This window comes from Balaenoptera borealis (genome assembly GCF_965194805.1).
Source record: "Balaenoptera borealis genome assembly, chromosome: 20".
NCBI lineage: Eukaryota > Metazoa > Chordata > Mammalia > Artiodactyla > Balaenopteridae > Balaenoptera > Balaenoptera borealis.
The window spans coordinates 50,286,124-50,572,118 of record NC_138879.1 but is presented as its reverse complement, the minus strand read 5'-3'; the positions used below and the strand labels follow the sequence as shown (position 1 = coordinate 50,572,118).

The following is a 285,995-nucleotide window of genomic DNA, read 5'->3' as shown; positions in this document are numbered from 1 at the left end:
TTTTAATAAATTTATTTATTTATTTGTCTATTTATTTATGGCTGTGTTGGGTCTTCGTTGCTGCGCGCGGGCTTTCATTTTAGTTGCAGTGAGGGGGGGCTACTCTTCATTGCGGTGCGTGGGCTTCTCATTGAGGTGGCTTCTCTTGTTGTGGAGCACGGGCTCCAGGCGCGTGGGCTTCAGTAGTTGTGGCACGCGGGGTCAGCACTTGTGGCTCGCGGGCTCTAGAGCGCAGGCTCAGTAGTTGTGGCGCACGGGCTTAGTTGCTCTGTGGCATGTGGGATCTTCCCGGACCAGGGCTCGAACCCTGCATTGTGTCCCCTGCATTGGCAGGTGGATTCTTAACCACTGCGCCACCAGGGAAGCCCATGAGTAAATTTTATTAGGCAGAATTGGTTGCCTTCCTATCTCTGTGTACACTAACATCTATAGCCATACAGAATTGTCATCATTTTTCACCAAATGCACTCTGCTCCCCCACCCTGAACAAGCTCCTCTGGCTCAAGAGCAGAAAATAGAAATGCATTTCCTCTTTCTCTGGGCTCCGGCATGGGGTGATTACTTGGCAAATAGCCCCGTCACTTTTGGTCATCTGGTACATTTTTTCTACCCAGCAGCTCCTCTTCCCAAACAGACCCAGAGACATTTCTCAAAATGTTCTGCTCAAACAAGCATGTGACAAAACACCTTGTCAGTTTGTCTCTTTCTTGCCGAAATGAGACCATGATGTCAAAACCCAGTCCTTTATTCATTTAGAAACGATCAGATAATGGAGCACTGGTTTAATTTTCCAGGGAAAATAAGATGCTTCTTGACTAGCGAAGCTCCCTATAACCCTGGGAAGAGGCGTAATTATCTTCTTCAGAGTCAATCCCTTGTGGATCTCCTAATTAATTGTAAAATATAGACGAGGGCTGTTCAAAAAGTAAGTTTACAGGGTTAATTACTGGTGTATTATGCATGATATGATCATTGTGTTGGTTGGACAATTTTGTTGGGCACATCTAATAGAATAACTGATGACAGTTTCCAAGTCCCTCCTCTGTCAAGTGCACGAGTTGAGAGGAGAGACTGGAAATTCCTTCCACCTTTGACAGACTAGTTTTCGAGGTGCACCAGTGTTATCAAGGGAAATCAGCCCTGTCTGTGGCAGGCCCTTGGCTGAAAATGACTAACTATGCACTCCTATACCTACAAGGCCATGCACACACACACAATCACGCTTGCATGTATGCACACATACAAGTGTCTGTATACACATGCATGTGCACACACACACGTGCATACATGCACTCCGGCATGTGTGCACACACGTGCATGCATATGCATCACACACACACACACACACACACACACACGCAGATGTTACACAAAGAACATCAGCACCAAAGTCCAGAAAACTGGTTTTGAATCTCAGACCTCATACCTTGGGCATTTTCTTACTTGAAGACAGAGCCACCTGAGGACATTCTACATATTTACAGCCTCCTATTGGGGTCAGGAACATTAATGTGGGTAGATCCTTCAATGTTCATCTTTGTGGCAAAGACAGACGTACTTACTTGGAGGTTGTCTTGTCCTCGCGTCGGGGTGAATGCACGTGGGAAGACATAAGGACTGGTTTGCTGTTAACAGTCAGATGTTTTATCACAAATTTGCCAGGAGCCTATCAGAACACAAGGGCACCAGATAGGATTCCAAAAGAAAACCTTACTTTTCCTTCCTTTCCTGATAAAGACCCTAATGGCTTGGTGAGGAATGAGGGTTGCTATGAGAACGAGCTGTAACCAAATCAGGCAGATAAAGGCAAGGGTATTGCAACTCGAGAGAAAAGGGAAAAGTTTGCTTCTTGGCTTGGGCTTGAACTATTAGGCTACTGCTAAAGAGGAGGGACATTTTCTCCTCCTTTTCCCAAATTCCTGCCTCTGCATGCCCACTTCCTAGACCTCTCCAAGCACGGAGATGCTGGCCTGGCTGATCAGAGCCCACGTTTCACTAGCGGGCAGGGCTGCTGCACCTGAAGAGTAAAACAGCAGCCCCTCTGCTCCCTCTTCCCCTTCCTGCCTCACACTGCGGGAAACACAGCTGGATAACTACACCCCCGAGGGCGTGTCTGAACCACTAGGTATGGACGGAGTCCATGTGAAGAACACAGGAGAAAAAGTCTGTGCCTCTGTCCATGGTGGTCCAGAAGGGCTTACACAGAGCTGCCCCTGAGAGTAAGAGTTGCTGCCCCGGAAGAAGAACAGAAAGTTGCAGACAGGTCAGAGCGTGAGCAGATGTGGAAGCATTAAAGACGGCATGTCGGGGACTGCTGAGTCGTTTGACAGGGCTGGGCAGCACTGGGGCTGGACAGTTAAGAAGGACTGCAAGTGTCAAGGTGAAGAATTTGGACTTTACCCTGTAGGCAATGGAAGGTTTTCAAGCATAGGAGTGATGTAATTTGTGCTTTGGGGATTTCAGACCGGTAACAAGTGTGGGAAAAGACTGGGGCAGGGAGTTCTACGTGGAGACTGAGGCAGCGATCGGCAACGGTGGTGTCCTGTCTAAGGCAATGACAGCGAGGGTGGAGAACAGGAGATGACTCAGGGAAAAGGAATGAGGAACAGAGATGTTCCAGGGCTCGGCGGGAACTGACTGTTCATGAAGAGGGATGGAGAGCAAGAGGTTGAGATGGCTCTGGGTGCGACTAGTGAGGCCTGGGTGGATGGTGATGCATCTACAGGAGGGGACACAGATAGGGGTGTGCAAGGGCACACACGCACTCCTCAACCAATGGTTATCAGACCCCCATTCTCTGGAGTTCTCTCCCTTTACACCTCCCATCTATGACAACTAACAAAGTAATGAAAATATTAAATAGGGGCGCACACTATTTATAAACATTTAATAAGAAATTTCCATACCTAAACAGCTCCATGAGGTAGGCCAACGGAGGCTCAGAGAGGGCAAGCCACTAGCCTAATGTCACACAGCCAAAAAGTGAGAAAGTGCAGTCTTGACCTCTGACTCACAGTCTCGCGCTCCTGCTATGCCCCAGTCAGGCTAGAAAGAAACTTGGAGATCAGTTTGTCCAGCCCTCTCATTACCGTTCTTTATGACACTTTGTGCTGTAGTAAGGAAACTCCTTTTAGTCTTTCTTTTTGCCACCACTGTCCTATTTCCTCCAGAAAGGAGCGCAGCCAGAGAGGTTATTTTGACACATTTCCTGAAGATGCTGTTTCTAGAGCGCTTGCCTGATAAAAATGATATATTTATTTGGGACGGCCAAGAGCTTGCTGAAATGAGGAATTTATCTGCATAGCTTTTGTTATTAAAGTGATTCTTCTTGTTTATTTCCTTCTAAGCTACTGATTCCATCTATAATACATGAATTTCAGGTAATAGAAATTTTTCATGCAAGTAAATATTTTAATAACAACATTATGGTCTTGATTTGGAGTGTTCCAGGCAATAGCTTGGAGTATTGAACAGGCGCTGCACTGGTGCCCAGGGACCTGGGTTCTTGTCCCTGCTCAGCATCTCTGACCTTGGACAAAATCCAGCCCTCTCTGGGCCTCAGTTTCCCTATCTGCAAAGTGTGGTGCTGCCACGTGCCCTCCCTGACTCACAGGGCCACTGTTAAGATCAGATGAGAGGACAGCTCCGAAGGTTCTTGTGGGGAGGCTGCAGGCTTCACCGTGTACCGGCAGCGGGAGCATGGGGTACTCACTAGGGTACAGACTTGCCACGATAACAAAGACACTCGGCGATGCGGTAGCTTAAATAAAGTACTTTATTTCTCTCACAAAGGCAGGTGGGAGTCCAGAAAGGATAAATGGCTCCACCCTCCAGGGTCATTCAGGCACTCAGGTAGGGTGTTCAGTGCCACCATTCTCAACATGGAGCTTCCATCTCTGCATCCAAGGTGTCTGCTCCCACCGCTGTCATCTTCTAACAAGCAAAATGTGGCAAAAGGGAAGCCAGGTCAGGTGGCTCTGCCTTTAAGGCAATGACCTAGACACCTAGACGGTACACCCAGCACTTCCACTCACATCCTATTGGCCCAAAGTTAGTCACATAGGTCACTTGGCTTCCCCAGCCGCAAGGAAGGCTGAGAAATGTAGTTTCTAGCTTGGTGGCTGTGTTCCCAGCTACTACTTGGAAGGAGAGAATGGATACAAGGGGACACTCAGCATTATGGAGCATGTGACCACGCAGGAAAATGGTCACAGGTATGAAACAGCCCACGGGATCTTCAGGAAAAGCAAACAAATGAACAGGTGCACGATGGGCCTGCCTTGTATACTCATTTATGCGTGTACTCATACATGCACACCTGCAAACAGAGACTGGCTCAGCTGAGCAAAAGAATGAGTGAAAAGCAGCATATCTCCTGGTTTTCAAGATATGCAGTGATCCAAGAGAGAGGTGATGGTGATGTGGTTGAAGGTGGGGTAATCAAGTTGGAGAGAGGTGATGAGTTCAACATCAGTTTTGCCTTCCCTACCCTGGAAGAGGAAGGCCATGCTGAGGACAGTCTGAGGCTCACAGAGCAGGAGAACTCTAGCAGGCTGGACCTGGGAGGGTCACAGACTTGAGGACAGACCTCACATCAGACACAGTGCAAATCTTCCCTGCTCCATCAAGCTGGCAGTCATTCACTGGTCTTTCCCCAAACAGGGCTGTCTTCCCTTCCTTGACCCCCACCAAAGTATGCTAACACATTCTTTGGCTGAAGGCTGTACCCTCCAGCCACATGCATGTCTGGGCTATGACTTATGTCCCAAACAAGCTGACCTTTGGTCCAGACTAAGTTCCAAGCTCTGACACACCCAGGAGTCTCCCAAATATTCTCCAGGATCTCTGCTAGGAACCCAGAAGAGAGCGTGGCTTGTTGGTGCAGCACACATCACACTCCTGCCCTAACCCCAGCCCCAGCCCCCAGCCCATGGCAGGGGTCAGAAGACCCCCCAGGGTAGCAAGAAATGTCTAGTCTGAAGCGATCACATGGGGGAGAGTTCACTAATGTGAGTGTCACAGTAGACAAGACAGGCTGTGCCTTCAACAGACAGGAGACCATCAGAAGAGCCTCACTATTTACCCTTCACATACTCCTCAACTTACAGTAACAGTTCCTGTGTATTCATATCAGTTCATCCATAATTGTTTGTCAAAACCACTTTTCCCCTCATTATTTCCTGCTGAGGGTGTGAGATTATACAAATGTCTGTTGTAGCTGTCACAGAACCCAACACCATCACAAAGGAAGAGAAATTAACCCCCTACTTATTAGGAAATTTTTAGTTTGACTCTCTAGGAGGAAGTAAGTTATTAGATTATTTTTTTGAAATTGCATGAAGACATTGGTCTTGTGACATGCCATACCAGAGTGGCATTATCTGCTGTTTTACTACAGGGGACCTGGTACCAACAGCCAGATTAACTTCTAGTTAAAATATATTTGCTGATTAACTTCTAGTTAAAATTCAGGTGTCAAGCTGACTGATTCTGGCCAGAGCCAGAGCCTGGGACCCACATTTCTGTTGCCTGGGAGACTTGGGTTCTTGGTAAATAATAACATTTATTGAGCACTTTCAGTTCCAGGTGACAGGTGCTGTGCTCAGAAACTTACGTACAAGCAAGCATCATTCCTCACCTGGATTGTGGTCATTCTTTCCTTCATCTCTACCAGTCCCATCCCACCCCACCTGTCTTTCATGGTACACCCAGAATGATCCTTCAAAACCCAGATCTGATCTTGCCCTTCTCTCCCACCACAGGGCCTTTGCACAAGCTCTTCACTCTGCCTGGAATTCTCTTTCTACCCCTCTTCACCTTCCTACTAATCCTTTAGCTCAAGCCCTATTTCACTCTGAGCAAAAACCAAAGTCCTACAATGGTCCAAGTGTAGAGTGACCATATAATATGTATCGTCCAAACAGGTACACTCTTGAGAGTGAGATGGGGTGCTATTAATAATTACGGCAGACCAACAGGTATGGATACCACTAACCTGGGAGACCAGGACATGGTCACCCTCTCTATAAGGCCATCATGACTTGGCCCTTTCCTACCTCTCTGACTCTCTTGCCTACCACCTGCTCCCTTAGTTGCTCAGCTCAAGTCCTCTGGCCTCCTTGCTGTTCGTCAACCATGCCAGGTCCATGGCCACCTTAAGGCTTTGTGCTGGCTCTTCCCATTGTCTTCTCCCAGGAGTGAGCTGAACAAACTCCTTCACCTCTTTCAAGCCACTGCTCAAAAGGCACCTGTTCAAAGAGGTTCACCCTGACTGTCCTGATGATGACCTCCATCATCATCTTCCCCAGAGCCATGGAGAACAGAGTTGGGTCATAGTGACATTATAAGTATCATCAAACTCATTTCCCAGACATCTGAAATACTTGCATGGTCATCAATTTGACACACTGATTCATTAATATAACTTTTGTGCCAGACATGTAACATGTAGGGCAGCTCTGTAGACCCCAAAGTAGACCCGAGACCAAGTGGCTTAGTACAGAATTCCTGATCTGTCCTTGTCGGTCCCCACCATGCTGGGAAAGTAATGCCCCAAGTCACAGAGATGCCACTTCAAGTATCTGCCTCCACAGGTGACAACCTGAGCAACTCAGCCAGGTAGTAAGAGGAGCCAGGTGGCCCCATGGGGACGGAGAGTCCTCCAGCTTGGGAGAAGCCCTGGAGTCCTCCATGCCCAAATGAACTGACCCCTTTGTAGTAATCAGAATTATTTCCATTAGAAGCATCAGAAACCCAACTCAAACAAGTATAAATCAAAAAAGCAAGGCTGGGGTAGGAATCTATGACGCATGTATCTGGAAGTTCCAGGATTTTCACCTGGTTGCAGGCATGGCTGAGCCCAAGGCATCCAACATTCTCATGGGATATTTTCACCCTGTGTTCACTGTGCTCCCAGTGCCAGCACTAGACTTATGTCGTCCTCAGTGGTAGACATACTAGGGAGAGGAGAGAATCTCTTTTTCAAGAGCTTCAGCAAAAATCCCAGAGAAGGACCTCATTCACCCAGCTTAGGTCACATGTCCATATCTGAACCAATCACTGAGGTGCAGGACATGAAATACTCTGATTGGTCAGCTTGGGTCACATGCTCAGTCTTGGATCTCAGGTGATGGAATCACCCAAATCATAAGGTCATCCAAAGCAATGTTGAGTAGTCAAAAAATTATACATGTGTTTGGGACATTAATCCAATAGGAGGACTCTGTGTTGCACTACCCGACATCAGCTCTACAGAGCTCTGAAGTAGGTATCTAGGACTTGATGTTGTCACTGTTTCTATGTGACCATGAACAAGACATTTTCCTTCACAGAGGCTTAGACTTCTCAAATGTGATAGGAGGATAAAGAGCCCTGCCAGACCCCAGAGAGTACTGTGGGGATGAAATGAGATCGTGGAGGGACTGTTCTCTGCCAGAGAGGGTCAAGGTGTCCATCACTGGGAGAAGAAGGGGGCAGGGCTTTCCATCTTTCTGAACCACATCTCCAAGCTCCAGCTGGATCTGTGCTGGAGTATGGGTTTCTTTTCCACTTATCACTCAATGAAAAACAACTTCACTTCCCATTTATTTGGCCTTTGGATGCTGCCTCTCTCCCTCCCACTACCTCCACCCCACAGCCGAGAGGCACCTTCTCTGAGCCCAGAGGAGGGGAGATTCATCACTCCCATACAGAGTTCACACCATGCAGCCATGACCTGAACACCACAACCACAATTAGCTAATGTGGATCATCTTCAGCAGAAAATGAAGCATGAAATATGCAAAAATAATGAGCCCTTCACTGAAATTCCAGTAGCTGCTACAGGGTAACCAATTTGAAAAGCTGTTGCAATTCCTAGGGAGAAAAGCCATTAATAAGGACAGTGTTGAAATCATTATGGATGGACGCCGGAACTCACTCGATAATTAATTCGGTCGATAAATACGGTATTAATCCTCCCACAGTGTGTAACTTAAATGAGGCTTTTTTGAAATATTGGGTCCAGTTTTAGACTTTGAAGCTAAAGCAAATGGGGACATTGGCAATGGCAGGGAGGCCAACACAAGAGCCAAGCTGAATGGCAAGACATAGCAGAAAGAGCCTGCCTCATGGCCCAGAGAAGATGCCATATCACCAGGGATCTCAATGTGAGTCCCAGTATCGGACACTGGCTCAGATGGCCTGTGCCAAGCATGTGCCAAGCTTCCAAATGGTTCTCCTTACAGGTCATGCGCTAGTTCTTGACCTTCCCAAACTTACCTGTGGGCAAGCAGTGGCAATGCCACATGTGCTTTCAGAGCCTATTCTGCATTTTCCTCCCAGCTTGCCTGAGACCTCCTTTAGATGGAAGAAGGAAGAGATGGAAAGCATCAATCTTTGGGGTCAGACCCAGGTCCAAATCTAGGCTCAGCCACTTACCAGCTCTTTGACCTTCAATTTCCCTTTCCTAGCCTGTAAATAATAAAAGTGCCTACCTTTTAGGGTTTTCGTGAAGAATAACACATAATGGGTTGTAGACATAAGAATTTATAAGAACAAATAACATAGTGTGTCAGGGTGTTAAGTACTCTACCATGTGTCTAGTTCAGAATGAGAGCTCACTAAATGGGACCTCTTGTTATTCATTTCTTTCATCAAGGCTGGATCCCCTGGCTCTCAGAGACATGCCTCCCATGCAGGTAATCAGTTGCTCTGCACACAAGTCAGTTTCTCATGCACTCTTCAACATCAAGGCTGGGGTTTACTCCTCGGGGATACCAGGGGGACCCTGGATCCCAGGAATTATTAAGCCTCCTGAGATCCCATGCCCATTGCATTCAGGTTGTACTAAAAGATCCATCTTATGAGATACTGCCCATGCGTTTACTACTGTTGAAGATGAGTGATGGGTACACAGGGGTTCGTTCTACCGTCCTCTCTAGTTTTGTATATGATTTCATTGGTTTGGTTTTTTTTAAAAGACCTATGTAAAATGGGCTGAATCGGGTTTCTAAATTCCATAGCTAGGAGCAAAACTGTCAGGCTCACAAACTGGCATTCCTCTCGCCCTCCTGCGGGGAGGCTACTCATCTTCTGGTTTAAGGCACCAACACTCTTGGTGTCTTGGTGCCTTAATCAACTTGTATTGATTAATGCCCAGGGGAAGCATAGGTCCCTATTGTGACTGGTAATAAGATAAAGGAGACCCAAACACCCTTATTTTTTAAGAGCACTGAGGATCATAAGTAATCCAAGCAGAACTTCTTAAATCAAAGAAACAAATTATTAACTGTGACAGCTGAAATGTAATCAGATTCTAACTGACACATTTCCTAATTGTTCATAGGCAGAGTAAGTGATATAATTAGGAATAAAACTCAAGTTTTCTTCTTCTAAACCTGGTACTTTTTCTACTAAAACCATGCATGACAACAATAATAACAATTACTGCAGCAAAAAGAATAGTAGCTAACACTTATTAGGGTTCCCTCTCTGCCATGACCTCCACTAAGCCCTCTCATTTAATTCTATCAATCAACCAGACTTTTGAGGAAGGTAATATTATTATCCCCATTTTACAGATGAGGGAAGTTAGGCTTAGAGTCATTATGTAACTTGCCTAAGGACATCTAGCCTGGGAATGGCAGGGCTTGGATTCAACCTGGATTTATCTCATATACATCTACAGGTGCCTGCTTGCTACCACGATTCCGTAGTTTAGTAATCTCTATTGTCAGGCATTTGGGTTCTTTTCCAATTTTTTCATTCTCACAAATGATGCTGCATTGGACATCTTTGTACCGGGCTTTGCTCTTACACCTGTCTTACTCTGTTCAAATAAAACAGCTGCCCAAGGGAGTTTTGCCCATTTTGTTTACTTCTGTATCTCCAGTGCCTCGAACAGAGATTGGCACAATGTAGGCTCAATAAATATTTATTGAGTGAATGATGGATGGAAGGAGGAATGGATGGATGGATGGATGGATGGATGGATGGACAGGCAGGTGGACAGATGGCTGGATGGGTGTGGGAATACTTCTCTAGCATAGAGGAACACTGAAATATCCAGAAGTCTCCAGTTGTCTCCCCCCAAAACCATACAGTTTAAGACTGTGGTTCTCAACTGTGGCTACATATTAGAATCTCCTGGAGAACCTTTTTAAAATACTGATGCCTGAATCCCACCTGTAGACATTCAGATGTGAATGGGATGTGGCCTGGGCATTGAAACATTTAAAATCTCCCCAAATAATTCGAATGAGCAGCACACTAGTTTAGGCAAAGTCTGAGGACCACCCTCATCAGAATTGCAGGGAGCACTTGTTAAAAATGCCAACTATTGTGCCCCACCCCCCAGACCTAAGGAATCCGAATCTCTGGGGACAGAACCCAGAAATCTGCATCTTTAGTAAGCATTCCCAGGGATTCTGATGCACAGTAAAGTTAGGAGAACACTAATCTGTGTAAATAAGGGAAGAGAGATTAATTCTGACACAGTGAGTCAATCTGAACTTTCATTCATAACTCAAGTGTCCAAGAAATATCACATTTCTTTATTTTCTTTAAATCTAATTAAATCCCACTTCATGACCCCACCCCACCACTGTAGCAGAAATGCCATAGGTCATTATTGGGGCTATCCTCCCAGGGCCTAAAGGTCCCTCTGCCAACCTCCGCCCCCTTCCAGGTTGGGGCACTCACTCCCCCCTCCCCTCAGGGACACCACCCAGACACCACAAATGACAGAGAGAAGAGTGGTCTCCAGGCAGCTTCTGCTTTCAGTACTACAGAAGCTCTAAATCCAAGAAATCAAATGGCCTGGTGGCCTTCTTGGAATGAGAAGAGGGGAAATCTTAGTTATCTTGCCTACGTAACTTGCCATTTTTCAGACCAGTCACGTAGTGTGAATTCAGGCTTCCCAAGAAGAGTCAACTTGTATTGATTAATGCCCAGGGGAAAGTTTTTTTCCTCCTCCACTTAGTGCCAGATTTAAAGATAGGTGAGTTTCCTTACAGTAAGGATCCCTTACGACGAGAATGAGGGTTTCCTAGCAGACCCCACCTGGCCCCGGTCTTTGCCTCCTATTCTAAATCCAAGGCCAGGTTTATTCAGATCAGCAAGTGCCCTCAGGGAAAAAGTCCAAAGAATTGGAGGGGCACCTGCCTTCACTAAGCTTTTGACCTCATTGTTTCTTTCTTCCCAGTTTATTAATGCATTTAGGAGAAAAAAATTGTATTTTCTCTAGCACTGTTTTCAGAGGGAGGAGAGGTCACAGTATTTAGTGTGCCAGACTGGAGAAGCAGAAATCTGGGTTGTATAATTTCTATCTTTTGGAATTTGTTGAGATTTCCACTGTAGCTCATACATGTCAGTTTTTGTGAATATTTAATGTTTCATGGGTGCTTGAAAATAGTATCTATTCATTGACTAAAACTTTATATATATGCACAAATATATATGATCAGCTAATAACTTTGTTATTAAAATTTTCTATATGCTTATTTTTATCTCCTTGTTCTGTTGATTTCAGAGATAAGGAGCTCCATGCTGATTATAGATGTATCAACTTTGTCCTGTATTTTCACCCATCAGTTTTGTTTACTGTATTTTGAAGCCATGGTATTAGGTAACTGAAGGTTCATGATTGCTATATCTTCTTCAGTTGATTGTACCTCCTATCAATACCACCCTTCTTTATCCCTTTAGTACTTTTTATCTTGAATTATATGTTATCTAATGGCAACATAGAAACATCTGCTTTTTGTCATTGTTAGTATTTTCCCAGCATATCTACTCATATCTTTTTATTTTCCACATCCCCCTGTCATTTTTGTTCTATATGTGCATCTTGGAAATAGCACAGAGCTAAATTTTGAGACCTAACCTGATGTTTCTCTTGGTAGGTATATCTGGGTCACTCACAGTGACTTTGGACTGATGCTTGCCATTTTATTTTGTGTTTTCTATTTACTCTGCTTTTTCCTTCCTTCACCCACACCCCACTTCCTACCTGTTATCGAATGAACCAAGTATCTTTATCACATTGTCCCTGCCTAATGTATAATATTTCCCTTTCTAACATTGTTTTTCTATTCTTCCACAGAATACCCTTAAATACTGTGTCCGTATTTAAACTTATATTAACTATCAACGTCTAGAAGGAATGTCTGTACACCTTCCCCTTGAACAGAAAAAAAAAATTGAGTACTCTTTGCTCCCTTCTACCCCCTCCCTACCCCTTTCCTACCCCTTCCCTGTCTCTTCCCACATTTATACACTCTGGGATTTCAATTCTAGATTGCCATTATTTTTTAACAATCAAAGATTTTTTATCTTTCACTCTAAGTCTTACTAGCTTTCCACCTACCATTACATCTTTCATCCCAACATTGCCTTCAACTCACCTTTCATTTCTCTATTAACTTTTTCAGATGGATTATGAAAGGCAATCTTTCTAGATCCTTGCCTAACTGAAAATATCTTTACCTACTAGGGCATTTTAGGCAAGGTATGTAATTCTGCCTTTAAATTATTTTCCCTTGGAGCTTGGCATACATGGCTCCGTGTAGGCTTGTATCCACGTGACCCATCCTTGTTATTTTACAGAGACTCGGTTTCTCTTTTGATCTTTTGCTCTTTCTGAAAGGTTTTATGATATTTCTCTTTATCCCTGGTGTTAGGAAATTTTTCTATGACTATCTAGAGTTTCAAGCATTTTTTTTTTTTTTTGGTTGCACCGGGTCTTAGTTGCAATAGGTGGGCTCCTTAGTTGTGGCATGCGAACTCTTAGTTGCGACATGCATGTGGGATCCAGTTTCCCGACCAGGGATCGAACCCAGGCCCCCTGCACTGGGAGCGTGTAGTCTTATCCACTTCGCCACCAGGAAAGTCCCTCAAACATTTTTTATTCAACATGCTTGGCCCTTTGGCATCTTTCAGCAATGATAATAACAATTACAGTGTTAATAGCTGGCATGGAGTTTTACCACATGGTCGGCCTGGTAATACTTTCCACAACCCCATGCTAGATAGTATCATTATACCCATTTTACAGAAGAGGAAATTGAGCCACACACACACACACAAACTCTTTCTCCAGCCCTGGAAATTATTTTACTGTTACTTCTTTTAGAAGTTCCTCCATTTTTTTCTGCCAACTCCTGTTTGTCAGGTATTGGGATCTAGAGTCAATCTCAATGTCTGATTCTTTGTCCTGGGCACCATGTTTTGGGAGATTTCCTCAGTTTGATTGCTGGCCTCACTGAACCCCACTTCAGCTGTGCCCCTTCCGAGACTGAGCCCATCTATTGAGGTCCTGCCTCTTAAGTCCAAACAACCTCACCACCACTCCCCACCTGGAGACGGGTGATCAAGGGAGGGCCAAACCACCTATCCACTCTGCACCCAATATTCATGCTGATGGTTGCCCCGCCCCATCAGGGGTGGTCTCCTGACCCAAGCTGAGCTAATCAAATTCACTCTCCTCTCCTGGGAATTTGAAACTTAGAAGAAAATCCTTAACTAATACAGACTTGGTCACAGGACTAAGCCCCGACCTGGTCAGAGATTGCTCTATGCCCAGATCGAAGCTGAACTCTGACCCCAGCAGCATACCTGACCCCCCCTCTGGTCATCTCAGGAACACATGCTATTGTCACAGTGGTCCTGGCATGAGAGCAGATGGTCTCCCTCCACACGACGGGGGGACACGTCTTGTTTCCCATCACAGCAGCCAGCTCAGGCCTCCTCCCCATGCACTGAGCGGGGCTAATCCCTGGCACTGTTGGTTTCACCAACACCTGGGCCCAAAGCCTACCCGTGGAGTGCCATCCTGGGCACATTCTCTCACCGTGGGACCCAATGCCCAGAACAACTGCCACAATCTGTTCTTTGACCTGAAGGAATCAGGCACTGCTCCAACTCACACAGTCTCTCTGCACGAAAATCTAAGCAGATGCCACTGGTCAGAATCTCCTAAAAAAGACCTGATGGTTATTTGGTCAGCTGGAAGCCCCTCAGGGTCATCCTCTCTTCCGAATACCAACATGCTGTCAAGATCTGTTGACTCAGGCCCCCAAGTGTGTCTGCTGTGAATTCCTTCTCTCCATCCTCCCTTCACGCAAGCCCGTACCCACAGCCTCCTTCCTGCCTGGGATTCCCACCCCCAGGCTCATCGTCTCCCACCCCACCCCCAATCCATCACTCTCTGACAACCAGAGCGAACTTTCAAAAGATCAAATACGACCACATCCCTTCCTGCTTACAACTCAGCCATGGCTTCCCATAGCCCCCCAGATAAAGCCCAACCTCCTGACATGGCATTCCAGGCCCTACGTGATCTGGCCTGACCAGGCTTCACCGATGGAGGAAGAGAATTTATTTCTCATGTAGACGATTTCCCCCAACTTCTCATGGGCCTCCATTCAAACCCTTCTGTGGGGGAAACGATGGCTTTATTTCTTTAGAGATTGTCATTTCATACAGTGGAGAGTTGGGGGGGGGGTTATAATTATATATTGCAAATTGAAGCTGTTATTAATCAAAGCATCCCTGAAAATATCCAAAAACTTAATGTGACATCTTAGAGCTCCTCTCCCGCTGCCTCCAATGCACATCCAAAAGGAAGCTGACCTTTTCCACAGCCAAATTATAAATGTCAGAATTGCATGGCGTCATCCTTCAATTACTGTCCCCTTGAAAGGGAAGAATGCTGGAGGCCTCACACTTAAGTATTTTCAATCACAGATATATTTCAAACACTCTGTCTCCTCGAGAGAGGAGTGCTGGGTTCTGAAAAGCTGGTGTAGCCCTCACTGTGGTTTCTGCGCCATGTGTAGTGACCCAGAAAGTCAGCAACTTAAAAGATGATTTGGGGGTTGATCAGAACTACACATCTGATCTCCTCCTGTTCCAACAAACTAAAGATTTAATTTTTCTTCAATTGCTATTTCCAGAAGCACCATAGTACAAAGATGCTTCCATTGCCTATCTCCTAAATACAGGTAATTGTAGTTTGATTTTCCTTTTACTAAATCATGTTTTTATTCTGCAGCTTTAAATGAGAAATTGAAAAAAAAAAAACTTTCCTTCTGGTCATATATCTATTCTTCATTCAAAGTCTCCATTCAATAAGAAGACAGAAAGGGTTGAGTCCAAAAAGTAGAGAAAAGCTATTCCACATTCTAGGCTGATGGGATGCTATGGTATTTATAGTACAAACACGTTGAATTAGTATCTTTACATGTTACAATATAATTTCTTCCTCTGTCTCCTGTAACCATATTTACAGTGGGGATTTTTTTTCCTTCTGCACTAAATTAACAAGGTATATTATTGGATTTTAGTTATTATAAAACATGGGCAATCGATATCATTCTCTCTCTTTTTCACAGAACATCCTGGGTCTGATTTGAGCTGGGAAGTCTGGGCCCATCACAAAGAGGAGAGTTATGAATTCAGTGGGCTTTGCCAGGGAGCTTTGCTTCACTGTGTCTGTTCTCTGCAGACATCCCGTCTGCTTCCAGGTTCAGTGGCGCCAGAACCTTGTGGTCAACAGGGTGGTCAGAGCCAAGGGCAGCTGACCCCTGAGCCTCACCAGCTGGTGGCTGGCCTATACACTGGCCCATTACACGTGGACACGTGGCAGAACTTGTCCCCTCCTTGGGATCCCAGTGTCTCTGATTCTCCACCTCCACCCCAGAAAGTGGGGCACAAGTGTAGCTGGATAAGAGGACGGTTTTTAGGTGAAGCAGTCACTGATCCTAAACCAACATTTCAAAAGTAATACGTTGATGTAGCAATTGCCCAGAGTGCAATGAAAAAACTTTATAGGAAACAAGACCATGAACCACAGAGGTGGGCAGAAGGCAGGGTGACCCAACTGTCCCACTTTACCTAAGAAGGAGGAATTTCTCAGGACGTGAGGCTCTCAGGTTTAAAACCAGGACAATCCCAGGTGAACCAGGGTGGCTGGTCACTCCAGAAGATGGTAAAGTCTTTCTTATGTGCCCCTCCCTAGTCCCACTCGCCCAGATGTTAGAACCAGGCCAAGCCTTTGAGTGGGGGGCCAGAAGAATGCCCAGGGCCTATCGATGGAACACCAGCAACACCCCTGGGAAGATAAGCTTTGGTGGGACACCCACACTGCCCCAAGAGCGGGTACAGGGTGGAATCACTAGACACACTATGCCAGTAGAGGTTTCACCATAGCCCGCTCCAAAACTCAGCTCGGGAGCCAAACCAGGGTCAGTCTCAGAGACCAGCAAAACAAGGATTTGGAAGACCGGGCTGGACCTTGTGTCTCTTCTGGGGCTTGGCCCCAACTGGTGGCCCAGGCTGTAACTGGAGGCCACTTTCTTCCCCCCCCAACTCTGTGTAGCTCTGGATCCCCCCCACTCTCTGTCTCCCCTGGCCCCACCCTGCCCCCCATTACCAATGAACTACAGCAACGTTCCTCCCCCGTCCCCATCTCCTTCACTCTTCCTCCTCCATCTCCCCATCCCAAGGAACAGCAACGCTACCAGTTACTCAACCCAAAACCTCGGAGTCACCTTGACTCTTCTTCTCTCCCACCTCACGTCCATGCTACAAGCAAATTCTGTTGGTCCTACCTTGGTAATGTACCAAGAATCCAACCACATCTAAACACCTTCCTGAGAGACTACCCAGCTCTGAGTACAGAAACCACATGAGACTGCATCTCCGGATGGCACTGCTGCCCCAAGGCCCCTGTGTGCCCGGGCAGCATTTCAGCTTCCTAACCAGCCCATTTCAGGGAACCCACAAGTGTTGGGGTGCATGTGACCCACCCAACACAGTGGCAAAGCCAAGAAGGCATGTTGGAAGGGGGTTTACCACCCCCTCTAATGACCATCAGCCCTCCCACCCTCCCCAAATATAAACCATAATCATTTTTGTCTTTTTTTGAGATAGACGGCTGATATTTTCTCAATCTTATGCAAAGCATGAATGAAAACATTTGAAAAATTATTCTTATTTATCTCAATTATATACTATCTTTTTTTAAGTGTGTCTGTTTTGCAAAGAAATCCATACGATGAGTCCCAGCACTACCTTCCCACCAGAAGGGCGGGAGGCACCACACACAGCAGCGGACAGGACGCGGTTAAAGAGCAAACGTTTCCCTACACGCGCACACGCGCGCACGCGCACACACATGCATGCTGCTGCCCTAGGAGAGCATGTTCACTGTGATAAACGGGAGGGGACCGCATCATATGTCTGTGGATTCAATGAGAAACTGGAGCAGCACAAAGCCCCTTCAATCACAGCTAAAATCCAGGTCAGGGAAATGCAGACCCAGAACAGAACAGAGAAATGTGTGGCCAAAGCAGCGCAGACCACTAAGGTCCAGGAAAGTGAGGAGAGCTCGTCCAGGGGTAAAATGGGTGGCAGGGGCTTTGCAGAGGGGAGGGTGTGAGAGGCAGAGGGATGCGCCTGGGGGCTGCCCTGATGAGAGCAGAGATGCTGAACCACGGAAACACAACCGATGCAAGCTGTGCCTGGAGCCCGGACTTGAAACCATCGCCGACACACTAAGAATTTCAGTTCAGTTCAGTTCAACGAATATTTATTGGGCATCTACTCCGTGCCAGGCGCTAGGGGCAGCCCACCAACATACCTGTGAATGTCTCCAATCTCCAATAGCTCCTGGTGGAGAACACAAGGCAACAGTGCAGTGGGGCTGGGCTCTGATGGACCCGGTACACAGGGGTGCTTACTGCCTCTCCAGGGCAGTCTGGAGTAGGGCATGGGAAGAGGATTAGCAAACACAGTGGCAGCTGGGTGCCTGAGATGGCCCCGAGGAGCCCCCTTTCTCAGGAAGGGGTTCTTCTAACTTCTTATCGACAATGGCAGACCTCGGGGTCTATGACTTGTAGCTGAATCTGTGGACGAGTACGCTAGCTGTCGAGTAAACTGTTTCCTGGCATGGATTCAGGGCTTCAGTCAATCTCTGGTAATCCTTTTGTCTACCAAGCCAGTGTTGGGCAGGGTAGGCCCATCAGACAGCAGCCAACCAGGCTGGGACTGGGAGCTGGCAGAATGCATCAGAATTTCTAGGAGGGAGGAGATGGGGTTAGAGGTGGCAAATGGTGATGATAACGAGCGTCCTCCAAGACCCCTCTCTTTGAAACCCCTGCCCAGGGGCAGGGAGGTCACATCTCCAGCACCCAAGGCCAGCGGAGGAAGTTCTTCTGAGTGCGTTCCTCGGTGGACCAGGAACTAGCGGGGATGGGGAAGCCCGTCCCTTCTGCCCCTTCCGTCCATCCCCGCTGCCGCCCCCTTGGTCCACGGCCTTGACCCCTCTATTAGACAGCTGCCTTCGCCTCCTGCCTCTTATCCTGCAGTCCTCTCCCCATACTCCCAGAGAGATGGAACTGGCCCACTGATCAGATGGGGTCAGTCCTGGCTTAGAAAACTGAGGGGCTCTGCCTTGACTGTCAGAGACACCCCTAGTCCCTCGGCCTGGCCGTCGCCGTCCTCCATGGCTCAGCTCTATTACCAGTTCTATTGCCCCTGTGCCCTTCCACGCCTGACCTCTCCCTCCTAAGCCAGACTCCAGCCCCTACCTTCTCAGGATTTCTTGCGGCCACCTCATCTAGGCTCTCCTCTACCATCTCCACCCAACCCCCCAGATCCTACCCACCCCTCAGAGGCCACCTCCTCTTAGAAGTCTGCCTAGATTCTGTCCCTAGTTGAGCTGGAGTAACCCCCTCCCTCTTGTAGAGGACCTGTCACATTTTCCTCTTGTACTGCAGTGGTCTGTACACAGGATTTCTCTTTCTCCTTGGATTCCTTGATATTGTTTACACTCCACACCTCATACAGGGACATGGTATATAAATTCTTGTTAATTAAATAAACCTTTTGTTGTAGTTGTTGCTTTGGCTGTGATGCTACTGGTGCAGGCTGAACTCTCTGGGCTTCACCTTCCCTGAGAAGCGACCTGGTCTGAAAGCCACCCCACTGCATTCTGGGGAAAGGACCCAGGAGTGCGTGAGCGCAGCAGGCCGGAGTCCCGCAGGGCAGGCCGCCCCTCCGCCTCCGGGCAGCATCCTCTTCCCGTCTCTCCTCCAGCGCCAGAGCCCCGGAGGGAGGTGCATCGTCTTGGATGCAGCCAGAGTTCCCAACCCCAGTGCCACACAGTCTACACCCCACGAGTCCTCCATGGCCAGCTCTGTCCTCAAAGACCTCCTGTTGGCTCCTTGATCGTCCGTGTCTCTCTGACCTCTCCTTCTCAGGCCAGGGGTCAGCACTCCTGTGCTGCAGCCCAGATCACATCACGTGGTTTGCCGTTCTGTTGGCAGATGGTTCCATGAGTGAGTCTGGTTTTCTCCATTAGCTCCGTAAGGCCAGGATCGGCCTGTTTCTGGTGTTCGTTACTTCCTCCTGAGTACTTGGGGCTGGGGGGTGTGTGGCTTAAAAATAGCTTTCCAGCTTTCAGGGACCACATTAGATTTTATTTTTGTTAATTATGACCGGCTAAGAAGAAAATGACGGAAGTGTGCGTGCTCTTTAGATGATGCATTTGGGACAAGGCCAAAGATGTCCTTTCCATGGAGCTGTAACAGAGGAGAGTGGAGAACATCTCCCGCAAGCCTGTCAGGCTCCCAAGAGCTGCACCACCCACTCACCCCCTGCTCACAGGGAGCGTGGTGATTTAGGTTTGATGAAACTACATCCCATTAAATTAACGTTGTTAATTTGAATTTTATTGATTTCGTAGTTTGCTGTTCTATAATTTGCCCATTTGTTTTGTTTTTATAGTCATATGAGAGCCATAAGCAGGAGGCTTTTACTCCTGCCTTCATGTTGGTACATATTTAAGTAACATTATGATAGAAACTGCTTGAGTCAACCAAAGTGGGGGAGAGTTCTTTTGAAAATATTTTTATTTTAAAAGGGGATCCAGGGGCTTCCCTGGTGGCACAGTGGTTAAGAATCCACCTGCCAATGCAGGGGACACGGGTTCGAGCCCTGGCCCGGGAGGATCCCACATGCCGCGGAGCAACTAAGCCCGCGAGCCGCAACTACTAGAGCCCGCGGGCCTACAGCCAGTGCTCCGCAGCAAAGACAAGCAAGCCACCGCAATGGGAAGCCCGCGCACCACAACGAGGAGCGGCTCCTATTCGCCGCAACTAGAGAGAGACCGTGGGCAGCAACAAAGACCCAACGCAACCAAAAATAAATAAATAAATAAATAAATAAATAAATAAATAAATAAATTTATTTAAAAAAAATAGTGGGATCCAAGCATTGCTTGGGTGTGACAAATATTTTATTTGACGTCTCTAAATCCCTCCCAAGCCCAGGTGATTTCTTCGTGTGAAATCTGGGGCGGGGGCGGATTTTCTCAGGAGGCATCTCTGCCTCCATGTACAATTCAGAGATTACAAAGGAGCACGTAGTGGGTTCCAGGGGGCAGAGAATGTTGCTCTCTGAATTGTCCAACCAGAAATATCTGGGCCCCAGTTACAAATCTGAGAGAGAGACACACTTTGAGGCCATCTTTATGTTCATCACTCTGGGAAAAGATGAGATGTGAAATATCACAGGACAGACCCCTTCATGCAGAGAAGCCGCCCCTAACTGACTGATCCTGAAGGGTACCTGATGGTAAAAAATGCAACCATGACAAGAGATGGTTTTTTCTTTCTTTTCCCCCCAGAAGATATTGAGACACTGTGAATTTATTAAATCTCTAAGCAAAGCAGCCAGTTCATAAGCAAATACCCCACATCGCATTTATTTTGCACTTTGGTAGATTTTTTTATATTCTAATTGGCATACAGGGCAGAGTGTAAAGCCGACAGGAAAATCACAGCAAATTATATACACTACTGCAAGCTGCGAGCCTAGAAAGTCAGGTAACCTTGAGCCACAATGCATACCCGAGAATCTGTTTCCCACACCTCCCTCTGCAGCCTCATCTCTGGCTTCTCCCAGCTCACATCCTACATCCCAGGTCCAATCCCGAGCTCGCTGAGAGGCTTCTGTGCTGCTGCCCTTTCTGCTCAAAACTTTAGCCACCTGCTGTGGACTGGGTGAATTAAGCTTGTCCTCTCACGCCCAGCTGAGAAGTTGCTTCCTCCAGGAAGCCTTCCCTGACCCACGCCAAGACAGGAGTTAATTAACACCCCTCCTCCATGCCCCACTGCACCCTGCATGTGCCCCTACTCAGCAGTCACCACACGACAGTGCCCTGTGGCCTGAATGTCTGTCTCCCCACTAGACTGTGGGCTCCTGGGGGCAGGGCCTCAGGCCCTTCATATCCCCAGGGCCTGGAAAAATGGCAGTACATGGAGGTACTCCATTTGGGATTTTGAATGAGTGGATGGATGAGGTTTCAGAGGAAACCCACTATCACTAGAGAAAGAAAACAACAGTGACCCTGTGGTGGCAGCTGTCCCCTTCCTTCCCCACCTCTTCTCCCCGATTCCCAACTGCTGGGTACTCTCAGCTTCCTGCTGTGGGTTTTGGCTCCTCATTCCCCGAGCAAGTGGGACCTTCAGGCAACAGGCACTAAAGCAGGTTCCCTCTCCCGACCTGTCAGACCCCCTATCACAGACCCCAGACCCTCCCCATTGACCTAACGCAAGATCCAGAGCAAACCGCTGAGCCTCTACCTCTACCCACGGGCTCTCGATCGATCTGGATGGTGGGGGGTTGTGGGGTGCTCGGGAGGAGGGCCTGGGGCCCAGGTCCACTGCCAAGTGCCACCAAGTCTGCAGAGGTGGCCTTCTTGGCTCCTTCTCTGATCACTAGCCATTTACACCCCAGTGTCTCAGGAATGGGGCCTAAACATGGTTTTGTCTGCCCCAGTTCTGCCAAGACCCACCTGGAGAACCTGGCAGACTCATAGACAGCTACCAGGAAGGCCGGACCTTGCTGTCCCCAGATTCCATACCACCCTCCCCACTCCAGCTGCCCCCTCCTACATCTTGGAATCTTATCTGGTGAAATAAGAAATTCTCCCATCCTTCCGCTACCAAGCCCTCTGAGGCTAGCTGAACTCCAAAGATAAATCCTTAAGGCTATCAGTCAGCAAAACCCACACTGCCCAAGGGGCAGGTGGAGGCCAGGTCAGGGCCTCACTGACTAGCCTTTTCCTCCCCATTGTTTTTCCGTGTATGCCCAGCCCTGCCTCCCAGGTCCCAATCTATGATAGTGTAGATAACCATCAATTCAAACTATGAAAGTTGGTTTTTCTCTGCCTCTAACATTCTGCTAGAAAATGAACCATAATTTGAAACACACAGTAAAATGTAATCTTTCCTTTTTAGCACTCAAGCTCCTTCATTTTCAAAGAAAGCCAACGGCTGGCGGTGGATTGGATTTTGTTTTTTGCCAATTATACATTTTGCCCCAAAAGCTGCCTAAAGTACAAAAAAGAAGTGAGGGCGTTCACACTCTGAAGATGAATCATCTTCAAAGCTGGCATCAGAACCCCCCATGTTCATAACCCCAGTCTTGAGACAAAGGCTCTAGTCATTAACAAGAGTGTATACGAGAGGCTAAAGTTATGACCAGCATTTGCAAATTCACTGCAGTAAAGAATGTCTTCTATTAATGACAACAGCTGTCGGTTTAATAACCCCAGAAAAGATCACTAAATTCCTTCACATTTCGCAGAAACAGATGGAAGAATTGCAGAAAGGTTCAAACATATGGGAAAACATATTGGATTGCAGGAGCTCCACAGAGCGGCCAGAAATCCGATACTCTGATGGACTGTTCTGCACGTTATTGCCTGCAGGTACCCATTGGGAGCAGGTGTGCTCCAGGCCTTGTGGGGGGCATGGAAACATGGTGAGGAGTGGTGTTGAAACAGGCAAGCCCTTGGTGTGCTAGGCTGGACTGGAAAGATGGCTGCCTGAGTTGGCAGGTTCTTGTGAAGGCTGAGAGGGTAGCTAGTGTCAGCGGCCCTCATCCCCACTTTGCTGCCTCAGTGATTGCTGGAAGTACCATCCATTCGTCGAGTATGACACACTCAGTTTCCCATGCATGCTCCCTCTGATCACTGCACACTTACTCCAACATACATAGCTGTATCTGGGTCAGCAACAGCCAGGCCAGTGCCTTTGCAGGTGAACTCCTGATACCTTGCATCAACAAACTTATTCTGCTGAGGGAACTGCCCACATCAGGGCCCATCAGCTTGATCTCAAGTCCGTTCTCTGAGTTCAGGGTCAGAGGTACCTGTGCACCTCTTGTGTGTCCAGGTGCAGGAGGGCATTTTAAGAGTTCTGAGTCTGGTGTTCTAATGACTCAGATCTGAATCTGTCTACTTTGAGAGAAGGAGAAGTAGCCATGTAGGAATTGTAGAGTTGCCAAAAAATTATCTACCAAAAAAAAGGCCACAGGACCTGGTGGTTTTATTGGTGAATTCTTTCAGACTTTCCAGGAAGCATTAATTCCCATGCTATATAAACTGCTCTCACCATGTAGACAAATATGGAAAAAAAAGTTATTCATTCTATGGAGGAAGCACAGTCTTGATAACACTTAACATAGCATAAAAAGAAAGAAAACTAAAGACTGAGCTTGCTTAGGAAAGTAGATATAAATTCCTATGGAAATAGTGGCAAGACAAATTTAAAATTATATTGGTGGGCACAGCAAAGGAAACCATAAACAAGACGAAAAGACAACCTTCAGAATGGGAGAAAATATTTGCAAATGAAGCAACTGACAAAGGATTAATCTCCAAAATATACAAACAGCTCATGCAGCTCAGTATCAAAAAAACAAACAACCCAATCAGAAAATGGGCGGAAGACCTGAATAGACATTTCTCCAAAGAAGACATACAGATGGCCAACAAACACATGAAAAGATGCTCAACATCACTAATTATTAGAGAAATGCAAATCAAAACTACAATGAGGGCTTCCCTGGTGGCGCAGTGGTTAAGAATCCACCTGACAATGCAGGGGACACGGGTTCGAGCCCTGTTCCGGGAAGATCCCACATGCCGCGTTGCAACTAAGCCCGTGTGCCACAACTACTGAGCCTGCGCTCTAGAGCCTGCATGCTACAACTACTGAAGCCCACGCACCTAGAGCCCATGCTCTGCCACAAGAGAAGGCATCTCAATGAGAAGCTCGCGCACTGCAACGAAGAGTAGCCCCTGCTCGCCACAACTAGAGAAAGCCCGCATGCAGCAACGAAGACCCAATGCAGCCAAAAATAAATAAATAAAAATAAATAAATAAATTTATTTAAAAAAATAACTACAATAAGATATCAACTCACACCCGTCAGAATGGCCATCATTAAAAAATCTACAAACAATAAATGCTGGAGAGGGTGTGGAGAAAAGGGAACCCTCTTGCACTGTTGGTGGGAATGTAAATTGATACAGCCACTATGGAGAACAGTATGGAGGTTCCTTAAAAAACCAAAAATAGAGCTATCATATGACCCAGCAATCTCACTACTGGGCATATACCCAGAGAAAACCATAATTCGAAAAGACACATGCACCCCCCAATGTTCACTGCAGCACTATTTACAATAGGCAGAACATGGAAGCAACCTAAATGTCCATCAACAGAGGAATGGATAAAGAAGATGTGGTGTATATATATACAATGGAATATTACTCAGCCATTAAAAGGAACGAAATTGGGTCATTTATAGAGACATGGATGGACCTAGAGACTGTCATACAGAGTGAAGTTAAGTCAGAAAGGGAAAAACAAATATTGTATATAAACACATATATGTGGACTCTAGAAAAATGGTATAGATGATCTTATTTGCAAAACAGAAATAGGGACACAGACATAGAGAACAAACGTATGGACACCAAGGGGGGAAGAGGGGGTGGGATGAATTGGGAGATTGGGATTGATATATATACACTACTGACACTGTGTATAAAATAGATAACTAATGAGAACCCACTGTATAGCTCAGGGAACTCTACTCGGTGCTCTGGGGTGACCTAAATGGGAAGGAAATCTAAAAAAGGAGGGGATATATGTATATGAATAGCTGATTCACTTTGCTGTACAGTAGAAACTAACACAACATTGTAAAGCAACTATATTCCAATAAAAGTTAAGTATAAAAAATTATATTGATGGATATAGAGGGATTAACCAGGTTTACAAGGATAATTTGATGTTACAAAATTAATTAATATAGAACACATATATAATATTGTTGGATGGAAATATCCAATATTGAAAAGATTTCTATTTCTCATCTATTCAGTGCTCCCAGGTGGTCTAGCAGTTAGGATTTGGCGCTCTCTATTTCTAGTCTATTTAATTTGTACTCGTCTCAAATTTATTTACTTGTGTTATGGGTTGAATTGTGTCCTGCCTAAAAAGACATGATGAAGTCCTAACCTCAGAACCTCAGAATGGGACCTTATTTGGAAGAAGGGATGTTGAAGATATAATTAGTTAAGATGAGGTCATATTGGTCACTAATCCAATCAGACTAGGGTCCTTATAAGAAGACAGCCGTGTGAAGACAGAGACACACAGGAAAGATGCCACGTGACAACAGAAGCAGAGATCGGAGTCATGCAGCTACAAGCTAAGGAACACCAAAGATTGCCTGCAAAACACCAGAAGCCAGGAAGAGGCAAAGAAGGACTGACTTACAAGTTTTGGAGGGAGCACAGGCCTGCCGACACACTAATTTCAGACTTCTATCATCTAAACTGTAGGACAATAAATTCCTGTTGTTTTAAGCCACCCAATTCATGGTACTTTGTTACAGCAGCCGTAGCAAACTCATCCAATTGGTTTAAATCAGGAGTCAGCAAACTATATAGCGTGCAGGCCAAATCCGGCCCACAGCCTGTTTTTCTACAGCCCTTGAATTGTTGTTTTTGTATTTCACATTTGTAAAAAAAAATTAATTTAAAAAAAAATAAAGAGGAAGAAGAGGAACTATAGATTATATGTGGCCCACAAAGCCTAAAATATTTAGTATTTGGTCCATTACAAACAAACAAAAAAAAAAGTGTGCTAACTCCTGGTTTAATGCAACCCTAATAAAAAAAATTCCCAGTGGATAAACAAGCTTATCTGAAAGAAGAAACCAGTGAAATTTTTAGCTAAGAAAACTTTGGTTGAGAAAGAGTACGGAGAGATTGCACTCTGAGATATTTAAGTATCTAAAGTATATAAATCTACAATAACTGAAATAGGGAAAATACTGGCATAGAGATCAATGAAATAGTATATGTCAACCTTAAATGGGCCTAGCTGATAATAAGAAGAGATTAATACATGCTATGGGAAATATCAGAAGCTTATTTATAGGCATACATATAATTTTTAAATATTGGGGATAACTGAGACATGGGGGAAATTAATTATTAGATCATCACATCACACTGTTCATCAAAATACATTCAAGACTAATTTTTAAGTTAAATATAAAAAAGGAAACTAGAAGAGAATAAAGATCTGGAAGGTAATATTCATAAATATTTAAATGATTGTGGAACAGGGAAGAATTTCCCAAGCATAAAGCAATGGAAGAAACAGTAAAAGAAGAGAGCTACAGATTTCACGACAACATTTGCAAACTTTTGTACCTCAAAAGAATCATAAACAAAACTGAAAAGCAAATGATAAGCTGAGAAAAATATTTGACATAATTATGACAGAAAAAGGATTAAAAATCTTCATATATATAGAAAGATCAATACGAAAAATACGAACACCCTGATAGAAAAATGGGAATCAGGTCCTCACAATTCACAGAGGACATACAATTGGCTAAGGAACACATGAAAATAGTCCATTTTTCTGGTAATTAAAAAATGCACATTTTAAAATGAGATCCCACGTTTAATCTATCAAATTGGCAAAATTTAAAAGGGCCCAAATACTCAGTGTTGGGTAGACTCCAATTAAGGACTTTTACACACTAACAGTGGATGTATATTGTACAACCTTTCTGGGCTGCAATTTTGCAGTCCAGCCTGTTTGCTGCAGCATATGCTTCTGTAATGAGAATAAGGTCAGATGCAATTGGCAGAAAAAGTAAGGGTGTGAAAAGAAGTCAGAGGTTGCATTGGTTCATATGCAATTCTTCCCAGAAGGTTATGTCTTAAGCCACCAAGAACCAGCAGCTGAACCCAAAGGACGTTATCACAGCTGAGCTCAGGAAGCCTTAGTGGGGTGTAGTTCATGCCCACTCACCCGTGCTCTTCCTCGTAGCTGGGTCTGGCTTCTTGTTCTGCCTTGAAAGTGCTTATTATGTGGTGATGCTGCGTCTTTATGCATTTTGTCCTTGTCCCCTTAATTTATCATCTCATCTCCCATCCATCCTTACACCCCTTTCCAGCCAGCAACTTTTCAAGGTAACACCATTGTTGCTCTATTTATTGGAAACTTAATTAATTTTTAAAGAACATTTTTATTAAGACTGTTATTTTTTGTTAGTGTTGCAGTTACAATGTAACATAAATTTTGAGTGATCTGCCTTAGCCATGGTTTTCCCAGAAGTCATGTCATTTTTAGGGCACGATTTTGCAGAACACAATATTTTCTGGCATTTGATGTCACATATGTACAAATAAATATCACGTTATTGTACAACAGCCTGCATGATTATCAAAAGCCTCAAAAAAATTAACTGGCAACTCCATTTACAGCAATATATGCATAGGAAAAAAATCAGAGATACACATAAAAATTTATGCACAAGGGGGTCCCTCAAGGAATTATTTACAAAACTGAAAAATTAGAAAACATTCAAATGCAGAATACTTGATTAATGGGTCATTCAAAATAATCTTGTCAAAGAATGCTTGGAGTGATACAATTTTTCATAATAGAGCATGTGGGGAAAAAAGCAGTCTATAAAATAATGCTGCAGAGTATCATCTAATTTTATAACATAAATTTAAATTTTATAATATAAATTTTTAAATTATGTATTTATTATTTATATGTGGTAAATATATACAGCAAAGTATAAATAACAGTTGGGGGTAAACATTAATTACCTCCTTGTACTTTTCTACATTTTCCAAGTTTTCTATAATGAACATATATTACTTTTTTTTTTTTTTTTTGGCTATGCCGTGTGGCATGCAGGACCATAGTTCACCGACCAGAGATCGAACCAGTGGAAGCATGGAGTACCAACCACTGGACCACCAGGGAATTCCCCATATATTACTTTTATAAAAAAAAAAAAAAAAAAAAAAGAACATGATTTTTAAGTAAATAAAACTTCAATGGATGTTTTAAGATAAAGGAAGGTAGCAAGGAAAGGACAGAGAGAAGGGGAGAGAAGGGGAAAGCGGAACGAGGGTGAGGAGAATGAGGCCACCCAAAATTTGAATCCTGGGTCCATCTTTGAAGAGACCCAGAGAATGATAGAAGGAGCCTCCTCCCCAAGCCTGCAAACATCCCCAGTTACTGCAGGCTCCGTGCTCACTTTCCTGAGCCAGCAACACCTGATTCTTCGGAACAGCCCCCCTCCGTTGCCCCAGGCCACAGGTTGGACTCTCTGATCCCCAGACTTGCCCTCTCACCAGGTTCCTGGACCTTCACGTCAAGCCCTAAACCCTTCAAAACCTGTCTCAGCTCAGCTGCAGGCCCACAGCCAAGACTGTCCCCATCCACGTCATGCCCTAGAATCCAGGTGATCAGGGCCGGGCCCTGTATCAGTCACTAGACGAGCAACCCCAAACTGCACTCCTGCCGCCCACCCTGCCGCACCGGAATGAGTGCTTTTCTGTGACTCCGGGCCCTGGCGGGGTGCTGGTACAGACCCCTAGAGAGACACAAAACTACCGGCAAGGGTCACCAGACCTGAAATTGCCCTGTGGCCTGAGGGATCGCTCAGTGGTCATTCAGGCGGACCGTGTTCCCCTGTGTCTATCTGGGGAAAGGAGATTGGGATCAGGTACACCCTGCCCCACACCCACACGCTGGTGCCACCGAGCCCTTCCCTCCCACCCAAGGGGGAAAAGAAAAAGGGAAACCTGAAGTGACAAAGTCGATGGTGGTTTTAATCAGAAATTAACTTGAGTTGACAATGAATAACCTGGTGGCTTGTTTCCAACAGCAGTACAGATCTGATTCCCCTGAAGCACCCTCCCAAGTGAAACTACTAAATGGGTGGGAAAAAAAATTTAATCCATTTAAATGCATTACTGAGCTGGCACAAAAGTAAGTAATCTGCAAAGCCCTAAAACAAAGGGAAATAAGAAGTCCGGAAAGAAAATGAGTGTTAAAATCAGCTTTCTCCCTGAGGGTTTCTGCTAAACCCAGGAGACTTTGAAGTTTTTCACTGAAGACCACAGGAGGTTGGAGGGGAGAGGAGATAAAACCCAACCACAGGCCAAGGCAGGAGTTCTGATTTGAAAGCCCTACTTAAAGCTGAGATCCCAAAGGGCTACACACTCAGAAAGTGAGTAAGAAATACAGCAGGATCTCCACAAAGAGACAGCAAGGAAACTCATCTATCTTGACCCTGGCACTGGTTGAAGAGGAAAAACTTCTTATTAACACAAGCTACCTCTTCCACAACTTTGAGATCCAAAATTACTACCTGTGAGGTCCCAGAAACCTCAAGAAGTGCTCCCAGGTACTGTAAAAGCAAACACAAATCCTCTCCAGAGAAACTTAACCTCAAACGAGGACTCAAGAATCCTCACAAATAAATGTTGATGGACAGTGGAGGTCCCTTGCCTGGTGGAGCTCATGTTGTATCAGGGACCCCTGATATAGCTATTAAACCTACATACAAAAAGCTACGTAAAAAGAACTGTAGGGTGTAGTAAGTGCCAAGAAGGAACTAAACATCAGAGAGAAAAATGTGGAGATCCAATTAGAGAAGGTGGTCTGGAAAGTCACATATAAACTCAAACTCTAAGAGAGAGACCCCACTGCCACCAGCACCCATAGAGCAAATTCATGGGAGTAAGCTTGCCAGACTTTTTTTTAATTACAGAATGCCCAACGAACTGAATTTCAGATAAACAATAAGCTGTTTTCTAGTATAAATATGCCCCATGCACTATTTGTGACATACTTATTTTAAAAGAATTATTTGTTTCTCGTGTGAAATTCAAAGTTCATTGGGCATATTGTATTTTATCTGGCAATCCCATATAGGAGATATCTGATTGGTCCTGCTTCAGTCACATGCCCTCCCTTTGGACCAATTCCTATGGGCAGAGTTGTACAGGAAGCACTGGCATTGACAGTCCCACCAGAACTGCATGGGACACAGGTAGAGCAGTTCCCCAGTGAAGATGAAAGTCTTTGGCAGATTAAAAACAAGAGACTCCTACTCCAGTAAAGGATGGTGGTAGCAGTGGTGGTGGCGTCATATATTTATCATGATTTTACTTGCTTCCCTCTTTTGCTGCCACTAGATTCCCCCCAGGTACCTGGTGGGCCTGGTCATGCTAAGTCCATCCAGTACAATGAGTCTGAGAACAACACAACAGGTGAGGAACTTCACTGGCCAACAGGGCCAGCGTGGCAAGGAGTGTTTCAGTCTAACTTAGGGGGTCCCATCCTTGGCCGCACATTAGGCTCACCTGGGGAACATCACTGATGCCTGGGTACCACCCAGAATTTCTGATTTAATCGGTATGAGTGGGTCCTGGACTTTTTAAAGCCTCCCAGGGGAGTGTACTCTGCAGCCTAGGATGAAACTTCCTGGTCTAAGGGAATGAATCATAAATAGAGGCATACCAGGCATTGAGGGCATCTCCTGAGGGCACATAATTGGAGACAAAGTAGTTTAAATGATCAATAACATGGAAGAGGGTATGGGACATTTGGGTAGAATAAAAAAAAGGATATAAAATTGTATATGTAATACGAATTCAAGAATGTGAAAACTCTACAGAAAAAAAGACAAAGGAAACAAAAGGCTAACAAAGTGGCTTCTGGATGGCAAAATAATGGGTTACTTATTTCTACTTTGTTTCTGAAGTTTCAAAATTTTCTATGATAGACATGTATTATTTTCATAATTCAAAAAATTAAAGTTAAAAAAACGGGGGGAAAGTTACAAATCCCTTAGATTACATCCAAGGCTTCTATGATGGGGCCCCTACCCGTACCCCGACTATTCCTTTGCCCCCTGCACCCAACGATCCTGCCCTTGACATTTCCAAACTTCACATTGGCTGATCCCGGTGCCACCAGATAGAATCTCCCCGTAGCTGCGGAAATGGTTTCTGATCTTCACACTAGGTCATGCCTCCTCTCCGATGAAGCCTTCCCGTAAGCCCAGACAGAAGTCTCCTTATTATACCCTCTATCAGCTTACAGGCTGCTAAAAGTGATCCCCACAGAGAAACGACACGCCCCCATCCCAGAGGCAAAGGTCTTGTCAAGGGCCCTGAGTGAAAAGCCATTGTCCATCCCCCACGCGGGGCATCATCCCCTCTGAGCAGAGCACATGGGCACCTTCCTTACCTGCTGGACCTCACCCTGCCAGAGGCAGCAGGAAGTCTGAGCGTTTGCACCAGTCCATTTAGATCTTAGCAGAGCATAAAATGAACTCTCTGGGAAATTATAAAAACATGCAATCTGCAGATCTATCCATAATAAACAGTGTCTGCCTCTCAACGCAGAAGCCCCTGAGTATCAATGTGCAGGCAGTGGCTCCCAGACCTCTTCTCCCTGGTTTGTATAAGGGTCTCTGGAGCGACTCACAACCAGGGGAGCCTTTGAGACCAGCAGAAGTGAGGGGCACACCAGATTCGGGCAGGAACGACTCTTCCTCCAGAAATAATGCACCTTAATTAAAACAGGGAAAACAAGGAATGGCATCTCCAGACCCCGGCTAAGATGGGACCAGCTGCAGCTTTCCAGGGCCATCTTCAACCAGGTAACAGGAGCCTGTGTCTCCTTTCCACCTGGACACTCGCCTACAGGTGCCCACCTCACGCTGGCATCTTGGGGGCGCAGAGGCAGATCCTGGGCTCTTCTGCTCAGCTCAGACACAGCTCAGTTTCCTGAGCAAAGCAGCCATTATTTGCTTAAGGTTTGTTCCTCTGCTGGACTGTCAGCTCCATGAAGGCAGGGCCCATAACCGTCTCACTCATCTCAGTGTCTTAAATACCTAGCCTGGAGTCTTAACACCAAGTGGACACTCTAAATACTTGTTGGGTGGTTGGATAAAATGCTGCCAGCAGGACTGGCCGAAGCTCCCAGTCTAACTTCACCACTGTGTCCTGCTGCCACGCACGTGAATCGTACCTACTCCTGCCTCACTCCACTTCCTCCAAGACTGGGAGAGATGAAGACAAACAACAAGCTCAGAAGAACTGACTAGGTGCCGGGGCAGCTGGAAAGGATGGAGGCCTTCAAGATCTCGGAGACTGATTCCTTCTACCCACAGGGAGGACTTCCTCAAGAAGGCACATTTGGGGTGAGCCTCAAGGGATGAATAGAGGTTCTCCAATCGCAAAGGGGGGGAGGGGAGCACCTTGCAGACAGAGGAAGCGGAAGTAGGAGAAAGTGCTGAAGGGCGAGAAAGAGGGAGGACCAGGTATCCCGGCTGAGGAGCTCGGACTTCTTGCTGTGGAAAAGGGGGGCTGCTGGCACACTGGGAACAGGGGAGTGCCCCAGCCAGCTCTGTGCTTTACAAAGACATTGCTGGTGGCCACTGTGGACAGATGTCACCAGAGGCAGTGAGCCTGGGGGCTGCGGCAGTTTCCAGCTGTGAGATGATGAGGCCGAGTTGAGCAGAGAAACAGGAGAAAGGGGCCCATGGGACCTTGCTTCCCAGAATGGAAGGAGGAAGCCACAACACCCGGGGGACACAGCAGTGCCTGGTAATGCAAGGTCCAGGGTGGGAGACAAGCTGCTGTTTCATGGCTCCGGGCAACGTCCCTTCTCCTGGGCGTCCAGGCTGTCCCGTGACCTGGCCCCCTTGACAGGGGTCTTACTGCCAGCTACCTCCACGTGGGACCTCCCCTCCCTCACCCCCACATACCCACGTGCCACACTCCATCCGGGTTCTCTGCTCCTCGGGGCTTCCTCCTGCTAAGAATGGTGAGAGAAGCACTGGATTCAGACTCGCGGCCTTTGGAGTCTCCCAGTATTGCGTGCGCATCCTGGCTCTGCCCCTCACTCACTGTGCAATGCCAGGGAGGTGCCTTCGCCTCTCTGAGCCTCAGTTTTCTTATCCACAAAGAGGGGATAACAACACCCACCTTACGGGGCTGTGAGATGGAGTAGCAAGAACATATAAAAAGCTCCTAGCGTGATGCCTGGTGTTCAATAAGCAGTATCCTTGCTTGGGATTATCCACAAGCTTCTCATTTCCCAAGGCCCAGCTGTAGCCCCCTCCTCCAGGAAGCATCCCCTGACCACCCAGCCCAGCACATCAATTCTCCCTCTCCTGGTTCTGACAGTCCTTTGCCGTTTGCTCCCACCAATCTAACGCCAGACTCCTTGCTCTCTTGTGAGGGCACTGATTCCGCTCCGTAAGCTGCTCTTGTCTCCCTTAATGCCCAGAAAATTCTCTGAGAGCAGAGATACCTCCCCTCCCTCTCCTGCCTCCCCCACAGCGCAGGGCTAGGCACACAGTAGGTGCTCCAGGTAGGCCGGTAGGATGGAGCCAGTTCACTGAGAGGTGGAAGTTCGGCTTTCACGACAAAGGCAATAGGGAGCTAGTGAAGGCTCTGGAGGAAGGGAGATGACGGAAGGGGTCACTTGGGTGAGGCGCTGAGCAGCAGATCCACAGTATTCCCAATCTGTTGCCTTCCTTCCTTCCCGGCAGAGGCCACCGGCAGAGTGATGAATATGCCAGGGGCTGCGCATTATTAATCACCTTAAAAGCAAACATTCATCTTGGTGCAGGATTTTTACTTTTCTCCTCTAATAACGGATTAAAGCACCCGAATGTTAATGGGCCCGATAATTTACGTTTTGCTTAAGCAGAAAAAACAAACCGTCAGGCCCTCACGGCAACACCGCTTTCCGACAGATTGAGAGACAGGCTGAATAAACTGCTGGGACTAAAACATGCACGTACACACGCTCTCCGCCAATACGTGACAGTTTGTAAATATTTTGCAACAAGAACAATATGATTTCTGTACACAGACAACTACCCGTTCCCCCTAAAGGATTTTCCTCTCCTCCTTGCCTTCTCAATCACTTGAGGCAATTAAGCCAAAAATCTCTGGGTAGCATTCCCCTCTGCTCCTGTTCCCAAACTGTGACCTCAGCCCTCAATAAATCAGTCCTGAGAGGAAACAGTTCATGGGGGTTCTAGCACCACCAAGAGACAGCAAGATGATCATGGCCATTCCCCTCTCTTCCCACCTGCTCTCCTAATGGGGATCTTGGGAAAAAAGAGAGAAGGTTTCCTGAAAAGAGAAACCAGAGGAAAACTGCATCTTGATCCTCTTTGTTCAAACACACACAGAAAATCAGCCATGGTGGATTGTCTCAGGTTCCAGCCCATGGCCGAAATATTGCAGTAGACCATGCCCTGGAGAGGAGACAAGAAATCTGAATACTTATTCCTGCACTGGCACCAACTTACAGTGTGACCTTCACCAATTCCCCGTCATTCTTTGGTCTTCAGGTTCCCCATCTGAACAATGAATGCTTGGTGTTGATAAATCTAAACTCTGCCATTTTGTGGCAACAAAATTTTAACAACTCCTAGACTCCAACAATCACACAGGACAAGAACATCAAGTATTAGAGCCTAACAGTTTTTTAAAAAGCAGGCACGCTCACTGCCCACTGAGCATGCTCAGTCCCCAGGTGAACTGCCCACTGAGCATGCTCAGTGCCAAGGCAATCAAGTCCCTCATCTAAGAGCAGATCCCGCCCCACTGAGCATGCTCAGTTCTAAAACAAGGGGACACTGGGTTGCTTAATCAAAGGGCAGTCTTGACTCTTGATGAAAGCTTACCCTGTCTCCCTGAGCTCCCCAAAGATAGGATAGACGTACAACGTAGCAAGTAGTTGAATTAAACAAATCAAGCCCTCTCAGCCAAGGCTCACTCTGTTCATCTGCTGGTTTAGATTAACTCTGATTGTGACATATATGAGTTTTGAGTAAGAGTGTTACACCAAAACTCAATTCCTTGCAGATAAATCCTTATCAGCTAATCCCCCCAAAACAGAGCATGTCCTCCTCATCCATCCTCACACTCATCATACCTGTAAGAATACAGATTTGAACAATAACCAACTCGACCTCATTGACATTTAGAGATCACTCCATCTAACAACACAATTCACGTGCTTTTCAAGTATACAAGAAATATCCGGAGATGGGCCACATACTTGGCCATAAAGCATGGCTCAAAATTTTTTTAAAGATTGAAAGCCTGAAAGTTTATTCTCTGATGTGATGAAATTGAATTTAAAAGTAGTAACAGTAAGCCATCTAGAAAACCACCAAATATTGGTAAATTAAACAAAACACTTTTAAATAACCATAGGTCAATGAAGAAATAACAATTTCAAACTGAATGATAATGAAAGCAAACTCTTCAAAATTTGGGGGATACAGCTAAGGCAGAGGTTAAGCAGAGCAGAAGAAAAGTTAGACCTTTAAATGCCTATATTAATAAAGAAAAAAGGCACAAAATCAGTGATCTAAGCTTCTATAGATGCAAAAAAAGAAGAGCAAATGAAACCCAACGTAAGCAGAAAACAGGAAACCACAAGAAGACAGAAAATCAATGATACAAAAATTGGACAATAGTGAAAATAAGCAGAGCCAAACCTCCCAGAGAAGACTAATAAAAAAAAAAAGAGAAGAGAAAACACATATTATCAATATCAGGAATTAAAGAGGGGATATCACCACAGATTCTCTTGAATCTGTGATCTGTAAAAGAACCATAGGGAATATTATGAACAACTTTATGACAATAAATTTACAGGTGAAATAGACAAACTTCTTGAAAAAGATACTCACCAAAACTAACATAACATGAAAGCATAAATCTAAAAAACCCTATATATACTAAGTAAGTTTAACTTATATCAAAAACTTTCCCACAAAGAAACTCCAAGTCCAAATACATTTACCAGTGAACTTTATCAAACAATTAAGGAAGGAATAATAACAATATTAAGCAAACTCCTTCAGAAAATCAAGGAGAAGAGAATATTTTCAACTCATTTAAGGAAGCCAGAATAGTCCTAGCACCAGAAATTGGCAAAGATATTATTTTAAAAAAGAATTGCTATAGATGACCAATATTTCTCATGCTTAGGGAGAATAAAACCCTTATAAAACTATTAAATATATACATAAACTATATATATATAAATATACATCAAACTATTAAAGGGACTTCCCTGGTGGCACAGTGGTTAACAATCCGCTGCTGATGCAGGGGACACAGGTTCGATCCCTGGTCTGGGAAGATCCCACATGCCTCAGAGCAACTAAGCCCGTGCGCCACAACTACTGAGCCTGTGCTCTAGAGCCAGCAAGCCACAACTACTGAGCCCACGTGCCACAACCACTGAAGCCCACATGCCTAGAGCCTGTGATCTGCAACAAGAGAAGCAACCACAGTGAGAAGCCTGCACACCACAGGGAGAAGTAGCCCCCGCTCACTGCAACTAGAGAAAGCCTACGCGCAGCAAGGAAGACCCAACGCAGCCAAAAAAAAGAAAGTAAGAAAAAAGAAGTAATCTTTAAGAAAAAACTATTAAAAAAAAAAAAATATATATATATGTAGTGTGTGTGTGTAACACATCACAACCAAGTAGTGTTTATCACAGGAATGCAAGGTTAATTTAACATTTGAAAAACGTCTGAAAAAAATCAAGTTGAAAAAAAGTCAATGAAATTCACAAAATTAACAGAATAAAGGAGAAAAATATAATTCACAGCATTGATCATACAAAGGGGAAAAATCATATGCTATATGGTTCACATAAAGTATTAGACAAAATTCAACACCCATTATGTTATTTTTTTAAAGGAAACAATGAAAGAATTTCCTTAATCTGAGAAAGGCATTTTTTAAATTATAGCTAACTACATTCTACCTAATAGCGAAACACTGAATGTTTTTCCTGTAAGATCAATAGCAAAGTTATTAGATAATTATCTTCAACATTGTACTGGAAACTTTAGATAGTGTAATAGGAAAGGAAAATAAACAAAAACCATAAACCATAAATATTGGAAATTAAGAAGTAAAATTAGCATTATTCAGAAAGGCTGTGTGTATACATAGAATATACTACAGAATCTACCAAAAAATACTAGAATAATTGAGTTTCTTGACATTGCAGCATATAATGTCACTATATAAAAAGTCAATTATTGTTCTATGTACTAGCAACAAAAAATGGAAAATGAGAACGTTTTAAAATACCATTTGCAATAGAATGAATAAAAGCAAATACCTAGGAATGAATCTAATGATCAAGGTGCAACCACTATACTGAAAACCACAAAACACTGCTGAGAGAAATTAAAGATCTAAATAAATGTAAAGATATGCCATGTTCATGGACTGGACAATTTGATGTTATTAAGATGTCAGCTCTCCCCAAACTGATCTATAGATCCCAATCCTAAATTCCAAGAGGAGTTTTTGAAGAAACTGACAGGTTGATTCTAAAATTTATATGACAATTCAAGGTACCTAGAATAACCAAAATAGTACTGAAAAAGAACAAAGTTGGAGGATATAAACTAATTTCAAGACATTCTATTAAGCAACAGTGATCAATTCAGTATGGTTTTGGTTTAAGGACAAACGAATAGGTGAATAGAACAGGATAGGAAGCCCAAAAAAACAGACCCACATTTATGGTCAGTTAACTTTTGATCAAGTCAATTCAATAAGGGAAAGGAAACTCTTTTTTTAATGGTGTGAGAATAACTGACTATCCATATTAAAAAAAAAAAAAGAATCTCAACTCCTACCTCACTCCATATGCAAAACTGAGTTAACAATAGATCAGAGACTTAAATATAGTGCTAGAACCATGAAGCTTCCAGAGAAAACATAAGACGATATCTTTGAGACTTGGGTAGACAAAGTGTGAGATAATAGAAAAAATATATTTATTGGTGTCTGCCTCCTGGCTCAGAGTTCCTAAATTCCTTGGAATTTCCTGGGCCATAGGAATATCTTTTGTTCTAATGAGGTGACTCTTGGTGGACTCCTAGATGGGGGCTGGTCACCAGAAAGACCAAGCCATGATTAGAAGCTTAGAACTTTCAGCCCTAACCCCTATTCTCTGGAAGGGGTCTGGAAATTGAGTTAATTATCAATCATGCTTACTTGATGAAGCCTTTATAAGAATCCCCAAAGTACAGGATCCTGGGAGCTTTGTGGGTTGATGAACACGTGGAGGTGATGGGAGAGTCATGCCCGAAGGGAGTATGGAAGCTGTGCACCCCTTTCCCACATGCCTTGCCCTATGCATCTCTTCCCTCTGGCTATCCCTGAGTTGTATCTTTTTATAATAAACCAGTAATCTAGTAAGTAAACTGTTTTCCTGGTTCTGTGAGCTGCTCTAGCAAATTAAAACCAAGGAGAAGGTCATGGAAGCCTCCAGTTGATAGCAGTCATCAGAAGCACAGGTGACAACCTGGACTTTCAATTGGCATCTGAAGTGGGGGAGGGAAGCCTTGGAGGACTAAACCCTTAACCTGCAGGACCTGACAGTATCTCCAGGTAGACAGTGTCAGAAATGAGTTAAATTACAGGACACCCAGCTGATGTCACAGAGAATTGCTTGGTGGGGGGAAAACCCCACACATTTGTTAACCAGGAGTGTCAGAAGTGCAGTCTTCTGTGTGAGGAGTAAAGGAGAGGCACCCAGGAAGAGTGACTTTTTCCTACTCACAAAGATTTCTTAGGACACAAAAAATAATAATCATAAGAGAAAAAATTAACAAATCAAATTAATCAAAAGTTAAATGTCTGCTTATCAAAATACACTATTAACCAAATGAATAAATAGGCTACAAACTGAGAAAAATATTCATGGTACATAACTCCAACAAGGGACTCATATACAGAATATACATGGAATCCTACTAATCAGTAACAAAAAGACAAGTAACACAACTTTATAAATGGGCAAAAGACTTGAAAAGACATTGCACAGAAGAAGACAGATGAATAGTCACTGACATGAAACATGCTCAATACTCATCAGGAAATGCAAATTAAAACCACAATGAGATACATTTCATACCCACTGGAGTGTAGTTTTTTGAATGATAGCAAATGGGCATTAGGAATCTTTTTGGAGAGGTGGAAATATTCCAAAACTGGATGTGGGGATGGTTGCACAACTTTATAAATTTACCCCAAAAAATCAATGGATTATACCATCACAATAGGTGGATTTTATGATATGTAAATTAGTCCTCATTAAGCTCATACATTGCTGATGAAAGTGTCAGCCATATATTACAATTTAAAGACACAAGCATGTGGTGAAATTATAAAGAAAAGCTGGAGAATGATAAACATAAAATTCTGGAGAGTGATTACTGGGAAGGGAGGGAGGGGAATGGGAAGCAATAAGCACAAAGAGGGAACTTCAAAGGTATTTGTAATTTTTTTCCCGATATTGGGTGGTGGTACACAGGTGTTCATTGTATCAATGGTTTTTATAGCTTACATGTAGCTTATAGATGTTATTTTGTTTCTATCCTATAGTTAATAAGAACTACTTCAAATAAATAAAATAAGGCATAAAAGAGATTGCGGGCAGACCTGATAAGAACACATGATACAATAACACACTGTCCAGTGGGCAGTAAGATGCAACCCCACCTAAGAAACTTGATAATAGCACAGAAGGCAGAGTTGGAAGACAGTCCCCAGAGATGAGAGCCAATGGGCATCCACACGGACTCCAGGGAGAACAGCTGGGAATGGGGGACCAGACGGTGAGGAAGAGGATGACGGGTTGGGTGAAGGCCACGGCGTCTCCACTTTGGGTGCACAAGACAGTGAAGGAACACAACACCCGATCTGTCCCCACCCCTCTCAGCTCAATACCATTTAGGTACCACACCCTAACGCTTCAGTGAAGATGTGTGCAAATCTTCCTTTGAGTTCATCATCTGGCCTGTCTGGAGAGGTAAATGAGGACATTTAGGAACAGAGAGGAGTGTTGAGTGCTGGTGGCCCTTTCATCATTGGCAGTACCTTCACTGGGGATTGCTTGGCTAAGCACCATATCTGCACAGCTGGAGAAATATAAGTTCCTGGCAGGCAGACCTACCATAACAAATAGATTCACAATGTTAACGGTGCAAACACAACAGGCATTCCCTTCTGCCTTCTGTGCCCAGTCCGAGGAAGGTGGTCCCGCTGGGGACTCTCCTTCATGCAGTGATTAGATCCCAAACTCTTTTCATCTCACGGCTTCTCCATCTTCCTAGGTCCTTGTTGTCATCTGCTTCCAGGAAAGGGAAGAGGAGGAAGGAGGCAGGAAAGACACATCTATTTTTTTTAAGTTCTTGGTCCAGCGACCTTGGGACAAAGATTTCTTAGATAGGATACGTAAAGAACAAACCATCAAAGAAAAAAACTGACAAACCAATTAATTGGTCTGCATTAAAATGAAAATTTTCTCCTTTTCAAACGACGCTATTAACAAAATGAAAAGACAAGCCACAAAGAGATCATTTTTGTAACCCACATATCTGACAGAGGGTTTGCATCCAGACTATACAAAGGACACTCAGAATTCAATAAGAAGAAGACATTTGTAAATGGGGAAAAGTTTTTAAAACATTCACAAAAGGAGATATACAAGTGACCAAGAAGTACATCAAAAGGATGCTTGATAGCTTTAGTCAAGGAAATGCAAATTAAAACTACAGTGAGATACCATGACACACCCACCAGAATGTTTAAAATTAACGGGACTGGGCTTCCCTGGTGGCGCAGTGGTTAAGAATCCGCCTGCCAACGCAGGGGACACGGGTTTGAGCCCTGGTCCGGGAAGATCCCACATGCCACGGAGCAACTAAGCCCGTGCGCCACAACTACCGAGCCTGTGCTCTAGAGCCTGCGAGCCACAACTACTGAGCCCACGTGCCACAACTACTGAAGCCCGCGCACCTAGAGCCCGTGCTCTGCAACAAGAGAAGCCACTGCAATAAGAAGCCCGCGCACCGCAACGAGAGAGAAAGCCCGTGCACAGCAACGAAAATGCAGCTAAAAATAAATAAATAAATGTTTTAAATAAAATTAACGGGACTGACAGTATCAAGTGTTGGTGAAGGTGTGGAATAGCAGGAGCTCTCATATACAGTATTGCCGAATGTGGAATGGTACAACCACAGCGGAAAACAGTTTGGCGGTTTCTGGTAGTTAAACAAGTAGTCATATGACTCAGCAATTCCACTACTAGTCATGTAGCCAAGAGAACAGAAAACATGTTTACCTGGAGACTGATACAAACGTGCATAGCAGCCAGATTCACAATAGCCCTAAACTACAAACAACCCAAATGCCCACAAGCAGGTGAATGGGTAAACAAATTGTGGCAGATTCATACAATGGAAACCTACTCAGCATAAAAACAAAAAACAAACAAACAAAAACACCACACACACACACACTATTGCTACACGCAACATGGATGGATTTCAGAACATTACGTTAAGCAAAAGTAGCCAGCCCAGACGATTTCATGTTGTGTGATTCCATTTATATGAAATCTTAGACTATGCGACCAATCGAGGGTAATGTAAAGCAGATCTGTGGTTGGGCGGGGGCGGGGGGGGTGGGTAGCGAGGGGCATCCTACCACAAAGGCGCACGAAAAAACCTCTGGGATGATGGAAATGTTCTATAACTTGATGGTGGTGATGGTGGTCTACATCAATCTGGGAGTGGGGGCATCCATAAAATGGCATACTTTTAAAGGGTGCATTTCCTTGTATGTAAACTATGCCTTCATAACACTGATTAAAAAAAGAAAGTCTTAGTCCAGAAAATGCACACATATCTCCTGTCACATTCAGTGGTCAGAACAATCGATCGTCAGGGCAATGCAGCCTCAAGGGAAGCGGGGAACTGTAGTCCAGCTGTGCGGCCAGGAGAAAGAGGAAAATTAGTCTGGGTGAACGGCAACACAACGCACAGTCTGTGGCCCAGAAGGTTCCTAGAGACCTCTTCCAAGGCAGATAAGGCGGGGCTGGCCGAAGTTCACCACAAGACAGTAGATGAAGCCTGGGACAGAGACCTGAGCATGGACCTACCGGGGCAAAGAGGAAAAGGATGTCTTCCCAGAGAAGAGGGGATGGTCAACAGCCTGACCCCAGAAGAACAAAGCAAGAGGAAAAGGAATAAACAACAGCATGGGAACAGGAAAGCAGATGCTGGAGAACTGGTGAGAAGTTCTACGCAGCTGGGCAGCGTGTCTGGGGAAGAGGAGTGGGTGGTGGGGCTTCCTGGGTCTATGGTGAGGGGCTAAGCAGTGCGGGTTCCATCGTGCACACCGTGAAAAGCCTGGAAGGGTCTGAGGGAAGCTGTGGCTCTGACAGCCCCCAGGCTGTTCCCATCCTTCACCCCGGAGCTGCTGCGCTCAGAGCACAGGGCAGCTGCACAGCCCTCTCCCACGCAGTCCCAGCACCTAGCAGTGGGGGCAGGTCCCCGCGTGGGACACAGGCCCCAAGCAAGACGGGCTGCAGGCGGCCCCCTCCGCTGGAGGAGAAGTTCCGGCTGTGACTCAGGCTGCTCGCCTCGAATCCGGAGTCAGCGTCACAGGCAGGAAGTCCTGTGTGGCCGGAGCCCACTCGCAAAGCCCACACCCATCTGAGTCACCGCACAGAGAAGGCACCCGTTGCTCAGGCAACCGAGGCCCCAGCTCTGGGCATGGATTCCGGCCTGGTTAACCCCTCACCTGCCAAGTAGGGGGTATCTGGCCCCCAGCTGCTTTAAGTCAAAACTCTAGACTCACCTGGATTGGCTCTACCTGCCATCCAGCCTGTCCCCCAAAAGGCAGCTCAGGATGGAGGCTGCAGAGTCTGCCACACCCTGCTCCTCGCTGTCCCACTGGGGAAAGGAAGGCTCAGAGGGGCCAGGCCCTCGCCCACGGTGACCGGCTAACCAGCGGCAGAACTGAGATGGGAACCCCAGGTGTCCTGGCTTCTGCCTACGAGGTCATCTTATCCACTAGGTGTGATGGGGGAGAGCCTAGGAGCCTATGAAAATACTTAAGGCCAAGAAAAGAATTACTGGTTCCAAAATACAAAAAGAAAACCGCGGAATCAAATTTAATAAAATGTTTAAAGTTTATAGAATAGAACTTGGAGGTCAGCTTCATTAATGGCTACATTTAGAATGTGTAAAATGTTTCCTTACATTTGAAAACAATGTCTAGATTAGCTTCCGTCACCTTGCAAGAATTCCCAAGTATTCAAGAGGATGTCTGAAAAAGCTTGACCAACACTGAATTAGTCACCTGTGACCCGATAATTTCAAAAGCAAAATTGTAAATGTCTTTTCAATTTATTTACAGTAAGAAAAAAAATCTGTATTTCATATGTGATCTGTGTTATTTATGAGGAGAGAAGCTTCCAGAAAGAAGGAGGCAAAAGCCCAATGGAACCTCTATGTGCCTCTGACTGTACCACCTTCCCTACCTAAGGATAAAAGTGGGGAAGAAAGAGGGCCCAGCCTGGGGATGCAGCTCCCGCCCTCACCTCCAGGCACAGTGGAGCAGGATGGGAAGGTGCCCTGCCTCAGAGTGAAATGGACCTGGAGGATTTTCCCTTCCTGAACAGCAAAGCTTCTCCTCTTCCAGTGGGGCTGGCAGCTGGCTGAGCTGCCAGCCACAGTGACAACATCCTCCCAGCCACGCTGGGTGTGCACACCGCGGCTCCCCACACCCACTGAAAGGACCGATCCTATGAGACAAGGTGCCGGGGAGAAGTCTGATTTCATGTTCCAAGTAAGTTATGCTGATGGAAACAAGATAAAGGCTTCGTGCCTGGTTCTTAGTTGTATCAGGAGTGCTGGGAAATGCTTTCCTCCAGTAAATGGTACAATATTTGCTCTCTGGGGTAATTAGAGATTCACAGACCTGCCGTCTCTCCTGTGAGGATCCACAGATGATTCTGAAGTGGCTGGCCAGGGAGTCAGCCCTCCCAGGGCATGGGAGGTAGGCACGGGGAAGAGAGCAGAGCTCAGGACCTGAAGACATGGGCTCAAATCGTGACTACAGTTACTAACTAGCCAATCCTTCGCCATTCCTGGTGGTTCACCATTGCTGGCCTCAGTTTCTTCATCTGTAGGATGTAAGGAGGGGACGAGACTTTCATCTCAAAGTTTCCCTTCAGCTCCAAAAGTTCAAGAGCTTTAGCTTTTCTCTGTGGCCATGTGGCTCCTGCCCTGAGTCTTTCAGTCCTAGTGACTCCAAAGGTCTACCCTAAGCCCAAGGACCACCTCGGTCCCAAGCAGAACATCTGCTATAGGGGCCTCCTGGACCCCTGCCCTCTCTTCCCTCTCCCTCCACAGATGGGGCTGCCTGCCCTGTGCTGGTCCCCATCACTCAGACTGGGACACCAGCAAACCTGGGGTACCCAAAGTATTTTTTTAATGTAAGCACCTTACAACAATAAAATTACATCTGCCCACCCCATCTTTTGTGCTGTTGTCATTTTTTTCCATTTTCATACATTACAAACCCTATGATACAATGCTATACTTTTTCCTTGAAGCAGTCATTTGTCTTTTAAAAACAACAAAAGAAGGAAAAATATTGTTTTTTTATATTTACTGACATTTCGCCATTATCAGTGCTTTTCATCCTTTCTTTTATATCTGAGTTTCCATCTGGTGCCATTTCCCTTCATTTGAAAAACTTCCTCTAGCATTTTGTGAAATGCAGGTCTGCTCATCTTTGGTTTAGCTGAAAATGACTTTCTATTGCCTTCATTTTTTGAAAAGGATATTTTTCACTGGATATAGAATTTTCAGTTGACTTTAAAGATGCATTCCATCATAATATGATCCCCATTGTTTTTGATGAGAAGTTTGTTCTCATTTGTATCATTGTTTCCCAGGATGTAAAGTAGTTTTTGTCTCTGATTTCAAGTTTTTTCCCTTTCTTTGGTTCTCAGTAGTTTGATAACATGCCTAGGTAGCAGTTTTCTTTGTATTTATCCAGCTGTGGGGTTAGCTGAGTTTCCTCGATCTGTAAGTTTATGTTTTCACAAAATTTGTGGAAATCTACAACATTGTTTTTTCCATATGTTATTTTCTGCCCAAGCTTCTCTTTCTCCTCCTTCTAGGACTCCAATCACACATAAAATAGGCCACTCAATATTGTCTCACAGGCCAAGGAGACCATGTTCAATTTTACTTCAGTTAATTTTTTTTCTCTATTCTTCAGATTGGGTAATTTCTTTTGATCTATCTTCAGTTTCACTCACCCTTTCTTCTGGCATCTCCAATTTGCTATTAAGTCCATTAATAAATTTTTCGTTTCAGATATTTTAGTTCTCAATTCTGGAATTTCCATTTGGTTCTTATTTTTATTTTCTTTCTCCCATCTGCTCATCATTATGATCGAGTCTTTGTATATTTTAATAGCTTCTTTTTTAAAGACCTGTCAGCTACTTGCAACATCTGGGTCATTCTGAAGTCTGTTTCTATTGACTGTTTTTCTTTTGACTATTGATCACGTTTTATGATTCTCTGTGTCTAGCAAATTTTAAGTGTCTACTGGTCATTGCATACAATATGTTGTAGAGACTCTGGATTCTGAATTTTTTTTCCATGATGGCTTTACTCACATGTCTGGCAATTGGACTGGCTGTCAGCTAGGACACCTCAGTTCACCTCCATCCTCTTGTAGGCTACACCAGCTTCCTGGCCTAGTGGTCTCAGGATGGTATTCCAAGAGGCTGACACCAGAAACTGCAAAGCAACTTAAGGTCTAGCCTTGAAAGTCATATAATATCCCTTCTACATAGTCTGTTGATCAAAGCAAGTCTCAAGGCCAGCCCCGATTCCAGGAAATGGGGAAATAGACTTCTTCTGTGAAGAGTGGCAGAGTCTCATTGCAAGGGGACATACATACTTGGATGCAGGAGTTTTGTGGCCATAAACAGTCTACCATAGCACCCTTTACTATCCTTAGAATGAAAGCACAGAAAATAGAACCAACCTCAAATTTTTTAAAACTCAAAATAATTCAGTAACCATAGTATAAGGGAGGTATGAGAGGAAATGAAATTATAATAAAACAATATATATTTCAATATGTAAATGTTGGGCATAATTGCCCTAGAAGACATAATGAAGTAATCAGCATCTTATATTTGTATGCAGATCTACACATGCAGAGGCACACAGGAGTATTATATTGGTGACTCAGATATTATGAGCATCATTACCAACACTAATGATTTCCAAAATGGTGAACAATTGTTGGTAATGTTCAGAACAAAACAAAAGACAAAATTCCCTTGATTTACACCACAGTTGCATTCCTGGACTATTCGGCGTCGATTGAAAGCCACGCGAAGAAGTACTTATGTTCTAGGTTCAGATACATGTGAACAAGTTTGGCCCCTACAGGAATGTCTACAGAACATTCAAAGTCCAACAGGACAAGAGACAATTTGTTGAGATCATTACAGGATAACTAGGTACCTCCTTTATCTTTGGTCCAACCAAAACCGCACTCTAGAGTTTGAGGTGTCCCCTGGGGAGTGGTACTGCTGGTTGAAAACCATCAGATTGGGGGCTATTATAACAGGGCTATGGACCAGAAATGCACACTATGGAAAGTCTCCTGGTGCACTATCAGAGGCAAAGCAATGCCCAAGAGGACTACCAGTGAGGTTCTGGAGAGAAAAGGAAGAAAAACAGAAGAGGTGCCCAGGAGGGTGTGATCAAAGCAGCTACAGCTCCCACCAGATCATGAAGTAAGTAGCTCTGTGTTTCCCACCCACATCAGAATCAGGAAAGACCCAGTGATGCAGCCCCTCTGGGGGAGGGCAGGCCGAGCAGCCCACCATTCCCGTCTGGCTCGTAGCCTCCATCCTGAGCGCAGGAAGGTGGTGGACCGGCAGTCATCTGCCCTGCTCCAACATCTGAAGCTGACCCTACGGACTTACTTCTGTTGAACTTTAGAGAGGAACAGGGACTTCCCTGGTGGTCCAGTGGTTAAGACTCCATGCTCCCAATGCAGGGGGCCCGGGTTCGATCCCTGGTCTGAGAACTAGATCCTGCACGTCGCAAGTAAGCGTTCGCATGCTGCAACAAAGATGCCGCGTGCTGCAACTAAGACCCAGCACAGCCAAATAAATAAATAAATATTTTTTAAAAATAAAGAGGAACAAATTCAGTGCCTCTGGGCAGGGATTCTGGCGGAGGGGGATACCTCAAGATTTTGTGTTTAAGGCTGTGCCTCCACCCTGCCAAAGTTTTTCTTGAGGAATGAGGGAAGATCACAGCTTGATTTGAGAGCAGTGGGTGAGTCCCCAGAGGCAGAGGGAGCAAGCCAAGAGCTTCCGTGTGTCTGCATGTGGCACACGCTGAGAGTGTGATCTATGGGTTATGGAGTCATTTCTGTTAATTAAACTCCCTAATGTAATTTTGAGGTAAGAGTGCTTGGCCTGTATTTCCGACAGTCTCTGGAGGACCAGGAAAGTGGGAGAATATGCCATCTGGCAGAGCACCATGAAACTTAATCACCGGGGTGGTGGGGGGGGGAATTCGTGGAAAACTGTACTGATGGGGGAGAGATACATAGATGGACAAATTGACACACAGAATCTGTACTCCTTTACCAATGATCAAGGTTGACAGCAGGGTTTTGTTTCCCCTCCATGGCCAACCCACCCACCCACCCAGCCTCCAGTAGCATCTGCATCCCCCCCAGAGGCCAGCCCACTCCCTCCTCCAAAGTCCTGTGGTGGCTGTTCTCACTCCTGTGTCGTGACAGGCCCTCCCCTCCCCACCCCAGAATCAGGATCCTCTGATTTCCCCTCAAAATCAAACCCTCCTGCTCCTCAGATTGTGTTTACGTAGGGCCACAAAAGTGCCGTGTTAACTCAAGGCCGTGCATCTTTGGAAGGAAATCAATACATAATTATGTGTTCTGTCTGGGCAGCAATGGCCCAGAACCAGGCTGACTGGGAATTAGATAAAGTAGAAAACAGAATGGTCAAGGCTGGCCAAGCTGACCGGGGATGCACGTTGGCTGGGAAGGGTGTGGAGGCTCTGGCCACCTCTTGGGTCTCAGAGCCTTTCCTCATGAAGCTGCCGTGTCCTGGGATGAGTTCAGACCAGCAGGTGGTGGTCTGCGGCGGGGGTGGGGGGGGGGCTGGCTCCTTGGCTTCTCCCTGTGGAGGATTCACTGCTGCGTCTACGGAGGGCAGGACTCTGGGGCAGCCTCCAGGCCTCCACGCTCTCCCTCTCAAATCCACCCCACATGGGTGCCCGCAGCCCAGATGATCTTCCTAAAGTGTAGATATGACCACTTCATTTCTCTGCTTAAAGCCGTTCTTGGGAAGCAGCATGGGGGTTAAATCATCCTCCATGAAATCAGAAAGGCCTAAGTTTGCATCTTTCCTGGGCCCCCATAAGTCACAGAACCCCTCTGTCAAACAGACAAGGATATGGAGCCTACAGAGTTGTTTGCAAGGGTTCTATGAAGTCACACGGGCAAAACATGTAACCCAGTGCCCAGCACATAGTAATTACTGGCCTTCATCATCATCATCATCGTTGTCATCACTTTTTTATGGCTTCCCAGAGGCAGTGCCTGATGATCTAAGCCAAATGAAGAGCCTGTAGCCAAGAAGGGGTGGGTGAGGGGTCTTAGTCCGTTAGGGCTGCTGCAATAAGGTGCCATAGAGACCAGTGGCTGAAACAACAAACATTGATTTCTCCCAGTTCTGGAGGCTGGGTAGTCCCAGATCCAGGTCCCTGCGGATTAAGTGCCTGGTGAGAGCCCTCTTCCTGGTTTGCAGATGGCTGCCTGCTTGCTGTGTCCTCATGTGGTGAAGAGAGAGAGAGCTCTGTGTCTTGTCCTCTTTTTAGAAGGGCACTAATCCCATCCTGAGGGCCCCACCCTCATGACCTCATCTAACTCTAATCACCTCCCAAAGGTCCCACCTCCAAATACCATCACACTGAGAATGAGAATTTCAACATATGAATTTGGGGTGGGGGGACACACATTAGGTCCACAGTGGGGGGGAGGTGAGAGGAAGCTGTGGCATCTTCAAAGGGACAGTTGCTGAGCAGATGGTGGGTCCAGCTGGTGTTTGGGTAAAATGCTCACTTTCTTCATCTTCCCCAGGCCTCCTTCCACGTGTTTGGGCAACAGCACTTATGATTTGGAAGAGCTTCAGTCATCTTTCCTCCACTTGTGGGAGGTTCCGAGCCTTGTGGGTGCAGGATCTGGATGAAAGTCACGTCCCAACGGGCTTCCCTGTGATGTCGGCATGTGCTTGTGACAATGGAGGGGCTGCGCTTGGCTATGGCTGGCTCACAGCACTGACCACGCAAAGATCCAAGCTCATTCTGGGACTAGTGTTCAGACCTCAGTCTTGGGCTGGGGCCAGAGCTCAGTCTGGAATTGGGGTCAGAACTCAGCCCAGGGCTGGGATCAGTCCTCAGCCTGTAGCCAGAATCAGGGCTCACATGAGCTACAGGTGAGACTCAGCCTGAGGACAAGGAACAGAATTTCTTGCCGTGAAGCTTAAAGATTTCTATGAACATAACCCACGGCCAAAGCTTTGTGGGCGTCAGGCTCTAACCACACCATTGATGTTCCAGGGGCTGAAATGCATCATTTCCCTCCATGGCTTTAATGCATCTTCCAGCCCACATGCAACATTAATGCAGACATTTTTAAAAACAAAAATATCAACATTGGTGATTTATCTTCTGCAGCCAACACGCCTGCCATAACCATTCTGCCTCTTGATACCAAAAAGGACCCTCAACAGGCAGAAGAAAAGCAAAAGTAAACCTCCCTTGAATATTTCCAAAGACCCAGGTGTTCGGGCCCTCTGTAGTCAATACCCCTCCCATGGCAAGAAGGGAGCCCACCGGGCCAGAAGGACAGAGTGTATGGTGCTAGTGGCCGCGGCGCATGGGCTGGAGAGCGTCCACCAGGAGAAGAGGGGAGTTGGACATAGACCAGAGAGCAGAGAAGAGGAGCCGGGGATCCCTGAGTGAGAAGAGGCCTGAGGACAAGGTGATGGGAAGGGACTTAGCAGGGGGGCCAGCGTCTGTGCCTTGGATTCCATACTGCCCTTCACCAGCAACAGAAGCCCCTGAGGGGAGCCCGTCCTCTCTCCCTCAGGATAAGGAGCACGTGGGTACAGCACCCATGGTCCCCACTCCATGTGGCCCAGATGCCACGTCCTCCCTCCAAGCTCTTTCCCTATGGGGACAGCAGACCTGCCCACGTCCAGCCTTCTCTGTATCTCCCTCCCCAGCCTTGATGTCCCCCAGCCCTCTATAGACTCAAATCTCTATTTCATCCCAATTCCTCAACTGAGATGGTTCCAGAAGGCAAACTCTTCCACAGCATTAAAAAATAATTTACAGAAATAATGTTCCTTTAATAAAAGCCACCTAGAATGATACAATTTTTATAGTGCATGCCAGAATAAGAAAGGTCCGAGCTCTCGGAGAAAAATGAATCTCTCCCACTCCAGTATACTCCAAACGATACAACCTCCTCGGGTGAACATAATATATTGACTTGGAAAGTTTAACTTGTAAGGTAATTGGGCCAAGACGGCCACTTATTCTACTCCAGAGCCCTCCAAAGACAAGCTCTTTCAGCCCAGCTCATAAATATGAGGACAGGAAGAACAAACTCGCTACTGCTGCTTCTTTGTCTTTTTTTTTTTTTAATATAATTAAACAGTTAGTGGCTAAATTGCATTGTAATTGATCACAAAATTGCTTTTTTAATGAGATTTAGACACTAGGAAATAGCTTTTTTTTTCTTCAATACACCCAAAGTGAACTTGGTCATTTTGACAACAACTTGTCTCCCTGGTTGTCTCCTCGGCTGGTGAGACCCTGAGATTTAGCGGAGAGGAAGGTACGGAGCGAAGCCAGCAGACCCTCCTGCCTCCAGCAAGGATGGTACTTTTATAATACCCTCCTCCCAGGACCCTCAGAGCAACTTCAGGCCCTTCCCCGCTCCACCCAATATTCCTGGAGTGTCAGAGCTGGGGTCCCGAGATTATCCTGTCTGCCCTCCTCATTTTCCAGTGCCCTTTTTTTTTTTTTTTTTTTTGCATGCTGCCAGTGGAAGGAGCAGGATGTGCAAGGGCCCTGGAGGAAGGCGGGGGAGGGGGGTCACGGCACTCCCACAGAACTGAGGGAATTCAGGGATCAGAAGGATGGAGACAGAGGAAGGCAGAGCCGGTGGCCATCGGGAAGCAGCTTTGTCTGCATCGGGAAGGGCCTTAAGATGGTAATAACATGAACAGGTCTGCACCTAGAAGAGACCTCACTCTGGCTTTTGTCAAGAGAAGAGATCTGAGGGAGGCCATGGGATGTCGTGAAGACAGGCAGGAGAGTTTACCAAGCGTCCAGACAGGAAGTGATAGCAGCTGCGACCAGGTGGAGGTGATGGAGGCGGCAGAGAGAAATGGACAGATCTGAGAGATATTTTGGAGGTAAAATGGACAGGACACAACATGATTAGATAAGGGCGGGTGACGAACAGGAGGGAGTGAAGCATGGATCTGCCTTGGGCCATTGGAGGCACCACCGGCTGGGCAGTGGTCCCCCCTCCTCCAGACTCCGTGTCCCACACCTAGGGCCCACCCCCAGCACTAGCACCCTAACCATGCCAAGCTCCTTAGCAGCAGAAGTCATTTATTCCTCATAACAACTCCAGGAGTTAGGTCTGTTATTACTCCCATTTAAGAGACGGGGATACAGGCTCAGAGAGATGAAGGAACTTGCCAAGGTCACCCAGCCAGTAAGTGGCAGGCGCAGGGTTCAAACCCGGGCCGTCTCAATCTGCAGCCCACGTTGTCACCCACCTCACACACTGTCCTGGGTTCAGTTCCAGGTCCCAGGAGGCCTCCCCCTTCTGCCCGTCTTGTCCCTGGGTTGCTGTATGACGCCTGTCTCTCCTGTGCACGTGGGCATCCTTTCAATGACCCTCCCCACAACAGTTGAGGCAAGTTAGTTTTGTCTCTGTCCCTTGCCACTCTGTGGCTGCGTCAGTGACCTTGGGAAATCAATTCTGCACAGATTCAAATACAAATTCATCAAGAAGTCTGGAAGCAGTCGCCCACCCAGCACACTTCTGATATGGCCTGGGGATCAATTAGAATAATGCTAGTTCCTGCTGGATAAACATCAGAAATTTAAGACCTTGACACAATGAAAGATCACCTCTCACTTACCTAAGAGTCCAGGGTGAGTGGGTGTTCCTGGCTGGCAAACAAATTTCCTCCACTTAAGGATTCAGAGACACTGGTTCTCTCCATCTTGTGTCCACACCATCCTCCAGGGCAAGGCTCTGCAAACTTTTTCTGTAAAGGGCCAGACGGTAAACATTTTAGGCTTTGTGGGCCAGACCACATCTGTCACAACTACTGAACTCTGCCATTGTAGAGAGAAAGTGGGCATTGATGACATTAAACGAATGGGCATGGCTGTGTTCTAATAAAACTTTATTTACAAAAACAAGTAGCAAATTTCAATAAAACTTTATTTACAAGAACACGCAGCAGGCCAGATTTGGCCCATGGGCTATAGCTTGACTCCTACTTCCAACTGGCAAAGGGGATAAGGGGCTGATAAAGGAATACCTACTTCCTAAGCTCCTTCAGCCAGAAGTGTCACCCATCACTTTCAGGTACATTCATGTGTCCCTACCTAGATGGAAATGTAGTCCCTGGCTGGGCAATCACTTCCCAGCAACAATGCTACACTGCGGGAGGGAAAGCGTGCATGGGTCTTCGGCAACTGGCTAGGCAGCCATCTCTGGGAATTTAGTTACATTCAACTAATACCGAGCCTCTACTACGTGGCAGGCTCTGTGCTCCATGTGGGGACACAGGGGGGTCCACAAGACATGGCTCCAGTCCTAGAAGGATCAGAGTCTAGTTTAAACTGAAAATGCAGCTGTTTTTAAGATAAGACTTCACATCTCTTTCTGAGGCTTTCTAAAAGGCACCCCAGGGCTTCCCTGGTGGCGCAGTGGTTAAGAATCCACCTGGCAATGCAGGGGACACGGGTTCGAGCCCTGATCCGGGAAGATCCCACATGCTGCGGAGCAACTAAGCCCGTGCACCACAACTACTGAGCCTGCGCTCTAGAGCCTGCGAGCCACAACTACTGAGCCCATGTGCCACAACTACTGAAGCCCGCTCACCTAGAGCCCGTGCTCCACAACAGGAGAAGCCACCGCAATGAGAAGCCCACACACCGCAACAAAGAGTAGCCCCCGCTCGCTGCAACTAGAGAAAGCCCAGGCACAGCAATGAAGGCTCTACACAGCCAAAAACAAATATAAATAAAATAAATAAATTAAAAAAAAAAAAAAGCCGGAAGAAATGCCAGGTCATTAAAAAAAAAAAAGGTACCCCAAATACCAGGCTGAAAACCGTGGTCCTACCAGGGAGCTGATGGGAAAGGCAGAGAATTGATGGAAGCTTCACAAAGCAGGGACCATTGTATGTATTTACCATTGACTCCTGGAGCTCAGCACAGGGCCTGGCACATAGTACTTGTTGAATGAATGAATGAATGAACACCTAGATCATCTGTAGAGTTAGACCCTGGAGGTTTGGAGGTGGGTGGGCAACTTGAACATGCTTGATTGGTTTATCATCTACACCATAGAATCTTAGATTAATGCAATGTCAAAATATCAAAGGGGAATAATTTTCATCCAAACAAAAAGAGTAACAACTTAGATTCACCACGTAGACATTTGGCCTAGAAAAGAAATTCTAGTCCTAGTGAAACCAGGAGACCTAACTCTAAGAATCTGTAACAATAACAGCCATAGGGGATGTATGTATATGTATAGCTGATTCACTTTGTTATAAAGCAGAAACTAACACACCATTGTAAAGCAATTATACTCCAATAAAGATGTTTAAAAAAAAGAAAATTAATTGTAGAAAAATAAAAAATAAAAAAAATAACAGCCACAATTCAATACAATTCTTTACACCTGATAAAATGCATCCATATCCATGAACTCATGGGAAGCCTCATAAATAACGTGAGGTCAACAAGGCAAGCTCCATTCTCCCCATTTTACAGAAAAGGATACAGAGGGCCCAAGAGGTGAAGTGGATCCCCCAAGGTCACACAGCTAGGAGATTCCCAGAACCAGGCCTGGAGGTCAAGGCTGATTTTGAAATCAGTGAGGATCTATCCCTTCCCCTAGCCTGTGGCTCTGGGTTGAGAACATAATATCAACAAAGTACCAATTTCTAGAATTAAACTCATTTTTTAAAAAATGTTATTCCAACTTGCATCTTACCTAAGAAAAGTGATCTAAAGTATGTATGTATTTCAAATACAAAGTAGTTTTAATTTTGTAAAGTTTATGAAATAAGAGTACCCTGGGGGCATGCCTCCCAAATGAGATTGGATTTACACAGAACCAAGAGACAGGAGCTGGGAGACCCTCTCTTATTACGTGACCTCTGGCAAGTCACTTCCTCACTCGGAGTTTATTCTCAGTTGTCACCACGGGGTGGGATCAGACATTCTCCGGAGTCTTTCCCTACTCAAAGAAAAATGCTATAATCAATTATCTCCAGGCATTAGGCCAACATTTTCACAATCTCCCCATAACCCATTCTGTAAGCATAAGGGGGAGACAAAGGCATTGGGGGTTCACTTGAAGGAGGCTGGGGTGATGTCCCTCCAGGCAGCCTCTGGATTTGAGCATCCAGACAAAGAGATTTGGGGGACTGGGGAAGGCGGGTTGGGTGCAGCTGAGTCCCCGCAGGCACCCATGAGCCGGGACATGTCATAAACCTCTCAGATGCAGATGCAAGCAACCTGCTCTTCCCCACCCATCACTCTGCAAGGACTCTGACCTTGGACAACATCTCTCTCTTCATCTTCAGAAAGTGGTAAGTAAGGTGATTATGAGCCATTGACATAACAATAATGAGTTTGGAATGGAGTGCCACAGGCAGCGGTGAGGGAAGCCAGGTGGCAAATCTTCACCCAGACTCCTCTGGGCGGCGGGTGACGGTCCTCTGCACACATCCTCTGCAGATCCACCTGGCTGAGAGGGGCAGAAAGGAAGCAGGCCGGGAGCTGGGCTGCTGGGAATTTCCAAACCAGAGCCTGTGCACCGGGAAGGAAGCGTTTGACAGAACTTCTCAGGGGTTTGTTCTGAATAGTAATGAGTGGCATGCCGAAGTCAGGATTTGTATTTCTTATTTTTCAAAAGCCATATTGATGGGAGCGAGCTCACAATACAAACAGCGGTGATTGCAATCACTTGCCGTTCCCATGGCAACAGACCAGATTAAAAGGGCAAACAACGGAGCTGGAACTCTTCAGATTACTCTTCCGATTTTAACTGCCAGGCAGCACGCTAACACATGGAGTCCCCGGCTCACTGTTTAACAGAATGAAAACCTCTCCTCAGTAACTGACTGGGGACCCTCCAGACCAACCACCCTGGCCCTCACTACTCCCATCCAGGGCATAAAGCCCAACGAAAGTCATCTGGTAGCTTCTTGATTACCTCCAGTGATGGGGAGCTCATTCCACCACTGGCTGGATATGGTGCCCTTTATTGGGCACCCTCTTAGCAGCCAAAGGCCTGGGCTCAGGCCATTGAAACAAGTATGAAAACAACAGTCGACAATAGCATCAATTTTAATCAAAGCCAACATTACACACTGTGCTCATCACTCCTTATTTGTGACCCCCTCTAATCCTCACAACGGTCTGCAACGAGCATTATTATCATTCCTACTTTGCGGATAAGGAGACTATGGCTTGGGGAGATGAAGGCCAAGGTCACACAACTAGAAGGAGCAAAGCCAAGACTGAAGCTCAGACCCATCTGACCCCAGAGACCATGCCTTTTCCCCCACTGTGCCCTGGAAGGAAGGAATCAGCTGGATGTGGAGACAGTTGCCTGGCAGGGGTAGGCAGGGCTGAGAAAGTGAGGACTCAGGGACAGCTGGGGTAGAAGGCACCAGCCCCACTTGCACTGCCAAGCGGCTGTCTCTGAGCCCCAGGCGCCTCCTGAGAGAGGAACGCGGTCCTGGGGCTGCGGGCTCAGCCGTCTCTCTGGCTGTGGTGTCATGACTGTTGCATTCTTTGGGGTTTGGTCTGTGGTTTCCAGGGCTCCAGCTTTGCCTATCTCCAGCTTCCTTCTCCCCCGGCCCTGTGTTCCCTCCTCACACAGCTGCCCAGCATTTGATCGGCCTGGTTCAAAGCAATCTCTGCAGGCCCAGGGAGAAGCAGATTTTTGGAAAAACAAAAACAACACTGAAATAAAAACAATAATGAATTCACAAAGAAAATGACAATTAAATAAGCCACCCCAGGGCATCTGGTGTTGAGTCACAGATAAACAAGGTCTGTTCCCAAACTCAGGCATTCCATCATTGATTTACCTCTCAACTGTTTATTGTGTACCTACTATGTGCCGGGCACTGCTCGAGGTGCTGGAGATTCAAAAGGGTCGAGACCTGGGTCATCCAGAGAGAGATCAGGGTGGGGAGAGCTGGCAGGCATGGCCACAAACCACAGAGAGCAAGGTAAAAAGAGACAAATGCGGGCTTCCCTGGTGGCGCAGTGGTTAAGAATCCGCCTGCCAATGCAGGGGACACGGGTTCGAGCCCTGGTCCGGGAAGATCCCACATGCCGCGGAGCAGCTAAGCCCATGCGCCACAACTACTGAGCCTGCGCGCTAGGGCCCACGAGCCACAACTACTGAAGCCTGCACGCCTAGAGCCCGTGCTCCACAATAAGAGAAGCCGTCACAATGAGAAGCCCGCGCACCGCAACAAAGAGTAGCCCCCACTCGCCACAACTAGAGAAAGCCAGTGCGCGGCAACAAAGACCCAACACAGCCAAAAATAAATTAAATAAATAAATAAAAAGAGACAAATGCTACAAGAGTGGCATGGGCCATTGCCACTGATGCTGAGACAGAAGAGAGGCTGCTCTCCTGGAAGACCCTGGAAGGCCTCTTGGAGGAGAGGGTCTTTTCAGTCATTCATTCACTCCATCATTGAAGCAATGTTTCCAGGGTCCCCACAGACCCTCTGCTAGGGTCTGGGGATAAGAGGATGGGCACTAGACCCATCCCTGAAGATGGAACCAGAGTCTAGCAAAAAAGAAGACAGCAAATGATTAAACTCATCAAAAAGTGCCCCGGGGCTTCCCTGGTGGCGCAGTGGTTAAGAATCCGCCTGCCAATGCAGGGGACATGGGTTCGAGCCCTGGTTCGGGAAGATCCCACATGTCACGGAGCAACTAAGCCCGTGCGCCACAACTACTGATCCTCCGCTCTAGAGCCCGCGAGCCACAACTACTGAAGCCCGTGTGCCACAGCTACTGAAGCCCGCATGCCTAGAGTCTGTGCTCTGCAACAAGAGAAGCCACCGCAATGAGAAGCCTGTGCCCCGCAACAAAGAGTAGCCCCCGCTCACTGCAACTAGAGAAAGCCCGCGTGCAGCAGCGAAGACCCAATGCAGCCAAAAATTAAATAAATGAATAAATAAATAAATTTATAAAAAAAATGTAATTAGAAATATTTAAAAAAAAAAAAAAAAAAGTGCCCCGAAGGATAAAGAGAGGGCTCTAGGTATGAGTAAGACATTACACTGTTCAGGTGAAGCTTCCTAAAGGGAGTGACATTTGGGCTGAGATCAGAATGAGGAGGCACTGGAAGGATGGGGTGCAGGAGGCTGATCGGTGGGGGTCTCAGCAAGAAACACACGGTCCTCTCACTGGAACAGCGGAGGAGCCCGTGATGAGAGCACCATTTACAAACGTGTGCGCAGGGTTAAGGGAAATCAAGAGGTAGAGAGTGGTACCCAGGGCTGGTAACAGTGAGGGGCCCTGACTATCTCTGGACCTGAAGGGGAGGAAACAGTCACCAGCATCTGGAGAGAGTAACTGCAGAGAGGGCTTCATGATAGGACCTGCCACCTTCAGCCACGACACAACCAACCCCCTGACCTCACTCTTCTCCTACCATTTGATCTCCTGCCAAGGCCTCCCACTGGCCAAACCCAACCAGAAGCCAGAAAGCAAGGGATCCTCTTGATTTGGCCCCTGTGGTCAACCTCCGAGGGCATGGAGAGAACCAGACAAGAGCCAGAGTGGATCCAAAGGGACAATGGGAACATCTTATCTTTTAAAAGAATCACTCCAAACGCTGTGTTGAAATAGATGGTCAGAGAACAATGGTGGAAGTAGAGAGACCAATGATGGGGCATACTGTAAAAATCTGAGTGGGAGGGGCTAATGATGGCTCGGACTACGACGATGGCAGACAGAGGTGGTGAGAAACAGATTCTGGGTGTATTTTGCAGGTACAGGTAACAGAATTTGCTGAGATTGGATGTGGAGTATGAGAGAAAGAGCATCAGAAGGGGTCCAAAGTTCTTAGCCTGAGCTATTGGAAGGAGAGTGGCTGCTCACCAGGATAGGGAAGAATACAGGTGAATGTGGGGGGAAGGAAGGGGAGGAGGAAAGATAAGGGGTTGTGTTTTAGACACATTAAGGTTGAGAGTTTATTGGACATCCAAGTGGAGATGTTGAGAAAGTGACTGGATATAGAGGTCTGGAGTTCAAGGTGGAGGTCTGGGCTAGGGACAGGAATGTGACAGTCATCGCTATATTCCGGACGGTCAAAGCCATGGAGACCAGATGAGATACAACGAAAGCAAAAAGCCAAACAAGGACGTGAAAGGAAGCATCATCGTGTCATACCTCTGGCTTGGCAGTGAAAACATTTATACAGTCATAATAATACAAATACAAAACACTGACTTAGCCAAAATTGTGATTTAACTGTGTTGGGAAGATGGAAGAAGTAAAGAAAGAGCTGGCAAGTGGGATCTACAAGTGCTTAAGCCTAGGATTCCTAATAGGACAAAGATAACGTTTGAAATCTAGAAATTCAGACTTGGTCATAAAAGATATCCCTGGTTCAGAGTAGTCTGGAAATTGCCCTAAAAGAAGTGCCATTCTCCCTCCCCACAGCAGCCCTGTTCAGACGCTTGTTTGGCCAGAGCCTGGGGAAGGAAGGGCAGGAGAGCTCCAACTTAATAAACGGCACATTTCTGGAAATGTGACTGTGTATGCCCAGTAATCACTCAACAAAGGCAGCTTTCAGCATCCACGTCAAGATGCTGTGTTTGTTCAATAACCTGGTATCACTCTTGGACACATAGCTTAAGTAATTAAACTGGAATGAAGGTTTGAGTAGGCGTTTTAAAGGATACTTTTATTTTAAACATGCTCTTTCTTCCATTACATGCTGATTGCCAGGAAGTTCATTCCTGAAAGCAGCACAGTTCCCCCCCCTCCCCCGACCCCACCCCACCCCACCCCACCGCTGGTAATTTGGTGCTTTTTCAAGGCTACAATGCTTCAGCCAACAAACAATTCTGGGGGTGGGGAACTTCAGAACTGATACAAAATGTTATTATGAATTGGACTCTCATTAAGATGAAAGGATGATGTGTGGTTTCAGGTTTTATTATTTTAAACCATTTGTTGGATGATTCTTTTTTCCCTTGGAAGACACAAAGCTGTGACTCGGTAAGCTCACAGCAATAATGAACAAGCGACAGATAACTCAATTCCTTCAGATCTGTCTTCCAGCTTCATGTGTCTCTTTAGATAGTTTGTGTTTTATTTAGTAATTTCACTTTTTCTTTACTCAAAACCAGGGTGGGTGTTTCTTTCCTGAGAAGATTTTCATGCAGCAGCTGAAGGTTGCAGAAAAAAAAAAAGCCCCACTGGTGAAAGATGCTCCATTAAAGTAAGATTGAAGCCAAAATTGAAAATTGAGAGCTAATCTTTGCGTATCTTTCAAATGGAAGTATTTTTAAATTGGCAATTTAAAAAAGAATAGGGCTTCCCTGGTGGCGCAGTGGTTGAGAATCCGCCTGCCAGTGCAGGGGACACGGGTTCGAGCCCTGGTCCGGGAAGATCCCACATGCCGCGGAGCAACTAGGCCCGTGAGCCACAACTACTGAGCCTGCGCTCTACAGCCCGCGACCCACAACTACCGAGCCCTCGTGCCACAACTACTGAAGCCCCCGTGCCTAGAGCTCATTCTCTGCAACAAGAGAAGCCACAGCAATGAGAAGCCTGCGCACTGCAACGAAGAGTAGACCCCGCTCACTGCAACGAAGAGTAGACCCCGCTCACTGCAACTAGAGAAAGCCTGCACACAGCAACGAAGACCCAACGCAGCCAAAAAATAATAAATAAATAAATAAATAAATAAATAAAAAAGAATAAAATTGGTTGGAATACTACAGTGCAAGTTGGGCAGTATCATTATAATTCTAATTAGATGCATTCCCCTGTTTGAGATTTACTTACAGAACGATCTCAGTTTTAGCGGGAAGAAATCCTTACTGACAAATCTGATGACTATGGAATTTTACTTGCCTTGTGGTGGGCTACAAGGGCAAGCCCCATAAAATGTGGACTTGGAGATGAAGGCATAGTCATCCTTCCATGCTAGTGACTTGAACTCTTGCGCCCAGAACACAATGGAATTTACTGAGAGATATTAAGTATCTGTGCTTCTGTTTCTTTATTTCAAAGATCACCAGGAATTCATTTTTCACAATACTGAGGAACCATCTGGATTTGCAGCTAGAGGCAGCGTTATCAGCTCCCCCGTAACTTCATCTCCATCCTAGGAGAATGGGTCCTCCGTGTGGAATTTTACTGGCTTTGCTGATCCCATTCTTGGCAGCGTGGGTAGGAATATGCGGATTCCCCAGAAAGTGTCAGTACTGAATAGTTTGAAAGTCAGGAATCTCATACATAATGGGTAAAATATTTTACAGGAGGCAACTGAGAAGTGGAAGGCCAAGGATAATGAAAGAGAAAGGAAGGATGAGAGGAGAAGACAAAGTGAACAGAAGCATCCTGGTTACATGGTCCACGAAGCAAGCGGCTTCAGTGACACTTGGGCATCATCTTTCGGCAGCTAGGAAGGCGATCGAGCAAGGGATTTAGGTGCCAAGCTCAGAAGTGGTGTCCATCACCTCCACCCCCATTCCGCTGGCCAGAGCTCAGGCACATGGACCCATCTAACTGCAGGCGGAACTGGGAAGCAGGCCAGTCATGTGCCCAGGGATAGAAGGAAAAGGCTTTGGTGACCACCCATCTGGTCTGTCACAAGACTCCTTCTATCATAGTTCTAGGCTCTCCAGCTGCCTCTAACTCCCCTCAGGAATAACCAAGTTACTCATCCTGCACGATGGGGGCTCCTCACGAAGGGAAGAAAGCATGTAAGTGGCACACTCTGATGATCCCTGGCTCTAAATCCCCAGCTAACCTGCCGATCCCATGCCAGCAGCCTTCCTGGGAAGCTGGCTTCTGCACACCGCCAGAAATTGGTTCCCACTGAGGGCAGCTGTTCTTAAATTAACCAAAACAAGGCACAGAGGGGAAGGAGCATTTGGAGAGACAGCTGATGGCTTCACTGAATCAGAGGAAGCCGCTCTGCTGCTGCCACCCCACTGCCAAGCTTCCCCTCCCGGTGGGCCAGAGAATGTTTTTCATGTTCCTTCCTCAGATCTGAACTCAGGGCCATTTACAAGCCCCGGACGAAGATGAGGCCTTCTGATGCCAGCCCCAGGAGCTGACAGGGCAGCCGTGAGGGGCCAGCCAGAGATGCAAAGTCCCAGGAAAAGAAAAGGCATTTCTAAGAGACACATGCAAAGCAGTCAGCAGGATGAATACAAAGTTTTGAGATTGGTGTCACTTTTCTTCCCAAGAATTCCCCAAAGGGGTCCTGAAAAGTAGCTGTGAAAGAACTGAAGATTCAGTGTTGGCCGTTTGCAATATTTATTACAAAAAAGGGATGTCCGTGAAAGGCTGCACCATTCACATTGGCACAAGACATGCAGCAGTCTCCCCGAGGCTGGGTATCCCTCATTACCCCACTGGCAGGCGCTGTCAGGGCTACAGGATGGCTGTGAAAATTCACTCTCACCTAGAGCCAGGCAGTGGGGGTCCTGCCAAAATACAGAGGGCACCTGAACAAAGGGCCTTCTGAAGGCAAACGTAAGGCTGGGACTGCTAGGGTGCGGCCGCCGTGCGTGTAGGGGTGACCCTGAGGTGACAGCATGCAGAGTGATCGTAATAATAACAGCAGCCGACATGGTCACTCACTGTCATGGTCAGCGAGTACATTTCTAAGTACTTCAGAATGCACATTAACAAATTCAGTCCTCCCAACTACCCCATAAAGTAGCCACAATCATAACCTCCATTGTACAAGTGAGGAAACTACGGCTCAGAGAGGTTAAGTAACTTGCACAACATCACACAGCTGGTAAGTGGTCACACTGGGTTAGGAATCCAAGCCTGTCCAATTCCAGAGCCCTTGCTCTTAACCTTCATTCTATGCTGACCTCTGATGTGGCCCTGGAGATAGCGGGACGGGTGTCACTGAGATGATCTCTGAAGGACCCCAGGGAATCATTACGGCAAGTGGACAGTAGTCATGGTCAGCTTTAATTGGACAACCAAACTGATAGCAGCAATGTCCCAATGTTCCAATGCAAGGGGACAGCCAAGAGGACCACCGAGGAACAGTCACCTGTATCTTATGAAAATCACTACAATGTCAGCAGTCAGAGAGTGAATGCCTAATGGATGGAAAAATTCCAGTCCAGGCTATAAGAGTCAGTGACAGCAGGAGGGAGAGCTCTGCTCTGGGGTCAGAGTTAGTTCTGGTTCAAATCCCAGCTCTGCCGTGACCTACCCATGCAACTTTGGACAAGTTACATAACCTCTCCAGCCCCCAAACTCCTCAAAGATAAAATGGGCCTTTGGGGAGGAAGGGGGAGAGTGAAAAATCCACGTCAAAGATTGTTGGAAAGACTGTATTAACTGGGTAGGTGTATCAGCCAAGCTTTAGCAGGAATCCGAATAGCAGGGATCCAATAGCACTGTCGCTTTGGGTAATTTGAGGCAAGTTTTGAAAGGGGACTTTATAGAAGCGAGGGCAGGATACAGTGAAACCTGTATTAGGACCTGTCCAGGTCCTAATAAATCCCAAAGCCTGGGAATGAGTTACCCTATGTGGAAAAAGGGGACTTTGCAAACGTGATCTTGAGGTGGGGAGATGATCCAGAGTGATTGGGGTGGGCCCAGTGTAATCACAAAGGTCCTTATAAGAGAGAGAAGAGAATCGGAGAAGATGTGATGACAGAAGCAGGGGTGGAGGGCTGTGGAGCCACGAGCCAAGGAAGGCAGGCAGGCGGAGAAGCTGGAAGAGGGAAGGAAGGAATTCTGCCCCCAGAGCTTCCGGAAGGAACACAACCCTGCTGACACCTTGACTTTAGTTCCCTGAGACTCATTTCGGACTTCTGACCTCTAGAACTGTACGATTTGTGTTGTTTTAAGCCACCAAATGTGTGGCGATTTCCTACAGCAGCCATGGGCGACTAATACAGTGGGGGATGGGGGCGGAGGTCTGCCCTGAAGAAGGTGTGACCTTTAATCAGCCCGGCCAGGAAATCCCCCCCCAAGAAAGCAAGCAGAGGAAACAAAACCCTGACCTCTCTCTCCTCTGGAGAAGAAGTTGCCAAGAACCCAACTGAACCCAGAGGGAGACATGTCCATACAGATCAGCTTCCGGGGCGGAGCGCGGGGAGCAGAGGGGGGGACAGATGGGAAGAGACAGAGAGGCTCTCCAGCACCACAGGGAGACCTGGAGGAAATCGACGTCGGCTCGCACACCGTACACGAGGCGGGGGCCGCGCGTGAGTCCTGAGAAAGAGCAGGACGCCCGCAGTGCGGCGGGAAAATGAGACTCACCCTTAACCCTCAGATCAGAACCCCAGCAAGACAGACTCGGATCTGGGGCATGGAGGGTGGAAATCCTTCCAGAGCTTCCTGGCGGTGGGGGTGGGGGGTGGGGGTGGGGGAATGCCTTGAATGATCTAATAGGAGCCAGTGTGCAGAGGCGATCAACTCAGAGGCCACCACCCCTCCTCCTGTCTTAACCACCAATCCCAGCCCTGGCTACGTGCCCCACACACACCACACCCTTCAAGGATGAGATTGTGCTGGATGGAGAAGAAAGCCCAGGGTCCCAGGCATCGGCTGCCCCTCCTAGCCTGGCTCTGGCCAACTGCTACTGCCCATAGTACCAGCTGGGGGCATGCTCAGGCCCTGCCCTCAGAAACTAACATTCACAGGCCAACTTAGCTGAAACATGCAGCCTGGCACTAGCCAAGAAGGCAACTGTGCAGATTAAGAAAAGCTACCCTTGGGGCTTCCCTGGTGGCGCAGTGGTTGAGAGTCTGCCTGCCAATGCAGGGGACACGGGTTCGAGCCCTGGTCTGGGAGGATCCCACATGCTGCGGAGCAACTAGGCCCGTGAGCCACAACTACTGAGCCTGCGCGTCTGGAGCCTGTGCTCCGCAACAAGAGAGGCCGCGATAGTGAGAGGCCCGCGCACCGCAATGAAGAGTAGCCCCCGCTCGCCGCAACTAGAGAAAGCCCTCGCACAGAAACGAAGACCCAACACAGCCATAAATAAATAAATAAACAAAAAAAAAACAAAAAAAGAAAAGCTACCCTTTCCTTAAGACATTTTCCTGCCATCTACTGGGGATCTACAATAACTGCACATATCCAAGATGACAGTGAGGAAAACGGGGGCCCCCTGGAATTGTGCAATGCACAACCTGCACAACTGTGAGTGGCAGCCCCCCAGCCTGTCACAGAGCCCTCATCACAACTGGATGATAGTGATTGTGGCCTTTTTTGGTTTGTTGTCTGTCTCCCCAGCCCCCACCGAAACTACCGTCGGTGCCCCCGGCCAAAACCTCCCGGAACACGCCGCTAGATGAACGCACTGGGCAGTGCACTGTTGCAGTGAGAGAACACAGGGGAGAATACTGTTGGGTCATGTTTCTATGAAGCTCAAGAATGAGTAAAATGAATTTACGGTGTCCAGGGTCAGAACAGGAGGTGGTATATATTCACTGTCAATACAGTAGCCACTATCCCCTGTGATGACTGAGCACCTGGAGTTCAGCTGGTCTGAACTGGGACGTGCTGGAAGCATCAACTATACTTCAAAGACTTAGTGTGAGAATCAGAGTGCAAAGTGTCTCATGAATGATAATATGATAACATTCTTGACAGATGGGGTTAAAATTAACGCCACCTATTTCCTTTTTTATTTTTTTTAACATGGCTACTAGAAAATCGTAAGCTACCTTCGTGACCTGTATTATCTTCCTATTGGACAGAGCTACTCTCACCCCCTCCTGCCTGCGCTCAGAGGGGAAGGGAAGCCTGTGTCTCAGACTCAAGGTCATTCTGCAGCAGACCTCAGTGAACTGGGCATTTGTCTGCCGCCTGATCCCATCCAACTCTTCCTTTAGGAGGGTCTAGTTAAGGCGTTTTGACAGCTTCTGCAGAAGGTCTGACTTATTATTAGGATACACGGGTGTTGCACACAGGGAATCAGATCTTAAAAATTCTCTCTTCTTCCTCCTTTTTTCTCCCTCTTCCTCTCCCTCTGATCTTCCTACTCTTCCTTTCTCCCCCTCTCTCTCCTCTCTATACATCTGTCTCATTCCTCTCTCCCTCACCAACTTGCTTCCCTACTTCTCAGGCCACAAGGGGGGCAACAGGCTGCCAACTGGTCCCCAGTTATGCTGCTAACCTGTAACCACCTGGAGAGAGATCCCTCTGCTTCTGTCTCTGGGCGTCTCTCTCCTAACTCATCAAGGAACTGGCAGCCTGGCTGTGGTCGCAGCCTGCCCTGGGCAACCAGCTCTGCAGAACGTAGGTCTCCGTCCTTCCTTCGTAATGCAGGCTGGGGAGGTGAGACCCACGGGCAGCCCCAGCTGGGGGCCTGGGATCGCTGAGCCTGTCAGCCAGGAGGCAGGCAAACCAGGGGCCTCGTAAGACATTCAGGAGAAGAACAGAGTGTGGGTGGAGGTTTAAAAAGAGGGGGGAATCCCATCATGCCACCAAAGAGTAGAGAAAAAAAAAATTGGTGAGGCAGAAAGAAAATGCTGGGATGCAAATAGAGCCACAAATTGTAAGTGGTGGAGAAAATGCTGGCAACGCATTTCAGCCCAGCCCTGGATCCGTCATAGACTCACTGTTGTGACTTTGGGTGTGTCCCTTCTCATCTCTGGCCCTTAGTTTCTCCATCTGCAAAATAAGCTGTTAGATACTTTCTGAGGGTCCTTACACATGTAGGAATCAAGATGTGTTTTTCATAAAGAAATGGACTATGTTGGCTCATGACCAGCAGGTATTTCTGAACCCGTGGTATGGGGCAGGCATTATTCTAGCTACTGGGGATGTGGCAGAGAACAAAGCAGGAGAAATTTCTCTGCCCTCCAGAGACCGTCACACTCAGTAAAAGCTGCCAGCCTCAAGACCGCTGAGGAGAGACAAATGCTCCATTACATCTTCAAATGATATTTTTATTGGAGGCAGGAGGAAAGGTGAGATTCTTCGTTCGTCGGATTCTCACACTAATGAGAATACCTGAAGTAATGGGGCAATTGTAATTAGGCCAGGAGCTCTGCACACGCGAAATGGCCATACGTAAGAATGGGGCCATACCTAACCTTTCCTTGAAAGCCCTGAGAGCGGAGGGATGGGGGAAAAGGCTGTGCAGGGGGCAGCCTCCCCCCAAACAGCAGGTACTTGGAGGCCGCCAAGGTGGTCCCTCATTCGCAGGCCGATCAATCAAGGTGAAGTTCAAGACAGAGTCTCTGGTACAAGACATGGGAAACCCAGGGAGGAAGAGGGGAAGACAGGCAACCAGATGGTGGCTATCCGAGGACTCAAACCTGGGCTGCCAGGCTGTCATCACGCAGACGGTGGTCATGGGGAAGCCAGGGCTCCAGCACTTTCCATGAAGCATCTATTATTCAGGGGAAATCAGGAGCCAGGGAAGGCCCAGGTGGCCCCTCACTCCCCAGCTCTCTCCACGCTCACCTGCTGCCTGGGCCCCACAGGAGCAACAGCCTTGCAGGAAATTAAAAGAAATGCCAGCTCCGCTCTTCAGTTTGGGTTATCCGCACCGCTGCCACTTACTGAGCCCAGCTGTGTGACCCGGGCAAGCGGCATCCTCCCCAGAGCTGAGGCTCGTCTGCCAAGTGGCACCTACACTGCCCACCGTGAAGCAAGGGAAAAGGCACTCAAAAAGGGGCGCTGATTCGTCCCCAGGCTCACGCCAAGCCTCCAGCAGAGCCCGCGCTGTTGAAGGTTGAACTCTTGGCTAAATGCATCTGACTGAGGTTGCCTGGCCATTTCTCATGGACGAGGAGGTGGCTTGGCCTGTGACAAGCGGTAACTGAGCATGCGCTATAGCCCTTTGCCATGCCACCAACTTCGGGACACGCACCAAACTCTTAGATGCCCCGTCTAGCTGAGCCCCTCTCATGGCGAGGGTTCTGCCACTGAAGGGGTCCTCACCTCCTGAGAGGGGGCCGTGCCCAGTGGGGCAGGAAAATGCTGACTCTAGCCCCCATTCATCTGGGTCGGAGTTCAAATTCCGCCCCTGCCCCTGACTAGCTGGGTGACACATGCTTCTCTACCTCTTAGCTTTCCTTCCCTCCTTCCAGTCTGGAGGAGACTTGATGCCTGACCAGCAGCATCCTGGCAGAGAACAGGGGGCCCAGCTGAAGGTGCCACTGCAGAGAGCTGAATGAAGGTGCAGATGGGGTTGGGGGAACCAGCAAAGAATGAGGGGCACCTTGGGGGACGAGTGGGGGTGAAGGACCAGGGGAGGGGCTGCTGCTCTGGGGAGCAGGGAGAGCTGTGGCCTAGAAGGGCTCCCTGACCCCAATTGTGACCACAGGACAAAGAGCACAGACACGGCAAAACCACAGCCCAGCGAGAAGGGAGTGGGAGAAACAGAGACTCAGCCTTACTCTCCTCCCACACTGATCTCCTGCTGGTACCTCCTGTTGGCCAAACCCAACTGGAGGCTGGAGGGCCTGGGAGCTGGGACACATCAGCATGTTGAGCCTCTCAGGGGACAGAGCAGGCCAGAGAACAGATCTGGGGACAAAAAGAAACCAGCTGGCTGTGGTAGGCTCTATAATGGCCCCCGAAGGTACCCACATTCTACTCTGCAGAACCTGTGAATAGGTTACCTTCGTGGTAGCAGGGACTTTGCACGTGTGCTTAACTTAAGGGTCTGGAGATGGGGAGATCATCTTGCATTATCCAGGTGGGCCCAATGTATCCACAAGGGTGCTTATAAGAGGGAGGCAAGGGGGTCACCACAGAGGGGATGTGATGACGGAAGGCGAGGAACACAGACGGAGTGGAAGATGCTGCTCCGCTGGCTTTGGAGACAGAGGATGGGGCCACAAGCCAAGGCATGCAAGGGCTTCTAGAAGCTGGAATAAGTAAGGAAACGGATTCTCTCCTGGAGCCTCCAAAAAGGAAACAAGCCTAGTGACCCATTTGGGGACTTCTGACCTCCAGAATTGTAATGGAATAAATTTGTGCTGTTTTAAGCCATTAAGTTTGTGGTAATTAGCTACAGCAGCACTAGAAGCCTAATACACCTGCATAGTACCCAAGGGGGTCCCTCTGTCTGGTCCCCAGCCCCCTGCCACCCTCCCAAATCACTCTCTGGTGTTGTGTCACGTAAACCCCACTAGACAGAGGTCAGGAGGGTGGCTCAGACATGGGAACAAATTCCTTGGTTAAGCAGTAATGATTCTCAGAGGGGGCAGGCCAGAGGGGGAGTAATAGGGAAGAACAATTGGTACTAGATGTTTCTTTCACTTTAACCTTTGTGTTCTATTGCTTTTGCTTCCAGCTAAGAATGTTGCCTATAGCCTGAAATATACAGGATAGCCCATTCTCAAGGCTCTGACCTTTAAGGGTATAACACTTTTCCATTCATATAGAGATAAAAAGTTGCAGAACAGAGAATAACAGTCATCTTGTTGGAGGTTTACAGGAACATCGCAACCTGACCTAAGGAGACAGCTGCAACAACAGAGGATTCTGGCACCGAGAAGTTTGCAGCGAGCAACAACACCCCTCTGTCACCTTGCTTTGCTGAAACCCTCTGGGGAGTTCGGGGTTTTTTGGGAGCACGAGCCACCCGACTCCTTCCATGGCTCTGCAATAAATCTTTCTCTGCTCCAAACTCCCAACGTTTCGGTTTGTTTGGCCTCCCTGTGTGTCGGGCACAAGAACTTGTCCAGTAATAGGGGCTGTGAGGCCCACACAAGCCTGGCTCACGTTTACCCCTCTAACTGCTCCCAAACTAAGCCTATAGACATGCTCTGGGTTGCTCTCTAATAGGAGTTTCATATTTTTCTCCTTTTGTTTTTTAAAAAAACATCATACCCCTGTTTGGACTGTCTGGTGACGGAGGCAACACAATGTAGAACAAAAAGGCCCAGCCCAGAATCCTGGAAACCTGGATGCTAATCCCCGTCTACCCCAGCTTTGGAGTGGCATCTAGAAAGTTACTGGCCTTCTCTGAGCCTCAGTTTCCCCATCTGTACAAGGGGATGAGACTGAGGCCCTAGTCTGCTGGCATGCTGATTCCATGGTTCTAAACACCTCCCCCCTGTCGCCAGTCAGCCTGACCCTGTAGGAGTCGGGGTGGTCAGGGCCCCTGGAGGGCCGTCACCTCCAGAGCCCAAAGCTTTCCCGGCCAAGTCCAGCTCCTGGACCAGGAACTACAATCTGCTTGTTCTCTGCTGCCCCCTGCTGGCCGCTCAAAAACAAAGGCTTCCTGCTAGATAGATCCCTTGGAAACAGTCAAAAGGGACCCTCAGGAGATGCCCCTGCTACTTCCTGCATGCACCGGCCTAGACCTGGCCAGCCAAGACCTCCTTGGAGACACAAGGAAGCCAGTGCAAGGACCAGAGGCCTGGCTGGGGAGGCTGCCTGCTGTGGGGCCCGGAGTCAGCTCTCCCCATCTCTGCTTTCCACCTCCCCCGGCACTAGTGAGATGAAGTATGAGATGCCGTGAATTCTGAAAAGTGGTGATGTCCCATTCGCTGCCTTTGGATGACAGTAACAAGAGGATGGTGTGTCCTTGTTCTCTCTCTCTCTCTCTCACACACACACGCACACGCACGCACACACACGAATTCACACGAGAAGCACACAAAGAGCGTGCTTGACAAGGCAAAAATTAGCAGGAGGGAGTCCACTGAGAAGACCAAGAGGGCTGGACCAGGAAGGAAAAGAGAGACCGTGCAAAAACCATGATTAAGAAGCTGAGGGTATGTCAAAGGCACATTATGATTTGTGTCCCCCATTTAAAAAGAAAAGACAGGCAATTAGAAATGCTGGGTGCACATGAGGTTGGGGGAAAGCTGGCCTAGAAAGCCATGAACCAAAATGTGGCTTTATTTTAATCCACTGGATGCCATGTGAGAAAGAATTCCCAGGGCTTTTGTAATAGAAATGTCTCAAATGGCTGCTGCAGTTTGGCGGGGGTGGGATGGGGGGGGTCTCCAGTTGTTTGAGTTCAACACCTCCACAACTACTAATGCCAGGGTGTCTCCCACCACACTTCACGGGGGTCCGGGCCCCTACCCCTCTTTGTTCTTGGGCTTGCAAATGTCCTGGGGCCTCAGGAGGGGAGCCTTCCACCCAGGATGCACTGGACAGGACCACACAGGGTCCTGGGATACATTCAGGCATCAATCCCGCCTGGGGGACCACAAATGAAGTGAGATCTTCACTGTCCCCAGGAAAAGGGGAAGTAGTGGGGACGCTGCACACAGAATACGGACAGTGGAGGCTGGGAAGCTTGCAGACCACAGTTCCTGTCCTCAAATAATGCCATTTGCCGGGCTCTTCATCTGCTTCTGAGCTGCCCCTGAGACTCTGGCTGTCCAGACACCACCCAGGCCTGTTTTCAGCGCAGCCAGGAGCAGGTGAAGGTCCCCTCTGCTCTCATCCCACAGCCTCCACCCTGCTCCTCCTTCTCTAGCTCAGAGCCTTCTTTCCGGCCTCAGGACATTCCTCCCTTCCGTCTTCTGCAGGTCATAATGTCCCTTTCCTTGGACTTCCTTTAAAATCTCCACCTGGTTCTCTGACAGTATACCTGGCAGCCCATCAGACACCGAGCCTGAGTCAACCAAAAATTAACTCTCTTTCCTCCACGGTCGGAGGACTTAAACCTCAAATCTCCTAGTGCCACAAAAGGGAAGAAGAAGGGGGAAAAAAAATCCCATGTTAAAATAGACGCTGCCACTCCAGTAGCCAGGAATATCCTCATCCTGGTGGTCCAGGGGTCATGAATTTGGAACCACAGAAAATTGCAATCACACTACATGGCCATATTCAGGTAAATGATGTCTATTGATTTTTCAATTTTAGAGTCAACCGATGGACAAAGCATAGAAGACTTCATTTTGGTGACAGACAGAACACAGACGGTAACAGCTGGGATGATGGGAGAGTAAAGGTACATCAAACCGGTTAGGGAGGAAGAAGTGGGAGATGAGAGGGGAGGTCCCAATGCTGCCACCCTCATCCTACACAGAAGAGACTCCCTGCGGCCCAGCAGAGAGCTCTAGGTGAAGAATAAATACCAAGTTACAAAAATAACCAAGCAAAGAACCAGCAATGTAACTATCTGAAATTAGGAGAAGGGGAGGGAAGGAAGGGATCAGAAAGCATCAAAGCATTCAATTCTCACTTTTCAATGACGTGGGGTAAAAAGCACACGTGGGGAAGCTGATTTAAATATATGGAGATAGAGAAAACTACCAAAAGAGTAAAAAACAGGGTCCATTAAAACTGCTAGCTCTAGGCTAAGGGATGGGAGAGGTAGGGCAGGAAACTTCATTTTTATCCATAAGCTCTTCTGTGCCCTTTGGGGTTTTGGGGGGGGGGGGGTTTGTTAACCCTGGCATGTATCAATAAAAAATGTTGCTTGCCACGTTAGTAAACAAAGGATGTTGCAGCCACCCACAATGTGCACCCTGAGAGGATTCAGGATACAGAAAAGCAGGATGTTGAGCCTACATATAATAGTTAGGGTGTATCTCAAAGGAATGTTTTCAAGGAGCCCAGACTCTTGCATCTTTCCATACCAAGAAAAGTGCTAATAAAATCATTAACTTGAGGTGTCTGATTTTCTTTCATTAACGGTAACCTTTTGAAGTTCCGACTATCTGGTCTTTGTTACAAGAACTCCTGTACATCCTGGCTCCTTCCTTACCTCTTCGGAGCAGTCCCTCAGGGCTATCTGACAGGCTGTCTTCTGGGGCGGGAGTCCTCATAAAAGTCCGCTGAATAAAACATAATTCTCAACCTCTAGGTTGTGCATTACTTTTTCAGTCGACACATGCATTATTTTGACTTTTAAAATTAAAAGTTTAAAAAGTGACACCAAACTCCTGGCCAACTGAACCAGAAACGGCCAGGCCATCTGCTAGCTGCCCAGTGCCCTGCTGTCCGGCTGGGGCGGAGGGGTCAGTGCGCGGCCAAGGGGCGGCGGGCTGGGGAGGGTGGGGGAGGGGCCGATGGCGGCGGGGGCCGGAAGCGGGAGGCCTGGCGCCTGCGCACTAGCCCAGCATGCTCCGGCAGCGCAGGCGCTCTTCCTCGCGTTTCTCCTCCAGGCGGTTCTCCAGCAGCCTCAGCTCCCTGCGCACCACCTTCCGCATGGACGGCTCCAGCTCCAGCACTTTCTCCAGGTCCGCCTTGGCCTCTGCCTCATTCCACACCTCGGCGTGAGCCCGGGCCCGCACGTAGTAGGCCTTCGCGATGCCTGCGGGGAAGATCCAGCTGGACCCGCCACCCAGCCCCAGAGGCAGCCCCGACCTCGTGCCCGGCGGGGCTTGACCAGCTGACACAACCCTTAACCTTGACCCTGATCCTTAACCTCTCTGTGCCTCCAGAGCCCGTCTCCTCCACTATAAAATACGGACGATAATAATCGCAGTACCTACTTCCCTCCCTTCCGCGGACCCTTCCAAGGCCCTGCTACTAATTTTACATTCACAACTTTCTATTCTTTTCTTACAGAAGCGCCCCTAATGGTGCAAGCTCCAGGCCCAATCCCTGCACCTGTCCCTTACGGTCACTATAAAGATTAAATGAAATGATAAATGCAGAGAATTTAGCGTGTGACGCAGAGTAAGTGATGTTGTAACGTTCTTCAAACATCGTCTTCACAAGTATCGCCATATCCGCGCATCACGGATCCTAGAATGTACTTAATATTGTTCTCTGTATTGATTGCCCCCATTTTTAAAACCCGTTTACCGCTGCACACAGGTTTGGTGAACTGCTTATATTTTGCCCTAATGCACCTTAAAATAAAATACCTCCCACAATAAGTACAGCTCATTCATTACCTGTGGTATCGTTATAGGCTTGGGAAAACCCTGCTGCGTGGAGGCGAGTTTTGATGCCCTGACAGGGTCAGAAGAGAAGGCCGCGGAGATCTGTGCACGTGACTCCGGCCCCCTGGGCGAGATTGGGCGCCCCTCCCCGCCCCAGCCCAGGACCCGCTTCACGCCGCCCACCTGGGTGGTGCCGGAGGATGTCACTGGTGTGCTCCAGCACCTCGTAGTACTCCCCCTTCTTCAGCAGACATTGGCAGTAGTTCAGGATCAGGGTGTTGATCATCTTCTCCAGCTTCAGCCACTGCACCTCCCAGGGTTTCTCCTGCCCGGTGAAGAAAGGTCTGCGGCTGCCCTGCCCCCACCCCTCTCCCCCCGCGCGCAGGGCCAGTGCTGGGCTGCTCCCCCCACATGCACCCCGCTTCCCAACCCCCTGGCGGGCAGCCTCGCACCTTGGTCTGCAGGTTCCTCAGGCAGACGATGGCTTCCTGGTACTTGGTAGAAGCCTCCTCGTAGCGGCCCAGCTTGAAGAGCCGGTTTCCTTCTCCATGGAGGATGGGCACCGCCTGCATCTTCTCATCTTTACTCAGGTTCCAGGTCTCCCTCTGGTACTGGCTGGGGGCCTCCACCTGCCCCAAGAGCTGCAGGTCAGTAAGGCAGGGACCCCGAGTGCTCGAAGCCCAGCAGGGCAGGCCCTTTCCCTTGCAGGGGACCAGAGAAAGTGGACCAGAGAAAGTGGACCCAGCACATCTTGCTGAAGTCATTTCTTCATTTTCCACAGTGGAGATCGCGGGCAGAATCATGCTTGCTGGCCGAACACATACAAACGGGGGAAGGAAGCAAGAAGCCCCCCACCCAGGGCCTTACCCTAGATCAGAGCCTTTGTGCAAATTAAGAAAAGGTACTCCTTTGTCAACACACTTTACTTCTAATATTCAGAAAATTGCCATGATACTCATTTCATTAGAACAGGACACTTTATTGCCTGTTGGAATCTGCTGGAATCTGTTGGAAAAATATTATTATAAAAGCACAAATATATAATGTCTCTAATGAGCACCTTAGAGGGGATGCCCTCTTGCAGTGCACAAGCCGCACAACTGTTCAAGCAGGCCCCTTGGTGACACAGTTCTTATTTATTTGCACTCACCCATGTAACCCTCAGGCTGAGCCTCAGCCTTGGCCATTAGCTGAGTCCTGCCCTGGTTTGACCCTCTCCCACCACCCCACAGACAAGGGCCACCAGTCATTCTGGGGTCTGGGGGGGACACTGTGGGCGGTTCCGTGCAGCCTCTCCCACTACTGGAGAATGAGATCGGAACCCACAGACCATAGGGACTGGGGCTGAGGATGTAATTCTAGACTTTTGGAAAAAAAGGGAAGTAGATAACCAATAGAAATAAAATGCCTCCAAGAAGAAAATAACATTTTTAAAAATTAGTCCCAAAAGGGCTTTTCCCTTGGAAAAGGCAAAGTACCGTTTTTGGGGGGCGGGGAGGGGTCCAATTCCAGTTCCCCTGTGGTTTATGAACCCTTTATCGTTCTCTAAAGAGGAACTGGGTGATGTCCAGTGACCCGTGGGGCTGGGCTCCCCTTGATGCCCACTGACCCCTGTTGCTCTTCGATGCTGGTACAGTACCTACCCCGCCTCCCATGCCCCAGGGTCACACCTGCAGCAGCTCTATTACGAAGATCAGTGGCTGCGGCTCCTTCTGCAGTTCATCCAGGTCCTCGTAGCCCAGTGTGTGGTAGGCGAACATGTTGGCCAACCCACACGTGTGCACGTGCCACTCAGTGGGGTCCTTGCCCTCCGCCATCTGCCGCAGGCTCCGGGACAAGATGGGGTAGACCCCTGTGTGCTGTGGGGAAAATTGGGCGGATGGCATCAGGCTGTCTGCTCAGAGCCAGCTGGACCACAGAGAGCCCCACTCTGGGGCCCCCCCAGAGCAGGACTCCTGCTCTCTCCCTACACCTGCCCCATGGCTGTTACTACTCATCACCCCAGCGTACCCCACTAATCACTGTGGTTACCTGTGTGCCAGGGAGAGCGCGCTACACCTATTAGCTCCTTTAATCCTTAAGGTGACCCAACGAGGGAGGCACTACTATTCTCCCCATTTTAGAGATGTGGGAACTAGAGCCCAGAGAGGTTAAGTGATTTGCTTAAGGTCACACAGCTAGGAAACGAGAGTCAGGTTTCAAACCCAGCTCCGGGGACCATGCTTTAGCCGCAATGCTATGCTACCTCTTGCTGGCCCTTGTGGTCGACTCTAACGGGTTTCTCTCCCAAGGAGACCCTCAGTCCATGAAGCCTGTGACCCGCAGGGATGGGAGCATGGAGAGCTGTGGAAGGAGCAGGGCTCTGGGCCCACGAGGGCCGGGTTGGTGTCCTGATGGTGCTGCTGACTGGCAGTGAGTCCAGGTCACTGCAGCTCCCTGAACTCCCATCCCCTGGGTTGCACCTATCTGATAGTGAGGCTGGTGTAGGGGTTAAATAAATGAGATGGCACAGATATAGGGCCAGCTCATCACAGCTTCCCCCAGCACCAGGAGCTGGGATGGCCACCCTCAGGGTGGAAGAAGGCTAGGAAAATCAGCTGCTTGGCATCAGGCAAGGCCTGTAGCATTTTAGGCCTCAGCTGCCCCATCTGAGCTGGGATGCCCCACAGACGAGCTCTGAGAACCGCTCTCCAGGGGCTGGGTTCTGAGATGGCCCATCTCAGGCTCCTGTGCCGCAACTCCAGTAAAGACACACCACTGGGAAAGTGAAGGGGCAGGAATGGTTCAGCTTGGCCTCCAAGTCACCAGCAAGGGGATGAAGGTCACCCCCTCCCTGCCTCCACCAGCCAGGATTAGCCGGGAGTACCTTCGGCTTCTTTGTGAGCTGGGTGACCAGATGGCAGTTAAGCCTGTTGAGATTAAAGCTGGATGAAGAGAGGGAGGGGCCCCCCCGGGAACAGCTTGCTGGGGGGAGGGCGCACTCCTGGCCCTCACGTAGCAGCCCCAGCTCGCAGCCCCCTGCCTCCCAGAAAGTCAGTGCTGAGCTGCTGACCCCAGGAATGGGAGGCTGCTTGGACATGACCTCAGACCAATGCCTTGTCCCATTAGCCACCTGCCACCCTAGCGCTACCAGGGATGCTGGTTGGCACGGTGGACTGTAGGATGCCACCAGGAGTGGGCAGAAGTCCCAAGAAGAAGGATACAGGCCAGAAGAAGGAGCAGAACTCCAGGGCCCCGCACCCACCTCTGCAGCACCTCCGCTGAGACTGGGCAGGGGACCCCAGGACCACTGCCCCTCTCTGGGGCTTCAAGACCACAGCCTGTTTCTGTCTGAGGGGCTCTATCTATCTGGAAATCGCAAACTGGCATCCTGGAGGCCACATTCAGCTCCCATATTCGTTTCGTTTTATCCTTCACATGGTGGGGTTTTTGTGTTAATTAGTTGCCAACACTTAAGCACTGAGAGAATTCATGGACTAATGAAAATCTCTGGTTTGTCTCTAAAACTCAGACTATCCAGCCACACCGGACCTGCCCCTTTCACACAGCAGCCATCCCGTTGGAGCTGAGGAGCAGCTGCCCCCTGCGGATGGAGCAGATGACCTTCAGTCACCCAGGGGCCCTGGCCCTTGTGGTATTTGAGTTTGCAACCCCTGGCCTCACTAGACTGGGCACCAACAGAAAATTCCTCGTAGAGACCAGTGTGCTCCCTGGGTAGAGGGGGTGGTAGTGCATTTCAGGGCAGAAGCTCCCAGAGCCCCTGACGGCCCCTGCCTCTTCATACTCCCTGGCCTGGATGCTACCTCTCTTCCCACTTCTAGGCCTGGTGAACTCCTATTCATCCTTCAACACCCAGCTCAATGTCATCTTCTTGAAAAAATTCCAGTGTGCTCCCCTCCTGTGGCTCTATACCAATCTGTCCTCACTCATTTATATCGTGGTGCTACCTGCCCTGCATTGTAATTGCTTAGGTGTCTGCTCCTCCTCCAGAATTCAAGTTCCTTCAGGGATGGGGACTTTGCCTGTTTAGCCTCTAACACCTAGCACAGGCCAAACCTGGTGCACTGAATGTTTTCAGATAGATAGACCTACAGATAGATGACAGGTGGATGCTTAGTGGTGGAAGAATGGATTATGAATAATTCTGGTTGAAGGGAAGGATGGATGAATTGATGCCTAAGTGTGTGGATAGAAGGATGGATAAAACATGGATGCATAGGTGGGTAAATGACTCTGGAAAGTGTGTGTATGTGTGTGTGTGTGTGTGTGTGTGTGTGTGTGTGTGTGTGCATGCGCAATCATAGCAGCTGTGAGCTGGGGGGAGATGAGGGGGACTATTGGAAAAACCAGTAATCATCGTGGCATAAAAATTACCAGCCTGTGAGATGGGCAGTGCACTCATGTGACCACTAATGTGATCAAAAGAACACAGAGTCCACAGGAAACCAAGAACCATGCCCACATTACGGGAATAACCGCAGCTTATGGTTTTGCAAACAACAAATCAATCAACCCATCAAAGAATTTGACAGCCTTTTATGCACTCAGCACTCCTACATTAGCAAATATGCATCCTATGGAGAAGGGGCCCTTGTTGGTGACCAAGCTTTGTCTAACATATGGCCTAAATTACGGGCACATCTGGGTCTGAAAAAGTACAGGAGCACTATAAGCAAAGTCAATAGATACCATTTTAAACTAATTGAAACCACAAAGAAGCCGATTTTCTGAAGACTCGACTTGTTCAAAATAAAACATCTTTTAAAAAATTAAAACATCAGGATAAAGAGTAACATAAGGACTGGTACAAAGAAAAGATGCTCAACTAATATTTGCTAAGTGAATGAAGAAATGAATAACACGTTGGCTAGGATCCCCTAGGGGTAGAGGATGGCATTGCAGCCTGGCTCTATTAGACATTGTAACCGGAAACAGTGCATAAGGAGGGGACCAGGGATCCATCCTTGATCCTATCCCTTAGCTTGTTTGACCCAGAGCAAGTTTCCTTCTCTGAGTCTTTTTTTAAAAATATTTATTTATTTATTTGGTTGCACTGGGTCTTAGTTGCAGCACGTGAGAACTTTAGTTGTGGCATGTGGCATCTAGTTCCCTGACCAGGGATTGAACGCAGGCACCCCCCTGCATTGGGAGTGCAGAGCCTTAGCCACCGGACCACCAGGGAAGTCCTCCTTCTCTGAGTCTTATACTTCCTCATCAGTAAATCAAGGAAGTTAGTCTCTAGAATGCTTCTAGCTCAAAATAATAAGCTCCCACTTCTCAATTGCCCTGTCCCATGATTTGCCCTAGTATACATCAGATCAGGTAATCCCCACAACAGCCCCTTAACACGGGGATTTGTTAATTTATAGATGAGGAAATGGAACGCTAGTAGGGAAAAGGGACTTCCCCAGGGTCACACAGCTAATAAATGAGCAGAGTTCAAATTCCGGTCTCTCTTTCGCTCTCAAATTGCTTTTTCAAAAAGTCAGTGGCTCCTGGTGAAATAATGAATCTGGGCATCCACCCAGAATCCAATAATCCTTCCCAAAAGTGAGGGCTGTGAGGTGGGCCCTGCACCCACATCACCAGCCAGCCTTGACATCGATTGTCACTTTAGCAGCACCTATTCTTTTGGGGGAATCCATCTTCATCGCTACCGTAGCTGAGAAGGAGCAGGCAGGGTTCTCTCTCCAGAGTTTTGTTTTACCCTCTCTTTCCTGAAACACAGCAGCCCTGCAAAGCGGATGGGCGGGGCCTACTTACGATGGTGTCACACCAGAACTCGGCCACCTCGCTGACCCGCATGGACGTCAGCAGGATCTCCCAGACCTCCAGCTTGAACATGTTCCCGATGATGATGTGCATGGGATGGCCCACCTGCTTGCTGTCATCTATCACCGTCCGCTCCTCATCACATTTCAGGGTTCGGAAATGAAAGGTCACCTGGTCACCAAGAGAGCAGACCCTGGTCTAGACATACCTCCCGAGGCCCAGCAGAAGCCACCCCTATCACCGACTCCCTGGGCTGTCCTCTCCCAGCCCCAATCAGACCTTAGAGCATCCCCCGCCAGCCTGCACTCCCCCACTCCCTCCTAAAGGACCCCATCCCACTCTCGACAGCTCTGCAGGTCAGGAAGTCCTTCCTTAAACACGCCCTAGATCTGAGGCCGCAGACCCAGACACATCCATCATCCATCTAGGAGCCCACCAGAGATTCCCGGACAAACACCCTGAGCCCTGAAGGCCCTTCCTTCTCCCACAGCATTTGGGACTTCAGAAAATTCCCAAAGCCCCACCCGCACTCCACGCTGAAGTTTAATTGAAGTTTAATTTGCAAAGTATCAAAAACACCCCGTGAATGGGCACCACTTCAGAGCTACCCAGATGCCTGGGGCAGAGGGAAGGGGAGGGGCGGTTGATAATTCCAGCAAGGACCTCCTGGCCATTTGTTGGCAAAGCTGACGAAGGCTGTTTGCAGTGCCCTGTGGCCAAGCTGGAATGCAGAAGGCTGCCATGGGGGCTTTTAACTGGTCTGGGGCGGGGGGGGCGGGCCCCACTCACTCGGGCTCCGGTGATGAAGTTTGGGAGCTCCCCCGTGCCCCCATGCAGAATGGTTTTCTTGATCCCTTCCACGTTGAGGAGCAGAGCGGCGTCCATGGCTCCAGGTGCGGGGTGACGTCCAGCCCAGCTGAGATAATCTGCCTAGAGGAAGGCACTTAGGTGGCTGAGCGGGGGAAGGGCGGGGGCGGGGCGGAGCGGGGGTTGGGTGTGAATGCGAGGGATAAGGTGAGGCCACTCCCGGCAGGCTGGCCGCTGCCCCGTCCTCTGCTTCTAGCAGTGACGCAGGGACCCTGCCTGACATCCACTGTTACTGCCTCAGCTTCGGTTCTAGCCCACCCTAAGGAGGAGGGAAGACAGCCGGAGCTTTCTTAAAGTAGACAGGAGGGGACTTCCCTGGTGGTCCAGTGGTTAAGACTCCGGGATCCCAATGCAGGGGGCCTGGGTTCAATCCCTGGTCAAGGAACTAGATCACGAACACAGCAAAGATCCGCGTGCTGCAACTAAGACCCCGCGCAGCCAAATAAATAAATATTGGAAAAAAAAAAAAAAAGAAGAAGAGGAAGACAGGGGATGAGGAGTAGCAGCAGGAGAGAGGCCTCTGGCCACTGAAGGAGGAAAGGAGGGGGCATCGGAAGCCCCCTTTGCCCTGCCTGGTCCTGGGGCGCTGGTCCTGGTCTCAGACTCTTAGTCCCTTTGGAGCCCAGGCCGGGGTGCAGTCCTGCTTCCCTCTTTTCTGTGTCCCGCTATCTCCTCCCCAAGATCTGCCCGCAGGTTTCTGGCTTGGGAGAGCACTAAGACGGAGTAAGAGAAGAGGAGCACGTTTGGAGAAAGCTGAGGAACCCCACCAGCCCTGCTCCTGTCTCCCCTACAAGGTCTGGCTGAGGACAGTGAGCTCTCCCGTCCCCTTTGCGGGCTCTCATCCCTGTGCCCTGGCACCCAGGCAGAGCTTATTCTGGGCATTTGGGGTTTTAAAGTGAAAAATGACGTGAAGATGTGGTGTTTGGCGCCACCTTGTGGCCAATTCAAGTTCTCATGCCTCGGCTCCCCCAGGCCTTGAGGGTGAGAAGGATTCTGAGCAGCACAAAACGTGCTCTTCTTGACCAGAGGCTGTGTTACAGGGAGCAGGGACACAGGACCCTGCCACAGGGAGAGACGGGAACACGGCACTAGGAGCCCAGGAGAGCTGCGTTCAAAGGGCTGAGCCCACCTCTTATTTCCTGACCTTGTGGCTTTGGGTATCTCTCACCCTATCTCCACTTTCCCAACTGAAATGGGAAAATCGACCTCTCCTGCCTCCCTCTCTGTGAAATTGAGAAGTTTCCCTGAAAACTGAGTGGGACCCCCAAACCCAGCATCCCTAAAAGTTTTGACTCCCATGAGGAACCACTGGCATACAGCAGGGCCAAGCCTGGGCCAACTGGTCTGGGCCACAAACCCAGACTGGAGCAGCTCAATCACCCCTCCAAGACCCCTCCCTGAGTGCTCAGAACCTCCCCACTGTGGGCCCAGCTCCATCTCTCTCTGGGGACAGGGGATAAGGTGGAGGGGGGTTACAGAGGTCCTCCTTTTCTGTTCCATTCTTTCTGCAGCCACATAGCAACCTAGAGCAGTCTGCATGCGTAGGCGGTAAGATGGATACTTAGATGGTAAAACTACAAAGAAAAATCAGAGCGATTCCCATAAAAGTCAAGGGAGAGAGGACCAGAGCAGGGGCAGTGGTTGCTTCTGGGGTCCTGGCAATATTCTGTTTCTTCACCCAGGTGATGGTTACATGGGTGTTGGCTTTATAAGTATTCATGCTACTAGCCTTTACGTTTTAGGCATTTTTCTGTCCGTGATATCATTCACAATGGAAGAAAAAGTTCTAATTGGGTCTCACCTTGCTCAAAACTCTCCCTCTGTTTCAATTGCTTCCCTTTGCAGAGAGTCGAAAGGCACACATGGGGACTTCCCTGCGGTCCAGTGGTTAGGACCCCACGCTCCCACTGTAGGGGAGGGACGTGGGTTCAATCCCTGGTCAGGGATGTAAGATCCCACATGCCACATGGTGTGGCCAAAAAAAAAGAAAAAAAAAAAAAACGAAAGGCGCACATGGATTGCAGAAATACCTAGGGGTTGAACTGACAAATTTGGCCCATGGTTGGCAAGGGTGAGGGGTACAAGCAGAAGGGGGTGTTGAAGCTGAGGCCGGAAGTTTCAGTTTCACTGCTGAGAAAAATGAGGTGCTCAGGCCACAGCCTCCAGAGGGACCCCCAGCCACTGTTTGGCCCACAAACTAACCTCCTAATGGACTTCATAAAAATGCAATTCTAATAACCTCAGTCCCCTCCGAAAATTCAACAAAGGCTTCCCACCGCCATCAGGATACATTCTAAGCTCCTTCCCTGGCTGATGGGGTCCTTCAAGCCCTGCCTCTTGCCATCCGGCTCCTGGCCTCTCCATCTCGCTCAGCCTTCCTCTGCTCCTGGAACTTGATGGAGCTCTGGCCTCCCAACATCGGCCTTTGCAGATCCCTCTATTGGAAATCCTCTTCGGCTTTGTCCCCCTAACTCATCAGCTAAAACATCATATGCTAAGGGAAGCCTGCCCCGACCCCCCAGCTCCAGTGGGTTCCCCATTCCTTTTACACCCTCTCATCGTCCCCTAGCACCTCACATTCATGACATTTTGCACAGTTTAATGTCTGCTTCTTGCATCACACTGGCAGTTCCATGAGGTCAAGGTAACTGGTGGAAGTTTCCTGTTAGACAGGGAGCCTTCAGGGCAGGGCAGGGCTGGAGCTCCTTCTCCTCCTCCAACCTCCTCCCCAACAGAGGCAAGGATGGAGCTGGACCCAGAAAGCCTCAGCCTGGAACCACGGACTGGTTTTTCCTCCTTACAAGGAGGACCAGGAGCCCCTGTACCCACCACCCCTCCGCTGGGAGCCTGCTCACCTCCGTACATTTTCCTTCCCACAACCTTGCTCCACCCTCCACAGGAGGCCAATAGAGAGGCTCCTCGTTCAGAAGAAATTGTTTCTTCCTCCTCTTGTTGCCATGGAGACCGCTCTCCTTCACCTGCCCTTCCAGTCACAGAGCTGAGGGAGGCGGGCTGAAAGCTTCAAGCAGGGAGGGCCTCAGCGTGCATTCAACCCCTCGTTCCTGATGCTTGATGAGGCCGTGGAATCTAAGGGTAAGAATTCAGGTTTCAGAGTCAGACCTTCAGGGTTTAAGTTCCAGCTCCGACCCTCTGTTCCATCTTGGGCGAGACACCTCACCTGTCTGAATCTCAGTTTTGTCATCTGTAATGGGAATAAAAATAGTACCTGCTTCATAGCGTTGCTGTGAAGATTAAGGAAGATTAAAGAAAGGAAATGCACTTAGCAGACACATGGTAAGGGCTTCATGCATATAAGCTATTGTATAGATGCCCGTGATGTACGACCCAGGCACTGCGACAGGCAGACAGGCACGGATGGACAATGGCAACACGACAACCAATTTGGGAGGATTTGTTTCTACATGTGTCATCTTCCCTGAGTCTTTCCCACATGTTCAACTTAGTTTCCAGAAAAATAATAACTCTTGCTTTCCCCCCTCGTATTTCATTGGTAGAGGACACGAATTAAATTCCCTAATTACAATAATAAATCCAACAAGCATACAAAAAGTGTGGGAACAAACGCTTGGGAAACAACTCAGCTAGGGGAAGAAGTTGAGCAGGCAAAACCGAGCAGCGTTTTTCAAACCGCAGCTCACAACTCTTAGAGAGCCATTGTAACATAAACTTAGCGAGCTGTCACCAGGATTTTTTTTTTTTTTTTTAATGAAATAGAAAATATGTCAAAGCACCTCACACATAGTCAAGTATCGTTTCAGGAAACTTTTGTTTTAGTTACACATATGTGTGTGTGCTGGGGGTCTCACCTGGGTCCTGGGCCCCCAGACATGATGTTCCTTGTGCAAGAAGAACCCCCCCTCCCCTGCCTCCCACCTCCCCGCATACACACTCAAACACACACAAACACACACATTCTTTGCTTGGTGAACTCATTTTCTAGGTCTCAGCTTTAAGTGACATACTTTTTGTGTCATAATTTTCTTTGATGAATCGATTACTGGTTATTTAATTTATTCATGTCCGTTTCTCCCCACACACTAGAGCTGAGCTCCTGGAGGTAAGGAATGCATCCGTTTTGTTGACCTTTGTGGACCATTGTTAGCACAGTGCTGAATCTATCAAGACACAAGTAGGTATTTGGAAAGACACATGAGGGGACATGGGGAAGGAGAAGGGGGGCCGGGAGAGACCAGGGTTGGATACACCTGCCGGGGAGAGGTGCAGGCTGAGGAGATGCAGTGTGGTACGCTGGTGAGGCTCATGGACCCTGGTCCCAGACTGAGTTTGAATCCTTGCTGCATACTAACCGGGGGAAATTGGGGCCCCACCTGACCTCCCTATGCCTCCGTTTCCTCATCTAGTCCTTGGCTGCAATGAGGGGCTCATGAGTTCCTCCTGTAAAGTGCTTGGAACACCAGTACCTGGTGTATAGTAAGTGCCTCGTATTAATCGTTCTCCTCCATGGGGAGGGTCCCTTCGCAAGGGTGTGGGTGAGATCACCCAGAGGTGAAGAATAGGGTTAAGGACTGAGCTTCAAGGGGCCCATCAGTCGAAACTTGGGGTGGGGGGTGGAGGGTTTTAGGTGAGGACGGCAGCAAGGAAACGGAAAGGGGAGCATGGCTAATACTGCTTTGAGGTGGAGGGGGGACGAGGCTTTCTAAACGGTGGATTTTTTAGTTTGGATGCTTAAGGGAGGGAGGGAGGCACTCAGCTGGATAGAGGGGACGGGGCGGGGAGCGTACTTGGAGGAGGAGGGGAGGTGAACCCAATCTGTCCCCTCTTCCAGGATGGACTTTCCTGGGGGTCAGCGCGGGTGGCAAGTTTGGGGGACAGAGGGTCAGTCTCCGGAAGGCACAGGGTCACGAGGGAAGTTTGAAACAAAACTTCCACAGGAACCCAAGGCTCCGAGCTCCCCCAGCCCAGGCTCTTTCTTACCAAACCACTGAGACCTCCAAGCAGGATGGGAGGGGCCCCTAGGAGCTCGGGACCCCGCCTCCGCCCCGCCGGGTCAGACCAGCCAGAACCCTTTGTAGTTAAGGAGGGAGCCCAGCGACCGGGGGCCGAGCGTCAGGAGGTGGCGCCGGGGCTGAGCCGGCGCGGGGGAAGGATTCCTCAAGCTGAGCGGGCGGGACCCCAGAATACAAAGAGGCCTCAACGCGCGGCTCCCGGCCCGCCAGACATCCAGAGGCATGAATGGGGAAAGCCGGGCCAATCCGAGGCAAGATTCACAGCCGCGGACGCAGGGGCCAATGGGATCCCCGACGAGGCAGCGAGGCGGGGACGGAGCCAATCAGCTGTGAGGACAGGGCCAGGGGGCGGATCCACGCGATGTTTCAAATCGTCTGGATGGGTGAGGAGCAGCTGTGCTTGGCGTCTGGTTAGAGTTGGGCGCTGTTGGGTGAGTGCGGGCCGGGGCGTGGTAGGGCCTCTGTTCAGAAGGGACGGGAGGTGGGGAGAGGGGACCTCCCGTTAGGACGGACACGGTATGTGGGGCTTCTGGGTATAGCCGGATGGACATTGGGGTGTCTGGTCAGCCCGCCAGAGCGCGTGGGGTCAGGGCGAACCCGTGAAAGAGCCGCTGGTCCTGCCCTGGACCAAGGGCTGAGGCTCGGTGGCGGCCGGCCAGTCCTGACTGCCTCCCTCTCCGCCTGAGGCAGATAACGGAAAGGAGGCTGGGATGAAAAGACAGCTTGTTTCAGACACTTGCAGCCCGGGACACCTTGCTGACCGGCCTTGTTCAGCCTCTACCCTCTTCTGGGCCTCGCTGACCCCTCTTCCAGGAAGCATCCTCCTTCCTGCACCCACAGTTGCCAAGTGCCCCACCCCACGGGCCCCCATCCCATCTCTTCCCCCGGTACTCAGGGTGTCTTCGAAGCCTGGGAATGGGACTGCGAGGGGACGCCTTGCTGACCTCCCTTTGATCTCCAGGGTCTGCTGGGCAGAACAGACTCTCGGCCAGGCAGATGGCTTCTCGGTGGCCGGCCGTGGGGACCTCCATGCGTCGGAGGTCCCTACAGAGCCAGGAGCAGCTGGAGGAGAGCGAGGCCCTACAGCCTGCAGCTGGCCACGCAGACAGCTCCAGCGGGGCCCTGGACTCCCTGTGCAGACAGTTCCAAAGGAGGCTGCCCCTGAGAGCAGTCAGCCTGAACCTCAGGGCGGGCCCCTCCTGGAAACGCCTGGAAACCCCAGAGCCAGGACAGCCCGGCCTCCAGGCTGCAGCTCGCTCAGCTAAGAGCGCCCTGGGTGCCGTGTCCCAGGTAATGTCGAACGTGTCCAGGTATGGAGGGCTTTCTTGATGCTGGATAATAGCTGCCCCCAAGGAGCCCCCAAGAATATAGACTCTGTGAAGACAGGGCCTTTGATTTGTTCATTGCTGTGTCCCCAGCACTCCAAATAGTTCCTGGCACGTAGCGGGTGCTCAACAGATAGCTGAATGAGTGAATGAAAGCAGTGTTGTGAGGAAACAGAGCCTCATAAGACAAGATGATAGAGCTGTATTGTGATAGGAAATTACATTCAAGGGGCTAATGGTGGGGGAACACCAAAAAGAAGCTTAGTCAGTGAAGGCTTCCTGGAGGAGGTGATTCCGTGGAATTCGCCCAGGAAAGGGTGAAGTATGAGGAGTGTACAAGGCAGGTGAAATAGTCCAGACCCAGGGCTGAGGGAGGGCAAGATGCTGAAGAGAACTGGCAGGAACTTAGTCTATGTGTGGCCGGAGGACAGCGAGCAACGTGGGACGTGAGAGGGGGTTCGGTGTGCCGAACATGTTTAGATGCTCCCAAGAGCGATTGGGAGCCCTGGGAACCAGTGGGAAGAATTTGCACCATGGTGGGAATTGGGTCCAATTAGCATCTTAGAACTTGTTCTTTAGCTACTTGATGAAAAGGGGGTTAGAAGAAGATTCGCCCCTGAGGGGGTCTGGGGGTCTGGCCTTGCAGAGGAGTGAGCAACTCCAAGAACTGCTCAGAAGGTAGCTTTGAGAGGATCTGGTATCAGATGAGAGGTGTGGGCAGGAAGAGGCCATGTGTGCTGGGGGTGACGGGTCCCTGGGCCTCCCAAGTGGCTGTGTCTCCAAACCTAGAGCTGGAGGTGTGGGGAGGCGTCACCTAGGAAGGACAGGAGCTGTGAGAGTGGACAGGCCTCCAAGGAGAGAACTGGGGGTGGGCAGGGCATCTCCTTGCTGTCTGAGTGGGAATCTGAAGGTTTGGGAGAGGGAAGCATTTCTGGACCCTTTGAGGAGAAGTCTCTGAGCCAAATGTCAGTCCCTGAGAAGGGTCTCTGTGCAACAGTGTGGACGGTAGATTAGAGTGAGGGAGACCAGAAGCCGGGAGAGAAATTACTTCACGGTATCCTGTGGGTAGGCCTGGTCTCCTCTGGGCCTCCCCTTTGAGTCTGGGTCAGTCTGTCCCGAAAGAGGGTTTGGGCTTAGACCAAACGCAGACTCCATGAGCCAGCGTGGTTCTGCTGCTGACCACGCACTCACCCCCGGGGGCCCTGAGCTGGGTGCTTGCCGTGGACCCATTCCACGTGGACTCATCTGCAACCCTCACCCTGAGACTAAAAGCTGCCTGGATTTGTAGGACCAGCTGGTGGGCTGAAGTGTTGGGGGCATGGCCTGGCCTCTCGGGGGTAGCTCACTCTTGGCTTGTCCGTGCTGACCTTTCCGTGTACCTGTCGCAGAGAATCCAGGAGTCCTGCCAAAGTGGCACCAAGTGGCTGGTGGAAACCCAGGTGAAAGCCAGGAGGAGGAAGAGAGGGGCACAGAAGGGCAGCGGCCCCCCCGGTCGCAGCCTGAGCCAGAGGAGCGCCTGGCTATCAGTGGCTGCCCCTGCCCGCCCAGCCCTGGACCCCCGCGAGAGGGAGCAGCACCGCCTCTCCACCCCGATGGGCCCGCATGCCCACCCTCGGCGGCGGTCCAGGAGGGAGGCTGCCTTCCGGAGCCCCTACTCCTCAGCAGAGCCTCTCTGCTCCCCCAGGTACGTGCGGTAGTGTCTGCCCCGCAAACACTAACTGGGCCCTGGGGGCTGCTGAGCCCCTCCTGGGGCTACCTGGAGCCAGGGACACCCTGAGCAGAGTCACATCCGTGCTGTGGCCCAGCTCTGCGCCCTGCTAGTGGGGGATCTGGGGAGGTCCTTCAGGGCCTTAGTTTCCCCGTCTGCCAAAGGAAGAGACGAGCTTAACTCTGGGAGGATCACAGTCGCCCGAGCCTCCGGGGAGCCCAAAAGCAAGTTCTGAAGCCATCCGGAGGGCTGAGGCTCACCTGTCTACAAGATCACCTGCCCTTGACCTTGTGGGCCTTGATCCAGCTTTTCTCTGCCATCTGCTCGAAGCTGCTCTGATGTCACTTCCTGGAATGGGGGTCTGCGGTGACACGTTCCCAGCCCGTGTGGGTCATCTGGGCCCATACACCAGGCCCGGTGCTGGATGGGAAGGGCTCCTATCACAGGTTTCCAACTAGTGACTGATATGTGTGGCTTTTCCTTCCGTTCAGTGAGTCTGACAGTGACCTAGAGCCCGTGGGGGCAGGAATCCAGCATCTCCAGAAGCTGTCCCAAGAGCTGGATGAGGCCATCATAGCCGAGGAGAGGTGAGCTGGCATACCATGCTTCAAAGGGACATGGCCAGGAGGGTCCGCCTTGAGCCAGCCACTTTTTTTTAGGCAGGCTCTGGCTCTGCCCTGCTGTGTGACCCTGGTCGGCCCTCTCCCTCTCTGAGCCTCTGTCTCCTCTGCAACATGCCTTGGTCTCCTCCTTGATGAAAGACCTAGACTGGGGTGGTGGTTAAGGACATACCCTGCATGTATGTGGCCCCCTGGGCCTTGGTCCCCCACATTTGTCCATCACGTGTGGCCAGGTCCCTGGTTCCTGAAAGACCCGCCCTTCCTCTGCCACTCCCCATGGCTCCTCTCAGCCCTGCCCGCCCATGGAACTGGGGAAAGCATCCTGGCTGCTGTGAAATGCCTGGTCTGTCTGCTTAGGACACCATCCCGGGGGCAGGGCCTGGGCCTGGAGCTGCCCTAACTGGGGGCCGTTTGTACGTGGCTGTGACGGCCTCTGAGGCGGGGCCTGCCGGCTCTGACTACATGCTGAGTGGGCCACGTCCCGCCACGTTGCCAGGTCTGCTCTTGTCTAGCTCAGGCGGGGAGGGTCCCTCAAAGCCTGCGGCACCCAGTGGCATCTGTCCCTCCTGTTTTCCCACCTCTAGTGGCGACATGACTGCTTCTCTCATTCATGACTGAGGACAGCATCCTGCAGGTAATGCCCTCCTCCTAAGCAGCTTTCTCTGTGTCTTCCCCCTCCTCCTCCTCCTCCTCCTCCTCCTCCTGCACGAGCCCGTAGACATACTTGGAGGCATGTTAAAGAACTGAGTCTTTTCTGGAAAAAGCCACAGAGCCGATGGGCCCCACAGAGCAGGAAGGTGCAAGTCTTCTGAGCTGCTCGGAGCCGGAGCTGCTGACCTCACTGGGCCCATCACTGATGGAGCAGAGCATACCGGGGCCCCAGGCAGCCGCAGCCACCTTCCAGCACCTCATTTCGGGGGGCAGTCTATGGTGTCCCCGCCTCCCCTGGCTTCAGCACTGTGAGGGGCATGAAGGGAGCTCTGTCTTGCAGGAAGCAAGCCACAGCTGACCACCATGCCCGCACACCCAGGATTCCTGGAGGACCCGGGAGCCGGCAGTGCCCCTGGGCCGCTGCAAACAAGGACCAGACTAACAAGGGCCTGCTTGTTAGCTTGGAGGCTGCTCGGGGGTCTCTGCTCTCCTGCTCCAGCCACGTCCCCGCCCACCAGTGACCACTTGCCGCAGTCTGCGACTGACTCGGGGAGACCTCGGAGAGGTGGGGGGAACTGTTCATTCTACTCCCCTTTGGGGCTTAGAAACTCATCCCACACGTGAGCTTTACAGTTGCTTCACTTGTAACGTGAAGTGCAAGCACAAGGTAATATCTGAGAGCTCTGAGCTGTGTACCCAGGAGTAGGGTCTGCAAAGAGTCATCTCCTGTGTCACCAGCGCAGTGGCTCTTGGGAACCCAGATTCTAGCCCTGCTGCCCACAGCAGAGCCCCGGAAGAAGGGATGGGAGAGAGTTCCAGGCCCCAAGACCCTGAGTCCACAGGTACCTATTTACATTCTCAGCACAGGGCACCGTGGGCGTTCAGGGAGAGGTAGCCCCGTTCAATAGCAATTTCTGCCCTTTGTAAATTATTTAAGAAATCTGCTTTGTCATTTTATTCGAAACAAACCAGTGTATGACTTTCCTAGATAACACTGCTTTTTCATAATAAAGACACTCTTTCTGTATCTGACATCTCTTCGTTGTCACCCTACCCCCTGCACCGCTCTGAGCAATAGGTCTGTGGTCCAGGGCCCGGCTTTGTCCCCCTCATCCACCCCGACTCCAAGCCAGCCTGCCCCCAGCTCAGGCAGAACATGAGCAACGGGAAAGGTCTCTCGGCTTAGTTCAGAGCAAAGCACATTTTAAAGGCAAATAAGGTTTTTATTTAAGTGACAACATTTGAGAGTTAAAAACCAACTCACATCAAAATCAAGACCAGTTGTAAAAATCTTTTAACTCTGTAAGCTGTTTTTTTCTTGTTAGAAATCTGATATTTTACATTTTCTTTTCTAACGGATTTTGTACAAGGCAGCCATGAGAAATAGAATAAACCTTTTTCACCACAGAACCGTCCACCACAAATAATACTGAGAGTTACATACTTAGGAACAGTCAGACGGACAAGATCAGACCGGCTGCCACCGCCGAGTAAACAAACAGAAAAGGACAGCGGGGTCCGAGGGTGGGAGTCCCTGTGAGCGAGCCACCCTACCGTCCCACCCCTCCTTGGTGTCACCTGCCTCTCCTTGTGCCAGTGAGGGTGGCGGTCAAATTCCTGATTTTTTTTTCCCATCCACCCTGTTGATTTCTCAGCAAGGAGACAAGGACCCAGGCCAGGCCTCGCTGCTTGGACTTAACCCTACTCAGGGGGGTGGGGTGGGAGGGGAGGTTTCTTTTGGCTGAGCCAAAGAGAATAGGTTTCCAGAGCACTGGGCACCCAAACCCCCAGGGATTCGGCAGGAAAGTTGGTTATTTAAGGCGGGGTCAAGCTGAGGCTCCGCAGGCAGGGTTCTCCTCCCGTGCAGGGCTGCACCTGGGCTGGGTGGGCGAGTGTCCCCCACAAAACCGGCGCCACCTCGGGACCCATTTCCACCTGCCTCGGGGTCCGCCTTTCATTTAACAATCGGCGCCACGTTTTGTTGGCAGGGCACTTCCGGGGCGTGGGTCTGGGCTCCAAAGCCGTCAAAGTACAGTTTAAAACCCATGAGATCCAGCCTCCTCCCTTTCAGGGAGCCCACCCCACCCCAGTAATGTCTGGAATCCTGGGGTTCAAATATGTTGGTTTTCTGTGGCCCAGCACCCAGACTGGAGGGCCATTTTTCCAAATGCATGAGTCTTACTTTTTTCTTTTTTTTTTTTTTTAATGTATCTGTTGCGGAGCCTAAGAGAGGAGTTGAGATCTTTAGAAAAATGCCATGAGGCCGGAAGAGCAGGCCCTGGCTACAGATGCACCCTGAACCCCCAACAGGGCGAAGGCAGGGGAGGCTGCGGGCAGGCCCTCTGTCGGGACAGCCGCCCCCCACCCCAAACTAGGAAGAACAAACATGCCACGCAGGGAACAAGGAGCTTTGGTCAGGCGGGAAGATCTGTCTTCCAGCTCCTGGGGAGCAGGCACACCGGGAGCTGGACGGATTCTCTAGAAAACAGCCAGACTGGGGGTCACAGAACTGCTCCAGGAGAGGCAGTGGCACCCCCTCCTGAGAACGACACAAGGTGGTTCTTTGTTTTCCTCCAACTTAACTGGAAGGACAAAATCAAACAAACCACTAGCAGAGAAAGTGCACGTTGGTTACAGAGTTGCCGTGAAGGCAGTACTGAAACAAGTCGAGTCTGATCACTATACAGAGCTCCAAGTACACACGTTCACACACACCGACCGACGCTCCCAGAACGCTGTGTTCACCACATCTCACTGTACACCTTCAGCATCTGAGGTGCAAGTCGTCAGAGCCCCAAACCGGAGCTCCAGGAGGGAAGGGGTGCGGACCCTCCTGCTGGGGCCCATGTCCCGGCTCCGATCCCCACACGCACAGAACCCTGCTCCCGCGGACTCCAAATTCCTCAGGGTCGCTGCCCTCTCCTGCTCCCAGCCTGGGGTTCTCAGAAAAAAGGGCAGAGGGACTCTAGCTGGGGGAGAAGTATCTCACGCTAATTATTTCATCACTTGAGAGCAACACATCAGTGGCTTCTGCAAAAAGGAGATGGAATTTCAGAGAAGCAGACCAACTCCGCCCGAGTTTAATTCAGCGTCTGTTTTGGAAAGGAGGGGAAGGATTGGAGTTGAGGTGGCTATGCCATATGAGCTGGTGCTCGACGGAGAGCCAACAAGGATGAAATGTTAAAGGAGGGATGGGCCCACTGCGAACCACCAGGAGGCAGGACCAGAGAGGAATCTGGGGGTGATCACCCCTCCCCAGCAGACTTGTCAGCAGCTCTGGGCGCAGATGCGGCGCTGGAAGTGGAGCAGGAGCTGGCAGGCTGGAGAAGACACAGTTCCAGTGGAGAGCAGGGGTCGGGGCTGGGAGCCCGGAGCCGTCCAGCCCCAGCGGCGCATCAAGTTTACCGGGTGATTCACAACAGCGGTGCCAGCTGCCCCCACCAGCAGCTGCCACTGGGGAGGACACTGGCCACATGGGACCTGCAAGAGGTAGACAGCAGAAGCGACACTGAGCTGACACAGGTGCCTGCTGGGTATACAGACGTCTGGGCCTAGGCAGCCCGGCCCGTGACACAGAACCTCGGCTGCAAGAGCTGGATCAGCCTCAGTGACAGCCCGAAGGGCTCAGAGGCAGCCCGGATAGCCCAACACAGCAGGTGTGGGTCTGGGCCAGGGAGCGGGGGAAGTGCAGGAGACCAACGCCTGGGCCAGGGGCTCAGCAGGAGGAAGGCCTGGGCAGAATTTGAGGGGCCCCAGGAGAGCCAAGCCCTGCCAACCTCAGGGGATGACCCAAGAGGAGGTTATGGGCACCAAACCAAGCTGAGTGGCAGGGGGAAGGGAAGAGAACACAACAGTTTGAGCCAAAATTACATGAACCCCCGGAGCTCTGGGACCTCAGCTGTTATGCCTTCCAGGAGTCAAAGGGAGAAATTGCTCTGAGCAGAGCTGGGGAGGGGGAGCCCGACCAGTGCTCTTTGGGGAATGTCTGTGTCCCTGGGACACCAGGTTTGGACATCAGTGCAAAGCAAACCTCTCTATGGAGCAGGGACCCCTTCCCAGCAACCCCACAGAAGGGCTTCCTTTGAAGTGACGGGGCAACGGCGGCTCCCTCCCGCCCCCCCTCTCTGCCCCAGCCCCTCTCTTAGTCTGCAAGGAAGGTATAGATCATTGGGCACTCTGAGGGGCTCTTAGGCCTGAAAAGCCTCAGAAGGCAGAAGTGCAGGACAGCCTAGGAGTCAAAATCTCCCACCAATCTCAGCTGGGGAGACCCCTCCAATTACAGAAGGAAGGCAGGGCCCAGAGAGGGCAAGCAACAGGCTCAAGGGCTCACAGCCTGCCCAGCTAGGCCAGAACCCAGGGCCACAGCCTCACAGGGGAGGGCACCAGGCAGGACTCCGGGAAGAGGCATAACTGTCCTCAAGGGCCACGGGAGGAAAGGTGAGAATACGGAGGACAAGAAAGAGGGGACAGCTGCAGGAGGACAGACCGTCAGCACCAGACCCCGCCCCCCAAGGGCCGTGGGCAAACGACTCAAACATGGGATGAGCCTAGGGGACATCCTCCCACTCCCAGAACGTGGCCACTTTGCCACGGGAGAGCCAGGCCCAAGATGGTGACCTGGGATGTCACACGGAGGGCGGGCACAAATGCCACGCGACCCTCCAGCAGGCAGCCAAGAAGCTGTACCTGCCAGCGGCTGTTGGTCCCTGGCCTGGGGGCTCCTCCCGTTAGGGCCTGCCTAGCATCGCTGCGGAAGCCTCAGGAACTCAGAAAGATGGTCGACTTTGTCAAACACTCCGGCTCCGGGCAGGCCTGCCCCCGGGATTACACAAACATCCACCCTCGCTGGGGCTTGCGTTGCAGGCGTGGGGGAGCCGCAGCGACTGCACTGAGACCCCTGGATCTCACCCCTTCGCAGCCCAGGGAGCCCCCCAAGGCCAGGCAGGGTCCTGCCCCCCTCGCTGGTCGGACACTGCTGGACAGACACGGGAGGGAAAAAGCAGGAAAAGGCCTGTGTCTGCCGGGGAGAAGGCAGCCCGCCGGGGCCCCCCTGCTCTGCGCACAGCCTGGCCCTCAGGGCACCGACTCGAACTTGGGGGGCCCGCGCGCCCAGCTGAGCGCGGACAGGGGCCGCTCGTGGTCCTTGTCGGACTCGGGCTGGCTCTGGGCCCGCTCGGGCTTGGGGTTGGCGGGCGGGTCGGGCTGCTGCACCGACATGGTCCGGCGCAGGTGGTTGCGCTTCCGCAGGAACTCGGGCTGCGCGTGGAGGCCGAAGCTGCCCTTGCGCAGGATCATCCGCGAGCTGTTCTTCTTGGGGCGCGAGCGGTGGCCGGCCTCCAGCGCGGCCAAGTGCGCGGCGTAGCCCTCGCTCAGGAACTGCGGAGGGGACGGGCGTCAGGCCAGAGGGGCAGGCGGGCCGTGGTCCTGCCCTTCCCCACACCCCAACACCGCCCTCTCCCCGGAACACCCAGCTGCCCCGGGACCTGGGGAGCTCACGACCGGTCAAGGCTCCCTGCCCGGCTCTGGGCAACTGAGCGCTTCTGTCTGTACCCGCGGGTCACGCCAGAGTTCCCTGGATTCCGGACGGGGTGAAGCTCCCATCCTTGTCACTTTCACTAAAATCCCCCAAAGGTAAGTCTCTCTCTCCCCTCCTCCAGTCTCTACCGCATGGAACCTCGTTATTTTCTGGCCTCCGCAGGTGCCCTTCTTGCCAATCCCTCTCCCTAGGTCCTCAGAACCTTTGCTACTCAAAGTGTGGGCCGCGGATCAACAGCATCAGCACGACCTGGACCCTTGACGGGTAGAATGTCAGGCCCCAGCCCAGGCCTAGGAATCCGAATCTGCATTGAAACGAGGCCCCCAGGTGATCTGTGTGCACCTTAGAGTTGACAAGCCCTGCTCTAACGGTCCCCACTCTGAGGTCCCACCATCTCTGCCCCTCCACCTGCTGGTCACTTTCAGGCACCTCCCACTCAACGTGGCCCAAAGAGATCATTGCCTTCCATTCAGTCGCCTGCTTTTCAATCCCAGTAATGGTACCACCTACCCGGTCACCCAGGTCAGAAACCGGGCGCCATCCTTGACTTTCCCTTTCTCTCGACCCATGCGTCTGATCCCTTCGTTACCAAATCCAATCCATCCTGCCTTAGAAGTGCCTCTCAGACCCTTGGCCTTCTCTGTCCTGCCACGGCCCTGCCACAGCTTCCCTCCTCTCTCCCCTTCCTCTAATCCGCCTTCCACCTGCAGCCTGACGGATCTCTCTGAATCACAAACTCACTGGAGAGCCGTAGAGTCCCAGCTTGGCAAGACACACAGGCCATCCAGGACCCGCTGCCCCAGCCCCCTCTCCCCTTCCCTCGCACATCACACTCAGCCAAGCTGAGTCACTTGCAGTTCCCATAATATACATGTGCTCTGCCGTCTCCTGACCTTTGCTTTTGCTGCTGCCTCTGTCACAAAGGCTCCTCCAACCTCAGGCCCTTCCTGGACAATTCCTTCAAACTCCCAAAAACCAGCCTTGTCCCTGAGTCCGGCTTAGCTGCTCCTCTCTGGGACCCCACAGTTCTCTGCGCTCCCTGTCATTCATTGGGGCTCCTGCCACACTGCACTGTCATTGTCTGCTCATTTTTCCATCTCCCCCACTAGACTGGATGACAAGACATCCGATTCCACCGTGGATCTCCCCTGCACCCAACGCAGGGCCTGGCCCAAAGCAAGCACCCAGTCGTGTTTGTTGAAGGAAGGAAGGAAGGAAGGAAGGAAGGAACAAATGACTGAACGAGCAAACCATGGAATAAACCTCCTCCTCCCCTCTCCCCTTTTGTTGGTTCCACCCCCTCACCCCTCAACCCCCAGCCCCACCTCTACCCACCTGGCACTGGGTTTGATACTTCTTGGTGGGCCGGCCCACAATGAAGATCTGGGAGGGTGGCAGGCCTAGCACGCTGTAGACGGAGATGTCCTTCGTGGAGCCATAGGCCGCGCTGATTTTGATGAAGCACTGAAACACAGGGCAGCTGATGGAGGGAGAGGGGGCCCAGCGCATCCCCACAAAGGATTCCTAGATGCCCCCCCAGGGAGCACTGCTGGGGGACCCTTTATCTGCACACTGATAGACTCCAAGTCATGGGTCCACCCTGCATCAGGAACCACCCCCTGCAGTGGCCTCCCCTCCCGCCCCACCCCCTGCACCGAAAGCCTGATACGGGCTCCACCCGTGAATCACAGCCCCACCATTTGCTGACCCCACGTGAGGAACACGATCCGTAGGTTACGAACAGTGGGGCAAAGTGCTCCTCTGTGGACGGGAACTTGAGTGCCAAGTTGACACAATCCAGGGCCAGGACTGGAGGCTGGTTCTGTCCTGACAATTCTGCTCTCTGGTTCTCCTGCCTGTCCGTGCCTTTCTCTCCATTCCGTGACTACCACCTGGATTCTGGTCCTTCTGTCTCTTGCTTGGGCAGCAGCCTCCCAACTGGCCTTCCTGCCCCTCGTTTCTCCCGCCAATCTGTTCTCCATACAGCTGCCAAAATGATCTTTCTACCACGCAAATTAGACACTGCCACTCCCCTGCCTTAAGCTTTTCCATGGCTCACCATCACCCTCAGCAGAGAGTCCATGGTCTTGCCCAGTTTCTAAGGTTTTCACGGCCTGCCCAGCCCAGGCCCCTGATCACTTCTGGGACCTCAGCTCCCACCTGACCTGAATCTGATCCAGCACATACCCCCATCCTGAATACCTGCAGCTCTGAGAACATCCCAGGCTCTTTCCTACCTCAGTGCCTTTGCACATGCTGTTTCTTTGGCCACAGGACAAACTCATACTCATGCTTCAAGACTCAGCTCAAAAGTTACCACCTCCTAGAAGCCTTCCCTGGCCTCTCCAGACAAAGCTAGGTCCTTTCTCCTCTATTTTCCCAAAGGGTCTTTTCTAATCACCCACTAGTAAACTGTCAATTTCCATGTTTTTCTTCCTGTAGATCAGGGATTGGCAGACTCTTTTGGTGAAAGACCAGATACTAAATATTTTAGGCTTTGCACTCTGTTGCAACTACTCAACTATTCCACTGTAGCTCAAAAGCAGCCATAAACAACCCGTAAGCAAATGAGCATGGCTGTGTTCCAGTAATACTTTATTTATGGACATGGAAATTGGAGTTTCATATAATTTTCACATGTCATGAAACCTTATTCTTCTCTTGATTTTTTCCCCCCAACCATGTAAGAGAATTAAAACCATTCTTAGCTCACAAGTCATATAAAAACCATGGGCCGGATTCAGCCCCTGGGCCATGATTTGTCAACCCCGGCTCTAGATCAGCAGTTCTCAAAATTTTGTAAGCATCAGAATCCCCTGGCGGGCTTGTTAAAATACAGATTGCTGGGCCCCCTTCCCAGAGTTTCAGATTCAGTAGGTCTCCAAGGGGGGCCAGAGACTCTGCATGTCTAATGAGGTCCCAGGGAACCCAGTGCCACGGGGCTCACAGTGAAAATCACGGCTCTAGGACATCCCGAGTTCTGTTTGCCTCTGTGCATCCCCAACACCCAGGACAGGGGAGGGAACACACTAGGCACTTAAATGTCTGTTGAAGGGATAACCAGATGCAGAGACAAGAGTTTAGGCTTTCGGGTCAGAAGATAAAGGATGAAAGGGTGACTCTGAGATCCTGGGCACATCCCTAAGCCTCACCTTTCTCACTCGCCCGTGGGGATAATAAGACACACCTCGCTGGGCAGTAAAAGGACCAGTGAGGTGCACGTGAATGTGCTTTGCAAACTGGGCATCCGCTTGGACAATCGGAGGATATGGGGTCAAGGAGGAGGCCTCCCCCACCCCGGGTTGAGGGAGGAGGGGAGGGGTGAGGAAGAGGGCGGTGGAGGAAGCCCTGCCCAGCCGGGACACTCACCTCCTGCATGAGGTTGCGCAGGAAGATGGCCTTCTGCCGCAGCGGGTCGTGCACCAGCCCGTCCGAGAAGAAGATCATGCCCTGTGGGAAGTTGTGCTGGGACAGCCACGACACCACCCGCTGCTTCTGCATGTCCGGCCGCCCCGTGATGTAGAGGATCATGTAGCCCAGGTCCTGCCAGTGCCTGGCGAGACGGCATTGCAGGGTCCAGCCCCGCCCCGTGCGGGCCACCCCCTGCCCAGCAGCCCGCCCCACTCCCCACTTTCCCCTGCCCCGAGAAGCCGGACAGGCTGTTCCCAGGAGCACTAGGGGAAAACAAGGGGGCACCCTGAAATCCGCACCCCCAGTTGAGCCCCGCAGGTCCTGGCCATCTCCCCCGGATGGCCCACAGGCACCAACCGCATGCCCACAACACGAATGATCCCCCCACTCCTGCCCCCTCTGGTTGGGTCCCCTTCTCCGTGATGCACCATCATCACTCAAGTTTCTGGAGCCAGAGAAAAGCCCCTTTGATTCCTCCCTTTCCTTCAGTCTCCCCTCCTTCCTCCTCCAATCAAGGAGCCTTTGATTCTACCCGGCAGGATCTTCACTCCATCCTCTCACTTTAACTCCACTTCTTAGCCTTAGCTCAGGACCCATCGCTCTCCTGGGTCACTACAAAAGCCTCCTGGGAGGCCCCTTTCCCTCCAGTGCCCCCAATTCCAAATCCAACCTGGGCCGTGCAACTTCAAGCAGGTTACTTAACGCCCCCAGGATTTCAGTTTCCCCATCTGTAAAATGGGTATAATAACAACAATTACCACCTAGGGTTTTCTGAAGGATGAAATAAATTCATCCCAAACAAGCCTGGCAGTGACTTTATTGTTATCCTTGGTACTGTTTCCATGGTGATTTCTGTAAATTGCACATCTAACCCCACTACTCCTTTGCCTAAAGCCATTCCTGGCTCCCCGGTGCCCTGAGGTCGCAAGGCCCCCCTGCACTGGTGGTCCTCCACACTCTGCCCTTGAGCATGGCAGCTCCCCAGCCACACGGAGCTGCTTTGCTGCCCCAGACAAGCCCTGTGCTCTTCTGCTGCACACCCCTGCCCTAGAGAGGCTTCATGGCTCCATCTCCTTATGTTCCCATCCCACCATCTTTCAAGGCCACCTCCTCCAGGAAGCCTTCCCTGCTTTCCAAGCAGGATCTGCCTGTCTCTTCTCTGTGCTCTCACAGTGGGCAAGTACTCTCTGTTGACATGGAATCCTGTCTGCAAGATGTCAGATGAGCCCAGGCCTGATTGCAGGCTTTTGTGGCCCTAGCCACTGACTGGCCACCATAGATTGGGGGTTTCCAAACCTGGAAGATGCTCTGAGAGATTTGGGGAGGTTTTGTAAGAATGCACAGGCTCAGGTGTCACCTCCAGAGTTCTGGTTAATTCTGAGGAGGTACCCAGTGATCTGTGATTATAAAAAGCAGCTTCTGATGCTTAGCAAGGTTTGGAGAGCATCGCAGCGACCCCAGGAGCCCATGTGAAGAGGTGAGAGCACCAGATGGACTGCCCCCCAGAGAGGAAGGACCACAGCCTCCCCTTCCCAGGTGTGGGAGGGGGACACTGACTTGGGAGGGGCTTGGAGAAGATACAATGGGAATAAAGGACGCACGCTTATAAGGAGGAGGTCGACCCCTGAAGTGAGCAGGTCCAGGGCCTGTTTCCACAAGGCCAGTGGGCATCTTGAGGTGGGCAGTCTCGTAGGAGTCCTTGAGCCAGACTAGTTTTCTCTCCCCACAGTGACCACTGCTGCTGGGGTGATGCAGGGCAGTCCCCTGACCCAGTCCCCAAGAACTCCCAGGGCCCGGGATCGGTCCCACTCTTGGCGTTCTGGTCACTTGGAGTCCTGGAGTACGGTTTCTCATGCCCATGGCTTGTTTTCTCCACTGGACTGTGAATTTCCTCTAACTAGGATCTCTTTCTGCATCACTGCCCAGCCTAGAGCCTGGCCCAGAGCCAGCCTCAGAAAAGAGTGGAAGGAGGGAGGCAGGGAGGGAGGGAGAGACTAAAGTGGTACCTCTCTTGCTTTTCTATTGGCAAACTCCGTTTGCACCTCTCTCAGCAGTACGATAGCCCTAGGAAGCTGTTCTTCCTGCCACACCTCCTGCCCTGTCCCAATCTGGCCTCCAACATCCAATGGCCCTAAACTTGCCCCACCTCTTCCCCACACATGGTCGTCCCTGTCCTTGCCACCTTCTTGGCCTATCAAAACCAGTTTTGTATTTTCTTCTTTTTGTCTTTCTGCATGTGCTAATATTTGTACAATGGCATGGATGGCAATATATATATATATATATAGCCGTCCTTCAGGAGTTGCCTCAAATGTCACCTGCCCCAGGAAGTCTGCTCTGCTTTCTCCAATCAGCTGTAATAGCTGCAATCTCTCGATTAGCACTGTGTGTTAGCTAGTCTCGAAAGATGGCCTCCCAGTGAGCCATGTGTCCCAGTATTCACACCTTTATGTGGTCCCTTCCCCTTGAATCTGGGCTGACCCTGCGACTCACTTAGAACCAATAGAACGTAGTGGAAAGGACACTGAGTTCCGAGGCTGGGTCCTCAGAACGCTTGTAGCCTCCAGCTGGGTCTCTAGGAACCAGAGGAGGCCGGTCACCATGGTGGAAGTCAGCCACCAGGTACAAAGTCTGGCTTGTCTGAGACCACCTGGCTGGCCACATGGAGCATCCACATGGAGAGAGAGAAAGAGGGACCCCAGCCGAGGAACAAGACACATGAGTTCATCATCCATCTTGAACATCTTGAACCTCCAGCTCAGTGGAGCCCTTAGATGACCCCCAGCCTGGACCACCACCTGACTGCCATTGCTGGAGAGACCCCCCATGAGAAACTCCCGGCAGAACCCAGTCAACGATGTGACAGAATAATAAAGTATGATCTTCAGTTGCTAAGTATGGAGCCATTTGCTACACAGCAACCGGTAATCAGAACACACCAATTTTATCCTGATTGGGATCTGAATGCAAGAGACCAGGCCTGATTCACTGCACAGAATGCTCAGACAGTGTTAGAATAAACAGAGGGAGGGAGGGAGGGAGGGCATCCGAGTTTCTCAAGGGCCCTCAGTAAATTACTCCTGGAGGTGAAGCCAGGACTCCTGGCTCCTGGCCCAGAGACCAGTGGAATTCCTAGCGGAAACTAGAAAAACACAGCCCATATCCCCCAGGGCTGCTGGCCCCTGCCCCGGGGGGACACATCCCCTGCAGGGAGGGAGCACTCACCGGACAACGTCCACTGCCCCCGGCCGGACCTTGGGGTCGCTCCCCATGATGGACACGCTGGCCGCAAAGGAGCCGTCGATGCTGAAGACCACGCACTCCATGCCCCGGGGCAGCACCGTGAGGTAGCTCATCGCGCAGGTCTGGTCGCCCCTGAAAGGTATGGCCAGCCGTGCGCTCAAGGTCAGGTGTCAGCCTGAGGCCAAGGTCAGCCCACAGCCGGGGTCAGAGCTCAGTTGGGGCCAGGTTGAAAGAGAACCTGGGCAGCATCTCCTGATGCTACAGCTGTGACCACATCTCATTTTCCTCTCTCCCTGCAGACAAGGACAGGGTCCAAAAGACAGTACCTCGAGGACCCCATCTTCTGGACAGGCCTGGCTGGCAGGGCCATGGAATTGGGTGAAACCACCACGAGAATGTCCCCTGGGTCTTACCTGACGACCATCTTCACGGGGTAGACGCCGACCCCCAGGCGCCGGGGCCGCGGCACGCTGTACGTGATTCGGCCGCTGCTGTTGGTGATCTCCGTGTCCAAGTGCACCCAGCGGCCGGAGGAAGGCTCTGCCATCACCAGGATGTCCACCTGCAGGCAGTGAGGGGACCAGGGGAATCGCTGAAGGCCGGGGGGCTGGGGCTGGGCTTGGGAGCTCTTCTCTGCCAAGACAGCAGGGCTTGGGGTCCTGTCCGATGCTAGTTCCTGGCTCCCACCACCTTTCCTCTTTCCACTGCAGCCGCACCAGCTTCTCCGAGGCACCCGGTCCATCCCTCACTCCCGCTATCCCTCCCTGACCTGCGTGAGCGTCTCCCACCTCGTGCAGCCAGGCCTTCCGCGGCCCTCACCCCACGTGCCACGTGGTACCCAGGAGGGGATGGCCCAGCCTCTGTACCTTCTCCCCGGTCAGGGCCACCATGTCGAGGGGCCCGTACATGAACCGCCCCACCAGGACCTGGGGGCCGTCTTCGGCGGCAATCACGTCGTTGGCCCGGTGGTTGGCGGTGACATTCTGGAAGGACAGAAACCAGCTCAACCTCTGCAAGGGGACTTGACCTGGCTTTTTCCTTCCATCAGCCACAGGATCAGCTGGAGGGTTGCGCACCTGCCGGATATTGCCTTCCTTCCTATTAACCTCATCAGAGTTTCTGAGATGTGTCCCCATGGAATCCACGAGGGAAACAGACCCTTAGACCCTCACGTTGTCTCCAAGGGGCCCTGGGCTCCTGCAGACCAGCATTCTCCGCTCTTGATCGTCCCCATGGCCCGGAGGTAACGCCAGTCCTCAGAGCCTGGCATCCTTCTAGACCCCCAGGCTGGAAACTGAGGCTCACCTTCACTTCTTCCTTCCTCATCACGGCTCACATCCAGTAGCCGTTTACCATCCGTCTTTGCTTCGTGGGCGATTTAAATGTCAAGGGTAGAGAAAACAGTGTAGGAAATCTCGTGTGGCCGGAAACCAGTCACGGCCATTCTGGTTCTGTTCTTCCCTGGCTGGATTCCCCCACCCGGCTCCAGATCATCCTGGAGCAATGCTGGACGTCGTGTCACTTGTCTGTAACTATCCCAGCATCCCCTTCCTTCTTCACGTCTGGTTTCAATTCATTCCGTAGCTCAAAGGCCTCCATTGGCCCCATCTGCCCACCACTCCCAGCCTGGCTTCAAGACCCAAACCACTCTATCTTCACAGAACCACCCACATCTGTGTCTTTTCCCACACCCAGGTACCTCTCACCTGGGCTCTGCTAGTAGCATCTTAAAGGAGCCCCCTTATTCAAAAACATTCCCCGTGGCAGATCAACCATCTTTATAAAGCACAGATCTTTTAAACCCCCGGGCCCTCGGGATGAAGTCCAAACCCTGAGCCTGGCATCAAAACTTTGCTGGGCAATCTTTTCAGTCCCATGTCCTGCTGCTGCCCTTCGAAGCCCCACTGGTTCTTTCAGGTCAGGCTCTGCAGAGGCCTCTGGGCCTTTGCTCACGCTGGTCCCCCCACTTTCCACGGCATCCCTGGTCCCCTGCCTCCTTCTTCCAGCCCATCCACTAAGACCTGACTCAACTTCGTCCTCTCCAGGAGGCATTGGTGGACTCCCCAGAGATGGTCTCTACCTCCGCTCAATTCCCATGGTATTTTAATTCACTTCAACAAACGTTTGCAGGCATCTCATCTGCACTGGTCCCAGAGCCGGGCTCTGGGGATGCAGAGTGGAACCAGTCATGGACCCTGACCTGGAAACCCTCAGTCAAGTGGGAGATGCAGGCCTGCTTACAAGAATACTGATAAGGGAAGAGCTCATTCATGGAAATGAACACATGGAAAGATGCCATAAAAAGGAATGAAGTACTGACACAAACCACAACGTGGGTGAACCTTGAAAAAGGTGCTCAGTGAAAGAAGCCAGACACAAAGAACCTCATATTGTATGATTCCATTATATGAAATGTCCAGAACAGGCAAATCTATAGAGACAGAAAGTAGATTAGTGGTTGCTTAAGGTTAGGGGTGGGGGTAGGGGGCTGGGGGAGGGGGATGGTAGCTAAAGGGTAAGGGGTTTCTTTTGGAGGTGATGAAAACGATCTAAAATTAACCGTGATGATGGTTGCACACATCTGTGAATATACTAAGATACATTGAATTGCACACTTTAAGTGGGTGAATTGTATAAAATGTGGTTATAGCTCAATAAATATGTTTACCAAAAAAAGAGTTGATTCGTGGATCACTGATCACCTTCTACCATTTAGGACTGTTCTTGGGGTCCATGTCTGATGTTCCCACAGGACTGGAAGTGCCCACCACAGAGGTGGCTGTGCTTGTAAATCCCTGTGCCCCACTGCTTGGCAAAGGGTCTGGGACACAGTGGGCGTTGACGATCACTTGCTAAGTAAATGAATGTATGCTTACTGAACTCCTATTCATACGTCAATACCTTGCAGAGATGATGCTTCTTCAGGGAAACGCTGCACGGCCTGCCCTGACAATCCTTCTCTACATCTTCTTCCTAATCTGCGCCTCCCTCTATATGATGGCAAATGCCACACCAGGCTGTGAGCCCCGTGGTTGTGTGTAGGACTCTTTCGGACCCCTGTGTACATCTACAGAGGCCTGGCGTATAGCAGTCGCTCCATAATTGGCATCTCCTCACCGTCCCCAGTGCCCTGGACCCCCTCCCGAGGTGCTCCTGTGGAGCCAGGCCACGGGGAACCAGCTCCCCCATCTCACCTACTCCCCCCACCCCTCCACTGCAGCCCTGGGGGCCTCGTCTAAGCCTGAATCCCAGCATGTATGAGCACGGAGATCTGAGGAGCAAACCAAAGCCCTTCCCCGCCGTGTGGATGCCCCAGCCCCCGGGGGCAGCCCCACCTCCCGGAGACCACAGCCTCGACCCGTAGGCACCTCCAACAAGCACATACCCGCAGCTTGACCTGGGTCCTCTTACGAAGCCACTTCTCGCGGGGGTTGGTGGGGCTCAGTGCTGCGGGGTCCAAGCCAGCGCTCTCCTTGACGTTCACGCTCTCGTAGCGCATCACCTGATCAGCGGCCCAGCAGGACTCCGGGTCAGGCCATCTGGACCCCTCTCCCTCCTCCCCATGGTGTCAGGTCCTCCCCCAGGTCTCCCCACCTCCCAGCCTGGGACCCTCAGGAGGCCGGGAGCCCCCAGCACCTACCACTCTGCCCACCTGTCCTGAGAGCTGGGGCCAGACCACTGTCTCACAAGTGCTCTGGCCTGGGAGCAGCCTCTGCTCTCGACACCCAAACCTAGCAGCCACCTGCGTCTGTACCCATTCTCTGCCTCCCCCCATTACGGTGGGTGACCCTTATCGAAGGCCGGCTGGAGCCCTGGTCCCACCCAGCCCCACCCACCTCCTCAGGGACACAATGGAGCCAGCTCCCCTCTCACCCCGACATCGCTGGCTAGTCCCTCACTACTGGGTCATTCTCCTTGGCATCTAAATATGCCGTCATAGTGCCTCTCCCTGGGACCCCTCTCAACAACTATCACATGCTCCTGTTCTCCCTGACAGCAAAAGTCCACAGACGACTCGCCCTGCACTGTCTCCACTTCCCCCCTGCCTTCTCCCCTCCCTCACTCCAGGCAGGCTTCCGACCCTGTGTCTCCCCTGAAGCCATTCTTGCCAAGGCCCCGTGACCTCCATCCTGCCCAACTCAGCGGCCCCCTCCCGTCTATCCGCTCTGGTCCTCCTCCGACCTCAAGGGATGTCCTCCTCCGTTTCCTTCGGTGGCTCTTCCTCTCTCCCCAGAGGAGCTCCAGGACCCCTCCCCGAACTTCTCCATCTACAGTAACTCCCTCGGTATCTGTGATATTGTGATTTATAATAAGAAGTATATATTTGGTCTTTGTCCAATTTCTGGCACAAAGCTCCTCAAATCCTTGGAATTTCCTAAGTGAGAGGGACAAAGGTGTCTTTTGTTATGTTAATGAGGTGACTTGAACCGCATCTAAGGATGGGGCTGGTTGCCAGGAGAACCAACCTTGTGAACAGAGGGTTGGAACTTTCAGTCCCACCCCAGCCCCACATCACCACCTCCAGAGAGGGGAGAGGGGCTGGAGGGTGGAGTTCAATCACCGATGGCCAGTGATTTAATCCATCATGTCAATGTAATGAAGCCTCCACACAACCCCAAAAGGATGGGGTTTGGAGATCTTCCAGGTTGGTAAACACATGGGAATTTGGGGACAGTGGTGCCCTCAGAGAGGGCATGGAAGCTCCAGCTCCTTTCCCCATACCCTGGCCTTTGCATCTCTTCCATCTGGCTGCTCCTTTTATAAAATCCTTTTATAATTAACCAGTAATCTAGTAAATAAACTGAGTTCTGTGAGCCACTCTAGCAAATTAACTGAATCCAAGGAGAGGATCTTTGGAACCTCCATTCTATAGCCCGTGGGTCAAAAAACCCAGGTGAGGGACTTCCCTGGTGGTCCAGTGGTAGAGAATCCACCTTCCAATGCAGAGGACGTGGGTTCAATCCCTGGTCGGGGAACTAAGATCCCACATGCTGCGGGGCAACTAAAACCCACGCGCCACAACTACTGAGCTCACACGCCTCAACAAGAGAGCCCATGTGCCGCAAACTACAGAGCCCGTGCGCCACAACTAGAGAGAGAAAAACCTGCATGCCACAACTAGAGAGAAGCCCATGCGCTGCAACGGAGAGCCCACGCGCTGCAACAAAAGGACCCACATGCCTCAATGAAGATCTCATGTGCGCCAACTAAGACCCGACGCAGCCAAAAAAAATAAAGAAAAAAATTTTTCATGATGTTTAAAAAAAAAAAGAGAGAGAGAGAAAAACCCAGGTGATGACCTGAAGATTGACATCTGATGGGGGAGGGGCGGGCAGTTGTAGGGCTGAGCCCTCAACCTGTGGGATCTGACCCTATCTCTAGGTAGATAATGTCAAAACTGAGTGAAATTATAGGACACCCAGCTGAGGTCAGAGACTTGCTTGGTGTGGGGAAAAAACACACACATGGGAATTGGTGTGAGAAGCAGGGTAATCCATCACTGGCTTTAAATGCCATCCAAGCTCTGATGACTCCACATTTTTATCTCCAAGCCAGCTAAGCTCCAGACTCTCCACTCACCTTCTTTCCCAACATCTAACAGGCATCTCATCTTCCCAGGTCCAGACCCATGACTCAGTATCCCCTCCCACCCAGCCCCCCTCTTCCCCAGCCCTAGGGCATGGTGTCACCATAGCTAATCGAGTGGAAACCAGGATTCGAGGGACTCCCCTCCTTCCCTCGCAGCCCGAATGTCAGCAGGTCCTGTCACCACACCTCAAACCCGGCGGCTCCTCGGCACCTCCGCCACCAGCTCCCTAGCCCAAGCCGCCACCTCAAAGTTGGGGTCCCACACTTACCTCATAGCGGGGCCTCACGCTTGCTCTCCTGCCCTCCAAACAGCAGCCACAGGACTTCCTTCTAAAATATCAGTATCTCTCCCTTGCTCAAAACCCTGCAGTGGCTTCTCATTGGACCCAGTATAAAATCTCCCTCTGACCTTGGCCGTGGAGGGTGCATGTGATCCGACCCTCACCTCCCAGCCTCTACCCCCCCAGGCTCTCCCTCAGTCATTGGCCTCTCTCTCCACCTATTTTAGAGATGAGGACCTTGAGACCCACAGGGGAACAGGCATGATGACTCCAGTCTCCAAGTTGAAACATAGGTACATTCTCCTACGTGGTGTCTATTTAATTTTCTAGAAAGTACCACGCCATTGGCCAGAAGCCAGTGTTCCATAGGAAAACCGTTGTCTGTCCAGGTCACCCCACCAATCACCGCGCTTCGGTGCCTTCCCAGCGTCCAACGTGGCCCGCGAGGTCAGCCTCTTCCCCCCAGAAGGATGCGCCCTCCCGAGAAGGGACGGCAGTACCTGTCTGAGGATGAAGGCCACCACGTCCGTGGACTCCCAGTAGCTGGCGTGGAAGAGGTGCGGCAGGGCCACGGCGGGGAAGGCGGTGAGGACGTCGGGGCAGTACAGGGCGTAGTCGATGCGCTTGCTGCCCCACCACTTGGCTGTGACTGCGGCTCCAAGAGGGAGGCAAGGTCAGAGCGGCCTGCCCGGGGCTTTGACCCAAGGGGCAGCGTGGGACCCCGGGGCCCGGATCCAGGGGTGGATGTGCCACTCGGGGCACAAGTTGGGGGCCAGAGCGCTCGGCTCAGAATGAGCTCTGGGAAATGTGCCGCTCCTCCTCCACCTTCGACCACCCCCAGCCCCATCGCATACCCACCCCTCCCCCAGGACGTGTACTGCAAACTGGTCCCCGGGATGGGGGCCTGACCCACGGAGACGGGCACAGACTCAACCCAGGGCTGTTGGTCACAGGGACTCCCAGGGGGAAAACTGAACGTTCGGATTAAGTCGAGGCCTGGCAAGGTCACGGCTCAGTCCACAGTCAGAGGTCAGGGCCCCTGTCCAGGGTCAGAGGTCACAGTTCTCTCTGAGGTCAGAGCTCGGTCTGGATTCCCTTTTCCCCTCCTCCCCCGCCCTCAGCAGCCCCGGCAGTGGGCCAGCGGCCACCCGGAGGAGGGTTCCCCCTCCCGCGGATCCAAGCAAGGCCCGGGAGCCCCTCACTCACTGCGGGAGGTGCCCACGGGGGCCAGGCTGTCCGAGGACTCCGAGCTCTCACTGTGGGAGCTGCCCTGGCTTATCCTCCGCCCCGGGCGCTGGGACCTCGGGGCCCGAGGGGGTGAGGCAGGCGCCTCCAGAAGCGGCGGGCTGCCCCGGGAGCTGCCCTCCAGGAAGAGGGAGCTGTGGGCGTGCAGGGCGTCAGCTGGAGGGGGAATTTCACAGTCAAGGCCGAGTGGTGGGCCTCAGATGAAGCTGCCCGTGTGCGCCAGCCCCGTGCTGGGCGAGAGGCTGGGCGCCCAGGGAGGAGCCAGGCCGGCCTGCTGCCTCACCCGCCCAACGGGCGGCCCGCACCTCTTGCCCCAGGGCCTGACGGGACCCCCTCACCATAGCATGCAGTCAGATTTCACCTCCTCCAAGCCATGGGTTAGGCAGGCACGAGTCAGGGTCCCAGCCATCACGTCCAGCCCCGGTAGAGCTGCCGAGGGCGCGTCTGGGACACTGCCCCAGAAGCACCAGCTGAGGTCACAGGTGGCACACCACCATGTGCTCTTGTATCAGACCCCTCCCTGGGCCACAGAGGATTGTGGCTGAGCTTGGAAATGAAGGGGGCTTCCAGCCTGGGAGCGAGGGCGCCCCCTGGGGGCAGGGGGATGCCCTGAGCAGAGAGTGACACATTTTAAGATGTGGGAAGGTTTTAGAGCCCCTTCTATCTACGGAAACGCCTGACAAAAGAGGACTTTGGAAATTAAGTTTCCTTTGAAATGGGGGCGAGGGGGGTAAATTGGATTTTAATCCTGAACGAGCCACGTGCACAGCAACCCCCGCCCCCAATCTAGCCCAAATCTCTGAACAGGCTTGGCTAAACTTCCTGAACTGTGGTACGGAGCCAAGGCTCTGATCTCCGAGCCCCTGACTGTCCAATAGAGGCCTCGCCTTGACCTCACCCCAGTCCATGCCTGGCTCACCCCACTTAAGCCCTGGAGGCCACTGGCCCTCCCCCAAACCCACCTGCCCTTTCTCCTGCTGTTCCCTCCACCCAGCAGTTCTCTCCAACCCCCATCCTCCAGCTCTTCTCCACCTGTCCAAATGCCTTGGTTGAAGGCCCCCTCTTCCATGAAGCCCTCCAGGGTGACCCACTCCCTGCCCTGCCCCTCCAGAGTCCAGGCTGGGCTCTAGGAATAGCACTCAGCATGGATCACCGGACTTGCAATCAGGTCTGACAACTCAAGTATTATGCTGGTCCTGGCCATGGGAGCTGGTCACGGGGCAGAGCCCAAAGATGCCTCCTGCAGAACAGGTGCTCACACAGGTGGGCTGTTCGGAAGGCAGGTGAGTCAGCTGTCTTCCTGTGCCCCCCCCGCACAGAGCACAGAGACCTTGTTCAGGTGAGTCTAGTCACTCTGACAGCTGACTAGCTTGGAGGGGCTGGACCAGAGAGGGTGGCCCTGGGGCGCCTCCTAGCTGGGGCCCAGCCTCTGGCTCAGCACACTCTTACACCCCCGAGGGCCTACCAAGGAGGAGGGACTGTCCGTCACCCAGCGGGAACCTCTGGTAGCGGGGCACGCTGACGGGCGACACCAGGTGGAACTTGGGCTCCAGCAGTGGTTCAAGCCGGGAGGCAGAGGGGTCTGCGCAGTGGAAAAAGCTGTAGACCTGACTGCAGGCAGGACGTACCTGGAAACCTGGGTGGGGGTGGGGAGTGGGAGGATACATGGGGGAAGCCCCTTGAGCACCTGCTCCCTTGGCCCTAGGAGGCTCCCTTGACTGCAGCTTTGAGTAGCCTACTCCTCTGCTCAAGAACCTGCCGTGGCTCCCTGCTACCAACAGGATCAAAGCCATTAGGTTCAGCTTGGCCTTCAATGCCTTGCCAACCTGCCCCACCTAGAAGCACCGCTGTAGGCGCCCAGCACTACAGCCATGGTGGACGTCGGTGACCCCAGCCAGGCTTGCTGCTTTCCTTTCTCTGTGCTTCTGCTCAAGCTGCCCCTCCTCCTAGCAGGACGCCCTCCACTATTTCCACTGGTCAAACTCCTTTAAATTCTTCTAGCTGTCACTTAGTTGCTCCCTGATCTATGAAGCGGACCTAGGATCTTTCAGTCAGGATCAGCACCCCTTCCTTCAGCCCGCTCAATTCCCAGGTCCAGTAGTAAGTAGACTTAGTTTGCCAGAGCTGACAGAACACTTCTCCCATTGACCAGCAGGTGTCTCCACTGAGGCTTCAGCTCATCAACGTGCCTCCCTGTCCCTCACAGGGCACTGGATGGTCCAGCATACAGGGAGCCCTAGGTTTCCTTAGCAACGTCAAGGGTGGCCGTGGGATTCTGCCTCCTTCCCCGACTTCTAGCAGACCCCCCCCCCACTTCTTATCTGTTCCATAGTGCAGGCTGTTGGTAAGCTTTGGTGCTAAGGAAATTCGAGAATCCCTGATCCATTGTTCTCCGAGGTGCCTCCAGCCTCTTATATACTCAGAGTCATTGCTAAGCCATCTGCTGGTGCAAATCACCTCCGTGTGTACTTTAGAGGAATGGGGAGAAGGCACTGAAGGCTGCAGGGACTGCGAGAGCAAAGGCACTGAGGTGAGCGGGGCATCTGCAGGGGGCAGTAAGACCAACCTCGCTGCAGAGGGCCTGCCTGGGCGCTGGGGATGGAGGGGGTGGGTGCAATAGGGCTTCTCTTCCCTGACAGCATGACAACTGGACAATGGGGGCACAAATCACTCTGGGCCATGTGACAGGGACAGCGAAATCCACCAGGAGCTGCCTCACCTTTGCCCATCTAGGGAAACTGCCCCACTCTCCCTCCCCCCCCACCCCTCCTTCTTCTTCCTCGCCTCTCGCTTCATCTACCCCAACTCCGTGGCCCTCCCCGCCCCCACTCTCCCCAGTTCCAGGCCCTCACACAGTGGCCTAGTGACCCAAAGGCATCTTTGACCCCAGCCCGCGCCACACCCACCATCCAGTCCGGGCAGCACCGTCCTCCGCATGGCCAGGACCAGGCCCAGGGGCGAGCCAAAGAGGAAGAAGTCGGACACCTCAAAATCCAAGCGGCCCAGGCTGACCTCGGGGAGCTGGGGCCCCCCGGCCGCAGGGGGCTCAGCCTCATCCTTCAGCACGCTCGAGTGGATGCTGGCCGAGGGAGGAAGACAGGGGAGCGCAGGTTAGGGGAGGACCAAGCACGGGGAGTGAGCACTTAGCAGAGCAGCCTGAGGTCCGCGGTGCAGCGCCCAGCCCTCCATCTCTGGGGCGGGGCTCAGACCCGGAGTCCACTTGATGGATCACCGACACGAGTTGGCGACCATCTCAGCATCCAACACCAAGGCCTGGCCAACATTTGGGTAAGGCAGCAGTCAGCCAACTTTTCCTGTAAAGGGCCAGATGGTAAATATTTCAGACTTCGGGGGCCATGTGGCCTCCATCACATCTACGTAACTCAACTCTGCCGCGTGGCACACCGGCAGCCACAGGCGCTACTTGAACAAACACGCGTGGCCATGATCCAGTCAAACTTTCTTCACTAAAATGGACTGAGCACCTGAAAACCCAAGCCCCCTGCGCATTGGCAGGTCTGCCCCATCGTACTGGTCTTGTGATGGCCACACGATGAATTCCTGCCCTGTCCAGAAGAGAAGCCCGGCCTGGCCAGACAGCTGGGTGACATCAGTTCTGCCAGGATGAGGGCTTTCATGGTAACTCATGTTCCAGGCAACTCACAGACACAGATGCAAACAGCTTGGTCTTCCCTCCCCTCCAGCCCACAAAGGAAGCTGAGCTTAAAGAGAAAAACATGAGACACACAGAATTCCAGCCGTTCCCATCCCAGGTGCCCGTTGCCCCAAAGACCTCAAGTTGATGTTTAGCCACAGACCCAGAGTGGGCTGCTGAGAATGGGCAGAAAACTGGGGACCTCCCTGACCTTCCAGCTGCATTTAGGTACTGCTCGGGGTTTAAGAAAGTCCAGCGGGATCGCATGATCTATGAATCCATTAGCGGAATGCAAATTCTACTAAAATACTCAAGTTGGAGGAGAAAGGGAATCTTAGAAATAACAATCGAAATAGTGTGTGCCAGTCCCCCATCCCCTGTGGGCGAGGGTCTGGGCAGTTGAATCTGCATCCCCACACGCCCCCCGCCTCTCGCAGTGTGAGCATCTTGCAGTGAGGATGACCACCTGGTGTTTAACAATTCGTGTCTCATGTACAGCGTGGTCCCGAAACACACACCAGCTACGTAACTGCCAGAGAAACAGCCATCTGTCCCTACACCAGAAGGAAGAGCTGGCTTTGTTGGACCAGCTATCGAGAGCCTCCAACTTCACATCACTCTCCAAATTTGGGGCTTCCTTAAAGGATTTTTCAAGGATGAACCAGAAATGGTATGATTTTACCTTGCAACCTGACTTGAAATGTAGCTGCTTTTCTAAAGAATAATCTTTCAGAGGGGCTTTAAATATGATTTGAATATGCGGAGCCTTTGACCTAATAATTCTTCCTCCAAGAATCCATCTGAATGAAATAACCCCTATATATATATATATATAAATATTTATGCACAAAGATGTTTCTGGAGTGCTGTTTATAATTGCAAAGAACTGGAAAAAGCCAAAGTGTCCAGTTACTGGGACTAAGTAAGATGTCATCCATTCACTCAAAAAAATATTTTTAAGAATATTTACCAAGTATTTTTAATTATATGGGGAAAAGACCACAATATAAGAGGGGTTTTTAAAGTAAAACTATAGGCAAAGCATGTAAAAAATATACTGCAAGGAAATACTCCAAAGTCAGCAGTGGTGAGAGGATACATTTTCCAAATGTTGTGATGACCTCCTGCTACTTACCATTTGGGTAGAAAAGAAGGAGGGAGGATGGAAGGAGAGAATTGAGGAGAGAGGGAAGAAGAAAAGAGGCGTTCCTTCCCATTTGGATCTATGTTCAATACCCATTTGAATCCCGAATAAATGTACAGATAATTCATTTAGCCAGTGTCTGTTAACATGCCTCTTCTAGGAAGTTAAAGGGTGGGCAGTTCCATGGAGGGACCCGGCTGGCCTTTGAATGAGAGTGCATTGGGTGCTGGGCACTGGGAGACCAAAATGCTGACCCCAACTCTCCAGTAACTGGCTGTGTGATCCCTGGAAAGTTCCTAACCTCCTTGGCCTCTGCTGCCCCATCTGAGAAATACCAAGAACACAATACTAAGAGATACAAAACACACCTACATCTGTTCTTTCACCAGATTCTTAAGACCATCAGTGAAGTAGGCTGAAGCGCAGCATCTACTCTCTTGGTGAGACCGGCTGCCCCCATCTCTCTGCAAGCTGGGGAGTGGGGCGGGCACAGCGTGCAGAGTCCCGGGTCTGGGCGCAGGGTCCGTGGGGAATGGCCTTGGTCCCAGCATTTCAGTGCTGGTCCCTTCCCCCCACCCCGATGCAAGGGCCGGGGAGTCACGGGACTCCCAGATGACTGTGGGCCGAGGCCCTGTCCGCCTGGGCGCTTTGCTGGAAGGCGGCACAGGGAGCGGTTTTACCTTGAGAGGAAGACGTGATGCTGGGCGACGGCCTCGCGGTCACAGGTGGAGGAGTCGCTCTGTTTCCGTGGCAATGGCCGCTTGGGTTCTTCATCCTCCAGCGCGCTGGGGACATCAATGCTGCTCTTGCTGAGCCGCTTGCTGCTGGCCAGGCTGCACTCCTCCTCCACCACCGCCGGGGTGTCCTTTGGGGCCGAGCAGAGGACAGGAGGACACTGCAGTCACCGGAGACTCTGGGGCCCCGCCTCCTCCCCCAGCACAAATGAACCCCTTTCTCCTACGGTGTGAGAGGCAGTACGTCTTCCAAAAGGGGCATGGGAGCCACAGCACAGTAACGGTGGGATTTCAGGCACAGGGCTGTCCCCCAAGTCCAAAGGGCTCGGCAATCCAGCGGGACTCTGGACAGCCGTCTAGGGACCGGCATGAGCCCTCTCTGGGCTTCAGTTTCTTCACCTGTATTAATAACCTCCCACTACTCTTGCAGGACTGTGATACGATACCTTGTAACGTGGATGTCACAGCACAAACATGAAAAGCTAACACTGCTCCCCCAAGAGAGGCCCTGTTCCCCTGGGGCCGGGGCTGGGGCTCCCAAGGACAGACCCTCCCCCATTCCCACTCTCTGGCCCGCACCTGGGTGCTGCTGACGCTCCCCTTCCGGCTGCTGCTGCCAGGGCTGTCACCTGAGGGCCCCGCGCTGTAGCAGATGGCATCGAAGGCCAGGAGGCCCCCCACACAGTCCCCGATGAGACACACCTGGAGAAGGCAGAGCTGGGACCGCAGGCCTGCCCACTGCCACCCCCCCACTCCACACCCAGCCAGAGCGTGGGTCGCCTGTCCGCGGGGGAACAAGGAGCCTGTCCCAGGGAGGCACTGAGAGTCCCAACAGGGGGATGGGAGGGTCAGCCTGAGGACGGGAAGCAGGCTACAGTCAGGGGTCAGACTTGGGCCACAGATCGGCTTGGGCTGAAAATCAGAACTCAGATGTTGGCCTCAGTTTTTCTATCTGTAAAATGAGGATAAACCCAAAGATCTCAAAAGCCTCTTTGGATCTCAGAAGCTAGGGCTCCAGGGCACCCTGGTCTAGATCCTTCTGGACGACCCCAGCCTCTCTCCAGGCAGGGACCAGGACGGGGAGGCGAGGGCAGGCTGTCCTACCTGCCCACTGAAGCCAATCCCATCGGGGGATTTGAGGAACTCCGTGTACACCTGGTTGGCTCGCTCGATGACGGTGGCAACTGCATCCTGGTACTGCGGGGAGGAGATGGCCAACAGGGGCAGGGCGGCCAGAGGGACGTGGTCCTGGCTGTTGCTGAGACAGCCCTCATCGTGGCTGTAGGGATTCAGGCTGCAGACAGGGGGCCAAGGTAAGCCCAGCCGGGCAAAAGAGAGCACATGCTGGCCAGGAATTGGGCATTCGGCTCGGGGGCTCTTCAGGAGGACCCAGGCAGGAGCCGGACGAGACAAAGCACAGGCAATGGGGTGGGGGTGGAGGGAGGGGCAAGCCTCTGCTGAATCCCCTGTATGTCCATCCCGTGCCAGCCATGATGTGGGCCCTGTGTCTCTTATGACAGCAGTGCTCTCTGCCCTTTTCTGTGTGGCCTCAAAGGACACCCCAGTTATGGAGGAAGCCTCTGGTGTGGATCAGGGTGGGGACATGTCACCATGGCGGACTTCCTGGAGGAGGTGAGGTTTGAACTAGGCCTCAAGAAAGGCTTTAGGGAAGCTAGAAGGGAGGTGATAGGGCGTGCCAGGCATGGGTATCACACATTGGCCACAGCTTGGAGGTGGGCACGCAGCTGCACGCATGATATCGTGTCCATCTTTCTGGGGAGAGGATCCAGAGCCATCAAGGGCTTTGCAGAAAGGTCTGTGACCCCAGAAAGGACTAAGAGAGCCTGTCCTACAGCACCCCCCCCTACCAGTGGATTGATCCTCAGCCGCTGTGTGGGCCCCTCACTTCCTGCCTCCCTCTCTCTGGGCAGCTCAGCCCCATCAGGGACCAGCTCCCAGCTGCCTGTGCCTGCCCGCACCCCACCCGTCCTACCTCTGTCCCCTGGGGCATCGGACCCAGCTGGCCGGGAGGGACAACAGAGGGAGGGACTGTACGTCCCCTCCCCAGAGCCTTCCCCCGTAGTCCAAGCTCAGGTTGACCCAGGGCCCAACAGGGACCTGACAGAAACTGGGGAAGGTGACAGGGCTCAGGGCACCCTGGACAGGAGGCAGGGACCTCATGGTGTGCCAGGCGGGCCCAACAGCCATTCCTCATCTCCAAAAGAAACACAAATTAGAGGAAACAGCCCTCAATTGCAGCCGGAGAGATTTTAATTAGCTGAGAAAGACCTCCTTCCCAGCAGTGATTAGGGGTGATCGATGGCCCGGGTAAGGAGCTGCCTGGGGGAGAGCTAGGCTCCCTCCCGCTGTCCCCTCCAGCGGATGCCGGGCCATTCGTCTTCCTGGAGATCAGGCCTGGGCTGGGTGACCCAGCTCTGGAGGTCAGATGTCCTGGGGGAGAGGGGGTAGGGGTGGGGAGTCCTGAGATTGATGATGAAGGAACACAATTAACTCCGACTATTGGCAGTGACGGACAGAGCCTTCTTTCAGCTCTGCTTCCCAAACCCGCTGCAGAGCAAAAGCCTGGAGGAAGTCAGGATGCAGATTCTAGGGCTCCTCCCCTCTGGACTCAGCCGACCCAGGGGGAGGCCCCACCGCCTAGCAGTTTAACAAAAATCACACCCGGGATCTGGGCCATTAACCAGGCTGGGGAACTACTCTCCTTCCTGACCGAATCTCCTTCCTTCCAACTCTGGTTGGGATCTGCCCAGCCCGTGTCCTGGGAACACGGATAAATCTAGAAGGCAGAGGAGACTTTCCTTTCTCTCTCAGAGGGGAGAACTGAGACCCCCACATACCCTCCCCGTGTTCCCCCTGAAGCAGCCGGACGCTGAGCCCCTCTCCTCAGAGCCACACCTGATCCAGAGCACCCACTCCATCCCCCGGGGGAGCTGGCACCAGGCTGGGGATCCCTCTCCACTCTCCCCAAACCCCACATGGATGGGGGCTCCTCTGCAGAAGCTATGAAAGGGGGTGAGGGGCGAGACCGAGGTGCCACTGGCCTCCCTTTCACCCCAGCTGCAGAAAGTTCCCGGCTCCAGGCTCGAGAGCCAGCCGTTTGCCACACGGGTGCTCAGGGTCTTGTTTGCCTATATCACCGCTGAGCAGCCAGGGCTCCCAGCTGGCTCCAGGCGCCACCTTCAGCTGGTTCAACAGGGCAGGCATCTGGGGAGCCCCTGAGGGAGCCCCCGGGGCCTGGAGCAGTGGGCAGGATCTCCCAAAGCCCCCCAGGTTCTGAGGGCCCCCGGTTTCACTATCTGTCCCGCACTGGTTCCAGGGCAGGTTCGTGAAGAACTAAGCCCTGCAAGCACACTGCCTTATTCCCAGCCAGCAGGGTCCTCTTCTCCTGCCCCGGCCCACTGTCCACCAGCAAGGACAATACCTTCTCTCCTACCAGGACGGTGTCGTGAGTCTCAGCTAATCCCCGTGCCCTGCCACGTGCTTCACACGCACTAGCACACAGAATCCTCACAAAAACTCTAGGAGGTGGTTAATACCATGATCATCCCCATTTTACAGATAAGGAAACACACAGGGAGAGGTTAAACAACTTCCCCCAGGTTACACAACCGGAACTCAAATCCAGGCTGACCGGAGAGCCCACACCCTTAACAGGTTACGCTACTCTCAAAGCACACCCAAAAGTCACCTCCTCCAGGAAGCCTCCCTGGCCCTCTCTCTGAGTGTCCGCAGTGCCCTGTGCCACCTCCATCATAGCACACATCTCTACTGGCTCTTAATTGTGTGGCTCGAGAGTGGGGCTGCCTGAGTTTGACTCCTGGGTCCACGGGCTGCGTAACCCTGGGGACATTGCTTAACCTCTCAATGCCTCAGCTTCCTTGTCTGGGCCAACGAGACCAGGGCCTGTTGAGCACAGGAAGTGGGTCTGAGCGCCACCCAGCCCCGGGCAGAGGAGGATTCGGTGCGCGAGTGTTAATCACTGTGGACTCTAGCTGACCACTTCCCACCGATGATGCTCGTGGTTGATCGGGACCTGACACCCCAGAGAGGCCTAGGCAGGCACCCACCTGCCCACCACGTACCCACGTGGCAGGGGCAGCCCCTCCGCTTCGGCCCCCCACCAACCCCAGCCAGTCCAAACAAGAAGAAAGGGACTCACTTGGAGACGAGTGAGAAAGCCTCAGAGCAGATGGCGGGACAGGGGACGAACTTGATGAGGATGTGGCCCAGGGCTGCGGGGAAGTGGGCGCGCGTGACCTTCTCCAGCACGGAGCTGAAGGTGTGGATGTCGGCCACCTTGCAGGATGGGTCCCCCGAGCCCGTGTCCAGGATGTTCCCCCCATGCAGCACCAGCAGGAGGACGTGCGTCTTGCAGGAGCGCTGCAGGCAGCCTTCCTAAGAGGGACATCAGTCAGGATAGAGAGAGACAGGCAGTGGGGAGGTGGGGGCAGCGGGCACACAGAGAATCACACACACACAGGGGGACTCTGACGGCGCCTCCTGTGCATTCAGAGTGAGGGGCACAGGCTGCCAGGAGGGCAAGCCCCTCCGTGTTGGGGTGGGAAGAGTCCCAAGAGACTCTTTTTGTTCATACGGGACCCAGAAGCCCAGAGAAGGACAGGGACCAGCACGACGTCACACAGCAAGTCAGATGAAGAGCTGAGTGAAAACTGGGTGGCCTGTCTACCAGCTCGGGGCTCTTCCTGACATCCTGACCACAGAGGTGGCCCAGACACCCTCAGAAACCCACCTCATTGTCTTCGTGGATCTCGATGCTTCCCTGGGCTGGGAACCTCTGTCTTCTCAAGGAAACCCGGTACAGTTCTCCTGTGGGGGGGACAGAGGACTCAGCATCTCCAGGCCTCCCTCACGGTGACTGGATGTTCCCTGGGCCCAGCTGGCATGAGGCCTGGGCTCCCAGGTGAGCTGGAATGACAGCGTCCCCAGCTCGGGAGGGTCACGCTGCCCAGCCCCTGCCGCCGACAGATACACAACCTGAAACCTTTCTCCTCCTGAGGAAAGGGAGGCCGGGGACTTCCCTGGTGGTGCAGTGGTCAAGAATCTGCCTCCCAATGCAGGGGACACAGGTTCGAGCCCTGGTCCGGGAAGATCCCACATGTCACAGAGCAACTAAGCCCGTGCGCCACAACTACTGAGCCTGCGTGCTGCAACTACTGAAGCCCGCGCACATAGAGCCCGTGCTCCACAACAAGAGAAGCCACCGCAATGAGAAGCCCACGCACCCCTATGAAGAGTAGCCCCTGCTCGCCGCAACTAGAGAAAGCCCGCGCGCAGCAACGAAGACCCAACGCAGCCAAAAATAAATAAATTTATTTAAAAAAAAAAAAAAAAGGAAGAAAAAGAAAGGGAAGCCGGCAGTGTGAGGCCATCATGGATGCTGTCTGTCCCTGAGGCCAGGAGGGGTGTCCCAGAAAGGAACTATTCTGCTCTTCCTCACCAGTAATGAGAGAGCAACAGGACAAATGCCATCTGGTGACTACCAGTTACGGAGGGAAATTGGGCCAAGCATCCCTCTGAAAACAACCAGAGGAGCTGGGTAAAGTATTTTTTAAAAGATCTGTTTGAAGCTCTCGGAGTGACAGCAAGGCCTTAAATTATGGGACCCCGGTCCAGGGAAGGTGGATCCTCCGAGAGGCAAGGCCAGCATCCAGGAGCACACTCACCGTCACACACGAGATTTGGGGTGAAGCCAGCCACTGCCAGGAATGCTTTTCTTGCTTCTCTCGGCTGCCATGTCCTCCTCCAGGAAGCGCTCCTCGGCATCCAGCCCTGGCTGAGCTCTCATTCCTCTAACATGTAAACTACAGCCGTGGACCAAATCTGGCCCGCCGTCTGTTTTTGTAAATAAAGTTTTATTGGGACACAACTGACTTTTTCATTTATGTATTGTCTATGGCTGCTTTTGTGCCACAGCAGCAGAGTTAAGTAATTGCCACAGAGTTCTTACAGCTGGCAAAGCCGAAACTATGGACTATCTGTCTCCTTACAGAACAGTTTATCTGATCTAACACCCGCATTTCTGAATGTCACTGCACTGGACTCTCCGGTGGAGGGGCGCCTCCAAGACATCCAACGGCCCCCTCAAGGCCCACCCGGTGATTCCAGCCACACTGAGGAATCCTCACCACCTCTTCTTTCTCCCCATGAGAAGGATACTATTTTCTCTGTGTTGCTGAACCACAAAGCTAGACTGTGAACCACTTGTTTGCCTTCAAGCGGTTCATCTCTAAAGCAGCCGGTTCTAGACAGGATGGCCCTTTCTCCTTCCCACTCCACCCCACCCCCTTCCATGAGCCTGCAGCACCCACTAGGAGTCACATCTGGGGAGGGGCCTTCCCAGGGGCTTTACAGGCAACCCTGCGGTAGGGTAGGCATGGGTGAGAGCCCTGGCCAACGTGTTTCTAAGTCAACATCTTCTCAGCCACTACTGGCCCCAGGGGAGGGTGCGTGCAAAGAATTCCAAGTGAGAAGCTTTTCTCAGTCAGCAAGTGCCTTTCTGAAATATTCTGTCCTCACAGACACAACCCTGGTCTAAGGGTAACTGCTTTATGAGCTCGGAGCTGCTGCCCACACAGACAGGAAATCGTTTCCCAAATGATGGAGAGGTTTGGCTTGGAGGAGGACGAGAAAAAACTTGTTTTGAGGCCGGACTCTGCCCTGCACTTACTAAGACTCCTTCAGTGGCTCAGACTCTTCTGCCTTAATTCGAACATCCTGTAGACCTTGCCCTGGGCTTGGCTAGAAGAGGTCTGGGCCCTGCTTTCAGGACAGGATTATGCTAAAGACACCAGTAAATGGCTCAGTTTTATTGAGCACTTATTACATCCAAGGCACAATGAGCTTTACAGGTACCATCTCATCTAGTCCCCACAGTTATCCTCTGAGCTGTGGTACTCTTATTATTAGCCCCATTTGACAGATGAGAAAACTGAGGCTCAAACAACCAAGGTCACTTGCCCCAAACCGCACAACTAATAAGACTGAGGGAGCTGCCCCACACTCAGCAGAAGACGATGCTTGACAAAGTGACTCCCCTCCCATCCCCCTGATCTCCACAGCTTCCCAGTGAGGTAGACACGACAATCCCCATTCTGCAGGAGAAAAAAACAGGAGCACAAATTGATGTGACACCCTGAAGACTAAAGCCCCCGAGACTTCTTCCCACCGCACGTGAAAGTTCGCTAGTAGGAAACCCCGAGAGTGTCCAGGAGGGAAGCTGAGTGTTGCTTCCCCAGGATGAAGCAACCATACTTCGTGATGTGTGCAGCTCTGGGGCAGCTGGACCAGGAGGAACCAGGAGCTGGGCAGAGCTGAGGTCATGGGCGGGGAGCCTGGGAGACCCCTCACTTCTGGGGCTGGGAGAAACCTAGTTGGGACCATGGACTTTGGAGCCAGAATGCCTGAGTACAAATCTACGCTCTTACCAGCTGTGTGCCCTGTGTCTCAGTTTCCTCATCTGGAATATGGGCATAATAATAGTAGCTACCTCACAGAGTGGTGATGAGGATAAATGAGCCCATATATACAAAGTGCTTAGGACAGGGCCTGGAACATGGTAAGTGCTATATGTGTTAGTAGTTTATTATTATTATTATTATTACTATTATCCAGGGTGCATCGGGGGGCACGGAGCCAGGGCCACAGCTGACACAATGGGGCCGGAGGCTGATGGGGACATCACCGCCTCCACACTCCTGCCCTGCCCCCAAGTCCCTCCCTAAGCCCTGGCAGCCTCCCCAGCCTCACTGGGCTGGATGTCTGCTTGCAGTGTGATTACAGAATTAAATGCTGTGATTGCCACAAATTACCATAGCGAGGCTATAAATAAGTCGCAGGGAAGACATGATGGTCCTGCCATCTCCTGGGCACCATGTCCTCCAGCAGGTGGGGACTGTATCCTGCACCCTCAGTGATTACACAGACTGAGAGCACCCGCATCCTTGATCTTCCCGTGGCCAGCTCCCTTGGGGCCCACGTGATGCCCTGGGCATCAAATCCGCGCTGCGTCCTGGCCACAAATGATGCTGAGGCAGCTCCAGGCTCAGTGGAGATGGGAGACCAGCAGGGCTGTCCTCAGCATGGCTCACGCCTTCCCTAGCCAAGGGGAAGAGTCCGGCCTCCCATGCTGTTTGAAGACGGAGACTTGCTTCCTTTTAATGCACAAAAGCCAGAAATGCTTTGCTCTGGAAGATGGAGGAGGGGAGACCTCGCCTGCCAGATCTGGATTCTGGCCCCTTGAGAGCTGACCAACAGGACCAGAGTTTCCCCATCTTCAGTCTTAGAAGAGGTCTCTGTAGACCAACAGAAAGGCAGCCTAGAACCCATCTGCCAGTACCTTGCCCACAAGGGTTCTGCTCTTCTAAGAACCAGACATTTCCACCACAATGATTGAGGCCACTGGCTCTGACTCACCCACAAGACAAAACTCTCTCACTCTTCCATGCCTTTGCTCATGCTGAGCCCTCTGCCTGGGAAGCCCTTCCTCCCTCTGCAGACCAGCAAACTCCTACCTAACCTACGAACCTGCTCAATTGTCACCACCTCTGGAAAGCTTTCTCAGATCTACTCAGGCAGAGATGGTTATCTCACAGCGTGCCTGGCTGGGCCTGGCTTGCTGCCGTGAGATTACTTGTCTAATTTCCTCATCAGACTGTGGACCCCATGAGAGCAAGGCTTACCAGTCAGTGGTCAGGACCTAGCATGACATTTCTGTGAAAACCTATTGCAAGTGAAGATCCCAGGGTACACGTGACCTATGAGACATCTCTATGCCGTCAAACCCCCAGGAGAAATTGGGACCAGGGGAGCATCGTCCACCACGAGGCACATTTCTTGAAAGTCCCCAGGGAAAGTGGTATCAGGGAACCTGTGGGAATTCTAGAGCATCCTGGCCGGGGCCTTATCACTCTGCCCCTAGAGGCTTCCCCAGAGCCTCTGGTGACAAGAACTGCTGGCAGGGGTTCCTGGGTGGTGAGGAGCCGCATTCCAGGGGCCCCAGGACCTCATACCAGGCTGCCTGTTTCTTCCCACTTCCTGTTCATTTCTGTTTGCATGGCGCTATTCAGGCTGGGTCCCTGCCGTGCCCAGATCTGGGGCGGGGTGAGACCACAACTGTTTTTGTGACAATGTTTTGTGACAAGCTCTGAGGCAGGCCAGCTACTGCAACGCCTGCTCCCAGCACCCCTGCCAGCCCTGGCACCAGGACACCCAGCTCACCGTGCCTCCTCCTGCCGGCTGAAGAATAGAGGCTATTTTTGCTTAATCACATCCTTGGAAAGGCGCAAATCATGATCATCCCTTCTAATTACCGATGTGCTACACTCCTCTCAAGACAAAAGCCAAGGTCGTCACCCACGCACTCGGCACCCTAAGCAAAGCATCACCCAGTTTGGCCAAAGACTCCATCTCCCTTGCCATCCGCCACTGGGACCCACAAGGAGTGGATGCTGGGGGTGCCCCCGGGCTAAAGCTGACCCCTCAATTTTACCCTCCATTCTACCAGCCCTGGCAGTCGCCCCACCTCTCTTAGTCACTCCTGGGGTCAACTGAGCAGAGCTGGGCCCAGCTTGAGGCCACATGGCACGTCCTGAGACGTAGCTGCAGAAGTATCTAATCCTTTAGAGCACATGGAAGCACATGCATGGGCAAACACACACACACGTGTGTGTCTGCATAAGCCCAATGGCTTGGCTATCTTGCTCTGATGTGAGATGCACGGCATATACCTAGAAATGTCTGGGAAGATCTAGAGCTTCATTCAGCTGCAAGCAGGAGGCTCAGATCACGGCCCCAATCCCCCAGGTAGACGCCCATGGAGAAGGACACATACACGGGAGACAGGCATGGACAGAGTCCTGGGATGGGAAATGAGTACCCTAGTCAGAGGGTGACCTCGGGCACTCTCCCCACGACCGCAAAATGAGGGGGTCAGACCTCATTCCCTCTTAGGAAGTCAGGCAGTCGGAGATTCCATGAGTCCAAGCATGCTGTGTGAGTTCAAGCCTCCATGCCCAGCAGAATTAGACTCTTAGACCTAATGGGACCTGCAGGCATGATGGGTGAGTTGCTTTGAGGGATGCCAGAGGGAGGAAGAGGAACCAAGAGATGGCAGGTGGCAAATGTCACCTGGATTTTCAAAGTGGTTGATTCTATCTAGGGAGCTTCATGTCAATTTCCAGGCAAGCCCTGTTGCAAATTAACAAACAAGTGTTTGGGGACCCTTAGAAAAGGAAGCAATGGGCCCCCAGAGACCTGATAGGCTCACTCGGACATCTCTGGCCAACCCCACTTCATTGCTTGTTGGGTAGGGTCACTGGGCTGGGAGCCCAAGGTAGCGCCAAGGGCTTAGGGCATCTGGGGAGGAGGGGACACTGGCAGAAAGACAAACCAGGTTGGAACCCACAGCTCTCATAGCGGCTCAAGGAGTGCAGGTTCATGAATGGGGCCACGATGCGAATGGGGCACTGTGAAGCAAGGGAAAGAATGGGCCCGCGCTGTATGGTTTTAAAACTTTTTTAAAATGGTGAAATCTTTTGCCCAGTGAAATTTTCCTTAGAAACCCAATTTGCAGAACAGGTGAAAGTGGACGGCTCTGACTGAAAAAGGTTGGGGGGCCCAGAGCCCCGCTTCCTTACTCCCCCCAACCCTTGACCTAGGCAGCCACTGAGGGCTCCAGAGAACAATTAAAAAGTCACCAACTTTGTTCACCAGCCAGACTCCAGGCCACCCTCCTCCACGGTGCTCCAGCCCCTGGCTTTATGCAAAAACAGCAGTCTAGGTGGAGGGGTGGGAGGATGGGTTGGAGGCCTGATATTGGAAGAAAGCACACCAAAATGTTTATAAGTGGTTTTCTCTGGATGGTGGAACAATGGGTGATTTTTTTTAACTTTCTGCTTTTCTCTATTTTCCAATTTTTCTCTAGCAAACTCATATTTCTTTTAGTTTACAACTATTTATGAATACATCGATTGAATGCACTACAGGCTTGTGTCATGTTTACGATAAGAACATTTTCAACAAGCTACTACCCCTTACTCTGCTAAATGCAAACACCACAGACAAAACAAAGTGAAATGCCCTGCCTTCTGGGAGCTGACAGCAAATGAGGGAATGCAAAAGGAAATGACATGCTTATGGAAGGAAAGAACGAATGTGAAACACAAAGAGTGAATCACCATCCTGCATTTGGGTTAAAAATCCAACTTGACATGACTTGCCAATTCCTCCTCCATTGGTTATTGCCCAAACTTGTGTCAGGGCTGGAAGTACCAAGATGAATCAGATATATAGCAGGTGCCTTCAAGGATCTCTCAAGCCCCTAGGGTCACATGACCAAGGCCTATGTCATGTGACCCAGCCCGGTCACATGACCAAAGGCTGCAAACAGCCTGAGCCAGGGTAATGGGACCCCCAAAGGTAGTCAGCCTCTGAGGTGCACACACTAGAGACTATGGAATGAGGAGGGGACGTCCCCGTCCTGCTCCCTGCAGCTCAGGTCACTTTGAGGGCACATCTGGAGCCCAATAACTGGGCAGGAAAGCTGTGGAAGGGGGCCCAGCCTGGGGAAGAGCAGGCTCTATGGGACATTTGCTGCCTGCAAATCCCAGCCGAGCTGTGTTTGGGTCACAGGAGCAGAAGACAGAGTCGGGATGAATGGGGGCGCGGATAGTTTCTGAAGAGTTCTGAATTTCAGCACAACTAAGGAAATGTTTACAATAGTACAAGAGTGACCCGTGCTGGCCCAGTGGCAGGGCGTTCTCTCCCCTTCAGGAGGTTGTACAAGCAAGGAGTGTAAGTGGTCACTTGGCAGCGTTGCTGGCAGGGGATGTTCATCCAGGGCTGGGGGATCTAGAGGCCGAGGCCCCTCCTATGAATCCTTAAGCCTTTCAGGGTCAGAAGCCAATCAAGTCAGCCTAGATTCATCTGGCTAATGAGGCCAAACCCCAGGGGCCAATTAGCCCCCCACAGAGTTGCTTGTCCCCACTAAGGCCTGTCCCTTGCTAGGGTCTGGGCCCCAGATCCTGCCTCTTGAAAACGCACTTTTGGCCACCCCAAGGGAGCTTGGGGATAGCTCCAAGGAGCCACTCCCCTTGGGGAAACCCAGTGTCCCCATCTTGAATCAGGCCCAGGGAAGGTTTCAGATATACAACCATAAGAACCTCTCCTGCCACTACACAGTGATGCTAGAAGGGCTTGGCGTCCCCTATCTGATGACTCTCTGTAATAAATGCAGTCTTCCTCAGATGGGTCTTGAGTTTCTAGTCCTCGTCCAGCGTCTCAGGCAAACTTCACATTCATCCTGAGAGGGCAGGATGCTGTGCCCATTTTACAGATGAGAAAACTGAGGCTCAGAGAGGTTAAGTGAAGGGGTGGGGATTTGAACCCAGGTCACCCGGCAAGGGCTCTTTCATCCTCCTGAAGCATCACCCCACAAAGGTGGGGGTTAAGAAAGGGGTGTTCTTGTCAGTCTTTTAAATGTCTCCATACTGGCTCTGCCAGCAGAGCCATCCCTGGCAGGGAGGGAAAGAGGAAGAGAGGCGGTTATCAGGAGCAGAAGCCTGCCTGAACCTTTGGGTCCTACCCCCTAAGGAACTTCTGTCAAGCCTGCCCTGGCCCGGCTTGGAAGTCAGCACACAAAGGAACCCCAAAGCACACTCCCCGACGGTAATCCCCTCAAAATGAACATGGGCTCCAGAAAAGGAGCGGGGCAGGGCCCTTAAACATATGAAAAGGTGCTCAACCTTAGAACCCTAAACTGCAGGAACGCTCACTGAAGTCACTCTAAAACGCCTTTTTTTTCACCTTAGCAGTTATCAACACCCAGCCGCCCAAGGTGTGGGAAAGCAGCCTCTCCTCATTCATTGTGGGTAAAAGCGAAAACCAGTACAGCCTCTATGGAGGGCAGTTTGGCAAGGTCATTCCACATACAGAATGCCCTTGACCCAGCAATTCCAAGTCCATGTGCAAAATGACATGGGTACAACACTAACCACTGCCACACTTTCTAAGATATAGACAAGAGACAGAAAGCAACCTATGTGCCCATAAATAGGGGCCTGGTTCAATAAACTAGGCCACCGTGAAATATGACACACCCGTTGCAAAGAATGATGCCCTTCTGAATGTATTAGATAGTAAAATACTCCGGATATATTATTATCTGAGAAAAGCAAGGTACAGAGTGGAAGGCACCGAATGCTCCCATCTGTGTGGGGTAGATATAAAGTTATATATATATAAATGAATATTTAGGGAGATGCTCATATATGCAGAGAATATCTCTGGAATGTTCTAGAAGAACCTAGTCACAATCGTGGCTTCTGGGGAGAGGGAGGCACCCTCATCACCTTCGTTCCTTTAGAATTTTATACCATGTACATGTGCTACCTACTCAAGAGACAGATTAAAAATAAGAATTTTTTCAAAGGGCATGTAGCAGGGTGATTAAAAGCCCTTTTGTCCCCAGGAGAAAGGGATTTGAGGAGACAGAGGTTCCCTGAGACTAAAAAGAGATCCCCACCCCCTGCCCCAGGCTGAGGGGAGGAGACAGAACTAGGTGCGGTGCCCTCACAACTTGGGGGACTCTCGCAAGTCCAGGAGGAGAGAGAATGATTTTCACGGTCTGGTCACCCTGTGCCCCAAGGAGCCTGGCCCCTCGGCAGACCAGGACGGAAGGGAGTACCAGGCTGGGGCCCGGAGCCCCACAGCATCCATGAGTGTGGACGGAGAGCTTTCTGCACACATTCGCGTGTGCACACACTGTTTCCCCACCAGGGTGGCGGGGAAGACCCCTGGGGGCTTTGGAACAAGGGCAGGAAAATGAGGAAAAGGGAAACCCCTGGAATCACGGAGGGGGCTCTGTCACCAGTCCCGCTGGATGGGTATGCAGAGTCGAAATTGCAAAGGGGCTTATAGAAAAATAAAGGAAAAGGTGGTTCGTTCATGTATAAGTCAGTGGACTGTGCAGTATGGTCTCCATTCGCCCCTCCAGATCCACCTCCAACATCCCCAGTGAGGCTCCCTCCCTGCCCACTCACCACAGGCTGTCCCTCTCCTGTCCCTCCCGAAGGCCAAGCTCCTGCACAGGTGGGGCAGGGACAGAGGGGGAGGCTCTCCACGCAGTGACCTTCAGGGCTGGGAGTGGCCCAGGGCATCGTCCTGTGCCTGGCGGGTTTCCTTTACCTGAGATTGAAGAAACCCCTACTGGACTCTCCTCCAGTCATGCTGCTCGAGAGCCTTCCTTTTCCTGCTGGAACCCCCGACCGAATCATGACTAGACTCTAACTGCCCTACAAAAATCTTATCATGTCAGCCTACACTGTCCTTTCCTGCGGCTTCCCCATCCTGACCAAGGCCCGTGTGGTCTGCCCACAGGCCCGACTCTCCACTCACCTCTCCCACCACTTGCCCCACCCTCTCTAAGCTCAACCACGTCGGCCTTTTTGACAGTTGTCAAGGATCCCATGTCCCTCTCGCCACAGGGCCTTTGCACATCCTGTTCCCTATGCCTGGACTCTTCCTCTCACCCTCTGTGCCCAGACAGTCCCTACAGAAACCTCAGGGTTCCTTACTCCTGGGGGCCTTCCCTTCTTACTCTCTTCCTCCCAAAAGCACCATGGCTTTCTGTATCCTAGGACTAATCCTTATACTTTTAGTTTTGTGGTTATTTCATTTGTCTTCCCCTCCACCAACCCCCAGATTGTAAGATCCTTAAAGGCTGGAACTGGATTTGTTTTTGTTCCATTTTATCCCCAGAGACTATTAAGGTGCTGGCATATAAGAGACTCATTAAATATTTTTCAAACAAGCGAATGAACTAATAATTTGTTCCTATTTTGTGCCCCTACACGTGTCAGAAGCTGCACACGTCCCTGGCAATGCAGACGCGGCACAGACTCACACAGATGCACACGGAGCCTTGTGCAGATGACTGCATTGATGCTTGGACACACACGCTAACGCACACACACCAATGCACAGGCACACGTTTCCCTGTGCGCGTGCACACACACGAACGGACCGTGCCAAACATAGGCATACGCGCACGCACGCAAGAAAAGTGCTCCCAAGGCGGACGTCTGCCACCCTGAGCTCATTAAAGCCGCTAAATATAGCCCGTCTGCAGCTGTGCTCAGCAAGCTGCCCACACAGGCCAGGAAAAGACATCAGTTACCAGGCAGAGGAGTGGGGAGGCCAGCCGTGGGCAGGGGGCTTCACGCACCACGCCTGTGTGCGGCTGCTGGGAAGGCCATGGGGCTGAGGGTATGCAGGAGGGGTAGCCCCTCGGTGGCTGGTCCGGATATTCAGAGCTGCTCCTCTGGTCCCTAGTCCCAGACAGTGGGCCTGAGGTCAAGCCACGCCCCCACGAGCATCCCCATCCTCCCCCTCTGCCTCAGTGGGACAACCACACAGGTTTTCCTCACAGTTATTGGGGTCAAGGAGCCAAGCTCAGTCCAGGACCAGGGACTGGAGCCAGGATACAGCCTGGGACAAATCGGGGCTCTGTCGGTGCCTAGGGTAGAGGCTCAGTCTGGGATAAAGATCAAGGGTCCTTCTGGGGCCAGGATTGGGACTCAGTCTGGACCACTGTCGAGGACGAGAGAAAGTTCAGAGACGCACTGCTCACCCCGGTCTAACAAACAGGCATGGCCACGGGCAGACCCTCCCCACACTGGGGGCACCACCTGCTGCCCCGACCCCTGCATCTGAAGCCTGGCACTGGCCCTGAGAAAGCCATCTGACGACCACAAGTGTAAGTCACATGTGCAGGTCAAGTTGTACTCCACACAGACTGGGTCCGACTCAGAGGGCACAATAGCAAGTCCTCCTGTCCTGGAATCTGCACCCTCCTCCCACCCCCCCGACCCACACAGGTGGACATGAGGTAGAGAAAGTCTCTCCAACTCGCACTTTACTGTGCACATCCTGGACCCCAAGTTTTTTGGGGGGTTTGTGGAGCTGGCTCTTGAAGGGGGTACCTGTGGGACACAGGGGACAATGGGGCACCTCCCCAGATACCTGGGGTGACCAGAAAGGAGAAACTTCAGGAAAATGGGAGCTCAGACCAGACATGGGACTGAGCTCTGGAGATGGAGGAGCATGGAGATCTGTGTTTGAGCACCTTCCTTGGAAGGTTATTTACCCCTAGTCTTTATTTTCTCAATGTGACACAGTTGTAATGATTGTGACCTTTCCCAGTATCCAGGTGGCCATGAAGATCAGTGTGCAGCGCCCTGCACACTGCGAAGCTGCTGAGAGGGGAAGGGAGGGGGGATGGAGAGAGTGAGGCAGCCACGGCTCTCCTGGGAGAGTCTGCTCCCCCTGGAGATGGACCCGGGAGACAGAGGAAGGAGAGTTACTACACCCACTGAGCCAACAGCTGTGCCCTCAGCCTCCTCCGTGATGACGGTAGGTCCTGGCAGGAAGGGGTGGACCCAGCTCCCTGATCCAGGAAGCGATGAATGGAGTAGAGGGCAGAGGCCAACAGGGCTGGGTCCCAAGGCAATCGCTCTGGAGCCCCAAGTCCTTCCTACCATCTGCTGTGGAGGGGGCTGCTAGTGTCCCCTCCACGGGGCTGGATGCACTGCTCGAGTTTTCCAACTAGCTTAAGAGAAAACTGTGCTTGGAGTCTGCATGCTCCTTCTAGAAGTCAGTCTGGAAAGGAAGGGGAGGGCTGGTGGGGAAGGTGGGCAGGTAGGTCGTGCGGAGGCTGGTCTCATCCTTTATTGGAGAGGAATCACTAGAGGGCATCAGGAGGCCATGAGGACAAGTCTGCCTCCTGCGAAGGTCTCTCTCACACTCTGGAGGAAGAACCAAAGTGGGAGAGACCGGAGGCAGGGAGGCCAGCATGGGAGGACGGATCCATCCAGAAGAGAGAAGATGGTGGCCTCAGCTGCAGAAGGGATGGGGGATGGAGTGGGTGGAGGCATTGAGAGCTCTGCTGGGGGTAGAATGGATGCTCTCAGGGGTCTGATCTGACTCTGGAAGGTGGCAGAGAAGAGGAAGTTTAGACGGACGCCCAGGTGTCTGGCTTGAGTTTGCGGAAAATGGCGCCATTCACTTTGTACAGAAGAACAGGAGTGAGGTTCACTGAGCAGGTAATCAGCTCCCCGAGTCCTTACACCCAGCACCATGTCAGGTGCCAGAAGTGCTCTGTAAATGTCGGCTCTGCTGTGGAGTAGCGTGAACACGGCAGAACAGCTAGACGTGCGGGCAAAGGAAACCAGGAGACAGAGGCAGCGACGGAAAATCAGAGAGCGCTAGAATGTCAGAGCTAGAAGGGGCTCTACGTACAGACGGGCCAGGAGACCGGCCACAGGCAGGAGCTGAGGCTGCACAGCAAGTTAGCTGGAGGGGTGGGGGGCCCAGGTCTCCTGCACGCTGGTCCGAGCCCCTCTCCCCCCTCCGCCTGCACCCGGCCCCTCCGCACTGGTTCCCTAGGCTTCCTCAAGTCTGGTTCCAAACAGCAAGCACAAGCCAGAGGCAGCAGGCTGCCAGCGCACGTGTGCAGCTGCAGGATGAAGGCTGGGCTGCCTGGCTGAGGAGGGAGGGTTCCAGGACACCCCCGGAGGCCCCCACCCGTGGTCACTGCAGACAAGGCCTTGCAATCCCATGCCTGCACATGAGCTGGGAGGCCCTTGAAGGCCCGTTTCCTGCACTCCCAACCCTTGTGGCCAGATCAGGAGGGCTCCCTGGGGACTCAGACTGTGCCAGTGACAACAGAGGCGGCCACAGGACCAGCAGAGCATGGAAAAGACTGGGCTCTGTAAGACGCTGAGATTCACCCCCGCGCCTCCACCAGGTGTTCCAGGGCTCATCCAAAAGCCAACAATAAGCGAGAACCATGCAATGCTTCCTATCTGTGAGGTGCAGACCTTGGCACCCATGTACATTACCTCTATGCCCTCAGCGACTGTCGAAGTAGACATTACGATCATCTTTCCCCAACTGAGTAAACCGAGGCCCAGAGATGTTAGGTAACTTGCCCAAAGAAGCACAGAGAGTAAATGGAGGAACTGGGCCTCAAGTCCAGGCCTGACACCTTGAAAGCTCAGATGCTATAGCACCAGTCCCAGGATTATCTGACTCCTGGTCCAGGGCAATTTTTACCACTTCCCACCTTGTTTTTAGTGAGGTTTTGAAAACCAAGTGGAAATATCAAATACGATAATACGCACAGAGGTGTAACATAAATGGTGGAGCACATCATAAATGTCAGGCATTGCCATTATTCTATTTTTATTCAGGGCCACAGACTTTTATTTTGCCAGTTTGGGATGACAAACACAAATCACCATCAACTACCACCATCATTTCATAAAAGAAAAAGTATTTGAATGCCATAATGTGTAGACAGGACCAAAGTGCGGAATAAAAAGCTGTTCTCTCAACCGAATGCATTCAATGTTATGGAAAAACACATTACAGGACTGTCGTTTGTCTCGTTGTCAAAAACGCTGGGTTTGTGCTTGGCAATCACTGACCTCAATGACCATTTCAGCTCTGAAATTCTTCCGTGCATCTACTGTTATTCTTTACTAAACAAGAACATCCTTAAGGAGCAGAAGTGGATGACAGCTGCCGGCAGTCTCATTCTGACTAAAATCTATAACCGTGGTGTAAAAAACAGAAAACAAACAAACAAAAAGGCTTTGTTTCTCCTTAAACACGCATTTTTCCCCAACCAGGTCCAGAAGACACCAAACGTCTGATCAATTCATTTGTGTCTGTGGAGAACAGAGCTGCGGTCTGGCGTTTCGGAGACAGCCCCGCAGCAGGTGGCCGTGTTTTTCACTTTGAGGCCGCTGTGGTTTCTTCTTCCTAGGGGCCCAGAAGGAGTGACCTGGGCTTGGTTCCTCTCTCACATTCCTGAGGAATGTGATCCTGTGTTCAGCGTGCTTTTATTTTATTATGTTTGACATCTCTGGGGGCAGCCTAGCTGGCCAGGGAGAGACTGACCCTCCCAGGCCATGCTAATTCCCAGAGATAATAAACAACTCACCCTAGAACGCACCTTTCACATGCAAACCAACCAATCCTGGGTCCTCAGCTCCAACCACCTCCTTTAACTAACTCCCACACGCCAGGCAAATATCCCCCCTGCCCTAAATCACCCTGGGGCCAGGTGCCCGAGAACTAGAGACCGCCCCTGTGGCCCGGAGCCTGCGACATTATTCAATCCAGCCAGGCCTCAGCTGTTTCCCCTGCCCTGATGTGCCTTTCCCACGGAAAACACAATCCAGGCTCTGGGCCAGGCTTTCCCCGTGCCCCTTCTGCCCGCCCCACCCCCGACCAAACCTGGTGCTTCCCCCATGGCCCCTGCCCTGGGGAAGTGTAAATAACAAATTCTTCAGTCAATGGCTTTGATCTCTCCATGGCTTTGATCTCTCCGGGTCTTCACTCAGTCACCTCTATAAATTAAAATCCAGCGGGTACATTTTAACACCCAGCCCCCCTCCTGCTGACCTTGGTGCCTCACATCCTGCGAGGACACAGGCGAGGGACCTGCCCCCTTCTCTGCACTGCCCCTCCCCTTGCCCAGTGCACTTATGGCCTGAGTCTTGTGGGGGGCACACACGCCCCTCTCAGAGACACTCATGGCTCCCAGCCCCTGAGGGGCTTCGTCTATGAACTGCCACCGGATGTGTGAAGCATAGAAATCTTCTCCAAGGCCTGTGCACCTACTCAGGCCGTGGGAAGCTGGCGCTACAGGTACTCCTCCTGTCAGCTGACGGATGGAAGAGCTTGGAGGAAGAACTCAAGAAAGGCTTCAGCCTGGGGAGGGGGTGGGCAGAGTGGGCTGCAACCACAGACCAAAAGAGCAGGAGAGAGAAGGAAGGAAAGTTCTGAGCCCACCCTCCCCCAGATACACACACAGACCCCAGTCCCCAGCCCCGGCCTCGTGTGGAACTCAATACTGCCAACAGCAAAGACGTCCGGCTCAGAGAGTGCCCATCAAGTGCACCCCAAACCTCCAGGGAAGATGGCCTGAGGTCACTTTGCCAGAAATTGACATCTTTACCAAGTCTCTCCTGGGCCTAATCCTGTGCTCGGCCTCTTGAGAAAACACAGGCAGAAGGAAATCTGAGACGCCTGTATCATACGAAGGACACAAGGACTTGGGAGGCCCCGCTCTGCAGACAAGGCCTCTGAGTGATGGGACAGAGGATCATGACCCCTGGCACAGCCTCGGTTACTGTGTCACCAACTGTGGTTCCTGGAAGTTGTGTCACCCGAGAGAGATGGTCTCAACGGCTCAGGAGGGCTTGCTCCCGTTTCCGGTGCCCCCCTCTGCCCACAGGCAGACCACGCAGGAGGCTTTCCGTGGTTCCACCTGCTCTGCTCAGCTCAGCCTCCTGGCCCATCAGCCTCAGGCCCCTCTCTCTGGCCCTGACCCCCCGAGCTGCCCAGCATGTAGGAAGTTGGGAACCCGTGGAGCTCAGCTCCTGGGGCAGAGAGTGGCCCCGGCCCTCCGATCCCGCACGGTAGTGAAGACCCTACCACCTGAGTGGATGAGGGGGCCCCCCGCCCAAGGAGCTTGGGCCCACCCAAGGTGGAGAAAAGACCCCTGGGGGCCAGGTTTAACTCACGTTGCTTCTCCTGGAGGATGCTGGATGTGCACGGCACGTTCCCGTCTCCTGCAGAAGAAGAGAAGAGAGGTGAGCGGACTCCGCATCGCTGTCGGCCAGACGCTGGGAGGCCACCGTGGCCCCATTGGCCCCTCCTGTCCAGCTGCCCCCGCCCGGAGCCAAGAGCCGGAGGTGAGCACCGGGGAACCCCCAGCCCCTCCCGCCCTGCCCTGCCGCTGCCACACCCAGCTCTCCGCACACACGACAAAGCCCCAGCCCTGATGCCATTGCCTGGGGAGGTGTGTCCTAGCCACCCTGCCACCTCCGCCCACCTGCATAAAGCAGCTGCATGTCTGGGGTGGCCCTTTTCTACACTTACTCTCATCTCTGAGGGTCACCGCCGCCCTGCAGACAACTGGAAATCCCTGCCTCTAGGCCAGCCTCTAGTCTCCTAAGTCCTTGACCCACGTCCCCCACCGCCTCCTGGACCTCAGCTCAGCAGGCAGCGCGCGCGCACCACGACCACAGAGAGCGGCCTGGAACTGCCCGTTCCCAAGTCCCCACCTCAATGAAGGCACCACCTTCTCCCCAAGCCTGGGAATCACCCGTGACCCCTTTCCCTGCCTCGTCCCCACTTTCAGTCAGTCACAGAGTGCTGGGGCCGTCTGCCTCATTCTCTCCTCCTTACTCTCTCCTTCTCCACCGGATTTGGACTCCCCAGTGGGAGGGGTTTCTGTGCTGTTCACTGGTGTGTTTCCAGGCCTAAAACAGTGCGTCTCAGTCAATATCTGTTGAATGAATAAATGAAACACACACACAAACACATACACACACACACATACACAAACACACACACACACCACTCCCCAAATACAGAACTCCATCCCGTCTCCCTGGACTATTGCAATAGCTCCTCCTTTTGATGAGAAGCTTTTTTCTATAATTATGAAAAGTAACACAAGTTCCTTATGGAAAATTTGAAAAACACCAACCAGCAGAGAAAAGGGAAAAGATTCCTTATAATCCCATGACTGAGGGAAAACTACTGGTCCCCATTCCATGTCATTCCTTCCAGGCTTCTTTCCATAAACATTTTTTTGGGCCAATTGAGATCATATCATCTCTCTGTGGGCAGGGATTATGTCATTTATCTCTGTATCCCCAACAAATAGATCAATGGGTGGCTCGTGGAAGGTATCATAGATGATAAAGAAGCACAAAATACACTTTCTGTACTTCAAGTTGAAGCATGAATAAATAAATAAAGCTACGAAACCTCTGTAAACATCACTCCAACAGCTATAGAACATTCTATTGAGAGGATACATCATGGTTGACTTTTAAATTATCCTATTGGCAGAAAGTTTCAAAATTTCACCATTATAATTACTGCTGCAAGGAACATCTTTATGGCTGAAGCTCTTTCTGCCTGTTTTATGATTTCCTTAAAATACAGCCACAGAAGGAAAATTCTGGGTCAAAGGGTAAGAACATTTTTAAGGCTCCCGATGTTTATTGCCTGATTGCTTTCCAGAGAGGCCTGATTATGTTCTGATTTACACACCCAGTCGCAGCAGAAGTCAGGGCTGCCCTTAACAGACACTCACCTCCCCAGCATTTACATTGGTCTGTCAAATTTCTCTGCCTCTAGTTTCACCAGATTAATCTTTCGAAAACTGGCCTGCCCAGGCCACTCTTGCTCCAAGCCCTCCAGTGACTCACCGTCATCAATTTCTCAGCCTGTCAAGCAAGCCTCTCTGTAAAGTGGCCCCTGCCCACGTCCCCAGCCTTTGCCCACCCCTTCCTGCCTCATCTCCACCAGCCAAATGACCTGCACACCATTAGGGCTCTTCCATCTTTCTCTGTCGAACCCGCTATATCCTGCGGGCTGGGTGGAGAACCAACCCCGAGGCCACCTCTTCCACGAAGACTTTGATTCTTCCTCAAAGGCCTCAATTCTCAGGACCTTTGTCCTCAAAGGTCAGCTCTGCGTCCCAAGGGACTCACAGGGTCAGGTTCAGCAAAGGCCAGTTCCCTTCCATCGCGAATGCTCCCCTCGAGCCCACCCCACCTAACTGGAAGGCTCAGAAAGGGACCTAAGCCAAACCCCAGGAGCTAGAAAATTCTCTGTGGCCAGAGTGAGGCTGGAATCTGAAAAGTGGAATCCCTGGTCCTCAGCTGACCTCAGCCCACTGAGAGCCCAGTCAGTTAGCAGTTCTGTCTGAGCCCCCCAAAGATCTTCAGCCAGGGGAGCCCCTTGGCATCAGGAGTCCTAGCCCTGGCTCTGTGGCACCATGTTTTGGGCCTCGATTATACACATCTGTTCAATGGAAGGTCTCACTCTACCCTGCTGAAGGGTCCTCCAGCTCTGCCAGGACAGGGGTCCAGGGCCAGGGGGACAGCACAGAAGTGGCCAGACTGGAGTCTAGGGCATGGGCCAAGCAATGTGGAAGTCACGCCTCCAGCCTGAAAACTCTAGCTAGAGGCAGGATCCTGCTGCCCAGGTGGGACCCTCTCTCCTGACCCTGACCATGCCGGCAGAACCTACAGGTACCAGGTCTGGCGTCCCCGGCTTCCTGAGCAAGTCTGAGGTCCCCCCCAAAATGTGTCCACAGCTTCCCCAAGGACCCCAGTTCTCCAAGGAAGGTTCCAGGGCACAGAGAGAAGCCAGCTCCAGGCCTCTGCCGGGGGCCTTGAACGCCCTTCCTCGTGCAAAGCTGCCGGCCCCTCCCCTGCAGACTCAAGGGTGGCTCCAGTGTAGGAAATGCCACCACCTCCCCGCCAACAATCCAGGGGCTGATGGGCGACTCCCTTCCAAGGGAATGAACCATCCCAGATGCCATGCACCGGAATCCATCACCCTGTTTCTGCAGCCTCTGCCTCCTAGGGCTGCCTTCATGGCTCATGTCACCTGAATCCTAATCTGTCTCCCTCCTCCATGGGATCAGGGCCTCTGGGCGCTCTCAAAGGCAGGAGTAGGGGGCTTCCCTGGTGGCGCAGTGGTTGAGAATCTGCCTGCCAATGCAGGGGACACGGGTTCGAGCCCTGGTCTGGGAGGATCCCACATGCCACGGAGCAACTAGGCCCGTGAGCCACAATTACTGAGCCTGCGCGTCTGGAGCCTGTGCTCCACAACAAGAGAGGCCGTGATAATGAGAGGCCTGCGCACCGCGATGAAGAGTGGCCCCCACTTGCCACAACTAGAGAAAGCCCTCGCACAGAAACGAAGACCCAACACAGCCATAAATAAATAAATAAATAAAAATTAAACTTTAAAAAAAAAAAAAAGGCAGGAGTAGGGAATGGAAAGAGCATAGAGTTGGAGTCAGGAGGCTGAGATTCCCTTCCAGGTTCCCATGGACTCAGACTCACTGTGTGACCTGAGGCAAGTCACCTTCCCTCTCTGGGCCTCATTCCCACAATCCAGTGTGGGTCCAGTGCTCTCTAAGGACCCTACAAGTACTGAAAGTCCTTGGTGGTACTGCATTTCGGTTAAACACCTGGACTCAAATCTTGGTAACCGTGTACCCTTGGACAAGTTACTTAACTTCTGCATGCCTCAGTCTTCTAATCTATAAAATGGGGACAGGAGTGCTACCTACCTCAGAGGGTTATTGTGAATATCAAATGATTAATGTGTGTAAAGCCCTTAGCACACAGCCCAGCACACAGTAGCCATTCAAGGTGTGAGGAGTGGTCTTATTGTTGCTTCATTTACTTATTTACTTTTAACAACAGGCTCAAGACCTCATCTCTTTTGTCACCATCACGACTCCAGGTGGAGCCAGGTAGAGAAACTCAATGGTTAGTGCTGGGTGCCAGCTCACAGTGCTCCCCGGGCCCAGGGGTCATGGCAGAGCCTGTGCTCCAGAGAGGCCCAGGTAGAGAACAGAGGCCTGGGCACCCTCGCAGAGTAGCCCCCCGACAGCATGACACGGTGCCCGCAGACCGCTTCCGCGGGTGCCAGAGCAGCACTGATGCAGACAGAGCAAGGGAGATCCCACATCAGATGTCAGATGCGTAGGTCAGGACCGAACACGAGCATCCTGTCTGAGCACCAGCTGAGTCCAGGGGGAAAGTCAGCTCCCGCGACCCAGCAGGGCAGATGCCTCACATCGATATGAAGACACTCACTTATAAAACCCCTTCTATTTATCTATCTGCCAAGCACTGTGCCAGGGGCCGTGGGGGACGCGGAGATGAAAAAGTCAAGGTGAGATGAGAGAGGAGGAGGGAGAGACTCGACCGAGCGACCCTGGGGAGGGTGCGGCAGAGCCACAACTTGAGAGCCTTGGGGCAAACATGGCTTTGACAGGGAGAGGACCGAGCAGGACGTTGCAAGCAGCCAGCGAGACCGCATCCGCAGCACGCGGAACTGAGGAAAGGCAGGTGTAGGGGAGTGGGGCCCAGGGCAGATAAGAAAACTGCAGCTTGGAGAGGCGGAGGGATTCACTAGCTCTTCCAAACTCGAGTCTCCTGCCATTTCTACTGTGCCCCAAACCAACTACATAATGAGCAGGGTCCAGCGCAAAATGAAAAGGCAGGGGCCCTCATTCAAAAAGCAAAAAAAATAAAACCTGGGGATTCCCTGGCGGTCCAGTAGGTAGGACCCGCGCTTTCACTGCCAAGGTTAAACCCAAGGTTTAATCCCGAGTCAGGAACTAAGATCCCACAAGCCATGAGGCTCAGCCAAAAAAAAAAGGAAAAAGAAAAAAATAAAACCGTTAAAGGTACTAAAATACAGTTTTTCCCTTTGTCCTTTCCTGCCCTGTCCTGGTGTTCTTTATTTGCTACCTGATGTTGTGCTCCCTCGTGCACAGGGATACCTGAGGGGTGAGTGTAGACCCTCACAGGTGCCCGGGGGCGGCCGCTTCTCAACGTGGCACCCAGGCACATGGGCCATCAGCTACCACAGTCCCCCTCCCGCCAGCTGCTGGACCCTGGCACCGTGCCGGGACCGAGAGCAGGAAAGCTGGGCCATGCGTCCACCCTTCCCACTGCCCACTGCCCCGACCCCCCAGGCGGGCAGGTGACCCCCAAGGGTACCGCAGCCTCCGCATCAAAACACTCTAGGTCCCCGGACGGGGTGGGTGAGAGGCCTGCCCTCTCCGAGTCACCCACTGAAGGCACCGCAGCACTGCCAGCCCAGGGCGGGAACGGCCGCTCTGTGCTGACACTGGGCTCCGTGCCTCTGACCCCAACCGTCCCGGCACCCAGGCCCCTGCCTGGGGGAGGACAGCAGCTGTCTCTGGGCAGGTGCAGAGAGGAGGAAGCTGGATGGCAGAGGGCAGGAGAGCGGGAGGCCAAGAGCCCATCCTGGGAGGCAGGGAGGCGGGGGGAGGCGGCCCAACGCGTGAACCAAGCTCCCAGCCCCAGCATGTGAGCCACTGTCCCATCAAGCGGCACTTACAAAACACAGATCTGAAGATAAAATCATTCAGAATTGAGATCGTTAAACCCCAAGCCCCAGGCCTTTCAGAGCACTGGTCACAGCCCTGACTACGACACATACACCTCCGGTGCTTCTCTAGTACCTGCTCTGTGCCAGACCCTGGGGGGAAGGGGAGGCGATGGGCCAGGTCTAGCCCATCACCTCCCTGCTCTCAGGCCAGGCCCTAGGAGCGACTCACCTAGGTGGTTTACAGGATGCCGCTACCAAGCAATACTTCATTACCAGAAAGGAAGTAGGATCTGTAGCCCAGGCAGGATTTCAGTGGGCAATAATGCCTGCTGGGGGAGTGGAGCTGGGTCATTAAAGCTGGGGGTAGGGGGGAAGCAGGGGTGCAGAGGTGGAAAGAAGCCAGGAGGGAATGTCCCTGAGAAGCTGGTACACAGGATTCACACCAGTGTCACATGGGTAGAAGGAAGAATGTTGGGGAGGTCAGAGCCGGCCCCACCAGTGCGGGTTCAGCTGTGGAAACCAGAAAGGCTGTCCCTGGGCTGCAGAGCTTGTGGTTTGCCTGGTGCTTTCCCACCTGTTAGACCACTAAGATCTCACACCTGTGCGGAGAAGGGTGCCTTCACAGATGAGGAAGCTGAGGCTCAGAAGGATGAAGTCACTTACCCAATTTTATATCTGGTCCCTTTCAACACCCTCACGTCTGCTGGGGGCTCTTCCCATGACCTCTGCCCCCTATTGGGGGAGGGGCTTTCAGAGCAGGGGCTTCCTGGGCTGGCTCAGGCAGTGTGGGCAGTGCTCCCTGAAGTCGGGGGGTGGTCAGGGGCCGAGAAGTGGGGAGCAGGGAGAATGGAGAAGGGGTTGTTTGTAAGGACTGCTGGGGAAAAGCATCCAGAGGCTGGAGCTGACCAGTGCTTCCTCAAGCTCGGATGCCGGAGCCCGGTGAGGCCACCGACCTGGGCAAGAAGGAGCTCAGTGCGTGACAAGGTAGGTGTGGAGCCCAAGCGGCAGGGAGCTGGTCTCCTCCGCCCAGCCAGCCACTGGCTCCGGCTCCAGCTCCGCCGTCCCACACAGCCACCAGCAGGCGGGCGCAGCGGAGTCGGCGGTGAAGCCGGCTTCCTGATTAGCAGGCTCCCAGGACGAGGGTGATTAACCAGATGTGCCGCTGCTTCAGCCACTGTCTAAATGAGACCCCACTTGGCCTAAGCTTTCCGGGGCCCCTGGGCCCAGTAGGCTCGCCTCAGCTGGAGCTTTCTTCAAATGCAGAAGCTGCCAGTAACTCCCGCAAACACGACGGGCTACACAGAGAGGGCTGGGTACCGGGAGGGCAGGGCCTCTGTTACCTACTAATCCCGCCCGTCCCAACCTCACACCCCCACGCACCTGAGCCGCATCATTTCCTCCAAGAAGATGCTTCCATATCCCGCCCATGGTTTCCTGCGTGATTTTATATTTCCTCTTTCCAATCCCCTTCCAACAAACTGTGAGCTCCCCGAGCGCAAGAGAAGCAAAATGTGTGGCCAAGGACAGAAACACTTTCACCGAACGCCTGAAACAGGAGGATGGGGCGGCTGCTGAGGGAGCGATTCAGGCAGACTGGGCCTCGGGGAAGAAGGAGTCGGGAATCCTCCTCCTGATATGCCAGAAAGGGTCTGAGCAGACCCCACGGAACAGGAATGGGGGCAGTTGAAGCCCTGTGATCTGCCAGGCCTTGGGGGCCCAAACCAGGCTCTGGCCAGCCTGGTAACTCAGCTCACGAAGTGGGGCTGACAAGGAAAAACCCACACACTCCCCCCTGCCCAGGGTGCTCCCCAGACGCTGAGCCTCTGCTGAGTTGCAAGGTCAAGATTCACCCTCATCACCTCTCACCCGGCCCGTCACCACCCCCTCTACACTCATTCCCTGGTCCCTCCTATTATCTTCTACATTGGCTTCCAGAATGATCTCTCTAAAGTGTAGTTTGTCCCTCCCGCTTAAACTATTCCGTGGGTCCCCAGGGGCACTCCTGACGCTCAAGGGCTTCCTCTTCAGCTCCCCCACTCCTACCTCTTCTCCGAGATCTCCCCACCCCTCTGGCCACCCCCCCAGCCCAATGCCTAGCATCCCAACTTCAGTCACGATGAACTCTGAGTAGCTCCCCAAATTTCCCTGCCTTCTCATACCTCCCTCCGTACCTTTGCACCTGCTGTTCCCTCTGCCTGCTGCACGCTCACGGGTCTGTCCAGAGCCCCGAAAGGCCTCCTTCATGCCTCACAACTCAGCTCCAGCTCCGTGTCCTTCTCTGATCCCTCTGGACCTTGTTCCCACTCTTGTTAGAGCAGTTAGCTCACGGGCCTGGAACCGCCCCACCCCCAAGTCTGGGAGCCGGTCAGTTCTGAGTCCATTTCTCAGTCATCAGTGTGTCCCCAGCATTGACCGGCACAGGGTCTGACACAGAGTAAGCACCAGTACGCGTGTCCTGAATGCATAAGTGAGGGAGGGAGGGCACGAATGCGTGATGAACACCTCACTGCTTCGGGTTCAGAAAGGGAGGCAAAGCACCACCACCCAGAAAGGCACAGCTGTAAACAGACGGGCCAGCACTGCAGGGGTGGCCCAAGTAAGCAGTGCTGAGCAAGAGGGAGGTGGTCTGGGAGAGGCTGGGCCATCGGGGAGGCTCCCGGGGGAAGTGCACAGGACTGCGAGAGCTGGAGAGGGAATCAGGGGAAAGGCAGGCGGAAAAGCAGGCAGAGCTCAAGTGGCCTTCAGAGTCAGCAAGCAGCCCCGGGCATTTGGCTGGAACACAGTGTGAATGGAAGCGGGAGGTACAGCCCAGAAGTCATGAATATCAGAGTAGAGGTAACCTTGAGATCGCCAGATTTAGCAATGACCTGACAGCCCCTGTGTAGCACGCCTCATGGCAGTCATTCCAGGGCTGTTTGACTCCTGCAGGGATGGGGAACGTACTAACCCTAGACAATTATAATTGTTAGAAGGAAGGCTAGAACCAGGATGGCCTCACATGCCAGGCTGGGGGGTTTATACTTCCTTCTTTTTTTTTTTTTTTTTTAAATTTTTATTCTTTTTTTTTTTTTGGCTGCGTTGGGTCTTCGTTGCTGCTTGCAGGCTTTCTCTAGTTGCGGTGAGCGGGGGCTACTCTTCGTTGCCGTGCGCAGACTTCTCATTGCAGTGGCTTCTCTTGTTCTGGAGCACAGGCTCTAGGCGCATGGGCTTCAGTAGTTGTGGCGTGCGGGCCCAGTAGTTGTGGCTTGTGGGCTCTAGAGCGCAGGCTCCGTAGTTGTGGCACACGGGCTTAGTTGCTCCGTGGCATGTGGGATCTTCCCGAACCAGGACTCGAACCCGTGTCCCCTGCATTGGCAGGCAGATTCTTAACCACTATGCCACCAGGGAAGTCCCTATACTTCCTTCTGCAGCCAACAAACACCTAGTTGCCAACTCCATAGCAGAATGATATTACTGGATTTATATTTTAGAAGCATCACAGTAGGATCGGATAAAGTTGGCCAACTGGCAACAAGATCCAGCCTTTTTCTCCTGTCCCATACCCCTAGAAAATGGCATTAACTATTTTATATGAAGTAGTCTTTAGTAGCATTGTAGAACAGGAAGGGATGTCCTGGCAGATCAGAAATTCTGAGGTACCCTCAAAAGGCAGAAGGCAGAGAGATCTGACGGAGGGGGATAGGACTGGCTACGTAGTTTGTGGGGCCCCTTGTTCAAAATGACTAAGAATTTCAAGATGGTAACAGCAGAGCATAAACTCGAGTGTGAGACCCTGCTATGCAAGGAGACTTGTGTGACTGCGAAGGTCAAACGCCCATAAAACCAGGCCAGGAGAGAGGAAACCATAACCTCAACCCTGCAAAGGAAGGTCTGGAGCCAAAGGTAGGGGCAGCTCAGGGGGAATGGCAGGGTCATGGGTGGAGAACACAGGAACAGAGGAAGGTTTTGCAACTGTCCGTGCTCCCATGGTAGAGAAGCCCGGTGACTCGGCTCCCCATTCACCCTGCCCACCAACCCCTGCTTGCACCAAGCAGAGGCATCTGCCCCCAGGTGTGAGAAGGGCTGAGTTTGAGGGACAGGACACCCTGCGGGGCTGAAAGTACCCAAGAGGGGCAAAGCAGAAGCTAATGGCTCGAGTCACCCTGCAGCATTTCCTACCCTCCCCAATAATAAGATGACAGCAGCTTGCAGTAAATAGACATATCACATCACTCAGAGAGAGGCTAACTGCAAACACAAAGTGCAGTATGTATCTGAATATTACTAAATGTAAGAGGAAAACCAACAATGTGAAAGAAGGATACCAAACCCAATGCCTGAAGGAGAGTACAGGAAAATGGATCTGTGGGTTCCTTCAACCAACTTAGTATCATAATCATGAGTGGCTCTCAGATTTAGCAAGCACCAGAATCTCCCAAAGGGCTAGTTAAAACACAGATTCTGAGCCCTACTGATTTCTGATTCAGTAAGTCCACAATTCATATTTCTAATTATTTATTTATTTATTTTTGGCTGCGTTGGGTCTTCGTTGCTGCGTGCGGGCTTTCTCTAGTTGCAGCGAGCGGGGGCTACTCTTCATTGCGGTGCGCAGGCTTCTCACTGCGGTGGCTTCTCTTGTTGTGGAGCACAGGCTCTAGGCGCGGGCTTCGGTAGTTGTGACACACGGGCTCAGTAGTTGTGGCTCGCGGACTCTAGAGCGCAGGCTCAGCAGTTGTTGCACATGGGCTTAGTTGCTCCGTGGTATGTGGGATCTTCCCGGACGGACCAGGGCTCGAACCCCTGTCCCCTGCATTGGCAGGCGGATTCTTAACCACTGCACCACCAGGGAAGTCCCACACAGTTCGTATTTCTGATGGTTTCCAAGTGATGCTAATTGTGTTGGTCCAGGGACCACTCTTTAAGAATCACATATCTAGAAATAAGGGTATAAACTAGAGTCAGAGGGTGAGTGGTAGGAAGAAACAGCTCTCTGGAAAGCTTGAGGCAGAGAAATTGATCAGGGACACCTAGGCAGTGACTTTGTCTTCATGAGAATGTGGCCTTGATGACACTAAGTTTGTTTCAAAAACAAGAAGGGTCCTGATTGTAAAGAGTCTCTTAAGTGACAGCTCATAGACTATTAGCACAAATTATTCTGGAAGAGATATGTAAATCCTGAGCATAAAAGATTAGTGACACAGCAAGATCCAAGTGGAATTTATCCCAGGAATGAAAGATTGTTCAATATATGAAAATCCATCAGTGTAATATGCTATATTAACACAATAAAGGACAAAAACCACATGATCATCTCAATAGATGCAGAAAAAGCATTTGGCAAAATCTAACATCCTTTCATAAAAGCTCTCAAGAAACTGGAGGGAATCTCTTCAACCACAGAAGGGACTACAACAAAAAAACCCCACAGCTAACATCATATTTAATGGTGAAAGACTGAAAAGTTTTCCCCTAAGATCAGGAACAAGACAAGATGTTGGTTCTCATCATTTCTATTCAATATTATACTGGAGAGCCTAGCCAGGAAAATTAGACAATGAAAGGAAATAAAAGGCATCCAGTTTGGACAGATTGGACTACCTCCATTTGGAGATTGTATATACAGAAAATCCTAAGGAATCCCCCCAAAATAAAACCAATAAACGAGTTCAGCAAAGTTGAGGTATACAACATCAGTTTACAAAAATAAATTGTATTTCTACACACTTGCAATAAACAATCTATAAATGAAATTAAGAAAACAATTTTGGTTACAATAGCATGGAAAAGAATAAAACGCTTAGGAATGAATTTAACAAAACAAGTGTAAGACTTGTACACTGAAAACTATAAAATGTCATTAAAAGAAATTAAAGAAGACCTAAATAAGTGGAAAGACATTGCATGTTCGTGCATTAGAAAATTAATATTGTTAAGCTAGCAATACTTCCAAAATTGATCTGCAAGATTCAACAACAATCCCTATCAAAATCCCAGCTGGATTTTTTGCAGAAACTGATGAGCTGATTCTAAAATTCATGTGGAAACGCAAGGAACACAGAAGAGCCAAACTTGCAAGAAAAGAACTTGCAAAAAAAAAATGTTGGTGGACTCCCACTTCCTGATTTCAAACTTACTACAAGTGTACAGTAATAAAGACTCTGTGGTACTGGCACAAAGACAGACGTATATACAAGTGGAATAGAATTGAATGTCCAGAAATAAACCCATATGTTTATGATTAATTGATTTTTGACAGGCGTACCAAGATAATTCAATGGAGGAAAGAATAATTTTTTTCAATAAATGGTACTAGTATCACTGGTTACCCACATGCAAAAGAATGAACTTGAATCCCTACCTCACAAGCATATACAAAAATTAACCCGAAGTGGATCCAAGACCTAAATATAAAAGCTAAAACTATAAAACTCTTAAGAGAAAACAGGGGTAAACCTTCATGACCTTGCATTAGGCAATGGTTTTTTAGATATGGCACCAAAAGCACAAACAATAAAATAAAAAATAGATAAATTGGACTTTCTAAAATTTTTTAAAATTTGTGCTGCAAAGGACATTATCAAGGAAGTGAAAGGACAATCTGCAGAATGGGAGAAATATTCGTAAATTATACAACTGATAAGGGTCTAGCATCCAGAATATATACAGAACCCTTACAACTCAACAATAAAAAGACAACCCAATTTTTTTTTTGGCCGTACTGCAAAGCATGTGAGATCTTAGTTCCCTGACCAGTGATCGAACCCATGGCCCCTGCAGTGGAAGCTTGGAATCCTAACTACTGAACCTCCAGGGAATTCCCAAGACAACCCAATTTTTAAATGGGCAAAAGATTTGAATAGACATTTCTTCAAAGAAGATGAACAATGACCGATAAGCACATGAAAAGAAGCTCAACATCATTAGTCATCAGGGAGATGCAAATCAAAACCACAATCATACACCACTTCACACCCTCTAGGATGGCTATAACCAAAAAGACAGACAATAACAGGTGTTGGCAAGAATGTAGAGAAATTTGAACCCATATAAAGTACTGGTAGGAATGTAAAGTGGTACAGCCACTTTGGAAAAGAGTTTGTCAGTTCTTCCAAAAGTTAAACAGTTACCATACGATACGTCAATTCCACTCATAGATATATACACCCAAGAGAAAATATGTCCACACAAAAACTTGTACACAGATACTTTTGACAGCATTATTTATAGTAGTCAAAAAGCGGAAACAACCCAAATGTCCATTGACTGATGAATGGATAACCAATATGTGGTATATCCATACTATAGAATATTATTCAGACACAAAGTGGAATGAAGTACTGATTCATGCTACAACATGAATGAATCTCAAAAACATTATGCTAGACAAAGACAGCAGCCACAAAAGACCACATTGTTTGACTTCATGTATATGAAATTCCAGGGGCTTGGGGAGAGGAAAATGGGGATTGACTGCTCATGGGTATGGGGTGTCTTTGGGGGGAGTGACAAAAATGTTTTAGAGCTAGATAATAGCGATAATTGCACAACTTCAATAATATATTAAAAACCATAAAATTGTACACTTTAAAAGGGTGAATTTTATGATATGTGAATTATGTCTCAATTTAAAAAAGAATTTGGAAAGACCTGCTTTACTTGGACAATGTTAGTGACAGCTGTGTGTTTCCTTAGACAATTAGAACCAAGCTCGATCCTGCTGTGTTATAATCTCACTTATGGATCTTTGGCTAATTAACCCAATCTGAAGTGTGTGTGGGCTATTCCCATCCACATCTGACAGACCAGAAAACTCTGAAACTTAAAAGAACAAGGAGAGGGCTTCCCTGGTGGCGCAGTGGTTGGGAGTCTGCCTGCCAATGCAGGGGACACGGGTTCGAGCCCTGGTCTGGGAAGATCCCACATGCCGCGGAGCAACTGGGCCCGTGAGCCACAACTAATGAGCCTGCGCGTCTGGAGCCTGTGCTCCGCAACAAGAGAGGCCGCGATAGTGAGAGGCCCGCGCACCGCGATGAAGAGGGGCCCCCGCTTGCCACAACTAGAGAAAGCCCTCGCACAGAAACGAAGACCCAACACAGCCAAAAATAAATAATAAATAAATAAATTTTAAAAATTTGTAAAATAAAAAGAACAAGGAGATAGAGACTTTAAAAAGCATGGAAGGAGTCCGTGACATCTATGAATCCGTATCAGATTGTTATGAAAAAGAACCAACCAGAGCACATGAAAATGAAAAGATGATTGTTAAAAAAAAAAAAAAAGAAGAGTTGATCAGAAGAACGGAAACAGCCAAAGAAGAGAAAAATTGGTGAGCTGCTGATTAGTTGGAAGAAAGGACTATTTCCAGAACCCAGCAGGAACAGAGAAATAAGAATAGGCAGGGCAAGTTGAGACATGGTTCCAGCAACTATCTAAGTTTTGGAAGGAGAAAACATAGTGAAAGAAATACTTGAAGAAATAATCAAAAGAAAATGTCACAGTAATAAAAAAAGAGGACACTAGGTTCAGACACAGCAAACAACAAAACCTCATCTGCAAACTTGGCTGTGACTTCAGAATGCAAAGAATAAAGCTTTTAAAAACTGAAAGCTTCAACAAGAGGGAAAAACAGATTATCCACAAATTTGCCTCAGACTTCTCACCAACAACACTAAATGCGAGAAGGCCATGAGGAATGTCTTCAAAGATAGTTTGGAATACTATTCTGAATGCAGGCAAACTTGCATTCAGGTGTAAAGGCAAAATGAACACATGCCGAGAAATGCAAGGACTTGGAAAATGACTATCCCTAACTGACACTCCCTACCTGAAAGAATTACTTGAGGAGATATTCTAATTAACAGAGGAAGTAAATCCAAGAGGAAGTCATGGAATTTAAGAAGCAGCGGTGAAAACTATACACTAAAAAGGGTGAATGCTGGCACTTCCCTAGCAGTCCAGTGGTTAAGACTCCACGCTTCAACTGCAGGGGGCATGCGTTCAATCCCTGGTCTGGGAACTGAGATCCCGCAGGCCAGGCCAAGGCATGGCCCAAAAAAAAAAAAAAAAACAAAACCAGGGTGAATGTTACCTAATGTAAATCTCGTACCTCAATACACTTAACTGAGAAGGGGGAGGAGGAAAGGGGAGGCGGAAGGGTGGGAGGAGAAGGGGGAGGGGATTACAGCGTTACAGTCAGGATCAAATAAGAAAGCCTGGATCACTCTTACCACTCAGCATCTATCTGGAGATCCTGTGCAATGCAATTGAATAAGAAAAATAAGTAAGCTGGGTAAATATTGGCAAGGATATAACTGTTGAGATTTGTAAACAGTGTGACACTCTACCTAAATAAACCCAAGAGATTAACTGACAAACTATTAGAAAATAAGAAAATTCAGCCAAGTGGCAGGAATTCAAGAGACAAAGATTTCAAATACATAGCAGACAGATAATTTATATCCAAAATACAGGTAAAGAACTCCTAAAAACCAATAAGAAAAAGACAGTTCAATAGAAGATGAACAAAAAGCATGATTAAGAAACTCAGAAAAAAAGAAAATAGAGTTGGGCAACACATTTGTGGAAAGATGACCACTCTCACTGGCAATCAAGTAGGGACAAAGCAAAACAAGAAAATGTCTTCACCCGTCAAGTTGACGATATCAAGTCTGGTGACATTGTGAGGAAATGGCTCACCTAATCCACAGCTGGCGTGAATATAAATTTGCACAGTCTTTTTGGAAAACTGTTTAGCAGTATCTATTACAAGTTTCAATGCTTACACTCTTAACCCATGTATCATTGTTTTAATGATGAAAAATTCCAATGTTTATCACTACACAGTGGTTAGATAAATTATGGTACATCTATTGTGGAGAATACTATGGTACAGGTAAAAATAATGAGTCAAATCTATAAATACTCATAGGAAAAGCTCTCCTAGATCTACTATTAAATAGAAAAAATAAGTTAAATTGCAACAATGACATCTAATATCTATCTCTAGAGAGATACCCTCCACGTTGATAAACTTTGAAGTGAGGTCTGCAATTGAAGAAGTAGATAAGGAAGACTGGTTTATTTGTATTGATTATTTGTATTGTTTGTTTGTTTACAACAAGAATGTATTCAAGTGGGAATTCCCTGGCGGTCCAGTGGTTAGGACTCTGCGCTTTCACTGCCGAGGGCACGGGTTCAATCCCTGGTCAGGGAACTAAGATCCCGTAAGCCACAAGGCGCAGCCAAAAAAACAAGAGGAAGAATGTATTCAAGAAATAATATGGTTATTTGTACACCAATGTTCATAGCACCATTATTCACAATAGCTAAAAGGTGAAAACATGTCCATCAATAGATGAATGGATAAACAACACATGGTAGATACATGCAATGGAATATTATTCAGCCTCGAAAAGGAAGAAAATCCTGTCACATGTTACAACATGAATGACCCTTGAAGACATGCTAAGTGAAACAAGCCAGATATAAAAAGACAAATTCTGCTTGATTCTACTTATATGAGGCACCTAGAGTGGTCAAATTCATAGGAACAGAATGTAGAATGGCAGTTCCCAGGGGCTGGGGGAAGGGGGAATGGGGAGTTATTGTTTAATGGGGACAGAGTTTCAGTTTGAGAGGATGAAAAAGTTCTGGAGCTTTTTCATCCTGGTGGTGATGATTGCACAACAGTGTGAATATATTAATGCCACTAAGCTGTACACTTGAAAATGGCTAAAATGGTAAGTTTTATATTATATATTTTACCAAATTTTTTAAAACACCACATAAAAATAACAAGACAAGCAATTGTAAAAATAATAATAAGGTGGACTGAGCTGATGCCAAAGGATCCCTTTCCATTAAAATACTGGGCAATAGGGACTTCCCTGGTGGCGCAGTGGGTAAGACTCCGCGCTCCCAATGCAGGGGGCCCGGGTTCGATCCCTGGTCAGGGAACTAGGTCCCACATGCATGCCGCAACTAAGAGTTCGCATGCCACAATTAAGGAGCCCGCCTGCCACAACTGAGACCTGGTGCAACCAAATAAATAAGTAAATATTAAAAAAAAAAAAAATACTGGGCAATAAATATCCAAAAAAAAAAAAAGTAAATATGTAACCAAGCTCAAAATAAAGAATGGATAATATACAAGTGCCAGAAACAAAGAGGGAACTACAATCCAGACACAAAAGCAGCAGCTAATGTAGAGAAGACCCCTGGAAGATTCAGGCGGATAAAGGCTCCAGGGCTAGAGGCTGAGAACAGTATTGCTGTTAACTCCACAGGCTTGGCCTCAGCCTGTGGGAGGTGGGGCGCTAGAGCAGAGCCCCCTGTGTAGTAGGGATCCGTGAAGGGTTGCTCCACCCATAAAGAAACATTAAAAAAAAAAAAAAATCCTCTGGGGAAGCAGCCAAAAAACCATTCACAGACAGTAGGGAAGAAAAAAGTCGCACTTGAGTAATTAAAACCCTAAGCCCTTGCCACCTATGGGTGTAGGGTCTAAATTTACACCACTCAAGTAGAATGGAACCGCAAAGCTGTAAATTTAGCATATAAAATGTCCACGATTAGTGAAACACTCAGGCCCAGCAGAAACACAAGACCAATCACTAGAAGGACGTTTTCAAGACCTGGGGGACACAAGATTCCCATAGAAAAGAAAAGGGTGGGATGTTGACCAAGATGAGTTCACAATAAAAAATGAAGAAGCAAAACCCATGAGGTACAGGTAGCATGTGCGCAGGTACACACACATGCACACACACATACCAGAATCAGCGCCCTCAAGAACTGGAGATACCAGAGCAGCCTGAACATACCCATGCAACACAGGCTCCAAATGACTGAGATTAAAGATGGGCCATAGAACATAATTAAGGTTCAGAAGGAAGCAGCTCAGCTCCATCTGGAACTTGCAGAGCATTAAGTGGTTTTGAGATGTCCAGGCAGAGGCAAGTAGGAGCCTCCTGAGAATATGAGTCTGGAGCCCAGGGGGTAGGTCTTGGCTAGAGATGAACCTGGGGGTCATCACCAGGGGTAGCTGTGATTGGCCAGGGCCTGAACCATGGGGGGGCTGTCTCTGCAGTTAGCCCTGCGTTTAAGGGCAGGAATGTAGAAGGAGGCAGCGGTAGAGCTCGATCTATAACACCAATTTTTATTGCAGCCTTTTCCAGAAAGTGTTTTCAGAACTTCCTCTCCCCGAAGGAGTCCCCAGAGGCTCTCTCCTCAGGCCCCTGACTCAGCCTGTCTTATTGCACTGTAGCCGTGGCCATGATCCTCTTCCTCTCTGCTGTGAGCTCCTACAGGGGTAACAAGGCCAGCCTGCTTGTCTTTATTTCCCCACCATCCTGGGTTGAGCCCATGTCTCGGCTCCAGAAGTGGCTGCTGGAATGAATGAAATCGGCGTGTGTGTTCTGCCGTGTTGTGGGAATTCACATCATGAATCCACAGGGGAATGGGGCTCAGAAGGAGCCAGAAACACGGCTGGTTTCCTCTTCCTCACCCCTCCTTCTCTCTCTCTCCCTCTTGCTCCCCATTTCATACTGGGAGGAAACAGCATCAATTCTTGGACTCAGGCAAGCCACTGCCCCTAATCCAACCTCTCATGACCTCCATGATGCATTTGTTAGAACTGTATTTGTGCAAGATCTTTCACTCTTCTTTCCCCCTTCCCATGTTATAATGACCAGGCACTGAAGGCACTTTGCAAGTATCAGCTCATTTAATGCGTGCAATTTGTGTGCTAGCCCCATTCTGCAGATGAAGAAACTGAGGCTCTGAGAGGTGATGTGACTTTCCTGGCCACAAAGCCATGGGGTGGCAGGGCCAAGGTTCAAACCCAGACCTCTTAGATCCCAAAGCTACGGTTTCAGCCTTGCCCATCGACCTCCATCTGCTCCCCCCTCCCCTGCCCTCCCAGCTCACACTGCTTCTCACTCACCACCTCCTTAGCTCTCACTGTGTCTGAGTCGCACATTCCTTGGCAGACAGGCGCGGGTTGGGATGGGAGGGGATGGCCAGATGGGTGGTGAGTACAAGTCTCGGTTTGTCTTTTCATCACTCCAAGCATTGTCCCGGGGAAGCACTTGGAGTCCATGACCCCTTCTGGGCCCCCTCCGGGTTCCTGGGGTGAAGGAAAGAGTAGACAAAGGGTCCATCTGCAAATGAGTAGCAGGGAAGACTGGGAAATTTCCTCTGGACTGGTCTTGGGTACCAGACTCAGAGCCCACTCGTTCTGTGAATGTGACAGTGGCCCAGGAGGGCCTTGCCTTTAAGACTCTGGGTTGCTCGGACTTGACTTTGCCGGGGCTCAGAACGGTGCTGAGCCTCGGTGCAATTTGGGAAGCAAAGCCCTGGTCTGGGAATCAGGAGGCTGGAGATCTAAGTGTGACGCTGCCCCCAACTTGGAGGACCTTGGGCAAGATGCAGCTCCTCTGAGCCCTGGGTGCTTCAACTTGTAAAATGGAACAGTCACCCCAGGCCTGTCCATTTCTCAGGATGGGCAAGCTGGTACGGGGCGGGCTGTGAGCCAAGGAGGCCGGGATGGGGGAGGGTAAGAAAAGGAACAGATGCTGGGGTAAGACAGCTACCACCAAGATGGTCAACACCAAAATGGTCATTCTCTTGGGCTAGGCCAGGACTGTCTCACTGAGCGTCTCCTGATAGGTAGCCTGGCCCAGACCATGACAGGAAAGATGGGGCCAAGAGAGGAAGGAAAAGAGGCGATGGGGAGGAGGGGAAGTAGGAGGAGTGATATATTGGGTGGGGAGGAGGGATAGAAAAAGCTAACAGAAGCAGAGGCACCCTGGATCCTGGATAGGGTTCTAGCCCCAGCTCTGCTCCTCACTCCTGTGTGACCTTAGTCAACTACAGCCCCTCTCTGAGCCTCAGGTTCCCCATGTGCCATCTCAGATTTTATGAGCTCCTTGGTTCCATCCTCCACTTGCCTTGTGAAGCCTGGGTCCATAGGTTCATTGTCAAGAACGCTTCCTTGAGACCCCCTCTCTTGCCGCCTTCTAAAATTCCTGCCTCTCCCCTCTGGGCCCAACAACCCTCAGCTTAAGGGTTGACCCCCTTATGTTTTGAATTACACTCTGTGACACATCACAAGGCAGAAGCCTTAGTTAAATCACCTTTGGTCCCTCCTACCAAGCACTTATACATAGCAGGTGCTCAACGAACATTCTGTTCGTAATATGAAATGGTCAGATGGACAGAAGGATGGATGCCTAAAAGAATATGCCTGCTTTGTCTGCGGATTAAGCTCCTGGTCAAAACTCCCTTCCTTAAAAAGCCTCTGGACGAATCCCCAGCCATAACCTTCTTCAACAATTCAACCAAAGGAAGTTACAACCCCAGCTGCTGCCCCTCTCCCCTGCCCATTCCCAAAGGCTTTCCAGTTGCTACCCTACCTTAACTAGCAGATTCCAAGGAGCTTGGAACCTGCCACCTGCCCTTAATTACCCATGCTCCTGGGTGGTCATCCAATGAACACAGGAAGCTCTGGTGAAGTATCCTAGAGTTTTTCTGCCACAGAAAACCCTGCAGAAGTCCCCATGAGGATTCCTGCAGGTCATAGAATTCAGGGGTTGTAGGCAAAGTTCCCAGACAGATGACTCTTCATAGAAAACCCAGGTTCTAGCCCCAAATTGCCGTCGCTTCAAACTGCGCACTGCCCGCAACACACATATGTATACATCCAGCCAGGAGAGAAGCAGAATCTTACCTTGATGCTCCTCCAGTTTCCCCATGGTCTCGATCTGCTCCACCAGGTCATTTGAATTCCACTGGCTCATCCCAATGAGGATGGCATTCTTCCCTTCAGCCACTTCCTCTGTGGCAAGAAGCAAAGATGGGCATGAGCTGGCAGGGCTGTGTAGAGTTAGCCCTAACAGGAGCCTATATTTCAGGGAGTATTTATTTCTTCCTTTGAGTTGAGGAAGACGTCAACTATTGAAGGTGTCTATAGTTACAGACAGGTATAAGACATCCAGGAATTTTTCATTGCAAGAAGGCATTGTTGTTATACCCTACTGGGCCTCCACATGTTACAGCAAAAAAAAGTAACAAGGGAACAGTCATGAGAGAGGCTGAAAACTCATAGGAGGCTCCATTCCTAGCAGTAAGAGTGGTATTTCTTGAAAGGCAGTGTGTTTGGGAAGAAAAGGTAAAGCCTTACCACTAGGTAGCAGTTTTTCTTTGGGTGAGTTACTTGGCTTCTCTGAGCCTCAGTTTTCCTATCAGTAAAATGGGACTGGCAATGTCTAATCATAGAGTTGTTGTAAGGGTTAAAGGAGATAATGAATATAAAGGTCTTGGTGCACAGAGGGTGCTTACAGATGGGAGACATTAAGGTTACTTCTTCACATGAGGAGTGAGTTGCCATCCTTATTTGAGCAGATCAGGATTTGAGTGATGTAGGAGCAGCTCTGGAGTAACTGAGAGAGCAGAAGACTTCTGCCTCTAAGCAAGCCTTAAGCTATATGGAACCCTTAGCCCACATCTCAACCTTATGAACCTCTTAATGCTTCCATTCTCCCTTTAGTCCTCCCCTCAACCCTGTCTCCATCCTTGCCCTTTCCCAGTCTGAGCTTAGAGGAATTGGTGAGGTCATATTCCCTAACACACTGAACACAAGCCCCTGGGTCCCACACATCAATTGCACATATCTGGTGCAGTCCCTCATCCCACAAAGGGACATTTCCTCAAGAACAAACCCACAGGAATGCCCCCTCTCTCTCTTTAAAGAGACAGGCCTTCCTGGTGAAGAGCTTTGTGCCTTTTCTCATAGAACAGACATTAAAGGGTAGTGAGGAGAATCCCTAAGCTCATCATAACCGAGAATAAAGAGATAAGACCCATTTCACTGCCAAAGAACTTCACAGAGCCGATGGAACCAATATGGTGAATCTAAAGCTTGGGGATCTGTCCAGAGTTCTGAATCACTCAAGCTCAGTAATCCAGACCCCATCTCTGGCTGGGACACCTCCTCCTGCCTTATTTGATTATTTTATGTGATCTATTTAACACCACTTACCAAATCCTTACTATGCACTGAGGTTGCTATAAGTGTTTTACAAATACAAATTCATTTAATTCTCATAACAACACTAAAAAAGTACAATTATTATTATCTCCATTTTATAGACAAGGAGACTGAAGCATGGAATAGTTCAGTAACTGGCCGAAGGTCACTGGCTAGAGCCAGGATTTAAACCCAGATATGCTATTTCAAGGGTCCTAAAATCCCGCCCTCCTGATGGCCTGCCTGCCCTGGACATCCTCTATCGGCTGCCCAAGCACCACACACAACCAGACAATGTCCTGAACCCGGTGTGTTCCATCTGGGCATGGTTGACGCCTCTAGGCAGCGTCGTGCTCTGGGCAGAGCCCTGCCTGGGTTCCAGTCCTGAGCTGCTACATGTGACCTGTACCTTTACAGATGTCCCTCAACCGTTCCTATTCTCTTATTGCTTAAATGGGAATGACAGCTCTGGTTCCACAACTCTTTCTAGCAAACTTTCATGAGGACAAGTGACATAGTAAATCTGAAAAGGCTACGCAAGCCAAAATGCTGTAAACAAATGTCAGGTAGTAGTATTCTTGGGGAAGCAGGATCACCAGGGGGTTAAGAGCTCCATTCTGGTGTCAGATTGACTCTTTGCAATCCTGGATGCACCATCTGCTAGCTGTCTGACCTCGGACGGTAACTTATGCTGTATGAGCCTCCACTTCCTCATCTATAAAACGATACCATAGTAATGCCCACGTCACAGAATTGCTGTGAGGATTAAATCAGACAATGAGATAATGAAGGTAAAGTGTGTGTAAGCATGACTAGCACACAGTAGGAACACAGATGTGGATAACAGCACAGGAAGATGATGGTACCACCACGACCACCACCACCAGAGCATGTGGAGTTATGCCCCGGTTCCAGTTATGCTGCTGCCTATCCCTATGTCATTTTGTCCCAGCTTCGGGGCGGGGTCGTCAGGGTCAGCCTGTAGCCCACCTTGAGTGCCTATGTCTCCTGGCTCAGTTACCCAAACATGCAGTTTTCTGCTTGTTCGTTTAACATTCGTTCTACAACGCAGGGATTCCTGAGCAGCTGCTGTATGCAGTGTGAGACACGACCTCCATCCTGTAGGAATTCAGCTTTGTGAAAAAACACAATGGGAAATTGACACAGTCAGATGAGTGAGCTGGGGCTCCTGGTCCAGGGCTGGGTATACAGCAGGTGCTTACACGTCCTAGATCCTGGATTTTCTATAATGCGTAATCCCTATCCCACGGTGTATGTGAGGCTTTCAGAACCCCGAGAGGCTTCAGCATCTTCTCCCTCTTCCTTGTATCTGTATGACCCACCTCCATCTCTCCCTCTCTGTCTTCTGTCTATCTCTCTAGGAAATGTATCTCCTCTCAGACTCTCCCCGTGTTCCTCTCTGCTTGATGCCCATCCCTGACCCACTCAGACCAGGTCCCTTTCCATTGATCTCTGTCCCTCTGGGTCCTGGGGTTTCTCTGTCTCTCTGCCGTGTCTGTCCCTCCCTCTGGGCCTCGATCACGATTACTCTTTGCTCTGGCTCTGTCTTTATCCCAGAACCTGTCCCTCTCCTCTCTCTGGGTGGCTGTGTCTCTTTCTTGATCTCTCTCCTTCTCTGGGCTTCTCTTTCTTTCTCTGGGTGCCTGGCCCTCAGGAGCTTTCCATCTCTGCAGGCCTTCTCGGTGTCTCTGATCTCTCTCTCTCCTGGGTCACTGTCTCTCTTTCAGCTCTCTTGGTGTGGCTCTCTTGGCGTCTCTCTTGGCGTGTCTGTGTGTGTGTGCGTGTGTCCCTCTCTCTCCCTCTCTGCTTTCTCGCATTTTCCCTGGCCTCCTTGCACTCTCTGCGGCTCCCCCCGCCCCCGCCCCCGCCTTCAGCCTGCCTGTCTCTGCAGCTGCTCCCCGGCCCCCCACCTCACAGACGAGATTTCTCTCCCCCTCTGGGCCGCTCCTCTGCCCCTGCGCTCAGTACTCAGCCTTAGATCTTCACTCTGGCAACAATGGGCTTGTCCCCTGAGTGGCAACAAGAAACACACACACACACACACACACACGCACGCGCACACACACACACACATACACACACACGGAAGCAGCAGCCGAGAAAGCTCCTTTTGGAGTCACTCAGGAGAACGAGGGAGACGCGTGCCTCAGCTCTGAGCCTCTGCTCTGTTTCCCCTCATTGTAGTACGAGACTCCCATGGAGGCCAAAGGCCGCAAAGGGCTTATCTGAATAAATGTCCTGGTTATTGACTTTGCTTTTCGACTTCTGGTGACTGTTCCCTATGTGCCGATGCTCAACCCCGGTGACCCCTGGTGTGGACAGAGTTTTTGCATCTACTTCGACCCCCCCTGAGCCCCAGTCCTGCCCATTCTAGGTGCCAGGCTCAGCCTCACCCACCAGTATCACGCCCCTGGCCTTGACCTCAGACTGACTCCGACCCTGAACAAAACCTGGATACAGTGAAAGCCTTTCTTCCTACCCTGGGGGCTCTGTGTCTGCTGGACCCACAGGACTTCAAAGCGGGGAACCTCCTTGTCCCGTGCTAGGCAGGCTTCACCTGCAGCTCATGGAGGCGAGAGCTCGGTCACCTTCCGCTGTCAGCCGGTCCAGGTCCCTCCATCACTCCTTGCCTGAGGCCTACAGGCCAGTCTCTCCACGGACCAGATATGTGCTGCTCTGGGGCCTCTGGGACACAAGATTGCTAACCTCCGCGACTGGGGACCGCTCGCCCCATGCCCCACCTACGGCCGTACCACCACCCTCTCTTCATCGCAAGGGGGTCCCCACTCAGCCCATTCCCAGAAGCCTTTGGGGCAGCTCCTTGGCATTTGCTTCTCCACGTCCCCTCCCCTAATGAGAGGGAGGGTCAGGGGTCAGCGACACACCTGTGCTTTGCTTCTCCGAGGGCTCCTTTGCCCAGCTTCCCAAAGCGACATCCTCCACTCCAGCCATGAGACAAACCCTGTACCCCTGCTGTGCTCCAGAGGGGGGACCCGGGGTCCAGAGGCTCAAGACGCGCCTGAGGTCAGACAGTGGCCAGTCACTGCCCCAACCCTGAGGAAAAGCTGGCTGCTCTGACCCCAGATGACCTGCGCCACTGCCCTCTACTCTCAGAGATTCTGAGTTCTGCGTCTCCGGTGTCCTGGAGCAGGAGCAGGGGTCCGCAGGGCCGCTCCAGAGCCTGGGCAGGAAAGCACACCCAGAGGCTACCGGGCCGGGTCTGCCCCCCCCCCCACATCGCTGAGCAGGCGCCCCCTTGCTCACTCTGGCCACGCCTGCCTTCCTATTCACTCCTCCGGGAACAGCTTCGCACTGGCTGCGCCCGCTGTCCGCAACACTACTCCCCCAGATCCTCACCTGCCTCGTTTCTTGCTATGCAGCTCTCAGGTCAAGGCCACATCCGCTGGGGGCCTCCAAATTGCCCGTTCACTCTATCACAGTCCCTTATGTTACACTGCGGGGGGAGTGCCTCTATTTTTTTTTAACGGCATTACTAAAGCTATCACTGACATTCAATACACTACACGTATTTAAAATGTACAATTTGGGAATCCCCTGGCGGTCCAGTGGTTGGACTCGGCGCTCTCACTGCCGAGGGCCCGGGTTCAATCCCTGGTCACGGAACTGAGATCCCGCAAGCTGCGCAGTGCGGCCAAAAAACAAAAGTACAATTTGATAAGTTTTGACCTATGTGCACACCCAGGAAGCCATCACCCTAATCAAGATAGTGGACATATATCCATCACACCCAGAGGTTTTCTCCTGTCCCTTTTGATCCCTCCTCCCCACCCCCAGGCAACCACTGATCTGCTCCTGTTGCCATAGACTCGTTTGCATTTTCTAGAGTTTTCTATAAATGGAATCATAATATGCACTCTTCCTCAGTCTGACTCTTTTTCACTCAGCACAATTATTTTGAGATTCATCCGTATTGTTGTGTGTATCAGTTCATTCCTTCTTATTGCCAAGTGGTATTTCATGAATACTGAATATGTGAATGTACCGCAATTTGTTTATTCATTTACCCATTGATGTACATTTGGGTTGTTTTCACTTTGGGGCGATCATAAATAAAGCTGCTATAAACATTCAGGTACATGTCTTTAGGTGGACATATGTTTGCTTACCTCTTGTGTAAATACCTAGGCGTGGAAAGGTAGTTAACTGTGATTAACTTTTTAAGAAGCTGCAATCTGTTTTCCAAAATAGCTGTCCCATCGTACGTTCCCACCAAGCAGACTTTAAAAGTCCCAATTCCTCCACATCCTGGTCAGTTGTCTTAATTAGTCATTCTAATAAGTATGAGGCAGTATCTCATTGTGGCTTCGGTTTACCTTTTCCTAATAACTAACGATGTTGAGCATATTTTCATTTTTCACCTTTCATTTTTCATTTATCTACCTTCTTTGGTGAGGTGTCTATTCCTCTGCATTATTTTATTTACGGAAACTATCAATAGAACTCACTTGCTTGTACGTTGTCTTCCCACCCGTCACCACTAAACTGTAAGCTCCATGGGGACCAGGACAGTGTCCCCTTGCCCTGCGTCCCCTACACCTGGAATAGGGGGATGGACAGATGCTCAATAAATACTTGAGAGAGTAAATAAATGACTCTGAATTCTAGCCCCTGCTCTGCCTGACCCTTTGTGTGACCCTCGACAAGTTTCCCAGTTCTTTGGCCTCAGTTTTCCAGCCTGTAAAATGAGGTCAGGGCGTTGAACTCAAAGACCTTGAGGGCCCCCTAGCTCTGACACGGGTTTGAGGCATGTCCCCTCTTGGCCACCATGGGTTTCCCTCACTCTGCACTCCAACCTTGCTAGACTGTGGCTCCCCAGATACCCTTTGACTGTATTGACAGGGCGGGGAGTGGTGCTTCTTCTGGGTCTGGGAGCCTGGACCCCATCACCCATCCTGCAGCGTCCAATCACGGGTACCAGCCGCCCTGAGGCCCCATGCCTGCTGCCACAGCCCAGGGAGCTGGCATCCTGCCCAGGGGATTGTTATGGTCCCGGATAGCTCCATACTCCTACCTGACTTCCCCCCAGTCCCTCCCATGCCTTACATGCACAATCAGAGCCCCCAGAGCCTAAGGGTCTTCCTCTGCTACTAGACCATGAGCCATGAAGGTCTCTTGTCCCACCAGCTAAACCCTAGTGCTGGACAAGTGGGATGGAGCTGAAGGAAGAAAGGGAGGGAGGAGGGCCCCATTTTCAGTAATAAGTCGAAGAAAAGGGCCTGACCTGGACACTAAGCTCCTGGGCTCCAGCCCCTCTGCCCCCACCTCGCTGTGTGATCTTGAGAGGTCCCTTCCATGCTCTGGCCTCTGTTCCTGACAATATGGCTCCACCACGGCTGGAGGTGGAACTGCAGAGGCAGCAGGATGCAGGTGGGGGCAGAGACCACACCCAGGCCAGGGTCAGGGCTCAGCCTGGGCTGGAGAACAGAGGCAGGGAGGTGACCCTTCAGAGCACGCCCAGAAAGCCGGACACTCATGGCCTGGCCCCAGATGCTGAGAAAGCTCTTGGGAGCAGAGAAGGAGGATGGCTTTACCTCTTACTGCCCTGAGCAGAGGAAATACGCAAAAGCCTTGCCCAGGGAGACCACAGGGAACAGACAGGAGGTGAGGAGTTGGCAATGCAGAACCAAAGAGGTTCCAGCAGCCTGTGGGCGGATCTTGGGGCTGAGCGCTAGAGATGCTCTGGGAGAGGTGACATAGGAAAGGTTCAGAGACATGAGGTTCAGAGGTCTGGTAGGAAGTGCTGAGAGGTGGAAGACAGGGAAAGAGATGGGAGAGTGTGTGATCCTGGGATAGTGGAGAGAAGGAGAGACGGAGGTGAGGAGAGCGGGGAGGAGATGAAACAAAGGAATAGAAGAGAAGGTGGGGCCACCCATAAGAGAGGAGTGAGAGGTGAGGCCAGTTTAGGAACTGCAGACAGAGCAGTGAGATCATGGGGGCAGAGGACAGAACGCTGAGGGTCCGCAGGGAGGGAAGCAGGTTGGACCCACAGCTGCTCAAAAGGAAAGCAGGTGCATAAGGCCCATGGGGATGGAGATGGAGCTGACCGGCGCCACCCGCAGACGCCTCCCGCAGGGAGCCATCATCGTCATCTGAGCCCTGATGAACTACAAAAATATTTTAAATGAAAGTGTTCTAAGCATCAAAATATTGAAGCCGTTGTTGTCACACTTTGGGTTAGTTGCTATGGAGAAAGTCAGCCCCGGCTGCCACTCCAATCAGACGCCAGTGGGAGACAGGAAAGAAGCCCCAAATGGGCTGGTTTGGGGTTGGCATCAGGGAGGGGGTACTCCATCCAGAGTCAAGAATGGGGGAGGCTCAGGCTGGGGCAGCGTCCCACTGCCCAACCCCACCGTGCCTCCCCGAAAATCACCTGAACTGGATACAGTCTCCATTTCTGGAGGCACCGAGCTGATAGGGAAACTGAGGCCCAGAGAAAGTGAAAGACTTGCCCAAGATCACAGAACGAGTCAATGACACGGCTGAGACCATGTCCCAAGTGTCCTGCTCTGGGTCCTGGGGTCTTGCCAGCACATGCTCTGTTTCTCTTTCAAGACCCCATTCAGCCAGTACTTCAAAGCTGGCCCCATCCCAGAAGTAAGTCAATCCCCCAAATATGGTGACTTCCCAGAATGGAGCTGAGCCAGCCAAGTGAGACTTGGGGATCCTCCTAGCCTGGAGACCCTCCTAGGCTTGTGCGTCTCACCCACCCTGGCACGGCCCAGGCCAGCATGACTGTGAGGGTCCTCTCTCCTGAAGTCCAGGCAGACTCTGCCTTCCACTGGTCCCCTGCCCTGCACGTCCTCATCTCTGAGACCGTGCTCTCTGCCTGAAATGCCCACCCCATCTGGTGCCCTCTTCTCCAATCCTTGTAATGTTTCTTGTTTTCCCATCCTCACTTAGATAGCGCCCCCTGCTATGTCCGGCAGGCAGGCCATGCACCCAGCACTGAAATGCAGAGCTGATGTCCTCCCCTCCCTCGTCTCTCCCCTGAACATCTGCAATAATCTAACTGGTCCGCATCTCCACTCCAGCTCCCCCTCCCGTCTGTGGGCTGACCTTGAGAGTCACCTACTGGGTCACATGCAGCCTCATCTCTCCTTTCCCCCTCCCGCACGGGCCTCCAGTTCCCGGAAGGCCCCCTCTTTCCTGCTTCAGCACCATCATATCTGCTGCGTCTTCTGCCTAAGGCTCTTTCCTCCCACTCTTCTTCTAGCCAGCTCCTATCCTCAGTGCTGCAGAGAGGATATTAAGGACCTCCCCAGCCTAAATCAGGTACCCCCATCATCACTCTTTCTATTAACACTTGGTGCTTTTTACTCAGTGGTATTAGTTCCCATTTGTGACTGTATTTTTCTTTATGTAATTGTTTGACGTTTGCCTCTCCCACTAGACTATCAGCTTGATGAGGGCAGTGGCCACGCCTATCTGTTTACTGCAGTATGGTAAGCGCCTGAAATATTGTAGGAACTCAGCAAATATCTCAAAGAGTGAATGACTGGACGCTGAGCCCCAGCCCTGAGGGGACTCACAGATTGGGTAATAATGAAGCACGGAATTGCAGTGTCTGAGTGGGGAGACATACTAACTCCCAACAGGGATCCCCTTCTTGGAGCTTCTAAAAAGGTCACCCAGACAATGATGGGACAATGAGATTCACTCACCTCTAGCATCAAAGAATTCATCATCAGAGCTCTCCACTGAGTCGCTGAGGACATTTCGAAGGTGCCAGGGGGCACCACCGCCCGGGGGAGGGCCACCTGCCAAAGGAAACACACCTGTTAGCCAAGCTTGAGGCCGTGTCCTGGCATGAAGGAGGTAAACCCAGACTGCCCCTGGACCAAGGTTTAGTCGGCATCCTGCACGTCCCTGCCCTCCTGACTTCAAGTGCACAGCACCTCACAGAGCCCTCCCACTGCTATGCTCTCATTTAAGACCCAAATTCCTTTCTGAGACGGCTCAGTGGGGCAGGAACGAGAGTGCCCATTTTGCACACACCAAAACCGAGAGCAGAGGTAGTTAAGAGATGTTGCCAAGGTGACACGGTGTATCAGGAAGTATCAGGTAGGTTTTGCTGTGTTAATAAATGATCTTAAAACAATAACGGGGGCTTCCCTGGTGGCGCAGTGGTTGAAAGTCTGCCTGCCAATGAAGGGGACACGGGTTCGAGCCCTGGTCTGGGAAGATCCCACATGCCGCGGAGCAACTAGGCCCGTGAGCCACAATTACTGAGCCTGCGCGTCTGGAGCCTGTGCTCCGCAACAAGAGAGGCCGCGATAGTGAGAGGCCCGCGCACCGCGATGAAGAGTGGCCCCCGCTCGCCGCAATTAGAGAAAGCCCTCGCACAGAAACGAAGACCCGACACAGCCATAAATAATAAAATAAATTAATTAATTAAAAACAAAATAACGGTTCATTCCTCACTCACACACAGGTAGGAAGGGGGCTCTGGCCATGGCGGTCACTCAAAGACCCCACCTTATGATGCCAGCATCTCGAATCGAGACTTCAAGTTCTGCAGAAGCTGGGGAGGAGAGCACAGAAAGGCACGCCCAGTCGTAAACGAGTCTTCCCACACGTGACAGACTTCTGCTCCTGTCATTGGCCAAAGCAAGTCACGTGACCAAGCCCAGCTTTAAGAGGGTGGAGGGAGGAGAAGCAGACACCCGGAAGGGCACTAGTGATGTTTGTTGCACACGTGTGCAGGCCAGGGAAGGACTGCAGCCTCCCCTGGGGAAAAAGCCCCACACTAAGAGAAGGGGGACCTGAACTTGAGTTCCACCCCGTCTCTGCCACTTGCAACCTCTGCGGCCATTTCCTCTCCATACCACAGCTTCAGTTTCCCCTTCTACAAAATATCGGCAACAATCAAGCCCGAGCTCAAAGGATCAGAAATAACGCATGCTCAGCGCCTCTATTTCGGGGGGCGCTCAGTGATGGTGACTGCTATGATTATTAATATCTGCAGAGGCCAGGACATGGGGCTGAGAGGTTCTCCAGAGCAGGCAGGAGCAAGTGCACATAGAGAACGTGGCCCCTTGCCCTGAACTCAGCCTCAACCCACCTCCTGCCCCGCGACCAAGGGGAGGAAGGCCAGAGGCAGAGCTGGGTCAGAAGCCTCTTCCCCTGCCCCCCATTCTCACAGCCCCCTTTACTTGCCACTTTGGGGCTCTCATAGAACCAGCTGGCGCCCGGCACATCCAGGAACCCCTCCACCTGCTCCCTGGACACGTGAACTACTGGAGATGGCAGATGAATTCCAATCTAATTGTAAACATTAAAACCATATAAGTGTTAGAAGAAAATTGACCTGGTAATTTTCCTGAGGAAATAATCAGAGAAGTATACAAAGATGGCAATATATAGTTGATCATCTTGGTGTTCTGGTAATTCCAGTAAACTGGAAGAAATCCCAGTGTCCATCCACAGAGGACCAGACATACATTCGTATACAGTCATCAAGGGAATTCTTTGCAACTGGTAGGAAAATCAAGTAGCTCCTTATGTATTGACATAGAAAGATGCCCACGGAGTATGGGTAGAAGAAAAAAAATGTACATTGGTCCCAGAACCGTAGGTATCTTTTGACCCCATTTTTGAAAAATATACTTATACCTGCACACTGAGGATATGTACAGCATGTTAGTTAAGAACTCAGGGTCTGAGGTTGGAAGAGGCCTAGATTCAGGCTCAGGCCCTTGCCTCTTAGAAGCTGTGTGATGTCAAGTGTGTCCCTTCACCTCTCTGTGCCTCATTTTCCTCAGCTATAAAGTGAGGAAAGCTCATACCTGCCCCATGAGCTTATTGTAAAGATGAAATAAAATACATCGAGGTGCTTAGCACAGGGCCTAGCATATAGCAAGTGCTCACAACAGTAATTATTATATAAATATACTCACACATGCATTAAAATGTCTGGAAGGACAGGCACCAAAACATCAATAGAGATTATCTCTACAGAGTAGAATTTGATAAGAAGCAGGGGAAACTCAATTTTTACCCTGCACATATAATTTCATATGACTATTAATTTTATAAATTCATCTTATCGGTTCTAAGACGTACATTTTTTTCACACTTCAACATCTTTAAAATTGGGGTGTGTCTTACATGATGGCATGTCCTCATTTAGTTGGCATTGTTTATTCTTTCCTGGGGTATAGAAAATAATGATGCATCTTACAATTGACTGCATCTTAATTCAATGGAAAACAGTAAAATCGCCATGCACACAAGGTACGTCTTCCTCCATATGGCCCTGGCCATCCAGTACATGTGGGTTCTTGCATCAGCAATGCCCCTACCTCAGTTTCCCCGTCTGTGCAATGAGGAACCTGACAGAGACTTTCCCCTGAAACTTTTCAACTCCGACTGATGTTTGAGGAGCCAGTCTGGCACATAGTAGATGTGGATGAACCAGTGAGAGGTGGGCATTCCCCCCGCCATGGCTAGAATGCCCATCACGATGCAGTCCTCAGAAAATCTGCTGCAGCCTCAGCTCACCCAGTCACCCTGCAGGATGCTGGCACTGTTCCCTGCCCTGAGCTCAGACCTCAGAATGTAAACTGTTCCTGAAGGGAGAGGCCAGCACAGGTCAGCCCAGGGACTCAGCCCTCCTGCCTGTCCCTCCTGCCCCACCCACCACAAACTCCCAAACACACACCCAGCTTGAGCTCCATGGCTTGGAGCCAGGCCAAAAGCACTTTCTGAAACACAGAAAAGGCAGAGGCCACAGGAAACACTGACCTGCGAGTCACTTCTAGGTGTAAAGCTGGATCTGCCCTACACTCCCTGTGGGGACTCTCTAAGCTTTTGATTCTCACCCAACAGTGTGGATGGCATGACAGGCTGATCAGCAATTTCCTGCCCGTGACCCCTGGATTTATTGCAAGGGAGTTTGAAAATCCAGATTCACCATAACTGAGTATTTCTAACGTGGATATGGGACCGTTTCCCAAATGTATGTGGGGGGAAGTTCTAGCTAGTGCAACAAGACAAGAAAAAGAAATAAAAGGTATACATGTTGGAAGAGAAAAAACAAAACTGCTTTTATTCTCAGATGGCATGATTGTCTATCTAGAAAACAAAAACTCTGCAAAATCTACAAAAAAAGAACCTACTGGAACTAATAATTGAGTATAGCAAGATCGCAGGATACAAGGTCAAAATACAAAAGTCAGTTGCAATCCTGTATGTCAGCAATGAACTGGAATTTGAAATCTGAAAAACAATACCATTTACAGTAGTATCAAAATAAAATAAAGAAGTGCTTAGGTATAAATCAAATGTATGTGAAGATTTCTGTGATTCAAAAAATACGATCACTTAAAATTCTTCTTGATTTTACACTAATTTTATATGTTTTCTCCTATAAACCTATCCCTTTTATAGATGCTAAAGGTATAAAAACTATCAGACGTCCTATATCAATGTGCAAATATCCCCTGTTGTCCAAATCGATCCCATTACTAAGAAAGCAAGAATCAGGAGAGTCAGGACAGTCATATCAGCCTCATCTACTTGGTTCCTGAGTTTTGGATGGTGAGCAGCAAGGGTTTAAGTAGCGATGGGTTGGTCTGAAGATGCATCTGAGTCGATTTGGGTCCTGAGTTTGGATAGTGAGGGTTCAGCAAGAAGGTCCTGGTTATGGTGGGTCTCATACCTGTACAGTATATACTCCACCTGAGAATGAAGAAGGGCAAGGATATTCCTGCCAACCTCTCCCTCCTAAATAGAGTGTGTGCTGGAGCCTGAGGAAAAGAGGAGAGCTCTGGAAGTTGTCCCTCCCTCACTCCCACCACCACATCCATCCTTGCAGGCCACCATCGTCTTAGGTCACCGCAACACCCATAACATGTGTGACGGGCCGGCCTTGGTGAGAATCCCAGCGGGGAGAACCCGCCAGCAGGGAAGGTTGCAGGGAGGCCAGTTCAGCTCCATTTGAGGGAGATGTTCTCCCAGCTAGAGGTGGGCAGAGAGGGAAGGGGCTTCTGGGTGTCAAAGGGAGCTGTCCGTCCTGCAAGGCACTGTGTGAGTTGCGAGGGACACTGAGGTGAATAAGAGGGACAGGGCGGGGCCCTGCCATGGGGCCCTCCCAGCGCTTACACTCTGCGGGGTGTGGGTGATGGGTGGCAGTGAGCAGGGAAAGCAGACCTGGAACAAGGAAGCAGCAAAGATCATTTCAGCAGCAGAAAGTGCTGGGAAGAAAATAAAACGGTCCCTTCCTGCCTGCACCGCGTCCTCCTTCCTTGAGTGTCTCCTACGGTGTAATTACAGCCTAGAGAATAGACAGGCGTGAACGCGTGGATCTGTACATCCACCGAGGGATGACGAAAAGGGCGATCGGCCCCGTCATCAAAAGAACTCTGTCACCTGTTCGAGTTATAAACGCGGAACCAGCGCTGTTTCTCCTTCCACATGAACCCTTCACCTGATTGTTGACCCTCCTTTGTGGCCGAAATCTACAGTTGATTTTCTCTTCAAAGGCATCTTTTATCTGGTTTACTTTTATCTTCTTTGTTTTCAAAATGCATACCTGCACTGGTTTTTAAATACACACTATAAGTTTGTTTAAACCTGCTACAGTCCCTCCCTCCTTGCGAACAACCTCTGGAAAGGTAGGTATGTGGAGGGATCTCAGTTATCTACCCTGGTGTAAAAAAGAACCTATAAGAACGGATGATGTTAAGAAGCAGCCATCACCTGGCTTCTGGGTGGAAGATGTTCCCTTCGTCTCTTCCTTCAGGGTGCAGGCTTTTTAGTGAACGGCAAAGATCATACTTCAAAAAAGGAAAACAGTGATAGACAGAGTATCTTGGGAGGGGTGTGAGGGGAAGACTTTTCTGAAAAGGTGTCAGATCAGTGGAGACTTGAATGATGAGAAAGAGCCAGACATGCTAAGCGCGAGTGTGTACGTCTGTATGTGTATGCATGCTCCTGGCACACGCGCGTGGGATGGACAGACAGAGGAGAAGGATGAGAGCCTGTGATAAGAGCTGCAACAAGTGGCGGAGGGGGAGACAGGTGTAAGGGGAGGTGAGAGACGAAATGGAGCCAGACCAGGTAAGATTAGGGTTAAGTTTAGGGTTAGGATAAGGTAGGGGGTTGCCTGCTTGCTGTGGATGGGAGCTCAGAACAGGTGGATTTTAAGGTTCCAACCTCCACCCAGAGTCTATCACCTGCACACTTCAGGAAGAGGGAAACACAGACGCCCAAGAGGGTCAGGAAGTCTCCCAAGAGATAGGGGATACAGGTCAGGTGGCTAAAGGCCACACGTGATCTTGAGAGTCAGAGAAGGTGGGTGCCATGATCCCAGAACAGTGAGGGCAAAGGCCCAGAAGCACAATCTCCTTGAGGTGGGTCCCTGCCCTTCACCTCTCTGCATTTTCTGTGTCCAGTACAGGGTCCCAGGTGGAAGAGGGCCAAGGGGTGTTTGGCAAACAAGCTAATGAACAAAAATGATCTGCTAGTTGCTTCACAGGTATTATCTAAAGTAATCCTAACCAAGCCTCGTGGAGTAGGTGTCATGAATCCCCATCTTACAGCTCAGGAAATAAAGTTCAGAGGTGTGGAGTCATTCGACTGAGGTCATAAAGCTAATAAGTGATGGAAGCAAGATTTGAACCCAGGTCCATATGACTCCAGGGTCTGTGCTCAGGACCACCATGCTGGGTGCTCTGTAGCAGAGCTCAGGGCGCGGGGCCCAGGTCTCTTCTCTTCCCTTCCCAGGCTGCAGAGTCCCTTCCGCAACCCCAAGGCTCAGCCTACTTCTTCCAGCAGACTCTTCTGTCCCACCTTCTCTACCACACTTATTCAAAACTCTAAATCAGGGGACTTCCCTGGGGGTCAAGTGGTTAAGACTCCGCGCTTCCAATGCAGGGGGTGTGGGTTTGATCCCTGGTTGGGGAACTAAGATCCCACATGCCTCGAAGCATGGCCAAATTTTAAAAAAAACCTCTAAATCAGGATAAAAGAGAAAGGGGAATATCCCAATCCTTCCCGGCAATCCAGAGAGAAACAAACGACCCTTCACACCCCACGATGCGCTGGTCCCCCAGCAAAGCTCGGGGTAGGGTGGGGGGCCTGCAGTGGGAGGGGCTGCAAGGAGCCATCCCCGCCCTCTCTCCTGGCGCATCTACCCGCCGCCATCAGGTCCAGTGCGGTCTCCTCGACCTTGTCTCTGGCCTGGGTCTCCCCAGCGTGGGTGCAGCCAGAGGTCACCCACTTCCCCACCTTGGCCCTGGCTCCCAGGGACGCAGGAATAGGCAGACGGACAGATGGACAGGAGCCAGCAGTGGGTACTCTGCCCAGTACCAGGGACCCCAGGGCAGCCCCGGCGTGAGGGTCAGCCCCACCAGAAGGGAGTCACCGCCCTGCTCTCAGGAGCCCAGTCTGAGGGGGAAGACATTTCACGGTGAGGAAAGCCCTGGCACAGTAAAGTGAGGGAGGCGGGTATTGGCTGACTCTTCCTGGGCCAGACCTTGGGCCCGGGGGTGCCCAGGAGGAAGGAGTTGGGGACAGAGCTGAATGGGCTCAATCCTGGCTCCTGGGTGCCAGCCTCGGGGCCCAGCCCTGCACAGCCCCTGCACAGGGCACAGGACAAAGGAGGGGTGGGCAGCCTGGCCTCTGGGCTAAATGCCACCCCTACCTCATCTCAGAGGTGTGGACAGGACCTCCCAGAGGCAGACACCCTGCAGGCTGAAGGGCCCAGAGGCCTTCCTGGGGGAGGAGGCCCAAGCTGAGCCTTAAAGGAAGGGTGGGCAGGGTTGGCCAGGCTGGGGCAGGGTGGGAGGGAGTAGAGACATGGGTCAAAGCAATCGGGCCATTTCCAAGAGACGCTGGATCCAGAACCTTCTCCTCAAGAGTAAGAAGTCTGGCTCATCAGAGCAAGGGAGGGGACATAGGCGTCTGCTGTGACAGCCACGGCCCTGTGGGTGTTCAAGTAACACCTACCAATTTCCAGACCTCCAGGGAGTCACAAGCACCTCTGAGCTGGCCAAGGTGGGCTGCCTGGCACTGAGCCTGCTGCCCGTGACCGTGGCCGCAGCTTCGGTGCCCGGTCCTGCCTGAGGCCACATCTGAAACCACGGCCCGGCAGGCCTGCTGGATTCCAGCAATCTGTGCCTCGGAAGAGGACGGGGCCGAGGGGGAGAAAAGAGCTCGGCTGTGGGCTCATTCAGGCAGGCCCCTCGTCTCCAGTCTGTCTCTGTCTCCTCTGTCTCTCTGTCTCTCACATACACACACACACACACAGGCACGAGGATGGCAGGTTCTACAAGCACAAGCATCTGGGTCTAACTGCTGGCAATCAATGCTGCAGAAACCATCAGGCTGCCACACATCCCGTGGGCAGTGGGAGCCCCGTGGACACGTAGAGTCCAGAGCCTAAATGTGGCCCACACAGCCACACACACACACACACACACACACACACACTTAGAATCACACTTCACAGTTCTGGCCTGGGGTCCCAGGGGTCCATCCACTTGCTGGATGCTGAGTGAGAGATGCAGAGTCCGAGTAAGGCTCCTACTGGCAGGTGGGGGGGACTCTGAAGGCCCCCCTCCTCTCTGCCCCTCCTCCCGTAGCCCTGCCTTCCTCCTCTCACTGTCAACTCTGCCACTTCTCAACTGGTGATCTTAATAAATGTCACTACACCACTCTGTGTTCAGTCTCCTCCTCTGTAAAATGGGGGTAATAATAGTCCTTCCCTAGGGTTGCTATGAAGATTACGTGAATGAATATTCGAAAAAGGTTTGGCATGGTGCCTGGCACTCAGTGCTATAAAAGGGTTTGTTAAATAACATAAATAAATCATGATATCCACGGGCCTTTCTTTGGTCCTTTCACAGGTGGGAGCTCCCAAGAGTGGGCCCCTCTCCTTCTCCTCCAGCCCCTGGAATGGGAGCCCAGAGGGCAGAGCAGGAACTGCCCTCCTCACCCTGAGGCTGGAGGCTCCCAAGCCCCAACACTCTTGGGGCTGCTCCTGGTGCACGGCTGGCCCTTCTCTCCTCTCCACCGGCGCAGCTCCCTGGGGCTGTGTCTTATCTGCTCCCCAAACCTTGAGCTACCTAAGGCCAGGACCTGCTCTGTCTGCAAGCCCCTCCACCCAAAAGTCTGGGTTCCAGTAACACGTCGCCACTGGGAAGGGCCCCCCCCCACCCCCCAGCCCATACCATGTTCTTTCCCTCCAAGACTTTGCTCCTGAACGTCCTGGTACCTGAAATACCCTCCATCCCCACCCTACCCCAGCTGAAAGCCTTCCTTGACCCCAGTGCTGGTCTGGGTGCCTGCCTCTTCCGTACTTCCATAACGTCCTTTACCTGTGCCCATCAGAGCACCAATCTGCAGACCAGGTCCAGGCCTGCCTGTCCCACTGGGCTGTGGGTTCCCCCAGGCAGAAACCCGGTAGGAATCCTCCCCAGGCCCATAGCCTCTCCCAGCCCAGGGCTGGGCACAGAGAAAGCTCTTGTTACACTCAGCATGGCCCAGCACCAGGTAGATCTCAGGAGGGCCCCCTCTCAGGGAAGTATCCCATAGGGAATGTCCTCAGGCCCCCTCTCTGGGTCAGGATGAGTCTGACCAGACCAATCAGGGCCAACCAGCCCATGCTCAGCCTTCAAGGGGCTATGGGGCCACCCAGGGAGAAACAAGAGGCCAGGAGAAGCTGATTCCAGAAAAAGGCATTATTGAAGGAAACCAGTGCTGGTTGGGGGTTGGTTGCTATAGAAACATGTCCTAACTATCTCCCAAACTGCTGTATGCGCCACTGATGAGCTCGTGTGCTGGGCTGTTTCAGGGCACATGCCAGGAGTCCCAGAAGGGCCTGTGTGCTGGGGTTCCCAGCACCTGGAACCCCGATCCTGGAGGACCCTGAAGGAATCCAGCTTCCAGGGGACCCACGTAGCTCCATCAGTCCAGGGGTGGACTCAAGAATTGAGGCTGAGGCTCCGGGATGCAGAATTTTCCTGAGACTAGCCATGGCCCAACCTTGACCTCGACCACAGCCTAACCTCGAGCTGACCACAGATCAAGTCACAACCCCGATCCCAGAACAACTGGGACCTGAACTCAAACCAGGCCATGAAGCTGAGCACAGGCCAAGCCACACACTAAGCCTTGACCCAGTCATGGACCCAGCCACACGTTCGGCAATGACTCAAAAAAAAAGGAATGCCTCTAGCCACCGACTGAGGCCTCACCCCGGCCATAAACAGCACCAGGCACAATCAAGGCACTGTATCCTATAACTTCAAGGCTATTTTCACAGCTAACACTAAATTCTGTACAGCATTTTACACCACTGCCAGGGATTTGCACGGCCTTCACTTCCTATCATCCCCACGACAGCCCAGTGAGGTCAGTTCAGAAGGGCTCCGATCCCTCTTTGCGATGACAAAAGGGAAGCTCAGACGGGACCCGCCTCCCGTCACGCTCCCTGCACCTGGGGGTGGCCTGGGGGTGGGATGACAACCCCAGTCTCCCAGCAGGACACAGTTGGGCCAACCAGTCGCTTTGGGAAAAGATGTGCTTTTTGAAGACCTGCTGGTATCTCATAAATATGCCACTTAAATACCCATTAATTACCTGATTTAGGAGAGGATTAGTGATTAATAGCTTTGGCTATCTATTGTACTTTCATTTGCTCTGCCAGTTCGGCCCCCAACAGTTCAGAGTTGTTTGGAACAATTCTCTCAAGCCCCAGATGTCCCCGCTCTGTCCCACCAGACTCTTGCTCCGTAAGGGAGAGGCTTTCTCCTGCCTCTAAAGGGAGCTCCCAGAGCACCTGCCAATTCACCACTGATGGCTCTGCCACCTGCAGGCTTCTCAGGAGGACGGGGGAGGGGGGAGCCCAAAAGACAGGACAGAGAGGCCCCTTGCGATCACCCCAGGACCCACTGTGGGGAACAGGGAACAGAGACCAGGAGGAACCCAGGCATCCAATCAGGGCATGGGGAGACCAGATTGGGGAGGGTCACAGAGTCAGCGGAGGATGCGGGGGGCTCCTTTAGAGCCGCCACCTCAATGAGCTGGCCGGCTTTTTGGTAAGGTCACCGAAGGCTACCGTCAGCCTGAAGCGAGCGGCAGTAGAGGAGCTGCACCCACCAGCCAGGGCCAAGGTGACTCCGACGGGCCATTTGTGCTACCTGCCACTCTGGAGTTACTACAGAGCAAGGATGGGGCCCAAGGTTGCCTCTGCCCCAGGCGCTGCATTTGGTGCCAAATCACAGCACCGGGAATTGCCAGCCGGGACCCCGGAGGCAGGGCTGCGTAATGCTCTCACCGCTGCTCCAGATTACACTGTACAAGAAGGAAACAAAAAGGCAGCAAAGGGATAAACACCACCCCACCCCACCCCCCACTGGGCAGTAATGGGAAGGCTGAAAATAGCTCCTTTTACCACAAGGGATGATTTCAGAATTGCTCAGCTGAGACCAGCCTCACGGGAGGTGGGAAGTTGGAGGGCCGGCGGCAGGGGGCGGGGGCGGGTATGGCAGGCCAAAGGGAGTTCTAATCAGGAGGGCAGCAAGCTGGACCACGGCCACAGCCGCCCCAAACCCCCCAAAGACAAATTCGTGGAACAGCTGCAGGCCCTCCAGCCCGCAGCCCGGCTCCTGCACACCTAGATCTATCCCCGAGGAGGTCAGGAGCGCAGGACATGACGTGCTCTGCAAATACTGAGCCGAGCAAACACAGCATCGGCGGCAGACAGCTCAGAAGCTGCCTCTCAGATCCACCAGAACTCAACGCCCCTCCCAGACAGAACCCAATGCGTTTCTATTTTTGCTTTCAACCCTTGTTTGGCATCCCCGGCTAACAGACGGCTACTTCCCCTCCCCCCTGAACAGCGGGTCATCTGGGAGGGGGAACACCTCGCTGGCCTTCCCTGCCCCAGGTCTGCAAATTAACAGGCTGACCCTCAAAGCGGAAGGTGAGGCTCCAGACAAGCACACACACATCCCTCCACCAGGACACCTGCAGAGAACAGCTTGACGCCCGAGAACTCCGGTTTCCAGAGGCAGATGCATTAGCACCTGCCCCGCTGCCAGCCCTGACCGCCCCAGAACCACAACGCCCTCCCCCGCAGGTCCTGTAGTCACCCCACACTCAGGTCACAGCCCAAGTCCCTACGTGCCACCCCCAGCCTCAGCCGGGCCCCAGCTTGAGCCGTGACCCCATCTGCGAGTGAACCTCACGAATGCCACCCTGGGGAGAGTCTGGAGGGGGCGGGGTGAGGGCCCCACTGCAGGGACCCAGCGCCCACCCACAGCCGCTGACAGGCAGGGGCACCTCACACGCGTGCCCCCCGGTGGCCACACGGCTGTGCAGGCCTCCGCAGGCAGGCAGACGTGGGGCCCTGGAGGTGGCATTTACCTCCGGAGTGACTCACTAAGGCGCCCATTCGTTTGCGGAAGGCGCTGCAGTGTAGCATTTCCCTCCTCTTTAGAAAACAAGAATTTTAGAAGAGGGAGTATAAAGAGATTTGAGGGAGTGGGTGGGGAGCTCAGATCCCATTTGATTTCCAGACTCATCTGTTATGCATTCTCTCCTCCCCCCTCCCACTCCCAGCCCTTCCCCTGGGGGCCCGGGCTGCCCCCTTCCACGTGGCTCCTGGCTGCAGATCTGGTGATAGGCTGGGGCCCCGGGACCCCCAAGAGGCAGGTGCTCTCCATGTCCTGGTCCTCAGCTCCCCATTTGTCCTCCCATTCCCACCACCCTTGTGAGGGAGGAGAAGGGAGGAGGTGAGGGCCCAAAAGGCACAGTAAAGCCAGTGGGGAGCGAGGCCAAGAAGGAAAAGAGAGCAATGTTTGAGCTGGCGCAAACTCAGAGCTGTCCTGTCCCCCGAACTCATTCCTTCCCATTCCCCTTTTACAAATGAGGAAACTGAGGCCAGAGGGGCAGTTCAAGGGCAACCAGTGACAGAGCCAGGTCTGTTCTTTGTTACACAGTCCAACTCCTAGGAATGCTGAATCCCAGAGAAGACGAGACCTAAGTTCTAATCCCAGCTCTGCCTCTGACTTTATGTGTGACCCTAGAACCAGACACTTAACATTGCCAGGCCTCAGTTTTCTCATCCATAAAATGGGAATAACATCAGCCCTACTTCGTGATAATCCCTGACCCTCTCCCTCCCTCTCCCAAGCCTGGAATCCCAGAGGATTTCTGGGAGGCACCCAGATCCTACTGAGTAGCTCCCAGTCCTCAAAGCCTCACTGGTCTTGGGAGTTCACACCCTCTGTCGTTGAAGACACCAGAGCTCAGAGAAAAACCCTTTGCCTTTCTGGCCTCGGTCTCCCACTTGCATAATTAACAGGTAGGACCAGAAGATCTCCAAGCCTCTTCTAGCCATGAATTACCACTGTATACTAAGATGTATATGAGAAAACATCCCACTTTCTGGCCAGTCCAACACAGACATGGCCCCAGCAAAGGGGGCCTAGCCATGTCCTCATACTCTGTGTTCCACCACTCGAACACCAGCTAGGACTGGGGCTTCATGCACTGGGGGTAGGACTCTGTTTTAACTGTACTGTCTTTGACTCACCACACCACACCACAGCCAGGGCTAAGAGGCAGCAAAGGGTCTCAATCTGGGGCCTGCTGGGGCCTGCCAGGTCGGCTGCTGTGACAGGTAACTCAGCAGAGGAACCAGAGACTGGCCCAAGCTCCAGCACTTCCCCGACTGCACGGAAGGCCCCGAAGGCTTCCTGGAGGCAGAGTTTTCGAAAGGCCTTGAGTTGGGACACGGTCATCTGATATGGCGCTAGCCTTCTCCCTAAGAACCTGAAAAGGTGCATTTGCAATCTCCACGCAGAAACGTGATGCTCTTCCCCAGATACACAGCGAAGCCATCCCAGCACCCTCGGCCTGGGAGTTTCTGAGTCGTGCCTCAAATCTCCTGGCACCTCCCCAAAGTCCTGAGAATCCCAGAGTTGGTCCCTTTCCGAAGCTTCCAAATGTTCTGTCCTCTGAGAGCTCCGGCCACTCCCCACACCACCACCTGGGAGCCGTGAAGCAGGGGGCCCAGAAGAAGGTCTGGCTTTGGGATGGTGAGGGGGCAGCTGACTCAGCAGAACAAGGTCCCAGCCAAAACTCTGGAAACACAGGTTCTGGGCCCAGCTCTGCCACCACCTTTTTCTGTGGCCTTGGGCAAATACCTACACCCCACACCCCAGGCCCCAGTGTCCCCTCATGGTGAGGGCTTTGAACATGAGTTTCTGGAAGCGTCCTCTCAGCTCTGCCACTATAGGATCAGTATTTTACTCACTCGAATTACTGGGTTTGATACAGTCCAGCCCTCTGGCTCCGCCCCTCAGAGCAGAGGCCAACACCTGGGAGCAAATAAACTGGTTCCTCCCTCCAGCCTGGAAGGCCCAGCCCTGTGGCCCCAGCCCAGCCTCTCCAGATGGTCCTGGCCCAGCCTGAGAGGTTCCAAGACCCTCTTGGCTGTTGTCTCTGTTCCTGCCCGGCGGGGCCTTCCACTTGCCCTGCCCCTGGGCGGGCAGACACCCCTGCCAGCATGCTGGGGTGTGGAGGGACGGGTAGAGGGGCCCAGGGAGGAAGGGAGGGGCCGTGCGGCTGGCAAGAACCAGCACAAACTCTTCCCAACTAAGACAGCCCTGCCAGGCTGGCCTCGCTTTGCCCCCCCAGGAGCAGCCAGAGGGATCTGTCAAAACACCCAAGCCTTACACAACCCTCCCATCCTCCATGCTCTCCGGAGCTCCTCTCGGCCTTCTGCACCCCCCTAGGGACGCTTCACCCCAGCCAGACAGATTTCTCCACCCTTGGGCACCTCCTCCCCACCCACCCCCATTCCCACCCGCCATACCTACACCTTTCCCGTCCCACCCTCCTAGCCTCACCTGCCCGTGGAAGCCTGCCCCTTGCCACCTGCCTGTCCAAATTCTGCCAGCCTTTAAGGCCCAACTTCTAGAGAAATTCGGCCTTCGCTGTTTCAAGCCACCACTGGCCTCCTCCCTGTCTGCACCGCACTTGAGGCCTGCCACCGCAGCTCGGTGCATTTCCCGGCCCCTCCCCACTGCCAGCCCTCACCTCCCTACTGCAGACTTTCATCCCCAAGGTAGGCCTCTCTCCTCCTTTGTCCACTAGACGGAGCGCTCCCTCAGGGCAAGACCAATGGCTCTCCTCCTCTTGCCTTTTCTCTCAAGACTGGACACGGGGCACCATAACGATCCTGTTCTGTGTGCTGGAATCTCCCCAGAGATTTGGTAGTCGCCCGTTGGGGATCCACCCTCTGCCTTTTATCCCATCCTTTCTAGGACTTGATTACATTTTCTCTTGTACCTGGGTTCTCCTGGCAGCATGGAAGTCCTTTTCACTGCCTTCCTTCAGCTCCTGTGTGACACAGTTGACATGGCCATGGCTGGCTGCTCAAGCTGTGCCCTGCACAGGTCTGGGACGCATTCACTAGACTACAATGTGATGACCTTGGAGTCATGCCCTATGGTGGCCCTGAGGCCCAAGCCCCTATCTCTAGTCAGTGGCTCCCTGGACCCGTTTTAGACGGAACACCTCACAGGTCAGAGAGCACACTCACTCATTCACAGACCAGATTCTCACAGCCTTCAGCCTCCTTTGGTTCTAATAGCACCCTCTCCTCCCAAGAGTGAAGACCTGATCATTTCTCACTGACCATCAGCCTGTCCATCCACGGTAGATGGTCCTGAATAGCCACTCCTGTCTGAGTTACAGCCCTTCCTTGGGCCTCAGTTTCTCTAGCTGTAAAGAGAGGGACTGGGGCTCCTACCTCCGAGGACTCCCTCTGTTCTAAAGCTCACCAGTCCATCCTACACAGATTTTGACATCCGTGCACACATCACCACAAGTTGTCTTCAAGTCAGCGAGCTTAGAAGCCTTAGGAAGAGAAGGGACCTTTACAAAATGCAAAGGAGCCCGGAAGAGCTAAGAAGAGGAGGAGCGATCCCCTCTTGCTGGGGTCAATCCCAAAGGCTCCTTGGGGCAGCAGCTGAGTGTGGGAGGGAAGAGCCTGGGTGGTTTGATCCACAGAGGAGGGCAGTCCGTGCTGCCCTGAGGGAAAGGGCCAAGCACGAAACTGCAGCAGGAAAGACAAAATGTTAGAACACCAGGCACTGATGCTCGAAGCAGAGCAGTTTTTGACCCGTCACTGGAACGAATTCCCATGGACTCTCAGTCTAGAGACCAAAGGACCCACAGACCAAGGTGGAGGGGCTGGAACCGCATCTTTGTTCTGGGAGGGGGGCAACCTACGAGGGTAGCAATGGAGAAAATCCAGTACTCGGAGTCCTTACAGCCTGGGTCTACATCTAGGCTCTGCCCAGACCCTCTGGGCCACCTGGAGGGAGCTATTTCTCTGACAACCTGTTTCCAGATGTTTTAAAAAGGGAAGAGTAACACTTCCTGCCTCCTGGCATGGCTGTGCACATTGCCTGGTACCTCGGACAAGCAGCAATTGTTAACTGCTGTTGTGATGACAGGGCTCGGGCAGGTGATCTGTGCAAGGGGTGTGCATGTACTTGCACACACACAGGCAGCAGAGGCGCGGGGGCAGTGGGCGGGACACACACCCTGCCATGTGCCCTATGGGAGGAGCGGGGGTGGGTAAGGACCCAGGGAGACAGCCTTTCCCAGCCGCCTGGGGGGGAAAGGGGAGGGAAGTGAGAAAGGGGGTGCTTAGATGTGTTCCGTACTTGCTGTGTCTCACACAACCAGCCCCACCCCAAGGGGACTCCTCAGGGACAGAACGGGAGTGTATTCTCAGGCATCCAAATCACACACCCAGCATATGTACAGGGGCATCGGACCCGGCCCTTGGTCAGGGCAGCATTTGTGGGGTAGCAGTGGATTTACACACAGCCCAGCGGTATCCAGCCCAAGTGTGTGCAGGGGCGAACTCACACTCATGCCATCACTGTCATCGCTGGTGGGTAGAGGGTGGGGTTCATGCCAGACCAATGCCGAGTCCAAGGGGATGGCATGGCACCTGCCAACGTCACAGGCTGGGTGTGAGTTCACGGTGGATTTACACATGCCAGCCTCCCAAGCCAGCCCTGCTGTGTCCAGGCTTGCTGCCACCGTCGTTCCGCCGCCCTCCCAAGGCACCATGGGCCCAGAGAGTGCAAACAGGAGCAGAGTCTCCACCACCTCCTGGTCCCAGTGCCCAGCTCGGGGCCTGGCACAAAGCAGATGTTGGTGAATGAACGTCTGGCTGAATGAATGAACGAATGACTAACGCCCACTCCCTCACATCACGGGCCACACGGCCTGTGTCTGGGGGAGGGCAGAGCCCTGGGGACCCCAGAAGAGGCCCCGCTTCAGACCTCCGCACCTGAGGCTCTGCCTCCCAGGGTCCGGGAGGGGGGAGGGGGGAACGGCTCACTAGCCGGTGCGGAGCGGGGCACCCCTCCTTCCCCAGAAGAAATCTGGGTCTCCTGACTGAGCTGGGGGCGGGGGGGGGCGGGTTGTCGCGTCCTGGATAGAGCGAGCGGCCGGACAAGGGGGCGCGTCCTGGTTGGCGCTGGGGGGCGTGGGATGGCGAGGCGGCCGCGGGACCTCGCCTTCGGTCCCCGCGCCCGGCTCTGCCCAGGGCCTCGGGAGGGCGGCGATCGCTCCCCACCGCCGGGCTGGGCAGAGGCGCCGCAGACCTGGCCCTTTCCGGCGGGGCGGCGGCGAGGGGACGCGGTGTCCCACGAGGTGACCGGGGGCGCAGGAAGGGCGCGGGGCGCGCGGAGCCCCCTCTCCACGCTCCCGGGGACCCGCCGCGCCGCCGCCCCCTCAGCCCGCCCGGAACCTCCGCCCACCTGCGCCGGGGGCTCACCTGGGCCGGCGGCCCCCCCTCGAGACGCGCGGGTCCCTCCCCCCGCCGGCGGCCCAGCCCTCCCGGCGCCCGCCCTCACCTGCACGGCCCGCCTTGGCCATGGCCCGGGCGGCGGGCTCCGGCGGCGCTGCCCGCTCTCCTCGCGGCTCCCAGCCCGGCCCCGGCCGCCCAGCCGCCTCCGGCCGCGAGCGGACTCCGAGCGCCGCGCCCCGCGCCCCCGCCCCGCTCGCCGCGGCCGCCGCCACCGCAGCCGCCGCCGCCTCGCCGCTCCCTCCCGCTCCCTTAAAGGCGCCGAGCGGCGGCCGCGCCGGCCCCCCCGCGCCGCCGGGGAGGGACTGACGGAGGAAGGCGCCCAACGCCGCCCCCGCGGGCCCGCACCCCTGCCCGGGGCCGCGGCCGCCGCTCCGAAACGCTCCGCTCCGAGCCCCGGACGGGCGCAGAGACGCGGAGGCGCTGCGGTCCGGGCGGAGATGCGCACGCGGACCGCGAGTCGGGGGCGAGAGCCACTGAGACTGGGCGCTAGAGACAGCCCTGGGGCCGAAACACCGACGGGGAGAGGGGGAGAGAAATTCGGAGGAGATTCGAGACCCTGGCACCTGGAGAGTGACAGAGAGCAGAGAGGAGAGAGAGAAAGGAAGGGCGGGCACCGGGAGGCTCCCGCGAAGCCAAGAGAGAGGTGTCTCCAGGGGTCAGAGGCAGGAGATGGACCCCTCCATCAGCGCCAACTCCAGGCTGTCATTTCTAGAATCCACAACCTGGACCTGAACTAGCCTCAGAGGAGAAGGGATTTCTGTGCCCTTAGTTCTAAAGGAACTTGTAAAATACACGTAAAGCCCACCTGGGATTCCAGGCTGGAGCAGTCTGGGGAGGCCAGGAGCCTAGCTGTGGGCAGTAGCCCCCTGTGCTTCCCACACCTGGGACGCAGACATCCTGGTGAACAGGCCCAGTGGAGGCTGGGGAGACCGGGGTTGTGGCTTCTGCCTGGTGGAGGCTGGGGATCCACAGCCCAGCCCCAGCAGGGGGCGGGAGAAGGCCAGCCGTTTTGGTGACGCCTGGGTGGTAGCCAGATGGGCGGCCCCAGGGGAGAGCAGTCCTCTCCCTAGCTCAAGGCTGGGCCAGGTCGGTGGGCCCAGCAGATGTCTGCCCAGCCTTTGGCAGCTCCCAACATGCCCAAAGCCGGTTGCTTGGCTCTGCTGCTGGAAAGGGCTAGGGGGTATCTGCTCTCAGATGACCTTTCAATTCCCACCAAACCATCCCTTGAGAAGATGCCCTCTGCTTCCTTCTGAGGAACTGGGAAGGGCTAAAGCCCAGTTGCCATCTGTAGCCAGGCACCCCACACACCCTGTCCCACACCCGCCTTCCAGGGAAAAGGATCATTCCACCCTTAGGGTAGCCAGTGTCCCGACTCCAGGGTCCCATTAGCCCCTCTATGGAAACGGGGCACATATGGTGCTGAAAGGGTCCTCAGTGGGCATTTAGCCCAGCACCCCACCCCCCAGGGCTTTGTCTCCATCCACCAGATCCCCATCAAGTGGCCCTTCAGCTCCTGGTTTATTACATCCAAGGACAGGCAGCTCAGTACCTCAAGCAAGAGTTCTTCCACCTTTGGACACTGCTGACCGTGAGAAGGTTTCCCCTCATTTGAGCTGAAATCTGCACCTCAGATGACCGCCCTGTGGGTCCTTCTGGGGCCTCACTCAACAAAACCAAGGGCCCTCTGTCTAAACTCCCTAGTGTGGCTTCATCAAGAGGGACCAACCATCCTGGTTTGCCAGAGACTCCTGGTTTTAGCACTGAAAGTCCCACATCCCAGGGAACCCCTCAGTCCCCAGAGTTCTGGATCCCAGAACCAGACAGCAGGGCTGACCGATAGACAAAATTTCAGAAGCTCCGAGGTGGAAGCCAGAGTTCTTGGCCGGTGTGTGCCATCCGTCACCAGCTGGGAGTGTGTGAGTGAATCCCTGCAGCCTCTCCCCATTACTCGGGCATGGTGGAGGCAGGGGCGGCAATGAGTGGACCCGCGGTATGCTCGGGGCTTTACATATATCATGTCTTTTAACCCTCAGGCACTCGGTACATAATACCCTCGGATGTCTTGTGTTATCCCCAGTTTACACAAAAGGAAAGGGAGGCTGAGAAAGTTCGGTGCTTGTGGTTATGCAGGATAAATTTAGAGCCTATGTGCTCTCCCTTGGGCCTGGTTCTCACCCTTCCCAGCAGGCAGGGCACAGTCAGAGACCTGACTGCCTGGATAACGTCCAAGTTCGGCCACCTGGTCTGTGGGTGTGAGTTGTCACAGAGGAACCAATAAAGCAGCCTCAGAGGGGACACACCCGGGCCTGAGCACCTCCTGGGGCCCTTGGCTCACAGCGGCAGCAGTGACCACAGTCTGGCAGGGGCCCTACTTCCAGGCAGCACTGCGCGCGCGCGTGCGGTGTGTGTATTTCATAGGCAAACACATCCTGCTCAGGGAAGATGCTCCCGGAGGTGGGCACTGAGACCCCTCCCACCTCTCTGTCCAGTCACCACAAACCCTTGGGAGGGGGTGGGTGGGGCAGGTAAGGGGAGATGCCGAGTTGATGGGAGTTACAGAAATCATCTAGCCAGACCCTCCTCCACGCCCCCATTTCTCAGATGAGAAGACAGTGGGCCAGAGATGGAGGAGGCTTGCCACGTGACAACCCACTTCCGGGATCCATCCGTGGCTTCTCCACTTTGGACGTCCACCGCAGCCCCAGTCCCTGTCTGAAGATCAGTGCTGCCACGTGGATCTGGAGTCCAACGGGGACTATGGGGCCCTGGCCCCCCAGGGCAGCTCCTGAATGCGTGGGCTGTGACCTGCTACCAAGGAAGTTCTGGCCCTGCCTGCAGATAGAGCAAACACATCAGGACTCAAGGCCATTAGATTAACTGCTGGGAGTTAACTTCCTGCGTCAGAAGAATTGTCCTTAATTGAAGAAAGGAATAACTAGCAATTTAGAGACGCTGACCTCAGCTGCCTGCAGGAGAGAGAAGCCAGAGTCAGCCGGTGCTTCCTGGGCCTCCCAGCTCTGTGACTGAGAGACGGGGTCAGGGTTCCAGACAGGATCTTTCCTCTGGGACCCGCTGCCCAGACCCTTTCCTCTGCCCACAGTCTGTTCAGCTTCCGCCTCTGGAGTAGCCCGTTGCCCCCCGGGCCCAGCCAAGCAATCCAGCCTGGAGAACTGGGAAAACAGTGCAGAGGCCAATGCTACCTGTTCCCCAGGAGAGTGTGAACACAGATGTGGATGGAGCGAAGAGGTCCAGGTGGGTGCGGAGAGGGACATGGCTGGGGTGACTCCTCCACATGACAGACCCAAGGCCTGGGTATCCATCCTGGGCAGGTGGTGTCCAGGCACTGGGAGAGGTAAGTGACCGTCATCAGGAGCCAACGTGGCCCCGTGGAAAGGCAGCCACGCCAGGTTACACGCATTTCCTTTTTGGACACGTTGCAACCGGTGGAGTTCGGTATTGCAGTGCCTGCTGGGCCTGGCGTGGCCGCTGTCCAGCCCTCCGATGGTGACTTGCACCGAAGTCAGGAGCAGGACAGTGGGCTGGTTAAGTGACCTACCCCTGTCCTCTGCTGATGGACACCAGCAGGAGGAGGCCTGGGGCAGGACTAGGGCCAGCTCGAGCCCGGCGGCAAAGGTGGCAGTGAGTCCCTCGGCCTCTGCCGGGGTCACGTGGGTCTCTCTCACCCGAGCTGCTGGAAACGCCTCCCCTCCCTGCAGTGTCTCCTGCCCTGGCTCTAGCCTTCTGGGCCCCTCCTCGCTGGTTCCCACACTTTAAAGAAACTTAGGGGTTGTCCACTGCCATGAGGATCGCCCCCAATCACAAAAGCAGCCCTAGGAATAGATGCTTTTCTTTGGAGCCTTCCAGAACAGCTGGGAGTGGCTGGTTTGTTCTCACCATCGCCTTCTCGCACCAGGCTGCCCCCCACTTCTGCCCACCATACGGGACGCTGGGTAGAATGTGCCTTCGCATCTAGAGCTCTTCTTCTTCTCCTTGCTGGGAGCTGTGGCTTATCTAGTCCGTGCTTCCACCTTCAACCTCAAGAAGGGTTAGGACCCTGCCTGTCCCCCTCCCTGCTGGCGAGGGCCCGTTCCCAGCAGTTACACTAATAACCACAGCCTCACGTTCACAGCAGATCCTGTGAAGGAGGCACTGGGTCACCAAGGGTCTCATTTGTGATCTCATGCAGAGGCAGGAAGATTCCCTTAAGATCGACACAAATGACCCCTTAGGTGAATCCTAGACCCCTGTGTAAGAACCCCTGGCCAGGAAAGAACCCCCCCGCCCCAACCTAGTAGACCAAGCTGAATGCTTTACCTTTACATAGACCATGGTCCCCCCCTATGCCCACAAGGGTGGGCCTCAAAATCTAGATGACATTCACATTCCTGCATCCTCAGTATTTTCGAAAAGATGCTTGGAGACATCTTGCAGAACCTGTTGAACAAGACCTCCGCTGATTTTACTTGACTGCTGAGATGACCCGAGGCTCAAGTTTAGATTTTATTTCATCAATTGCTGTTTAGCTGGCTTCGCTGTTCTTCCGAGTGGGGTGTGCTGGTAGATGGGATTTTGGAGAGAGGGTCTGGAGAGGCTGAATGGAGAATTTTTTAAGAAAAGAGGGGGTTGGGTGGAGGCAGCGACATGTGGCCACTGCTCTAAGGGACGAGCTGATTTAAGAGGCTGCCCAGTGGGTTAGCAATTTATCTCCTCCTTCAGCGCTTGCAGTTGGAGCTGTGTTTTGCGTTTGTCTGATGTCAAGACTGTTGAGATTGGCCTCAAGCAAGACGAGTTGTCTTCAAGTTATATTTAGACCAAATACAAATGAGGAACTGGCTGAAAATCTAAAACGCACTGCAAGAGTGGTCCTTGGAGTCTACACTCCTGCAAACATGCATCAGTGCCAGCGGCCCAAAACAAGCATGTACCAAAGCTCCGACCTCAGACTCGTTGCTCCCCTGCCCTGGCCCCCCACACAACATTGTTTGTTTATGACAGATTCCAGAACGCAGAGAAGCAAACACAGGTATAGATGATAAGGCACTAAGGAAACAATAGATCAGCCTGTGGGTCCTGATTACTAATGTAACTGTATTGACGAGGCAGGAAATCACAAGCAGATTATGTAAATAGATTATGTAACAGACTTTATCGGCACCTAGTAGAATATCTACACCTGTTAGGGCTCTTGTACACCTTTCTTCAGATACGGCTTTGCTCAGGCTCCACAACTCGGCATGGTCCTTGCTCTGGACCCCTACAAGGTCCCAGCTCTGGCCATGCTGGCTGAGTACCAGGATGGCAGTGCTGGAAGGTCCTGAGGGAATCATCTAGACCCAAACCATCTTTATCTATTTTGTTTGAACCCGAGATGCACCTAATAGGATATAATAGGATTTGGTATTACCAGCTCATGGCATCTCCGAGCAGTCTCAGCAGAGTCTTTGTTTTTTTTTTTGGTCTCTTTTTGTCCTCACCCCCAGTCCATTCCTCTCTTCCAAATGCTGTGTGCTTTTCCCATCTAACTTGAGAAGCTCTTTCTCCTGTCTGTGTAGCCTAAACATTATATACCTGCATGGAAGCATTTAAAACATTACATAATGGCACCATGGCTAGCCCGTTCTGCTGCTTACTTTCCCCCCTTTAATATTGTTTTCAGATCTATTCATACCGATATTTGTAGATTTGGCGGGTTCCTTTTGATGATAATGTTTCCTAGTGTGATAAGACCTCATCTTGTATTTCCTCATCCCCTCTTGATGGGCATTTAGTTTTCACAGCTCTTCGCTGCTACAGATGCTGCTGCAACAAACATCCCCTGCATTTCCTGGGTTTCTGTGTCAGAGATTCTCTGGGGCACATACACAGCACTGGAACTGTAGGGCTGTTGGGAACACGCAGATTTCCCTAATCACCGCATCAGTAAGCTGCGAGAGAGAGAGAGAGAGAGAGAGAGAGAGAGAGAGAGAGAGAGAGAGAGAGAGTTCTGCCAATACCCTCATTTGATGGATATTAAGACCGAGGCCCAGAGCAGGGAAAGGCCTTGTCCTAGTTTAGAACCCGATTGTTCTGACTTCCAGCCCAGTCTCCATCCGCTCAGAACACTCCACACTCCCTGTCTCCCACGGAGAGAACAGGGCAGCTGCAGCCTCGTTGAGCAGGAAGCTCGGCCTGTGATACAAATTTCCTCTCTCTCCTCCAGGTCCGAGCACAGTGGTACCCACCACATGCCTCCCCAGGAGGGGATGGAGAAGAAGGTGGGCAGTCTGAGCTGAAGTCAGCAGAGAAAGGCCTCCTATTCAACAGGAATAAACCCTGGCAGCCCCCATGGCCCGAGTGTGATATAAGCTCCCCCTGCAGACCTGCCCCACCCTGCCCTCTCCACCGAGGCATCATCTGTACTTGCTGATACAGATCTCAAAGTGTATTAGTCTTAACTCCCCAGAGAGGACCCCACACTGCTGGGGCTCAGGCAGCTGCTGAAGAGAAGCCAAGACAGAGTCATTGGGGGGAGGGAACCCCTGAGAAAGGGTCATTCTGTCCATCCTTCTGCCTCCAGACTTTGCTACAACCTTCAGCTCTCTCTGTTAGGCTAGCTGGGAAGCTCTTCTTCACATCTGCTCTATTTCTCTCCAGCTGTAACAACAACACAATAACAACAATCACAGGAATAGATTTGCTGAGTGACTACTATGTACCTGGAAATGTTTTAAGTACTTTTCATGTGTTACCTCATTTAATCCTTATAGCAACATAATGAGGGAGGCATTATTCTAACCGTCCCCATTTCACAGATAAGAAACTGAGGCTCAGAGAGGCTAGGTATCTTTCTTTAGGTCACACAGCTAGTAAGTGGTTGGACCAAGTATTCCAACCCAAGCCCTAGGATGTCTGTGATTCTCACCTTAACCTCTAGAGAGAAGAAGACAAGAAATAAATAAGACAAAAGCAAGACACAGGAAACTGAGAGGCTGAGGCTCTGCCACTAACTCCAGGCACAGCCTCAGACAGCTCACCGCCCTGCCCTGTCTATACTAGATTCACAGGTTTCCCAGAACCTTTCCGCTGGGCTCTGACCCCGTGGTTTTCCAAAGCCCACATTCAAGATGCTCTGGCAGGTGGAGAAGCTGAGTCAGCAGGAGTCTCCAGGGCACAGATGCTGCGGCCTTGGCCTGGGCAGAGGCCTCCTGGGGTTATCGGCCCGTATCCCCTGGCCGGATCTCATCCCCTGGCCGGATCTCGTGGGTGGGTGCTGCTGGGGCTATCTATTCTTATTGGAATTTGAATGCTTCGGGTCAGAGTGACTAAAAGGCTGAATTTTACAAGGGTTTTGAAAGTGAATTGACTCCACTTATTAAAGATATACTAGATTACTCGCTGAGCGAAAGGACGCTCCGGGGACTCCAGGCCTTTCTCGAAGACAGAACCATCCCTTTCCGAGCCCAGCCGCTCCCAGTAAACCACAGGGGGAGACATTGCACTGGGCAGGTGCCAATTAAATTACCGGCTGAAGGATAGCAGTCCATCAAGGAAACATCCTGGCCTGGAAGGGCTGCAGGTGAATAAAGAGGCAATTGTAGAAATGCCCTCTGGTTATTTTATGCAAATCCATTTCTAAAGGCAGGAAGGCAAAGACTACAAGGAAAGTATTCACAGGAAGACTTGACTTTTGGTCATGAAATGTACAAGGGAGAGAGAGGGATGAAGGGTGTTTTGTGCTCCAGAATGTGACACACAGGACCGATGCCAGGTAGGGGTCAAGACACTGCTTGTTTTCAGACTCAGAGTCCTAGGGGAGTGAGTCCTAGGTGGGCGGGGGCTGGGAGGTTGCTCGTCTATGCCTCTGAGGATGCTGGACAGTTTGAAGGGTATCTGGACTCAGAACTGGAGTTGGAAGGACTTCCAGACCCCACTCACCGCATCCACCTCCAGCTCAGCTGACCCAGCACCTCACTGTACAGATGGGGAAGCTGGGCCCCAGGTACTAGGGGGGGGAAGCGGGGAGTCAAAAACAGGGCACTGGTGGCAGAGGGTCTCCAGGTTCATCTCTCAGGCCTCTCTCCTCACGCTCCTGTGTGGAGGTGGAGGCAGTGTCGCTGGCTTGTGGAAAGGAGTCTTTTCTACTCTCTTTGACCCCCTCCACCCCATCCTGCCAGGAGAAGCGGGGGTGTTGCTGGTGCCCAGGTAGCATTTGCTTGCAGAAGTAACACAAGGTCCAGACGGTGTGCATGCAACACGGATGCTTCCTATTGTAGCAGGCACAGACTCGGGCTCTCTTAAGCCAAAGGGAATTTATTGGCGGGCTGCCGGGGCTGAGGCTGCCGGGGCTGAGGCTGCAGGGACAGGCTTGGAGAGCAGACAGGAACAAAGGCAGCTCAGAGGGCAGAGAACTGTAAAGCCCAACAGCCATCTCGTAGCAGAACAATTTGGCCTGAGGGTCACTCCCTGCACCTTGGACAGCCCCACCACTGAGTGGGTTCTAGAGGAGCCTCATCTTTGCACCACTCCTTCAAGCCAGGCCTGATTGGCCAAGGCTGGGACGTGGGAGCATGCCCCAGGTTCCAGCAGTGGGAGAGGGAGCTCTGAGAATCCCGCCATGGCAGGTGGGCTCCTGCATTCCCAGGACTCTATTCCAAGGGCACTGGGAGTGTCGTACATGAAAGGCTGCATCGTGAGTTCCAAATCACTTGGGTATTGGGGGCTGTGTCATCTCTTGGATGTCATAGCCCCTGCAATCCCCCAAAAACTCAATCCTGAAGACTTGCCAAAGTTAAGGGTTCCAAAAGTCTTCAGGAGAGTGCTGTTGTCTGCTGTTTAGAGTCATCTGGCACTGGCATCCTCCGTGCACGAGGGTCCTGGTGTGTCCCCGGCAGGAAAGTTCTGGGAAGGGGCTGGATTAACCGCACAACCACATGGAGAGGCTGTCAGTTCTTCCATAGTGCTTTTTAGTCCAGGCTGCCGCAGGCTGTATGGTTTTAAATGTTCCAACGTTACAATATTTCATACTTGGGAATTAAGCACAACTATGATGTTCAGAGTTCAAATTATATTTCAAGCTATAGAGAGTAAGATTTAACAACTTGGCCTGAGATTCAGTAGATTTCTGCTCCCCTCCCCACCATGAGTTATTAGAAATTCCTGAGGTGGGGAAATGAGATTTTTTTCTGTGCATCAAAAGGGAGCATGGCCTAAAAGAGTTAGAGGAAACAGTGGTGGAGCTGATGAGCCCCACTTTCACTATTGATTTCCTATCAGACCCGTCCCTGCTCTGCAGAAAAGGGGGTAATAAACCCTCCTCTGTCTACCTCAGAGTAAGAGGTTAGAAAATGCTTTGTGATGGGGGCACAGCTTGTACCTAGACGGCTTCTAGGTACAAGAATTACAGGGGAAGAGGCCGGACCCCAGAATCATTCAGTTCAGGGTTCCTTAACCAGGCAACCAGGCCAGCCTGGATCTGGGGATTGCCAGTCCCGTGACATGACACTGCAGGTGTGTGTATGTGTGTGTAGATACATGCACATATGTGTATGTGTGCATGTGTGTGCGCATGTATATGTATGTGTATGTACATGTGTTCGTGTCTGTGTGTGTGTTTTCTGAGGAAAGGGCCCATAGCTTTTTCCAGATTTTTAAAGGGATTTTTACTAAAACAGCAAGAACTCCTATTTCGTCAATCCCTTTGTGCGGATGGGAGACAGGCCCCCTGAGTTAGTGTGGGGAGTCTGGGGCATGTTCATGTCTAACCTGTGAACAATTATGTGAGTTAATTAGAAGCGTTGGCAGAGCTAAGCCCGCATCCCTGTGATCTCCCACAGCAAGGTGGCCTTCCGCCACGCCTGCCATAGGTCACAGGGCTGCAGCAGTGCCCGCCGCCTGGATCTCAGGCCCCAGCGTGCCCTCCCCAGGCAAGGACGACAGGATCAACACTGACGGGAAGGCCGACACCCTGAGGTCCGGCCTAGATTGTCCTCGCAAAGACCCCACGGCTTAGTGGGCCCTGCATCTGTTCCAAACATGCCTGGAATTTCTTTTTGACACTAAAGTAAACGTTGGCTGGAGAGCCACCTACGTGGCTGACGGAGGCTGCCGGCTTCTCATTGGAGGGCCGGGAGGAAACTCTGCAGGTCTTTGAGGCTTGCCAAGACTCCTCCGTCACACTGAGCAGATATAAAATCCATTACCAAGAGCTAATAAAGGAGAGGAGACCAGGCTGAGGACAAGCCGAGGGCGCAGCGGGCCCAGGCGGGTGGGGCTCAGCGGGCTCCCCTTCTGCTACTCAGCCTTCAATATTTGCCCCTCTTGCAGCACCTCCTTCGGATCCCCATTGTTCTCAGTTCAATAGTTTGGGCAGCAATTCTGTTTCTCATTCACTATAAAAGCCCGTCCCTACAGACCTCTCGGCACATTTATTGTGAGGCTGGAATTTATGACGGATTGGATTTCAGAGGAGGGATTGATTAAATACAGATGGAGCACTTGGCAGGGGCCTGGGGCTCCCAGTAGACTCCCCCCATCTGGAAACAGAATAAAGATTAGGAAGCTTGAGCAAGGGGCAATCTGGGGCAAATCCTGCTTTCAAGGGCAGTGAGGGTGGACGTTCTCCCAGGGAAACTGCTTGTTTCTGTTCAAGGGCATCTTCTCGAAGCCGGACAAAAATTCTTTGTCGGCAGGAGTCATGAGCTGCCAAGGCCACTCCTCACTGCCTCAGATGCACTCAGTCTCAGGCACACAGGCTCCCAGTGCAGGCGTCTCAGCTCTGGCTAAACCCCTCTAGCACCTTAGCCTAATCGCATTATATTCACATATGCCCTCCCCTTTCGAGAGCTCAGTCCTTGCCCTGCTGTTCCCTCTGCCTGGAGGGTCCTTCCCCTACTTCTATAATTACTTTAGTTTCAATTTTCTTTCAAGGTCTCATTCAAATGCCACGTCCTCCATGAAGACCACCAGGATTGCAACCTTCGCTCAATAAAAATGAGTCACTTCTTTGAATGCACAACCATGCTCTGTTGCTTCCCTCTGTTTCACCTTAATTTTCATTCTGCTTAACGAGGGTCTGTGCCTTACTTATCTCTGGATTTCCATAGATGTAGTAAACTTTAAATGACTGTTAGTGAAAATTAAAATGTGTCTTGTGACCTAGTCTTAAGAAGACATGCTATTTTTTGTAGTGCGCACCGGCAGACTCTCTCTCCAGCTTCAGGGAACGCGGCCTCTGTTTTCCTCTGAAGCTGCCGCTTCTCCATGTTCAGTCCATGCGGTTGGGATGCTGCTGATCTATCCTCTTTTCCAGGTGCGCATGTGACTAAGATCTGACCAATCAGAGCACAGGGATTAGGTCGGGGATGGGTCTGTTACGTGGGTTGGGCCCATCAGACCAATGAGCAGTGACCCTGCAGCCTTCGTGGCACTCCTGGGAGAGAAGGGCTTCTCTCTGCTGAGGTTGCCAAGGGGAAAAATGTCCAGCTGGGGCCCCTGGTGCCCCGCGTGACGCTACGTGGGGAGGGGCTGCCTGAGAATGATGCCTTGAGGAGGCGAAGGAGGAAATTAGACCGACGGGCGGGGACACTGGCTTTGCCACTGAGGCTGGCCTGCACGGGGCAGAGGCCGTTTGTGAACAGTGCTTGGGAGGTAGAGCCAAAGCCCAGGTACCGCCCGGACGAGGGCTGTACCAGCATGTGCAATTCGGCACATGCCCCGGGCACAGGAGGCGAGGCCGCAGCTGCGGCTTCGGCTGCCTTCTGAGCGGACGCCCAGCCTCCGGAGGCCGGAGGTTCTGGGGGAGGAGCCTGAGCGGCAGGCAGGATGCCAGGGCCCAGGGGGGGTCCCCTGCGGTACACTGGGAAGAGCTCAAATTTGTAAGCAGACCCAGAGCCACTGTCTCGTTGGGAAAATCTCCTTCTCACTTGGCTTCAGTTTTATCTGTAAAACAGGTTAATAATCTCTAGTTCAGTTTAGTGTGAGAATCAAATGAGATCTTGTAAATAAAGCACCTACCTGGTCAGCACTCAAGCAGTGGATAATTGTCATTACTCTGTGGGCTGAGTTCTGGGGAGGGTTCAGCCCCAGCAGGAGCACAGGGGATGAGGGAGGCAGATGATGGAAACTGAGGCAGCAGCTCAGCTCTGGGCAGTGGGGATGCTGTATCAGGAAGGTGGGAAATGCATCTTAGTCATCTTTGTAGGCCCCAAACTAAGCCTAGTGCCTGGCAGAGTGCAGGACCATAGCAAGTATTTTTAAATGCAGATTCCACTTACAATTACATCTACTAAGACTTTCTAGACCATCTAAGAATCATCTGCTTGAGAGAAAGACCAAATGGTGTCACAGAATGGAAAGGTTACTAGGTCTGAAGTCAAAAGATGCAGATTGAGTTTTGGTTCTGTCACTGTGCGTCCGTATGACCTCTTCATTTCTGTAGACCTCAATTTTTTCATCTGCAAAACAAGGCTAGTGGACTTCCCTGGTGGCGCAGTGGTTAAGAATCCACCTGCCAATGCCGGGGACACGGGTTCGCGCCCTAGTCCGGGAAGATCCCACATGCCACGGAGCAGCTAAGCCCGTGCGCCACAACTACTGAGCCTGCGCTCTAGAGCCTGTGAGCCGCAACTACTGAGCCCGCGCACCTAGAGCCCGTGCTCTGCAACAAGAGAAGCCACCGCAATGAGAAGCCTGTGCACCGCAACGAAGAGTAGCCCCTGCTCACTGCAACTAGAGAAAGCCTGCGCGCAGCAAAGAAGACCCAACGCAGCCAAAAAACAAAACAAAACAACAACAACAACAAAAAAACAAGGCTAGTAATACTTCATCCGCCTGCCCCTTAAGGATGTGGTCCAGTTCAGAAGGTTCTGGTGGCACCGGGAGCCCTAGAGCAAGCGTACAGGACCACTGTCAACGGTGCAGTTTAGTCCCATGGCCAAAAGGGACATCTCTCTGAGGTGGCCCAGGGGGATAAGCTGGAGGGGGAACCAGACACGTGGCTCAGGGCAGCCAAAGGAATGGCTAAGTGTTGCCGAGTGTTTGGCTTCGAGGGCAAGGCAAGAAGAGACACAGGGCTGTAGGCAAGAAGAACACAACAGGAGCAAAGAGGCAAGGAAAGCACTTCAGAAAGAAGGCTGTGAGAACAGCCACAAGCTTCCCCCTCCTAAGTCCTCAGCGACAAACCTAAGAGTGAACACTTGCTGAGCACTTACTATCCGCCAGGTGCTCTTCTCAGTGTTCGCAAGGATTATTTCCCTTAATCCACACAGTAACCCTGGGTGGATACTACTGTTATCCCCATTTCACAGATTAGGAAACTGAGGCATGGAGGTCCCAGGAGATCTTAACTCGTGGCTCACATTCTTAAGCAGTCCGTGTTACTGCTGGTACGCAAAGCAGGGTGGCTACAGTGACTGAAAGAGAGAAGGGAATGTATTGAAAGGCATTTTGTGAATTGTAAAGTGCTGAGTAGATGTGGGACGGGGTTAAACCCCAAATATTCACTTAACCTCTCTCGGCCTCTCAGTAACTCTCCAAGAACGGTGTGTTGGACAATCATGGCTAAGGAGAACCACGTTTCCTCCTGAGCCTGGCCCTGGAGCTCGGTCTGTAGGGGCCATAAAGGCAAGTGGCTGCACAGGTGCTGGTGGCCAGCCTCATCTCCCCAGCTCTCTGGACTCCCAGCCTCCCATGCCATCTCGAGGAATCGTCTGCTGGGGGCCTCCTAGGTAATTCAGCCCAGGCTTAGGGAACCCTGGAGCTGTGGGGTAGATGGCAGAGCCCAAGTGTCCAGGATCTAATGACAGTGTGTCAGAGCCGGACGCTGCTGGAATTCTCCCATTCCCAAATGGGATGCTGGGTGTGGATAGAGACAGAGCAAGCTTCTGGACACAGGCACGGCGACCGCAAGTGGGAGGCCTCAGGCTGACCTCACCCGCACCCAAGGGAAGACAGAGGAACAGGGTGTGGATGGAAGATTCCAGGGAGACAACCGGAGCAGAAGGGAAATGCTTCTGGTCCAGGGAGGGGGCAGTGAGGAAGGCTGGGGAGGGGAGGGCGGGGAAACGGCACAAGGTGCGAAGACACACCCAGAGGGGGTGCCGAGGGGCCCGGGGGAGGGCTGCAATGGAAGCAAAGGGAGACAGAGCCTGGGGAGGCAAAGGCTGTGACAGAGGGGCTCTGGGAGAGGGTGACTTCTCTTGGATCCGGGGCAGAATGGGAGGGGAGCAGCCCCTCAGTCAGCCCCCCGGGGAGAGCTGGGGCTCAGAGAAGGGTAGGAGGCGCAGGTGTCTCACTCATTTCATGGCGGCGGGACATGGAGGAGCCCAACCTCCGGACACCCGCTGGGGCACGGGGGTGGGGGGGTCTGACTCAGTGGCGGGAAGGGATGGACCCAGCCACAGGAAAAGTCCAGCTGGGTGGATGGAAAGTCAGCCAGAAAAAAAGGTGAGAGGCAGCAGGTCTGGTTCAAGAAAAATCGATCAGGGTTACCAGGCGGATGGAGCACAGAAACAGCTAAGGGGACTCGAGGAAGAGCAGCGGGTAGAGGGCGTTCATCAGAGAGGGTGGGGGTAACGTCGGGGCTCCCTGCTCCAGGCTGAGGCCACACTTGAGGCTCTGGGAAGACTGGTGAGAGCAGAGCAGGCCCAGTGTCACAGGAACAGGGCCCTGGGCAGGCTGGCAAGAGGGACCTAGAACCGGAGCCACAAAGCAAAGAGGAGGCCTGGCCACACAGCCAGCCCAGAGTCATTATCAGAGCTGCGAGCCTGGTCAGGGTGGGACCCGCACTGATGGACGAGTTGACTGAGATCACTTGGGCCTGACAGCCAGCCCGGGGCCCAACATGGGATTCCCTGGGGCCCTGACCAAAGACAATAGGAAGCCCTCAGGTCGTCTGGTGGAAGCCCTTCCAGGCCAGCCGCATTATTAGGTTCAACCAACCAATAAACAGATGCGAGGTCTCTGCTCTTGAACCAGCAGAGCCGAATGGGAGAGGCCACTATTTAGGAAGACAGTGGTCGCACCGCTGCCTTCCTGCTGCTTCTCATGAGCCCCAAGAACCGAGAGCTCTCCAGCCCGCTGGCCCTCCCAGAGGGCGCTCCTGCGGTGACCCGTGTGTGGTGAGCAGACACCCCTGATTTACAGGGTTTGTGGGGAATTCTCATCACTCCCTCAAGTTGCTAAAACAGAGTTCCTCAGAAACATTCAAGAGTTAAGGAAACCTAGAGGGCACCACAGAGAAAACTGGAAGCTTTGTGACCGGGCTTAGAGCCCCTTCCTCTCCTCTGGGCCCTGGGGGCTTCGCTCAGACGCTCACTCTCACCTTCCAGACCCACCAGCGCACAGTTCATGCCGCCTCCAGGCACTGCCTCTGGCTGCCCACTCCCTGCACACACACTCCCCTCAATTTCAGGGAAGCAGGACCTGTGAGCAAAGGGAGGGAGGGAGGAGAGGCAGAAGGGATGCTCCTCACCGTCTCCCCTCCGACCCCCAGCACCAACAGGCAGAGGGGGAAGGGACCCCAGCATCAAGGCAGTCATTCCTGCGGTCCCCCATTCACTCCTCTGCCCTCTGCCCGAGCCCTGGGCGCCCCCCACCCCTCGCCCAAGCCCACTCTGCAGCAGTTCTGGAAGTTCTGAGCTGGAATCCCTGATGCATCGGCACCTTGGAGATGGGATCTACAGCTCCTCACAGGTGACATCCTACATCAGGTCACAAAAGATTCACACAGATTTCTGCGGACTCTGCAGAGATGTGATAGAACCCCCATCCAAAACCAAAATGGACCCCAGGAAAAAGCGTGCCTTCCTTCTTTCATTAACTCAAAAGAATTTACTGAGCACTAACTACCTGCTGGGCAGAGGCCTTGCCCTCAAGGAGCTGTACAGACTAGAGGCAAGTGTGTAAACAGGGAAGACCCCCTAGGGCCAGAGCTGTGAAGCTGGACAGGTCAGGAATTTCAGCATGTCCGTCCACTGGGACAGCCTATGTAACACAGAAATACTACGCTTATGCATTTCTCTGTTTCTGAAAATAACACATGAATAGGTCAGGAGAAAACTGGAGGGGATTAGAGAATAACCTACACAGGATCAGCCTTTGCTCATGAAGAACAAAAATTCTAGAGGTCTGGGATAATTGCAAGGCTATAAACAGGAAAATTTATATTTTAAGGATTCAACTTCCATTTTCAAATGAAAGTTTTTATTTCTTGCAATTTACTTTTGCATCTTTGGAGAATGCTCTGGCCGAGGAGGTTCACTGTGGGCCAGGGCTATAAAGTAGACAGCAGACACGGAGGTAGGTGTAAGCCTCACCCATTGGAGTCAGAGACAGGGAGACCCAGCTGGTGGGAGGAGCAGGAGAGATACTGGAAACATCTGCAAGCAAAGGAGTCTGGACTTGACTCTTCAGCAGACAGGAGGTGCTTAGGAAAGGACTGCTTCAGACAACAGCGTCTAAGACATGTTGAGCGGACACAGGAAGAGGCAGGAGAATGCACTTGAGTGAACTCTCAAAACTTTGACACCTATCTTTATGGGACTAAGTGAATCCATGACCACGGTGCTGCTGAATATAGGCTTATGTGATCAAATTATCTCCCCATTCTGTGCCTCATTTGATTCATCTACATAATGGGAATAATAATGGTATCTACCACACACAGATATGAGGATTAAATAAGTTAATACAGGGAAGGCATTTAGAGCTATGCCTGGTACGTAGTATGTGCTCAATAAAATGTTAGCTTTTTATTATCATTTATTTCTTTCTGGAGGTGGTGAGAGGTGGCAAATAATCCACTACGCTCATATTAAACACAAAAGTATTCTCAGTGGTTTCTGTAAATCACATTTCACTTTGCCTGGAAAAAAAAAAGGAGCTGTAAATTTTTTCAAACCGACATGCACATACTTTAAAATACTGAGTTTATTTAAAAAATGAGCACAGTCAAAACTGCCACACAAATTATCAATAACAGACACTCCTATCAAGTGTACGTATATAATTCCTCAAATAGAGGACCTTTAATTTCCCTTGAAGCCTTTTAAATTCTGAGTTTATATAAAATTAAGCAGGAAAACATTAACATTAAACAAAAATCAATTTTGCACAAATAAGTGTGATCAAGCAGCTTAAATTATCACCTGAAATACTTGTACTTCAGAGAAAAATCCCAGATGACAACACTATATGTGCTATAAAAGGATTCACATTATTCTGTGGGGTATGTCTCACATCACTCGTTCTCCACATTTCTTTCACCAAGCCCCAGGCAAAAAAGTGAGGGAAACTTTTTCAAGGCAGTGGCCTTATCTTATACACATTCCTTTTCTTTTTCTGAATCCAGAGTTTCTGAAAACATAGAGGCTTTTCTCTTGGTAAAATATGACTTATAAGACGTTCGAGGACCAAGCTATTGTGGTTCTTAAAGTTTCTTCCTTTCTTGGGGGAGACCCTGTGGTCTTCACACTATCCAGATCTGTTTTCTCCTCCCACACAGGCTCCTTTTTGGTGTGGAAACACAGCAACTTGTGACCTCAGCAGAGAAGGGGGTGAGCTCTGTACCTCTGACCAGGCCCCAGAAGAAGGCCGGCCTCTCCTGATGTCCTCAAACTTCCTCTGAATTCAGAGTTCTGTATATCAGAATGTGTCAACCCACAGCGACAGAAGACTTGAGGAACTCAAAATGTGAAGAAGCACCTAGTAACTGAGAATTAGAGAAATGTGTGTTTATTGTTGTACACAGATAACTGCTGGGTTCCTATCTTAATGATGGAGCAGAGTTTTGGCAGCATAACTAAGTCCTGTGCTCGACACAAGTCTGTAACCCGGCAGGACAGGTGTCCTGGTAGGAAACTGTCAAAGAAGCAAACACGAGCCAGGTGATGGGACCAGACAGTAATTGCACTTGTGCTGGCATCAAGGCCACCCACAGATCAACAGCAACTTGAATCCCTGTGTGAAACAGACTTATCTGTTATCTTTCAAAACGTTCTGATCACCAAACTGAGCCAGTGTAATGAACATGGTATTTCAATGGGAAAATTATACATTCAGAAAATATTATAGTCATAATTGATTCACGTTTCCTGGGCACTGATATATATAACACATTCCATCATAAACTACCAGAACCATTGCTCTGACAATGAGAAGATGCAAAGTGAGGATGGCCTCACTGGCACTTCCTTCCTTTCAGTGGGCAGCACCTTCTGGGCCTGGATGGACAGCTGAGGACAAAGATTTCCTGTGGCTAGTAGAAAGGGTGGTGCCGTCCCCTCACCAGTGACACTGGGGGCCCCACCTTGGAGAGCCTTTATGTAGCCGCCTCCAAGAATTCTGAGGTGAACACGGCTTCTGCATAATCTTCACACACATCCTGAAGTTCAGCAGCCACGGCCCCCAGAGCTTCATCTACAAGCTCTTCTGCAAAGCTGGAAGACAAACAACACAGCTAAAGGTACATACAGCCAAGTATGGGAGCCATTCTGTTACTCAGCGGAGGAACTTACCAAGTCACTTCTAAGATTTAAATGGAAACTCAAAAGGCCAAGATAATTTTAAAGAAGAAAAACAAGGTGAGAAGCCTGGCTTTCCTAGACAGTAAGTAAGATGGTGGTGCTGAGATCCCAAAGTCAGGCTAGAGGGAGGGGCCTGTCATACACACAAGGCGGACCTCACCCTTGAGATGGCTGAAACCAGAGGTGACTGGAAACTAACTAGCTGCAACCCAGCCCCAATCCAGATCTACCTCCTACAGCTGCCCAACTGCCTGACAGAGGAAAGGGTGTGGGCCTTCTCTGTGGGGCGGGGGGCAGGAAATTCCAGGTTTCTCTCAACACACACATACACACACACCCATACGCACACACATTTTCCCGCCTCCAAACTGTTTGAGAGTAAGTTGCAGACTTGATATCCCTCAGGTACTTCTGGGTACATTTCCTAAAAACAAGGACATTCTCTTAAATAACCCTGATACAATTATAAAAATCTTAACATTAACACGGATACAATACTATTATCTAATCTTACCTACAGACCTTTTTCAAATTTTTGCCAACTGTCCAAAAAATGTCCTTTAAAAGAAAACATTTTCTAGTCTAGGATTCAGTGCAGGATCACATGTTGCATTCAGTGGCCACACCTCTTTAGTCTATTTTCATCTAGAATCACTCTTCAATCTTTGTCTTTCATGACCTTAACATTTTTTGAAGAGTAAAGGCTATTTTTTTTTTGTTTCAGAATGTCCCTCAATTTGGGTTTGTCAGGTTCAGGTTCTACATTTTGGGGACAAATGTCCAGAAGGGTTACTGTGTCCCTCAATACATCTATTTGTCTTACTATGATGAGCGCTAATTTCTATCACACAGTTACGCTGATATCTGCCAGGTTTCTCCCTTGTAAAGTCACTATTTTCCCTTTGTAATTAATACTTATATTGCAGGGAGATACTCTGAGACTATGTAAATATCCTGTTTCTCATCAAACTTGCTGAATCAATTATTACAGGGTTGCCAACACTGATTTTCTAATTCTGTCATTCCCAACTACACGGAAGAGCTTTCACTTCTCTATTACTTATTTATGTGTTTATATCGGCTTGGTCTTACACATTCTTATTTTATTCAACAGTTTGTAATCTGTTTCTATTATTACTTATTTTGATACTCAAAGTGTCCCAGATTGGCCAGTAGGAGCCCCTTCAAGCCAGCTCCCAGGTCCTCTTGACATGTCCCCATCATGCTTTGAACACTTCCTTCCTGCCACAAGATGATGTTTCAGCCTCATCTTACATTTTCCCAGCCCCAATCTTGGAATCGGCCATTTCTCCAAGGAGTCCTGGTACCTTTTCATGGAGAAGAGTATTTAGAAACCAAAATCTGGGTACTAAGTGTGCTCATTGCTACTAAGTGTGCCATTGCTTCTAGGCCCTCTCAGCAGATAGACTCGGACAGACAAACAGACACATAGACACACACCCCATGTCTATTTCTATATCTATCAAAACCCATAAATTCATAATACCTCCAATCCCACTTCAAAACACGGGATTCATTCTAGCCTTCCCCCAGAAACCTGGCTCTCATTATTCACAATATACTTATTTACTTGATCAACCCTAAAATATAGAGAAAGTAGTTTTAGAATTGTTAACCCATGCTGCTGGGTAAAAGAAACCTACTTATTAGAATCTAATATGTGTTTACAGTATTTTTGTCTTTAGCGAGAAGGTACAGAGTCAAAATACTGCATTCAAAAGTAACTCAGACAAGGCCTTATCTGCATGTATCCCTTTAGTATGGTTATTTCTTGGAAATACAGTTAGTGTCATATTTCTTTTTGTATTCCAATTTAGGGTCAACCTCCACTGCCCCCCCATCCTTGATGATTTGGAGGGATGTATAGGAAACATTAACAGTTCCAAAAGTCAGAATTATACAAAAGAGGTAAACGAAGATAAGTGTCCTTCCCCTTCTCTCATCCCTTCTACACCGATTCCTGTCCCAGCTGTTTTATTTTGGCTAATCTGACAATCTTTCGTCTTTTAATTGGTGTGTATAGTTCTTTTTCACTTAATGTAATTCTGATATATTTGAGCTTCTACTACTAAAATACTACATACTTTCTATTTGTCTATTTGTTCTCTCTTCTTTCTTGCCTTTTGTAGGATTTTGTGATTGTTTAAATTACATTCTTTCCTCACTATTAACTTGGATTTTAAACACTCTGACTATTCTTTTAGTGGCCACTCTAGATTACAATAAGCATCCTTGACTTAAAGTCTAACATTAACTGATATTCTTACCATTTTCCCAGACAATGCAAGAACCTTATTAGAATACTAACTCCATTTATCCCCTTCCCAATTCATATGCTATTTTTATCATGTATTTCAGATGTATATATACATACAAACACACACCCATAAGACATCAGTTTTTTGTTTTATACAGTCAATATTCACTTACCTACATGTTGACTTTTTCTTAATTCATGCCTTCCCCTATTTCTGACTTTTCATCTGTGACTGTTTTTGCTCTGCCTGAAAAATATCCTTTTAATGTTTCCTATAGTGACGGTCTACTGGTAATAAATTTTCTCAGCTTTGTTTAGAACCTTTATTGCCTTCCTTCTTGAAATACATTTCACTGGGCTTAGATCCATATTGGTAGCTTTCTCTTTTAGAACTTTAAAAAATACACCAGGTCATCCAGCTTCCATTGTTTCTGTTTCTCCTTTTTCCTTCCTCTGGCTGATTTTAAGATTTTCTCTTTGTCTTTCATTTTCCAACAATACTATGATATGCTACATATGGATTTCTTTTATTTTTCTTGCTTGGGGCATTTAGAGCTTCTTGAATCTACGGCTTGATATCTTTTGTTATTTGGGGAAGTTATCAGCCGTTCTCTCTATGGATGTGGTTTCTGCCCCATTCTCTCTCTCTCCTCTCCTTCTGTGACTCCAGCCACATGGATATTAGACCTCGTCCCTTTATCCTCCATGTCCCTCATCCTCTCTTCTTTATTTTCATCTTTTTGTGTGTCTCCGTGCATCACACTGGATATTTTCTTCTGTCTTATGTCCCAAGTCTCTAATTTTTTTTTCCATAAATAAGATCTTTTATTTGTCACCATTAAAAGTCTGAATTTTCAGCAGATCCTTGGCTCATGTCCATCAGCTTGCTCAACTTGAGCACCTGCCTCGTCCCCAGTAGCTTTTCCAGAACTACTACCTTCACCACGTAGCTCCATGAGTCTTCCCAATTCAAACTTGGGCTTCTTCAGCATTTTTACCTTTCTAACAATGACATCATGGAACAGATAAATAGATTGGCAAGCCTTTTCTATGTCTTTTCCAATGCTGTCTGGAATCCATTTATTGACCACCTCTTTCAAGTCATTTGTCTGCACCTCTCGGGTCATGATTTCCCTCATCTTCTTGCGGATCTGGCAGACCTGCTGGTGCTGGGCATAAAAGGTCTTCCGAATCTGACTGTTGCGTTTTTTAGTAAAACCCACACAGAATAGATGAAGCAAATAGCCATCAGTAGTCTTGACATCCACGTGAGCTTCAATCATGGTCTGACATTTTTGACCATGGAGCACATTTTGTCACGGGTAAGATTCATGCCACGGAAATCAGTCAGGCAGTATTTGCCCTGAACATCCTCAGTAATTAGCTTGAATTTTCTAAATGCAAACTCATCATTCTGCAGATCAGCAAGGCTCACTTCAAAAACACAACACTTGAGGCCATCAGATGCAATTTTGGTTCCCTGAGTTCTCGTGACTAGTGTTTTCCCAAATATTTCTTACATTGAACATAGCTGGTGCTTTCACATCATACCAATCTTCCTTAGAAAATGGGTCAACCACTTTCTTCTTGCTCCCTTTTTGCCGCCTTTCATAAGACTCCTGTTCTTGCTGACGCCATGGTGCTGCTCAGAGAGCCAAAAGGCTCTAATTTTTTCTTTTGATGTGTCTAATTTGCTATTAAGCCCATCCCATGAGTTGCTCATTTCAGAATTTGTATTTTTCAGTTCTAGAACGTCCACGTGGATTTAGTTTAGTTCCCAGTTCTCTAACAAAATTCTAAATTGTGTCCTTTATCTCTATGCACATAGTAGGCACAGTTATTCCAATATCTGTGCCCAGTGGCTCTAATAGGTGGAGCTGCTGTGGGTCTGTTCTTGTTATTGTCATGTCTCTCTGTTGCCTGCTTTTTTTCTTACCATATACCAGACACTGAATTTGAAAATTGCAGAAATGATTTCAATCCTAAGATGATATTATAAATCTTCAGAGAAAAGTTAAGTTTGCTTCTGCTCGGTGCCTGTGGGGCAACAATCTAGAATCACCTCAGTGCAATCTCAGGAAGTGAGACGACGTGGAGCTGAGTGGAGTCCTGAGAGGGCCACCCTTATTCCAGAGTGCCACCCTTCAGGGTCCCAATCAGAAACGAGCAAAGTTCATCAGGCCAGTTCCCCGCCCTTGGCAAGCCCTTAATTTCCACCTCTGTCCTCTGATCTGAAGAGGCCATTGAAAGTGCCATTCATCTTCCTCCAGAACCGACAATCCAGTGCCAGACACGGGCTAACTTCCCTGGGTCTCTGTCTTCTCAGGATCCTGGCCCAGTTATTCTTCATTACCTAGTTAACTTCCTGGTGCCTTCAAGCACATATGTTTTATTTTTAATCTAGCCTTTCTATTAACAGTTATCCTCGGTGGGAGAGGCGGTCCACATTACCACATGTGTCATTACTAGAAGCAGAAGTGATTACTTTGTTTTTATGCTTGCTTTGCTTTCTGTATTCCTATCACTAATTCATCCCCAAACTATGAGAGAAATACAAAGGTGCTCCCAATACATTCAAACACATGAGGTAATGTATCTGTTTCCTTCTTCTTTTTTAACCTTCCTCACGCTGGTTTCCCCCTCTGGAAACTATTCCTCCTGGAGCCCTCTGTCCTCCTGACTCCAATCTAGACTAGCTGCTTTCTATGCTCACTGAAAAATTCTCTTAGAAATAGCTTTTGCCATTTTCCTGGAAGTTCCATGTTGGAGTCTTAAGTTCCCTAAATCCCGTCTTCCTCCTTCTCACTGTGCACCTTGTGCTGGCGGCACACACCCTCTGGTAGCTTACTGAGAAACCGTGCATGGGAACTACATTCTTGGACACTTTGCATACCTTAAACTGTCTTTATTCTACCCTTTTATTTAATCAATAATTTAGCTGAGCACAGAATTCTAGGGTAAATATGGGAAGTATGCTCTAATATCTTCTAGCAGGGTTGCTACTGACAACAATATGCCATTCTCATTTCTGATTATTTGAATGTGCCCAGTTTTAACCCTCTGGAACCTTCTGTCATCTTCTCCTTACACTGGGATGCCCACCTATCCTTTGCACAACAACGTGCCGTGATGTGTTCTGTTCTGTTTATTTATTCAGTTATTCACTCACTCACTCACTCGCAGTGGACAACTGGCGAACCCTTTCAATCCAGAGACTAACAACCTTCTGGGGATTTTTCTTATAGTATTTCCTCAATAATTTTCCATTCCTCCTTTTTCCCTGTTTTCACATTCTGGAACTCCTATTATTCAGATGTTTTCTCTGTTATAATAGCCTATGTAGCTTTCATGGTTTTCAGCAAATGTCTGGATCTCTCAGCAATCTGCTACATTCAAGAATGAGAGTTTCAACTAAGCCTCCTACTTTCTGACTCCCCTGGACCCATGCATCTAGTGCTTCTCATTCCTGAGTCTTACCAAGGTTCTTCTGCACAAATCAGCTAGGGTCTTGGCTCCACCCTCATCAGGCACTTGGCTCTCTCTGGTCTGCTAAGTCACTTGCCATTTGTCTAACTGCTTCATGGCTTCCAAAATTTTCTTGCTATTTCTTATTTGCTGTCATTTATGGTTTCATGCCTTTTATTTAGTCTTTCAGTGGCATAGAGTGGGCTAGGGATATAGAGAGTAGAGATAAATCATATGTTCAATCTGTCCTTTTCAACCAGAAGTCTCCTGATTTGTTTTTCAAACAAGGAATCTTTAAGAGTTTGCTTTCATTAAAAGCATTATCACCTTAAGCCTTTCCTTCCAGAATCACTCTTTTATTTACATCCAGTTTATATCACCTGCCCCATCTGACCACCAGAACAGTGCTTTTCTCCACGTGGAGGGAGGAGTGGAGACATTAAAAGAAAGAGAAAAACTCAGCTTACTTCTCCCTCACCCAACAGGCTATCAGATGAAGTCAATTGTCTTTGGATACTTTTTCAAGATTTGATCAATATACTTCTCATCTTTGGAACACTCAAATAAGAAACAAAACAAGAGAGATCAAAAACAGAGCTAGAATATTTAGATGTGCTGCCACTTGAGGGTCAAGGACAGGAGAGGAGAACGTCCGTGAAGTTCAGGCATATTTTAACAGATCTGACCTCAACATCTTAACCTATCAGTCCTTATAAACTGAGAGAGCTTTTCCTACATCTACAGAACAACTATGAACAAAATGTATCGTTAATCAAGTGGTAACAACATACAAGGAACAGTCTATCTTCCTTAGCTTATTTTGGATTTCCCAAGATGCCAGTTAGCCTAACCAATCCAGACAGGTTCTGTACAAACCAGTGAGTATGCTACAGGACTGCGTGTTAACATACGGAAGCAAGTCAAGTGTACCTACTCTCCTCTCCAGAAACTAAATGCGCATCTCAACAGAACAAAGGGTCTCATATGCTTTGAAGGGTATGTATAATAAGAGAAGTCCCAGGACTTCAGGCTAAACCTGAGAGACAGAACATAAGTGATTATCTCTGATCCCACCCAAAAGCCCACCAAAATAAAAGGAGTTAAATGAACACATAAATCTACAATGAGAAAAAGACAAAACTAGATGAGAAATGTCCAAGATTTTCGGAAGATAAAAAGCACACGGAAGAATCAAAATTGACTCAGCAGTACAGAGGAAAAATACAGAGGAAGCTGAAACCTAAGGGTACATAGAGGGAGACGCCAAGGAAAAGCAAGCTGATCTGTCTCACAAAACACGTCTCACAGAAAGACTCTGGAAGTAAGAGAACCAGGAACCATGAAAGTGGAATGAAGGATCTGGTAGGAAATGAGGCAACTGGCTGAGAATCTGCAGAACAAGCAGTTAGACTGATGGGTCTCCACGTCGGCTCCTGGCAGCTACCTGACAATCCCTGCTTGACCCCCACAAAAAAAGGAAGGTATATTCTTTGGAAAAAATAAACCAGTAATTTGGGACTTTCCTGGTGGTGCAGTGGTTAAGAATCCGCCTGCTAATGCAGGGGACACGGGTTCGAGCCCTGGTCCGGGAAGATCCCACATGCCGCGGAGCAACTAAGCCCGTGAGCCACAACTACTGAGCCTGTGCTCTAGAGCTCGCGAGCCACAACTACTGAGCCCGTGTGCCACAACTACTGAAGCCCGTGCGCCTAGAGTCCACGCTCCGCAACAAGAGAAGCCACCGCAATGAGAAGCCTGCGCACCGCAACAAAGAGTAGCCCCTGCTCGCCGCAACTAGAGAAAGCCCGCGCGCAGCAATGAAGACCCAGCGCAACCAAAAATAAATAAATAAAGTAATAAACCAGTAATTTAAAACCCAGCCAAATCATCAATCAAGTATGAAGATAGACACCTTCAAACATGTTAAGTCTTAAGAAATGTCCTCTAATACACAAAGCAGGATAGGCTCCATCAAAGTAAGAGAGTAAACCAAGAAAGAGGAGGACACGTGCAAACAGAAAACAAGGACCCGAACATGCGAGGGAGAATCCCACACTCAGTGTGGTTCCCAGGACAAGCACCACACTGTAGACCTAGAAAGCGGCTGGGCCAGACTGAGAGAGAAGGAAAGAGGGCCTCAGGACAAAGAGTGGGGGGTGGAGGCGAGAAACAGAGATTAATCAACATATCTGATCATGAGGAAAATTATGTTCAGATGTGTTGGCTAGTATGTGGGGAACGATAATAAATACATAAAAGAATAAGCAAATTAAAAAGAGGCAATTATTAACTCCTGGAATACGTTTGAAACTTGTTCAAGAAAGAAATGTAATCATGGTATACTGCTTGGCTCAATGATGAAGATTATCTGCATGTATGTAATAAAGTGATACTCATGAAGAATTTAAATTTGGGCCCCATTTTAAAAGAAGGAATTTGCACACATCGTTCAATTAACTATTTACGTAAAAGAAGGCTACCCATTCTTCAAATATTTAGTAGCAGTGGGACTGTTTTCTGACTGCACAAAACTCCCCGTCTCAGGGGAGGTGAGAGCCAGAAGGAGAAGGTTAAGTGTAGCAAAGTCTGTAGGCCTGCTGCTCCTAGCGTTAAGTTTGTCCCGACCGAGAAGATTTCATGATCATAACTGTTTCCTGCCCAGTAATAATCTGTGTTCTCTGACGACACGGCCCTCAGTAACAGCAACAGGAAACCCGTCCTGACTTGAATATTGTGCCTCTACCTAAGGAGGGGAGTCTGCAGAACGCTCCTTCGGATGCCATCAGCCATGCCGTTTTCCAATCTCCTCTCCCTGAAGAAAGGCATTTAGCAGAAAAAGCCTGTTCGCTAGCCCCAAAGCAGCCACTGGAACTCCAGGGCACAAAAGCACGGCCTGAGACCCTGGCCAGGCCTTTCTCCAGCCTTTCCGTAAGTTGACACGTGGCACCCAGTTCCTCAACAAAGCACAAACCTTCTACTGACCTTTCAGCTATCAGCCACGGGTTGAAGGCGCCCACAGCCTCGTGCGCAATAACTCGGAGGTACTGCTCGAAGCGGCGGCAGTAGTCGCTGATGCTGCGCCGCATGCCCCGCGGGACAAAGAGGGCAGCTCGGCCTTCCCTCTGCTGAGCACCTTCTGAAAGGGAGAGGGGGGGAGTCTCTCTCTTCTCCGGTCTCTCCTCTGTTCCCACACTTTCATCTAGGGAACTGAGAGCAAATAAAAATGATGAGAGCATTCAAAATCATCTGCAAGCGAGGGTAAACTGTTAATTCACCCTGATGGTTTGACAGCCAAAGGTTTACCTTCATTTCCCTTCCTCACACTGAACAATACGCAACATCTTATCACCACTCCCTGTTTCTCCTTTACACCGGACTAACCCTCCACACAGGAGGAACATGTGTCCCATGGACAAAAGAATTCTTAAAGCAGATCTTGCAGTAATTACCTGCACAATCACCTGTGCCAGTGTGATGCTTTCAATCGTAAAAACCAGCTAAATGTTACTGAAAGGATCCTTAAGATGCAACACACTCAATGCCCATCTTATAAGCACTACTATTTTACTGGGCCATCTTGGAGTTTGTCAAGATCTTGGTCAAAAGAAGAATCTCTCTCTGTCTTGTGGTAACTGAAGAAATGTGAAATCTAACAACATCAAAGGCAACCAACTACAATGAAATCAGACAGTCTCGTTACCACTTACGTGCCATTGCAGGGCCTTTCTAACACGATGTTCACATCTGGGTCTTTGCGAGCTGCTGTCTTTGTGATCCTGATTGGATGAGGAGAAAGACACCTTTCACTTACTGCTGGGATTTTTTGGTCTAGAAAAGGAGAAGCATAAAATGACTGCATATAAAGAAATGCTGGTGTATATATCAGAGCTGTCTTAGTGGCCAATAACCTGTGAGGAAGTCATGGGCACATCTCTTAAGCATAAAGGTTGCATTAGCAGTGCAAAGGGAAAAAAGTGCCCTTGTTTTAAATGAAAAGGGGAATTTAGAAGTCCCCAAGAGGGACTTCCGTGGTGGTCCAGTGGCTGAGGATCTGTCTTGCAATACAGGGGACACCAGTTCGATCCCCGGTCGGGGAACTAAGATCCCACATGCTGCGGGGCAATTCAGCCTGTGCGCCACAAGTGCAGAGCCTGCATGCCACAACGGGAGAGCCTGAGCGCCACAACTACTGAGCCTGTACCCTCTGGAGCTCACGCGCCACAACTAGAGAGCCCACGTGCCACAACTAGAGAGAAGCTTGCGCACCGCAGCAAGGAGCCCACATGCTGCAACAGAAGATCCCGCATGCCGCAACTAAGACCTGATGCAGCCAAAAAATAAATAAATAAGTAATATTAAGGGGACTGTCCTTAACAAAATAAAAGTTACCGAGAAACAAACCAATGAGGAGTCAGTTTTAAGAAATAAAGAACTTGTTTAAAAGCTTCTGTCAGCTCTTTGGAAGACTCTTTGAAGAGGTCTGTGCAAAGCCAGGTTCCATTAGGATCCAGCCCCCATTCCGAGGAGTCTTAAGCCGTTGGGTTTGTTTTTTAACCTTTAAGTGATTTGATTACTGGAGAAGGAAAAAAACCACTCACACCTGAACACTTAATTAGCTGATTTAATTTGTCTCTGGGCTTCACTGGAAAAATCTGCATGATGATAGTCAAAACATTAACTTATTAACTATACCTTGCAGGCTTGACAGCTCTTTTGAGTTTTGGATTATTTATCATTTTAAATGCATTTCAAATGTAGAATTCCACTACTGGGCATATACCCAGAGAAAATGATAATTCAAAAAGACACATGCACCCCAATGTTCATTGCAGCACTATTTACAATAGCCAGGTCATGGAAGCAACCTAAATGCCCATCAACAGATGAATGGATAAAGAAGATGTGGTACATATATACAATGGAATATTACTCAGCCATAGAAAGGAATGAAATTGGGTCATTTGTAGAGATGTGGATGGACCTAGAGACTGTCATATAGACTGAAGTAAGTCAGAAAGAGAAAAACAAATATCATATATTAACGCATTTATGTGGAATCTAGAAAAATGGTACAGATGAACCGGTTTGCAAGGCAGAAATAGAGACACAGATGTAGAGAACAAACGTATGGACACCAAGGGGGGAAAGCGGGGTGGCGGGGATGAATTGGGAGATTGGGATTGACATATATATACTAATATGTATAAAATAGGTAACTAATAAAAAAATGTAGAATCTCTGACTCACATATTTATATGCTTATGATTTTTTACACTCAGAAATACTGCATAAGTCAGTTTTTGTAAAAATATTACTGAGAGTACAATCAATTTTCAATTGATTTCAGAAAAGAGAAGATAAGAGATATAGATTCGACACTGCACAATTCAAAAATCACTTTAAATTTGGTTTTTGTGATGCAACTGAACATACAATCAGAACAATTAGAAACAGAGGGTTCTTATGAGGATTTCATGATTCTGGATTTAACGTGTCCAAAAATTCATTTCAGTTCCTGGTGTTCTACAGAGCTCCTTTTAAATGCATACCTAGACTCTAGCAGAGTCAGAGATAGTGACTAACAGTTTAAATTGTCCTTGAAAAAGAGAACACCGACTCCTTGGTAAGGCTGTCTTCTGCATGATGCAACCTGACTGTGGCCATTGGCCAAACCATCAGTGAAACAGTCGCCCTTCAACATTTCCCTCTCCTCTGCTTCCTTACGAAAAGATGCCCACTGATTCACTAAGCAATGATTAGAAGGGTCCTCCCTGTGCCAGGCCCATGCTAGGTACAGTTGGGACACAACTGAACATGACAAAACTCTCTGGCCTCAAAGATTCTGTGGCTTCTTTGGGAGAGATAAAGAGCTCTAACAGGGTAGGACATGCCAAAAGTCTATGGGAGTTCACAGGAAGGGAGCAAAGTTCCAGCCCAGGAAAACCAGGAAAAGCACTGCCGAGTAGGATCACGCGAGCCGGGGCTCGAAGAATGGTTCAGCTGTCATGTGATGATGAAAATGGAAGCTGGAGTAGGGCTGGGGGAAAGAGAGAACGACATGAACAAAGAATAGCGCTGGAAAAATTACAGAAGACAAAAGGAACAAATTTGTATTGTGTTTAGATGGCTCATCTTTCTGTCAAAATTTGACATGGAGAATACTTTTCCTAAGACAATACCCCAAACTCATATTCTAAAAAAAGTATATATACATAAGCTGCTGTTGTAAACCTTCTATATCCACAATTTCCTTTACTTCTCTTAATACTCATAGTACTGAAATTCCTTTAGAGGTAACGTTTAACCACATTTTATTTTCCTCCTTTCATTGAGTAAAGTAATAACCGATAAGCATGTGTCAAAGAGAATTTGAGTAACACTTCCCAGCTCAAATTGTGATAGTAGCCTAGCAACTGCAGCCAAAACGCATATGTATGAATTTTTTAAAGTGGAAGAGAAAAGTGAAAGTCTTTTCAACAAACAGAGCAAGAACAAGTGGATATCCATTAGTGGAAAAAAAAAAGAACCTCAACCTCTACCTCAAACCATAGGCAAACTTTTATTCAAGATGGATCATAGGCCTACACATAAAAGCTAAAACCATAAAGCTTCTAGAGGAAAACAAGAGCCTCTCTTCTCAACTTGCGAGTAGGCAAAGGTTTATTAGATCAGAGAAAGCAAAAACTATACAATAAAAAATGGATAGCTTAGACTTTATCAAAATTTAAAATGTCTGCTCATAATAAGACACATTTGAGAAAATAAATACGTGAGCTATACATGGGGAAGAATGTTTGCAGATATTCGCTGGAGGAGATTAGTGACTGCTGGGATGAGGGGAGGGAGAATGAGGGGTGATACTACTGGATGCAGGGCTTCTTTTCAGTGATGAAAATGTTCTGGAATTAGCAATGACATCTGCACAATTCTGTAAATATACTAAAAATTACTAAACTCTTTAAAAGGGTGAATTTTATGGTATGTGAATGACATCCAATAAAGCTGTTTTGAAAACAAACAAACTATATATATATATGACAAAGAACTCAAACCCAAAATGCATAAAGAATTCTTACAACCCAAAAATAAAAAGACAATCCAATTTTTTAAAATGTACAAAAGATTTGGACACTTCACAAAGGAAGATATACAAATGACTAATAATTACTTGAAAATGTTCTAAACGTCATTATTCACCAAGGAAATGAAATTAAAGCCATAAAGAGATATTGCTACAGGCCCACCAGAATGGTTACAATGAAAAAGACTGACAATTCAAATACTGGCAAAGATCTCTAGCAACAGGAACTCAATGTAGATGGGAGTGTAAAACGGTACAGCCACTTTGGGGAAAGGTTTAGCGGTTTTTTATAAAGTTAAACATGTACCTATCCCATAACCTGGCAAGTCTACTCAGGTGTTTATCCACGAAAAATGAAAACTTATGTCCATACAAAGACTATACATGAATACACCCATAGCAGATGTATTTCTAATAGCCCCAAACTAGAAACAACCAAATGCAGATCTACAGGCAAATAGATAAACTAGATGTGGTACATGCGTATGATGGAATACTACTCAGCAATAAAAAGGAATGCACACTGATACAAAGTGCGGTAGGCTGCACACTGGCTCCACATCCTATTCCCTGGAACCTGTTAATGTCCCCTCTCTGGCAAGAGGGACTTTAAGGACCTTGAGATGGGGAGAGTGACCTGGATCACTGGGGTGGCCCCTAAATGTAATCAACATGTCCTTACAACAGGCAGGCAGAGGAAGATTTGACTCAGAAGAGGAGAAGGCAATGTGACAACAGAAGCAGTGTGAAGTAATATGGCTGCAAGCCAAGGACTGCAGGCAGCCTTAGAAGCTGGAAGAAGGAACCAGCCCTGCCACCACCTTGATTTTAGCCCTTTAAGACTCACTTCAGACTTCTGACCTCCAGGAACTGTAAGAGAAAAAATTTGTTTTAAACTGCTAAATTTGTGCTTTAACTTGTTACAAACCTGTTACTGTGGCAGTAGGAAACAAGTAATAGATAAATTTATAAAATATCATGCTAAATGAAAGAAGCCTTAGACAAAAGAGTAAATACATGTATGATTCCATTTATACGAAATTCTAAAACAGGCAAAACTAATCTATAGTTAAAAAAAAAAAAGCACAGTGGTTGCCTGGGTGGTGGGGAACTGACTGGGAAGGAGCATAGGGGAACTCTCTGCGGTCATGAGAAGCTCTGTTTTGAAAGGAGTGTTGGGTAACAAAGGTATGCCCACCTGTCTAAACCCATCAAATAACACAGTTAAGATCTGTGCATTTTATTATATGTGAATTTTATCTCAAAAGGAAAAAGAGGGCTTCCCTGGTGGCGCAGTGGTTGAGAATCTGCCTGCCAGTGCAGGAGACACAGGTTCGAGCCCTGGTCTGGGAAGATCCCACATGCCACAGAGCAACTGGGCCCGTGAGCCACAACTACTGAGCCTGCGCGTCTGGAGCCTGTGCTCCGCAACAAGAGAGGCCGTGATAGTGAAGAGGCCCTCGCACCGCGATGAAGAGTGGCCCCCGCTCGCCGCAACTAGAGAAAGCCCTCGCACAGAAACAAAGACCCAACACAGCCAAAAATAGATAAATAAATATATTTAAAAAAAAGGAAAAAGAGCCATAAATAAATATTAAGCTCTAGTTAGTGATACAAATGCTGAAATATTTCAGATAAGATGTATTGATGTCTTCAAATTACTCTGAAATGCATCCAAAAATAAGATGGATTGATGGATGCACAGAGGATAAGTAGACATATGATAAAGCAAACACAGCAACATTTTAATTGTAGAATCTAGAAGATGCATATATGGGTGTCCACTGCAGAATTTTTTCAACTTTTCTGTATGTTTGAAATTTTTCAGAATACAATGTCGAGGGAAAAAGTGGGGAAACACTCACCATTTTTTTCTTCCTGCATCCAAAGATGAGGATCAGTATATACAATTTTATTATATCTTTGGCGAACCATCTCCTGGTATTTCTTTAAAAAAAAAAAAAGAAAGTATAATTTATGAGGAAAAAAATTAGTTTCATTACAAACCAGAGACTAGTACAGCAGACATTTGCTATAGACACATTGCCAGAAACAGGCATCTCCCAGGGCCAGGAAGTGATTAGTTCATGAGATGAAATGTAAAAGAAAATGAAGCAGGGCTTCCCTGGTGGCGCAGTGGTTGAGAATCTGCCTGCCAATGCAGGGGACACGGGTTCAAGCCCTGGTCTGGGAAGATCCCACATGCCACGGAGCAACTAGGCCCGTGAGCCACAACTACTGAGCCTGTGCGTCTGGAGCCTGTGCTCCGCAACAAGAGAGGCCGTGATAGTGAGAGGCCCGCGCACCGTGATGAAGAGTGGCCCCCGCTTGCCACAACTATAGAAAGCCCTTGCACAGAAATGAAGACCCAACACAGCCAAAAATAAATAAAAATTAATTAATTAATTAAAAAAAAAAAAGAAAATGAAGCAGTTAATCTAATTAATCTAATCTAGACCAGCACTGCCCACAAGAACTTGAAGTGGTGATGGAAATGTTCTATTTTTGCCATGTCCAATATACCAGCTACTAACTATTGACCACTTGAAATGTGAGTAATGTATTTAATCTTAATTAATTTACATTTAAATGGCCATCTGTGGCTAGAGACCACCATTTTGGACCCTTCAGGTCTAGACAGTTACAAGGGGAAATCAGTTACAAGACTAGGATAAACTACACATTTTAAAATTTTCAAAAACCAACTAAAAGTTGCCTTCCCTATAATGTTTCTGTTTAGCAGCAAAGCCAAAATGAGATTTCATCACGGTGGAGTTAAAAAGAAAATGCTGGACTAGGATTCAGGAGACCTGGATTCTCAGCCCACCTCTGGTGGGAATTTTTGTGTGACCTTGGCCACGTCACTTACTCCCTTATTGGGTCTCAATTTCCTGCTCAGAACAATCCAGGGGTTGGCTTGAGTAATGTCTGAGGTCTAAAAGTCTCTGAGAAAAGCGTTCTAAAGTAGTATCATGGGAATTAGAGAAGGTAAAGTTAACTGTGATTTGCCAGGATCCCATGCTAGCAGAGCAGAAGAGGCAACTGAACAGCATTTACAAGCCGAGGGATGAAGAAGTTAAGTTGCTGGTCGCATCTGTGGGCCTGGGCTCCAGTCCAGCGTCTTTCGTATCCCATACCAACGATGAGTTATGTGTCAGGTAGGGTGCTGACACTTCATACCTCATTTTGTCCTTAAAAGCACCCTACTTATTAGAGAGGGTACGGGACTTTACCAAGGCCGTACCCTGGGCTGGCGGCCGAGCTGGGATTTAAACTCAGCACCAGGTGACTCTGAAGTTCTAAGCTACAGAGCCATGAGGAGGAGCTGCGCCCGGCAGAAGTCAGCCGCCAGCCGCAGACCAGAGCTGGCAGGCCCGGCCTTACTTCCATTTCCTCCATGCGGAGCATCATGGCCTCCAGACGTGGGCTGTCCTCGCTGTCCCCCCAGGTGGCTAAGGCCTCAGGCTCCGAGATCTTAGAGTGAGTCACAGCCCAGAGCTCGTGAGCGGCATCTTCCAAAAAATCATCCAGCTGATGAATGCTACTGGATTCACAATCAATAGCTGTAGCCTGCAAAACAAGGGAAGGGGATGGAAAGGCAATACAAAGATAACAGAGATCTTAAAGATTAATGCTAATCATAATAAACCAACCACGCAGTGATCCAACACGCAGAGTTTCTACACTAAATCTAACCTCTCCTAAGTCAGTAAACATCAAGAGCAGTGACATCAGGACAATTTCTACCACAGTCATTTAAACAGTAACATCAACTGAGGAGTACCATTACTGTCCATGGGAATTATCTTTACTACCTGTTTTGCCAGTTGGTAAAGCAAATATATTCCTTGTGCTATCTATACTCAGAAGAATGTCCAATATTTCACATGTCACATACTACAGAGGACATACCTACAGTATTCTCTTTTTGGTTCAGTGCTTTGTAAAAACATCTGTTCATGACATCACAAAAGTTCATGATTCTTGTCTTTGCTTGAGACTTTCTACCTATAACCTGGAAGAGCTTTACCAGCCTTTCTTGACCTTGTATTCTTTACATTCACTTTACAGCTTGCAAAGCATTTTTATATGTGTTGTTATTTCTTTTGATTCTAATATACGTCTATAATCTGCTCTGAAAGAGGCTTTTACAAAGAATGTCTGCTGGGGGAATAATCGTATCAGGCTCTGGAATGAGACATTCCTGGGACTAAATCTTGGTTCTGCCTACTGGTATGCCTCCAAGTGTGGGCATGTTTACTTAACCTCTCTGGGCCTCAACCCTCTGGTCTGTAACATGGAAATAATAATCCTATATTTCAGAGTTGTAAGGATTACATGAGCATTTGCACATTGGAACACTTAGAATAGTGGCTGGCACGAAGAACAGTTACCGCCATAGTAATTTTTAAAACCTTTTAACGGTTCATGGAAGAAAATATATTAATGGCCAATCAAGATATAAAGAAATGCTCAACCTTAACCAAAGTTAAAGAAATAAATATCAGTTGAATAACCAATACAATAAAATTAACAAAAAAATCTAGAGACAACTAAACCAGTAATACAGGTCTGGTTAAGATGTGTTTATTTATATTTTCATTCTTAATATTTAAAGAATTGAATATCAAGAATACTATGAGATGAGAGATAAGGAAGTTCCCAATATGCTGGTATGGAAAGATCACCAAAATATAAAGAAAGAAGCTGGATACAGAAGAGCATATGGTATCCGTTTGTGGGGAGCTTTTACTTTTTACATTACACTTTTTCTGAATCGTTTGCATTTTTAGCCATGTGCATATACAACTTTTAATTAAAAAAAAAACACACTTTGGAAAAATGTATTTCACATACAAGTTCAGTTAATGACAATAGCAGCAGCAGGAGACAAATATGTTATGATGGCACCCTTCCAAAAACTTTTTCCTGATATCAGGGATCATCTTGTCTGCAAGTAAAACTACCGAGAGCTTCAGTTTACTTGCAAAGCGCAGCAAACATCTTCTCCATTTGAGAGATGAGAACTCTGGGAATATGTGTTCAAGGTCCCACAGCTCTTTTATAAGTTAGCACAGCAAAATAACTCTTTTTACTTCATCATGCCAACTTCAATGAGTTTGTTTTTATTCAGTTATTTATAAAAACTGACTCCTGATGGTGCTGCCTGGGAAATTCTTTGCAGTGATGCTGATGTTTAACAGCAGCCCAGAATACTGAACACTGGATAGAGTTCCTTTTCTTTTTCAAGAAATTGTATTAAAGCCCATTTAATGTCTACAGAATGATTCTTATATATAAGGCTGATCATTTCTAGTAATATTCAAACATGTCTAACTTCACTGACAGCATTTATGACCACTTCATATTTCTGTCATATTAATATGCTTTATGGAGCTGCCTCCCTAGATGAGAGGCTAGTCTCATTTTTTGCTAGGGAAAAAGGTATTTGGTGGCTCTGCTGCACAAAGCATCCAGCCGTAGCACGCCCAGTCTGTACGAGTCGGAGGTAGGCTTTCAGCTTCCGGTCTCAGAAGCCTCACCTCACGTGAGATTCTGTCACAAAATATTGGTACAATAAAATCACAATTGCAAAAATTATGAAAATACACCAAAACTAAACTATTGCTTAATAAATTAGAACAGGGATACATTCTCAAAATCTACTTTCTTCCCGTTCCTAAGGTTGGGCTGGTGGAACTTCATTCCAACTTCCTTCTAACCTGAGACCTTCACCCTTGCTCTGTCCTTTACTTGCTTTGAGCACGTAAAGCAGTAACTTCTTTCCAACCTCCACAGAGACCCACCAGAGGCAGCCTGCACCTCCCCCTCCCCACGCCAAGGCAGGGTGGGAACATTCCCACAAATGCTGAACACAAGTCCTCCGGAGGCAGAGCCCAAGGGTGGACAACCACATGATATGTCTTCACTGTTCTCAAATGTTATCATTCGTTCCTGAGCCACCTCTTCTCTCGGCCAGGCCAGGTACTGGTCATTATTAGGCACTCAAAACATGCTGGCCTAACAATAAATATTAGGCCCTCAGTATAAAGGAAATTAGGCCAGTAATGAGCAAAACTGGGCTGAATCAGAGGAAATGAGGGCAGCCATTCTTCTGCCGCGGGCCATCAACATTCAGGGTCACGCAGACTACCCACATTCTGTCATCAGGAGGAAAGGAAAAAGTCGCTGACAAAAACCTGTGGCTCAAGAGATTTCTGTGAGCTGTCTGCAAGGCTCATCTAAGTCATAATGCTAAACATACACTGTAAGAATTAATATGCCAAATATGAAAAACAGCCTCCACCCTCTGGAGTGGGGTAGTCTAGTGCTGGCAGGGTAATCCGCGTATCAGTTTTCCTTACAGCCGAGGACATTATCGTGCAGTAATACCAGTATCAGTCCAGAAGGCCAGCCCCACACAGCACACACCTTCTCTGCCGGCCGGGCTGTTGCTGCGATCACTGAGAGCCGATCCTTCAAATGAGCATCTGCTTCCAGAGAAGAATTGACTCTCTATTAAAACAGACAAGCATGCTCATAAATTATGAAAATTTACAACCCATATTAGTACAAATGAATTTTGCTCCCAGAATAACTTCTGTGTGGAACTGTTCATCAGCTTTAGCTATATTAGGCATTTTGCGGGAATTCAAAGCACTCTGTCTTCATGAAAATAAATGCCATGTGCTGATCTTGGCTTTCCGCCCCTTTTCTTCCCTCAACTTTGTAAACACTGTCAGAGTAGCTGTGTGGTTTTGGGCAATTACTCAACTTCTCTGTTCCACAGTTTCCTCACTGATAAAATAAGGAGGTTGGACGGTCTGGCCTCTAAGAACCCTCCCAGTTCTATAGTCCTGAGATTTCCATGGACTCTAATAATGATTTAACATTTCTTAGACCAAGAGATACACAAGTTCAGTGGTCTATTCAGGGTCCCAGAATGTCCTTCATTCTATTTAAGATTCTAGTGCTCTTCTGTGGCCTCATCTATTCACACACACAAGATGATTTCCATTTACGGGTTGGATCTACAGGGTCTGGCCATAGCCTTCAGCTCACTGCTTACGGGAGGATGGCACAACCTACTGGTGATGCTCTATGCAATTTCATCTTGAAGAAAGTACTGGTTTGTGCACAGAAGCTGTTGTCCTAACATCTCTCTCCTTGGGAAAAAGAGAGCAAATCATTCCAAATCACTGAGGTGAAAGAGCACGGGATTAGAGTGGAAGCAGTGAACAGAACACTAGCACCACCAATAGCTCTATTTGGTGAAGAACGTAAATTGCAATAGAAGCTCATTCCCCAAACTAAAATCTCACCTTTCTCAAAAGTGGTACTTTCTCTTCCCCCATCTTGTTCCCTTACTCACAACGGAAGACACATCAACAGTGTGGGTGCCCAGAAGGGGCCCCCGCAGCCCTGCACGCACGCTACGAAGCACGGAGCAGCACTGCAGCTTCCAGCTGCCACACACTCAGCCCTGCAAAGGCTCAGTGTGACCTCCGGAGCAACTCTTTTGATTTGAGAACTTCCAAAAGGCAAGCACATGGGATGAACTAGATTACCTGGGCCTTGACCAGGAGAGGCTTCAAACGCTCCAGAACTGCCTTCTCTACCTTATCCGCTAAGTGGGTGGCAGAAACACTATTTAGAAATAAAACTGAAAATTAAAATCAAAAGCAAGAAAATATCCTATTGTGCATATTTATTTACCACCCCAGGCAAAGGAAAACCAAATGATTATAGAAACTGTAGGGCCTCTCTAATTTTCATGGCCATACGAGATCCCTGGGGATCTTGTTAAATGCAGATTCTGATTCAGTTGGTCTGAGGGAGGCCTGAGAGTCTGCATTTCCAACAAGCTTTCAGGTGATGCAATAATGCTGGTCCTGAACCTAACTTTGAGGACAAGGGCTGAGATAACATCTGAAGAAGTATATTAGGCTCTGAATCCATTTTGAAAGAATAATGGCTGCCTTGAAACAACTAAAGAGGGCAGAAGACTCAACAAATGAAACTAATTTTGTTCCCCCCCAAGTCCGACAATAACAGAATTAGACATAAACTCACAAAGACAAGGGGGGAAAATGGTGCTGGAAACAGAAGGACAAAAGTGGTAAGTAACTTACTGACCTGAGAAAGCTGAATTCTAGGGTCATAATGGGGAAACCTGAGAACTCACACAATTTGCACTGCTGACTTAAAGAGGCACAAGACTGGTAGCACCAGGTATGCCTAGGCCGGGGGGTGAGCTGGGAGGAGGTGGCTTAACTATAAAAGACAAGAGTCAAATGACGTTTGAGAAGTTAGATCCCTAGGTCCCTTTCCCTCCTTCGCACAACTGGACCACTGCCTCTCTCCAACTCTGAGGGAAGTCTGGTTGCTCATTCTCTGGAGGGGCCTCTTGACTAGGGGATGCCAATTACATTGGGACAGTAGGTGCCCTACTGAAAAGAGGGGATTCATGTACGTGAGCTGAATGCCGAGTGGTAAGACTCACCACCCTCCTGCCCAGCTCAGCTCCTAGGACGCTGGCATCCAGGTCCTCACCCTCCAGGCAGAAGATCAAAAGACTCATCTCTGGATAGTCTGACCTACCCCAAAGGAAAGACCTAAAGACCCACATGAGGGTCCTTAGCCAACAGTCCACCATGACCCTAGAGTAAAGCTCAAGGTCAATAATCCTTTCATCAGAGGGTGCTAGAATAGCCAGATATACATAAGGAAAACAATGAACTTTGATGCATGAGCATCTCATCTCATGCACAGAAATTAATAAAAAATGGACTGCAGACATAAAAATAAAACCTAAAACTAGAAAGCATTTAGAAGAAAACAGAATATCTTTGAGATGTTAGCATTGGCAATGATTACTTATTTCACAAAAGAGACTGCAAAATGAAAAAACTGATAAGCTGATCTTAATCAAAATTTAAAACTTCTAGTCATCAAAAGACTCCATTAAGAAAATATATAGGCAAGCCACAGTATTGTGAGAAAATATCTGCTGCACATATTCTGAAAAGGGCCTCAAATCCAGAAAATATGTTCTAAAACTCTTAAAAACCAATAATTAAAAAAACGATAAAAAAATGGGCAAAAGACTTGAATAGACACGTCATAATAAGCACTAAAACAGATCCTCATCATCATTAGACTTCAAGGAAATACAAATTAAAATCCCAACAAGATACCACCACACTCTCACCAGAACGGCTAAAATTTTAAAAAAACACACAAAAAAACCCCAGACATTACCAAATGTCAGCTAGGATGTGGAAAAACTAGAAAGTAACTCCCATATTAACTAAAAATGGAAAATACCCCAAAGGTTAATTCACAGGAGGATGGATAAACAGACTGTGGGATAGTCATGCAATAGAATACTTCTTGGCAATAAAATAGAAAACTATACAAGGCAGCCCGCTGTCCCCCTGACCAGGCTTCTTCCAGAAGTCCACTGCACTTGGTTCACTTCCAGATGCCCCAAATGGGGTAAGCCCTACATTTGCAAGGACTCATTCATGACCTTGCCCACTAACTTCCCAGGATGGGCACCTAAAAACTCCTAGGGAAGTGCAGCCTACTTTCCCTGGGAATCTTCATCTCCTACCAGCAGCATTGCCTTTTCCTTGTTTAGCTAGCTTTGGGCTCGCTTCTCAGCTGTCAGGATGACCGATATATGGCTAGCGATACACACTTAGATAACAGATTTATGAATAAGGGTAATGAAAAGATAACACAGGAATCAGGACAGTGGTGAGCTCTGGGGAGAAAGAAGGGGATGCAACTGAAGAGGGACTCACAGGGAGTTTGAGGGCAGGGGTGCTGACCTATCTCTTGGTTTGGGGTGGTGGTTCACAGTGCTCACCCTCTAAAGAAAGAGCCACAGCCCTTCCAGCCTGGGAGTGAACGTTCTGTCATGACCGGTGACAGCATGCACAGCTGTGTCAACGAGAATTCTGTTCATGTGACTTCAGGGTGAATCATTATCAGAGCTAGAAAAATGAGCCAACTGCAGCAGTATCAACTAAACCTTCTCATGAACTTCTTCGTGCCCGTAGTTAGGTGGTAACACTCTTGGGGGCAAATGGGAAAAGCAACCTCATTCAAAAACCTTAGGCTGCACTCAAGCTAACACGTGAAGCAAAAGTATCCACAAAGCCACGCACAAGAGCAGACTGTACGTCAACCTCCTACCCTACCGAGCCAGGAGAAAAGCACCTCTGAGCGCAGTACAAACAGATAGATAGAATACTGATCTTTCAGATAAAACTCCTCCGAAACTATAGATATCATTCAAACTCCACACCAAAGAAATAATTCCTAGAAAAGATACTGTGTAAAATACACGTAGGCATGTAGATATTCATTCATTCATTCATTTAGTGAGCTTAGGCCCAAATGGTCCAGCTTGGTGGTGAAACTATCTAGACCAATTAGAATAGGCAAGCATTCACTATCCTTCCTCAGAAGCAAACACATACCTCAGTTTTTCCCCCCTTATTAATTAATTAATCAATTTATCTATTTATTTATTTATGGCTGCGTTGGGTCTTCGTTGCTGCGCATGGGCTTTCTCTAGTTGCGGCAAACAGGGGCTACTCTTCGTTGCGGTGGGCGTGCTTCTCATTGTGGTGGCTTCTCTTGTTGAGGAGCATGGGCTCTAGGTACATGGGCTTCAGTAGTTGTGGCACGCGGGCTCAGTAGTTGTGGCTTGTGGGCTCTAGAGCGCAGGCTCAGTAGTTGTGGTGCATGGGCTTAGTTGCTCCACGGCATGTGGGATCTTCCCGGACCAGGGCTCGAACCCGTGTCCCCTGCATTGGCAGGTGGATTCTTAACCACTGTGCCACCAGGGAAGTCCCATGCCTCAGTTTTTGAAGTCTATCCATTTCTTCAGTTTTGAGTTCATTCAATTCCTTTGTTCTTCTGGAAGTTTCAGCATCAAGCCAATTGAGCCTAGAGGATGGTATCAGAGTCACCCCAACTCTCCTCAAACCAGCCAGGACTCCCTGGGGCTCCAGTCTGGGCTCTACTGTTGGCTTCTTAGGTGACTTCAAAGTACTTTAAGCAGGCAGATGGTCAATAAACATGAGAAGTGTGACTACACCACTAAACAATCTCAACTAGTTGTGAAAATGACTAGATGATGTAGAACAGCCCTGCTGCTTTGGTTTTTCTCTACCTCAGAAACACACAGTTACCTCTGTTTTTGCATTTTGTCCATTTCTTCCGCTTTTAATTCTTCTAATTCCTTTAATCTTTTGGAAGTTTCAGCATCAAGCCAAGTGAGTCTAGCAGACAGTACAAAAGACTCAGACCAATTCTGCCTTGACCTGCAGGTATCATTACCACATAAAGAGACCAGGAGTCAGGATCCCCCAGAGCACCAATCCTGGCTCCATTAAAGACTCAGGAGGTAACGCAGCCTCTGGGCCGGTAAAGCTCTCTGTGTAACGTTTCATGTAAAAAGACATTCACCTGCAAAAGCACTCCTAGTGAGTGTGCAGAGCCACAAAAGAAAATACCCAGGAATATTCTCGAGAAAACTAGCCATTGCTGCAATTAGAACTTCTTGCTCAGCTGTAAAACAAAGCTGTTCCTGTATCTTCCAGCTCAGACAAAGAAATGGGCTCCCAGGAGAGCCCTAAAGGCAGAGCAAAGTCAAATAAAAACAGAAAGGAAAAGCTAACTGGGAACAACCTTATTGTACGTGTTAGGGCTTGATGCTTTCAGTTTAGGTTACATGAATAGTATCAAATTATCTAATGGTCCACTTTCCCTTTGGCTTCCCCATAATTGCAAGAACAATTCCAGCCAAATGAATGCAGAACAACCTGTTTTCACTGCTCTCTTGTCATGCAATGGCCTCACCTCATCACCCCCTATTTAAAGCCTATTCTTTAAGTCCTAATTGATTTTCCGTCTCCCTCCACAAAGCCTAGATCTCTGCAGAGGTGTCCTGTCCCCCTCTGAACTCTCTCAGCTCTTAACTCTTCAGTTCTCAGGGGACATACCATGTTCTATCTTTAATTATAGTCAGTGATATGTCCTCTCTACTGACTATAAATAAGCAGGGGCTGGGATTCTGTCTTTTTTGCCCCCCTTTTTAAAAGTCTCCAGAGAGCTCACAACTGTACCATATACATATACAAAACAAGCAATTAGTAGACAACTGACACATATGTAATTTCTGAATGAATTAGACAAGGAATAAAACAGGGGTTCACTGTCTGAGCTGCATAATTTGACAGAAAAGTTTAGTAAATTCCATTTTAAATAGCCAACTTTATACATGGGAAAGAGAAGAGTTCGCTTTAGAATCCTCGTGAAAGGGGGGGACCTTTACTTTTCAAAGACTTGACAAACGCCAGCACAAACCTCACTGCTTCGTGCTCAACAGCACCTCTCAACTGACTTTCCTCTTGAGTATCTTCTTGCTGGAGAGACTGTTCTTTTGCGGCATCTTTGGGGCTAGATTTCACCTTTAGCCAGGCAGCACTGCAAAAAAATGGAAAACTATACCTTTGTAATCATTCACTCCACATCCAATGACTCGTAAAAGGTGCCAGCTCAGAGAAGACAAGAGCGTTAAATTAATGGTGATCTACAGGATGGGGCTCTGAATTGGAAACTGAATGTAAAGCAGAGTGAGATCCTCCAGGGTTCAGGCTCAGTGTCAAAGGAGAGAAGTCCTCCTTTGCTTCATAGAAGCAATCACTATTTTAAATGAAAAAACAACTGTCAATTACAGAATAATGGGTGAACCTCAACAACACCCTGTTTTAATATATAGATTTGGGTCACTAATTACATTCCATGTTACATAGCAACTTTGTGCCTTTATAAGGCCTAATACAGCACTTGGAGCCCGTAAGCCTTATGCCCTCCCCTCCCCCACCGACCACACATAACACTCTAGAAGACAGTCCACTGTATATTTGGTTTGCAATATAAACTCCAACCAACTTCTGTTTTTATGAGCTTACAACTGAATTCACATCTCTATACTAACACATATATAAAAATACATTTTTTTTTTTTTTTTTTTTGGCCACATTGGGTGGCATGCGAGATCCTAGTTCCCCAACCAGGGATCGAACCCATGCCCCCTGCAGTGGAAGCACAGAGTCCTAACCACTGGACTGCCAGGGAATTCCCCAAAAACATAGACTTTAGAGCAGAGAAATAAAAGCAAAAAAGCACATACATTGTGAAATCAGAAGACCTGATTTTAGTCCCAGCTCTGCTATATAAGCAAGACATTAGATTCGCTGGACACTGTTTCTTCAGCTTTAAAGTGAGAGTCGAGGAATAAGCATAACCATCCACTCACAATCATTCAGAGTCTTCGGGGACTCCATCCCACCAGGCTTCTCACCGTGTCTCCTGCCCGCCTCTTAAAAGCTGAACCCTTCAAGTCACCTATCTTCTCACTTGTTCTCCTCCCCCCCATTACTACTTTTGGCTGCCTTCCTTCTACTGTCCTACCTCCTGCCCCTTTCCATTGTGCTTTTGAGAACCACTGTCTCACGGTATACAAGCTCCCCTTCACTTTTATTTTTTTTTCTATATATATATATATATATATATATATATATATTTTATAAATTTATTTATTTATTTTTGGCGGCGTTGGGTCTTCGTTGCTGCACACGGGCTTTCTGTAGTTGTCGCGAGCGAGGCTACTCTTCGTTGCAGCGCGCGGGCTTCTCATTGAGGTGGCTTCTCTTGTTGCAGAGCACGGGCTCTAGGTGCGCGGGCTTCAGCAGTTGTGGCGCACAGGATTAGCTGCTCCGCGGCATGTGGGATCTTCCCTGACCAGGGCTCGAACCCGTGTCCCCTACATTGGCAGGCGGATTCTTAACCACTGCGCCACCAGGGAAGTCCTTCCCTTCGCTTTTAACCAATTCCCCAAAGACTACTCCCACCTAACTGGACTCTGCTGCCCCTGAAGGACAATGCCTTCTCCCCAGCTCCGTGGAATGGCGGGTCCTCATTCTCCATGTGCTGTGAGTGAGGGTGACAAGGCAGTAATGTCAGCATTATCCTAACTGTCCCCTGCGGTCAGGACAGCGTCTATGAGATTTGCATGGTTTTATAATTCATATTGTCTTGACTTGGAATAGGAATTATTTTTAAATATTCATTCACTCAGCAAAAATTTACTAAATGTCTACTAAGATTTACTACATCAGGCACTGTACATTCAGATATAAGGAAGGCACAGTTCCTGGCCTCAAGTAACTAGGATCCACTGGGTGAAGAGACAAGTGAAGGGCAGCCCATGATCCTCCATACGGTGAACATGTCCGCAGGGTACTGGGGTGACCCGTGGGAGTCACTCTACCCGTAGCCAGGTAGGAAAGAGGAACCAATAGGCTTCTAGCAAAAAATGTCTCATGTATATATTACTCATCCAAATAAGCTTTTCTCCTTAATGGGAACTAAAGATGCTGCTTTATTTGCTCTAAGGAGTAGGTCACCTTTGATCTGTGGAGGAAAATAAAGTCACATACCCGAATGGTGCCGTGAATTTTTACATACCATTTAGGAGATGCCAGTGGGGATGTGGGGTTTGGAGGTATCCAAGGAGCCCTATGGTTCTTCACAGGCTGCTGGTTCATTTTTAACCTGGAGGAGACTGTTGTCCGTTGCAACCTGCCTTTGCTGTAACATTGGGGTGGTCTACTTTTTCCAGCTTTGTGGAGTCCCTGCAAGAGATAACTATGAATTATAAAGCCAAACGGGTATCAAAGAAACTGGCTGTAACCTCTGGCTTACTGAAGCTTCAAATGGCCCTATGATGTTCATACACCCATTCAGCAAAAACCTAAGTGGAAAGCAGTGTAGCAGAAATTTGGGGAGGGTACAAATTACACTGAAACAACCTTGGTTGTGGGGAGAGGGGTGGAGGCATAAAACTGGAATCCCTGGCTTGGCCGTCTTTATATATACATATACATATATATATATATATTTTTTTTTTTTTTAATAATTTTTCCTAACTAAACAAAAGAGGTAAATTGTAAAACATTCTTGGTTAAAATACATCTCTGAGTCTTAGGCTTCCCATCTGTAAAACGGGAGCGAATGTCTTCGCGAATTTCTAGAAGATTAAAAGGGCTAATGGAGGAGGAGTACGACGGTGAAGGCAGAAAGGCATACGCCATCTAAATAGAATGACTACTGTAAAACGCTGTAGAGGATGAGGCTGCCTCGGAGAAGAGCACCAGGCTGAATTTATACAGGCTGAATCCTGATTTCCCAATGACCCCCCTTAAGAGTTTGTTTGAAAAGGAATAGAGACGATCTTAATCCATGATCTACCAGTAACAGGTGATAACTGCCAATATCCTTTTTCTGGGGTCACCTGACAATATGCAGGTTTGTTGCATAAGCCTCTGGACAACCCATCAAATGGGAGTAACTACATTAAGGGTATTTAGACTAGGAGGTGGTCTTGTGGCCAGTTCTCCAGTGGTAGGGCCTTAAGTTAAATTTTAGATAGAAGCTTAAAATATAATGTACTTTCGAGCCAGCTGGCTCCCAAAGCCATATTAGAAAGTACTCACCCTAAGATGCCTTTCAATATCAAATATTTATCGATATTTATCTTTAGCAGGCAATCTTAATCCCCTCAAACTTCACACTTCCAAATCAGAAGCAGAAAAAACCTGAATTTTAAAATAGCCTACTCAGTGAAGACCTTGGTATCAAAATAATTAGGCTCTTACTAAACCAGGACAAGAAAGAATGTCCTGCCCTAGTAACAGTATTAAAACTTGTTGTTTTTTGTTAAAAAATAAAAAAGACCTGGAGCTAAGCTAAGTCAGCTTAGTTTAGATAGTTGGACTCAAGGGCTCTGGCATTCAAATGCCTGAGAACTCAAATCCTAGCTCCACCCCTTACCAGCCTGTGTGACCTTGGACAATGTCATATTAATACAAATGGGCCAGAAGAAAGGAGTGATTTCATACTTGCTGTAGTCTTGCTGGTGCCAGAGTATCTTTCTTCCTAAAGGGTGGCACATTCTCAGTCACAAGCTTCTTTTTCCCTGCTCTTGTTTTTGCCAGGGCTAATGCCTCTTCTTTGAAGTTCGCATTTTGGTCTACAATAGATGGAGCTTCTTCTGGAAGGATATCCGCATCTAATACATCAAGCTCGTTTTCCAACCCCTGGGTCACTGGATGCTCTGTATCAGGTTGATACTTATCTACATGGAGATTTCAGAAGGAAAAATTGAAGGAAATGCTGCTCAAATCAAGTGAGAATGATTATCTAGAGACAGATAAGCTCACAATACCCTGTTAAAAACTGAGGTGTTTTGCTGTCAAAGTTGCTCCTAATCCTATGACTCCTACTGCAGTTCTACAAGCAGAAACCTAAGTGCCATGGCTGACTCCCTGAATCTCACCTCCCACATTTACTTATTCACCCGGTCCCTCAGATCCTAATTCTTAAATATCTCTTGTCCTTCCTTCCCTTCTGCCACTACCCAAGGTCAGGCTTGCAATATCCTATGACTGTAACAATAGCATCTTCTAACTGACCCCTTCTTTATCTTCCATCACACCTTCTCCTGGCTACCATAACTATTTTTTCAATGTAAATATTTAAATATCACTTCTCAAAACCTTCAATGGCTCCTAATTTGATACAGAATAAAGTCTGAACTCCATACATGACATACAACCTGCAGTGGAAAAGAAAGTAAAACTGTCTTTATTTGAAGATGAGATATTTCCTACATAGAAAAAAAATCCAAGAGAATCTACAGATAAGCAATTACAACTAAGAATAGAGTTCAGCAAGGTTTCTGGATAAAAGAAGAAAAATATACAAAAGTCAATGTCATTCCCACACATCAAAATAACTAATTTGAGAAGATATAAGAGAAAAAATACCCCATTAACATTAGCAACTAAACTGTAAAGCACTAAGGAAGAAATCTAATGAAAGATGTACAAGACTTTTACAGAAAAAATTCAAAGGTATTTTAAAGGACATGAAAGAAAATCTGGATTAATTGTATTCATGAATGAAAAAATACTGTAAAGCTGTCAATTCTCCCCAAAGTGACCTACAATTTCAAATGCAAGTTCAATTAAAATCCCAACAGATTTTTTTGTGGATCTAAACAGGTTAATGCTAAAATTCTTATGAAATGTAAAATCCCAAGATAGCCCAAATAATTCTGAAGAACAATAAAGTGGGGAATAGGGCAGGGGTGGGAGTCTTATTTTCCCAGAGATAAAGTGTTCGTGATAAAGCTGTAATAATTAAGGCAGTGTGGGAGTGATACAGGAACAGGCAGAAACCAATGAAGCAGGATGGATATGACAAAGGCAGTATGACGAATCAGTGGATATGAACTGGATTGTTCAATAAATAGTGCTGAAATTATTAGTATCCATAGGTAACAAAATAAAAATTTAACTGTTCAGCGTGAGGATCCTTGCCTCAAACTGAACACTTATATTCTAAATGGAATAAAAACCTAAATGTGAAAGGAAAACTTTAAAGATTTTAGAAGAAAATATAAGAGAATATGATTATGACATCAGGGTAGAAAAGGCTTTCTTAAAGTCAAATATAATGTTAACATATTTAAACTTAATTACATGAAACTACAACTTCCTTTTGACAAAAAGACACCATAAAGTCACAAACAAGCCAGAGTCTGGAAGTAGATCTCTGTAATGCATATAACTAATATAGGCTTAATATCCAGAATATATAAAGAACGCCTAAGAATCTATAAGAAAAACAAACAATCCAATAGAGAAACAAGCAAAGGATAGAAAACGGCAATTTAGAGAGAAAACATGAACCGTCAATAAAAACATGAAAAGATGATCATCAGTAATCAGAAAAATCGCAATTAAGACAATGAGGTACCATTTCACATCCACCAGATTAGGGGGAAATTTTTAATGTGACAATACCACGTATAAACAAGGATGTAGAAAAACAAGTACTCTTACAAGCTACTAGTGCAGGAGTAAACTGGCACAGCTACTTGAAGACTCACCCACACTGTCACCCAGCAGTTTCACTCCTGGGCACAGACTCAGCCTAGAGGAACCCTCACGCTTACACAGGAAGACATGAACACAGATATTCACTTCATCAGTGTTCGTAACAGCAAAAAAATGGAAACGACCCAAATGCCCATCAATAAGAACTGAGAATAAACTATGGTATATTCATACAAGGGAAACCTATCCAGTGGTTAAATTAATAAATTAGAATTCATGTATAAATATGAACAAGTCTTACAAACGTAAGTGGAGGGGAAAACAAACTGCAAATGTTGCATTTGTAAGATATCACTGACATGAAATGCAGAGCATGTGAAACAATACTTTATATTGTTTATGGATAGAAACATAAGCAGTACAAGTATAAAAACAGGGCAGGTCCATATTATAATAACAAAAGTAACCTCTGATGAGGGAGGGAGGGGTATAGAATGGGGAGAGAAATATAAAAGGCACTTCAACTGTAGCTGTCATATTTTATTTCCAAAAAAAATTCTGAAGCAAATAAAACAAAAATGTTAAAGTTTGTTAAATCTGGCTAGTAGATATACAGGTATTTATTATTTTCATTCTTTTTCTATATGTTTTAAATATTTCATAATAAAAGGAAAACTACATTTAGACTACTTTAACTACTTTAAGAGTAGTCTAAACTACATTTAGACTACTTTAATCTGGCCAAAGGCCAGATTCTCCTTGCATCACTTTTTAAATCTGGTACTTTTCAAGGTCATGGAAGTTACGCAGCAAGGATACATAAATTGGAAGGAAAGAATGCTTAGACGAAATCCTCAGTCTAAAACTTATTTATTAATCCCCAAGTTTACATACAGCAAGGCAACTCTGACCTCTAGGTCCTGATGCCTTTTCAGTTCTGATTTGCATAAATCAACTGCAAATGTAGTACAAGCTCCAGGGGCAGCTGAGTTTGAGGACATTGCTGGTGATGGGGAGGGAACCAGCATCGTTACATCTGACAAGTTATATTAATGCAATCAACCACTGCAAGAACATTTCAGAAGCCGCTAAAGAAACACGCCAGCCAACAATTACATAAATCACAAGATCAAATCAGGCTCACACATATATCCCAACTGAAAAGACGGGGTTTTCCACCCAAGTGGCTCCCTATGACTTTTAGGGGTGGGGGGGGCGTTGGGAAGAGGAGACCTTAGGAACTCAGAATGGAGGAATTAGGTAGAGTGAGATCTAAAACAGAAACAGAAACTGCAACCTTCTGAAATCCAGATTATAAAGACCAAAAAAATACCAATAAAATAAATAAAAATAAGAGGGCTACCATATCCTTCCCCATGAGCAACTGTATTAAATTTGCAAAGTAGCTAACCAAAATACCTCAATTTGTAACGATGATAACGACAGTGATTTTATGATCAGCCCTGACATCTGCACACTTCTTCAGTTTCTAACACAATTCACATTCACATCTGACGCTCACCATGACACACAGAGCAGGTGGGGCAACGATTACTACGATTTTTCAGGTGAGGAAGTAACAGTTAAGTGCTTTACTCAAGGTCACAAGGTCAGCAAGCAGCAGAGTCACATCTGACTCTCTCAGTCCAGGGCCAGGCCCATTCATTCTGCCCTGTCAGGAACTACAGGAGCTGTTCCACATAAACACATTTTCCAGATAACTGAAGCTCACTTAATTCTTGATGAATTATCTAATTTGCTACTTACAACAACTAAGTCAGTTACATCGGATAAGGACCACAGGCGTACCTGAGAGATCTTGCGGGTTCGGTTCCAGACCACCAAAATAGAGCAAATATCACAATAAAGCGAGTCACACAAATGTTTTGGTTTCCCAGTGCACATAAAAGTTATGTTTACACTATGTAGTATGTAGTCGATTAAGTGTGCAATAGCCTTATGTCTTTAAAAAATGTATACACCTTAATTAAAAAATACTGTATCAGTAAAAAATGCTAACCATCACCTGACAATGCAGGGTTGCCACAAACCTTCAATTTGTAAAAAGCACAGTATCTGTGAAGCACAATAAAGTGAAGCACAAAAAAATAAGGTATGCCTGTATTATCCCCAGTCACAGATGAAAAAAATGAAGGTTCAGAGAGATTAAGTCATCAACCCAGGATCACAAACTGGCAGAGCTGGGACTAGAGTGAGGTCTTTCTGGTCCCCGTTTTTCCCACGGTGGTCTGTCTTCCTGCTTTCCCATACTGGTGCCTACAGTGAGTTTTATATTAGCAGGTTTCCCAACTTCTCTCTCTGAATCTGGTCCTCATCTTTCACAACTCAGTTATGGGCGCCTCTCATCTTTTAACTCATTTAGGGAACACATCCCCATGTGCAGGCCTGGAAAGTTCTCCACATTCCCTCCAGAGTATCATAAATGAGTACCCAGAACTCAGGTTACTGTGATTTGCTGTTCAGAGGCCTTTTCTTGTTCTATTTCACTTCTTCACAGTCACTCATTTAAATGCCTAACTATGTGTCGGCCTTGGGGGCTACCACAGAGGATACAGCGGCAAATAGACATCACACCTGTCCTGAGAGAAAGGCTGGCAAAGGCAGCCTTCTGGTTAGAAGTAAGATGCTATATTAGTTCTACCTGCCTACCAATGAAGGGAACAGAATACCACATTAGAGTGAGTAAATATCTAATAGTAACTGAGTAAGTTAGGTTTTGTTACATTCATGATAGAGGCAGTGCATTAAGCTACAGATTTCCACAGAATTAGTTTAGATTGAGAAATAAATGAAAACCAGACTGATAAATAACTTTCAAATCAGTAGAGGAAACAAAATGAAACAAGAACAACTTGATTAACATAGTAAATTACAACAAAGGAAAAAAAAATGGCAAGTGGAAAACAAAAAATAAGGTAGAAAGAAGTTCAAATGTGCTATTAATCTCAGTAAATGTAAGCAGGTTAAATATAGAACTCTACAACAGGGTTAAAAACACCAACAGTAAACTATTTACAAGAGACATTCTTAAAATAAAAGAGCAAAGAAAAACTGAACATAAAGGGATGGAAAATGGTATTCTAGGTAAATGCCAAACAAGTTAGGTAGATGAAACAATATTAATATCAAACAAAACAGAATCCAAAGTGAATGACATTAAAAAGGCAAAGAGAGAAATTTAATAATAACATACAAAATCCACAGAAAAAAGATTTATCAGTAAGGAACGCTTATGCATCTAACAGCACAACTTCAAAATGTACAAAACAAAAATGAATAGAAATACAAAGAGAAATTTTAAAAGTCTCAAGAGACTTTAACATACCTTTATATCAGTAATCTACAGATCAAGTAAATAAAACCAGAAAACCACAGAAGAAAAAGAAATAAAAGGAATAAAGATTGGAACAGGAGGAAATAAACCAATGGTTATATTCATAGATGACATGACTATATACACTGCAAAACACAAATAATCTGCCCATAAATTATTAGAAATAAATTAGCTTAGCAAGGTTGCTAGATATAAGATCAACACATAAAATCGACTATATGTCTGTATATCCACAATATTCATTAAAAATTAAATTTTTAAAAAGACATCATTTACTGAAAGCACTGAGAGCACTGAAAATAGCAATACCAAGAAACAATTCTAAATAAAGATGAACAAACGTACACACACATTATAAGTTACTGAGAGTATTTAAAGACAACCTAAATGAATGGAGGTATATATACCCTGCTGGTGGATTGGGAAATATAATATTGTAAAGATAACAATTCCTCACCAAAATTCCAATAGGTTGTTTGTTGTTGGAGGGGGAGGGGATGAAAATTAACAAATTCTGATCCTAAAATTTCTATGTAAATACCAAGGGTCAAGATTTGCCAAGACATTCTGGAAGAAGAACAGGTGACAAAAGCTGTTCTACTAGATATCAAGACTTAGAATAATTAAGTAAGATAGTGTACACTAGCATAAGAACCAACAAATACATCAGTGGAAGAGAACAGAGGACCCAGAAACTGACCCACACATATGTGGACACAACTTATGACAAAAGTGACACTGTATGCCACTGTGGGGAAAGAATATTTTCAACAAAGAGTGCTAGCTCAACTAGATATCCACCTGGAAGAAAATGAACCTTTTTTAGGAAATAACATAGGAAAGTAGTTTCTTAATTTTGGCATAAGGAAAAGCTTCTTAAACAGGATCCAAAAACAAACCAAAAAAACAAAAAATAACAACAACAACAATAACAAAAAACCTATACAGGAAAAGATTGCTACATTGGAACACAGTGAAATTTAGAATCTGTCCATCAAAAGACACCACGGCAACATTTAAAAGCAAGCTACATCTTATTTCTATGAGGATATTTACAACACAGGTAACTGAGAAAGGGGCCTATGTAGAATACTCCTACAAAGAACTCCTACAAATCAATAAAGAAAAGGAGAGAGAGAGAAAGGAAAAAAGGGAATAGAAAATGAGAGAGAGAGAGAGGGAGGGAGGACTGGTCAAGAGACTTGAACTGGCACTTCACAAAAGAAGACATGTAAATGGCCAATAAATATATGAAGAAGTACTCACCATTAAACATCCAGAAAATGTAACTAAAACCACAATGACAGCCTTACATATCAACCAGGTCGCCAAAATTTTAAAAACTAATAACAAGGGCTGGCAAGGATGTGTAGCAACTGTTCTCATACACGGTTGGTTGGAATATAAAAGGATAAACCTACTTTGAAAAAAATCTTTATTACAGTTGAACAAATACATACCCTGATGACCTAACAATTATACTCCTGGGAATAAACCCAACAGAAACACAGGCACACATGTACCAAGAGACATATATAAAAACGATCACAGTAGTTTCCCTTATAATCACCCCAAACTGGAAAAAACCCAGTGATCAAAACAACAGAATAGATAAATAAATGGCCACATATTCATACAATGGAATACAGCAATGAACATAAACAAATCACAGCTACACAAACAGAACAGATGAATCTCACAAAATGTTAAGTGGAAGAAGCCAGTCACAAGAAAATACCAATTGTGTGATTCTATTTTTTATAAAGTTCCAAATCAGGCAAAACCAAAGTACAGCATTAAAAATCACAGTGATAGTTAATAGAGGGGAAGAAGCAGGGGAAGGAGGTTGGAAGAGGAGAGTCTAGGGGGATTTCTTAGTGCTTGTAATGTTCCATTTCCTGACTTGGGTGGTGGTCATACACAAATGTTTGTTTTCTGATAACTGAGCTGTAAATTTATAGTGCACTTTTCTATCTGTACATTCCACTTCAATTAAAAGAAGGAAAACTAGTTTACTGGATTCATCCATACTCTGATATAAATGGCATATTAAAAAATTCAATATTAAAATCTTAAAACTATTTTAAAATACTATCAATGTATATATGTCAGTTTAAGAAGGAAAAAAAAAGAGGAAAAGAAAATCTCTTAGCAAAACAGGAACAGAAGAAAATTTACTTAACTTCATATGCAGATTTGCCAAAAATCAATAGTCAGCATCACACATGAAAAAACATTCCCTTCAGACTGGTAGGGGGGGCACGCAAGGGGAGTTGATGTCCACCATTACAGCTATTATTCAATATTACCCTGGATTAAAATCCATTCAATAAAGCAGAAAGAGGAAAAAAGAAAGGTATAAAAATTGCAAAGAGAGATGCAAAAAAGTGAGCTCATCTATCTGGAAAAATACATAAAAATTAACAAAACCTCATATTTCATCAAATCTGAAATATCAAGTATAAGACATATCATTATTTTATGTACTGATAGGAAATTTTAAAATATCGTCAAGTAATTGTAAGATATCATCAATTTAAGAATGCATCCCAATTTCAGAAATGTTCAAATGTATACCTTGGAACCAATGAAATACAGTACCATAACAAATTAAAGATTTCAGCAAGGTGTCAGATATAAGAGCAATGTACAAATCCAACAGCTCTCCTATAAGTAGCAATAACCAATTTCAAAATGTAATTTTAAAAAAAGATCCCATTCACAATAGCAATAAAAACTGGAAATAAACCTAACAAGAAATTTAGGAATTCCTATATATTCCTACGTCAGGGATTATCATATGCAGAAAGTTATAAAATTCAACTGAAGGGATGGAAAAGGGGCATGAATAAATTGATAGGATCATATTGTAAAGATGTTATTCCTCTCCTAATTAATTTATGAACTCAATGTAATACCAATCGAACTCCCAATAGCATTTTTTTTTTAATACATTTATTTATTTATTTATTTATGGCTGTGTTGGGTCTTCGTTTCTGTGTGAGGGCTTTCCCTAGTTGTGGCAAGTGGGGGCCACTCTTCATCGCGGTGCGCGCGGGCCTCTCACTGTCACGGCCTCTCATTGCGGAGCACAGGCTCCAGACGCGCAGGCTCAGTAGTTGTGGCTCACGGGCCCAGTTGCTCCGCGGCATATGGGATCTTCCCAGACCAGGGCTCGAACCCGTGTCCCCTGCATTGGCAGGCAGATTCTCAACCACTGCGCCACCAGGGAAGCCCCCCAATAGCATTTTTCATGGAACTTGACAAGCTCATTCTAAATTCCTCTGAAGATAATCACCATCAGCAAAATTTTGAAAAAGCACAACAACAAAGAGGAAAGAACTGCCTCTTAAAATATTAAAATATGTAGGAAAGAATGATGATTTTGCCTACAAAATTAAAATCTTCTGGGAATTCCCTGGCAGTCCAGAGGTTAGGACTTGGTGCTTTCACTGCCAGGGTCCTGGGTCAATCCCTGGTCAGAGAAGTAAGATCCCGCAAGCCTCATGGCACAGACGAGAAAAGTAAATAAAATAAATAATAAAAATAAAATTTTCTGTGCCAGAAAAGATATCATAAACAAAATTCAAAAGTAAATGTCTAAGAGAAAATATTTACAATACATGTAAACCAGAAAAGGATTAAGATCCAAAATATATAAAGAACTTCTAGATACCCATAAGCAAAAGACAGAACCCAGTAGGGAGATGGCAAAGGATATGAACAGATAAATCACAGAAGAGGAAATTAACAAGGCTAAGGAACACATGAAAGAAAAACCTTCCTGACTAGGAATCAGGGAAACACAATATAAAACAGTAAGGTACCATTTTCCACCAAGAGACTGGAAATTTCTTATATTTCATTATATACAGTACTTGGCAAGGATATGGGGAAACACATACTCATGGTCACTGCTAAACAAAACATAATTGTATGCCCATTTTCAAGGGCAAGTTGGCAGTATCTGTTTAAATGTGCACACCACGTAAGCTTGCAACTCTGCTTATTGGAATAACGAGAATTTATTACCTATGTAAAAAAAGATCATATATATCAACCAAACGTGTGTTTGTGTAGATATGTATATATCTATCGTTAAAATATAAATAAAAAAACTTAAAAAAAAAAAGCAGGGCTCTAACTTCCAGCTCTGCAGGGATTTACTTTGGTTAGCCCAAACGCTATGATGCAGGAAACGGGAATTTTACTTTCTCCACCCTCCTCTATGGAAAAATACTCCAGCCTCCAGCCTAAGGAAGCATTTTGGTTGCTATTCCTTTATCCTAGTTCAAGCGCACCTACTGTGGACTAGGCTTTAACTCCTGACCCGGGGCGGTGGGTGGGGAGGGCAACTGTTACAGTCCAGACAATTTCAAAGAATAAAGTATCTTGTAATAAACACTTTAGCACACATACCAGCAAGAAGCTTCTTTGCCACTGAAGGTCCTCTTGTTTCCTGTGGAAATATCTCCTTTGCTACGAAGGGCCTCCTCTCACTCTTTGGTGATGTACTTCGCCATCTCTCTAAGGCCCTTTGGCTACCAATAGGAAATCTGCTCCGAATTTCACTGAAACATTTCTTTGCCTTTTTTGGTGACAGTGTCTTTTCCAGGAGGGATTCCAAAGCCTGCCATGAAACAGTTAATCATTCTCTTAGTTTATCTCACAAAAGTCTGACTTTTCAATTATAAAACTGAAAATGGGAACTCCAGAGAAACTCATTATTAAATGACTATCTCTAATTGTTAATGAAACATCACTTAATTTTAAAACTTGGTTATTTAGGAATCCAATTAATAAAAGAAACTCTGCATGTTCTTTTACATGTTTAGCTCACTAAAACCAATAGCAAAAAAATAAAGAATATGACCACTCTTAAAGGCAACCAAATTCTAAAATTAAGGATTCCTATTTTAAAAACTAACCACAGTCTTCAGAATATAATCCTATACGCTATATAAGCATTTTAATTCTCAATGAAAACCTCATAAACTTAAATTATCCTTTAAGTGGGCACACAGACTGTATTTAATGTACATCTTCATAAACTAAAGGACACTTAGCATGTCCAGTGGCTCTGGTCACTCATCTACCACAACGGGGGGGATCTGTGCCCCTCCACCCCTTCTAAGAGAGGCATGTCCTCTAACAAGTACCCACTCATCACCAGGCAGCAAGGGCCCAGTCTCCCTCCAGTCAGTACAAGTTAAGGACAACTGAACACAGCCAGGGACATTTAGTTCAGATGACAGTAAGGCAATAAGAAAATAATAAGCTATGGGTTGGTGTAGTACACATCAACAAGAAAGAATAAATTTCTTGTGCTATTGGATATTTTCAAATGTAGAGGAGACAAACTTTATATTTAAGAAACATTATGTTAAGGCACTCCTGCTCAAAATTTGGGAAAGGGACTATATCTCTTGAGATCCTTTCTAGGATTAGCAAGATATGTCCTCTAAATGAAATCATTTGGCCAATAAATATTTCTTATGGATAAGTTTAAAAAGCACCACATAACTTGATATGCTACCTAAAGGTCTCCATTTGACAATAACATTCCTGATAGTAAGTTCTATAAACACGAATGTAACCAATGTAAATCGCAAACATATTTGCTGGATAATGAAACTGTAAATGTAGAAGGGGACTTAAAGATCACCAAGGGCTAGTTAATGGTAGAATTGGTCTGTCACTTAGTCTCGAATTCTTCCCACTACAGCCAACAGCTTACTGTGTCACACTAACAGAAAGGCCATCCTTTTATTTGTGGATGAAAATGTGTGGCGCAGTGGAAATAACAGTGGCATGGGAGTCAGAAAACAGGCATTGGATTTCCAGCCATCAAGAGAAGTAACGGTGTCATGTCTCTGACCTTTTTTTTTAATCTGTAAAATAATAGTAATAAAACCTATTGCAAATCACAGCAACACAGTAAGGATGAAATGACAGCACTCCACAAACTTCAAAGAACTACAAAGATTTAAGGACACAGTGTTTTTGCTGTCTTTGTCACCGATAAAACTAAAAACACTATCCATTCCTGACTAGTACATACCGGTTGTGATTTCCAGAAGTCTCTAGCCATAGCACGAGACTTTAGGCTCTGCTTCCATATATTTTTGTGTTTCTTTTTTTCAAAAATCTATCTAGATTGCACACTGATATTCTAATCTAAGCACTAAACTAAACAGTGCTTTACTGTTTTCCTTTTGTATGCTAATAAGTTCTTTTGGTCACAGTATGGAACATTCTGTTTAAGTAATGGACCTGGTTAAGAGTTGTTATATGTTCTAGACTCAAGTCACCAATTCTCAAAGCAGTGAAATACAATACAGACTAGACTGTAAAAACAAAATTAAAATGAAGTGCTTCTTCTGCCCTCTGCAAAGCTTGAATTTATTAGGTACCAGCTTTGTCTTGTATTCTCCACGAATCTCAATGAAATTAGGCAATGGTAAACATTACTTCCCTGCTTAGAAACAATGCACTTTAAACAAAAATCAGAGTCAATCTCATACCTCAGTTTGTTGCAGGATATCTATCACCACATCAGGGACAGAAGAATTGGCCTCCAGCTTGGCAGAACAGAGTGAAAGCTGGCGGATGAGACTGCCCAGTTCCTTGCACCAAGTAGGAACTGGGTGCTCCACCCGGTCAGTAAACTGATTAACAAACATCTGTAAGGCCCGAATGGCTCCTCGATGGGCAGCTGCCAGCCTGGACACTGCCCATGACTGGCAATAAATGAGATACGAGAGTTATTTCAATACTCACAACTTCTAAACATTAACCCAACCCTTACGAACATTTATAGCCAATCTTCTTTCTATGTAAGAACAACTTCTACTGTAAAAACTTTTTCATACTAAAGGGAATTGTAAAGGTTAAAGGTTTTCTAATGACAAAGTCTTTTCCCTTTTATGCTCAGTTTCTTATACCAGGAGCAACAACCTATTTTCAGAACCTGTTTCTTGGAAGGTAAGCCCAAATTCAGAATATGTAAGATGCTCACTCCCTAACAGGTTTCTACAAGCACTGAAAATAATATTAGTGCAGAGAACCCACACATAATACTAACAAAACACTGGAAATGTAGTTTATAAGTAGTAAGTATTAATCATAATTAAATTGCATCATACCTTCTTAGTGTGTTTAATTTTATGTGGACTCAATTTATCCAATTCTTCCTGGATTTCTTTAACCTGTTTTGTAAAGGGGAGAGAAATGAAAACTTCGTACTTTCCACTGATCTTTTCTGTAGAAAAGGATACATTTTCTCTTGTCCAAATATAACCATTATTATTTTCTTTTTTAATAAATTTATTTATTTATTTTTTGGCTGCGTTGGGTCTTCGTTGCTGTGTGCGGGCTTTCTCCAGCTGCGGCGAGCAGGGGCTACTCTGTGTTGCGGTGCGCGGGCTTCTCATTGTGGTGGCTTCTCTTGTTGCGGAGCACGGGCTCTAGGTCCACGGGCTTCAGTAGTTCTGGCTCGTGGGCTCAGTAGTTGTGGCTCGTGGGCTCTAGAGTGCAGGCTCAGTAGTTGTGGTGCACGGCCCTAGTTGCTCCGCGGCATGTGGGATCTTCCTGGACCAGGGCTTGAACCCGTGTCCCCTGCATTGGCAGACGGATTCTTAACCACTGTGCCACCAGGGAAGTCCCAAATATAACCCTTATTAATTCAAGTCACTTGAAAATGAAACAAGGCTCTTCATTCATGCACCCCCAAAGTAGCTATTGGTTTCCAGTTCAAGATGGTGACTAGAACACAGGGTTCACCTTCCATCCCTTGGTCCCCAATGTAAGAGGAATTTAACATGAAGGAGTGAAGGTGAAGATGACTCTGGAAAGGTAGGAGAGCCAGATCAGGATGTGTTCAGTGCTGTGGCTAAAGAATTCAGCTTCCACCCTCTAAGTAACAGCGAGCCAATCAAATCTTTCAAGCACAGCTCTGATTCATGTTTCAGAACAATCTTTATGGCAGCAGCGCAGAGTTAAAAACAAAATGAACCCAACAAGAATACAGAACAAAATCTAACTCAGGCATTATCTTTTAAATGAAAGAGTCCAGTTTTGGGTTCAGCAATAAGGCTAACACGTGAGCTAAGTGGCCAGAAATGAGTTCAAGGCTTACTAATGAGTAAGGCGTTAAAGTTAAAACAAATATTTAAAAATTCTATCCGCAATGTAAAAAATGTAAATGCCTGCTTATCGGCCACTCAATGTGTCCTGAAAGACACTTAACACATTCTTCACTCTTTACTATTTAGTAAAGACAATTAAACTATTTACTATCTACTAAGCTTCTAGTACACAATAAACATGAGACAGATGGGAAACTAACAAGGTCCCTATCCTTCAAGACTATAAGGTGCATTACTGGGGACCACGGGTTTCAGGGTAACTGATCCACTTAAATTTATCTGCAAAAATATGGGCTGTATAAGCATTTTTTTCTGGGGAAAGGACACATAGCTTTTAGTAGATTCTCAAGAGTCTATGACCCCAAAAAGTAAAGAAAAAAACAAAAACAAAAAACCCCCCAGTATTTAAAGAGTTTGGCCAGGGATTCCCTGGTGGTGCAGTAGTTAAGAATCCGCTGGCCAGTGCAGGGGACACGGGTTTGATCCCTGGTCCGGGAAGATCCCACATGCCTCAGAGCAACTAAGCCCATGCGCCACAACTACTGAACCTGCACTCTAGAGCCCACAAGCCACAACTACTGAGCCCGTGCGCCACAACTAGTGAAGCCCATGTGCCTAGAGCCGGTGCTCTGCAAGAAGAGAAGCCACTGCAATGAGAAGCCCGTGCACCACAACGAAGAGTAGCCTGCACTCACCACGACTAGAGAAAGCCCGCACGCAGCAACGAAGACCCAACACAGCCAAAAATTTTTTAAAAGTAAATAAATAAAACAAATAAATTTATTAAAAAAAAAAGAGAAGGCACCGCAATGAGAAGCCTGCGCACCGCAACAAAGAGTAGCCCCTGCTCGCAGCAACTAGCGTAAGCCTGTGCGCAGCAACGAAGACCCAAGGCAGCCAAAAATAAATTTAAAAAATTTTTTAAAAAGATAAAAATAAAATAACGAGTTTGGCCATATACACATAATACACAAACACACATAAAGGCAGAGGACGAGAAGCAGAATTATTTGTCCACGTGTTCAGGAAATTCGGCCTCACAAACACATCAGAATTCATGTAGGATACTCTGGTGCTGATATTCCTGAGACAAAAGGAAAACAGGAATTCCCTGAGAAGGTCCCCGGTCCCTGAGCCTCCACACCTGCTGCTGGAGGACGTAGAGCATTCGGGCAGAACGGACGGCCTGCTCCTGCCTCCTGACACGGATTCTCCGCTCTTCATCTGGATCCAAAGCTTCTTCCATGCGATCTGAAAATATTTTTCCCCCAAAAGTGGATTATAAACCACACATTAAAAACTTATAAAAACTTAAATTACTCAAAGAGATAATGAGGTTGACAATCTCTAGTTTTATTAAGAAAAAAAATGAAGCTGTCATAACCAAAAATTTCAGTTTTCATCAGCCAAAAAACTAGGAACCAGCAAGTGGGCCTGTGTCCTGACTCAGAGATGGAAGAGACACGAAGACTAACTAGATCAAGCTCCCCTCCAGGCAGGAATTCCCTGAACCAGATCCCACTGGACAGCCTACTCCACAGTTATGCATCTCTCACTATTTTTAAATTTTCTATTGAACCCAAATCTATAATGCTTTTTTTTTTTTTTTAATTAAATTTCTTGGTCGCGTCACGTGGCATGCAGGATCTTCGTTCCCCGACCAGGGATGGAACCCATGCCCTCTGCAGTGGAAGTGCAGAGTCTTAACCACTGGACCACCAGGGAAGTCCCGTGCTTTCCATTTTTTAAAAAAACCATTTATTGACCTATTTTTATGTTTAGCAAGATTTCTTTTGCACTCTCTTATCTTGAACCCAGATGAGAAGTCCTTTCTCCAACATATGAAGACACCAAGGGCTAAAATTATTTGCGTGTCCAAAGTCTTCGTTTATCTGTCAGGAAGCACACCCTCGTACACACTGCTGCTCCACATTTTCAAAAGATTCATTCACAGAAACTGTTTCTGGAAGACTGCTTGAGCAGCTCTGCTCTAAAGGTCCCCTGTATGAGGCCCCATCACCAGAGCAGCGGGCCTCGTGGCTCTGCTCCCCTCGTAGCATGGTTTCCACCAAACTATGCCGTGGGGTCATGCCACAGACCGCCACCGAGCAATGTCAGGAGAAACGAGCCACACGCCGCTGCTGTTATTCCGAGGTAGGAACGTTTTCCACTTGTTCATATTACACGACATACTCTTTATGAAGACCCACCAGAGAAATTTTTTTCCAGCCTCAATACGTGGTATAATTTTTTTCCTTAGACAACTGTCTTTTTCTTTGTAAATTCTGCAATTGATCACATTTCCCTGGTTAGCTGACTGTGAGGAAGCTCAGAAACAAATCTGTAACCCATTCCTAATAAATGTTGTTTTTCCTTTCCTTATTTTTTCCTGTGCCAAAATATCCTCATTTACATATTTTTGTTCTATTTTATTCAATCTGTTTTTGTAAGGCACCTTAAATTCCTTACATAACATGCACACGCGCACATATACATATATTACTTGACTTTATAGTGCAAAAGATCATGGTAGACTATGTGTTATCTTAGCACAGTAGCTCCTTTGGATGTTAACTCCCTATTCCTTGCAGTCTGAAAGCTAGGCTTGATCCCCCTACTTGTTAGCTATGGTAACCCCAAATTTTCCATGTGCAATCAATCTTCTACTCCCCAGGGAAATGCAAGGGCATAGGGAACACTGAAAAACTGTAGAGAACAGTATATGAGGATTATACACCTTCCTTTCTACCCTGTGGTCAGATATTTTATACGTATATCCATAACTCCCCATCACTGCTGTGACTCATCCAAACACTGCCTAAGTTAGAACTGGTTTTAGCTATAATATACAGGTATTATGTTCTTTTCTGAACACATTAAAAATAATTTTTCCAGAAGGACTTCTGGATACAGAAGCAACACATTACAGGATAATTTGCACTCAGGTGCTAGAAGACCTAAGCTTCAGACAACAGGTACCGCAATTACTAGGCGGGGCCCTCAGTCAGTCGACTTACCAAGTACAGCCTAAGGAAAAGGGGCTCTTTCAGGTGCCTCTGCTGGAAAGAGGGGCTAGGGCAGGGCAAACTCATCAGAAAAAAAGACACTGGTCAAACTCAAAGTCCACCTGTCTTGTCATGAGTGCTCACTCTAGTGACAGAAGGAGAGAATGGAATGTGACGGGGGCGAGGGTCCTGAAGAATGTATTTGGACTATACCCTCTCATAGCATCTTTTCAAAGTCAAGAGTCCAATTTTTCTCACCTTTTTTAGTTAATTCTTCAATTTTATGGATACAACTGCTCAATTCTTTCTGGAGTCGCTGAACTTCCAGCAGGCTTTTGTGTCCGCATAGGCTTTTGTGGTCACCTATCCTGGCATGTGGCTGAAGTCCTGGATCACGAGTGGGTGGCGAATTTGGCATGGTGAGGTCTGACTGTCCTGGATGAGATGTGTACAGGTATACCTTGGCACCTGAGCTGGAAATTTCTACTTTGGATGGCTGGCGGCTGCCGTGACAGACTTCCCGACTCTTTGATTCCTTCCTTTCCACTCTATGGTCAGATATTTTATGGTTAGAGTGTCCACATTTCTGAAAGATTTGGGGCTGACTTCTGAGATGGTGTTCTTTTATATGTTCTTCAAGTTGTCTTCGTTTTACATCTCTTTTGGCTAGATGGACGGCATAGCTAAGTCTCTCTTCTGATATGACAGAAAATGAAACAGAACTGCTTAGGTCAGGACCGTCTCTAAAACCCGAATCTCTACAATGGTATGACTCATTGTATGAGTGCTTCAGTTTTTCAATTCTAATTCCATGTGGGCAAGAATATCGGATTGCCAAGTTGCTTGAATGTGTAGGAACATTCCTATTAAACTGCAGCTGGTTCTTTAAAAAAAAAAATAAAAGTAAGCACACATTAGAGAAATAACATATTGCAGAGTTAGTATGTATCTATAATCAAGTTTCTAACATTTCACCCACACGATTATTAGTGCTAAGAGGTATTTTCCTGTTGTACTGATAGAATCAGCTACTCTCACACACCCTTGAATTAACCACACACCCCTGGTTCTATCCTACAATCACCCAGTCCCCAGTATTATACTTCTGGTTTACTAGTAGCATACTAGAATCCTCCTCACAAAGTCAACTCAGAAAGCTTCAAACAGAACCAGTAAGTTCCTCAACTCCCCAGTGATGGACTTCTGCCCTGTATCAAAATGTCAGTTTCCAGCAAGTGATCAGTACAATTCATTATGAGTGTTCCTGAAAATTGCTCCACAGATGTGCCACACAGAACCTAAGCCACTGACAATACTCTTCCTGAGATTTTTCGTCTGGTGGTTAGACCACATCTCTTATCCTACACCTAAGTGCATCTTGCTCTAAACAGTCCACTTCACCTTCTTACGCAGGTTTAAGTCTTTGTTAGTTAAAATCATGATAGACACAGGTTTTGTTTTTCACTTAACAAACATAGGCATGTTTCCATACTCCCACAGTTTTCATTATTTTTCACAGTTGCATTTTCCAAAATCCAATGAATGGCCTTTTCATGCTTAACCTAACTATAACCTTATTATTAAACATTTAGATTGTTTCAGCTTTTCCACTAACAGAAATAGTACTTCAACTAATATTCCCATGCATTTAGTTTTTTTGTTTTTAAATTATTTCCTTAGGATAAATTATCTGTTCTGCGATTACTATGTCAAAGGGAGCAAACAATTCTGTGGCTTTGGACCTGTCCATGGCAGGTAAACAGCACTAGGAGAATCCGTGCATGCAAACCCAGTGCCGCCTGTGCTATGATGCCTTATTCTTGAGACGGCTCCCCAACTCTCACAGCACACACAAGAACATGTGTTTATACAATCATGTGTATGAAGAGTTAGTTTAAACTAACCCAGTGTGATAAAACTTCAGGAAAGTATTTTAGGGAAAAAAAGTAGAGATGAGAGAGAAAAAAAATAATTACCATCTGAAAGGTGCACAGAATGAGGAACAATACTTGGAACTTATGGCCTTATTGGAGAAATCTTCCCCAAAAGTAAAAATAACCTAAAATACCTAGGGGATTTCATATAAGTACTAGAAAAAAAAAAAAAAATGAATGAATGAATTCCTCTTTAACCTGGGTGTAGGGAAAGGCTTTCTAACTGTGACTCAAAATCCATATGCAATAAAAGAGTGATAATTTTTACTACATTAAAATAAAAATTTTTTAAACTACTTCTGTTTTTTATGGTTTAAAAACACCATAAACAAAGTCAAAGAACTGAAAAACTGGAAGAAAAATATTTGTAAATTGAGATGAAAGAAGACCAAAACTCAGTAGAAAATGGTGAAAACACATGAACAGACAACTAACAACAACAAAAGAAACATGGCCCTTAAATATATGAAAAGTTCGTCAAGTTCATAAAAACACAAATTAAAAATACACTGAGACAGCAACAGATCAGCAAAAATTAAGAGATATAACAACACATGCTGTTGGCAAGACTGGGAAAACAGGCCTTCTCACAGGATGCTGGTGGGAGCGCAACCCTCAGAGACGGGACTCCGGCAACAGCAAACAAAACCACACATGCGTTTGCCTTTTGACAGAGCAGTCTCACTTCCAGGAATTTATCCTGACGATACACCCCCAACAATACATATGCACAGGGTTACTCAGTGCTCTATTGTAACTGCCAAGTATTGGAATTGACCTAAATGCCTATGTAGAAGAGTGTCTCAAACTGTGCTATATCCTGGACTTCCCTGGTGGCGCAGTAGTTAAGAATCCACCTGCCAATGCAGGGGACACGGGTCCGAGCTCTGGTCCAGGAAGATCCCACATGTCGCAGAGCAACTAGGCCTGTGTGCCACAACTACTGAGCCTGCGCTCTAGAGCCCTCAAGCCACAACTACTGAGCCCGTGTGCCACAACTACTGAAGCCCACGTGCCTAGAGCCTGTGCTCCCCAACAAGAGAAGCCACCGCAATGAGAAGCCTGCGCACCACAACGAAGAGTAGCTCCCACTCGCTGCAACTAAAAGCCCGCACTCAGCAACAAAGACCCAACGCAGCCATAAATAAATAAATAAAATAAAACCAAAGAAACTATGCTACATCCACACAGAGGAGTACTATGAAGATGTTAAGAATGAGGAAGGTGTGTATGAACACATGCGGAGGGATTTCTCAGATATGCTGTTCAGTGAAAAGAGCAAAGTGCAAAAAAGAGTATCTGTAATATTCCACCCTTCAAAAAAGGGGAGAAGTACTTCATGAGAAAGCACACACACATCTGATCATTTGTGCAGAAAGAAACACAGGGAAGAAAAATCAGAGAATAATAAGATTAGGTATCTACAGGGTGTGGGTAGGAATTGGGTGGAAAGGATAGAGGGAATTGGGGTGGGGGGCGCTAATACTTCACTGAATGTTCCTTTTTGCACACGTTTGTTTGGAACCACGTTAATGTTTCCCACATACTAGAGAGACAGGAAGGAAGAGAAGAAGGGAGGGAGAAAGGGAGGAAGATATTAAATAAAATTCATACGGATGAAGGAAAACCCTAAAAATAAATACTAACAGAAACCAACGAACCAAAATGAAGTTCAGATGACTAACATAACCACACTAAAAAGTGAAGGTTAAAAAAAAAAAAAACAATCCAATTAACTTTTGAACATAGCATTTGGACTATATGCCCTCAGGCTAAAGACAAAAAGTTCTCTAAACAAATACTGAACTCTAATTTATAGGGTTCTTTTTTTGTGGAGGCATGGATTGCAATTCTCAAACAGTTTTGTACATTCTAGGATTGAGCAAATGAGTACGCATACTGTGGATAACCAGAGACTGGTTTCACACTGTTGAATATGGGAGTTACAAATGGGAAGTGTTGGATTGGACTGGAGACAGCTGTGTGAACTCATGGGTTTAATATAGACAGATAGGCAGATAGACAAACAGACACATGGAAAGGGAGGAAAGAATGGAGTAAGAGAGAGGAGGGGGGAAGGAAGAAGTGCAGATCTGCATATGAATGTGTGTACAGGCACACAAGTATATACATCTACTTCCCAGTTATGTCCTCTGAGAGGGCATATGAGAGAAACACTGACATCCGAGAACCAATGAGCATATCAAGTACCCGGACACTGATTCCTAAAATCCATTCTCCACCAAAGGGATGAAGTCTCCTTTGATAAATGGCTGATTCTAGGGCTGGGACAGGGGAAAATTATGTTGAGCCTGGAATATCTTTTTATAGCAAAAAGTGGTCAAAGATAGATGGAAACGTGAAAGGGACACTGGAATCAGCTTGAAGTGACTCTCATTTCACTGGCCAAATCAGAGACCATTTGAATATCATACTGAATTAAGTAACAATCTAAAAGTCTGTTCTGATATAAATAAATAAATAAGTCACCACTTGCCTACCATCATAATAAAAAATTGATTCCGGCAAAAATCATCAATGAGCTCTTCTCCGGTTATCACAGCGCGAGGGACCACGAGCAGCAAAGTCTCCTGAGACACCCTCTACGAGGCGGTGCAGGAAGTCCTGCACGGGAACCAGCTCAAACGCTGGAAGTTTCTGGAGACGGTGGAGCTGCAGATCAGCCTGAAGAACATGACCCTCAGAAGGACAAACGCTTCTCAGGCACCGTCAGGCTTAAGTCCACTCCCCGCCCCAAGTTTTCCGTATGTGTTCTGGGGGGCCAGCAGCACTGTGATGAGGCCAAGGCTGCGGATATCCCCCACGTGGACGTCGAGGCCCTGAAGAAACTCAACAAGAATAAGAAACTGGTCAAGAAGCTGACCAAGAAGTATGATGCCTTTTTGCCTTCAGAGTCTATGATCAAGCAGATCCCACGAATCCTGGGCCCAGGCCTGAATAAGGCTGGCAAGTTCCCTTCCTTGCTGACCCACAATGAGAACATGGTGGCCAAAGTTGATGAAGTGAAGTCCACAATCAAGTTCCAGATGAAGAAGGTGCCGTGTCTGGCAGTGGCTGCTGGCCACATGAAAATGACAGATGATGAGCTTGCATACAACATCCACTTAGCTGTCAACTTCCTGGTGTCATTGCTCAAGAAAAACTGGCAGAACGTTCGGGCTTTGTACATTAAGAGCACCATGGGCAAGCCCCAGCGCCTGTACTAAGGCACAGCTTAGTAAACCATAATCCCACCAGTAAAAAGAAAAAAAAAAAAATCATCAGTGAAAGCTAAACTAGCAAATGAAGTTTGGGGAATAAAAGGATATTAACAGAGTCTCAAAGACAGATACTCCAATTACAAAAGGCAAAAGAGTAACTTTACAATGGAAAACTAGGCAGACACCACCTTAATCAAATAATTAAAGTTAACATTGTCAGTAATGGGACTAAATCGACAGCGTGTACCTCCTGATATGATGCACTGAGAAGAATTCAGCATCACCTTGGTGGTTTTCCCACCGCAAGTGCATAACCTGAACGTAATTATAAGAAAATTTCAGACAAACCCAAAATGAGAGGAAATCCTCAAATAACAAGTCCGTATTTTTCAAAAATGTCAATGTTATGAAATACAAAGACAGACTCAAAAATCGTTCAGATTAAAGGAAACTAAAGAAACATGACAACGAAACTCATGATCTTAGATTTTCTTTCACTATGAAGGACATTATTGGAACAATTAACAAAATCTCAGTGAGGTCTGTAGGTTACATGATAGCATCATTTGATGTTAATTTCCTGATTTTGATCACTGTACCATGATTATACAAGCAAAAGAATCCGCCTGCCAATGCAGGGGACGTGGGTTCGAGCCCTGGTCCGGGAAGATCCCACATGCCGCGGGGTAACTAAGCCCATGAGCCACAACTACTGAGCCTGCGCTCTAGAGCCCACGAGTCACTACTGAAGCCTGTGAGCCTACAGCCCATGCTCCGCAACAGGAGAAGCCACCGCAATGAGAAGCCCGTGCACCGCAAGGAAGAGTAGCCCCCACTCGCCTCAACTAGAGAAAGCCCGCATGCAGCAACGAAGACCCAACACAGTCAAAAAAAAAAAAGAAAAAAAAAAAAAAAAAAGTACTTAGGGGCAAAAGGGCATCATGTTTGTAACTTAACCAGTTTAGAAAATAATTTTGTGTGTGTGTGTGTGTGTGTAGCGAGACAGAGAGAAAAAAAAGGAAGGAGGGAGAGACAGAGGGAGGGAAAATGTAATAAAATGCTAACATTTGGGGAATCTGGGAGAAGAGTATCCAGGAATTCTGTGTACTATTCCTGCAGCTTTTCTGTCAGTCTGAAATTATGTGAAAATTTTAAAAAAGTTTTTCTTTGAGATATGACTATACACCCACCAGAATGGTGTAATTAAAAAATATATATAATTTAAAAACACCAGCAAATTCTGGCAAAGATGTGGAGCAACTGGAGCTCTCATTCATTACTGGTAGGAAAATAAAATGGTACAACCACTTTGGAAAAAGGTCTGTTGGTTTGTTAAAAAACTAAACATACACCTACCCTATGACCCAGCAATTTTACTTCCAGGTATTTACCCAAGAGAAATGAAAACATGTTTACAAAAAGATCTGTACAAGAATGTTCATAGCCGTTTCATTCATAGTGACCCAAACAGCCCAGGTGTCCATCAACTGGAGAATGAATAAACAGTGGTACACATTTACTATGGAACACTACTCAGTATTCAAAAGTAACAAACTACTGATACATGCAGCAAGGTGAATGAATCTCAGAAATATTACACCAAATCTCAGAAACATACCCAGTGAAAGAAGCCTCACACAAAAGAGTACATAGTATATGACTCTGCTTACATGAAGTTCTAGAACAAAGAAAACTAATCTATGTTGAAAAAAATCAGAATAGTGGTTGCCTGTGGAGGCTTGGGGTGGGACTGACTAGGAAGGGGCACAAGAGAACTTTCTGGGGTAATGTAAATGATCTGTATCCTGATAGTGGTATGAGTTATACATGTGTATACACTTGTCAAAACTCAGCAAATGTGACAAGATGTATACATTTCAGTGTATTTGTTGCAGATGTAAAATGTACATCAAAAGAAAAAAATGGTAAACAAAGAATGAATTCTAGGGGGCTTCCCTGGCGGTCCAGTGGTTAAGACTTTGCCTTCCAGTGCAGGGGGTGTGGGTTCAATCCCTGGTCAGGGAGCTAAGATCCCACATGCCTCGGGCCAAAAAACCAAAGCACAGAACAGAAGCAATATTGTAACAAATTCAATAAAGACCATTTAAAAATGATCCACATCAAAAAAAAAAAAAAATCTTTAAAAAAGAATGAATTCTAGTATATGATACGCATGCTCAAGTACTCAGGGTACTCAGGGTCTGCAATTTATTTATTTATTTTATTTTTATTTTATTTATTTATTTTTGGCTGTGTTGGGCGTTTGTTGCTGCACGCGGGCTTTCTGTAGTTGCGGCGAGCAGGGGCTACTCTTCTTTGCAGTGCGCGGGCTTCTCATTGCAGTGGCTTCTCTTGTTGCAAAGCACGGGCTCTAGGCATGTGGGCTTCAGTAGTTGTGGCATGCGGGCTCAGTAGTTGTGGCTCACGGGCTCTAGAGCGCAGGCTCAGTAGTTGTGGCGCACGGGCTTAGTTGCTCCGTGGCATGCAGGATCTTCCCAGGCCAGGGCTGAACCCGTGTCCTCTGCCTTGGCAGGCAGATTCTTATCCACTGCGCCGCCAGGGAAGCCCCTGCAATTTATTTTGATCTGAGTCCAAAAGTATGAGGGATTGATGAATGGATTCTAGAGGGATGGACTGAAGGACAGATATGCAATCGAACAAACACGTGAAATAGTAATGGAATCTACAGGTTCACTGTAAAATTCTGTTTGTTGTATGTTTGAAGATTTGCGTAAATACAGTGCTGAGGGAAAAGACATTTTGGGGACAACTGGGTGAAGCTGAATGAAGACTGGTTATTAGATAATATTAGGGAATTATTTTTTGTCCATTTTCTTAGGTGTGATAATGGTTAAATCTAAAAGGTGATTTAAAACGTGTTCATTGTCCTTTTCTTTGTCTGAAATGTTTCATAACAAAACTCTGAAGAGAAAAATGAAACGAAACTACCTGGGTCTGAAGTTTCCTGGGGTCACTCCTCCCATCCAGTTGGACACTAGATGCTAGATGAACACAGGCTGAGGCTGGTCTGCCTGATCCCATCACGTCAGAAAGTGCAGCACAGTAGTGAAAGCTCAGTCATCAGCCAACAGTTCTCTCCTAAAATCGTTGCCTAAAATAAAAGAAAGTACTTTCAGACCAACTGTATTCAAACAAAAGGAAAGAATAAGTAAAACACAATGCCATGCTAATGTAACAATATTCTAGTAGTCCCCAGCCCCCTCATACTACAGAGTGAATGCTTAAGGACAGGTATATTAGTTTCTTCCACTTACTAAAGCAACTACACTTTTGAAATTCTACCTTCCAAGCGAATAGGGGACACACTAGCTTAATGACTATCTCTTGAGCCCTTTTCATTCCAAATTTCACATCTCAAAGGTTGCCGATAAGACGTTATTCCAAAGACAGAGCTCTGCTATGGCCAACAAGCACTTTCCCACAAGGAAGTTCTATGGATATACAGCATACATTAATAAATCCTAACTACTAACCAAAAAGCAGTACGCTTCACTCTTCTAGGTAGCTCAAAAGGACATAACTCTGAATGACTCTAAGTAAACCTGTGGCATCGGAGTACGTAGACTGACGCCAGGAACTGCCATTAACTAGCTGAATGACCTCTGTACATCTTCAATTTCCCCCAAACTCCCCCCACCCTATATTCACATAGTGTCTAACAGATGAGAGCGTTTGGTAAACTACACACGCACCAGTGCCTCTCCCTATTCTGAATGCCTCCTCATATGCACTACTGCCCCTGCACTCACACACTTGCTCATGTCGTTATTTACCTATTTCACAGGTATCTGTCTCATCTTCCCAGCTAGACAAGGTTCCTGGAGGGTTAGGGCCTTGTCTTGCTCTTCTCTGAGATTCCCCACAACAGTGCTTTGAGCATAGTGGACAATTTAACTCAACATTTGTCGAATTAAGCAGATCTTCCATAAACCAACTAGTGTTAACTGCATGGGGGAGCTTGTCCTCTCAAAGAATCCCATAGGAAATCAACTGGGAAATTCAGGTTTTTTTAAGAGATCCCTAATTTAAGCTTTTGAATAAACTCAAGGATTGTAGACTGGATTTGCTTAAAGACTGACATATCTGTAGAAGTATAAAGATTCCTTATTTCTAAGGCTGTAGAGACATGATCAAAAGCGAAGATGGGAGGAGGCACCCGCGTGAGGCAATCCCAACTGGCTTGACATCTCCACAGCCCAGGGGCCGGAGCCGCAGAATGAAGGAGCCTGCAGAATTGGGGCCTGGGCATCTGCGGCTTGTACGTGGTCAGTACTTTCCCCCTGGATGCCAAAGGCCTAACAGTCCGTTCTCCAACAGGAAGAAGCCAGGTGATCCCCACAGTTCCAGGATACCTCGAGTGACGCTACACACACACACAAGCACATACACACACAAAGTCCAGGGACACCCACCCCGAACCGTTCCCCTATACAAAGTCCTGGGACACCCCTCTCCTTGCAACCTGTCCCTTTCCCATTGTGCCCGGAAACCTCCCAATGTGTTATCCCATATACGGTGAGGCATCTCCACGAAGTATCTCTCTCCCCAATCCTGAGACACCCTTACGGCCTGTGCCTTCATCCATAACCCAGAACAAATCTCCCCCCAACCTGTTCCCTCCCAAAGAGCCCCAGGGTCCCCCAACTTGTTCCCTATATATACTACTGGAATGCACCCCTCAATCTGTCCTCCCCCTCACAATTTTCTCCCAAATTGTTCCCCCTCCCTCTGATTCTAGACCCTCCTGCAGCCTGTCTCCTCCCACCCTGCTGTGCATGATCTCTCAAGTGGCCAACGCCTGTCTCCTCCCTTGAAAACGGAGGCACTTCCTCGGCTTCATTCACCCCCGCAGCCGTGCCTGTCCTGGACACCCCTGGCATGTTCTCAGAGTCCGGTTCTTCCCCCGCAGACCTTGGGCAGCTCCATAACCTGGTCCCATGCCCACAGGTGTAAGACACCCACCCCGGCAGCCCCAGGACACTTCTACCTCCTGTCTCCCGCCCTGGAGCCCCGGGGCCCTCTGCGGACAGCCTCCTCCCCGTCGTGAGGCCGGAGACAGCCGCACTGGGTTCTTCTCCTGCAGACCCAGTCACCCACACTGCGGCAGGCCGGCGCCCCGCCGTGGGAACTCCTACAGCTGCAAGCACCCCCAAAGACAGAGGTACCCTCACAGCCCCAGGGATGGCTCCGTCGGCTCTCCTTCTCCATAGGCCTGCAACGCCTTCAGAGTCAGCCTCCCCGTCCGCAGGTCCTGAAGCCCTGACAGCAGTGGGCACCTCAGTCGCCTGTCCCCTTCCCCATACCCCTAAGCCATCCCCAGAGCTGGCATCACCCACCAGCGGCCCAGGGGCCGAAGCAGCTGTGGACACCCCTGCAGTCAGAGGTACTCCTGCAGTCTGTCCCCTCCCTGGCAAGCGTGAGAAACCCCCAGAGCCAGTCTCCACCCCCAGGGGACCAGGTACCCGAGGAGCCGTGGGCACCTCAGCAGCCACAGGAACCCTAGCACTCTGTCTCTTTCCCCATGATCCTGGGGAAGCCTCACAACCAGTATCCTCTCCCACAGACCACAGCTCCTGGGGAGCCATAGGTACCCCTGAAGCCAAGGGTATCCTGGCAGTACGAACCTCTCCCCACAGGTTCAAGTCATCCCTGGAGCCGCCTTCCTGACACACAGAGCCAGGCACCCACACAGCGGCAGGCACCCTGGCAGGTACGCTTCCAGACCCAGAGGTACACACAGCTGTGGGCACCCCTGCTGGAGCACTCCTGTGCTTGGACACACCTGCTGCCTCTGGCGACCCCACTGCCTCAGAGAGCCCCGCGGCCTGTCTTCTCATGCAGAGACATGAGGCATCCCCACAGACAGCCTCCTGATCCACAGACCCGGGTCCCCCTAAAGCTGCAGGCACCGGAGCCTCTGGCCCCCCCAGAGCCCGCCTCCTTTCCCACAGACTCAAGACATTCCCACCGCAGGTCTCCTCCCTGACAGCCCCTGGCACTGCATCAGCCGGGGGCACCCCCAGAGCCTGCTGCCTAGCCCACAGGCCTGTAACACCACCGCCGCTAGTCCGTTCTCCCACGGCTCCCACTACCACCGGAGCCTGGGACACCCTCACAGGCTGTTCCATTCCCCACGGACCCCGGACACTCCCACAGCCTGCCTCTGGCCCCAGAGCCCTAGGTACTCCCATAGGCTGTCCTATGTCCCACAGGCCTGGAGCGCCCCCAGGACCTGCCTCCTGCTCATCAGGACCAGACACCTCTGCAGGCTGTGCAGCTTCCCGGGACCCGGAGTCGCCCCCAGAGCCTGTCTCCACCCACACAGCCTGCCCCCTCTCCCCAAATCCTGGCTCACCCCGACAACTCATTCCCGCTCCAATCGCACGAGGCACCCCTATGGGCTGTCCGGTGCCCCACAGGCCAGGGAGAAGCCCGGCGTCTGTCTCCTCCACGGCTTGTCTCCTCCGCCACGCGGCTGGGGCACCCACAAAGGGAGTTTCCTCCCGCGCAGCTCTGGGCACCCCTGCGGTCCACCCCCTTCCCCCTAAGCCTGGGGTATCCCCAAAGACAGGCACCTGCGCTGCCTGCTCCCTCCCCCGCAGACCTGGAGCAGCCCCGACGCCGGGCTCTCCCTCCACAGCTCTAGGTACCTCCACAGCCTCAGGCCACCCCACAGTGGCCCCGGGAACCCCCCCAGTCGGCCCTTTTCCCCAAGAGCCCAGGGCAACCCCACAGCCTATCCCCTCCACGGGCCCAGGCACCGCCACGGCTTGTCTTCTCCCCCACTGGTGTGGGGCAATCCCAGAACTTGCCTCCGGAGTCCCAGGCACAGCCACAGGTGGCATCCTCACAGCCTGGCCCTGCCCACACAAACCTGAGGTCCTCTCACAGCCTGCCCCTAGGTCCGGAGCTATGGCTACTCCTGCGGCCCGGGGGACTGTCCTGGCCTGTCCTTTCACCCACGGTCCGGTGAGACCACCACGGCTGGTCTCTACCCACGAAGCCCGTCCAGGAACCCCCCTTTCAACCGGCCCTTCTCCTGCAGGCACGGGATGGAGCTCGACTCTGCTTCCTTCCCCACATCCTGAAGCTGCCCTCATAGCCTGCACCTTCAACCACAGTTCCAGAATGCTCTCATGCCCCGTAGATCCTGGACAACCTTTTCTCTCACAGCCCCGGGGGCTCCTATAAGACGTCTCCTCCTCCTCCCCAGTGCCAGTCACCCACACAGAGCCGACAGGCCCCACCACCTGGGGTTCCCCCACTGCCCCGTTCACCCACACAGTCCCAAGGTCCCTTGCAGCCTCCATCGAACCTGCCGTGCCAGGTGTCCCCCCAGCCTCGTTCGCCCCGGCGGCCTGGGCTGTTCCCGCTGCAGGTCTTCTCCCCCATGGCCGCCGACAGTCCCGCAGCCTTTCCGCACTCACACAGCGCGTCCCTCGAACCGAGGACCTCGCCCGGCGCCTCCCTCCACGGCCTCGGGACGTCCCTGCACCCCGTCTCTTCTCCCACGGCCGCCGGACTCCGCGCCCGGACCTGCTGGGCCCCACGCAGCGGCCCGACGTCTCCGCCGCTAGCTCGCCCCCGCGCAGCCCCGGCAAGACCCCTGGGCCAGCCGCCCCACTCATCGCTCCAGGACGACTCCCGCCTTCCCAGCGCAGCCCCGGGGCACTTTCTGTCTCAGCACCGGCTCCCAGGGCGGCTCCACGCACGCACTCACACACTCAGCTCCAGCCCTCGGAGCCTTCCTGCCTCCCAGCCCCCTACCCCCGCCCAGTCCCGGACGCCCGCCCCCCGGTCCCGGGGCCCCACTAAAGCCTCGGCAGGAGAAAAGGTAATTAGGCCCGACGAGCGGCAGGATCTAAGCTCGGTCAAAGTCTCCTCTCCCGCAGATCCATGACTCCTAACGCGGCTTCCCACAATCCCCCCAGCTCCGGCCAGAGCCCACCTGGTCTGGGGCGCGGCGCGCCTACCAGAAAGCGGGCTGGGGGCCGCAACTAGGCCTCACTTCCGGCCGCTCGCCCAGTCGCCATGGCAACGGGCGCAGGGCGGCTTGGGAGCCGTTAAGGCTCCGGAGCCACCTAAGGGTTCAGGGGCTGCGTGGCGGCAGGTTTTGCAGCCACTACACATGGGGCTGGGGCCGGGACCAGACAGGGGCAGAAGCCGGGGTTTCGGGGTGCAGCGAGCACTGAGAGACCTGACAGGAGAACAGAATGACGGTGCGGAGGAGTTCTGGCCGTCAGAGGCTCCCGTAGCACTTCAGAGCCAGGCTGGCTCCCTCAAGCCCTGCCCAGCTCCCCGCCCACCCGGAAATAGCTTCGCCCCACCCCGCATGGAGCTCCTCCCAGCGGCGGCCGAACCCAAGACACCTCTAGCTTTCCGAGGCACGCTTTCCCGATGGCCCGCTACGAAGAGGTAAGCGTGTACGGCTACGAGGAGTTCACGCAGGCGGTGGAGCAGCACAGTGGCAAGACTATTTTCGCCTACTTTTCTGGTTCTAAGGACGCCGAAGGCAAAAGCTGGTGCCCCGACTGCGTGCAGGGTGAGGCCGGGATTCGGGGGCTGCAGCCCAGAGGAAGTGGCAGGAAGGCCGAGGCTATGGCCAGAGTGGGGTGGAGAGGAAGCGGAGGGAGTCTTGCTCCCGGAGTCCCGCAGGGCGATCTGAGCTCTCATCTTGCCTTTTCCTACCCTGTTCCCTACTCCTGCTATTAAGTCCTTCCCGCCCCGCCAAGAGTGCTCTTCTACCATTCGACCCGGGTAATCTTGGAATCTGGTCCATTAGAACTTTTCACTTCCCCAATGTGATTAGTGTCTTACAGGAGACGTGAATTGGTCTCCTTATGATAAGTCAGCAAATATTTGTCTTTCATTGTTCTGGGCGCTGTGGCCTGGGGACAAATCAGGACTGAGAGTGGGTCCTTACCCTTAAAGTGGCTCTCAAAATCAGAAAAAAACACGTGACTTCTGTTAATCTCCTCAGTTAACTGCAGGATAAAGTCTGAGTACTTACCAAGACTGAGGGGAGAGGAGGGGAGGGGAGAGGGACGCTGTTCATCAGTGCCTGATTGTAAAGTTGGTAATTATTTCTATCAACTTTTTAAAAAGCTGAACCGGTCGTCCGAGAGGGGCTGAAGCATGTTGGTGAAGGATGTGTGTTCATCTACTGCCAAGTAGGAGAAAAACCTTAGTAAGTGGCAATGTGTACTCTATTTCCCAGACATGCACTAGACTCTTGCAAATTTAGGCGGGAAGGGTCTTGTGATTCAGGTTCCCAGTTCTAAGGTACAGTCGGATAAGTCAAGCAACTAGAAGATATTAAATACGAATTAAAAATTTGAATGTTCAGCCATTTGTATTAGGTAAGGGTAATTCAATAATTTGGCCTGATGTTAGTTCAGAACTTAATTGTCTTTATATTTATTTTATATCTTAGTATATATTCACTTCAATGAAAACTTTGCACAGGAGAATATATGTCGTAGACGTCAAGGTTTTTAAAATGTTTACAACGAAAACAGTGTTTACTGAAAGACTGAAAGTGGGAATGTATCAAATACCAAGCAGAATGTAAGAAACCAAGTAAACGTTTTTCATGATCACTTTCTCCTTCTGAAATAGTTGGAAAGATCCAAATAATGACTTCAGGAAAAAGTTGAAATTAACTGCAGTGCCTACACTACTTAAATATGGAACAGTGAGTATCTTTCTTTAACTGTGTTGGGGATACAGTTCACCCTATCAAAACTCTTAACTTGTTCTGGATTCAAATTTGAAAAGATCTTGACATTTCATCCCAAGTATCACATTGCTCTTCAGAATGTATTCAAAATACACATGGCTGTCCATCCCTATGGCCTATCCCAATAAGTCATTAATAATGCAAATATTAGGGTTTTTTTCATGCCTTTTAAAAGCCATTCTTATTTTAAAATTCTGTAAGCACTGTTGAAGAAAGCTGGTTAACATACAATTCCTTAAAACAGTGGCATCAGTAGTTGTTTTCGACTTAATCCATAATTCTGGATGAAAAGAAAGGGCATGTCCTCTAGTTTAGTCATGGCCCTGGGATCCTAAATTACAGAGTTAAAGGGAAGGGCTGACGCTGGGCTTCCTGTCTCCTGTTTTAGTCCACGGAGCCAAGTATTTTAATGACTCGCCTTAAGGTAAATATCTTAACTATTTCATAAAGCTTGTTACAACTAGTTAATAGTTTCTGAATAGCATAATTTCTCTGTTCCAAGACTTGTGTCATTCAAGGTAGAACAACTCATTCCCCTCCTAATAACATTTTTGTAGCTGTGGGTTAAGATATGACTGTTGTTCTCTTACAGCCTCAAAAACTGGTAGAATCTGAGTGTCTTCAGGCCAACCTCGTGGAGATGTTGTTCTCTGAAGATTAAGATTTGATGATGGCAATTGTGTCTTTACTTCCTGATTTGCTCTAGTATAAAAGAATGTGCATACTTGCTTTGAATTCATGTTAGCAATAAGTAAATAAATAAATGATGATGTAAAAAAATTGGTACATGTCTAAACAATAGAGAGTGCTATTAAAATGCTCATGAACCCTCAATTTGCTTTAATATATGGGTATTTTTAAGCTACCATAGGTAAAATAAGTCTTCAGGAGTGGCAGTAATAGCACAAAGGAAGCTATTATTGGAGATGACAGAAATACCTAAAAGCCCCTAATAGTGCAGTAGACAGCTTCCAAATCTCTAAAGGAGTTAGGATCTTTTACCTTAAATTCCACGAATTTACAAAGAACTGTTATTCCTAAAACACCTTCTTTGGCTTTAGAATGTAGAACTTAACCTAACCACTGAAGGGAAGCACAGCACATCTAATCCAGCCTCTGCTTAATGCTGGCAGTTTTGTTACAGCTGTCTGAATATGCCTCACTACTTGGGATGAGGCGGGTGGCAGAGAGGTCAGAGACCATATAACCTAGTGATGGGAAGGACTCTAGCCTGTGAGTCAGTCTCACTGATTATCACTCACTAGCTGTGTAACCATTAACCTGTCTAAACCTCAGTTTCCTCCTTTATGAACATGGATCGTTCTGAGGATAAAATGAGAATGCAGCTAAGCACTTAACATTGTGCCTGGTTTGTGGTATCTGCCAAATAAAATAAAGGTCAGCTTTCCCAAATGAGCACAAGTGTTCGAGGCTCCTCACCTCTGTTCTAGTCTTAAGGTCAAGAGTCCAATTAGTAGTTAACCACCAATCTTCTCCCTGCCATTACCAGGTCAGTGACATACCAATGATTCTTCCTTAAAACTCACTTGCAAAGCAACTGGTGATACAGGTATGTCTCCTGCCCTGCAGAATTTAAGAACCTTTATGCGGTTCCTGCTGTCTGATGTAAAGAGGTCACTTACTCCACACCTCTCACTCTGTAGATGCAGGGCAGGATAGCTGATCTGAGGGACAGCAAGGTTCCAGGAGACAGACTTGTCCCAGGCCCCACTGTACATGAAAACAGAGCTCGGCTTAGTTTGGGATATTCGGTGGCCCTCCCCTTCCCTCGCCCCCCACTGCCTTAAATTGGTCTGAAACACCTAACATTTCGATTCTTACTCAGCTGACTGTGTTAAATACTAATAAAAGCTTACAAATCCACAGGGAAATCAAAGTAGAACAATTCTGGTTTAACAGAAATCATCTATTAACAAGAGAAAGTTAGTTCAATTAAATAGCACACTAATGGTTCTCGGTGCTACCACGGTAAAGGTACACAGGAAGAGTCTTTTTGTCGTCACTGCACAAAAGCAATAGGTACATATCTTAAGAGCCTGGTCCGGATCCAGCCGTTCACTTTCCCGATGCGTTGTTGTGCTGCTGCTGCTCCGCCAGGGCTTGCTGGAGGCGCATGCGCTTCCGAGAATAGTGCTGCCAGTGCAGAATTTGCTGCTCGTCAATAAATTTCGCACACTGAGCATTCACCAGCTCCTTACGGAAGTGTTCGTACTGGAGCAGTTCTAACATGTGTAAACACTGAGGGTACCTGGGGTTAAGTCTGTAAGTTAGTGATCGACATAACGTAATAATACCACGCTCTAGTTCAGTTACTCACCTAAGAACGATCTTGCAGCCTACCATTTCTGTAACATTAATTTAGTATACTTTGGTAGTACAGTTCTTTTTTTTTTCCTGCTTATGCATCAAAAGTCAGCAAAATTTTCAAAAGTGAGAAAACTTAAGTTCAGAAAGATTAAATAACTTGCCTAAGACCACACAGTAACTGGTAAACGGAGTCAACATTGGGGGACAAAGCATGCTATTCTCTTCTGGTGGTTTCCAAGGTGAGGAACACGAACACTTTTTATTTTAGTAATTAATTGTGTGTTTAATTAATACCTACTGGTTTTCCATAAACAATGATAAGACAACTTTTATTTTAAAACTGAGTCAATCTCAGAAAGAACTAAGCACAAATACTGTATTCTAGTTTTCCATAGGGATATAACAATTCTGAAATTAAGTACATATACTCTAAGGTTGAGCAAATACGTAAGTAAATATGCTGTAGATAGAAAGCCAAATTTCTGGCTCTCAGAAAAAGAGTTTCAGATAAGGAAGGGGGAAGGCTAGAATGAATCCTGTTACTGAGTTGGAATTGAAAACAGTATGAACTCATGGCTTTGAATATATATATATATATATATATATATATATATATATATATATATATATATATACATACACACACAGATCTAGAAATAGGTATTTATATACACACACAATTTCTAGCTTTGTGTGTTGAGAGGGCCTAGAAGCAATGACACCAATGCACACACTGAGTGCCCAGATCATGGGTTTTATATAGAATTATCCAAGGTTGGTTGGAGACATGGCTGATTCTAAGGCTAACAGAGGGAAAGTACAAGATGAGCCTGGAATATTATGTAGTGCCAGAAAGAAAAATGCTCAAAAAATTATAGGGATATGTCAACAAAAGTACTCAGGAGCCAATGTGAAGGGGCTCCCACTGGCTATATCTGGGATCAAGAAGATACATAATTATAACCCACAAGATAAAGAATCCAAGAGTCCATGTTGATGTAACTTTTTTAAGTGAATAAATAAATCAGGAACAAGGAAATGTTCCTTCCTTACAACTGAATACCAACTAATAAATGAATAAATAAATCAGGAACAAGGAAATGTTCCTTCCTTACAACTGAATACCAACTAATAAATGAATAAAGAATGATGAAATTAGAAAATCACCACAGTAAAAACTGTTTCAAGCAAGTATCTTCCATAGATGCTAAAGTTAGGTAAAAGAATGAAATATGAAACGATACTTACATAGTCTCAAAGTATTCCCTCACAAAATACGTATTAAATACAAAAGGAAAAATAGTAACTTGATACAGAGAAAAGTGGCAGCCACCACCTCAACCAAGTGGTCAAAATTAATATCACCCGTAGAGGGACAAATTGACATTCTATGACTCCTGATATACCAAGAAGGATATAAGATTACTTCTGTGTCACACTTACGGGGGGGGGGGGGGGGAAGAAGACTGATGAACTCAGATTAATGGAGACTAAGACATGACAACAAAATGCAGCATCTGAGCCTAGACTGGACACTGCCCCAGACACAGGACATTAGTGAGACAGCTGGCAAAATGTGAATGAGGTCTGCTGGTTAGATAACAAGATCAGATGATATATCAATGTTAATGTTCTGATTCTGATCACTGTACTATGATTATGTAAGAGGTTTGCATTTAGAATATCTGGGGGAAGAATATACAGGAATTCTTACTGTTTTTCCATTTGTTTTTAAGTAAAACTATTTCAAATAGAAAAGACATAAAATTTAAATGAGTCAATTAAAAAACAGTAAGTCTTACAGGGAGTACACAGATAGAGCCAAAATTGTACAAGTGGTATACAAATGACTAAAGTTTGGGGACAGTACACTACAGCAGTGCCTCTCAAATTTTAATGCACACATGAATCACTTCTTAAAATGCAGACTCTGATTCAGGAAGTCTGGGGTGGAGCCTGAGGACTGCATTTCTAACAAGCTCCCAAGTGATACCAATGTTGCTGGTCTGAGGACCACATTGAGTAGCAGGGCCCTACACCACGTTGTCCTTATTACACATTTGCTTCCTATACTCCAAAGATATATAGTTGCTTGTAATTGTCAGCAGCTAAGCCTGGAAAGCCCTACTCACACCTAACCTGGCTATTTCCTTTTCATGAGGACATTGTTGGTAGTTAAAAAGACCTAGGTTTGAAACCAGCTCTGCCATTCTCCAGCTGGGTAGCCTCAAACAAAGTACTTAAACTCCCTTAAGGTTTAGTTTCTTCAACTGTAAAATAAGTTAATGTGACGACCAAGAGAATGGTCTTCAAGTAGCGTTTAGTCAGTAACTGGAACTTAGACACACAGCGACCATTTATCAGACTTGTAGAGACAATGCTCAGAATACATTATATGACAAAATAAGGAATTATAAATATGTTAATAGGCTACAATTATAGCATTAACCAACAAGATGAAATAGAAGAGGTACAAAAGGAAAGTTTTGCAATTAGATTTTTTAAAAATAAATAAGAAATAAATGGAGAACTAAACTAATAGCGTTGATGAAAATAAGAACTGAAAGATTTTAGTTGACATAAAGCTCCCAGCAAGTCAACAATATGAATCCTTGCCCCCTCATTCCCTGCCCCCACAAAAAAGGTAATGTAAACTTAAGTTGAACAAATAGAAGTATAATGTCCATATGAAGAAAAAAAAGCTATTTGGTCCACCGTACCCTGACATCTGAAGGCCTGTGTTTAGCTCTTGGCTGAAAAACATAAGGCATAAGTGCAAAATACCCAAAGGTGGGCACATGAGAAACGGCTGAAGGTAGGTGAGAAAAAAAGATGTAAGAGATAAATTATAGTTGCAAGTCGTGGCTATTAGTAAAATAGTGGAAACTGTCTAGAAGAGGCAGCTGCTCCTCTGCTCTAGCCAGTGGTTGACCTGGGAGAACAAAGACCTGGGGTTACCAGATCTTCCAGAATTTTAGAGTAGCTAGAAATCTGGATTAAAATATGAAACTTTCTAATCTTCAAATGTTGGCAACTATTAAACGAAAACCTTGCAGAAATGAAATGGGGGTTAATTTGCAACCTCTCTTGAATTTAAATATCTGAATGGCTGTTCCTCAAGAGGGCATAGATTGGTTCTGGATTAATTCAGGGACAAAACTCAACATGGGTTGAAGTTACATGGAGGTATATCATATTATAATACAAGGAAGAACTTTCTAGCATCTAGCTAACAATGGAATTGGTTGCCCCTGAATGGAGTAGTATGTGCTCACTGGAAACCTCCAGCCAGCATGTAGATGACCATCTCAGCAATGTTGTGGGTGAAACTGAACTTGATGGTGTCTAGGGCTCATTGTCCAACACTGAGTCTCTAAGTCTACATACATACAACATGTTGCAATCTAATAAAAAAAGTCTTTTCTCTGGATTATTAAATGAATAAGTGGTTCTTTATAAAGGGCCAGTAAGGGTGCCAAGGGTCCTGCAAGCTACAGGAGGATGTGGGCTTCGCACATCCTCCTTGTTATAAGACACAGATCAGAAAAGTGGGAGTACAAGTTTGAAACATTTTCCTCTCAAACTTGTGTTTGTTTAGGAAAAAAAAAGACTAAAAGTTTCACCATTGCTTTTTGACTACCTAGTTAAGACAAAGCACAGGTGGGAATTCACGGTTTATTTTTTACCATTAAAAAGGAATACGTTCAGGGACTTCCCTGGCAGTCCAGTGGTTAAGACTCCGCGCTCCCAATGCACGGGGCCCGGGTTCAATCCCTGGTCAGGGAACTAGATCCCGCATGCCGCAACTAAGACCTGGCGCAGCCAAATAAATCAATAAATATATATATATTTTTAATGTAAGCTATAGCACTACTGCAAATTAGCAGAATTAAAAAAAAAAAAAAGGTATAAGTTCGTGATTATAGTATGCTCCTTGCAATTCATAAGCCTTAAAACGAAAGCATCTATTGCACAACTTAAATAATAAATACATATATTTATTATGTAAAATATATAAAATAAAATAAGCAGCTACTAAGACTCGGGTAAGGCTACCTCCTCTAGAAAACCTTCCTTACAAGTAAGTACCCCTTTCTACGGTCTTTCACGTTCAGGCTATGGCTATGTCATTCCATATATAGACTGTGGGTTCCTTGGGGTCAGAAATCCAGTGAGATGGAGTGAGTGGTATAAGATAAGGTCAGACAAGACAGGGCTAGATTATATAGGTCTTTAGCTCAAGAAAAGAGATTAGATTTTCTTCTGCATGCAATGAGAAGCAACTGAAGAGTTCTAATGGAATGCTTTGATTTATATTTTTAAGATACCAAGTTGGCTTCTGTGTAGAAAATAGTTCTGCTTTGTTTGGCCTGGGGGTGGGGGATGGCGGGGAGAAAGCAGGGATACTGGTGAGTATATTACTGAAGTAATCCAAGTAAAGTTAGAGATCAGTGTGTCTCGTGTTAAAATGGAGACAGCTAAAAGAAGTGCAGAGATTCAAAATATATTTTTTCCAATGTGAAACTAAGAAGTCTATTAAATATCAGTGCTTTGGAGTATAATAAAGTACACACATATTTAGGACTATAAAAATTAAACTTACTTTAGATACTTGGCATATTCTGGTTCTTTCCAGTAAAGCAAGTACTTAAGATAATTAACAAAAGCTTTGTCTTTGAAGTAACCTCTTTGGGCAAGAACTGAAAGGCATAAAAAAAAAAAAAATACACCTGTAGAGCAAATCAATCCTTGGACTACTGATTTGTGACTCCTAACATAAAAGTAAAGAATTTACTTACATAACATCCCCACCACCAACACTCGTTGAATTCACGACAGAAGTCCCAGTTTGCTCAATTATATATATACCAATATAAGTGTAGCGATAATTCTGTTCAATTGAGAATGTACAAAAGTAGATACTAAAGTCATCCCTCAAATCCACAGGGGACTGGTTCTAAGAGACCCCACACACACCAAAACCCACAGATGCTCAAGTCTCATATAAAATAACATAGCGCAATGACAATGACAGTATTGTCACCCTCCGAATGGGAAGATTCAACCAACTGCAGCTGAATCCGAGGATACAAAGGGCCAGCTATGAATTGGAACTATGAATTGCAACTCTTCTATCAGAAATTATAAATAGCTACTCAATTCAATGAGGTGCTCAACAACTTACAATTAAGGTAATTTGGGTTGGCTAAACACTGCACAAATTCCAACTCCAACTGAAACCGAAGTCGATTTCCAGCATCATCTAGGAGAGAAGATAGCAAAAATCATCCAAAATAAACGTCACCATATACAATACTGATTTGTAGAAAGAAAACAGCAGTAAAGAAACCTGACTAATGATGAGATACGTTTCTACATAAAGAAGGGCATGTGAATGTTTTCCTAAACTGGGCGAGGGAGGAGAAAAACCTTCCTTAGAAGTCTAAGGAAAGCAAAGCCCTGATTAAAAGGAATGTTTAATCAGGAATGAATGAATTCTCTAATGTTAAAGACAAGTTATCAAAGAAAACAGAATCACACACGGGGCAGAACATTTATCACTCGTGAGCCACTATGTTGGGATTTTAACATTTTAACATTGACCACTGTTGCGGTAAGTTGCGGTAACTGTGCCTTGCCTTATTTTAATAATGCGTTAGAAGTTGTTAAGTGATTAAGCTAAGCAAAAATAAAGCAAACGCTAAACCTATCAAGAAAAGTTCAGAATGCAAGCTGAAAGAGACCACGGCGAGTACGCAAGATCAGGGAACGCGTGCTTCGGTGAGACGCGTCAGTGGCAAAATAATACACGAGTTTGTCGACGATATTTTAAACTTATGCAAGCTCATTTAAGACCCAGAAAACAAATCGAGGAAGCGGTTTATGATCCAAAATCTCTCCTTTAGCCTCGCCGGAAGCCGGTGGGGTCGGTGTCTGAATAACAAGTGAGGAGAAAGGATATACCAACAAAACAAACTCTGAAAAGGCCAAACTACCTTCGCCCTTCCAGACGCTAGAAGAGCCCTAGCCCCTCCCAGGCCGAACAATCACCTTGCGGGGAGTTAGGCCTGGAAGGCGAACCCGGGGAAGCGGGAGCAGGTGTCTGGGCCCGGGATAGTTCTATTTGCCAAAACGCACGGCTCGGAGCGCCACTCACCTGTCTCCATAGCGACGGGTGCTGCCATCACCAGCAAAGAAGCTATGCAGCCAGCTGGCCGACACCGCGAACGCCAGGAGCGGCGGGGGAAGTGCCGGAAGCCGCGGCTCCCCCTTCCTGCCGCGGTGCAGTGTGGGATGCGGGAGGCGGGCAGAGACTCGCGCGTGGGCGGGCGGCTCCGCCCATCCCAGGCCCGCCCCGGCCCGGCCCGCCCCGGCCCGGCCCCGCCTCCCCCCGCGCGGGCTCCTGACAGGCTAGGGGGCGATGCGGGGGCTGACCTATCGCGGGGCCTAACCCAGGGTTTCAGAGGGGCCGTTACCAGCCCCCGCCAGGACCACTGTTCCTGCACGTCCCTGTGTCGTGGGACCCTCGGGTACCGCTGTGCCTGCGTCACAGTGCCGTGTGATGTCACTCCTCACCGAGTGACGTAATCCGTCGAGGAGCGTGGGGCAATGGGGCCTCGCGAGGCCTGCTTGGCTCCGTTACCCCTGTAAGATGGCCTCACCCCTTGGGGGAAAGCCCTCTCCACCCCGGGTGGAGTCCGCCCGCTACGAGGAGGCGGCGACGGTCCGCGTGGAGACCTCGTCCCACCGCGTGGAGACGTCCTCCCGTCAGGTGCGGAGCTCTTCCCGGCAGGTGGAGACTACGCAGCGCCGCAGCTAGGGGCGCTCCGTCTCCCTCTCTGGGAAACGGCTCCCTCGCGTCTTCGAGGTGTCATACCAGCACGTGGAAACCGCCTCGCAGCGCACGGAGACGGCCTCCCGCCGCGTCAGGGCCTCGTCTCTGCGGGTGGAGACGTCTCTGCACCGCGTGGAGAGCCCGCCGCGGCGGGAGCAGCCGGCCGCTCGGCAAAATGTCCAAAAGGCCCGATGAAATGCTTCCTTCCTCGGGGTCACGAGAGGGCCATGGCCCTTGGCCAGGGCAGAATTGCCTCCAGTTCGCAGCCAGCCTGCCGCCAGGTGGACCGATCATCTTTGGTTTCCTGGAAACCGACCACAAATCAATTTAAGAAAGAGCCAAGTTGCGGTTTCGGGACTCAGCCAACATTCACTGACACTGCTGCTCCCTGGACCATCCTTTCCTGCCTTTCACCCAGTAAACTATTTTAACTTGAAGGCAGCACAAAAAGTTTTCGGGCCCTAGATATTGTATATATTGAGATGATGGACAAAGAGGCTGTTTGAACCTCTGAGGCAGGTGAGTTTTGGATTCTTAGCCCCTGAACGACCTTTGCTGCTTCAAATTTAGGGACAGAGCAAACTGAAGTCATGACCAGTGGAATGATTATATGCCTGCAGCAAACCTGAGGGGCAAGGAACAGACTTTCCTTAATTAATTAGTTGGCCTGTGTTTATGTTTCAAAATTGTTATTTTCTTTATGCCAAGCCCTTGTGCATGGTAGCCCGAGCCATACACATTTTAACATAGGTCAAATGTAGTTCAAAGTGAAACTACATCAACAGTCAAGAATAATCTTAGAAAGGAAACCTGACCTGTGATTTGAGGAGGTACAGGGGAGGAATATTTATTGAGCACCTACTCTGTGCCAGGTGTTATTTTAGCATTTGGGCTGTAGCAGTGAACAAGGCAAACAGGGTCCTGGCTCTTGGGGAGCTTACACTCTAGTGAAAAGGCAGACAACAAATGACAATAGAAAGTCTTCTATTGTGATTAGCACTATGAAGGAAATAAACAGGTAATGTGATAGAGAATGTAAGGGGGTTCTTTAGCTGGGATGGTCAGGGAAGGCCTTGCTGATTAGGCAGCATTTGATCTGGGACTTGTATAGTGAACAATGAGTCATGCAAAGGTCTGGGGAGAGTGCGTTTTAGGTAGAGGAATCAGCCAAGTCCAAGGGGTGAAGGGGAGCAAGCTTGGGCTGTTCAAGGAGCAGAAAAAAGACCAGTGTGGCTGGAGCTTAGGGAGGGAGAGCGTTGTATGGAAGAGAGGATGTTAGAGAAGCAGGCAGTGGCCAGTTCATAGAGGGTCTTGAAAGCCACAATAAGGAGCTTGGGTTTTATTCTAAGGTCAATGGGAAGACGCTGGAGGGTTTTCAGCAGGGGAGTGACATGATGCATTTTACATTTAAAAAATATCCTGGTTCCTGTGTGTAGGATTAGGACAGTGGTTCTCAGGGGTGATTTTTATCCCCCAAGGGACAGTTGGCAATGTCTAAAGACTTTTTTTAGTTTGTCACAATGGAGGGGGGGGCAGTTGCTACTGGCATCTAGTGAGTGGAGACCAGTGCCCAAGACAGCCCCCCTCCCCCAAGCAAAGGGAACTACGTTTGGACTAACACACTTAGTCCAAAATGTCAATAGTGTGAGGTTGAGAAACCCTGATGTGTAGGGGACCAGAGAGGAAACAGGAACTAGTTAGGAAGCTAATAGCGTGGTCCAGTAAGAGATGATAGTGGCTCATACTAGGGTGGCAGAAGTGGAACTAGAGAAAAGAGCACAGATTAGGGATGTGTTCTGGAAGCGGAGCTGACATGACTGATGGATATGGAAGGTGAGGGAAAGAGAAATAGAAGAATCAAGGATGACTTCTAAGTTTTGACTTGAGCAGTTTGGTGTATGGTGGTGCCATTTACTAGGCTGAGAAATACTAGGGGAGGATCGGTTTAGGAGGAAAAATCAGTTCCATTTTGGCCGTATTGAGTTTCAGATGCCTATCAAATACCCAAATGGAGTTGACTGCAAGCGGCTGGCTGCCATGAGAAAGGTGAGGACTGGAAATATAAAATGTAGGGTCGTCAGTCCATAGATGGTATTTAAAGCCAGGGGACTGAGTGACAATCATCTGCCGGTCTGTCTCGCTCATTTTATGCCCATGAATGGATTAGAGCTCTTGTTCATCAGGGAGCACCAGCTGGCTAAACACCTCTCCCCCCTCTCACCCCCGCAGGGTCTGGCTTGACCTACCTAACTTGTCCTTGCCTGTAGCCTTTTGGTAGCCACCAATAAGGGAGAAAGTTTGCACTAAAATGTGAGACAAATGCTTCTGAAAACTTGACTTTCACTGGCAACGTTACACTGCTCCTGGGAAGAGGGTTCTTAAAGGTTCAGAAGTTAAACTTTTTCGGGGGTTTTGTGTGGGGGGGGTGTTTTGGAGGTTGTCGCATGGATATCAGTGTCCCAGGTTCTCACGGGATGGCTGAACAACTGAACTGATGTATAACAGTGGTTCTCGACTGGTGGCAGTTTTCCCCGCAGGGGACACTTAGCAACGTGTGGAGGCATTGTTGTCACAGCTGTGGGGGTTGGATGCCAGAGGCATCTAGTGGGTGGAGGGCAGGGATGCCACTACACATCCTAGGGCACGCAGGGTCGTCCCGCCACCCCACCCCCGACGACAAAGATTCACTTGGCCCAAAATGTCTATAGTACCAACAGTGAAAAACTCTGAAGATTCTAGCAGCTTGGAAAGCTAGAGCATGGTCCATTGGGGGAAGCACCCCACTTCATGACAGGTTTGCTATGGGAAAAGGCTTAGAGGTAGTGGTCTCTGTCAAATGTCAGGGCAGGAACTGTGGGAGGGGAGAGATATGTGGCTTTTCGAGGAGACCTTACATCCCTGCTTTCAACCATGTATGATATTTATCCCAGGAGGAAAGGCGGTCCCATCTGGCAAGATGTAAAGACCTGGATTTTGTGGGGCCTCCTTGTGAGGCAGGGTACTCGCTGTTGGCCGGCACTGTGCTCAGTCAGTACCACGTGACCTCATTTAATCACGGGAGTGCACTGGGCCTCCCAGGCGGGTAGGGGCTCAGGCCAGGGGAACGTTAGAAAACCCCCGAGGCTACCCTAATGCTTCTGCCTCATGAAACTTCTGCTGTAGACGAACGGTTAGACTTCGGAAGTTTAGTCTTCCGTGAGCTTACTCATTCTTTTTAATGTGACAGACTGCTTGCATTATATACACTCTCAAGTGTTTTTTAAGTGAACAAAGTAGTTACTTTTCTTTAACAATGTTCCTTATCAATGTTTTTATTACAAAAGCGATAGGTGCTTAATGTTAACAAATTAAATAATTCAAGATGTGTAAAGAAAAATTTAGTAATTTGTCCGTTTCCATTTCCATCCTCTGGAAATAATTCATGTCAGCAACTTGGTGTATAGCCTTCTAGACCTTTCTGCATTAAGTGCTCCTAACCCCCTTCTTAGTCATACCTGGAAAAATGGTTGGAAGGTTACTGTGAAAAAGCCAAAGACTTGGTTTCTAGAGGATTGATTCTCTTGGAAGGATATAGGATTCTGGTAGCTCTTTCTTTTTGTTACACTTGTTTCATAAGAAGGGTTTTTACCTAGGTTTCTTCCTCCCAGTTTCATTTACTCATATTTCCAAACTGAAATCCAAAGGGATATACACAGAGCAAGAAAGTGTCAAAAAAGACAAGAGACATGAAAAAAAAGGATGTGACAAGATACTTGTCACATATACTGTATATCAGATTCCACAGCTTTAAAATGATCCTGTATGTTAAAGGAGCTTATATCTGTCATAATTTTTAAGGTACCTGCTGCATATTGTTAAGTGTGTGCTACCCATACTGTGTGTCATCGTCCTTCCCACTTTGTCATGGAAGCTCCAAAGGAGCACAGGTGCTTTTGTATCTGTGACATGGTATACAATCGCTAGCCCAACGTGTGTGCAATGAAGAACGAAGAGCCGTGCTGTCCCTCTATTCCCAGCCAAGAAGGCGTCGCATGGCTCCGTCTACTAATCCGTTAGACTTACTGGTCTAGGTAGTAGCCGTGACCTGCCTTCAGTTGTTGCCAGCCAGGTTAGTTTGGAAAAACTAAGTACCTGTCAGCACCTGTCATTCTCATAATCCATTCATTTATATGTAAGCTGAGGGCAGCTTACAAAGTTCAGCATATGTATTTTCTGTCAGCTGTGTTGAAAATACTTGAAAGAATTCTGTTACTAGAACACTCTTTCCCCAGATCACATGAGCCATGGAAAGAATCAGGAGCCCAACCAGCAAGGTATTTGGGTCAAGGGCCCATCTAGATCTCCCAGGATTCCGGTTCCTCCCTTCTTACCGCTGCTCCCATCCCAGCATAGCTGGTACTTGACCCAGCCTCTAGGGGGTTCCACAAGCTGTTAGGCTGGAGAAACCGTTCGCCGTTTAAAAACTTTTTTTCCAAACGGTTGATCTTCATGGTACAAATGGAAAAACTGAAGTCCATAGAAGCCAAAAGTAATTTGGCCAGGAGCAGAGGTGCTAGCAACCACTTTTGACTGCCTCCTAGGATGGTTTCTTTTGATAGCCAAATTAAGGTAGGTCTAGTGTCCTTAAATTTAATTTACAATGAGCATAGTGGATCATACTAAAAATAGAAAAGGACGAGAGACAGAAGTAACAATTATACAGAATTCTACAGAGCACTCATTCCTGTGAGACTCCAAAAACATTATTATTTTGAAGCTCTGTTATTAAGTGCAGAAACATTTAGCATCATCATGGCTTCTTGATAAATTGGCCCCTTTATCATTGTGAAATAACCTTATCTCTGGTAATGTTCTTTGCTCTGAAATCTATCTATTTGATACTAATATAGCTGCTCTAGCTTTCTTTTGATTATCGTTAAGATGGTGCATCTTTTTCCAACCTATTTGTGTCTTTTTATTTAAAGTAGATTTGTTGTTAGTATTATAGTTGGATCTTGGTTGGTTTTTTTTTTAATCCTAGTAATTTCTGCCTTTTACTTGGGAAGTTTAGACAATTTATATTTTCTGTAATTATTGATGTGGCTGGGTTTAAATCTACCATCTAGCTGTTTGTTTTATATTTGTTCTCTCTGGTCTTTGTTCCCTTTTTTCCTTTTTTTTTTAAGACTAATTTAGTACTTTTAATTATTGCATTTTATCTCCTTTGTGGGCTTATTCACTCTTTTCATTTTAGTAGTTTCATGAGGGTTTATATATACATTTTTTGACTTTTCATATTCTACCTTAACATGATATTATACTCCTTGACCCATAGTATAAGAATCTTACAAGAGTATGCTTCTGTTTTTCTTGACTTATTTGCTATTGTTGTCATACATTTTACTTATACATGTTACAAATCCCACAGTACATTGTTAGCATATTTGCTTTAAACAGTCGATTGTCTTTCTTTTTTTAATTTTTTTACAGTAGGTCCTTGTTGGTTATCTATTTTAAATATTCAGTTGATTGTCTTTTGAAGAATTTTAAGTGATAACTTTTAAAAGCTCTACTCACATAGTTAGCAGTTTTGATGCTCTCCACTCCTTTGTATAGATCCAGGTTTCCATCTGGTAGCATGTTCCTTCTGCTTAAAGGACTTCCTTAATCATTGCTTCTAGTGCAGCTTTGCTGGTGATGAATTCTTTTAGTTTTTATATGTCCAATAAAGTCTTGATTTTGCCCTCCTTTTTGAAATATATTTTGAAAATCATCAATGTAGTCTAATCCGTTTGTTTTACTTAATAAGGAAACTGAGGCACAGAGTGAGAACGTCTTGCCAGTCACATGGCACTTAGCCTACCTGCAGTGGCACTGCCCCCACCGGTCTCTCAGAACAGCAAAGATTTTGCCACTGAAAACTCATTCATTTAGTTGTCAGTGGCCTGTCCACATTACCCTTTAAAGATACCAGGAGAAAGGGCTAAAGTAATTACATTGCTCCTTAGTGTGTCTTCGTTGATCGGATTCCTTTACTACATCCAGAGCCACTTCATCCATTAGGCATGGCAGGCTATAACCCTAGGGGTTGTGAACTTTGTAAGGGCCTGCCAAAACGGTTGAAGCTTGAAAAATTCATTGACTTCAAAATACAAGAAGAAGCAAATAGCAAAATTGAAATTAATACGTGCCAGTGTGCGCACATTGTAATATATGTGATAAGATACGGATCAGGACCTCCAAAAATAAGAATATCTAAGACCCAGGTCTTAAAATGGTTCTGCCAAGGTAACTATAAACTGATACCTGGATTCTGGTGAGATGACAGGGTAGGGCCTCTCTCCAAAAGTGATAAGACTGATAAGACTTTGGCCAGGGGCAGCCTAGAGATCTCAAGTTTCCTTTATTTTCTTTCTTCCCTCCTTTGACCAGACTGACCTTCCCACTGACTGAAAAACTAGACCTCGGATAAGTGAATTCACCCCTCTGGGCCTCACTGCCCCCACTGAAAATGAGATGTTTGGACCAATCTTTAGATCTGTGATTCCCAAAGTGAGGAATGCAAATGTTGCTGGTGTGCAAGAGGATTTTAGGAGGTATGGAAAAATTTTTTATTTTGATAAGTAAATATTTATTTCAGTGTGTATTAGATAAAAAAATATAACTAACCCTCAAACTTGTTATTTCACCAATATTTTACTTCAGCTATACTAGGCATTTTTAAATGTTTAAATGAATTGATTTAAAGAAAAAATAATCAGAGTCCATAAACAATCGGCCTTGGGTGTGGCCAGAAGTTTGAAAGTAGTGTGGAATACACTGACTGATGTTTGGGAAACAAGGCATTAATTTAGTTCCTTAAGTGAATGTTTTTTGAACTCCCTGAGAAAGCCTGGGGCTGTGACATCAATTTAGTGGATTGTAATCAGCATTTTTCTTATTAATGAAATAAAAATAGAAAAATACAGAATATATCAGAGCGTTCACACATGGTAAAGGTAAGCATTGCTTTGTGAAACTTTTCTGTGTTGTCACGGTGTAAATATGTTAATACTGAGAGTCGCTGTCCAGAAAGTTGGAGAAAAGTGCGTCCTGTGAGTTTGTGCCATGACAGACAGTGGACAGCAGAGGTCAGGCAATCCCCGCACGGCAGCAAAGGCTGATCCTTAGCCCAGCAGAAACCTCAAGGGAATGCCAAGCGGCACAGAGGCCTGAGGCCAGGCCTAAGGTGACAATTGTTAACAGAAAGTCCAGCTCATTGGCCTTCAGGGGTGACCACTACTGAGAGCGACCGGAGCTCCACGAGCACCCTGGTCCCCCCCTACGGCGGGACACTCCAGGTGGCACCGCCGCAGCCACTTCCCGTCTTCCATCCCCAGATTGGATTCTCATCTCTGGACTTTCAAAATACCCTGGGGATGCTTCGGTGTCTAGTGTTTCTCAGACGAAGGCCCTGTGATTCGGGATTGGGCCCTAGCCGTGTTCATCTTGGAAAATCAAAGTATCTTCATGTTATGTGCCCACGCTGATTTAAGGGAACACTCTTCGTGTTTCACATTCCCTTCGCCTTGATTATTGGAGAGCACCCAGCACGTGTTGAGCACTCACTCTCCCCCAGGCACCGTTCAAAGCACTCCTGCTTTCTTCACATCTGCAGGAGGTAGATGAGGACACTGGGGCATAGAAAGGTTAAGTGATTTACCCCAGGTTACCAGCTAGGAAGAAGAGGAGCCAAGACCCACACCCAGGCTGGCTCCCCTACCTGTGCTCTTAACGCTTGCGCTTGTGCTCTTAACCACTAGCTTTTGCTGACGAGAGAGGGCTAGAGAGCCTTCCCAAAGTCTCTTCCTGCTCTTCCCAGTGTCATATCCAGTGGCCTCTTTGGTCCACATCCTCCCTGACCCTTCTGTTGCATTTGACCCCAAGGACCATCCCCTTCTGGAAATTTTCTCCCCCATTGGCTTCCATGAGCTGCACTCTGGCCCAGTCTTCTTTCACTGAGTCCTCTCCCTGCCCCTGAAACCCTGCAAATATCAGTGGTCCCCAGAGTTCTTTCCTCAGCCTTCTTTTCTCACTGTGCCTACCTCACCCCAGCACTCATGGTGCCAACTGCTGCCTGAGTGCTGATGGCCTTCCCACCCAGACCTCTCTCCTGAGCAACTGGCCTGGACATCTTGCTCTTGATGGCCTAGGTTCATCTTCTACTCAAAATGTCCAAAACTGGCCCATCTGCCTCCTGTCCCAACTCCACCCCATAGTTTTGGGCATATTCCCACACACCTCTGCCTGTGTTTCCTCAGTGAATAACGTCATCTGCCCAGCTGCCGGGCAGAAATCTGTTACCTCTGACTTCTCACTATTACAGCCTCATACAAGTCAGTCCAGTGGATCTGTCTGCTTTGTCTCTTGAGACCAGCCATTGCCTTAGTTCAGAGTTTTGTCATCTCTCTGCCTGGTTTTCCTTTTCTCTCTTCTGATCCATCTCCAACATGCTACCAAAATTATGTTTTGTGAAACACATTTCACTCTTTTCGTTCCCCTCTTCCTCAAACACTTTCAGTGCTCCTGCACCTCCTGTGCTACGCCTGGCCTGGCCTTCAGTTCTCTGGCGTCTGTGCCACCAGGTCCCTCTAGGCACTCTGTGCTACAGCCGCTTTGTGCCTGTACTCACTCCTAAAAGCACACTTTCTGGGACCTGTTTCCAACTTATGCTGGGACTCCAGCGCCACTCCCTGAAGGAACAAGAGCGGGAACATAGGAATGGGAGAAGGTGAAACCAAAGCAGCTGCAGGACCTAGTGTTCTGTGAGGACGATACACCAGGTGTGGCTTATCCATTGTCCTTGTGTGACCAAGTGGGCACTTCTGGATGAGGGTGTGTCATGTACCAGCACCCTGTCAAGCACATTCGTGTGCAGGGCCTGCGTCCAATCCTGAGACCTTTAACTCAAGGCAGGAGCCTGGCTGTGATGCAAGAGGTGCTATGATTCCCAGGAAGCAACACCATGACCAGGCCAGGCTCCCCATTGCCTCTCTGATCTCACCTCCTATCACTCCCCTTACCCCCAATTCCTTTTCACTTTATTTGCCTTCATGCTAATCCTTAAATATGCCAAGTTTATTCCTGCCTCAGGGCCTTGGCACTTTCCATGTATGCTGCCTAGAATGCTCTTCCCCAGATTTTTAATGATTTGCCTCTTCACATCATTTAGGTGTTACATAAAACATTGACTTTACTGATTAAATACCCCCAACCCTTATTTCACATTTTTCCGTAGCACTTACCACAATGCGAATTTATTTTATTCGTTGCTTGTTTACTGTCTGTGTTCCCCACTGGAAAGGCAAGGACCCTGACTTGTTTGTCACTAGATCCCCAAAAGCCTGTAATGACACCTAGCACAGATCAGGTGTGTAATACGTGTTTGTGGTAAACATAAGTGAGTGAATGAATGAATGGTCAGGATGAATTTCAGGACCCTCAGCAGTTTGGGCTCAGACTGAGACTGCCACTGCCCTCTGTCAGTCTGGGCAGGATTGGCTGGTGCTGAGCCCAGGTCTTTAGCAGGCTCAAGGGTGAGGAACTGGGGGAGGCCAGGTGAACTCTCACATTTACCCTTGGCCCTCTGATGATCCTTCTGCCAGGTAAAATCCAGCCTGTCCTCAAGGCCCTGCTGCATTTCCACCTCCCCAAGGAGCCTGGCCTGGTCCTCCACCCCACCCTGAGCCCACTTCCTAAGTGTTGTCACTCCCCACTGCAGCTCCCTCTTTTTACGGCACCCACGTGATTGCTCTTTAAATTACTCCTCATTGTTTACTCCTGTCTCTCCCATGAGATTGAAAGCACATCAAGGACAGGGACTATCACAGAGCCTCTTTGTGTTCAGTAACTATGCCTAGACCGAATGGACAAGGTTAGGTGTGTCTGGACACAGGCATGATCACTGAATGTTCTCAGCCCCTGTAAGGCAGGGGCATCCCCTGGCAGTAATCAGGGAGTGTAGCTTCTCTAGAGCACAATTAAGGGCACATTTGGAAAGCCATACAGACTTTGAATAAAGACAGAATTGTTTGGTGACAGACGCTCACTCATATACTACTACATGGTCGTTTCCCCTTCTTTTTATTCACCCATGATTTACTGAAATCCCGCCCAGTGATTCTGAGATGGCCTCCAGGAGCTAGGGGAAGACATAAACGGGAAGATTCAAGTTCAGAATCAGATCTGTGCCTACCGTTGGGGCAAGCCAGGAGGGGTGACCCCACAATCCCTCCCTCCCTTTGCCTTCAGTCTGTTATAAATTGCCTTCACCCCGTGATGCTTCAGCTGGGAGTCCGGACTTGAACTGGCTTAAACAGATTGCTGGGCTTGCAAATAGCAAGGCACTGCAGAGCCTGCAAAATCACTTTATCACTTTTCTTAAATGAAGATCCAACTCTACCATGTCTCTTCTGGTTTGGCTTCTTGGTCATAACCTTGGAGTGACTCAGCGGGCATCACCCAGACTCCCTGGGGCCACCAGAGTGAGCTGGCCAGGTGGGCAGCCTCAGCTGAGACTGTCTCCCAACCAGTCTGAGGTCTGCGGATTAGGCTTCGTGGTTGGAGAGCTCCAGACAGGGAGCGGCAGGGTAGGTCCCTTGGGAAGACAGGAGTGTGTCGGGAGTCAAGGAGCACTGTTCACCAGCTACGGCGGGCCGCCCAAGCATCCAGGTGGCTGTTTTATGTAATTATTACTTTTTATGTACAGATAGTTTTACTTTTGTTTATTTGCACATACCATGGTCTTCGTATTCCCTATTTGCAAAAATATTCACAGCGGCCATACTATAGCATGTTGGACATGTGGATAGCACTGCACTCATCATCTTTTATGTACAAAGCTGTTATTTTTCTGTTGAATTATTTCCTTGCAATCCATTCCCAGGAGTGGAATTACCACGGGAAATGGGATGAACGTTTAAATAGCTCTAGAGCCGTATTGCCCAATTCCTTCCCTAAAAGGCTGTGCTTATTTATGGGGCCACTGACAGTGTGTTTAAGCAGCTTTTTCCACAGCCATGGGAGCATGAGATGTTATCATTTCCTAATGTGTGCTAATTTCGGCGGTGTGGAGTGGCGCATCGCTACTCCAGTGTGCGTTTCCCTGACTGCATCGAGGGTGAGCCTGTCATAGGTACTGGTCCTCTCTTGCGATGGCCTTCCTGCTGCGTCGCCGGCCCTGTGTGTCTGTCTCTCTCCACCTCCCTGCCTCTCACTGACTGTCGGCCTCATTCTCTAAGCCTGTCTGTCTCGTCTTTCAGCCTCTGAATCCTGTCTTTCTCTGGTTTCTAACTGGGCAGACATGTGGCTGATTTGTGAAGGTCCTAGATGAGCCCTGACAAGCTGCTGGCTGGACCTGGACACTGGCCCCTGGCCTCTAAGGCCTCCCTCCCCAGTGAACTCAGACGAGGCCCTTCCTTCGAGCGGGGGCTCATCTGGGCTGACCTCCCGAGAAACGGCTGGTAATGACCAGGCTGTCCGTCAGGGATCTCCTCCAGTGATGTGTTCCAGGCTCTCCAGCCTCAGGACAACTCGCCAAACAGACCTGCATGTCCTGGCAGTTGGGAATATGTGGTCTGACAGAGCCAGTGAGTGGGGCCCCCAGAGTCCAGACGTGTGGACAGCAGAGGGGCCCACAGCGGTGACAGCAGCTTGACCTGCCTTCCTGCTCCAGCGAGCCCCTTGCCTGAAGTGGCAGAAAGAGCTCACCTCTCAGGCAGAAAACCCACTTGGCCCCAAGTGGATAGGGAGCCCCCAGCACTCCATAGTGTGGCAGGGACAGGGGGCTGGCACACTGCTCCACTTCCAATGGCCTTGAAGGTTCATGGGCACTTGGGAAGATTTCAGAAAGGCAGCTGACCTCAAGGGAAGCTGTGCAGGTGCCCTTGATGAACCCCCGTGATTGGTGGGTTGCTGAATCCAGGCTCCGGACCTGCCTGCTGCCACTTGTCACGGAGGCAGACAGGCCTTGAGAGTTTGGGCTCCTGCAGTCACCTCTCAGACTCCATGGATGGTCCTAGCACATTGGAATCCAAGAGATTGTTAAAAGCCAGACAGGAACTCAAACATCAAGTTTTCTACCCTTTCATCTAATATTCTTAACACTCAGCTGTTTCTTTTTTTTTTAATTAATTAATTTATTTTTGGCTGTGTTGGGTCTTCGTTGCTGCGCGCAGGCTTTCTCTAGTTGCAATGAGCGGGGGCTGCTCTTCGTTGTAGTGTGAAGGCTTCTCATTGCGGTGGCTTCTCTTGTTGTGGACCACGGGCTCTAGGCACGTGGGCTTCAGTAGTCATGGCGCACAGGCTTAGTTGCTCCTCGGCATGTGGGATCTTCCTGGACCAGGGCTCAAACCCATGTCCCCTGCATTGGCAGGCGGATTCTTTTCTTTTTCCTTTTTTTTTTTTTTAACATCTTTATTGGAGTATAATTGTTTTACATTGTTGTGTTAGTTTCTGCTGTATAACAAAGTGAATCAGCTATACGTATACATATATTTCCATATCCCCTCTTGTGTCTCCCTCCCACTCTCCCTATCCCACCCCTCTAGGCGGTCACAAAGCACTGAGCTGGTCTCACTGTGCTATGTGGTTGCTTCCCACTAGCTATCTATTTTACATTTGGTAGTGTATATATGTCAATGTCACTCTCTCACTTCGTCCCAGCTTACCCTTCCCCCTCCCTGTGTCCTCAGGTCCATTCTCTACGTCTGCATCTTTATTCCTGTCCTGCCCCTAGGTTGTTCAGAACCTTTTTTTTTTTTTTTAGATTCCATATAGATGTGTTAGCATACAGTATTTGTTTTTCTCTTTCTGGCTTACTTCACTCTGTATGACAGACTCTAGGTCCATCCACCTCACTACAAATAACTCAACTTCGTTTCTTTTTATGAGCTGAGTAATATTCCATTGTATATATGTGCCACATCTTCTTTATCCATTCATCTGTTGATGGACACTTAGGTTGCTTCCATGTCCTGGCTATTGTAAACAGAGCTGCAATGAACGTTGTGGTACATGACTCTTTTTGAATTATGGTTTTCTCAGGGTATATGCCCAGTAGTGGGATTGCTGGGTCATATGGTAGTTGTATTTTTAGTTTTTTAAGGAACCGCCATACTGTTCTCCACAGTGGCTGTATCAATTTACATTCCCACCAACAGTGCAAGAGGGTTCCCTTTTCTCCACACCCTCTCCAGAATTTATTGTTTGTAGATTTTTTGATGATGGCCGTTCTGACCGGTGTGAAGTGATACCTCACCGTAGTTTTGTTTTGGTTTTTTTTTGAATTTTATTTATTTTTTATACAGCAGGTTCTTATTAGTTATCCATTTTATACATATTAGTGTATATATGTCAATCCCAATCTCCCAATTCATCCCACCACCTCACTGTAGTTTTGATTTGCGTTTCTCTAATGATTAGTGATGTTGAGCATTCTTTCATGTGTTTTGTTGACAATCTGTATATCTTCTTTGGAGAAATGTCTATTTAGGTCTTCTGCCCATTTTTGGATTGGGTTGTTTGTTTCAACATAATGAAATATTCTTCATAAACACTTTTAATTCCTGAATAAGAGTTTTGAGTGGACACACCATAAATACTTACTATTATCCAAATGTTGGGCATTTATGTTTTTCATTTTTCAAGAATGTAAAAACACACTGAAAAAAAAAAAAAACCGCTGAGGTAAACATCTTTTAAGTATAAATCTTTGTCCACAATTTGAATTTTCCCTTAGATTAAATTCATACTCATAGGAGTATAAACATGTTTTTAGTCTTTCTATTTTGCTTTCCAGAAAGGTTGAACCAATAACACATGCCTAAAACAAACAAACAAACAAAAAAACACATGCCTATCTCACTACACACAACTACCTGAAGAAATATCATTTTTTTAAAAATTTACTTATTTGAAAGGCAGTGAGTCTGTTGCTTCCTTTTAATAGATAAACTGAGACTCAGTGAGGAAAAGAGACCTGCCTGGGGTCACCCCAGGAGTGTGTTATCTCATTCCATCCTCACAACCTACGATAGTGGGGAGCTAAAGCACACAGATGGGGTAACCTGCCCAGTCCCTCACTCAGCTCATGAAACGTGGAGCCTGAGTTTAATCCTACACAGTTGGAACCTAGGGCCCTTCACCTCTGTTCTTTGGCTGTTCTTCGTTCCCAGATATGATGCTGAAAGGTGGTTTGGGGCCAAGACCTGAAAGAACTTGGAGTTTGGATTTACCCTGTAGACAGAGGGGCACCATTAATGGGTTCTTAAGCCTCAAGACTGTGTTTTACAAAGATGTTTCTGGTAGACTGGCTGGGAGAGGCTGGCGACAGGGAGGTTGGTTGGGGAGGTGCAGCACACAGATACTGTGAACAACAAAGAGGCCTGCACAGACCCATGCGCACGTGGGCTTGTGGGTTATGGGCCGTGGGCAGTCGGGAACATTAGGGGTCTGGGGAGGCTTCCTCCTGTGCCCTTTTCACTGGGCAAGGGCCATTTTTATCTGCTACACGTCAGGCAGAACCTGTGCCAACGGCCAAAGACTCCACCTCAAATCTAGCAAATAAGAGAGAGGATGGTATGGATTACGTTATATTTAAAACAAGCCCACACAATGCCTGTAATTTTTTATTCTGACTCCGTAATTATAACTCAAGACCAGTCAGATCATAGTTATCCGCACACCGACCCGCTGTTGAGACACATTGAATTAAAGGCTTTGCTGCTTCTGCAGATTCTATTTTAGACGCCAAGCACTGGCAGGTAACCGGCCTTTCATGAGGCTCGTCTTGGCGGAGCCCCTCTCAGGGCAGCCTGCGCGAAGGCCAGGTCAACACTGGGCTCTTGAAAAGACCACCGATACTTGTGATGCTTTGCCCAACCTGAGCCTCAGGCCTGAGCCAGGGGCCTGGAGAGCTGAGGGAGCACCATCCTTGGAGCAGGCCAGCCTCCCTTGGTCAGACCCATCTCAGAGCCTCTGCACTCTAGAAGATTCCTGAATGCTGCTCTCCCCCAGACCCTGACGAGGGTCCCAGGGTCAGATAGGCAAAGCCCTGGCTATTGGGCACAGTTGTCACAGATAAGCTGGCATTGCCATTGCTCAAAGGGGCCTAATTTAGAAAAGACGAGAAAAAGGAGCACAAGCCAGCCATGCTTACACAGGCAGCCCCTGTGACTAACCAGGCCTAGGCTAATTAAGGCCCTCTCCCCATCTTGGGATCCACCAAAGAACACCACCTGTCAGCCTCACAAAGACGCCCCTGACAGAGCAAGAGTGGGGTTGGGTCCCTCCTCACAGACCTGAAGCCCCACTGCCCCTTCCTCCACGTGGCCCCTCACACCCAGTCCTGCCTCCAGGGAGCCCTGTGGGGGAGATAGGCCAGCTCCCGTTCATCCATAAGCTGCAGGCAGGCCTGGGCTCTGTCAGAGGGCCTTCACAGGTATCATCCCATTTCCTCACATCTCGTAATCATCTCTTTAGACGTGAGGAAATGGAGCGCGGAGAGGTAAAGTGTGGGGCTCCAGGCCACCCAGGCCATATGTGAAGGGGTGGGAGCTGGAACCCACTTGTCAGACGCCCCCAGATCACACGGCTCGTCCATAGGCAGCTTGCTTGAAACCACCAGGCCTGCTCCCAGCTGCTGCTTGGTGGTTTCACACCCCCGGCAACTTGCTAAGCACTTGGGCCCAAGAAAGCCCAATCCCAGTACCTGCCTTAGCACAACTTTCTGCAGCACACGGCTCCTCGCCTCAGCCAGCTCCTTGCACAGACCCTTGCTCTCGTGTCCCACCGTAGAACGGACAGTTCCTTCCTCAGGCCTTTGATGCACCTTGTACTTCTATTTTGACATTTAAGACGTTATTGTCACCATTCACATGACTCTCCTACTAGACTTCTCGGGGCAGGGCCTGTGTCCTGTCTCTTTGTTACTAGTTTGACACCTGGCACATAGTGGCTGCTTGCTGTTTGGGTTTTTTTGGGGGGGGGGGGTTTATTTATTTATTTATTTATGGCTGTGTTGGGTCTTCATTGCAGCTCGCGGGCTCTCTCTAGTTGCAGCGAGCGGGGGCTACTCTTTGTTGCGGTGCACGGGCTTCTCATTGCAGTGGCTTCTCTTGCTGTGGAGCACGGGCTCTAGGCGCGCGGGCTTCAGTAGTTGTGGAGTGTGGGCTTCAGTAGTTGTGGCTCGCAGGCTCTAGAGCTCAGGCTCAGTAGTTGTGGCACACGGGCTTAGTTGCTCCGCGGCACGTGGGATCTTCCCGGACCAGGGCTCGAACCTGTGTCCCCTGCATTGGCAGGCAGATTCTTAACCACTACGCCACCAGGGAAGTGCCTGCTTGCTGTTTGTTGCAAGAAAAAAGGAGAGTCTGAAAAACTATTCATCCTTCAAAACTATGCCTAGGATAGATGCTGGGAAGGCTTTCCTGATTCACACAAGCTGAGTTAACCCCGTCTGCTCCTATACAATCAGTAGGAGGATTGTTTACGTGGGTACACCTTTGGGGGGCAGGGATGGAAGCCGATTCTCCCTGTGACCCTGTCTCTCAGCACAGAGCAGGCATCTAGCAGGGGTCAGTAAATGTAGAACTGAATTGCTCTTTGCTTCACAGTCCCAGATAAAGGGCACCATGACCTGAACCAGCCAGCCGCCCAAGTCACCAGGCTGAAACCACCGAGGGCTGGCGTGCCAGGGATGTTTGCTGAGGAAGGGAACACCAAAATAAAACCTAACTTTAAAAAAGAAACACACCCAGTAGGTGTTCTATTTCTATGAAAATCAGCTCTGTTTTTAGGTAACTGCCATCCTGCCTCACCTCCCCAAGGTGAGCCCTGCCTTCCCACAGGGCCCCTCTGCACCCCACCTGGTAATCATGGCCTTACCTGCCCCCATCCCCTCCCTTGTTTGCTCTCTGGGGTTTCCCTCGATTGCAGGGTGAGAGC

The 285,995-nt window shown here is 48.9% G+C and overlaps 7 protein-coding genes, 2 long non-coding RNA genes and 2 pseudogenes across 37 annotated transcripts; 5 read left to right on the top strand and 6 right to left on the bottom strand.

Annotated features, from left to right (window-relative positions):
- Positions 1–70,232: 70,232 nt before the first annotated feature.
- AIPL1 (AIP like 1 HSP90 co-chaperone) lies at positions 70,233–84,847 on the bottom strand. The gene is made up of 7 exons (XM_082370777.1): positions 82,967–84,847; positions 80,034–80,174; positions 79,236–79,415; positions 75,143–75,331; positions 73,925–74,101; positions 73,656–73,797; positions 70,233–72,895 (listed from the first exon to the last, which is right to left on the bottom strand). Exons 2-7 carry the CDS (start codon positions 80,127–80,129, stop codon positions 72,693–72,695), a joined length of 987 nt encoding a protein of 328 aa, XP_082226903.1. The 5' UTR covers positions 80,130–80,174; positions 82,967–84,847; the 3' UTR covers positions 70,233–72,692.
- A 323-nt stretch (positions 84,848–85,170) lies between these two features.
- PIMREG (PICALM interacting mitotic regulator) lies at positions 85,171–90,435 on the top strand (the record flags this gene model as incomplete). Of its 6 annotated transcripts, none has more annotated exons than XM_082372200.1 (5): positions 85,171–85,530; positions 86,061–86,389; positions 87,813–88,108; positions 88,624–88,719; positions 89,471–90,435. In XM_082372200.1, exons 2-5 carry the CDS (start codon positions 86,096–86,098, stop codon positions 89,562–89,564), a joined length of 780 nt encoding a protein of 259 aa, XP_082228326.1. In that variant the 5' UTR covers positions 85,171–85,530; positions 86,061–86,095. The 6 variants fall into 6 exon arrangements, with proteins under 6 accessions (XP_082228326.1, XP_082228328.1, XP_082228327.1 ...); XM_082372201.1 differs by lacking the exon at positions 85,171–85,530 and adding an exon at positions 85,567–85,986; XM_082372198.1 differs by lacking the exon at positions 85,171–85,530 and adding an exon at positions 89,337–89,386 and having other exon boundaries at positions 89,744–90,435.
- A 112-nt stretch (positions 90,436–90,547) lies between these two features.
- Positions 90,548–183,538, bottom strand: PITPNM3 (PITPNM family member 3). 8 transcript variants are annotated; one of them, XM_082372195.1, is made up of 20 exons: positions 181,949–183,538; positions 163,958–164,053; positions 154,956–155,063; positions 134,872–134,919; positions 119,013–119,089; positions 118,422–118,657; positions 115,346–115,535; positions 114,821–114,943; positions 114,188–114,372; positions 111,615–111,787; positions 110,174–110,344; positions 108,670–108,864; positions 107,964–108,118; positions 104,979–105,095; positions 102,460–102,576; positions 102,007–102,155; positions 101,576–101,725; positions 98,309–98,492; positions 96,275–96,403; positions 90,548–94,779 (listed from the first exon to the last, which is right to left on the bottom strand). In XM_082372195.1, exons 3-20 carry the CDS (start codon positions 155,023–155,025, stop codon positions 94,477–94,479), a joined length of 2,772 nt encoding a protein of 923 aa, XP_082228321.1. In that variant the 5' UTR covers positions 155,026–155,063; positions 163,958–164,053; positions 181,949–183,538; the 3' UTR covers positions 90,548–94,476. The 8 variants fall into 8 exon arrangements, with proteins under 8 accessions (XP_082228321.1, XP_082228319.1, XP_082228317.1 ...); XM_082372193.1 differs by lacking the exon at positions 181,949–183,538 and adding an exon at positions 181,190–181,291; XM_082372191.1 differs by lacking the exon at positions 181,949–183,538 and adding an exon at positions 164,722–170,638.
- A 43-nt stretch (positions 183,539–183,581) lies between these two features.
- On the top strand, positions 183,582–192,280 carry LOC309617903. 2 transcript variants are annotated; one of them, XR_014238175.1, is made up of 3 exons: positions 183,582–184,395; positions 187,343–189,121; positions 192,049–192,280. It is a non-coding gene; the product is annotated as an uncharacterized lncRNA (long non-coding RNA). The 2 variants fall into 2 exon arrangements; XR_014238176.1 differs by having other exon boundaries at positions 183,586–184,395; positions 187,343–187,397.
- Positions 192,281–198,030: 5,750 nt separating this feature from the next.
- Positions 198,031–258,259, bottom strand: KIAA0753. Of its 13 annotated transcripts, XM_082370592.1 has the most exons (19): positions 253,908–254,787; positions 253,063–253,225; positions 245,217–245,841; positions 243,098–243,204; positions 240,952–241,014; positions 240,331–240,546; positions 238,226–238,436; positions 228,451–228,686; positions 227,018–227,184; positions 224,852–224,971; positions 223,675–223,764; positions 223,340–223,429; positions 220,036–220,114; positions 218,900–218,983; positions 215,852–216,037; positions 214,333–214,414; positions 209,094–209,214; positions 208,369–208,593; positions 198,031–199,556 (listed from the first exon to the last, which is right to left on the bottom strand). In XM_082370592.1, the coding sequence occupies exons 2-19, from the start codon at positions 253,153–253,155 to the stop codon at positions 199,439–199,441; spliced, it is 2,913 nt and encodes a 970-aa protein (XP_082226718.1). In that variant the 5' UTR covers positions 253,156–253,225; positions 253,908–254,787; the 3' UTR covers positions 198,031–199,438. The 13 variants fall into 13 exon arrangements, with proteins under 13 accessions (XP_082226718.1, XP_082226724.1, XP_082226725.1 ...); XM_082370598.1 differs by lacking the exons at positions 223,340–223,429; positions 223,675–223,764 and having other exon boundaries at positions 198,031–198,829; positions 199,427–199,556; positions 224,852–224,989; XM_082370599.1 differs by lacking the exons at positions 223,340–223,429; positions 223,675–223,764 and having other exon boundaries at positions 198,031–198,822; positions 199,427–199,556; positions 224,852–224,989.
- Positions 199,567–203,577, bottom strand: LOC309617896 (small ribosomal subunit protein eS1 pseudogene; annotated as a pseudogene). The gene has a single exon. The product of its transcript is annotated as a small ribosomal subunit protein eS1 pseudogene (transcript).
- LOC309619352 (large ribosomal subunit protein uL1 pseudogene) lies at positions 249,431–252,522 on the top strand (annotated as a pseudogene). Its single transcript has one exon. The product of its transcript is annotated as a large ribosomal subunit protein uL1 pseudogene (transcript).
- Positions 258,260–258,450: 191 nt separating the features above from the next.
- TXNDC17 (thioredoxin domain containing 17) lies at positions 258,451–260,707 on the top strand. Its single transcript, XM_082370847.1, has 4 exons — positions 258,451–258,676; positions 259,240–259,321; positions 259,753–259,828; positions 260,466–260,707. The coding sequence occupies exons 1-4, from the start codon at positions 258,532–258,534 to the stop codon at positions 260,532–260,534; spliced, it is 372 nt and encodes a 123-aa protein (XP_082226973.1). The 5' UTR covers positions 258,451–258,531; the 3' UTR covers positions 260,535–260,707.
- Positions 260,708–261,779: 1,072 nt separating this feature from the next.
- On the bottom strand, positions 261,780–268,487 carry MED31 (mediator complex subunit 31). Of its 2 annotated transcripts, none has more exons than XM_082370843.1 (4): positions 268,359–268,487; positions 267,387–267,464; positions 266,805–266,901; positions 261,780–262,154 (listed from the first exon to the last, which is right to left on the bottom strand). In XM_082370843.1, exons 1-4 carry the CDS (start codon positions 268,384–268,386, stop codon positions 261,950–261,952), a joined length of 408 nt encoding a protein of 135 aa, XP_082226969.1. In that variant the 5' UTR covers positions 268,387–268,487; the 3' UTR covers positions 261,780–261,949. The 2 variants fall into 2 exon arrangements, with proteins under 2 accessions (XP_082226969.1, XP_082226970.1); XM_082370844.1 differs by having other exon boundaries at positions 261,780–262,142.
- Positions 268,488–268,853: 366 nt separating this feature from the next.
- Positions 268,854–269,231, top strand: LOC309617890 (uncharacterized protein C17orf100; the record flags this gene model as incomplete). Its single annotated transcript, XM_082370845.1, is given in 2 exon segments — positions 268,854–269,018; positions 269,022–269,231. Coding segments are annotated over 2 exon segments (375 nt in total).
- Positions 269,232–275,721: 6,490 nt separating this feature from the next.
- LOC309617911 lies at positions 275,722–285,658 on the bottom strand. The gene is made up of 2 exons (XR_014238187.1): positions 284,764–285,658; positions 275,722–282,715 (listed from the first exon to the last, which is right to left on the bottom strand). It is a non-coding gene; the product is annotated as an uncharacterized lncRNA (long non-coding RNA).
- Positions 285,659–285,995: the final 337 nt, after the last annotated feature.

Excerpts from the sequence above, each read along its gene's own strand:
- KIAA0753 (XM_082370592.1), bottom strand. The coding sequence starts at position 253,155 with ATGGGATCAGGCAGACCAGCCTCAGCCTGTGTTCATCTAGCATCTAGT. Across the intron at positions 238,437-240,330 it reads ATATCCTGCAACAAACTGAG|GCTTTGGAATCCCTCCTGGA; the intron begins GTATGAGATTGA and ends GTTTCATGGCAG. Across the intron at positions 218,984-220,035 it reads CTCTCCTGGTCAAGGCCCAG|AGAGTCAATTCTTCTCTGGA; the intron begins GTAATCTAGTTC and ends CTGTTTTAATAG.
- MED31 (XM_082370843.1), bottom strand. The coding sequence starts at position 268,386 with ATGGCAGCACCCGTCGCTATGGAGACAG. Across the intron at positions 266,902-267,386 it reads CAACCCAAATTACCTTAATT|TTCTTGCCCAAAGAGGTTAC; the intron begins GTAAGTTGTTGA and ends TATGCCTTTCAG. Across the intron at positions 262,155-266,804 it reads GAATATGCCAAGTATCTAAA|ACTTAACCCCAGGTACCCTC; the intron begins GTAAGTTTAATT and ends ACTAACTTACAG.
- PITPNM3 (XM_082372189.1), bottom strand. The coding sequence starts at position 135,911 with ATGGAATGGGGACCAGTAGTTTTCCCTCAGTCATGGGATTATAAGGAA. Across the intron at positions 115,536-118,421 it reads GCTTTCTCACTCGTCTCCAA|CCTGAATCCCTACAGCCACG; the intron begins GTGAGTCCCTTT and ends CCCTGTCTGCAG. Across the intron at positions 108,119-108,669 it reads CCCCGTGGGCACCTCCCGCA|CCGCAGTCACAGCCAAGTGG; the intron begins GTGAGTGAGGGG and ends TCCCTCTTGGAG.
- TXNDC17 (XM_082370847.1), top strand. The coding sequence starts at position 258,532 with ATGGCCCGCTACGAAGAGGTAAGCGTGTACGGCTACGAGGAGTTCACG. Across the intron at positions 258,677-259,239 it reads GTGCCCCGACTGCGTGCAGG|CTGAACCGGTCGTCCGAGAG; the intron begins GTGAGGCCGGGA and ends CTTTTTAAAAAG. Across the intron at positions 259,322-259,752 it reads CAAGTAGGAGAAAAACCTTA|TTGGAAAGATCCAAATAATG; the intron begins GTAAGTGGCAAT and ends CTTCTGAAATAG.
- AIPL1 (XM_082370777.1), bottom strand. The coding sequence starts at position 80,129 with ATGGACGCCGCTCTGCTCCTCAACGTGGAAGGGATCAAGAAAACCATT. Across the intron at positions 79,416-80,033 it reads ACTTCATCACCGGAGCCCGA|GTGACCTTTCATTTCCGAAC; the intron begins GTGAGTGGGGCC and ends CTTGGTGACCAG. Across the intron at positions 75,332-79,235 it reads AGTTCTGGTGTGACACCATC|CACACAGGGGTCTACCCCAT; the intron begins GTAAGTAGGCCC and ends TTTTCCCCACAG.